The 236,202-nt window shown below is 32.6% G+C and overlaps 12 protein-coding genes across 22 annotated transcripts; 5 read left to right on the forward strand and 7 right to left on the reverse strand.

Annotated features, from left to right (window-relative positions):
- Window positions 1-9,346: 9,346 nt before the first annotated feature.
- LOC148601446 (polyamine-transporting ATPase 13A3-like) lies at window positions 9,347-50,664 on the reverse strand. 2 transcript variants are annotated; one of them, XM_088554382.1, is made up of 31 exons: window positions 50,541-50,664; window positions 45,415-45,503; window positions 44,892-45,059; window positions 44,232-44,363; window positions 43,470-43,508; window positions 41,661-41,746; window positions 40,150-40,221; window positions 36,575-36,644; window positions 35,931-36,065; window positions 35,388-35,454; window positions 34,131-34,262; window positions 30,281-30,457; window positions 28,914-29,059; window positions 26,356-26,556; window positions 24,855-24,916; window positions 24,265-24,409; window positions 23,572-23,655; window positions 22,358-22,517; window positions 21,371-21,491; window positions 20,560-20,684; window positions 19,570-19,754; window positions 18,404-18,508; window positions 17,589-17,668; window positions 15,907-16,059; window positions 15,191-15,287; window positions 14,521-14,593; window positions 14,143-14,293; window positions 13,327-13,472; window positions 12,946-13,034; window positions 12,131-12,214; window positions 9,347-11,550 (listed from the first exon to the last, which is right to left on the reverse strand). In XM_088554382.1, exons 1-31 carry the CDS (start codon window positions 50,635-50,637, stop codon window positions 11,146-11,148), a joined length of 3,876 nt encoding a protein of 1,291 aa, XP_088410508.1. In that variant the 5' UTR covers window positions 50,638-50,664; the 3' UTR covers window positions 9,347-11,145. The 2 variants fall into 2 exon arrangements, with proteins under 2 accessions (XP_088410508.1, XP_088410509.1); XM_088554383.1 differs by lacking the exon at window positions 50,541-50,664 and adding an exon at window positions 49,194-49,263.
- Window positions 50,665-55,546: 4,882 nt separating this feature from the next.
- On the forward strand, window positions 55,547-88,665 carry LOC148601447 (6-phosphogluconate dehydrogenase, decarboxylating-like). 2 transcript variants are annotated; one of them, XM_088554656.1, is made up of 14 exons: window positions 55,547-55,642; window positions 71,006-71,081; window positions 73,475-73,654; window positions 74,148-74,213; window positions 76,909-77,027; window positions 78,052-78,118; window positions 79,675-79,809; window positions 80,542-80,667; window positions 80,988-81,051; window positions 81,600-81,730; window positions 83,141-83,274; window positions 83,957-84,056; window positions 85,869-85,991; window positions 87,304-88,132. In XM_088554656.1, the coding sequence occupies exons 2-14, from the start codon at window positions 71,037-71,039 to the stop codon at window positions 87,421-87,423; spliced, it is 1,410 nt and encodes a 469-aa protein (XP_088410782.1). In that variant the 5' UTR covers window positions 55,547-55,642; window positions 71,006-71,036; the 3' UTR covers window positions 87,424-88,132. The 2 variants fall into 2 exon arrangements, with proteins under 2 accessions (XP_088410782.1, XP_088410783.1); XM_088554657.1 differs by lacking the exon at window positions 55,547-55,642 and adding an exon at window positions 62,791-62,962 and having other exon boundaries at window positions 87,304-88,665.
- On the reverse strand, window positions 56,841-62,761 carry LOC148601448 (large ribosomal subunit protein bL20m-like). Its single transcript, XM_088554658.1, has 5 exons — window positions 62,548-62,761; window positions 59,985-60,095; window positions 58,853-58,930; window positions 58,142-58,207; window positions 56,841-56,984 (listed from the first exon to the last, which is right to left on the reverse strand). Exons 1-5 carry the CDS (start codon window positions 62,662-62,664, stop codon window positions 56,862-56,864), a joined length of 495 nt encoding a protein of 164 aa, XP_088410784.1. The 5' UTR covers window positions 62,665-62,761; the 3' UTR covers window positions 56,841-56,861.
- Window positions 88,666-95,368: 6,703 nt separating the features above from the next.
- On the forward strand, window positions 95,369-124,752 carry LOC148601449 (adipolin-like). Its single transcript, XM_088555692.1, has 8 exons — window positions 95,369-96,229; window positions 112,774-112,914; window positions 113,553-113,664; window positions 119,241-119,281; window positions 119,986-120,153; window positions 120,729-120,928; window positions 121,784-121,862; window positions 122,487-124,752. The coding sequence occupies exons 1-8, from the start codon at window positions 96,086-96,088 to the stop codon at window positions 122,583-122,585; spliced, it is 984 nt and encodes a 327-aa protein (XP_088411818.1). The 5' UTR covers window positions 95,369-96,085; the 3' UTR covers window positions 122,586-124,752.
- A 7,267-nt stretch (window positions 124,753-132,019) lies between these two features.
- LOC148601450 (O-acyltransferase like protein-like) lies at window positions 132,020-177,397 on the forward strand. The gene is made up of 15 exons (XM_088555037.1): window positions 132,020-133,393; window positions 161,518-161,720; window positions 162,367-162,457; window positions 163,852-163,948; window positions 164,583-164,941; window positions 165,295-165,480; window positions 166,421-166,514; window positions 167,741-167,854; window positions 168,483-168,648; window positions 170,094-170,173; window positions 170,503-170,601; window positions 170,963-171,092; window positions 171,735-171,927; window positions 174,463-174,605; window positions 175,757-177,397. The coding sequence occupies exons 1-15, from the start codon at window positions 132,229-132,231 to the stop codon at window positions 175,868-175,870; spliced, it is 3,234 nt and encodes a 1,077-aa protein (XP_088411163.1). The 5' UTR covers window positions 132,020-132,228; the 3' UTR covers window positions 175,871-177,397.
- Window positions 134,611-140,848, reverse strand: LOC148601451 (uncharacterized). 4 transcript variants are annotated; one of them, XM_088555040.1, is made up of 3 exons: window positions 140,684-140,843; window positions 138,057-138,152; window positions 134,611-135,134 (listed from the first exon to the last, which is right to left on the reverse strand). In XM_088555040.1, the coding sequence occupies exons 2-3, from the start codon at window positions 138,112-138,114 to the stop codon at window positions 134,890-134,892; spliced, it is 303 nt and encodes a 100-aa protein (XP_088411166.1). In that variant the 5' UTR covers window positions 138,115-138,152; window positions 140,684-140,843; the 3' UTR covers window positions 134,611-134,889. The 4 variants fall into 4 exon arrangements, 2 of the variants coding, with proteins under 2 accessions (XP_088411166.1, XP_088411165.1); XM_088555039.1 differs by having other exon boundaries at window positions 138,057-138,188; XR_015917071.1 differs by lacking the exon at window positions 134,611-135,134 and adding an exon at window positions 136,676-136,916 and having other exon boundaries at window positions 138,057-138,188; window positions 140,684-140,848.
- On the reverse strand, window positions 152,514-156,183 carry LOC148601452 (complement C1q-like protein 3). Its single transcript, XM_088555038.1, has 3 exons — window positions 156,033-156,183; window positions 154,685-154,951; window positions 152,514-152,988 (listed from the first exon to the last, which is right to left on the reverse strand). Exons 1-3 carry the CDS (start codon window positions 156,154-156,156, stop codon window positions 152,564-152,566), a joined length of 816 nt encoding a protein of 271 aa, XP_088411164.1. The 5' UTR covers window positions 156,157-156,183; the 3' UTR covers window positions 152,514-152,563.
- LOC148601453 (uncharacterized) lies at window positions 158,552-160,002 on the reverse strand. Its single transcript, XM_088556264.1, has 2 exons — window positions 159,540-160,002; window positions 158,552-158,912 (listed from the first exon to the last, which is right to left on the reverse strand). The coding sequence occupies exons 1-2, from the start codon at window positions 160,000-160,002 to the stop codon at window positions 158,566-158,568; spliced, it is 810 nt and encodes a 269-aa protein (XP_088412390.1). The 3' UTR covers window positions 158,552-158,565.
- A 6,314-nt stretch (window positions 177,398-183,711) lies between the features above and the next one.
- On the forward strand, window positions 183,712-194,850 carry LOC148601454 (O-acyltransferase like protein-like). Its single transcript, XM_088556389.1, has 15 exons — window positions 183,712-184,843; window positions 185,424-185,626; window positions 185,867-185,960; window positions 186,285-186,381; window positions 187,188-187,714; window positions 187,908-188,093; window positions 189,571-189,664; window positions 190,071-190,184; window positions 190,876-191,041; window positions 191,552-191,631; window positions 192,032-192,130; window positions 192,423-192,552; window positions 193,166-193,358; window positions 193,582-193,724; window positions 194,362-194,850. Exons 1-15 carry the CDS (start codon window positions 183,712-183,714, stop codon window positions 194,473-194,475), a joined length of 3,372 nt encoding a protein of 1,123 aa, XP_088412515.1. The 3' UTR covers window positions 194,476-194,850.
- Window positions 194,851-195,685: 835 nt separating this feature from the next.
- LOC148601455 (type-1 angiotensin II receptor-associated protein-like) lies at window positions 195,686-203,406 on the reverse strand. The gene is made up of 7 exons (XM_088556595.1): window positions 203,255-203,406; window positions 200,905-200,939; window positions 199,512-199,623; window positions 198,060-198,159; window positions 197,457-197,490; window positions 196,556-196,668; window positions 195,686-195,967 (listed from the first exon to the last, which is right to left on the reverse strand). Exons 1-7 carry the CDS (start codon window positions 203,279-203,281, stop codon window positions 195,909-195,911), a joined length of 480 nt encoding a protein of 159 aa, XP_088412721.1. The 5' UTR covers window positions 203,282-203,406; the 3' UTR covers window positions 195,686-195,908.
- Window positions 203,407-203,474: 68 nt separating this feature from the next.
- Window positions 203,475-216,353, forward strand: LOC148601456 (COP9 signalosome complex subunit 7b-like). Of its 6 annotated transcripts, none has more exons than XM_088556592.1 (10): window positions 203,475-203,664; window positions 207,068-207,116; window positions 208,482-208,647; window positions 209,247-209,322; window positions 209,963-210,051; window positions 211,211-211,270; window positions 211,752-211,894; window positions 212,842-212,947; window positions 215,160-215,284; window positions 215,908-216,353. In XM_088556592.1, exons 3-10 carry the CDS (start codon window positions 208,492-208,494, stop codon window positions 215,942-215,944), a joined length of 792 nt encoding a protein of 263 aa, XP_088412718.1. In that variant the 5' UTR covers window positions 203,475-203,664; window positions 207,068-207,116; window positions 208,482-208,491; the 3' UTR covers window positions 215,945-216,353. The 6 variants fall into 6 exon arrangements, with proteins under 6 accessions (XP_088412718.1, XP_088412716.1, XP_088412719.1 ...); XM_088556590.1 differs by lacking the exon at window positions 203,475-203,664 and adding an exon at window positions 205,307-205,375; XM_088556591.1 differs by lacking the exon at window positions 203,475-203,664 and adding an exon at window positions 205,315-205,372 and having other exon boundaries at window positions 207,064-207,116.
- A 1,233-nt stretch (window positions 216,354-217,586) lies between these two features.
- On the reverse strand, window positions 217,587-234,384 carry LOC148601457 (protein RCC2-like). Its single transcript, XM_088556588.1, has 11 exons — window positions 234,120-234,384; window positions 233,593-233,683; window positions 232,776-232,913; window positions 231,084-231,215; window positions 229,450-229,538; window positions 227,997-228,111; window positions 226,891-227,054; window positions 226,043-226,223; window positions 224,652-224,757; window positions 222,456-222,528; window positions 217,587-221,683 (listed from the first exon to the last, which is right to left on the reverse strand). Exons 1-11 carry the CDS (start codon window positions 234,276-234,278, stop codon window positions 221,510-221,512), a joined length of 1,422 nt encoding a protein of 473 aa, XP_088412714.1. The 5' UTR covers window positions 234,279-234,384; the 3' UTR covers window positions 217,587-221,509.
- Window positions 234,385-236,202: the final 1,818 nt, after the last annotated feature.

Raw genomic sequence — 236,202 nt, forward strand, 5'->3', positions numbered from 1 at the left:
ATAGTGTTATTCCTGAAACTATTGATGTATCAAAATATTGATTGTTCTTTGACATGGCCAGAAGAGGATATCGAAAAAAACTAGGTGGGTTACGTAGATTAAAGTTGTTTTTTTTTTTTTTTTAATATTTTTCCTCATTTTAATTACTGTTGTACTATTTGGTCTGGTACAAAATGTTTATATTGATACATTTTTAAATTTAAAAAAAAGAACAAATTGGATAGTTTTAGTGAGCAACATATCATTACTCCATTTATTGTACTTGTTTTCTTGTTTGTCAGTGGTCCTTTTCACAAAAAATCGTAAGTGTAAAATTAGTCGTAAGTTATGACGTCATAGCAAATAAAAGTATTGTGACTTCATAACTTACGACTAATTTTACTCTTACGATTTTTTGTGAAAAGGGCCACTGGTCTTTGTCCCTGGATTGTATTCCTTTGATTTCCGCTAGAATCTTGGTTCCATTGGTTACTCTTTCAACAAACTTATGGCTATACCTAATTCGTTTTTATACAGAAAGGCAATTTTAGTTTTTAATCCATGGACATACTGGTTCCAGAATATTTAAATGTATTTGAATATGTTCATCAAGTTAGTGTGCTATCCACCAGACAGAGCAATCAAAATTTATTGAATATTCTAAAATGTAGAACAGAATATTATAAGAGCTCTTGTACAAGTGTAGAATCTATTTAAAAGTCATATTTATACTTTGGTTAATTGATGAGCTGATTATTTCCCCCTTATCATCAACCACCTGTATCATTTTAGTAACATTAGCATGAAATTTATTTTGTTTAATGTCAATTTTATAATTTATGTTGTAAATATGTATATATTGTAGAACTACCATGTAAACTAGTTATGTAACTAAATATGTTATCCTATTTAAATAAAGGATATTGTTATTATTATGAAAGTCTGAGAAAGTAATGCTACAGTCAGTTTTGAAATGTGTGTGTGTGTGTGTGTGTGTGTGTGTGTGTGTGTGTTCAAGTATAACAATTTCTGAGAACCACATGGGGTTCTTTATGGTGGAAGAAAAACAGAAAGTTTATTGAAGTTTTGGATGAGAGTAGCACAATCATAATACCCCTGGTACTGTTTTAGATACCAGATGGAGTTATACTGAATATACAATATGGTGGAGGTATCACTTAAACGGCATTATATAGTATATCAATATTTAATTTCAATCTCCCTTCCCAAATTTATTTTCAAAACCTGACTTTCATTTTTTTTTCAGAGAAGCATATGAAAATATAAATAGAACATAATAATGTCTTAAGATTTTTTTTCCAAGAAGCATATGAAAAGATAAATTGAACATAATAATGTCTTAGAATTTTTTTTTCATCAAATCCTTTTTATTGTGAGACCTGCCTGGGTTTAGAAATATCTGTGTGTTATAATATTATTGATACAGTAAAACCTGTCTAAACCATACCCCTTGCAACTATAGAATGTGTTTGGTATAGACAGGTGTACAGTTTACCCAGAGGACAACCATTTCATAAGAGAGGAGGGCTGGCAAATTTTGTGGGGCCAGAATATATTATGCAGATCAGAAAATTTATTTTCAACCACAACAGGGCAAGATTATTTATTAATACTTTATTGTATGAAGTATCTGAACAGAGGTCAGAATATTTATTTTCTAGGAGGAGTAGGATAGAATATTTCTTTTCAACTTTTTCAGAGTCAGAATATTTTATTTCCAAAATCAGCCAAGCCCCCCACTCCCACCTCAGAATCAAAAGGTCATTCTCAATAGATTAAAGCAGAAACGATAAGACTTTTAAAATAATGTCTGCCTTTGACAGTTTTACTGTATCTGAATATGTGTGAACTTAAATATGTATTTTTTTATCGTTGTGTTATGACTACCCTAGCGTCTACAACAGCCTGTTGTGATATAAATGAAAACATTAAAAAACGTGACACATAACTGCAAATACATGGTATTTTTAATTCAAACAAAACAAAGCAAAATGGTCATCTATGTACAATCAAGAGTTAAATGCACTACAGGTATACATAACAAATTGTGAAGACATAACACACAATCAAAATGAAAAAATCTACTAACAAAAGAAAAAAAATTACACAAACAGACTAATCTTACTAAGTATCTAAACTGGGCCCTGAAACTGGGACCTGGGGTCCATTATCAATCATTAGTCAGTTTTATATCAGTCATTCCATCAAATCAATCAATATAACTGGACATTGCATCTGTTTTTCATCTCCACAGCTGATTGGTTCATACATTTTTCACTATGGTTTTGTTTTTCCATCTTACATTAATTAATTAACTTTCTTTTCTTTTACATTAGTTTTTATATACATGTAATGAAATACAAAACATGAAAGTAAATTTACAATAGCGCTATTATTTTAGATTTGTTCCGATGAAAATTATGAAATAAACATGAGTCCATCATATGTTATTTTTACATGACAAAATCATGATCATTTCAGTCAACAGTAATGGTTCATCAAACAACAGTCATCCATCTGTCAATAGTTACATGGGTCAGTTCAGGAACTGTACAAAGTGATATATCAGCTTACAAACTGTAAGCCACAAAAGAATTTTAACTATGGGAAACACAAGAAAAAAAAATATTAACTTAAAGAATTGGCATAGAACACATAATTTTAATCATCAAGTATTGCATATATAAATGCAGATGTGCTGGTGATACACCCTAAAAAATATGGAGGTTTGGAATATCTAAAATATTATATTATAGTATAGTATAAAAATTAATAATTCAATCGATGCCCAAAAATAAGTGGTTGCTCTTTGAACAAGTGCTTAAAACGTAACAATATCTTTGCTTAAAAAATAATAACACTATTATATGATACAGTAACTTGTGTAAATTTTTTGATTAGTTTTCATCTTTGTTTTCAAATGCTGCTTGTGCTCTCACTGAAATGTATGTATCTATCTGAAATAAAGATAACAAAACTTGGCTACCATAGTGTTCATGTGAATTTCATTATTAACAACCTGTCCATTCTATAACTCATAATTTCATTGTTTTTGTTTTAGTCTCATCATACTGTGAACATGGTAAAAGTACTTTAATGCATGGGTATAAATTTTCATGGTTTAGGGGGGAAATGATCAGCTCATTATTGATTATGTAGATTTGATAACTCTAACATAATAATGAATGGGAAATTTTATTTTCATTAAGAACCTGATTTCATGGTTTACAAAACCCAGGAAAGCCACAAAAATTGGTACTCCACGAACAATAGTACTTTCATATTTATACATTTGTGTACTAGAAGTTAAACTGTACAAAAATTTCTCATCGTGAAACTGAACATGAAAATATCAAAACCTTTCTGATACAGCCAATTTTCACACCTTAGTCAAAATAAATAGAAATAAACAAACCATATGAAACTGTAATGCAGTCAATTTTCACACCTTAGTCAAAATAAACAGAAATAAAAAAAACCATATGAAATTGTGTAATACAGCCAATTTTCACACCTTAGTCAAAATAAATAGAAATAAACAAACAATATAAAACTGTGTAATACAGCCAATTTTCATACCTAAGTCAAAATAAATAGAAATAAACAAGAATGCTACCCGTAGACATATGTCCCCCACCACTGTAGAAAGAGTTGAATTACAAATGTTTGACACTTGTATAAATAGCAGATTCAAAACTTGTGTGCTTTCATTAGTCCTTGTGGCGATTCAAGCAGGCATTCTAAAACAACAATGATGACAACAAAAGGATTTGACTTATCCTAGAACAACTGGGTCCCATCCATATAAAAGCAACTTGGATGCAAGAGATGATATACTTACCTTCAGCTACTATGTGAAAGATATAATCTTCTACTGGTATCTCTTCATACAACAACAAAAAATCCGCAAAAAAAGAACATGAAAAATGAACAAAGTCCCATAACTCCCATACAAATTTTCGAATCAAAATAGCGGTAAAGTATGGTAAACTACATATGGTGACAAACAATCCTACAAAATTTGGTCAAATTCCGTTCAGCCATTTCTGAGGAGTTGCATCCACAAAGTTCAGACAGACGGACGGACGGACACCAGCATTTCTATGTCCCCACTCCACGTTGCGGCGGGGGACAACAAACCATATAAAACTGTGTATTACAGTCAATTTTCACACGTTAGTCAAAATAAACAAACCATATAAAACTGTAAAGTTAACACGTAATAACGTAAATTTTGAAACAGTGAAAAACAGGTCAACACTTAATATTGAAAACAGATGTTGCTAGTTTAATAAAAAAACAAAATTCAATTCTGGGTTAAAATCAAAATATAATTTATTAACGACAAACCATATATAATATGAGGAAGTCAATGGCCTCAAGTGCAAGGGAAATCCCAAGCACAAGTATCATATCAAGTATGGACCACTTCAATTTATCTCCAATAAACAATTAGGAGACAGGTAGGCAGGATGTTTATACACTAATAAAACCACACAGACTGAAAGTTATAAGGGTTGACAATTTTTCATGTCTGACACTGGATAATGGTCGTCGGACATTTGCAAAATTTGTCAGTCAATGACCAGTATTTTTTACCATTTCCGGATCCATAGATATGGTACTCATTTAAGCACAAGTTAGTGTTTATATTCCAACACTGGGTACAAAATAATACAATCCCATGAATAAATGAGTACAATATCATATCTAATACAAATTATTTCTTATGTAGACTTATAGTTTTAGCATACCCAAGGCAAGAATAGACTAATATGGCAAATATTTAAAAATACAATCATGTTGTGTACTGACAAACATACTGATACTGTGCCATCTTCAACTTGTATAAAAGTTTGGATAACTGGTATATATTTTCACCTCCACAGCTGATTGGTTCATACAATGGTTTTGTTTTTCCATCTTACATTAATTAATTAACTTTCTTTTCTTTTACATTAGTTTTTATATACATGTAATGAAATACAAAACATGAAAGTAAATTTACAATAGCTCTATTATTTTAGATTTGTTCCAATGAAAATTATGAAATAAACACGAGTCCATCATATGTTATATTTGTATTTTGTATGTTATGTTCATCAATAAATGTAGTAAATAAATAATAAACAACCAATGTTTTTTAATCACCAAGACAAATCTTGAATAAAACATAAATATTTGATGAAAAAGAAAGAGGTTCATCATTTTATATTTACTACATGTAAATTCTTGGGTTAAGATGTCAAGGCCAACTAAGAATAATTTCTTGATTCTAGACCAACTTGAAATAATTTCTTGATTTGAGGCCAATTTAGAATAATTTCTTGTTATCAAGCCTTCTTCTTTTCTCATACAAGGGTGTTTTAATACATATTTAAATCGCAGTATTTATAAACAAAATGTTGTGCAGGGTACTGCTTGACACAACCTCCGAGATCAAACCCTTCACAACTGGGGCAAGTATTGACACATCACTCAAGCCAGATACAGCTGAGATAATTGACTCAGAATTTGACAAGAAATACAATTGGATCCCTAATTCCTACACAGTTCTATTCTTCACCCCCAAAATCAGTCTTGGTCTGACTGTTATGATATAAAATTTTGAGGAAAACTTTGTGTTTTTTTTTTTGTCCCTATTTCCAAAGCATTAGGGCAATAAACCTAAAATAAATACCAACATTCCTTTTGTGGTTTAAAATCTAAAATCAAATTTATTGCTGTCATATAAAAATCAAAAACAAAAAAGCACCTTACACACCATTTTCTGACTATGGACAATCTAACTATACAAATTTTCTTAAACAAAATTGAAATTGTTTTAATGATTGCTTCCTCCATTGGTTTTCACCCAAAAAACATTAGCACCAAAAAATTGACTTTGAAGTTTGCTATTTAGATATCATGGATGGTAATCCTTGCAGAACATATTGAAAGCAGGAATTACATCTAATAAAAAGACTAATAATTCAAAATCCCTTACATAACTAAATAATATCTAGTAACGCACAGAATTTAATTTTTCTTGCTTAACTTGGTATGAATAAAAGTATGATATTATAGGAGACAAAAATGATATAATATCAAGTATGAAAAAAAGTTTATGAATTACATGGACAAGATAATACCGGTGAGAACAAAACAATAAACACTTAAAGTGAAATTTCAATCAAATGAATTGATTATAAAACCAATTCTTCCTATCAAAAACAATAAACACTTAAGTTAAATAGAAACGTCAATCAAATGGTTCAAATTCTAGAACAAACATAAAAATATTCAGACATCTGCATACAATGAAACCTGTCTAAACTGAACCCTGAATAATCTGAAAACCTGTATAAACCAAACACCTTTTCTTATTCCCTTTATATCAATTTTGATACATTTTTAACTTGGAAAAATGAACATGTTTAAACCAAACCGATTTTAAAGTCAAATTGGGGTTCATTTTATTGTAGACAGTTTTCATTATAAATTATGAGTTTTATGGCAGCTACCTTTTTTTTCATGGTTTACAATGTTCAATCACAAGAAAATGCAATAATATTGTAAAATGTCCCAAACAGATATCACATTACTCAACACTGCCAGTACAATATCATACTTTGCCATTTTGAGTTGACATTTCAAAACAATGAAATATTATAAGTCAGTTTTGAAACACTTTGGTTCTTTTCCATAAATTATTATATAGCTTCTATTTAAATACAAAGATTTATTTTATAGATAGCAGTGACTTAACCCAATGTTCCCAGTGTAAAAAAAATCCACAATTCCCACTGTGAAATAAATTAAGTAATTTCACTCTCGCACTTTCTTCCGCCAAAAATGACAGATTGAATCTATCAATAATATTATATTAAATCAGCATGAATTCAGAGAAAAAGCTGGGACTTTTCAAAAGGCAAATATTTTTCATGTGAAATTCATGTTAATCGAGCTTCACATGAAATTCATGTGAAATTCACATGAAATTAACATGATTTTCATGTGAAATTCACTAAACACGAATTTCATGTGAACATTTCCTGTAAATTTCACGTGAAGGCTCTATTCACCCGAATTTCACGTGAACTCTGTCACTTAGTTTATTTGCTCAATTCAGGTGAAAATCATGTGAAATTCATGTGAAAATTATGTGAAATAATTTTGCCTGTGATATGGATTTCTTTTACAGTGGATATAACATGTGTAAATATTCATTTTTTGAAACAAACTATGTTTTGTTAAAGTCACCTTATCAAGTTAATGTTACCAAAGGGACAGAGGCTAAGACCTACTTTCAAGAAAAAAAATTCAAATTACGTTTTTTCCTAAACAACTATTTCAACCAGTCAAATCAGTTGAATAAAAGACCTGTAAAAATGTCCAGCCTTTGAGAAAATCTCAAATTAATTGGAGATTTTTATGGGACCTTGGTAAAACAAATGATGAATTAAGATTACTTTAAAACTACATAAAGTTACATTAAAATACAACTAACAATTAACTTGGAAGACTCCTTATAATACTAACAATAAGCTATGTTTTATTGTGTTTGATTTAAAAATTCATGTATTTGAAATATATAAGAGATTATTCATAAATATGGCAAAATGAGATCATGGCATACAAGTATATACATGTATATAATTTGAGGATTTTCCATACAAAAATGTAGCAATGAGATTCATGGACAAGTATGCATATTACAATGTATAATAATTAACACTATAAATTAACCAAGTTTGTGAATATAAATGCAAAAGTTAGAGATCCTAAATTGTGGAATACATATATCCTGGCATTATTTTGTGTATGAACAAAAAACACCCTTCTTACCACTAATTAATATCTACATCTTGTAAATCAGTATATTTATTTTTATTTTTTTATACATGTACTATCATTTCAACTTTTAGATAATCTCAGCTCCCGTTAACTAGTAAATTGTCACTGAACAAGCCTTAACGAGGTACTTCATCTCAAAATATAGATATGAAGATTGGAGAAGTCATAAAACTACAAGATAAAAATGAAGATGTGTAGCAATTTTCACTTCTTTTATATGAGATGACAATTGTACTGCATTAAAAAATACCAAAAGTATAGTTCTACCTAAGAACCATGCAAAAGGAATCAATAACTTAATCATGGCTGAAAATTATGGCTGGAAACCCTTAAGAATGTCCAAAAGTTATTGGACAATTTTTTTAAAAAGTGAAATAGTTAAAGAATGTTGACTTTAGAAGATACTTTCATTTACAACTTAAGTTGAATTATACTATTGAAAAGTACAGAGAAATTTCAAAAAATGCTATTTTAAACTGTAAAAAGTAAAAATTTATATATTTATAATTTAATTTATTTATTTCTATGGAAACAAACAAGTGTTAGGATCCTTTGTACAATCCAATGAAAGCTACTAAAGATTTAATATCAAAAAGATGATGCGCTACCCTCTACATGACTTTTAAACGAACCATACTTCCAATAACCAATTAAAATATATATTACACTGGACTTAAATAAAGGTTTTTCTATTACAAATTTTCTGTAAAGCTTTATTTAATCCCATTAAGCATCAATTGTAAGCAATACCCATGCCCTTCTATAAGTCATCATACAAACTCCATAACTTACTATAAAAAAGCATTATTGAGCTAATTTACCCTGTTCTGCTAATTATAGATATTTACATTAGAGAGGCTTTAAGTAACTAGATTTTCATAGGCTATAAAACAATATGAACATAGGAGACTTTTTAGTTCAACAAATAAGAAAATACAACTACACATACTAGTAACATAAAGAAATATTTAAAATAATGACTTTTAAGTAACAGTCTTTGTGAGAATCATGCAAAATCTGAAAATGTGATACACCCTAAAAATGGCTACATATTTTTATTTTTGTAATTAAGTTGTTTTATGGGTCTATACTATGTAATGTGTAATTATTCATTCAAATCTGCCTGCTCTTAAGAGATAATCAACATTGAAAATCCAGTAGATTCTATTGTATTTGAGCGTCATTTACAGAGTAATCTCCATTAATTTTGAAATCTACAGTGTATTTTATACAATTTTTATCTCCTAAAAGCACGGGCTAAATGGAAAACCACATGTTAATTTCTGTTTACTATGACATTTCAAACAAAATATCAGAAATAAAAATATGTAGGTTTTTTACCCATGAATCACATTTTGCATGATCCTTAGCTGGAGTGCTACTTAAATAATCTTGATAATTGGCTAACAGATGAGTTGAAGGAGGAAGTAAATGTTTTATCTATATATTCAATGTAAAAATTGAGAGAAACTTACTCTTTTAGTTTAGGTAGTTGAATACTGTATTTTTCATTCTAAAGATTTGAATTTGGAAACCCTTTTATTTTTCCATCCATTAAAATTTGTTCTTGCATTCACCAAATAAGAGATTTTCAGGTCCAGATTAATTTCTTTCATTCATATTTATTTCTTTATACTAATATCCTTACTTAACTATTTTTATATTTCTATATTTGCACTTATATAAAAACACTAATTTTAAGTCCATAAAAAATAGAATTAATCTTCAAAATGTAAGAACCCAGACTGCTGAAGAGCTTAGGGTTTGTCTTAAATAAATATGATATAAAATGAATGAAAAAAAGAGAAAAACATCCTTTTTCTGATATCTATACAACTGATCAAACTTAAAAAACATAGATTAAAGTCACCTGAAATAAAGCATTATAAATGATAAACATGTGGCAGTTGGCTAGAGACTAGGATTGTAGAATTAAGCACGGCAAAGATGATTGATTGATATTTCATACAAATGAAAATATGCTTTGTACATTTTTTTTCTTAAAGCCCAAATTATTAATGCTGAGATCATGTTAAGGTGTTCATACAAAATAGTTATAAAACTTCATTAAAAACAGGTATATAGATATATAGGTAAATAAACAAGTCAGCAGACCAGTCATTATTGTAAATCAATTTATTTTCACAATTTAGGATGTGATTTCAATTATCTGACTTCTGTAAACATATTAATTTTTGCAGTTGCTAATTTTCACAGATTCTGTCAAGTGAACATTTTTGCGGGTATCAATTTCAGATTCAAAAATGATAAGCACTATATAGCGTTAAAAATCAATAACCCTGGTACTACTTTTCACGCTTTTATGTTCACTACAAATATAGCGAAAAATAAGTACACAGCGAAATTAAAACTTTTACAATATCTAATTTTGTGATTAGTGATATCTCAAATTCATGTACGTACTCTGCTTTTCTTCTTGTTCTCAATATTAGAGAAATTAATTTGGGGTACAGTAATTTAGGCCAAGTTATCACAATACACAGAATACATGTATGTTTGGAATTACCTGACATGCTGTTACTGCCCTACATGTAGTTGGTATACCAGGCAGTAAATATACAATATTCAAGGTTCTTGAATCTTAACAATACACACACAAATATTGGGTTTTCTATTCAGGTTTCAAGTTAATGCTTTATTTCTTTTTACAGGTTTTAGAAAAGGTCAAATTTTACCTTTGTTTGTATCCCCTGGTTTGTTATACATGTATACAGGTTTAAAAGTACATGTAATTAAGGGTTATAGATGTTAAGGGTTATTTCTGAGATCTAAATGTAATGCAAAAATACTCATTTGATAAATATTAGATCTATCCATTTTTCCATTTGGTCAATGCTAGTAGAATCTTTACAGTTCTACATTCTACTTTCTTTTCAGATGACTAGTCTGATTAGCAAATTAAATTTCAGCTTTCATGATTTTCAAAGCATTATCTAAAGGGATAACCCAAAGATTAATAAAAGGTTATACCAATGTAAAAAGTACCTAAACAGCATTTAGGAATGGATTTCTGTAAAATTCTGTAAAGACACCAATAAAATTTAAACTGATTACAATTAAATGTACCTATCTTAAAAATCTGGCTAAAATATGGGATATAGCATGGTATTATTTCCATTTCTGAAAATCACTTTGTATCTCCTTTCAAAATGATAAAAAACTTGATATGGTACAAAAATAACGTCTGTTTTCTATAAAAATATATACTTTTGACATGAGGACAAATTGCATTGACGATAATACAAAAGTTAATAATTTAAATAAATAACTTAGACAAATTGACGTATGCTAGCTCTCTAGTAAAGCTACATCCTCTTCTGACTTGGAATTCTGTAATGATTTAATGCTGTTTTCACTGTTTTTCCTGTTTGAAACAGTGTCAGTGTTTGAAGATCTGGAGTTTTCTCTCTTTCTTCCACTCTTCAATGTGGAGGATGCATTAGATCTGTTTAGACTGGTTTCAGATCCAGTTTCTAATTCCAGTAACAGTTCAACTGTTTCACTCTCAGGAAAACTATCCATTCTAAGATACCCACCACGTCTGTTGGCTTCATGGTTAATTGGTGGGGGCCAATCAGGACTGGTCTTCATTTCGTGTTCGATGGTGCTATACTCATTTGACCAACCTGGTAAAATCTTTTCAGCAATATCATTCAGTTTTCTTCTGATAAAAATACTGTCTAAGAAATAACTCTAAAAAAAAAAAGAGAAAAAAATTGTTAACAAGAAATGAAAAAAATTTGTTAATACTAGTTCACAATATCAGAAATGGAAATGAAAAAACTCGAGATATATTTATTTGAAGAATATGAGAAAAAAGGAGTTAGGTGGATTTTCTACGGGTGGGCCGGGATGACTGGTCTCAGCGCGTAATAACACTGTCCTATTGTTTTTTAAGATTAACCTAAAAATTAAAAAAGAACCATCTGTACAATATTTAAAATATACTGTGAAACCTAGCTAAACTGAATCCCTTAAGGACAAAAAACGTTTGTTCTGTTAAAGCAGATGTTAAGATTATACAGGTTCTAAATGCACAAGAAATGACATAAAGGGGGCTTAATAGATTTCTGGTTTAGACAGATTTCTGGGTAATTCTGAGACATCACTATACAAACAGGACATCAGTGGTAACCCAACAGACAATGTCTAAACAAAGTTAAACAGTTCTATGTTTAAAGTTGAAATTTTAAAATAGAATATACAGGAAAGTTGACTTAATATGACTAAATGCCTTTGCTAAATTAATCCAAGTTTCTAAAACTGTTCTTACCTCCATAATTACACAGATAAGGAAATTTATTCCTGCCATTCCAACATACAAAAGTCGGTACGGGATACTTGGTGCTGGCTGGAGCTACAACGTAGAAAAATTACCCAACGTCAAGAAATTGTATATATGTTTGTATCTCGTGTTCACTATTTTTCTTACTATTTGTTTTCACACATGATGTAGACACAGCATATCAGAGAGTAAATTCAGGATCGTTATCCAAGTTGAATTCAAGCACCTTTAACATAATATTTTAAGATGAGATAGTATTAGTCATATATTGAATTATGAACATGTTAACACGATCTAAAGCCATTCCAGGTCTATTATACTACTTTAAGACAAAGCCTATTTAAGTCTTCTTTTCTTTTTTTTTTAAATGAATTGTATAATCTTGAACTTTGTGTCATTTAAGGAGGTAGACCTAGGGTAAGAGACACAACTCTCACAAATCATTGGAACGTTTGTATGCAGCATTTTACCTCTAGCTCATATAAGCAGCAAAGTAACTTGGACTGATTTATTCTGTTTCAAATGAAAGTTTGTTAGACATTGGTGAAATTGAATACAATACAAACATTTCATTGATTTCATGAGTTATGTCTTGTACACTAGGTCTACCTCCTTAAATGTAGTGTTATGCAGAGATTTACAATTCATAGAGCAAAATTTGCAGTGGGTATTCATAGGGGTTAAAAGATCTGTAATTCAAGAATAGAATAGGGAGTAAAATAACTAAACTACCTCAACTTGAAGATTGGCTTGGAAGGAAACAATAAAAGTTAAATCTTGCTGAACCTATATGCTTAAATTACCTCAATAAACTCCAGGATCTGTTCTGGAGGATATACTGTTAACCCGAGTGTTACTCCTGTACATATGATCAAATTAGCCATCAACCAATCTGTGAAAAATTAAATCAAAGAATCAGGGCATTAAAAGGGATCTTCATATAAAGGTTGTTTACCTATTTCAAATACTGCAATAAAATGCTTTGCAGGGTGCAGCTGGATACAACCCCAGACGTCAAACACTGAACAGTTGGGGCAAGTATGGACACATTCAAACTTGATACAGCTATGAATTTTGATTGACAAACATAATGTGTTTTATCTCACCATTGGATGGATATCTTTCATGGCTAAAAATAGGAATATTCTTGTCTCTTTATTGAGAAAAACTAAATTCTAACTTACAATTAGAGAAGATGGATTTCCTGTATGGGGCCCCTTTAGAGAAAACAATAGCCAATATGATAAACTGGTATGCTGAGGCAAAGAACACAGCTGAGTTTTCATAGGATGTGTAGATATCATCATCATTGGGAACATGTGGGGTAAACCTGTAAAAAGAAACGAATGGGCAAAATTAATTACCAGAAAAAGAGAGTGAAGAAAAAGCCAAACAATCTATTGTTGAAGTACTTTAATTTCTTGATACCTATTTTCATGGATTAGGGAAAAAACACAAGTTTGTGGATTCTTAAAATCATGATTTTGATGTTTTCAGTATACACATCACTGGGAACCTCCTTTCAGTTGGGAATCAAATTTCATGATTCTTACTCACTAAAACCATGAAAATTGGTATCCCACAATAGTACTTCCACAGTAATTGAAATCAATGAATTTTATGTTTCCCCGCTTAAGAACAAGGAAAATTCTTCAAACCAATGGAGATTTATTTTCATAGAGTGAGGTGGAGAACTGAGACCAATAATGACTCACCAGGGCCGTTCTTATATGCACAAAACTAAATATCTGTATGGCGACTAATGCACATGTGTAGTATGATGGATAATATGGGTAGAAGTAAGACTAGTTAAACTGACTGCTGGGCCAGTTGTTCAAAACTTTATCTTGCTGGATAAATATTTATCCACTTGATAATTTGTATAGATTGTACTAGATTTTTCCAGTGGACTATCTTTTTCGGTGGATAAATCTTAAGTTGAACAACTAGGCCCTAGTTGGCGGCAAGAGGGAATGGAAGGGCCCGAGAAAATGACTCACCAGGGCTGTTGTCTTATATGCACAAAACTGAATATCTGTATGGTGACTTGAATGCACATGTGTAGTATGATAGATGATATAGGTAAAAGACTAGTTAAACTGATTGCTGGTGGCTCCTTTGTCAGAATTGGGTAGGCATCTGTTCTTCCAACTGAAAAATATATAGTCTGGTTAAGACTTAAATTGATTTTATATTTTAAACAGAAAAAACTCATAAAAAGAAGAAAATGAAATGTAAAAATAACAATTTGTGACATTCGTACCTATTGTTACAGGGTTATGATGCATTTCTGGTGACCTTTATTATTTGCAAAAAGAAGGTCATATTATTTATATATTGTAAATGTACTAATTTTCGCTCTAAACTACAATACTTACATGTAATACTGAGTGATGCAAGGAGAAACAGATCTACATAGAGAAACTCAAAATCTGTAAGGTTTATCCCAATCTGAAATAAAACAGTAGTTGATTAAGGCATGAGAGTATAAGTCTGGTAAGATATTATATGATTGGAAAGAGACTATATATCTCAATTAATAAGGCCAAGAAAAAAAATATGTCTTTTAAGGGTTTCATTGGATGAAAAATTAAGTAGGTAGGTAAAATAATTTTTTTTTTTTAAATTATTTTACTGGAAGATAGGGTTACCTTTAAACAATTTTTTCCTCTGGCCTAAAGTACGTATAAACTTGCTTATGGGGTAAATTTACACATTAAAACTTTGACCACTTGATACAATTATGTAATTAATGCTCTGTCATGAAGGCAACCACAATAAGTTGCTGCATTACAAACACTTTTTAAAAGGTAAACATCATAAGCATAGGTTCTGGATCTTCAATCCTCAAAACAAAATTTGAACCCCTGGTTTCGGTTTCATAAAAAAATTCTCAAATTGAGATTTTCCTCAAATCTCCTAATTCAAGCAATTTGATTGGTCGATATTTGAACTGAGGAAGGATTTGAGGAAAATCTCAATTTGAGATGTTTTATGAAAATGAACCCTGATTACTTAAAGGCACAGTCTAAAAACATATTGACTTACCCAGTATAGAATACAAACAGAGGTAAACTGAGTCAAACTGTAACATGCCATGTATTTAAAGGTTCCAAAAGAGGTGACTAGAGCTGCTCTACCCTGTCTGAAATACCACAAAAAAAATATTTATTTCACATTTAGTTTAAATCCAGAAGTTCAAAATCTTTGATCAAACAAGCCCTTTGCGAGTATTGCATGGCAAAACAAAGTCCCCTACCTGCAGAAAAATTGTTTAGTTTTCGCATTAATTTGCTGTCCATAAAGGACCATAACTCAGCAAAAAATAAACAAACTGGTACAAAACTGAAATTGATCTGTAGCTTGTCACAAAAAAGCAATGTACCAAATATCAGCAAGCATGAAAAAAAGTGTGGTAAACTGATATGGCAGACTTACAGAAATAAGTACTTAAATAAAATTAATGCTTCAAGTTCTGTTAAGTCTTACTTAAGTATATCTTAAAAAAATATAACATTTATCTTGACTTTTGATCTACTTACAAAAAAATCATCTTCAGTAGTAAGGTTTATATGCAGTTAAGTAATTAAAGGTTAAAAACCTATATTAGACAGACGGACAGACATCAAAGCATAATTATATAGGACAATTTTACAAAGGGCAAGGTCAATAACAATGAAATAACCTTTATTTAAGTAACTAACTTGATAAGATTAGGAACACATGTGATATTTGAATAATAAAAAAATATGTATTTTACTTACTTGATAAGATTAGGAACACATGTGATATTTGGTGTTTTAGAAGTAAATGGTGATGCAACAGAAGCTTCAGCCTCCGATAATGAAATTCCTGAGTGTGCCATTTTCAAAGCTCCACAATCATTTGCCCCATCTCCACACATCGCTACATAGTACCTGAAAAAAATTAGATCAAGCTCTATCGCAGTGTTCAAAGACAATGCCCAACAAAAAACTGTTTTTAGGATTAATCTCCTTGATTTTTAACTGCATAAAATCACAAAATCTGAATCTATAATAATTGTTAGAATCTGATATGTGTACAGTTTACCCAGGTTAGAAATACATGAAAGGACTTCAACATGTTCTTGGTTTATTCAGGGTTTGCTTTAGACAGGTTTAAGTGTATTCAAAGACCACAATAAAGTCAAGTCAAGTAAAGCTGCCAAATTTGTTCAGTTCTGCTATTGAATTTTGCTGATTCGATGAAATAATTTTGTAATTATGCAATTGAAGCAATAAATGCCGATAATACCTACCGAATATTGCGAAAACAACGGTTTTTTTAATCTAAGAAGATTGATAGCTCTGATCTAATTATTTTTCGTCAATTACTTCCCAAGATTGACAACAGGTAAGCATGTGTCTTATTTACATTTCATTTCATTCTTGATTAGTTTTCAAACACTGACCATATTTGTGCCACATTACATCACAATACTTAATTACAAATGATCCTTGCATTACATACTTTTTTATTTTACAGCTTGAGTTCATCGGTCTTCATAGCTGTTGATTAACAACTTTCACTTTGCAATCAGATTTGTTTTTAAAGAATAAACCCTTACAGCACATGCACAAATTAAGGTCACCAGAAGTCACATGCATACAAATTTATCTAGGTTGATTTTTTGTCTTGCAAGATAATAAATATATCTACACCTATTTCATGTAATTAATGCATTTTATTTGTGAATATGAAATGAAATTATACAGGCAAAGAACAATTTAGTAGAAATAATTCAAAGTCAAGGCATATTTCAAATTAAACAAAAATTTACAAAAATGACACTATTGCAGTTTAAATAAAGGCACCAAAAGTGTAAGGCCATTCAATGTTAATGTCTTGGTTCTCATCACATACTTCATTGCAACCAATAAAGGAGGATAGCATTTTTTTCTACTTTCCTTATGCCCCACCAAGTGATGAGGGTTTTTTTTTAGTATGCTTATTGCCAGAAAAATATGAAGACAGCATGCTAGGCATAGCCTAACTCATACAAGAAGTTGATATCAGAAAGCAACTAAAATTGCTTACAAAACATGCCATATCTATATGAAGCCACAAACCAAATTTGAAATAAATCCATCCATTGGAAGCCAAGATTTTCTCGACAAAAGTTTTCCCTATCATTCCACATAGTGAAAAATGGCAAAGTCCCACAAAACAGGAAGTTGATAGTGGACAGCAACCAAAATTGTTTACAACATATGCCTATCTATATGAAGCCACATACCAAATTTGGAAACAATTCATCCATTGGGAGCCAAGATAATTGTGATGAAATTTTAATGTACAAGACAAAATGAAGGACATAGAGGGTGATTCAAACATACCATCAACTAATTGAGTGGGGTGTAATATATATTTAACTTTAAAGGGTCTTCATGTTTTTTTGTTTTTTTTTAAATACAACAATATTTACCCTAACTGTTGAAGTATTTCCACTAGTTGTGCTTTTTGGTCAGGTGACATTCTTGCAAAAACTGTACCTCTAACAACAATCTAAATAATGAAAAGGCAAGAATTTTCAATTTCATCAAACACAAAAGGGTGAACTTCAACATCGTTATGATGCCTTGGAGATATCTGTGATAAAATATTTGTCAATGTCATTTATATTTTCATTTCATGGTTGACTGCACATATGAATACTTGTGATAGTTCAGGATACAGCATATATGTTGTGTTTTACACTGCATTCCTTTCTTAAAATGTAAATACTGCAAGTCGAAAGAAATTAATGATTTGAGCTTTCTTCATATCAGAGAAGATTTGATATTCATACTTGACGTATGGAGCAGAACAATAAAAAAAAAAAAAATTGCAATTTGAACATATTCAAAATGTTTTGCAAAACAAATTTATATATTATCTACAGTTAGGTCAAATAAAATTAATTATTAGATTGTCATCTTCTCCCACTCCTGAAAAATTAACAAATAAAAAAATTGGGGCAGGAATTTCAAAATCAGGATTCTTTTTCATGTCAGTCTCTAGTATTGAGATACTATAACACAAAAAACTATCGTTTCTTGGTGACTAAAACAATGTTTCTTCTCTGAAACTGATGTGGCTACGGATTTACAATATATCTATACTTCAAACAGCTAAAATTAGGCAAGCAGACTATTATCTGGTAAGAAATAAAAAATAAAATCCTCCCACCTGCCCCATATTTCTTGTGAAGGTTAGATGAAATCTTCCATTTAAGTTTACTGAGCCTAAACATTGTACTACCTTAGACAGAGTTTCAGGAAAATGCTGTCTGAGAATGGCAAATGATTTCCCTGTAACTGCAAAATGAAACATCTCTCCAACGTCTTCTATCTGTATCTTCATATCCTGTAATGACCAGTCATGTTACCACTTGGTATTGAAGTATTAAATTTCAATCCTAAAATTATTTGGCAAAACTTGACCAACAATCCTATACATATGCCCAATACTGTAAATCATGAATTCTTCTTGTTAGTTTTATTTCAGCTAATTTTGCGCCACATTCGTGACGCGAAAATTAAACTGTTGCAAATATTTTCTTTGAAGAACATTACAGTACAATTTGATGAACCATCGCGAATTTAAAATTGAGCAAAAGCAGATTTATAGCAGAAGCCATGAGAAAAAGATGGCGCAAAAACTTCCCAGGTTTACTGTACTCTTAAATAATTAAGCTAGTTCCTGTCTTTTCTTAAGATGAGATAATCAGTACTAACATACTAATCTCCTCCACAGGTTTATAACAGCTTCCTGGTTTACTATGTATCAGTACACTAGTTTATATGCTCTGCTATACAGCAAGTGAAAAACAGGACTCCATGTAAAATTATCAACTTCTGATTGATTGATTGATTGATTGATGGGGTTTAATGCCCAAGCAGCAATATTTCAGCTATATTCAGGCAATGAACATGAAAAGGATGATAAAATGAACATGAATGATGATGAAATGAAAAAAAGTGATGGGACATAAGGATAATAGGGTCAACTAATTTTGATTGCCACTAGAAAAAGAGGGGATGGGTAGGATCGGGCAATTTAGCCTCCTGTGGCGGAGTGCAAAGGTTCCTACTCCAATCAAATACCACAGCAGGGTTTTTTTAACGTGTGAGGAACGTGGCATCTTTCCCAACATGGTGCACCACTATGGTTTGCGATCTGGTTTTCCGTATTATAGCCTGACAACCCCAGCATGTAACACGCCAGGGGTACCCCATTCCACCACCTGGGGCACACATCCTAGTTGCTCTGTGGGCAGAGCGCCTAGCCCCCCGGCTAGGTTCCTGAGCACTATTTAGTCGCCTTTTACAACAAGCTTAGAGCTGCTGCAGGCCTATTCTTTTGACACCCGGACCTGGGGCCAAATTATCAACTTATAAATTAAAGCACAGCATAATATTACAAACCACATCAGTAGATATTTCCTCAACAGGCTTCGTTCTATCTTCAGCATAAACAAACTCCATCATAGGCATGGATTCTTCCTTCTCTGACCCTGGGTTCAGGAAACATTCTACCATGATCACATGATCAGGTTTCTCCACCATGCCACATTCCCTTGCCACACTTAAAGCTGTCAGCATGTTATCTCCTAAAAGAGTTACATAGTCAAGAATAAAAATGATGTATTATAAACAGGGTATGTATACATATGACAATCAAAGCCGAGACTAGAAACTTGTTAATATATTTCTTTTATTACAAGTTTAATTTACAGAAGAAATCTCTGAGAAGCCAAATTTTTTTAAACCATCAATGACAAAGAACAACCTTTATTAAACTGAGTTATGCCCATTTTGATCAATACATTGACTAAGATTTACTAGTAAAATGGCGTAAAAAAAATTAAAGTAATGTCTGCAAATGAAATAAGACTTTAAAATCTTAAACATTCTCAGGTAAGATTTCAATGTTTCCCAATTTGTTTTAGAACTTGTAATCTTACTGTAACATGTCAGAAAGCTTTCTTAGACTCTCAGTAAGATAAGATCAGTAAGATAATTAATTGGAAAGAGTTGCATCACGAGTGCCAAAGAATGCCTAGATTATGAGCACGCGGAAATCACGATGGGTTCTCGTCTGGAGTGATTAAATTTTGTTATTCACAATAACCAATTAATTATCTTGTTTATTATATAGATCTTCTCATTAATTTATTACCATTTTCAATATCAATTTAACTTTTGTGATCAGCAGATTGATATTCGTGTTGTGACATTTTGGCGTGAAAAAGTGTGGGAGTGAATTTACCACATTTATTTCATAGTGTGATATATTAACTTCTTTCTACAGGGAACATTTGATCACAGCTATCTACATAATAATAAAGTTTCTTATCCTGATTATGAGATTTTTCTGTCTTGCACTATCAGTAATGTAATATAAAAATATCATACCTGTCACCATAATAGTTCTGATGTTAGCATCCTTTAATTCCTGTACAACATCTATAGTCTCTGGTTTTAGTTTGTTCTCCATCACCAGAAATCCTAAGAATGTCAAATCTTTTTCAACTTGTTCTCTGAAATTTAAATTGTTCATATAAAAATGACTTGCAAAACATAAAGTAAAGAGGTTAAAGGGCAAAAACATAGGGTAAAGAGGTTAAAGGGCAAAAACATAAGGTAAAGAGGTTAAAGGGCAAAAAAAATAAAGTAAAGAGGTTAAAGGGCAAAAACATAAGGTAAAGAGGTTTAGGGCAAAAAGCATAAAGTAAAGAGGTTAAAGGGCAAAAACATAAGGTAAAGAGGTTTAGGGCAAAAAGCATAAAGTAAAGAGGTTAAAGGGCAAAAATGATAGTCCTGTTTCCAGCAAGAAAAAATAGGATTGGTAAGTAGGGAAATTATTTTATTTTTCATGAACATTTTACATTCAGTTAATGAGGAAACAATCTAGACTTTAACCGCACTTAAGTGGCCATAAATTGTTAAGGTAGGCACAAAAATACTAGGGTTGGTAGTGTAGCAAGAAACAGACTTTTTTTTTTGTCTAATCATAATTTGTTTAAATAAGTAACTAAAACCTTGATAATAAGTTACGCAAATGCTGTTTCATCTTGTTTCTAGTGGAAGGAGAACATACAGATAAAACTTTGTACTCAAATTGGGTCATTTTCTTTGCAATTTACATGTACATTTTTTTTTATGGTAAGTAACGTTTTTGTGGTCAGATCATATGTTGACAAGAAGTATCAAATAAAAATCTTACCTCTGAATTCTCTGAACCTTGACAAAGTTCATTTTTGCAGGTAAAGGTTTCCATGCCATAGCTATTACTCTGTATCCATGTTGTGTGTATGATGATAGCTTAGAATGAAAATCTTCTGGTACTGAAAAGAGACAGCATACATTTCTGGGATGATATTACCAGGTCATCAAACAAAGCAGAAATTGGTAAAATCTGAAATAAATATACATTAAAAAAAAAAAGAATCGTAACGGTAAAATCTGGATTTCAATTAGGGGAATTCCGCTAAAAAGTGGAAAAAAATCATCCCTGATATTTACATCACCTGTAAAACTAAAACCTAAATAAACCACAGCACATTAAGTAATCAATCATCTTATTTTACTAAATGTGTTCTGATGTCTCTTTACCATGTTTACTGTATATTGGTTTCAATGCATTAGAAACTATAATAAGCATGAACCTGTCAAAACTAAACAGAATCTAACCTTTTCAAGACTGATACTGTTAGATTTTTCTATCATCATTATTTTGTTCAAATTGTACACCTAATTTCATTCAGAACTTTTTTATCTTTGGGAATACAAAAAGTATGAAAAAATAATCTATAGATTCAAAGTATAATTTTACTTTTATTGGGACATATGTTTCGTATTTGCACCTGAGTTTGATGGGTTTTTTTAAATCCAGGTGTAGTGAACAGCAAGGGAGTGTCAACATATGTTAATTGAAATCTATGTCCTCAGGCATTTCTACATCATTTCTAGCCTGATCAAATTCATTAACATTGTCCCCATTCAATCCCTCTAATTCACATTGATTGTTTGATTCTTCCAAATATAACGGGATAATTGTCCGTTATTTTGCTACATATTTTGTTGATTTATATTATATTTCTTCCTTTTCCAGTAAAATTTTTCCCAAAGAAAGTTCCTAGACTAGTGACATTTACCTGTGTCTATTCACACAGTGATATTAACCTATATCTGTTATCACAATGCTATTTACCTGTGTCAGGGTTACAAAGTGATGAGATCATTTCTGGAGATCCTTTAGAATATAGTTCGAAGTGGTCATCAATTAGATTCCTGGCAATAACTGACATTCTCTGAAGTGCTGAGGTAAATGTGAACTGTCTTACAACACCAATCTGTATGTCATCTGTGTTCTAAAAAACAAATAATAAGAGTGTGATAACATTATGTAATTTCAGCAAAAAAATACTGAAGTGTGAGCACTATTGAAATACATCAAAATCCAAATGGCCAGAACATGACAACAAGAAACAAAGACAACCTACATAAACAATATAGCAAAACAATTAAAAAAATACAGATATAAACACAAGGTTGATTTTACGAGATCGTCAAACAAAGAGGAAATCTGAAATAAATATAGAGTTAAAAAAAAAGAATTGCAACGGTAAAATCCAGATTTCAATAAGCGGAATTCCACTAAAAAGCGGGAAATCACCCCTGTAAAGAAAACATAAAAAGATATAACACAAAAAACTACAGCACTAGCAAAATGAAGTCCCACAAAACACCAGGAATGACATCAGGTGTTCCTGAAGAGTAAGCATGTCCTGCTCCCCCAGCAGCACCCATCATATTACAGATGATTGTAATAGCCTAGCAACAATAATGCAGCTCATCAATGGAAGTAACAAAGTATTTCCATCAAAAACAATTCACACTTGGGAGATATCATTCAATATAACAAAGTGTTATAACCAGTATAGTTATGGATATTAATTCAGAACATCAAACAAAAATTCACAGATGTTGATATGATGAAATACTATTTTTACCACACCTTGTTAGTTTATATCGTATCAAGATGTAGCAATTTGTCAGACCAAATAAGTGTTGGATAACCAGGACTGATATACTAACATTTCTACTTAATAAAAATTCTAAAACAATCATAAGGATTTATGGAATAAAAAATTTACTTTTAACATTGGCCCACGACATATTACCATAAAGATAAATATTATTCTAGACATCCCAAAATCTGGCACAGACAAAAAATATTAAATGAAGTCAGTCTTTGAAACTGATCACCAGCCTTACAGCCATAGTTGGTAAAAATGCTGGTGGGCTTCCAGAATTTGGCTAACATGCCAATGATTACTATATGAAATTCATTAAAATTTTTGAGTTTTTTTTTTGTTTTTTTGTTTTTTTTTTTTGGGGGGGGATAGTCTAGACAATACATACCTTGTGATATTTAGAGGAAGGGTAGACTACTGTTGGCACCATCATATCAAACCGTGATTCCTCTTCACCTGGTTCTTCTAGTTGCTACAAAATAAAACATGTAATAAGGACAGAGCATCAGCAGCATCCTTTATATGTAGATGCTCTGAAACACAAGACGGCTCAAAACTGTTCTGCCACACATACATGTATTTTCATGACATGACACATTGGTAAAGACATCAGCGATAAAACAAGATAGAGTGGAATAGGTCTGTCCTTGATAGGCAAGTGCTAAAATCTTATTACAGTGAGAGTATTATTGTTTAATTGGGTACCAAATTTCGTGGTTTTTCGTGGGTTTGCTTAACCACAAAATTTGGTTCCACACTAAAAGGAAATCTCCCATTCATTTGTAAGGTGAAGTTGTCAAATCCACGCATTAAAGAATCTACAAACTGATAATTTTTCTGCAAACCATGTAAATTGGTACCAATGAATATAAGCACTTTCATATTATTCATATCAATTCTGTTTTCTGCATAAATACTATTAATTTTAAGTCCTAAAAAAAGAACTTGTGAACTTGTATCAAAGTATGTCCTAGAAAATTAAACAAATTGCTGAATAAAAGAACAAATGACTTTGAAATGACTTAAACAAAAATATTTTCTGTGATGGTCAAAAAGTGACAAGCAGCCATGTTGTACCTACCCAGCCAATAGCATCAAACATGATTAGATCTAAGGGATCCCCACTAAGTGATCCATCAATGATAGTCAGAGAGTGACAAGTAGCCATGTTGTACACTAGAGGTCCATTTCTTATCACTTTAGCATTATCAGCATCACCGCAAAATCTGAAAACAAAAAAAAACAATTATACAGCATGTATAGAGCAATAGTGTAGTATCATATACAGTACTTATTCTAGAGTTCAGAATATTGAATATTGAATAGAATAAGGCCTGTCTAGACTAAACTTCATCTGGACTGAAGTATCTGTTTTGTTGATGGAGGTGTTCAGTTATAACAGGTTAGAAACATATTGATACTTGCAGGTAGGGACTTTGGTATATGTCTGGTTTACACAGGTTTCTGGTAAATAAAGGGATTGGTTCAGTTTCATCAGTTCATCTGTTGTATCATTGGTATGACATAACAATGTCACAACAATGACATAACAATGTCATAACCATCATATAACATTGTCATATCCAACTGAATTGTTTTCAGAGACTGGCAAATATTAGGCGGTTAGGACCAACAAATGTATATGTAATTAGTATTTGCTTATAATCTTACCTATTGTCCCCAACAGGTACTACACATTTCATCATCAGACCATCTTCCGTTAATGTACCAGTCTATAAAAAACAAAAATAGTTTGATCAGAGCTAGGCCACAGAAAGTTACACAAGATATCAAAAATGAAGTTGCATGTGTCATTGTGCAAGGTATATCCCACTAGTACAGGTTGTTTATATCAAACAGCAACCAAATCCTTTACACAAATATTATATTACTATATTAAGCCACACACAAAATTAGAAAAAAAATCAGCAATTTATGTGAAGACAATTCTCACAATCATCCAATATAGTGAAAATGACAAAGTCTAATGAATTAGGAAGTTGATATCTGACAGTCACCCAAAACCCCTTACAGCATATGCCCCATCAGTATAAAGACAAACACTATTCATCCATTTAGAGCCAGGGATTTTGGCAAAATTCATAAAGACAGATGGACAAGATGATTCCAATATACCACCCACATGCCAAGTGGGGGTTTAATAACATTTGTTTAACTAGAAGCCTCAGAGGCCTTTATTTGCTCACCTATGACTTATTTATTAGTCTTATAACACTTAATGTCAAGAATGAAAAAATATTCCAGCAGTTGAAGCCATAGACTGGGATCATTCTGGAAGGAGTCAAGTGTTAAACCTCCCATCAAAATTGAGAAGGACCCATAAAATACAACTAAATGAGTCATCATGGTAAAAAAAAAAACTCATTAAAAATACCCATTAAAATCAAAAGACGTATTTTGTTGATTGAGTGTTTCTTTTCATCTTAATCATTTTTGCTTGATTTATTGATGATTAAACTGAATGGCCATTAATCAATAGAATCATACATGTAATTCAAGAATGATACCCAACATTTGCAATTTTTAAAATAATGTTAATTCATCTCTATTTAATAATGAAATAGACATGATTTTTGTGTTACCATACCGCTACCAATCCTGAAAATCACGTGGTCACTCCTTTATATAGAGTTAAAATATACTGTTGATCCATTTATTATGGTGAGTGATTTATATAACAGTTCTTGGTAATCTGGTCAATATCATGATATTTAGACTGCCCACAGGACAGTGGTAATGACTAAGACAGTGATAATGACTGAGCAGCAGGCAAGGTCATTATCGCTGTTGTAGTCAATACCACTGTCCTACGGGTAGTCTAAATATCACGATATTGACCAGTTTATCAACAACTATTATGTTTATTTCACTGAGGAACCATATCCTCGATTTTTTCTTTAGAAAGTGATGCAAATCATGTTTCTGCGTCAAAAGCAGATGTGCGGCTTGCCATATTTACATGATGTGAGGGCATTATCACATCATGGTATTAACTGGTAAAACATTTTACTCAGATTAATTAATACCACATGAAAAGGTTTTATCCCACTGAAATAACTGATTTTTCACTGATATGAAATAATTCTTAATTTGATTGTGTATTGATCTCCTTACATTATCAAACCACACAGCATTTACATATCAACCTTACCTTGTCGAAGCACACAGCATTCACACATCCACAAACATTAATTGCCTTTGGGCTGATACAATAGATTGTCAGTTTCTTTAGGCGATGTTGGGCAAACACAATGCCCACTGTCAAGGCTGCAGGCAAGGCAGGTGGAACTGTTATCGTGACCAAATCTAGGCAACGTAAAATCATTTGGCCAGCTGTCTTGCCATTTTTCATCTGAAATTAATATTCTCAGATTTGCATAATCATAATACAAGCTTACTTCAACAATTATCCGGTATATAAACAATTCTATATCTAAAACAATATCAAACTGTACATTGAAAAGGTCATTTCACAGCAAAATTAATTTATGAGGCATGTTGATCAAATTCAATATCAATAAACATTAATATTGCTAACTAGTGATACCCCTGTTTTCAATCACGATATAGTTAATAACCAAAGTCCTCAGTAAACAATAAGTAATTGTCAAATTTTTCCGAAAATAGATCCCACCATATGGCATACCTACAGCAAAAATGTGTTAAAATTGCAAGTGGCTGTGGAAGTTGTTAATAAAATGGTAACCAAAATATTGTTATAGACAACATGGACAAGTGAAAAACAGTATACCCCTCTCCTTTGGAGTGGGGTTACAATTATAACACCAATCATATTGATGTTCACAACATCTAAGAATATCTATCTTCTAGCTTTCTCTATCAACATCAGTGAAATGTAGTGTATGACTGAAAAAATAACAGACTGTTTCACTTTAAATATCCCTAATGAATCTCTTTGATTTCCTCCACTCTTGAGAGAAATTCACTGTTTTATTACTCCTTCTGCTGCACATCACTCCTTAAAATGGCTAATTTTTTCATAGTCTTTAAAATAAATCAAATGTTGTCAATCTTGGGTCATATTTAAAGTTAATCTGTTACCCATTAATAACACCAGAATGTGAAAGCTAAATATGAATAGGGCTGTTCCAGTAAAAATATATATCCTTTGTATATGGTCTCTTGACAAAATATAAAGTTTTACATAAAACAACAACAGAACTTCCTATTGATGGCTCCCCACATGAAAAAGTGCCTTCCCTGGGTGCATGTACTTCATATCTTTTAATGGGACAACCAAAAAAGTACAATTAATATCTAACTGCTGGAATATGGAAAAAATAAGAAGTGAGAAAAAAATAGTTGGTGAGAATAATCCTGCTTCAAAAGGTCTGCTAAAGAGACTAACATGCATACATCTTTGTATTTGTACCTGCATGATCAAGAACCTGTAAGACAGGGGAGACAATTAAAGACATACCTGACTACTGTGAAACATTACACAATACTATGCAATATTGGAAAGATTTAAGACGAAGTGCATTTCCCAAATGAGGGAAAATTTTACTGTCAGCTTGATCAGCTAGACCCAATGACAAGAAAATTTTGAGTCAGTACAACAAATATTTTTCAATATTTGACAAAAAATATTTTGTATTATCGATTGCTTCAGAAGTACATGTTTGTATTTTATTTTGTCCAAAAAATGTCTGTACTTACAGAGCCAAATATCTATTTATAAAATGCTTTGAAGGGCTCAACTTGATTTGACCCCAAAGATCAAATCCTGACAGTTTGGGCAAGTATGGACACACTATTCAAGCCTGATACAGTTCTGAATTTTAATTCCTATAAAATATTTGACACAGGATAAGAATTTAATCTGAACGAAAGTGGTCCCTTTTAGGTTCCTTATTCATAAATGGTTCGAGTTATAACCTAAAAAATCAATCCAAGCCTTAATTTGGAGGTACGGCACTTAGTGGTAACAATTCACAATGATGCATTCACTTTTACATGCATAAGTGAAGTTTTGGTAAAATATGAAAACGTTTATTTCTGACCCCTTGTTGGTCTATAATTCCTAAGCGTTTTAATTCACAACCCCCAAAATCAATTCCAGTTTTCCTTGTAAGGAATGAAACCTTGTGGTACAATTTCAAAGACCCATTTACTTATAGTCAAGCGACTGCCCTGACATTATGAAAATGCTTGTTTCTGACCCCTTTTTAGAACCCTTATTCCAAAATGGTTCAACTGACAACCCCAAAAATCAATCCCAGCCTTCTATGGGCAGTATGGCACCTTCTGGAATAAAATCACTTAGAGTCAAATTATTGTTCAGCTATCATGACTACTTGTTTTAAGTTTAGCCCTTGTTGGCCCCTATTTATTAAACAGTTCAAGTGTCAGTTGAATTGAAAACCCCTAAGATCAATCCCAGCCTTCCATTTGTGATGCAATTTTTTTGTGATCATTTAAAAAAAAGGGTTTGACCTTACTGATGCATTTAGACTAGACTTGTATTAAAAAGGGGGGATTCAACTATTTTATCTAACAGTTTCTTCAGTTGATTTTTGAGCCACTTAATAATTAATTTATTTTCTTAATGACCTACATAACATTATGTTAGACTAAAAAAATCAGGAAATGATCAGGAAGATATGAGTTTTGATCAATGAATATTGAATTAAAAGGTTAAACTGACATATATAAATAAAATAGTGCAAATTGAATTTTAAACTTTACCTCCATGATGATAGTATAGATGAATCCCAAGCCTGCGATCATAGCTAGCACTCCTACAAACTTGTATGTATCTCTCTCAAACTTAAAGTCTACAGGTTTAGGATACAAAATAGACTTAACAAGCTCTCCTTTGGCTGTATAAAATCCTTTAACAGAACAACAAAAAAGCCTGTAATTAAACATCAAGTAAGGCATAGCAAATTTGCTTTAGGCTACAGTCCTTGAACTGATCCGTGCCACGATTTGACGATCGATAACTGTTGACTGATTGATTGCTGACAGATCAATGACCGTTAACCGATCAGATCGCAGTTTTGTTATGACGTAAGATCGGTTTTAAATAAAAGAAATGTTAAATAAAAGTATAAATTGATGTTTAAATCTATTACATTATGTAACTATGTGTACAATTGATAATGAAAACAATAAAAAGCGTAAAAAAAATTGACTGCTCTGTTGTCACATGATATGATCACCAGTTAAATGGATCGATGACTGACCGGAAACTGATCAGTGATCCATGACCGATCGCAATTCTTGTTGTACAGATCAGTTCAGGTACTGTATATATGAACATGTATAACATCCACAAGCTATGGCAAAAAACTATTCAAGTAAAAGCTTCCTAGAGTAAAGTGAAAAGCTGCTATTTTTTGTACTATATGATCTACGAATTAAAAATAATTCTTAAAACATAATAAAAATTATACCACGTATAGGGTAATTTCACCAGTATCAAACTTTGCAATAAACTCTATGATTTTTAAATCCTAATTTTTTTGCATCTTCAAATTTAATGGAATACAAATTATAAGTAAAATATCTTGACCAAAATTAGGCAAGCTTTTATTTTCATGATTCCCAAAACTTTGCAAATGTAGTGAAAATTAGAAATACACAAAAATATACTGCTATACAGTAATACAACTGATCCCCCCAACAAACAAACAAGAGGAGCTAAGTTTTCCATCCTACATGAAAACTAAGGTTTTATTCAACTGAACCTCAAAACAACAGTAAAAATTATAAATCCTGTTCTGAATTTTTGGTGGGTCATTCATAAACATTGTAAGAAACAAACACACTAGATATAACATATGGTTACTAGTCTGAATTTCCTCTGACCCCACAACCCTCCATTTTTTTTTATTTAGACACTGTTGCATTGGGGTCAGAATAATGTGCCATATAAAAAATAATAATTTTTGCAGCACACTGGCACCTCAACCCTATATGATTTTCAATCAAAATCATGCATGCCCAACTGACCAAGTTAGACGATTCTTTACTTTACTGCTTAAAAAATTCACTTCAATTAGTATCATTTTTCAATCAACCTTCTGTGTAGACTTAGTATTAATGCAAACCTGTCCTCACAACAACTGCCTTTACTTTCTGGTTTCCATAGTAACGAGTCTGTATCACATGTGTCCCACAAAATAATGTGTGTCGGGCATGCTCTTTGGTGTTAAATTTAATGTCCTTGTCATCACCTTGAAGTTTGGGGTTTGGTAATGGTGTCTTGGTTACTGGAACACTTTCACCTAGAAAAAATACACTTACTGTACATGTATAACAGGTGTTTTCAAGAGGTTAAAATTTGATGAATGAAAGAGAAAAAATAAAAACCCACTCATTTTTTGCAGCATAAAAAGCTTACATTCCATAAAGTTTCAAAGAAGGAAAATAAGAGACAGTTAAGAGTTTTACCTTTATTCATAGAAAAGCACAAACAATTGGCATCTGTTACACTATACAATTCTATTGTTGTATGAAAAAAATCATTGAATTATGAAATAAATAGTCAAAATACAGATATGCTTAAGAATCAGGCAGACAGTATTAAGTCAATTTATTTTTGTTAAATTTCTTTACAGTTTAATTCATTCCGTATCTATTATTGGCAACCGATAAACTCTAGGCAACAGTCCAAGAGGCAAGTCTGTATGACAAATGGCAATGTAAGGGAATTAACCTGAAAGTGATCAGATACTGGTAAACCTGTGACACCATATTCTTATGTTTTGCTAATATAAAACCTCAAAATTTATTTTAATCAAAATCTAAGATAGGTGGTGCATATTTGGAATATGTGATACAGATTCTGTGAAAATTGCCTTGAATTTTGGTTTAGGAGGTGTAGGATAAGAGACGGGTATCTCTGTGTCCCATATCCATAAATGACTAAGTCTATGTTTCGCTAATATGAAATTCCCAAATAGTTGGATCAAAATGAAAAATTAAAGGTAGGAAAAAGTAATAAAGATTCGGTGAAGTTTACATTAAATTCCATTCTGTTGTGTAGGATGAATAATGGATAAAAGATGGGTACGTCTTTATGTAACAGAAGGAAGGAAATATCCCCAACTGCAAAGTAGGGGGTTCACGGGGAAAATTCCAACACGTTTTACAAGTTTTGAAAACACCCGAAAAAAAAATATTTTTATATGTTTAGAACTACCATTAAAAAACATATGAAAAACATATGTTGCTTACTGACAAATTAATTCATGAAAAACACAAAAAAAAATAAAAATCATATAGTATTTACATATTTTCAGTAAAATTTCATACATTAAAGAGTATTGATTTCATATAATATTTGAGAACATATGATTTCATGTATTGTTTAAACATATGTTGCCATCTTTCCTGTGTATAAATAGAAATAACGAGTATCCCCATTTCAAATGGAGTTATCTTGAAGTTGTTAATCTCACTTCAGAGTCCTCTAACAACAATACCATTCCTTTTGCATATCTATATATGATGCCAAACCTTTCAATAAAACTTCATTTAGAATCCCTCAAAGGAGTTGTGCTAACATGGAATGTGGACAGAGGAACAGACAGAGAGACAGGGTGGTACCTCTATGTCCCCCCTAACTTTGTTTATGTGGGTTGAAAATATAAATTATAATTTTTTCTCTATTTGCTTAATTCTTAGATGAATCTGTAGTTTGTAATTAATCAACAATATGAGTAAAACAGAAAAAAAGTTCTGTTTTTACATTTCTTCTAAAGACAAACATATATTCAACATTTTTAAATTCATCAAAGCATATTGGACAAACAAACACAAAATGGACAGAGGCAGTATACCATAATAAGTCTCTCAACAGACAGGCATTTACATTTAAAAGAATAAAGTTTGGGCATCCTCCCTTGATAACTCTTTGATACTTGAGCTACTGATATTTTAAAATTAATAAAAACCCTTCCGTCTAACTGTAACTAGTAATACTGTGGGCAAGCTCAGAAAGAGAATACCTCCTGCTTCAAATGGACTCAAATGAAAAACCTTTAATTTGGATTTACCTCCCTTTGGAGTCATCCAACAGTACTTATATTCCTTCACTCACATCAACATATGATACCCAACCTTCTTTTAAAAATAAATCAAAATCCCTTCAGTGGTTTAGGAGGAGTTGCACAAGGAATGTGGACAGATGGACAGACAGACAAGGTGATTCCTATATACCCCCTTAACTTGGTTTACGGCTGGTATTATGAATTATAAATCGTATTAAAAAGTCAATCTATATCATGATTACATGATAAAGTAGAAATTATTTTGAAAAAATTTAAACCAAAATATTTTCAGTAAATTCTTGGCTTTCTCCTAACTAATTGTATTTACAAATGCAGTGCTTTATAATGAAAACATGGTGCAACGGAAATTTCAGAATGCTAGCATTAACATGCAGAAAGGTATATTTTGTTGCAAATCTTTACAGAAGAACATGAATGTATAAAATAATGAATACCTGACTAAATAACAGTAGATGCAGTCAAACCTGATTGAATAGTAATTCAAAGTGGAAATAAAAAAACACATATGGAAATAACTGCAGCACAAGAGAAATTTTGGTTAATTATTTATTATGTTCCCCTGGCAAATAAAAAAAACAAGAATTTCTGAAAGAAGTTCAATAAAAAGCTTCACAGAGCACTGCATGATATGACTGCAGTGGTCAAACCCCAAACAGTTGGAGCAAGTGTGGACATAACATTAGTTTTTGATACATTTAAACATATATAGGGACTTACAATACATAAAGGACACTACAACTGGTTTGGATGCAATATAGCACAAAATTTGAAATTGAAATTAAAATTTTCAAAATCAGACCAAAAATGAAAAAGTCATTTTTTTAGGATGTGGCCCCTTTGACCCCTTATAACACGAAAATCATAAAAGATTTTTGAAATCTAAGTGCAAATTATAGGCAGGAATTTTCATAAGGAATCCAATAAAACAAAAATTTGAAATCAGTCCAAAAACAAGAAAGTTGATTTTTCAGGGTGTGAACCCTTTGACCCTTTATAACTCAAAATCTATAAGAGATATCTGAAATCCAACTAAAAAACACAGGCAAAGATTTTCATAAGGAATCCAAACTCCAAATTAAATAGGAACCTTTCTTAAGTAGTTACATACCAAAATTCCATTACAATTTGTCAACCATGAATAAAGTTATTATTTTAATGATGACAACAGAGCCATACCAATATACAACTGCAATTTTGTTTGCAGTCATACAAAAATCAGATATAAATTCTTGGAATTTTTCACCTCAAGCTTTCCAATTGAGACCTAGAATTGTTAACAAACTTTAAATTTTCAACAATCATAGATTACTGTGTATTTCAATTAGAGAATATAATTTTTTTTTATCTTGCAAATTTAATGGACTTACAAATATATACACTGGTTTATTATATAGATAGCAGTGATTACCGATTGTTCACAGTGTAATTTTTATTTGATAATTCACATTGTGAAATAAATTCTGTAATTTCACTCTCACACTTTCTCCCACCAAAACGTCACAATACGAATATCAATCCGCCGTTCACAAAATTTTAAATTTGTGTTGAAAATAACAATGAATAATGTAGGAAATCTATATAATAAATAGGATAATCAATTGGTTATCATATATAACCAAAATATGATCACCCATGCCAAGAATGCATCAAGATTTAACTCATGCGCGGAACAAATTACGCACACTCGTTAAATCTAGGCATTCTTCGGTACTCGTGATCATATTTTGGTTATTCACTCTTTCCAATTAATTATCCTATTAATATTTTGTGTCAACAGGAGGATGAAATTTCATCTGAATTTTGAATTTGACAAACAGAATCACCGAAATTTGGTACCCCACACTCCATTCTTTTAGAGTTTTATTTTTTCGAGTATATGTATTACCAGTTAACATGCTCTCATTAACTATACAGTTGCCTGTTATCAGGATGGCATCACACTGCATGATACATCCCCTCCTTGGAATCTCTATAACATCCCCAGGTACAAGGTCCTCAGATGGGATGTCATCATATTCTGAAATAAAGTTAAGTGAACAACACTGCATTGACAACAACACCTTCCATAAATGATATATGTTAGCCTGTCCCCCCTTTTTTCAGTATTCAGTCTAAAAAATTGGAATACAAAGAAAAAACAAAACGAATTTTCTTCCACAAAGACAAAAAATTATTAAAATCTATCAAAGCATCTTCAAAGTGACAGTGGTATACCATAATAAGTTTTGTCTAAAGACATGGCTACCATAGTACATGTAGTACTTTTCCAACAAAGCAATTACTTCAGAATAAAAAATTACAGAAATTTATCATGGGCCATTGATGCTACCAGATGCAGAGGGTATATTCAGTATTTCCAAGCTTTACACCTCTTTTACACTTATTACTTAACTGCACTGGTAGAGTACAACATAAACAGCTTTTTTTGGATTTAAAATGAGTAGTACTCATGCCTTGTGATATTTTTCCCACACTGTATGGCAGAGCCAATTAGCTGACAGACTGATATGTAATTAATCAGGTAGTGATCATAGGTCTATGGAAGAGATTAATGATGAAAGTGATGTTTATTGCTGAAGCAATTAAAACAATGGTAATGAAAATTCTATGCATTTGTATTTTATTCTGTCATCTCTCTATTGTGTATGTAAATCGTCTCTGTCTCCTGTTTTCATGTTATGGCCATGGATTTTGAAGTCTCTGAATTGTCTGTCCTTTTTTTATTATTCAGTAATTTTTGCTGATATATCTGCAACCAATTAAATACAGTGAATCCTCTTTAAACCAAACCCTGAATACAGTGCTTGCCTTTAGCCACTAGCCCAAAGCCAAGGGCAGGTAAAAATTGATTCCGGCTGGTGAAATAATGTGTACAATTCTTGTTTTGGGCTATTTTAATCCAATACAGTCCTCTATTTTTCAGGCTAGTCATTGAGAATTTTGAATGAAAGGACTGTGAATAAGGAAGACAACTTTTGAAGTCTCCTATTAATGTCCCTTCTAATGCATTTAGAACCTGCATAATCTTAACACCTGTCCTAGCCAAACAAAAGTTTCCATTAGAAAGTGGTTTGGTTTAGTCAGGTTTCACTTGAGTCTATGTCAGGTAGTTAAAATAGAATCACTCTGTCTTCAAACATACCTTCATCTCCTGTACATATTGTTACTACGGTGGATGACTGAATTGTATTTCTAAGGGCTCTTTGAGTCTGAAATAGAAAATATAATTCAATTACTTCCTTTAAACATAGCTATATGTTCCGCAATTTGTGATAATTTCTTGGTTTTTGGGACATTTTCATGAAAACAAAAGATGTTGATTGATTGATTGATTGTTGGGGTTTACCGCCCGAGCAGCAACATTTCAGCTATATTCTGGCGAAACAAATGATGGAGAGAGGCATTTACTTTTAACATTTCTTTTGATCCCCATAATAATGATGGTGTTTTTGCATTAACCAAAACAAGTAAAAACAAGAAGTGTTTTTTTTGTTGTTGTTGTTTATCAATAAGGCAATACAAAAGTATAATGATGGAAGGATGGTCGGTAGATAAATCACTTTTTTTCTATAAAATACCCAAACACTGAAAAGTATGACCCTTTTTTATGACTGATTATTTTTTTTCTGCTGCGATAAAAAGATAAAGTAAACCAAGATATTTTTCAGGGTGGGTCCATATATACCTTCCTTATCTGGTAAATGGTCATTGCCAGAGACCCCACAGAGATGACAATGATGCACACAGCATAAAGCTCATACTGATCAGAGAACCATACTGACACACTGAAGGCTTGGAACACATAAAATGGTGATAATGCCTGAAAATAGAATAATAATACTGACACACTAAAAGCTTGGAATATGTAAAGAAATAAAAATACTACAATCTCCCTTAATTATTGCAAATTACAGTCGGGAGAACTCATACTAAGTGACATGAGTAATACGCATGACAGGTATATTCACCAATTACTTATCATACTTAAAGACCTTCTAATCTACATTCAAAATTGTTTTGTAAATTATCCATGCAATGACTATGAAGTAACAAGTCACTGGTGAATTGTATTTAGTGGTGAATTGTATTCACTGGTGAATTGTAGTTATTGATCATTAGATTTATGGCTTCTTAAATAATGATTTAATATAGATGATCTGCTGTTTATGCAAGGCAATTCTGGCCAATATTGAATGATGAAAAATATTAAATGATATTATATCTCTTCAAAGTACTTGATATTATGATATGTATCATATCCTATGATAAAAAGTACTAGATATTATGGTATGTATCATATCATATAATACTAAGCGCTACCATCCTCACCTCTTTAAAGAGTAAAACAATAATGGGGGTAACGTGCACTGCAATTGCATTGGTCCCATATATCACTCGTCTGAAAGAGAAAAGTGATATTCTGTAAATATATTAATTTTCGCGGTTGCTAATTTTCGCACATTCTGTCAAGTACGCAGATTCGTGGGTATCAATTTTTGCGGATTAAAAAAGGATTAGCATTATATACTGGAGTCTCCCCGAACTCTGCGCATCCGGTATGTCTGCGCTAACGTCATATCTGTAAATAGAAAATTGATAATCACTTGTTTTCATCCGTAAAACAAAATATCAATCAAGAATACAAGACATATTTGGTAAGTTTCGTTCTTTCAATACCACTTGTAAGTAAAATTATTAAAAAAATCTCTAAAATTATGTAGAAGTCGATAAATTGACTGGATTAGAGGGGATTCCCTAATGTGTAATGACCCACGAAATGATGACCTAGTAAACAATGCACTACATGTGATTTAGAATCGCTTACCTGTTATACATTTTCATATATTAGCTCAAAACCATGTTCCTTTCTTAATAATCTCCGAACGATATGATTTGCCATATGCAAATTTAAACATATATAAAGATAAACGAAAGTTTTATCTGCCATCATCACACAAGAGCGTCTGCTTTACTTTGACATTGACCTTAGATAGTGCTATATTCTGATTGGTTAGAACATCATTCTAAAGCATTAAATAAAGGAAAGATTTCAATATGTTAGTAATACTGATGTTGATGAAAAAAAAAACTTTTAGAAAAAAACTATTTTCTTTAATTTCTTTTAATTTTAGACAATGCAAAAGAAAAAAAGAGCAAATTATAATTTAGAAATGTTAAAAGAGGCTTTTGATGATGTCAGAATTAGGGGAGAAAGTATAAGAGGTGCAGCTAGAAGACATGGTGTCCCAGAGAGCACACTCAGATTACGATTAAACAATATTACAGGGGTTGATAACTTAAGAATGGGTAGTCCGACCATTTTTACAACTGCAGAGGTGATTGAGTTGGCAAGGCATTGTGTGTCAATGGCAGAAAAAAGGTTATTGGTATGCACGATGGCAAATGATGGAAATGGCAGCTAATATGTGCACTTTAAAAGGAAGAAACAAAGCTCTGACTAAACATTGGTTTTATGGTTTTTTGTCCTGAAATTCTAATGTCAAAATGGTCCAGCCTAAAAAAAGAGAAAAGGTCAGAAATGATGTCAAGGCTGAGTATATTACAAAGTATTTTGAGGAGTTGAAATGTATTCTCGATGAATACACTTACAAACCAACCCTCACAAATCTGGAATGTTGATGAGACTGGAATCTCTCTTGACCATTCCCCACCCAAAGTACTTTCTCATTGTGGCCGTGATGCATTTTCTGTTACTTCAGGAAGGTCATCAACAACAACATTAATGGCTACAGTAAGCGCACTTGGTGAGACCATACCTCCTTACATTATATATAAAGGTTAGCGTCTGACACTTGAGTTGGTAAGCAAAGGAATGGCTGGTACCAAATACAATACATCTCCTAATGGATGGGTTAACACTGAGATTTTCTTGGATTTTTTCAATAACCATTTTCTTGTCCATGTCACTCAACGGCCTTTAATTCTATTGTATGATGGGCACTCTACCCACATCACCATTGATATAATTGAATCTGCCAGGAAATCAAATGTTCATCTATTTGTTCTCCCTCCACATAGTTCTCACATGTTGCAACCCCAGGACGTGTCTGTCTTTAGTCCATTCAAACAAAGTTTGAATACTGAATTCCACAAACGTATGCATGAGAAACCTAATTCAGTAATTACACGTGATCAGCTACCTTCATTCATTAACACTGCATACAACAGTTCTATGACCGTTGCAAACATCATGTCAGGTTTCCGTAAGACAGGGATTTTCCCACTGAACCCAGAGGTTGTTCAGCCAAAAAGGTCAGTGCCACAAATTAATCCAGTGTCATCAACAAACAAGCCTAGCAGGAAAGAACGTACAGATATGAGGTCAATCAAAGTACTGTTTGCACAGAAAGTAGAAACATTTGAAAAGTCAAATCAAACAGAGAAAGCCAAGAAGAAAAGAACAACTTTTGTACCTTCCTATGGCGCAGCAATTACTGAAGAAACATTCAGAGACTTACTGATCCAGGATACAGAAAAGGAAAAAACCAAATCAAATAAAACACAGAAGAGGGAAAAGAAAAATGATGAGTTGAGTCAAACTGAGATAGAAGAACCAGCTCAAAAGAAAAGAAAACCATTTGAAACACCATATGCTAGCATTGAGAAAGAAATTCCATCAACATCAAATGCAGTGTCAAAAGCAAAAAAATCAGTTCTAAATAAAACAAATGGAAAATTTAGGAAGGGGTCTTCAAAAGAAAACAAATCTAAAGGAAAAGGGCTTGCAAAGTCAACAAAAACAAAAACTTCTGAAAAGAACTCAAATGTTTTAAAGGATGGTGATGAACTTGAAGTTGAGGATACAGAAACTTGCATTGTGTGTGGAAAATGTCAGCCAGATGAACTGAGACTGGATATAAGCCTTAAAATTGTTAACTGGGCACAGTGTGATTACTGTCTCAAGTGGGTCCATTTGAAGTATTGTACCGAGGAGGAACACATATCTAAAACTGATAACTTCTACTGTCCCTTGTGTGTTACATCACAGAGCATCTTATAAATAGCTTGATTTTGTGACTGTACCATAGACATTTACAATAGATATATATTAATTGGTTATTAAACCTTATAACTGCCTAATCAGTTCATTTAATAAAAGAAACTCGTAAATTTAGCTCCACTTAAAAATCACATTATCATTAACATATCACAACAACTACAATTCGAACCCATTGTTTTACAACTTTTATTGGTTAAAATCAACTAAAACAGTTTGCTTTGTTCAATTAATGTTCTGAACAATTTGTAAAACTTAATTTGAAATTTCATAATCATTCCTTTATAAATACCCAGGTGTTTATTCTATGCATGCGCAGAATGACGGGACTTTCATTGTTTACAAGAAAACAGCATGTATGTCATACAGAAAACAAATAAATCAAATTTACTAATGCCACTGGTTATAAAGAATGATTTCCTGAAAAAAAACATTGTATGTAGATTTAGTATTCGAAATTTTAAAGGACAGTTAACCATGAGCTTATGTTTATAAAAGAATGCAAGTCTTAGGTGCGCAGACATACCGGACTGCTCGGTAGTGTTAAAAATCATTTTCATGTTTACAATTTTTCGTGCTTTTCTGTCCATTGGGAAAATAGCGAAAATAAGTAAACCGCAAAAATTAGTATGTTTACAGTATGCATATATAAAATATATACATACATATGCATACTTATAATTGTACAAAAATGTATTCAGACACTTATTTTGATAAATTTGCTTACCTTTCACTAAAATAGTGATATTAATAAATTGTCTTTCTCGTCTAATTTTCAATACTGACCTTGTATTTTTAGGCTGATTTTTTTCAGCATGTAAAAGAGAAAGAAATGCTTCTGTTAACATTCATAAAGTTGATGCTTAACTCTTATAGATGAACTTACCGTTTGGTTTGTTCAGCAAATGTTAGTCCCTGACATTCGTGAAAGTACGAACACATATTGTCATCCAGGCCCCTGTTAGAAAATGACAAATTACTGATCTTATGCATGTAAATTGGAGTTCATTGATTTAGTTGTCATCAATCTAATCATAATTATTATATATCTAAATTTCAATTCAAATACACTAGTGATACACTTTGCAATATAAGGTTGTTTCCCTTCATCTAAGTTATCCAATTTTTCAATAAATGGCTAATAAGTAATCTAAAATAAAGTTAACCATTTTCTAATAGGTAACTCAAGTGTTGAAAATAATGTTTCCATTCAAAATCACACTTATTTACTGTCAATAAAGTGTCTTTTTCCTGTTTTTCTCTGTAATAAGAACAAATTCAAATTTTGTGACTTACTTCAAAATTCCTAATTGAGAAAAGTCACAGATATTTTTTACAATGATGATATCACTACATACATGTGTTTTCTTTTATAAACATGTAAGTAGGAAGTCAAATCTAATAAAAGCAGATCCGAAAGGAGTATGTTCAGAAAGTATCAAAATCAGCCACAAAAACTAAAGTGTTTCAAATAAATTGAAAATTGCAAAATTCACTAGTTTAATATGAGCCCTCATTAAAAACCAACTTTCATTGCTATTAATGCATGTGTTGCACTAAAATTGAAGATGAAAAAAAGAAAAAAAAAATTTAGTCATAGTGTGTTAAATCAGCCTTATATGACACAACAGCTTGTATTTCCTGTATATCAGTATTCAAAATTAGCAAAACACAATATTTCAAATAGTAAATTAAAACTTTGGCAAAATAGTAAGCCTAAAACTAGTGTTAGTGAATTTACCCCTTTACACCATCATAATCTGAGTCATTCTACAACACAGATGCAGTTATAGTTGTAATATGCATGCTTGTATTCAAATTTTGACTACATGTACATTGTATTTTTGCCATATAAAAAGCCATTCAACATTTCTCAAATACAAATTATCAGTTTCCTAAAGAAATAATGAACCTCATTAAATAAATATGCAATTTTTGAAAATCTAAAATCATTTTCAAATTTATAAATATCATAATAACTATTGTTTGTTTGTTTGTTTGTTGGGGTTTAACGTCCGAGCAGCACTATTTCAGCTATATTCAGACGATGAACATGAAATGGATGATAAAATGAACATGAAATGAAAAAAAAAGGATGGGTCACAAGGATAATAGGGTTGACAAATTTTGATTGCCACTGGAAAAAGGGGATGGGTAAGGTCGGGTAATTTAGCCTCCTGTGGCGGAGCGCAAAGGTTCCTACTCCTATCGAATACCACAGTAGGGTTCTTTAATGTGTGAGGAACGTGGCATCTTTCCCAACACGGTTTCTGAGCACTTTTTAGTCACCTTATACGACAAGCTTAGCTGCTGCAGGCCTATTCTTTTAACACCCGGGCCTGCACGGGCTAATAACTATTGAACTTGTAACAATATCCACTTTTCATTTTAGCTTACCTAATTTTTTCATATTCTCCTGTTTCAGAATTCCATACAAATTTTACTTTCTTCACCGTGAAATATTTAACCAGGCTGTTGTCACTCTAAAATGGGAACAAAAGCACATTTATGAGGAAGACCTAAGGTAAGGGACATAACTTGAAATCAATGATATATTTGCGTCATATTCAATTTCACCAAAGCCTATAATGCTTTCATACGAAACAGAATGAAATTCATCCATGTTACTTTGATGCTCACATGAAATTGATGTAAAATTCTGAATACAAACGTTCCAGTGATTTGTAAGAGTTGTGTCCCTTACCTTAGGTCAACCTTAAGTCAAATACAATGATAGTTATTGCTTAATGTTATCAAGAGCTTACATGTACAATATATACCATATATATTTACTGTGAGGAATATTTCCTAATATGAAATAACTTTCAGGTCTAGGACATAAGCCCCTGGGATAAAAGCTCCCCATCTTTTGATAAGCTTAATGTTAATATATATATTTCTTTTTTTTTTTGGTGAATATTTTTTTTTCTTTTGTTGTTTGTTCCTTTCATATTTGTATTGCATTTTTTTTTGTTTCTGAATTTTTTTTAATTCTGTTTAGAAATGAAAACAAAAAATTAAGTGGTTTCAATTAAATACTTCCTGATTGACTTCAATTTCAAACTACATGTAATTGAAAGTTGTTATCTTAGTTAAATAACCAATCAAAGATCAAAATATATTATAACTAATTGACTATACCATTCATCTAAACTTTAAAACTTATACTAAGGTAGTACAATACAGTTAGGTCATTTCTGAAAATTTCGTCTCATTTTGTTGAAATAAAGCTGTTTTGAAGCAGTCTGCAAAGAAATTTCTAGTGTTTTGTCATAAAAAAGTGCATATTTTTTAAATCCATGGTGTGTGGAGGTTCAAGTCATTAATAAGTAATTTAGTGATTATTGTTATAAAATGCAGTAGCCATGGTAACACTGAAAAAAATATTACTGAGTTTTAGTACAAATCGGGGTACCTTTCCAAAACTAACAGCCAAATACTATGTTTTATAAAATATCAGGCATTTAGACACTAACAACTGATGAAAGCATGCATGGAGTAGATGAAAAAGGGTAAAAATAATAAGACTCTTTTCGATTCATTCTCTCACAATTTTAGATCCAAAAGTTCGAGCGAAATGAGGTATTTTGAAAATCAGCCATCTGATGCTGAGGAGAGAACCTAATAAGGAAGGGGACTGAAACGTTCCGGATACCATTCTTCATTTAAATTATACCTGTTTAGCATTACATATATTACAACTGTCTATGTATAAATGCTTAACTACATTTAAACAATATATCCACCAAATTTCAACTTTTATATTAATTCTAAGTTTTATAAAATTTAATGGGGGTAACTTGGTGTGCGAAACAGTGCACCTTAATGAAACTGTATAGTGCACCCTAAACAAAATTTCCAAATGAAATAAATGTTTAAATTTTATAATTCCAGTATTTATACATTTTTATATATATCAGTCCACATAATATAAGTTGTAAAGAAATCAAATTTCAAATTTTACATTTTAAGTATTTATAGAAATATTATTCATAATAGATAAAATAATTTCTCATGGGAGGGAGGCTTATGTTGGGGCTATTGTCGGGGGGCTTTTGTCCCGTGCAGTATGAAAACTTAAGGCATGCCTACTTTTAGTTGCTTTTTCCTGATAAATATTATGGTGCAATAGTTTGATCGATGACATGCTTACATTCTTTGATACTGAAAGAATGACAAAAGTATTGTATAATATCCACTACTTACTGAATTGTATTCACAGTTAGCACTACTTTCTAAATTATCCTGAAATGAGAACAGACATAATTTTTTTATGGAAAGAATAATAGAAAACAACTTCAGAACCATATACCAAAACTTGTCTCAAGTCAGGAACTTTTTCAATACATATCTTGTTCAATACTGTACTTTTTATATTTTATAATTTCTGGACTATTTGTGATTTTGTAAACCATAAACCATTTTAGAGCCATAATTGCAATTCTATGAAAGTAGTTTGTTAACACCTATATATAGTACAAATATCAAATCAGGAATTTTTCCTTTAATTTTTTTTAAGGGAAAGGGGTTGACCTAAAGATGATTAAAAGCAAAGAGCAATTGATATAACTATATGTACATGAAGTAGATGTGGAAATGGCACCACTGTACAGCGAATGAGTACCTTTCTTGAATCCAAACAAAGTTTAATAGTAATTCTTCACAATTATACTCAAGCTAGATATAATAGACACACAGACAGGGCAAAAAAATTATCTCCAACCAAAACTGTGGTTGACACAATGATACTATCTTCCTTTGAAGTTCCCGCTCCTGATGTTTCTGTCTAAATGTTAGGGAAGCTGAGGATTGTACTGATACTACCTTCCTTTGAAGTTTTCGCTTCTGATGTTTCAGTCTAAAGGTTAGGGAAGCTGAGGATTGTACTGATACTACCTTCCTTTGAAGTTCTCGCTCCTGATGTTTCAGTCTAATGGTTAGGGAAGCTGAGGGTTGTACTGATACTACCTTCCCTTGAAGTTCTCGCTCCTGGTGTTTTGGTCTAAAGGTTAGGGAAGCTGAGGGTTGTACTATTTTAACTCTGGTACCATCTTTAGTTGTTATGATTACTGTAGCCACAAACCACTGTAAGTACTGATCCTTCAAAAAAAAATTCTTTATTCTTTATGACGCACTTTTGTAATAGCATATTCAAGTACTAATACTGATAAAGAAGTATTTTTACTTCAGACATCAATAAACAAAATATGTGTACTTAATTACTTGAGAGTAAATGAAATCACCTTCACAGTGAAAAAAAAAAAACAACTCCTATATAGCTAAACATGGGTGTGGTACCAGTTGATGAATTTCTCAAAATGTAGATGAGAAAAATAGTACAGGTCCTTAATGAATAAAGATATTTTACCACTGTTTTATTCAATAGATGTAATTACATTTATATCTGCCATTGCAGAATGTAATACATTTTCCATTTTTTTAAATTTTATACTGAATTCTCCTTTAACTGAAAATTCAATGATATCAATATGAAATTACATTATTTTTTAAAGTTGATCAGTCATTTAGAGCAAAATTTTTGGTTAATCTTAGCATAGTACTAAGTGCAAATCAATGTAAATCAGCTAAGTGGATATTTGGGGCTTCAATAAACCCTAATGAACAAACCTGGAGTAATACTGAATCAGCTTCATGTAATGAGCATCTGTCATATGTACTCTTAATCAACCAGTGTGGTAACCAGTAGAAAACCAGTCTGAGAAGGCCAGCAGTCAGTAAGTACAGTATGTATGCTATACCAGTTTTCCATCTGTTCTTCCTGTAGCCTTCAATGGACTTAAAAATTCAAAATAATAATCAAGATAAAATCTAACAGCAAAAACAGAAAATAATGTGAGCAAACATGTATGCTTTGCAATATCAGAAATTAATTGAGAACCATTTAAGATGCAGACTCCACATCTACTTAAATTTTACTACTGGATGCTATTTACCACAATCATGTGAGCCAGGGCAGTTTTGCTTTACTTTAGCTTACATTTTATTTCATCCAGTTTTTTTTTTTATTGAAGAATGACCATAAAAGCAAACTATTAAGAGACAGAATTAGTACACATTAGTCTTTACATGTACATGTAGATCATTTTGAAACATATTTTTAATTAGTTCCCATGCTGGTTATTTTCCATACCATTTGATCTTCAGTTCCTGGGTTCACATACTTCTTTCCTGGATTCATTGGTGGTGGACCTGTCACCCATGCTGATTTTTTTACCATTGCTTTAAATATAAATAGATCAAATCCTAGATTTAATTTACTTAGCATACATCAGGGCCTCATCTAGAGGGATAAAGAGCAAAAACTTCCCTTTGTTTGTGTTCACTTCTACCATTTGTCTTTGACAGGGAGAAGTTTTTGTGATAGATTAAACTGACAAAAATGTCAATAAGTTTTTTTTTCAAACATAATTAACTAAAATTTCTCTTTATCACTAAATTGTCTAAATTAGACCCTGATACATATTCCAACTAGTACAAATGATAAGAGTATATTTTTATATTACCAGTAACATAATTTCAATTGAGTTTCTTGTTACTTTTACTTCTGTTTGTTGTCCACTTTAAGTGAATTAAAAAAACTGATGAAAAAAATGAGGAAGTTCTTCATAATAAAACCTGGTGACCTCTGAAGATTATAGTGATTGGGATTAAAATTTTGAGTGAACTATTTTTAAATATATTCAGGATTTTAAATTACCATAACTCAACAATCTTTGAAAAAAAAATTCTGATTTTAATAGGACATACATGTATTAGCTTTTAAGTGGTGCATGGCCTTCTCTAAATCCAAGCAAATAAAGGACCCAATGTTTTATTTAACAAAAAAAAGGACAAAAAAATGAATAATTCAGCTTACACTCTCAATAATCCGGACTTTTCTTTGTAACACAATGTACATGGTAAATTAATTATAGAGCATTTTTTAAATAGTATTATAAGGTACATGTAATATGATGGGCATTACACCATGTATTCCAGCACAAACCAGAGAGAGATTAGCAAGATATCAAAATCCTGCTTTATCACAAAGGATTACAGGTGACATTGTTATTTAGTCCTAATTTCCCATTTACAAATATTGTTATGTACTACCATTTCAAACACACATATCCATGTAAATGATGAAGTTTCTTTCATAGTTGAAAATATACATTGTATAATTTTAAAGAAGTACAAGATAAGTTACCCTATAACATCTCAATATTTAAGGATCACAGACCTGGGAATAAACATATTATTTCCACTGATAAAAAGTACTTTGTTTCATATATCCCTACACTACTTTGTGTACCTTCTGACAGTAAGTTTAAGCATAAGAATCAAGATTTCCTTCGGGAGATTGAATACAATGTATAATGAGAAAAGGTATATACATCAATGAGACAACAACCCCACCAGGATAAAAATGTCAGCCCAAGGCCATCCATTGGTCTTCAATGAAATCAAAGATATACATGTAGTTCATTTTCCATGAGTGTAAAAATAACACAATTTCTTGCACCACTTGTGGCAAACATTCAATTCAATATGGACTTAATTTTTTTCACCTATTATTTTCCAACTTGTTGTCTGCAACATTTTAAATTATACATATGTATGCTTCCTTGAAAAGTATTAAAAATTTATGATACCAGTTGATAATTGATCTCTGGTTATCATAAACAAAAATTCACTAATGCTTTTCCTTTATAAATTTATTTTCAATAAAAAGCAATTAACTAAAATAATATGCATAAAAATATTATTTTGAAAATTTAAGTTTTTTCGCAATCCATACATAAAAATACATCAATGTAAATCAATAATTACAAAGAATATTGTTTATCATGCACCTCAAATTACATGTGGCTAGAATACACATTGCCAGTGTTAGAAACTTAACATTTGGTCCATATAGATTCATCATAAATTTATGTAGACCGCACTGTACATTTCATAGGAAATTGAGCCAATTTCATCATAGACCTGCATGATTTTACATAGACTTGATCCATAGGTCTACTGCTAATTTCTTTCACTGCATGATTGCAGATATCTAACCATGCTTACCAGACCTTGTGACTTTCCATTAATAAAATAAGTCAAAGGACTTCTACTAAAGGGTTTTTTCTAGGATTTTAAAAGCTTTAATCACTTTCGCGTGAGAAAATGAGGACCATTTTTTTGGTACATTTTTTAAGGTACCAGTAGTATTTGCATCTGACATAAGATATTTCAGTATAATCTGTTATTTACAGCACTGTGTAAAGATATTAAATAAAACTTAAATGTACATTGCATATGAATAAAGCACATTTTCACTGTTGTGGAAACAGGTTTTCCAGACAAGATTAAATTATAAAAAAAAACGCCTTCAAGAATCATCAAGCCTTTAATACTCTTAAACTTAATATAACAGGGACTACATGATATTATTCTATACATCCCTGGCATAATTTTAAATTCTTTAATATTGAAAAAAACACTGTTTTCTGCATGGCAACCTTTTGTATAAAGACAAAAATACATCTAGCACAGTGTAATTATAGATATGAACTGCCTTAACATGCATCAGTTATATACATACATTGGACAGATATCAATATTCTCAAAAAGGTATTTCCCCTGTGTTGCCTCCTGAAATACTATTTTTAGCACAATTTCAATTGTGATTTTTGGATCTTATCCAAGTTTAATACAAATTTAAGTCATAATTTCAGTTATATTTATACAGTTTTGGTCTCTGGGGAGACAAATATAATCTCCATTTATAACTGTCCACTGAGAAACCATATATCAGATAGTATGTGTTGGTTACAGTGTCAAGTTGGAATAAACTTCTTCCCATTCCAATTTTCTTCATTTAATCGACTTGAAAATATTTATAAATTTTACAGTTACAGTTTTTTTTCAGATAACTTGTTCTATTAATCAATAGTTCTAATTGAGAATGTATTAAGGCAGGGTTTGAATTTCAGAATTTTTCCACTAGCTAAATTGAGCAAGTACTGAAAATTTACACTCACTAAATTTAAGGTTTTTCTTTTTGTTATTTCTAGACTTTACCTATATGACATACAGAAGTCCACTAGTAAATTTAAAAAAAAGTTTGTAACAATGCCCCCTAGTTTAATTAGTTGATAAGGAAAACATATTTTGCCACTTAATATCATCGACTTCGTGGAGAGCTTTGTACAATGGAATCATGTCATTTCTATCTGTCTGCACGGCACTGATTATTCTTGACTTTACGTACATCTTTCTTTTTAAGTAAAGTGACAATATTAGTGAACAGTATGTGAGCAGTGGACAGATAATTGACTTAAATAAAATTAAAAACATGACTTTCTCCATGTGGTAGAATGATCTTCTAATCATTGCAAGTACCCACTGAGCTTTGTTAACAGAGATACTTATATGTTTATCGAATTTCAAGTTTGGTTCAAATGTCTCTCTCCTAAATATTTTTCTAGTATTGCCTGACCTCGTTATGACATTTCAAAAGACAATTGGTTGGTTGATGCTGCAGTTGTGTATTATGGTTTATTATTCCAGGAACCCATTTATTTTATAAATGTTCCCAGGTATAATAAACCAGATGTGCCAAGCCCAATGTCTACAGCATCAATCTTGATATAATGACATGAATTTATCATTTTTTCATGGTGCACTATAACAATGGATGACACAAAGCTATCTACTTCTATAGCCTGTTAAAAATCAAGGAATTGTAACTTGATTATGAAAACCAAACATGGTTTGTCTAAACGAATAAAATATACAGAAATAGGTTCACTGTTATTGTACTTGCAGAAGGCTATACATCCAAACAAACAAGGTGTTCCGGGTAGCAAGTTGGAAAGTTAGGCATAACACTCAATTAAGAGACACTAATAAACAATCTTTCATTTTGATTCATGGAAAACAAACCTGTTTCTATTGATCAAATTACACCACATGTGCGAGAAGCATTCCGGAAGTTGACATTATGAGATCATTTCCGGTGCCTAATTTGTAAATTTATCTAATAACCGTACGAAAATTCCCCAGATAAATTATGATATTGAAGTACGACGGTCGTTAAAAAAATTAACATCCCTCCCTTCAAACATTTATAAATGATATCAAACACAATTGTCTTAAATATATCATTAAAGTTAACTTATATACACACATCAATACCTTTTTTTTATATTTAAGTACATTTACTTCTAAAACACAGGTGAGTCCCCATAAGAACTGATTTTGATTCACTGAAAAATAGCAGATTTCACAATTTATTCTACTTATAACCCTGAAAACTAACGCAAAGTCAGTTTTCGAAAATGAAGTAGGGCAACAAAATTAATCATTGTCAAAAATGTGTATACATGTATTTATTATTTCTTTCAAATGGAATGAGTTAAAACATATTTTAAGAGTGATCTCCAATGCATAATACATTCTGAATAACTTTTTTCAATTTGCTTTTTTTTTTATTTGTTCTATTTTTTGCTGTTTTTGTATTGCTATATGTGGTTTTTTTTCAGTATTTTAGTTTGATTGTTTGTGTGTTTCTGTTTGTTTTTTGTATTTCTTCTTGTTTTTGTTTGTTTTGTCTGTTTTGTTTTGTTTAGTTTAGTTTTTGTTTTTTGTTCTTTTTTGTTGTTGTTTTATTTTTATTTATTCATTTTTTAATTATCATTACTATTTTCTTGGTTTTTGTATTTTGTATTTTCAAGTCCAATTTTACATGGTTGCACTTTGATTTCCATAACGGCATATTTGAACCTGACCTTCACATCGGAATTGACATCGGTATAGATTGCATGAAATAGTATTTAATTCAACTTAAACGGACAAACTTGATACATGCACATCAGTATCGAGAACATTCGGCCATAGCGTGATCCACGAAACTTTCGTGTCGATTCCGATTGGTGGTTTTGGTTTTTACGGTCTTGCATGACTATCCTTATGGATCTCGCACGACCGCCCTTTACGGGATTGTGTTTATAGATGTCTTAGTAGTTGGAGGTAGCGGAGCCCAGCCTTTGGGATAACTGACCGAAGAACTCAGTCAGAGTATGTCCTTCTAGCAGCTGAGCTGCTCTGTTGGCGCTCTGTTCTATTCCCAGACCCCACGTGGGTCCGAGAGCGTTTCCCCGCTCAGTACGTCAACGTGTAGAGAGTGTCGATCACATGTCCTACTCTTATATATAAATGACTCGAACGAGCATGTGCAGAGACGCCTGTTTTAAATACTACATAAAAAGGAGGTGTAAATTTAGAACTTACATTTTATATAGTGACGGATGAGGTAGGCTAAAGAATATTCTTCCCAGTCATCTGGGTCCGTATCTAGGTCCTTTTCGACGTTCAGCTTTCCATCCATGTCTCTCTTCTAGCCAGTGGTCGTTAGTCAAAAATAGATATACTATGAATGTTTAGGGGGTCACCGAATTGTTTATACATGTAGGAGATAAGCGCTGATAAAGGAATCATAGACTTTGGACAGAAGTTTGTTTATTTGGGATCCCAAATATCTTGTACTGAGAGGAAATACCGAAGATGCAAACAAGGGGGAAATCCTTTCACAAGATAAAACCGGAAACACAAAAACGAACACAATTAAGATCAATGTACATAAAAAAAATGCAGTAAAAAATAACAAAGAGCTAAGGCACCGACCATTTTTATCCCGACGGGACTGGGATTATTATTTTAATTAGATTATTCCAAATTTGACCAAAAGCATTTCTTTTAAAGGATACTACAGACACTGTAAGGTCGGCCTCATATCTTGACCTACACTTAGAAATCGATGGTAAAGGAAAACTATTGACCAAACTTTACGACAAACGTGATGACTTTTAATTCAGAATTGTCAACTTTTCTTTCATCTGTGGCAACATCCCTTCAGCACCTGCGTATGGAGTGTTCATATCACAACTCATACGTTCTGCCAGAGCTTGCCGAAACTACGCAGACTTTTTGTATCGCGCTAGAACTCTAACAAATAGGCTTCTGGAACAGGGTTATGTTGCTACAAGATTGAAGTCATCACTACAGAAGTTTTACGGTCGTCATCATGAACTCGTGGATCGTTATGGTGTATCCACCTGCACCATGAAAACTGGTTTATTCAACGGGTCATAGTTTTCCTTTCCTCGTTTGTCTACCCCGGACTTTTTATGAGCAACTCGGCGTGCAGGAAAAGCAGAGGACGCGTACCCTACGGCTGCACCTGGTCCATGTTCCCAGTTTTTAGTGGAGTCCGAGTTGCTCATTTGCTTTTGTTACTTTGTATGCATGATTTTAGTTACTTTATGTTCTTTGTTTCGTATGTCTGTTTTCCATGTCTTGTCTTTGTCCCTGGATTGCATTCTTTCGATTACCGCTATAACATTGGTTCCCTTGATTACTCTTTTACCCCACCCATGAATAGAAAAATTGTGATTCGATATTTCCGCAATTACTTAATAATGTAGACTTTAATTTTTTTTACACCAGTATAGGTTCTGAAAAAAAAAAGAAGAAATGCATCCCTTCAGTACCTTAGTATGGAGTTGTCATATGTTATGCCAGAGCTTGCTGTATCTACGCAGACTTTGATTTTGTACCGCGCTAGACTTCTAACAATTAGGCCTCTGAAAAAGGGCTACATGATTGAAGTCATCATTATATATATATATATATATATACAGATGTTTAATGATCGTCATCATGAACTCATGGATCCTTGCGGTGTATCCATCTGCACTATGTGTCTTAGTGTTTCTTTCATTTTTCGGTTACTCCGGACTTATATTTTTATGAGCAACTCGCTTACCCTACCGGTGCATCAGGTCCATGCTCCAAGTTTTTAGTGGAGTCCGATGTACTTTGTTTCTTTGTACGTGATATTTTGGTTATTTCGTATACTTTGTTGTGTGTGTCTCTTGTCCCTGTCTAGTCCTTATCCCTGGGTTGGATTCCTTCGATTTCCACTAGAATCACGGTTCCTTTGATAACTTTTCCAAAAAGGGGATTCCGCTCCCAAACATCCCGGATCCGCAAAACTGTCAGTTTCAATCCTTACAAGATATGGACACATATGGTCCATTATCTTGCTCAAAACTGAATTTAGTTTTAGCAGAAATACAAGCAATAAGTTTGCCGTGAATATCTTGCTTGTAATCTTGTATTTGTTATGTTCAAGTGGGGATTCATGGGATTCCGGTGGTTATATACGGATCCGAAATCCATTTGTTGGTAAATTTGTTAAATTTTGTGCAAAATGTGGGTGAAAATGGGCAAAACTTGGCCTAAAACATCCCCTTTTTATAAAGTTTTCAAACAAGTACTATCTTTAAAAAAACGCAGTAGAATTTTGTTCTTTTTCTAAGTTTCTACATTTTTTTTTCAAGAAAATAAAACATGGCACGCAATGTCAAATTTTCGATTGTTTTTTTCGAACGCGATTTCAAATTTTCGATACAGTTTTTTTCGAACGCCACTAACTTAGCAGTATTTGGCCAATCGGGAGACATAATTGCAATCAGGTGATATGTGTTTCCATAGAAGAGCGTCTTTAAGGTTAAAGGGTAAAAAGCGTAACTATACCGACTGCGTCGGAAAAATTCTGGATCCACCATGAATGGATATACTTTTTCAAATCAAAATTTTTATTTTATTAAATTGATTAATGAATGAAGACGAATTAAATTTTCTAATTGGTCTAAATTGTTTCTGTTGAAAGTTTTTCCTCGCTGCCTCGAAATTGTTGTGACTACAGGTAAATTGGTTTAATAATATGACTTTTAATTCGATCTGCATCGTGTTCTGATTTTTTTTTTTTTTTTTTTGCATTACGCCCACCCATATTCCCTATAAAAAAAACTGTATATTTGGGTTAGAATGATTTTTTTTTCAATTTCATTTGCAAATTTGTGGTATTTTTTAACAAAATATTTAACAGATTTTGCATGAATGTTCGTTGTCTGAGTTTGAAATTGTGATATAGTTTGAACAAGACTGAAATATTTTTAAAAAAAAAATCCTTTTGGCTTAAAAATAATAGGATAATTATTTGGAACCACTGGGTTTTTACTGTCTTTGACAACCATGTCGGGTCTCGCACGGACGATTTGATTGGAAAGAGTGAATAACCAAAATATGATCACGAATGCCGAAGAACGCCTAGACTTAACGAGTGTGTAGAACTTGTTCTGCGCACGAGTTAAATCCTCAAGCTTTCTTGGCACGAGCTATCATATTTTGGTTATTCACGATAACCAATTGATTGTCCTATTTTTATATACATTTTCAACATAATTTATTGATATTTTCAACATGGATTTTAAAATTCTGTGATTGGCGGATTGATATCAAAGTGGTTACGTTTTGGCGGTAGAAAGTCCGAGAGTGAAATTACCGAATTTATTTCAGTGTGAATAATCTATATTTATTACACTGAGAACATTCTATATAATAAATCTATATTATAAATAACTATAGGATAATCAATGTAAATAGCTATAAACTAAAATATTATCACTCGTGCCAAGAACGCATTACGATTTAACTCGTGCGCACACCCGTTAAATCTATAGATGTCATTTACTATCCTAATTATATTTATATTTTTTTCATCCCATTTCCGAACTGCATGACAATATTCTATGATAATTATAAATTTAATACCTCCCTATATGAGCACAGTGTTAAGTTTTAAATATTTTTTGAGTTACAGATTACACACCCCTATAAAATTAATTTTTCATTCTTTTTAGTATTAATAACTTCTAAAAAATGCAAAACAATAGGCCAGTGATTGAAATTACATATTATATGAAACTTATCGCATATTTACCCATTCTTTGAGAAAAAAAAACATTTTGTTGTCTGATGCCCTCTCTTTTTACAGATTGTTGATATGTAAGGGTTGAACTTGAGCTGGCAATCTATGGTGACACCACAAGGGCTTGCTCCAACTATCAAATGCAACCCGACTAGTACATAAATATCGAAATGGGAAATAAAAATCCATCACAGATACCTACTTCAAGAGTATGTCAAAGGCAGGGGCGTAGCTAGACCTGTTTTAGTTGTACGCAAAATTACGGCGAGGGGTCTTGGGGGGTGGGGGTCGCTCAAGGCCCCCAGTGAGTCCGGCAAGGCAAAGCCCTGAGGGAAACTTCTGACTTTTAACGATTTTGGAGCCAGTTTTTCAGAGCCTATACTACGTTCATGGTATGCATATGTGATAAATAACCTTTATTTCATCTTTAAAATGTGTGTTTTTATTTTTGTTACTTTTTCCGAAAGTACGCAACTGCGTATTTGCGTATAGGCAGCTAAGCCCCTGAAAGGGGTACGTTATTGAAGTCTCATGTTAAATACAAGGAACGAAGCAATCTTTAACTTGAAATTTATAAAATTCAGATAAAAAAATCAATATAGAAAAATGCAGGATAAAACTCATATTAAGAATGACCAAGCATGCGTTATCCTACATGCACTTTAAATTTTGAAGACGTTGCTGAAATTATGGTCTTCATGACGACGTCTTTCCAAGAGTGATGCATTTCGGGAGCACAGTCTAGTCATTAGACGCTGTGCTCAAACAGCACGTTGCATCGATCTCCCGAGAAATGGGAACCTCGTGCACGAAAGTGCAACATCCCGCTGAGGAAAATGTTGTGAGGAGGAAAGATTTCGCAAACTTTCGCCAATTTCTCCTTGCTAAATTGAGAATACGTAGAAGAGTTCAGAACCAACCTGGGCCTATTAATAATGTCAATGATGACGAGGAGGAAACCGAAGTCAGACCTTTCAGTCCAATGTCAGACACTTCTATTGCAAGCCAAGTTCAGGCCATTGAGAGCATGTCAGTGAGCAGTTCGTTAATCAACGACCAACAGGAACTTGAGCTCATTGACCTTGAAAATGAGGATCAGCCAGTAGAGAGAAAACCCACTGTCGTCGTAAGCAACCGGAAAAGAAGAGCAAGGCCATATGCTGCCTCTGGAGAAAGACCACTTGGCCCAGTGCTGCCTCTGTGTGTTGAAGAACTTAACAACGATATACAAGGATTAATTTCAGAGGGCAGTTCCTCAAACTCTGGGGTCACACCACCTGCTAAAAGTTCCACACTCTTAGACAACAGACATGATCCAGCCAATGACGTGGTCCACATTCTTCCAGGAGAGGTGATACCGTCAGGCAACACCGGGGTCCGGAAAGCTCAACAAATCGTGTCACGACCCCAGCTAACGGTACCTGGTATCCGGACAATGGACCAGAGAAAACTCGATGTTTGGATGCGTAGACAGGCTCTGGCAGAAATTGCCAGAGACTGTGACGCCCAATAAACCAACCAACCAGGCTCCATTACGCAACTGCGCCGCCCAATAAGGGTAAGTTATAAGTTAGGCATTCCTTATCAAGGTGTTGATTTGGGTGGGAGTGAACCACCTTAAAAATCCCGTTCCTTTTTTTTTCATAACATACTATAGTTTTTCAAACAAATACAATGTTAATCCCTTTAGGGATTAATGCAATGTATTAACCTCAAATATCGCTCATCGCACACTTCGTTCTGCCTCTTGTGGCCTTAGCTTTGCTAATTTCATAGTAGCCCTAAAAGAAACTATATAATCGCTTGATCCACGGCACTATAATTACGTGTTTGTGTAAATTTGAAATCTACAGAGATAGAATTAATAACCAAGACATCATCCAACCATTTATGTCTGACCACATTGTCATGTTCTATAGTAAAAATATATTCATTACAGCAGGGATTTCACTGTACAATGTGTTATGGTATGGGGTCAATTCAAACTGTCGGACTATCGAACTGTCAGGCCATCAACATAGGTATGGGGTAGGGCTTTACATTATTTAATTCTTTTTATTAATTCATTAATTCAAAAAGCAGTTCACAATGCTTTACAGCTAGCTATACGAGATCTCATTCATTTGAAAATGCCACATCAAAGGGATAACTATGCCATTTGTAAATAGAACAATTTTGGTTTTAATTAAATGGATCCTTGTATGAAATTCTTGCAAGTAATAAAGTTGTTGGACTTGCAATAATGATTTTGTATGACATAAGAAAATTTGGCTCAAGTGATCAAGAGAAGACAACTATTCTTTAAGCTAGGGTCTCCCTAACCACTTTTAACATTTCCTTTACTTTCCATGTTAAAAAAGTAATTTTCAAAGTTTCACTGTGAATTCCCAGGACAAATGACACCTTGCATACCATTGCAAAGCTTGGAAAATAAGGCTTTCAAAATAATTATGCTAATGGTATGATGATTGTAGGAATTCTTTAAAAAAATTACTTAAATAAATAAATAATTTTTAAGTACACATTCTCAACTTTATTTTGACTACTTATGATCAGAATATATACAAATAATGTACTGGTACTTACAATGCATAGATTTAAGTTCAGTGTGTTTTTGGTACAACATATGGGGGTGGCTATTTGACCCAGAAGTGGTAAGTTTGACCTAGAGTTTGTAATAGTTCTTAAGACATTTTTATGAACAAACACATATTATACTCTCATTTCTACTGCAGGTACATGTACAAATAAACCAGTTTTTATTTTTATAATTTATTTTATTTTTTCTTGTTAAGTTTAAAATTAATTTCTCCATGAGTAATAACTCCTTCGGGTACAGATTTAAAAGCATTAAATAATCCAACTTCCTCTTTCCTCTGCTTGGCAAATGTTGTAAGACTCTGAAACAAACAATAGATTGCTAAGCATTTGAGGTTTGAAGTACATACTTATGTAAGAATCAGGCATGGGGTTGCAAACCTATACATTTTTCAGGGGTTCAAATTAGTGGTAGTCCGCGGTACGAGACCCTCAATTTCTGACCTAGGACTTTTGAAATTTGATTTCCCTAGGTCCTGGACCTTCAACCCTATATATTGACACTTTGTTGAGAACTTATGATTTTCCCCAAGTGGAGCATTAATTTCACTTTTATGAAAGTTCAGGACCTTCTATTCAAGATTGAAAGTAAATTTGAACCTGATTTTTACTGAACTTTCTATTTATCTTGATTAATGGAAAAATTGATTTGACTTCCTGATCATAAAACTTTTTGATTGCCTGCCTATTTGTTTTAATTGTGCACTATCTAAGAATTCTTATAATGATCCTTATTGTTCCGGTTGAGGCGTGTGTAATAAAAAGTAATTAAAATCTGACGGTCATACGAATTTTGCCATGACTGGTTAATTCCTACATGCAGTGACTGAATGCAATATTTGATACGTATAATTTTAATTAAATTGGAGTTGGTCTTCCCTTGCTTGACTAATAAAATTCTGGACAATTATCATTATGTCATAGATATTTTAATCTAAGTTTGATAGAAGAGGAAATCTCTTTGTCAATTGTCCAATTAAATACATCAAAAGTTTATCAGGGCTAATTGTCCAATTAAAAGTTTATCTGGGCCCAGTTGTACGAATTTCATCCACTGGAAAATATTAATACAGTAGATAACTGTAGAGGCTGTACTAGACTTATCCAGGAGATTATCATTTGAACAACCAGACTCTGGTGATTTTCATTTAATAAGGTAGACCTAAGGTAAGGGACACAACTCTTACAAATGACTGGAACGTTTGTATTCAGCATTTTACATCAACCTGATGAAAGCATCAAAGTAACTTCGACTGATTTAATTCTGTTTCATATGAAAGCTTGATAGGCTTAGGTGAAATTGAATATAATACAAATATATCACTGATTTCAACAGTTATAACCCTTAACCTAGGTCTAAACTCTATTTATGAAGTATACTACATTTGTATATTACTTGTTATAAGATTGTTTTTAAAAACAGACAATTTTATGTAATTATGTTTTCTTAGATAAATACCTGAAATGTTCTAGGTTCATATATACTTAAATCTGTTAATACTTTCCTGTCTAATGAGATATCAGCCTACAATAAAGAAAGCCATTAAATCCTTCCATAGATATATACAGTAATACCTTCCAGTATATAGGGATATACTGAGTGACATTGGTATTAGAGGCAGCCACCACACTGCAAAAAAATTTAGTGGGTAAAAACAACTGCAAGTGGCAATAACTTTTGTGTAAATAATCCCATCAAACTGAATTTAAACTTGATCTGTATTTAATTACACTCAATGACTCTGTTGATATCTTCCTTTAAAAGTTGTTATCTGGAAACCACCAAGGGGTGGTCACGCAACTTTTACGAGGATATTCAATAGGACCTTGCCACTTCCTGTGGAAATTGATAAGTAAATAAAATGAAATTATTCATGACTTCTGAATGTATTGCAGGTTATTTTCTATGCAAATATAGTTTTGAACTTCTTGCAATAAATCTTTTATTCAAAAACAGATACAGTTCAACCTGTCTTGAATGACCTCTCAAGAGAGAGCAAGATAATGGCTACATTAGACAGGTGGTCTTCATATAAAGGTTAAATCTACATAGAATATACCGGTACTACATAAAAATATTCTAATCATAATCTTTTAAAGACAGGTTATTGCTGAATATAGGTGGACACTCAGATAAATTTGAATGTACACAGTTAAATTCATGACCTACCTCACTTAAAAGAGATAAAAATTCTTTGCGTCTTATTCCATGTTCATTACATGCAGCTTCTAATCTGGTTTCCCACAACTGTAAATGTATGGAGATAAAGTTAATATATAAAGTATAGTATATGTGTCATGTGAACAAACATCTACATGTACACAGCCAAATGTGCCACATACATGTATGATAATCATTTGAAAAATCATATAATAATTTACATATGATTGTCATATGATTCTCATAGTCATATGTTAATTTTGTCTTATGAACTTATGGTAATCATATGTTTGTGAAAAGTGTTTAATCACATGATAATCATACATGTATGTGAACAGAAACATGATTATCGTATCACAAATGTTTCATATGATTCTCATATACATTTATGAATCATATGCAAAATGAAAAAGATCTATATTTCAGATTTAAATTTTGCATGTATTTTGCCACCAGTATTTCCAGTGTAAAGCAGGAACATGATTCAAGAAATTCAAAAATAAAAATCACAACAAAATAGATACCCACAAATAAAAGAAAATCTTTAAAATATGTGTAGGTGTCCACCTAAAAACTGTACAGAGTGCTTTATGGACCCACACATGTATCAGAGAGTGATTTACATATTTATGGAACGTTTTTATTCGATGATTTGGAATACAGAAATTTATCAAAATATTGACCTCTCTTCTAGAAGCAGGAAAAAATAAGTTGTATGCACAGAAATTTTCTATAGAGAGAAGATAACTTTTATTTTACAAGCACATTTTGTTGTAAATCTCATCTCAAATATAATTTATTAGAAGGCTACATGTGAAAACTAATTATTAATTCCATGAACAAAATAACAGCTAACTCACTGTAAATAAATATTTAAAAAATTTGGGACTTGTTCATATGAATATTGTAAACTGAGCAGTTTTCATGCCATTTGTTCTGTGTTTTTTTCAATCAATCTACTATCAAGAAGTTTTAAATTCATGGTTGTTCCTCAAATGGTGTTATACATGTAATGTTTTTCCGAAAAATAAGGTCTCGAAAGTTTAATTCTTTGTGAAACAGGCCTGATGACAAAAAAAATACAAGTGCTTCAGAATTTCGAAGTTTACAGTAGCTTAATTTGAATTTTGCATAAACAAACCTCTTTCATGTATCTCCTTTTTAATGGCCTTGACTGTGTTGAATACCTGAGTGCTCGGTGAGCGTATCTTACACCAAAAGAGTATATGTGTTGTCTTCTTCCATAGTACCTCTGAAATTACGAAAATAACATTTTACTTCCATTAGATACAATACGACTAGGATGAATTCTTCTTTTCCATTATTATACTTTGATGATAGCCGGTTGACAATTATCATGCCAGGATCATTAAGAGTAATCAAGGGAACCAAGGTTATAGTGGTAATCAAAAGAATGTAATCCAGGGACAATGACCAGACGTGGAAAAACAGACACACACAAAAAAAACATAAAGTAACTAAAATAAATCATACATATGAAGTAACAAAAGCAAATGTACAACTTGTACTCCACTAAAAACTGGGAGCATGGACCAGGTACACTGGTAGGGTAAGCATCCTCTGCTTTTCTAGAAATATCTGCCAAGTTACTCATAAAAAGTCAAGTCCAGGGTAGATGAAAGAGGAAAACTATGACATGTTGAAAAAAATCAGTTTTCATGGCGCATGAATACACTGTAGCGATCCACGAGTTCATGATGACGACCATAAAACTTCTGTAGTAATGACTTCAATCTTGTAGCAACATAACCCTGTTCCAGAAGCCTATTTGTTAGAATTCTAGTGTGATACAAAAAGTCTGCGTAGTTTTGGCAAAGCTCTGGCATAATGTATGATTTGTGATATGAACACTCCATACACAGGTGCTGAAGGGATGTTGCCACAGATGAAAGGAAAGTTGACAATTCTGAATTAAAAGTCATCAACTTTGTCATAAAGTTTGGTCAATAGTTTTCCTTTACCATCGATTTCTAAGTGTAGGTCAAGATATGAGGCTGACTTCACAGAGTCTGTAGTATCCTTTATCTCAAGTTCTTCACAAATACTATGAGTTCATTAACTCATCTTGTTTTAAAAATGATTCACAAGATACACTTATTGACTTAATAACATGTCCTGCTACCCTACATTACCTACCATATCTTTTTGTGCCTATCCTAAACATTTTATGGCCATTTGGTTCAAGCACCATTAAAGTCTAGATTGTTTCCACAATAACCTCATGTAAAATATGTTTTTGAAAATAAAATAATTTCCCTGCTTACCCACCCTATTTCTTTCTTACTGGTAGCAGGAAACAAATACTATTTTTTTTTGTCCTTACCAGAAATGGTGGCACCTTTTTCGAAACAAAGTGATTTCTCTGCAACTTTCCTTAATTCCTCAAAAAATAAGATACCATTTGAATTTGGAACTTTTGTGGAATCCAGTAAATGACTATAACTAACTTTTACTAAAGGAGGCTAAGGGGTAAGGTTAGTTGAATACCAAAAGGCAAGGAAAACCTATTTACTCCCTTAGTCATGCTGGTATGACTAACCCCCTTTATAAGAGTTAGTTTTACAAATAATTTTTTTTTAATTTTCTAAAGTAAACAAAAAATCCAAATTCAAATAATACAAAATGTACCTTGTCTAAACATAATAAGTGAAAATTGTATAAAATCAAGCTCATATAAATGTATCTGCTTTTGGATGTTCTGTTACATGTATAACAGTAAACATTGATGACATTAGTGTAGAATATCATTATTGAGGTAATACAGTCCTCAAAATTGACACCAGCCCAACAGCCATGGCTGGTAAAAAATGCTGGTGGCCATGCAGAATTTGGCTAACATGCTAATGTTTGCTATATAAATTCAGTAAATTTTTTGTCAGAAATTTATATGGCAAAGACTGATGTAATGTAACAAAGAGGCTGTCATTGTCAAGAAGTACTGTTAATCTTAATCACGACCATCGTCAGAAACCTATGGCTCATTCTAATGTGTACCTTTCTCATTAGGTAATCACACTATTCTCACATGATAGAAATCTAGGGTGTGATGATCAGAACATTGTATTTCTTTACGTGTTTCTCAGTACAGAAAACCTGAAAATTCTTCATGACAGAGACTATTACCACTGCCTATCTTCACAGGAAGATACACATCCCTGCTGTCCATCAAATTTTCAATTGTTGACTGAAATGGTTTCAGTTCCGTGATATTAAATATTTCCAAGCTTGACATTATTCTCCATGTTTACAAACGATGAAAGCAAGTATTAGTGATATAGAAGCACCAAATTAATTGGTCGTACTGGATTTTCAGCAATTTTCAAAATTTTTGATGGTCATGTTCAGAAAATTGCTGTCAAACTGAAGAGGGAGTGTATATCAGAGGGGTAGTCACTTGTTGCCATAGACTTTGTTAGGAGTAACCAGTCCCTGAACTGAATGAATATGAAATAAATGCAAGTATTTAAAAGTTATCATGATCCATTGGCATTGAAAAGTTGTTGAAGTGAATCCCTACATATTACAATTGCAAGGTTTTTGATAAAAATCCACTTTCCAAATGACTGTTTTTCCTCAGTGTAGAAAGAAGTTGGCTACAGTAAGACACTCAGACCCCAGTACTGCAGTAGACGTTGATTATATTACCAGTCCTTAGGCTTAGGCTTAGTAGCCTTAGACCTTACCCACATCATTCTGAAATACATGCTTCTCTTCCAGTATTTGTCTGGCTTAGGGCATTTCTCTACTGTTTTCCTGGCGTACATCGTACTGCAATTTCTAAGTAACGATAAGAAAACCATGTTGAATGATTTTTTTTTCAGTTTGTCCTTGCTTAATCTGGTTCTTTCATTTACTCGTAAAAAATAAACCAGTCAAACTATGGTCCCCTGTTTACTTTTCTCTATTACTTTAAGCGGCTTCAGTCGAAAAGGGAGATAATCAATACAGTAACGTTCCAAATTTTGACAGGAAAATTGCTTCTCATCCGGCTTCGAAAGGAAATTCACTGGGGTGTAGAAATCCGGCGTCTAGATTGTCAGCTATTGCAAGTAATTTAACCGGACAACTTCACTCTCCAAAATCAAAAATGTCGGAAAAGTAAGTTACTGTACTTCAATATTTTCTAATCATGACTACATGAGGCATGACTTTAGTTAAGTTTTATTATTATTATCACAATTTGTAATGGTCAGACCATAATATCATCTGTCAATATTGATTTGCATTTGAGAATAAAATATTAAATAAACTGGAGTGTCTATTTACTTTTCACTCGTGTTGTAAATGGATTATAGAAAATACAATACTAATAGACCCTCTAGGCTCTACCAATCAAAATTTTTGTAGTTTTATGGTAAGTCAGGCTTTTGAAGATATTGGGCTTAACCTATGATAATTTTTTGGTCTATTAGCCTTATTAAATTGTTCTCCCAAAATTTGTTCACTTGAAGTCCATTCCCCCTTTGGAGTCCTTATATACAGGGTAGAAAACTTGCTCAAATTCTAGCCAGTCCCGAATACAATTTTTCAATATATTTACAATATGGCTATGTAATTTTTTGCTAAAATTAGCCTGTCATGGGCTGACGGGCAGGCTACTATTCCTAACTCTGTTATATATACAGTGTACAACTATATTTGAAGAAAAGGAAATGCTAAACCAATTCAGAGGAACCCAGGAAAGGAGCATCTTGATGGGTTGCCACATAGACAATTATGGGCACATCATGGAGTTTAATATGGAGTAGGCATTGCCTATAATAGCAAGCACCATGAATTAGGCCGAATTCAAAATGTCATTTTTCCATCTCGAGTAGCTCCAGCATAATCCTTTTTAAATGTACATATCCCAGAACAATAACACTTCTCCACGGAAGAGGGAAATTTTATACATAACCTATGATGTAGACAAATGCACATTACAGATTTTGACGCAACTGACGAAGTTCAAGTAAATACCGAATGCTTTTCTATCATAGAAAGCTATGCATCGATTTGGGTAGTATGATCAAAGCTATATTCTGAGGTGGGTGAGGTTCATGAATAGCCATTAAACAGAACAGTGGACTGACTGTAGAGAAAGATAGGTAACTTTTCCCGAACTTTTTAGATCTTATAATACATGATATTCATTTCTTTAAATTAAGATAAATATTAGATAAGACCTCATGACTATCAAAATAAAATTAATATAATTTTACTGTGACATGATCTTCCATTATACATTTTTATTTGTTTTGCTATAGAAATTTTTTCTGTTAACACAGTCACTTTGTAGCTCACCTGGCCAAAGGCTGTTTGAGCTATTGCTATCACTTGGTGTCTGTTATCGCTGTTTGTGGTCATCCATTGTTGTTAACAATTTTTCAAAACTCTTCTGCAGTTAGAAATAGTAGCCTGCCCGCCTGTCCAGGACTTGCTATTTTTTGGCAGGGCTGGCTAATGTTAGCAAAAATCTATATACCCATATAGTATTTAGTATATTGAAAAGTTGTATTCAGGACTGGCTAGAATTTGAGTCAGTTTCCTACCCTGTCTTCTGAAACTATTGGACCAATCAGGGCCAATCTTGGTATGAATATTCCTTTTGGGATTGTGCATAGAACTGATGTGGGTATTATTGATCCATCTAAAAACATGGCCACTGTTACTAAAAATAGAATATAGGCGTCAGACAGAAATTTTTCGCATATATCTCTGAAACTGTTAGGTTTAACCAAATTCTGACAATGGGCAAAAGTGTTCAGTATGAAGAGACTAATATCCGATGTCAAATTTTCATCTTAATCTGTTAAGTCATATTGGAAATATTGCCCTTTTTCAACATTTTTTGCTATTTTTAATGTTATTTCTTTCAAAAAACTCCTGACAAATTAGAACCAAACTTGGTATGAATGTTTCTTGGGGTTTATTGCATAGAATTGAAGTGGGGATTTTTGATCTGTTGAAAAACATGACAGCCATTACTACAAACAGAAGATAGGGATTAGAGAGATATTTTTCTCATATATCTCCAAAACTGTTAGGTTCAGCCAAATTCTTTAAATTGCCAAAATGATCTGTATGATAGGGCCTACAAAAGTCTGCTTTGGATTAAAGCTGTCGGACGACTCCTTGTAAAATTTATTGGCCTTGAAAGGCAAAAAATTGTTTTATCTTGCAGTTTTTAGCCAATATTTTGAAAACTATGATAGATGGAAAGAAACATTCAGTTTCTGAAATAGTCCTTATGATAAGGCTTACCAAAGTCTGCATGGATCAAAGATGTTGGACGACTCCTTGTAAGACTTATTGCCCTTGATAGGTGAAAAATTGTTTTTAGCAGTTGATAAAATAATCCTAATGATATGTCCTACCTAGACTCAATTTTTGAATATTATTTCATCACTGTGCCATACTACAACATTTGTATATGATTGAAAGGCTATGAAATTATAAAAAAAAAAATAAGAGTTTGCATACAGTATTCATGTATGTATGTCAAAATCCCACCAAATTCAATTTTATTTCTTGTTCAGAAACAGTTATGATTGACATAAGCAGTCTAAATTTTTCTTTTGGTTTTTGTACATTTTAAATAGAAAATATATAGAGTTACATGTATCGTTCTTGATTTTCAAAATATCTTGATTTGCCTTTGCATATTGTAAGATAAAAATATGATATGATTTTTTTTCTGAAATACATGTAAGTGTGGTTAAGCTAGGAATTGCTTAAAATACTGGCTCTTCTTATTATACATTGTAGGTATCCCACCCAATAATTTACTAGAATTAGAAAAAATTAAGACTACTTGTATGTTTGTATACCGGGTGTACAATGTACATTTTTGTACTATACAGTAAGTGTTAGGATTTTTTCTATTCAAAAGTTTTGAATAACTGAAAATGCATGTAATTAGTTAGCTGAAAAGGTAGTTATACATGTTACATGTAGCAAAATATGTGATACAAATATATTCATTTAAAGTCTAACTATTCAATAGTTTAAGCCTATATTCTGTAATATATTTGTAGTCAATAAAACAGATATATTAGTCATTTTGTCAATACATAAATTATTAGGTAGTTACACATATTTTGTATGTTAATGTAGGATGTCTCCATAGGTTGTATACTTAGTTGTTTTATGTTCAATTTTAGCATGAATTCTGAGTTTTACAAATGTATGTAAAAAAAATTGTTTACAATGAATTACAGTGTAACAACCAAATGTCTTTTTGAAAGTGATTGCTCTTTCAATCCTTATATGACCTATTACGATTCATCATAAATCAACATGTATCTTATTAGTTCAATACAAGAGAGAAAAAAATGTTTCAATTTGTCAAATATGGAATTTTGACCATTAATGACAATTTTCGGGTTGGTGGTTCATATTTTGAAATAACATGTATGAGGGTGGGAAGGGAAATAACTCCTTTAATTCATCAAAGAAGTATGTGATTATTTTTCAATCATGGTCATCTCAGTACCAGTGGTGAATTCTGTGAAGGGGATACTCCCATTTCTATAGAAAAAAATTAATGGTCCATAAATTTAGTTCAAAACATTTTGATCCATGCACTATTTGACAATTAGTTATGTTTTGTTGGGTATAAAAACCCATTATACAATGTATTTACAGTAACCTGTTTAAATCAAGCCCTGAATAAGAAAAAGACAGGTTTTGCTGTATTGAAATGATGCTTCATCTCTATTGTGGTCTTTAAACTTTTTCCAACGCAGTCAGTATAGTTTCGCTTTTTATCCTTTGACCTTAAAGATGCTCTAACATGGAAATGTAAGTCAACTGATTGCAATTCTGTTTCCCAATTGGCCAAATACTGATAGATTAGGGGTGTTAGAAAAAACTGTATCAAAAATTGAAATTGCATGCCATGTGTTATTTCCTGAATGAAATGTAGAAAATTGTAAGTAAAAAGAACAATTATTACTGTGTCACCTATATTTTTATAGATAGTACATGTTTAAAAGTCTACTAGAATGTATTGTAGCCCAGTAACATTTAAATTTGTACAAATATACACTTAAATGTTCGTGCTACTAAAAAGTAATGGATATCAATAAGTTTAAGCGTGTTTAATTTATAAATTTATGATTATCAGAATACATTTGATACACTAGGTGTTTCAAAAATGATTTTTGTCATGTCATTTTATGGTAACTAAAACTTATATAACCTTGATACTCACACAATTGGAAGCCTTATAAAATATACATTAGTACATGTTTCGTCATATATACCAACGTCTCACTCCAAGAAATCCAGTTCAATTTTTATGTCACTGTCAAATGAAAGGATGATAATAGGTTTTGTAGTGATTCAGTGACTGCAAAAGATGCAGAGTAATAGAATACACAGTACTAGACATTTGTTATATGTTACATGTATGTCTTCAACATCTTTTCACCTTTATATTAGGAAAATAAGAAAAATAATGGTGTGTTTGATTCCAACAAAAAAAGGCACATTTGGGAAACTTGCATGCTGAATCTTACTGAATTTTGACCCCCTTTTAATTTTGGTCTTATTTAGGTTTATATAGTCTATATGTTCAATTCTGATCGATTAGTGGAAAACATGAGTTTCTGTGGATCTTTGATATAACAAATTTAGATTTCTGATTTAAAACCATAATATTTCTAAATTATTTTCCTATTATAGACCATATTCCTTTAAATGTTTTGTGTTAGAAACATGAGATGTGTCAGAAATTTAATCCCATTAAAATTTAGAGTTGCAAAAAGCTTAATTTTTGTGCTTGGGTTGCCTGAATTGTTTGGGATTCAGTTCAGACTGTGTTTAGCATAAAAAGAACTGATATGACTGCATTATTCATTGTTTTCCTCATGTCAGAAAATTGATAATTTCTTAGCTCCTTCAACCTGTCCTAAGTTGTCTACAATATTGAGTCAGATCATAGACTATTTTCACTATTATTATGGTTACTACTTTTATCAATATTAAAAAAAACACTGAAGTGTTTTGTAAGTGGGTCAATTCAGTTTTGTGATAAGGGTTGTTTAAACTATATAATCATTTTTAATTTTTTAGATATACATGTATTAAGCTAGATTTGTTGTTGGAAAAAAAAACTATTTTTATAATAGGGTTTGTACGTCTCGATCTAGTTTCGTTTTCCTTTCCAGGATTTCCAATGTAGCACTTATTGAAATCTGAAGACCAGTCTGCATTTTATTGTTTACTTCTGAAATCTTGAAACATTGCATTAAAATTTACCTTTAAGAGTGAGAGATCCTGAACTTTTTTATATCCTAAATGAAAGGTCCTGTATAAGAAAGTGAAAGGCCCTAAACAATTGAAGTTAAATATGGTATGATCAGGACCTAGATAAATAATATTTCAAAAGTCTTGCATTAGAAATTGAGAGTCCCAGACCTTGTACCAGTGTAATTTGAACCCCTAGTGATTATGTCTGAGGTGTTCAATTTAATTGAATGAGAAATGGGAAATCTTAAGCCCATGGTATAAGGGATTACATCTGATGGGGCTTTTTTGCATTAGACCACCTTGGTTCTTGCATGGAGCTGTACTTCAATGCAGATACATATAGGTATGATTTTCAAAAATTACAATTGCAAATGAAAGTGTCATAAAACTGTTACATGTACTAGTAAACGGTATTTTAGCATGTTTTAATGCAAAGTAAACCACTAAATAATTTTTACCCTTCAAAGGTAATGATAAATTTTGTTGATTTTTCAGTGCAAAGTGCAATTATTGATTTCAAAGGAATTACTTTAGAACTTAATGTTTAGTATTTATACCTGGTTCATGACCTTATTAGTATCTTCTGACTTTCGTTATTTTTCTCACATTAACTGGTAGATAAAAAACAAGTCTAGACTGATCCCTTAATAAACTGGATACTTGTTTAAATCATACTTTGGAAAACCCTTTATATGTGTGAGCTCCAATCCTTTTGCACTTATGTAAACTGAAAATGCACCTATACTCAACGAAGCCTTTAGTATAGTAGAAGTTACATTGATAAAGGTTGCACTGTAATTAGCTTGTGAGATAGGATATAAGTGTAAAAAGGATGTCATCCTGTCAGTAATATGGATGTAAAAAGTATTTATAGATGATGATGATGGGGTTAAAACATCATTAGTCTAAATATGGTTGGATTTTAACAAATTCATATCACAAAAGATTAATGTTATGATTTGAGAGAGATGTTAAGTTTTATATCTGATTGTTGTAGTAACTATAGAGCAGTAATGGAAATATACTATAAACATATTAACTTTCGCGGCGTAATAATTTTCGCTATTTTTGCAGAAAACCATGAAAAATAGTACTCAGGAAATTGATTTTTTGTCAGACTATATAAGGCTTTTCATTTTTCGAAATCGTGAAAATTGATACCTGTGAATATGTTCACTTGACGGAATCCATAAAAATTCTATTAAATTTCATATGAAAGTTGGGCATGTAGCTGTGCATGAAAGAATATAATTATTGCAAAAGGACCCAAAAAGAGATAATTCTAGATAAGTATTTTATATTTAAGTAACACTCCACATAAGAATCAAGCAAAATGTGATTCATGGTTGGAAAGCCTACATATTTTTTGTTGTTGATATTTTGTTTAAAATGTCATAATAAATAGAAAGTAACATGTGGCTGTTCATATAACCCTTGTTCATAGGAGGTAAAAATCATATAGAATGTACTGTAGAATAAAAAATAAGGGAGGTAACTCAGTAAATGACCCTCAAATACAATAGAAACTATTGGATTTTCCATGTGGATTATCTCCTAAGAGCTGACCAATTAGAATGAATAATTATACATTTCATCATATAATATAGACCTATAAAGCAACTTAAAATACCAAAATAAAAATATGCAGCCTTTTTTTAGGTGTATCACATTTTACAGAATTTGCATGATTCTTATAGACTGCTACTTAACATATAACTCCAATTGACAAAGGGATTATTTCTTTGTGCTCATAGTTGTTCTAGTTTTATGTTAATTCTTAAAAAAAGAAGAAAATCTGATTACTATATGTACTATTATTAGTTAATATGACAAAATTCTGGCATCAATAAAGTTTAAAGTTCCATAATAGGAGTTCTAATTATTTCAACTTTAATTTAGCTATGTATTTTGTAATAAATTCTGAGTCGTCAGTACATTAAATCCTTTAAGATTTCAGCATTTTAATCAGCAAAGGCCTTCAGTATTGTAAACCTGTTTCTGGTTATAGTTTGTATCTCATAAAAATTGCTACAAAATATAGGTCAATAGGAAATTTGGATGATTTATGTTGGAATAAATTATGGTTATACAAATGTCTTTCTAACCATCTATCTGTATGTTGTGAAGATCACATTTTATCTTAAGAGCACTTCATATAATTTACTTTAAAATTTACATATCAGTAAATACAAAATAATATGTACTGGTCTTTGTCCCTGGATTGCATTCTTCTGATTACGGCTATAACCTTGAATCCCTTGATTACGATTTAATAAAGTAACTTGTATTTGATTGGTCTAAATAGAATTTCATGGATGCTACTTTTGTTGTTATGCTGTTGGTGGATCAATTCTATCTGTCATGTGCAACCTGAGAACTCTTCACTCCCATGAAAATAAATGGAAGATTATCCTTACCCTATTTGTCTTCATTTTACTGAGAAATAGATATCCCAGACCATAAGTAATAGATATAGGAGGAGAAGGGATTCACAGTTTTTAAAATTTGTATGTCAAGACTCGTGTAATAATCTCCACTTTCTGATTCCAACAAAAATAATAAACTCCAAGAGGCAGTCTGATTATAACTTGTCGAAAATAATAAATTCAAGACAATACCAAGGTATTGTAAAACCTATGAATATCAATATAATACTATAAATTTGAAACAATATGGGCCTTATGTCTTTGGATCATGATAAAGGACAGTTTAGGAAATTCCATTGGCAATAATTATATTTTACTGAAGTCTTATCAGTCAGTTTGAAGAACTTTTTTACCTCCTTTTACCAAAATACAAGGACCAATGGGTAAGGGCATTGTAAAAAGACTATGATCCTTAATCCCCTACAAACGTGATCTCTCTACTATACCATCTTCATATTTAACATCTTGTTTCTGTTTTCAGGGGAGATCTCGCTCTTATTGGGCTGGCTGTGATGGGGCAGAATCTTATACTGAATATGAATGATCATGGGTTTACTGTAAGTATTAGAACATGATACAAGTCCCCCTGAACTCAACCCTCATACATAACAGGCACTTATCCATCACTGTACCTATAGATGTTGCATGCTATACACAGGTATACTATTTTATGATTGGTTAGTTCAGGATCAATTTTGTGTTCCAGCATTTTTACAGCACATTCAATAGTAATGTTCAGTAGATTAAGTTTGCTCTTACTTGATTCAATGACCATCATCTAATGGTCTTCCTAAGGTATTCAACTGGGTATCAGGAAGAATATTTCGACTTTCTTATATGACTTATTCATCTGCTGCAGTCTATTCCAGGTATTTGAAATAATGTATAAATCTGTGACAGTTTATCAGGTGACTGTCATTTAACTCTTTCCCCTGAACAGCTTTATTGTATATGCTGTAAAAATGTTGCAAAAGTAGTGATATAGATCAATTTACTAGTACAGTGTTGGACATTTCATACTACTCTGTCAAAGCTTATGTTTGGTCCAATCATGTTTTCAATTTTCAAATATGTCATATGTCTTCAGTAATGTTTCAAAGTTGCTATCATGTACTTTTGAGATGACAAAGATCAAAAATTAAGGTGAGTCATTGCACTTTGCACATGGATGATTTTCAATGGTTATACATGGAATATGATATACTTCATATTTAATTGACAAATTACTATTTACTTTCAGCAAAAAGTAAATAATGGTCCAATGGAAGAAAAATAATCAGAAAAAATATTTAAGGTTTTTATATCAGATGAAAACTTTCTTTTCAGAAAAAATTTCTCTAAATGTAATTTATCGCTATTTTAACCTTGCATTGATATTAATTAATGTATGTTATTCAGCTTTTACTCTTTTTTTCTGTCTGTTTTCATTACTGTTATCTCACAGCCACTTGATATTTTGACACAAGCTTTATTAAGTTGTGCAATACCATGGGATTTTCAGGATTAAGTGACATCAACTTCTGTTTTGCAACTTGGTTTATATGTCTGATATCAAAGTTGGGATACAGAACTATCACTTGAGGGCATTGGCACACAGATATCTTGTTTCATTTGAAATTTTTTTTTCATGACCATTTTAACAGTTTTCATTTAGAATTCTCCAAAATTAACACTTCTGAACACTTTTGCTAAGTATAAACCAAGATGCACATTACATGTTGATCGTGGCTCATGCTGTATAGTGGGCAATTATAGTGGGTGGAAACACATTTCACGATTTGCAATAGGAATAGGGTGTCAAATTTCTGCAGTGTATTTTTCATGTCTTCAGATTTTATGAAAAGGAAGTTAATACGTTTAAAGTATCTAGACTTAAATTTGGCTAACTTTTATTTTCTGTGATTTCTTAAACCTTGTGAATATAGCGGAAATAAAAATCTTGCAAAGATATTTTTTAGATGTAATGTCATTGCCATGTGAAAAGCGCAATTAATCTGCTGATATTGTTTTTAGCAAGTTCAGAAGACGGAATAAAAAATAAAATATTTTGCTACAAAAAATTATAATTTCTCTGGTTTATGGAAAATCCAAAATCTAGCAACTGGAATTTAGTAGGCCAGGGTGTAAAGAAAATGTAAGTCACATGTCAAAGAGTGATATATTTGTAGTACATATAGTACCGGGTATATGCATTTGTTCAGCTTCTTGCTCCATGAAACATCTGGAATTTGAGACCAGACACTGGCAGGCTAGATATCATAAAAAATACTAAATTTATTTTTATTTAAATTTTGCTACTGATATACTCATTGGTCAAATTTAGAAATGGTTTCATATGATTGGGATTAGAGGGGGTCATGCATTGTTTATCACTTTCTTGCTGAAAATGTCCCTTTGAAGTTACATATTTTAAGAATGGCTATTCTAATCCCATTCACAAAGTTTTAATTCCAATCACTAAGATTTTGGCCTGGGTTTCATAGCTACATGAAAATCTCAAATTCCATTTAGGTTTTTCTCTAAATCTTCAATTTCAAGCATTGCGGTTGAAGGAATTGAGGAAAGTCTTGAAGTTTATGAACATGTATGTTTCATGGAATAGGTTACATAACATTCATTTTTTATAAGTATGTTATGTATAATAAAGGTAAGTACAACAACAAAATCTACATGAGGCCAAACCTAAATGTATTTGTGTTTCTATTCTTTTACATCATTAAGAGAGTAAGGCAAGTAGACATTACAATTTATTATATTAAAATACTCTTTTACGGAAAAGATTAATAAGAAAAAGATAGAAAATTTGGTTTTGAACATTTTATGATATGTTCCGAGATGACAGCCAAAAAAAAAAAAGGGAGAATCCGGCAACAGTCCAAGAAACACACATAAATTTTTTTGCCCAATATCTGTTATTTGTTTATTTTTCTTTCTTTTTGAAATTTTACAGGTCGTTGCATTTAATAGAACTGTTTCAAAAGTTGAGGAATTTATGAAAAATGAGGCTAAGGGCACAAAGGTCATTGGTGCTACTTCCCTGGAGAACATGGTCGCCCAGTTGAAGAAACCAAGGAGAGTGATGTTACTTGTCAAGGCAGGGTCTGCTGTAGATGCATTTATTGAAAAATTGGTAAGCAAGGCCATTCAAAGTTAATTTCTTGGTTTTCAGGTCACCCTCCCCTTTTATTTGTTTGTGAAAATCAACAAGGTATTGTGTTCTTTTTTATGGATATGAACTTGAGGAATAAAAGTAATGAACAGCTCCTAGGTCAACATTTTCAGTTAATTCTGAGTTTCTCAGTCGTACTACAAATTTAGTACATTTCAGCCAGTTTCAAAGAACCAATATCCATTTATATTTGTACTATTGAACAGCTCCTATGCCAACATTTTCAGATAATTCCAAGTTTCTCATTTTTCCTACAAATTTAGTACATTCCACCCCGTTTCAAAGAACCAATATCTAAAGCTTCGTTTTAATTTTGACATATTCTGTTTATGAAGTCAATCTCTAAGTTAATTGTTTATGTTTCATATACACAGTAAGCAAATGTTTATTTGCATGTATGAAATTATGTTTTTTTTCTGGTATTATACACTGAATAAGTTTTGTATATTTGTAGGTTCCCCTTTTAGAAAAGGGGGATATTATAATTGATGGTGGAAATTCTGAATATAGGGACACCAATGTGAGTACATTTCAATGTTAATAAATTATTTCTTAATACAAATGTACTTGTACATTTAAATACAGTGAAAACCAAGCTATATTCTTCTTAAATCAAGTTTTAAATACCACTCCATATAAAATTCAGGCACTGCTAATGGTAAAGGGGATTCAAGGTGTAAAAAATTCCCCTGATCTTTTACATAATTATAGTCCTTTCTGAATTCAGATCTTTATTTTGGGAAAAACCATTCATTCATCTTTTACTTAAATCAACCAAATCAAGAACAATAATTCTTGCAAAGTGCCACTTTAATTTTATTTATTTCAAAAGTGTAATGACCTTATGTAAAGCTAAGACTGGTAATGTGGTCTGTATTTATTTTTGAATTAGAAATGAAAGTTTATTTGGTGGATTTTTGATATGCATGACTCACCACCTGTCTGATATGTAAAAAGACTTAAGTAGTACTCCAGATAAGAATCATGCAATATGTGATTCAAGGCCTATATATCATTACTTTTGATATGTTGTTTAAAATGTTTAAGTAAACAGGAATTAACGTGTGGGTTCTCATATAACCCCTGTTCATAGGAGATATAAATTATGGAGAGTGTACTATAGAATTCAAAATTAAGGGAGATAAGTATGTAAATGACACCAAAATACAGCAGAAACTAATGGATTTTCATTGTATATTATCTCCTAAGAGCAGACAGCTTGGAATAAATGATTATACATTTCATCATAGACCTATAAAGCAACTTAATAACAAAAATAAAAATATGTAGCCTTTTTAGTGTGCATCACATTTTACATAATTTGCTTGAGTTTTAGCTGGAATATTACTTATAAAAAAGTTCAATTTAGATAGATATGTGGTTTACACAGGTTCAGAGTGTATTTAGACATACAGAGACTTGAGATGTCTGGTTTATACAGGGTTTGGTTAAAACAGGTTTCATCAATTAGAACCATTAAACAGTATTACTGGTCTTGTTAACATTACATGAATAGTAGTTTAACCAAAGATACATCATATCAAATTTCATTACAATCTTTAGTTTGAAATGGAAAGCAAACACAAAGTATAGGGATTTGAATGGATAATTCAATTTTATTCCTATTTATAGATTTAAGTGACATGAGATTGTCTTGCTGTACCAACTACACTGAAACCTGTTTAACCAGGGATTGACACTAACAGTAGTCCAGTAGTCCTGTGCCACCCTAATTTTGGAGAGGAATACCTGAAAATTGTTCATGGTAGTCCTATGGGCTATCTAAATTTTGCCTTATTTTTCCCAAGATCTAAGACCAGAACTGTCATTAACTTCTCCGGACTACATGTTTTACCTCTGAAGTAGTCCTGTTGACAAACAAATGAAGTTAGTGTTAAATCCTGCAAACCCTAAAATAAACCCCCCCAAAAAAAACTGTCTAAACCAGACACTTTTGGAGGTCCTTCATATATATGGGTATATATATAATTTGAACCTGGGTAAACTGAACACCTGTCTAAACAGAACAGAACAGTCAGAAGTTAAGACAGGTTTCACTGTAATTATCATGAAAATTTTCAAAAAAAACTGTCAGTATTACTGAAAATAATATGTGGTTTACAAAATCAATATGGAATCATTTAAAGAAATAACTTGACAATTGATTTCTTTCTAAAGAAGATTATGCAATAAATAACTTAAAGGTTATGTTTAAAAATTATTTTCTCCCTGCATAAAGAATGTACTGTGAAAACTCTTTCAACTGAACCCCTTTCTCAGTGAGGAGTGAGATCAGCCATAATGTTCAAAATGGAGAGTAATTATAAATTTATTGAGTTTAGATGGTTTTGTTTGAATTGAATTCTGGCTTATTGAGGGTTAAGTGGAGACAGGATCCACTGTTCACGTAACTAAGAATAAGTTATTTGTAACTAAGTTGTTTTTTTTCCTAATTTTTGAAAGTTTTCATGTGGGTTTAAAATTGTTTTTTTTTAATGCTCAGAACCATTTTGATTTCCAAATGACATGTATCAAGATGCATATAGGAAATTACTAATGAATCATTGATCTTGACTAAAAAAAGTCAAGTGATTTTCTGAGTACAAAGATTCCACCTCCACTACTCTACAGCTTACTAGCCTTGTCACATGGGTCTTTAATTTCACATATTTACAGAAGATTTTTTGTTCATTTCCTATCAGACTGAAATCAGACTCAGTGATTAAAAGGTCAAAAGTTTAATTCTGAATGATTACCAGTATCCGAATTTTGTCCTCTATAACATTTGCAACCTTGAGTTACTAGATACGGCATGGCAGGTTATTTTTGCAGTTGTAAAATTTTCACTAATTTAGGCAAAAAAATACTGTAAATGTATTCATATTTGCGGATTCTGTAAAATGAACATATTTGCAGTTGTTGTTTTTCGGGGCTTTCTGTAACGGCGAAAATAATGAAAATTAGAACACTTAAAAAATAAGTACGTTTGCAGTATTTGAAAAAAATTGCAGAGCCTAAGTGATGCACTATGTACTTAAGCTCAGAGCTAATATATCACAAAACTTATATTGGTGTTATTAGACAGACAGTTAAAATATGCCAAAATTAGCTCCCTTGAAAAATTACCTTCTATTCAGTATAAGTGAGGCATCAGTGATCTATTGTTGTTTATCTGTATACATGTACTGTACATGTATAAATGTTTTGTATTTTAGAGAAGGTGTAAAGAATTGGCAGCTAAAGGTCTCCTGTATGTTGGTAGTGGTGTAAGCGGTGGTGAAGATGGCGCTAGATATGGCCCTTCACTCATGCCAGGTGGTGCTCCAGAAGCATGGTTAGTAGTCTCATCTTTCCCTACAATGCAGTATAACGTAAACACAGCTGTTGTTAATGTTATCTAATGTCCATTTATCTGTTCAAATTTTGTTCAGTAATCTCAGCTCCCAATTAATGAGTTGATGTCAAATTTAGTTTTTTACTTTAGGAGTGTACATTGTAAGCAATTTTGGTTCCTGTACGATATCAACTTACTGTTTTGTGGGACTTTGCCATTTTTCACTATATAGAATTTTGTCACAAAAATCTTGGGTCCCAATGGATGGATTGATCTAAAACTTGGTGTGTGGCCTTATATAGATTGGGCATACATGTATGTTCAGTTGATTTTGAATTCTCTACCATATCAACTCCCTGTTTCATGGGACTTAGTCATTTTTCACTTTATGGAATGGTAGAGAAAATTTTCATCTCAAAAATCTCAGCTTCCATTTGATGGATTGATCTCAAATTTGGTGTATGGCTTTATATGGATGGGGCATACATGTATGTAGTAAGTAATTTTGGATTTTTGTACAATTTCAACTTTCTGTATTAGTTAGGGTATCACTTGCATGACAGTCTGTGCAACTTAATGTTAGAATTTTAAAACATATGCAGGCCTTTCATTAAGAAGCGGTACTTTTACCCTGCTAAACTACTGAAAGGTACCTCCAGAATTTTAACATTTCATGTTTTTTATGAGACACAAAATGATGAAAAGTTCCTCCTACAAAACTAAAGGTACCTACATTGCAAAAATATAATGAAACCCCTGCATAAGAAATATTCCATTTAGTCACTGCCTGTAGGATCTAACACCACTCCATTCTATTTTCTCTTCCAATGACTTTATCAAAACGCACAGTTTCTTCCCTTAACCTAATGCTATCACAATCATGATAGCGGAAATCTGTTTGATTAATTGATTGATTGGTATGAAAGATCATCAAAAAGAAAGTCAATTGTAAGTATTTAGCCCTTTTTCATTATATTAAAACCTAATATGATTTTATTTCATTCATATCATTCTGTACTTGAAGGCCACACATTAAAGGCATTTTCCAGTCCATATCTGCCAAGTCTGGAGATGAACCATGCTGTGATTGGGTAAGGAAAACCTTGAGACAAAAATAGTGTTATTATAAAGATAGCAGTAATTGACCAAATGTTTACAGTGTATTTTTTTTGCTAATTCACACTGTGTATTAAATTTGGTCATTTCACTCCTGCACTTTCTCCTACCAAAATGTCACACAGGCATATCAATCCAACATTCACACTATGTAAAAATTTATTTTGAAAATGACAATGAATAATGGAGGAAATATATATTATAAATAGGATAATCAATTTGTTATCATGAATAACCAAAATATGATCACTTGTGCCAAGAACTCATAATGATTTAACTTGTGGGCTGAACAAGTTCAGCACACTCTTTAAATCTATTCGTTCCTTGGCTCTCGTGATCATATTTTGGTTATTCACTCTTTCCAATTCATTATCCTATTATTACCACACTTCACATTTCCTGAATAGTTTGTTTATAGCATCCTCATTTTAAGTAGGGTCTATTTCCTGCTGAGGTCATTTAAAGAGTTAGATCTAGGGTGAGGGACATAGCTCTTAAAATCAGTGATATGTTTGTATCATATTCAATTTCACCAAAACCTTTCAAGCTTTTCTCTGAAACAGAATGAATGAAATCAGTCCAAGTCACTTTGATGCTTACATGAGATTGACGTAAAATTATGAATGCAAACCTTCCAATGATTTCTATGAGTTGTGTCCCTTTCCTTAGGTCTACCTCCTTAAGACCTTGAAATTGGTACTCACTTTATTTTTTCAACATACCAGTATTAGACATAACAGTGATAAATGCAGGGGCTTGAAATCTTAAATTTTTAGTGTTTGGCTATGGATAATATAATTAGAAAAAATGTTAGTACAGAAACAAGTAAATCACTAAAATGTAGTGTACAAACTACCCAAACACACTGGTGGATAGTATAATATAGAGGTTAAGGTCATCATAATTAACAGCCATTCAAACTTAAAAGACAGTACCTAAAAGATCACACAGGTGTTCATTGGAAGTTAAGGTAGGACACATGGTATAATGTAGGGCGGATTTCTACCTAGAGAGCTATTTATAAATTATTCAATAACCTACTTAAGATTTGTATTGAAATTAGAACTGGTCTGTTTCAACTAGCTGTAATAGAAATTATTTATGTTGATCAACTTTCATTTGCACTTTTTTTTTGTCTAATACAGTTTTTTGTGAGAACTACTTAAGGATTTCCAATCAGAAGATTTTTGGGATTAAGACATCTGTGAATCAGTAATCTTTAGTATCTGCCTGGTTGGCCAGGTTGCACTAGTGCAAATTAGCTTATAGGAGAGCAAATGTCGGTCTGTCGGGAAGGGAAAATATTTTTATAACATTTTTCTCTGTAACTATGAACAACCATTAGATAATTGGTTCACAAATTGAGTATGTGTCCGATATTTTTTTTGGATGTGATCTCTGGTCTGTTGCTCTCCCTGTTTACCGACTTGGTGTATTTTCCAACTTTAAGGCAACCAGGCCATTTCTGTCTTTCACGCTTTCTTTTAATGCAGAGCTGTAATTAAAACAAGTAAATAATTATGTATTTTAGGTAGGTCCAGAAGGAGCTGGCCATTTTGTAAAGATGGTACACAATGGTATAGAATATGGTGACATGCAACTGATCTGTGAAGCTTACCACCTGATGAAGGATTGCCTGGGTATGTCACAGGATGAAATGGCTGAGGTAAGTCTGGATAACTATGGTATTTTTGTGTTTAATACCCCACCACACAAAATGATGAGGTATTATTTGACACCTTTGGAATGTGCACAACAGTGTTGGATGATGTGAATTTCATCTCTGTCTTGTACCAGTTGATAGACTTTGCTTCATTCTCATGGGTCAAGTTTTCATGAAACTTGGTGCACATGTTTATTATGGTCATGTATGATATTAAACTTAGAATCATAGGTGATTCTTTAGGACTTACATGTATGGAATTTCAGTGGAGCATGCATGGCTGTTGCATCTTCTACTTTATCCCTAATCTTTTGCAATTGAAAGAATGTTTTGAAGGGGCACATTTGAGTCTGCTTTCCCTCTGTTCACTACCGGTAATGACTTTCCACTTAAGAAATTGGAATCACCATGTCTGTCCATCCATCCAAATTTTCATCACAATTATCTCAGTTCCCAATGGATGATTTGATTTCAAATTTAGCTTGGGATATAGATTGGGAAAATGTTTTAAGCAATTTTGGTAGCTCTCCGATATCAACTTCCTGTAAGAGTGGAGGTATGCATATTATGAAAATGCATGTAACTTCGTGTTCAGTTTGCCTTGATAGGACTTGCACAGATGTAGGACACACAGTGATGTTTAGCTCTATAGGTCAAATTCTAATGTTAAATGGTCAAAAAGAATTCTTGTCAAGTCTAGTATTGTAATCATATAACATGTACTTCATATTGTAGGTGTTTGATGATTGGAACAAAGGAGAATTAGAATCATTCCTGATTGAGATTTCCCGAGATATTCTGAAATTTAAAGACACAGATGGGAAATATTTACTGGAAAAGATAAGAGACACTGCTGGTCAGGTAGCTATATATTTATTTTCTTTTTATAATCTTACACTTGATGGTGGAGGGTGAATTAATTGGCTGTTTTAATGAATAGAAGTCAAGCTGTCTTACACTTGATGGTGGAGGGTGAATTAATTGGCTGTTTCAATGAATAGAAGTCAAGAAGTTTAGCAAAGGCTTGATTTTAAAAATACTCAATTGTAATTTGTAGATACGTGTGTGAATTCTAAATCGGAAAGGTAAATGAAAGAATAAAATCATTTCTATTTTTCCCCTTTTTTTATAACTGTTTGAGTAGACGATTTTATATTTTTTTCTTTTTTTACCTTATTCAGAAGGGAACAGGAAAGTGGACTGCCATCTCAGCATTAGAATATGGTACACCTGTATCACTGATTGGTTAGTTTTACAGTCACTTACTTTCCTTCTGTTTGCACAATCCAACTGTTTCTAATTTATTGAAACTAGTGCTGTGTTTAAAACATGAAATACTGCGTCAATCATTACCATACACTCAATCTTTCTTTTAAAAAAAGTGACATAGCAGTGATTGTAGTTTGTTAATGGTGGAAGGGGAGATAATAAGCTTGTGTAAAAGTAGTAATCTTAATACTGATCTAGAAAAACTTTAGGCATATTTACTGAAACTGTCCCAGCTTAAAGTTTTTTTTTAAAGGCACTAAGTAAGTTTATGTGGCTATCTTAGAAATTTCTATTCCTGCCTGCCCATAAATAATGGTAGGCTAGCCTTTTTATAGGTATTTGAAGATTGCAGAGTAAATTCATGTCCTATTTGAACACTGGTTCACAAGTTAGTTTCTAGGCCTTCAGTATTTTTTTTTTAAATTTGTCTAAAAAAAAAAAACTTGAAGATTTTTTTATTCATGACAAATAACTACATGTACAAGTAACCTTATGTAATTTTTTTATTTCTAACCCTTAAATAGCTGAAGCTGTATTTGCCAGATGTCTGTCAGCCATGCAAACAGAGAGAATAGATGCTAGTAAACAGCTCAGTGGGCCATCAACAACCAAATATACTGGAGACAAGAAAGAATTTATTAAGGATATTAAATATGTAAGAATTAATTCAGTTCGATTTTTTTAATTACTCTTGATTGATTAGTTAAAGATTTCTATAGAAAAAAAGAAAGACTTAATGAAATTTGTAATATTGGCAAATTTTAGAAACACCCTCACCATATTAAAGATTTTCTGAAAATCAGAATAATTCGGAAAAAACTCTTTAGACCCAGAGATCAAAGAAACCGAATATTGTAAACCATGAAACATTTATGGAAAATATAATTGGAAGGGTATTGCCTGTATTACGATTCTATGCTTCTCTATACCAACTTATTTTTGAGGATAGTTATTTATAGCCCTGTACCAAAAGAGAGGGTTATACTGTTTTACCCTTGTCCGTGTGTCCATCCATAATAGTTATTTATAGCCCTGTACCAAAGAAGAGGGTTATACTGTTTTACCCTTGTCCGGTTGTCCATCTGGTATAGTTATTTATAGCCCTGTACCAAAGGAGAGGGTTATACTGTTTTACCCTTGTGCGTGTGTCCATCCGTTATAGTTATTTATACCCCTGTACCACAGGAAAGGGTTATACTGTTTTACTCTTGTCTGTGTGTCCATCCGTTATAGTTATTTATACCCCTGTACCACAGGAGAGGGTTATACTGTTTTACCCTTGTCTGTGTGTCCATCCGTTATAGTTATTTATACCCCTGTACCACAGGAGAGGGTTATACTGTTTTACCCTTGTCCGTGTGTCCGTTCTTTTTTATTTTTTTCTGTTGCACTTTTCTCAGCAAGTACTCATCACAGTGGCTTGAAATTTTAAATATTCCTCTAGGTATACCATATAGTATGGTACATTTTTGGATAAATTCGATTACAACTTTCAGAATACTGAGAAACAATAAACTGTTTTCTGTTTATTATTTTCCTTATATCATGACTGAAAGTGAGGGTATCGCCAGTGAGCCATTGCTCACAGATTTCTTGTTATTTGTGTTTTAGGATATCATTTCAATTTTTTCTTATATTCATTTTCCAGACTGACACTGTCTGTAATATATATTCCACAACAAAGAGACATATTCATGGTACTTTATTATTGGGTCTCCTTTTACTAGTGAAATGAGCAAAAAATTTACAAAAAAAATATGGTTTACAGTATTCTTTTATTCAGATTCTTTGAAAACACTTTGAAAAGTTTTCTCCATGTTCTCATTGATAACTGTAAAAAAATATATTTCACCATGTTCATGGTAAATGAACATATTCACATGTATCAACTCTCAAGTTTTCATAAACTGATTATGGTTATATTATAATACAAATTAATTTCACTTGTAATTTTCTTCATGCTTTTTTTGTACTGTGAAAATAGCAAAAATTAGTACACCATGAAAAAAAATTAGCATCTTTATAGTGTTTTTGATAGAGCTTTGTAATTGTTTTTTTCTTCCAGGCATTGTATGCATCCAAGATAGTATCTTATGCTCAGGGTTTTATGTTGATGAGGGAGGCAGCTAAAGAACTGAACTGGAAACTTAACATGGGAGGCATTGCTTTGATGTGGAGAGGAGGATGTATTATAAGAAGGTAAGGTTTACATCTTTAAAAATTAGTTATTTTCACACATCATTTGGCAAAAACATAACCAACAAAATCCTGAAAACCTCTACTTTTTATTTGTTGATCCCCTTTCTTTTCTAGCAAACTTCTATGTGTGGCAATATTACTGTGTAAAGTGTGATATTTTTAAAAATGGTTGTTGGGTAGTTCTGCCATTAAATGAAGTATGACTGACACTTTGCAGCAAGCTGATATTGCTATAAGGTTGTTATCCCTTGCTTCAGAGAATTGATGTATTATGTTACTGGTTTTGCACTGTTCTTACTTCCTGTTATTTTCTATATCCAACTACTGGTGTGATACTAACAAATATCAGCCATATCCTATAGTACAGTTCCTGTATCACCAAAGTCATTACATTTCATTATTACTTAAACAAATTATGATTGGATGTTTTGAGGAGCAGATTCCTTCGCAATATCTTACTCATGCCTGCTAGTAAAATGACCTGTTTTTTTTTTTTCTTCTTTTTTTTTGCATCAGGGCTAGTATACTGTGACAATTAAGCTTAATTGGTCTGAGTACATCAAAAGAAAATGCTGTAAATTACTGATATAATGCATTGACTAAGGTTGCTAAACACATTTTGTTTGTGTAGTAAACATAATTAACTTAAGCAGTAGTTGACACAACCTTAAATTTATTTCAGTGTCTTCTTAGGCAATATAAAACAAGCTTTTGACAAGAATCCAGATCTGAGTAATCTGTTATTAGATGATTTCTTCAAAGGGGAGATCCAAAAATGTCAGGTATAGTAGTTCATTTTAATACAAGTCTTTGTAAGATTCAGGAACAAAAAATAAATCCTGTGATTTGATTTGCCTGTTATATAAGGCAATGTCTTTAGGGGGGTATATTGAAGTTCCAGGTGTAGCTAAAATGTTATTTTAGTGTCATTGCTTTTCATATGTCTAGGACCACCATTAAAAATACATGAAAAATATGTATATGAAAAAACCCATTAATTAATGAAAAACAAGTAAATACAAATCTTATTGCTATTTTAAGTTTTCGATAGAATTTCATACATGAAAAGAGTATGATTTTCTAAAACTTACGATTGCATGTATTTTTAAATGCACAAAAACATACATTTACCATACTGGTCCTAGACATATGTTGTACTAACAGGATAATTAATTGGAAGAGTAATCAAAGGAACCAAGGTTCTAGTGGAAATCAAAAGAAAGTAATCCAGGGAAAAAGACCAAACATGGAAAACAGACATACACAACAAAGAACATTAAGTAACTAAAATAATACATATAAAGTAACAAAAGCAAATGAGCAACTCGGACTCCACTAAAACTGGGAGCATGGACCAGGTGCACCAGTAGGGTAAGCATCCTCTGCTTTTCTAGAAACACCCGCCGAGTTACTCATAAAAAGTCAAATCCGGGGTAGTCGAAAGAGGAACTATGACACAATGAACAAATCAGATGGATGCACCGTGGAAATAGTGAATAACCAAAATATAATCATGAGTGCCTAAGAACACTTAGATTTGAAGATTGTGCAGAACTTGTTCCGTGCACGAGTTAAATCTTAATGCATTCTTGGCACAAGTGATTATATTTTGGTTATTCACGATGACCAATTGATTATCCTATTTATTATAAAGATCATCTCCCTTATTTGTTGTTATTTCAAAATAAAATTAAAATTTTGTCAATGGTGGATTGATATACATGTTGTGATGTTTTGGTGGGAAAAATTACCGAATTTATTTCACGGTGTGAATTATCGTAAATGTTTACACTGGGAAAATTCGATAAAACACTGTTATCTATATAATAAAATATAGTACTTGAGAATATTTGGAAACTCTATTCATTATCCTCTTCAGCTGGTTAAACAAACACACAAATGATTTATTCTATTGGTAAAAGTGAATTATAGATTGTTAATGTTCCCTGTGCAATAAAATACATAAATTATATGTGAAATAAATATTGTATTTTATCTGATTTTCTACCCGAAAACGTCACAATACTTTTCACCTGTGCCAAGAATGCTTGGAGATTTAACTTGTAGATGGAACAAGTTTCAATCACATATTACATCTTGGTATTCTTTTGTATTCCTGATCATAAATGTTGTGTATCATTTTTGTTTAGAAATATCTTTCAAAATTGTTTTTAGATATCAAATATCATATGGTAGCACTACTTAATATCAACATAAAGGAGTCTTTTGAAAAATGATGACCAAGAAATAATACATTTCTCTAGATTATCGGGCCTATATAAAGACTTTTTTCATTCATCAAACTAACTGTGAATGATGTGAACATACCGTATAGCGGGTAATTTTGACAGGGTCCTTATTTTGTTGTATTTAGTGGTCTTTCTAAAACAGCCAAATGAATTACACCAAATTTTACTCCAAGCTTAATTAAGTAGTAAGTTTATCACATAGCATCTGCCTAAATTTTCCTTATACCTTTTTATCTCAAAATAACATTCACCAAAATAACCTGCTTTATGGTAGCAGATTCAATACTTTACCTCCATAGACAGTATTTTGGAACGAATACATATATTAATATGGCCACTTTTCAGGCATCATGGCGTAAAGTTGTAGCAACAGCTGTTACATTAGGTGTACCTACTCCTGCCTTCAGTACTGCCTTGGCATTCTTTGATGGTTACAGATCTGCCAGACTCCCTGCCAATCTACTACAGGTAAGAATAAATTACTCTTGCATCAGTTGTTACATTAGGTGTACCTACTCCTGCCTTCAGTACTGCCTTGGCATTCTTTGATGATTACAGATCTGCCAGACTTTTTGTTAATTTAGGTCACTCTAGTAACAGCTGTTACATTAGATTTACCCAATGTTGCAGGCAGTTCTTCAGACTAGGTCATCCTTAGGCTTTATAATTCTACCATGATCTGAATTTTAAAAACACATCTCATGTCATTATGCCTGACATTTCCAGGTTTTTGTTCAAATCTATCACAACATTTCAAGATAGCTCCAAATGGTACATTGTTAAAAAAATTGGAAAATACTTTTTGCATACAATGTTAATTTTTTTAAAAACTTTTACTGAAAAAATGTGTTTCCATGGCTTACTTCTCATGACAATAAGTCATGTTTACATCTCCCTCTGAAATCTTGGACCTGACCCTAATAGGCATGTTATTAAACTGTTTGATAAATAGTTCTATCACAGACTTCACATTTACTCTGTCCATGCTAATCATTATTTGAAGAGGTAGATAGGCTTGATCCTTTCAGGATGGACGTGGGGCTGCAGTTCTCACTTATCCCTACTAACTACTGAAGCAAGAACTGAATCAAGAATTTTTTTTTCATGCCTGACCATTGCCATTAATTGGGTTAAAAGTCTCTATTAATGTATATTTTACAATCCGTATTGTTTGTTAATGAGGTACATTAAAGATCATCTTTCTATACTACTGCTAAAAATTTACTGTCGTACACATGTAATGGTATGGTGCTGTGGTTGTCTATGTCATAGTGCTGTTGTCATCCTTAGACACTTGGTTTCGTGCGATAACTTGAATATTAGTTGGTTGACAACAAGATTCAAAGCAACAAAAGAAAGGTTGGTATTAATTTTTGGTATTATGGCCCCAACCTTTTTGGAACAAGGGGCCAAAAGGGGGCTAAAACATGTTTTTTTGGGTTTCTGATTATTAATTTTAAGTGAAAGGAATGGATCCCTTTGAAATTTTAACAAAATGCAATACCCAAATAGGAAAATTTGGATTGATTTTTGAGGTTGTAGGTGAAATCATTTAGGAATTAAAGGCTAAAATGGGACAACTTTGATTCTTGCAGCTGTATCAAGTTTGAATGGTGTGTCCATACTTTCCCCAATTGTTCAGGTGTTGCACCTCTGTGGTATTATCATCAAGGCAGTGCCCTGCGAAGCATTTGATCAAAATTTTAAATGAATTTGTTCTTTAGGGAATATGTCACAAAGCTCAGTATATACATGTAACTTGATGAATTTGATTTTATAGGCCCAGCGAGATTATTTTGGAGCACACACCTACGAGCTACTGGACAAACCAGGAACATTCATTCATACCAACTGGACTGGCCATGGTGGCAACGTTTCTTCAACAACCTACCAAGCCTAATAGCAATCAGTCCAGTAGAAACATCATTCTTACTAATGATCAAAGTAACATGTGATAAAATCTTGTTAAAAATCTCAATTTATGTCAAATAAGTGCTATGTTACCAAAATATGTTCATAATATATATGTTTTTAATCTTGTCATATTATTTAAGTGCTGTTACACATATATGTATTGTAAGGGTCCTTTTTATTGGTTGGTGATTATTTTTGTTGTTGCAGTAGAATTAATGGAGTTCAAAACATTAATTTTTGTTCTCAACCACAAAATATATGAACGTCACAAATATAATTATTTCAACAGTTTGTGAAAGGGTGTAACTGATTCTTCAACCATTTTGTGCAATGTCCTGATATAATTGAATTAAAAATTTTGTGGTAATCATACAAAAAATAGTATGTGTGTAATTTTTCACTTCACTTTCACATGGAATAATGACATTGCTCTTCTGATCATGCTTAAATAGTTTGGGTGATACATGTGTGTATAATGAACACAAATACATGTCTATTGTACTTCTAATGTGGTAGTGTGTTCCTGAGTGTTTGTATCATCTTAGTATGTTGTGGGTAGATGTGTATTAGAAGTGTGTCACTTGAATCTCTTAAAAATAATAAATATTTTTTCATTGCTATAAAAACTTCAAAAGCTCTTCTTTTTTGATTAAAAAAAATGCATGATAACAAAAATAAAAATGAAGAAAGAAAAATCTGATAGAAAATTTGCTTAAAAAAACATAAAAAAGACATTTCTGAAAAAAAGGAATTAAAATAGAAAAATTGCATAAAAAAATCTTTAAAATTTACAAAAGAAAAAAAAAACAACAGATATTGAGTACATTTTGTGTTTTCTTATACATTTTTTTAGACTTAGTTTATGGATATGATATGATGAAAAAGAAATAGTTTAGTTATTTATTTGCTGTTTAACTTAAGATAGTGCCATGTTTTACCAAATGATTTTGTTTATTGTTACACTATAAAAATACTTTCACATACTTTTTTCATTTGCTTATGAAATGCTTTTTAGAAGCTTTTACTGAACACATTAGCAAGTTTTAACAAGAGTTATCACCCTTTCCATAGATATATTTCATCAACTCGTGATGATGAATAATACCACACATTAGAAGTTGAAACTCTTTTCATGTAATGTATACATTTTTTTACTGTATTTAAATTATCTCTAATTTTGTACACAATATGTATGCATCTAATAAATTTTACAACTAATTGAATCAAATGTTTTACATTCTTTTCTGTTATCTACCTTAGCACCAAGCTGCTAAGTTCTGGATTTACTTTTAAGTACCTCAAATTTAATATTTCTAATTTTCTTAGTTTTTTCTCAACGATGACCTTGAATGAACATACTTCAGAATTGTTATGTAAAAATAATAGGTCACAAAACTTGATTTGGAGATAATGACGCCCTAATAAAAGCAATTTCTTGCATTTTATATCGATTCTGTAGGGAATTTTTACTTTTTCATGTGTATGAAAAACTGGTTCATAAGATTTCTTTTTAAATTACATAAAGAACAAGTGACATTCTTTCATATTTCAAAAAGAAAATTTGGGGTCACCAAACTCGTTTTCTTGTAAAGTAAAAAAAAAAAAAAAACTCCCATTACATTTTTTGTTGCCAATTATCTCCCTTTGAAAAGGGCTCTTTATAGTATATATCTGTTATGAATGCTCCATGTAATAAAGGTATTGAAAGAGCAGATGTGCTGATGCTGATATGTTTAATCTCAAATTTACCAGAATGCTTCATGGGCTGTGAGCTATTCCAGTCATGTCCATTGTGGTCTATTTAACAATAATTATTCTTCAAACATTTTCTTTTCTTTAACCACTTGGCAAATTTTGATGAAAGTTAGCAGGAGTATTCTTTATGGTATCCTACAAAAAAACAAGAAGGGATTTTTAATTGGTGGAAATTCATTATGCCTTTCTATTAATAGAACATATGGGTATAACCACTGATTTCTCTAAAACTATGAGAGATAGAAAAAAATTAAGATGGCTGATTTTTTATTTATTTATTTTATTTATTTATTATTGTTTTTTTTTTTGCTTTAAGATGTCTACAAACGTCTCAATAGGGTCAATATGTTTTCAGTTTGTCAAGTCGATTTCCGTTTAATTACGGTTATGGAAAATTAAGTATATATTTTTTAAAAGAGAAAAATGTCTAGTCTTGAAGTAGATATAGATGTAAAACCGATCGACCACTGCAACTCGCAGAAGTTTCAATTATAATGGCTATTAATTTTACCGTCTTGTTCTCTGTTAAACATGGAAAGCAAGATTTTAACACTGTTACAATCTGAAAACGTTGCTGGAATACTTCATCGAAATAGCAATATTTATAAGGATAGAAAATTATTGTAGTGTAGTGAAATCATAAAAGTGTTGAACTTCTTGAAAGTAAATTAGTTTGTCCACAAAATTTATATTGCGTTTCAGCTGACAATAAGCATCTCGATAGACACCAATTGTGCTTCTCTGCTTTTCATTTTCCATTCATTCTTATGTGACAGGCTTCGTTTTCGAATACCAGCTTAAAAGAACCGCAAGATGTCACTGTCCTTAAGCCTGTGCAAGTTCGACTGCTTTTCCAATTACCGGTATTCATCTACATGAAGTAACATAATGCATAATGCTACTGAAGATTTGAGGGACTCCTTTTTGGCCTTGAAAGATATTTAGTAATAAAATTCATTTAAGGAATTTAGGTCTTGCAGTAATGTGTCAAGAAACATTAAACGTGTTAAGCAGGTTCCATTCAACACACTTATCAGTCAAAATCTTCATCCTATCATTAATATTTTATGGTTAATAAACATGAAGTGAAGAGTAGTGATTTTTAACTTAGTAAAATAGGCGGGAAATTTCAAATTGATAAAAAAAGTTTCTTGTTTTATGGGAAATCTTATGTTCATCATGGAAGTATTTTCTTAAGGTGAAATTGTCTTTTAGTATAATTACAGTGTAGGATAAATACTCAGTTAAAATAGTTATTGAATATTTTTTTTTGCAAATTAACTTTTGGACAGGTTTAAAAAATTAGGAAAAAGGTGAAATGGGACAAAATTTGAAAATGTGTTTGGTTGGATACTGTTTAGCTTATGATTTCTGCTTCAGAAGTCAGGAGTAAAGATTCACATTCAGTTTCTACATATTAGAAAAAAAGCAGTTCTTAATCATATGGGAGATACAAATGTAAGATCACAGTATTACTTTACATCCTGTAATCATAAAAAGTTTGTTCATGCTACAATTTTCTCTAGAATCAAAAACCTAACAGCACTTTCATTTAGTATTGCACTACATCGAATCTTGCCGACTTAGTACTTGACGTTACTACTCCAAATCCAGCCCACTGGAATTGCAGTGACCGATTATTTCTAATGCTGGTACATGTAGTGTTAATGGTATTGTCATTCTTCAATGTGTTCTGAGCTAGCTTTCAGTAACTGCGAGCGAGAAAATGTCTTATTTTTCTACATGGTTTATATTGAGGTATTCCATGAAGAGAATTGGCTGCGTTATTTTATGGTGTTTGCTGTTGCAGTTCATTTTTGACCTTACATTATAGAGTGGTGCTTAAGGCCTTCTAAAACTGGTTTAACTCCTCCGCAGATTTCACGCGTCTATCCACAATTTGGAGATGTTGGTCATTTAGTATGTCTTTGTGTCGTTATATTACTTTTTTGTTTGACATCGTTATATTTGATAGAAACTAGTTGAACGAAAATATTGCCGGGGCTTCCAGGTTACAGGTGAACCGCGCTAAATAGTCCTGTAGTGACGTCGTCAGTATGTTCATTGCCCATATAGGTTATTTGAGTAAATGCAATATATTTCACTCCGAAAAGCCTTCCTCTGGAAGAAAGGTATCTTTCCTATTAGATCAGCTTCATATCAATTTTTCTGTTATCACAATTATAGATTTATTTTGTTTTACAGTCCCTTAGTCATGTGTACTGTATTGCGTACTTTGTACAGGTTTAAGGCTTAACAATTCTTTACTGTCACAGTAATGCTTTATCTCCTCGCTGTCAATAAGTTAAAAATGACTACAACAAATTTTACGATACATCGAAATCAACGTCTCTTTTAAATGTTGCATTTTTAAATTAAACCTCCTGCTAAGTTTTATGTGAATAGATAATGAAATGATATCCAATAGAGAATATCTCTTGTCTTTTGATAGCTATGTTATCTTTCTGCTCTAGTGTTTGCCGCTCAACAGTTATTCAACTGCGAGACATGTTTTTCGTATTGAGAAAAGAGGCTATATTCATACAATTAAAACCACCCACAATATTTGACTTCGTTAAATAAATATGTTTGAACACAAATAGACATTTTCAAAATGCAAACATATATGGCTTTATGACATGAGTTTGCAAATATAGAAGTATAATTGAAACAACATTTCTTAGCTGCATAACAGTTGTCATCTAGTACAGAAGTCAAGAGGTTTCCGATCACAATTTAAGTGAGGCACTTTAAATGGTTTGAAGAACGTTGCAGGAGTCATCTTTCGACAGGAACATCTGTTTTTTCCCGCCATTTTTATATGGTTGTAAAGTGCGTTGTGTTGGTCCCGCAGGCGGTATCTTAAGGAACAATATACCAAGTTGATGATTCAGCTGTTTTCGAAATTTCTTCGAAGTAAGATATATTTGCAGACGGTCATAATTAGAGTCACAGAGGATACAACTACAGCAATCTACAAATCCAAGTTCCTTTCATCGTTACACATCTTAAAAACCAGCTTCCTTCTATTTAAATACATAGTTCAGTTTCGAATAACCGTTAAACTAAAGCCTAAAAAAAACGGATGCGACAGTGCCTGTTTAGATAGCTAGAATCCCCTCCCTATTGTTTTAAAACCTTGCCCAGAGTATTGGCAAAAATAAGCAAATGTTAGCTTGGGACCTGCCCTTTTTAAGCATTCGCATGAGATGCTTTGATATACTGAACATGTGTTCGTACTATAACCTTTACAAGGAAACAGATTAAAACAACAACAACAAAATCAACCGGGAAAACACCAACATAAAACATTCTGCTGCAAATGTATATTTCCTACAGCGATTGAATTCAGTCGACGACATATCTATACGGCATAGTGACGATCTATGTAGTCAACTAAGTGCGTGTACAACATATCCCACAATTGACAGGAGCAGCTTGTTTCTCATGTTTAGATTCAGCACATTTGATTGCTTCAGATACAGATGTCAAATATTTCAAACGGGTTTATATCAAAAAATAGTACAGCTTTCAATTAAGAGGTTAAATGTGGCAATCGCAAAAGGTGATAAGAAGAAATTATGCAATGTTGCATTCCAACTGCGAAGTTCCATTAAGCGACCGGAATTTGGCTTGTCAGGAAGCCAAGCTTTATGTTCCTTCCTATATAAATGCTGCATGAACTTGTTACATATTTTGTATACCTTTTATTCCTGATATCTACGGACTTCAAATAGTATTCACAACCTAAGGTTTCAAGAGAAATCCCTTAAGTCGGTCTAATCACCTGTCTATCTCAGAGCCTAATAGCCAATGCTTATAAAAATGAAATTTAGTTCTTTATATCTTAATAAGATATAAAAAATACTAAACTTTATGTAATCTCTATTCTCGTAAGAAAAGTATCAATCACAGAATGTGAGCAAGATGTGGAAACGTTTGCACGACAAATCGCATTCAATTGTTTAAGAATTCCAGGAAAAATAGTAGTTTAATAACCGAATTAATCTTGATTAATTTTGTCTCTTATTCAAAGAAATTCTGCTTTAAGAGTTGGCATTTTAACGGTCTCGTTCATTGGGCGATAGTGTAACGGATATATGGCACAATTAGGCGAAATAAAATTCAAATCGAGAATTAAGATTCCATAAATAGAATTTTGACGTTGAACAAATTAGAGTTTCCTGTAACTCGAGACGAAATTCCGTTTTATAATAAGATGATGTGTATTTTTTATAGCTATCTTCCTTCGTCAAACCTCTTTTCCAACAAATAAATAGCACTCAGACTGTTTATGTATTTAAAGATTGTCTTGTTCAATGAAATTGTTTCCTTGTGTTATGCAACACTTGTGTGGGATCCATAGATTCATGAGCAATGACGCTTGAAATGTGACGTCACTTAAAAATGTACATGTTTGTTTTAGAAAGCTGAAAGGTAGTTTTAATAATTTATTATGTGTTTTAATTTCTTATATAGTGCTAAATAGAAAATTTCCCAACTACAAAGAAATGTTGGAATCTTTACGAAATGTTAAATTCGCATCAAAATCGTTTATAATAAAACAACAGTAATTTGTCTAATATTAAAATTGTATTAAACAATAGTAATTAATCAAAAGATTCTCAAGTAATCCCGCTAAAGACTATGCTTGTTTTTGTGCCCCCAAAAAACTAACACAGATTTTGTCTTCATATTTATTTTGTATTTGTTCATCCAGCATGGAGATAGGTAACTATTTATAATGTCTTATGTTCGAAGAGACCAATACCAAATCAGAATTTCTTCCTAAATTTGGAACACTCTCCTTGGACACTTGTAACGACTATTTCAATCCGGTGTCTGTGATCAGTAAGGTTAAAATTCACTTGGAATGTCTATAATACGTATTAAACGCCATGTTAATATCAAGTCAATCCTTTCTGGCGGTTAGTGGTTATGTTATTGAAGTATTTAGTAAACGTAAAATACGAATATTAAAAAAAAAGTTTACATGTAGGAGCCCAATGATAATTTCAGTTAAGTGTGCAACTTAAGCCGAAAAGATGAGCCATTTGTACCTACTGGTATACATGTACTAATGAAGTCAGCTGATTTATTTCTATACTCATGGGTCCATGGAAACACATAATCTAGATATCTAGATATCAAACTTCCATGATGGAATTGAATAGAGGAAACCCCTGAATGGAAAATAAAATAACTGTTTCAGACAGTATAAAATTTTTGAAAAATTAATGATTGTCTTTAAATCGCAGGCACAAATCCAAAGATTTTGGAAAAGGGGTTTCTAGAGTAATGGAGAGTGTCAAACATATTATTGGTCAATTGTTCCCCTCCTCACAATGTACGAATAAACAAAATTTTCAAACAAAAAAGGGGGGTTAAAAAACGGGAACACTACCCCCTTTGGATCCACAATTCCACCAGAATAAATATTATGCAGCTTAATAGCATCGGAGGAATTGTATTTTTCAAAATCAAACCCCCTTCTGCCTAACTCATGGGAACCGCTGTACTTTAATAATTTAAAATTCACACGGAATCATCTCATATAAACGCCATGAATTACCAAGTTTATCCTTTCTGGACATTGGCGACTACTTGTCAATTGTTTGGTAAACACTATGTTCGAACAAACCCGAGTTTATACGTCGTTGGGCTTTTGTATACCACCGCTTAGTGAAGAATTTCTATTGTAAACACTTCGTTTGTAGATTGATTAGTTGTATGAGAAGATTGTTTGAGCAAGCCGTGTATATTCCCCCACTAAGACTCCGATAATCTTCACATATCTTTCTAAACAACGTGTTAAGATCTTTTCTGTAAAAATCCACGGTATATCAGTCACTTACAAACTCAATTGTAACTGTTTTTACAAGTTTGGTGAATAAACATACTTGAAATATTCATAATAAAATATTTTGATAAACAATTTTTTGATAAATTAAACGGCTTTTGATTGTTCTCGTGAAAATACCGGAATGTGACGACACTTTCCTTTTATTACATTTTTCAGCACAAAGGGTTTTTATTTGGGAGATAATATTTGTCCATTATAAGTGCGAAATGTAGCAGGACTTCGTGTTTATTTTGCCTAATTGACTGCTTTTGAGAAATATATTGATATATGTCTGAATTCCTTTTGAGGGAACGATATTTTAAATTTCGAGGAGGTGACCCTCCTGTAAAATTCTATATCTAAAATTTCTAAAAATAACTTATTTCTTATTGTCATTGACTTTTTTATCAATTTAACGCGTCAGAGTATTTCATCCTCTTAAATAGCAACTTTTTTTAGCAATTGGTTTAAAACCGGGTAACATCACAAAGACACTTAAAGAACTAATTATCCCTTTTACAAGTTAAATGGTCGGTCACAAAAATCTTATTCTTTGAACATCACCAGTTAATCTTGTAGGCACACAACAATGGCCCTAAAGTAAATAGACTAACCGAGTCGTCGAGTGATTTACTAAAAAGAAAGAGCTTTGTTGTTATTGGTCAGAGTGAAGCTTGGGAAGGTGTGAATTTTCTGATTGGAGATTTTTATTATTGAGAAGAAATAAATAACTTTGGAGAAAAATTGTGTGCATGAACCCGTCACTTGATCGCTTAATTACCAACCGTTTGTAGAAATTATTAAATACCACAGTCGATAAATTGGCTATAATCGTAATTTACGTTTTAATTTAGATTTTTGCTATTTTTCTCTTTCCCTATTTTCTCGTTGCGGATGGATTACATTTGAAATTGCATCAGGAGTGCAATTGTGGGGAAAATAAGTTAATTGTTGAAAAATGGAGGATTACGATATATCGATTAACATCATTGACTCCGGATGATTTCCTACAAAAGGGCGATAACTTGCTGTTTCTTCTAGTTATATTGCAATGATGCAGTCCATGTGCAATGTAGATTTTTTTGTGATTTTTATTTTTGCGTTTTTGACTTTTGAGTGTGTAGCAAAAGTGAATGATTACATGAACTCAGAGGATTTAGCTGACAGTTTCCCTAATTTGAGTGGAAATGATGAGGTAAGCATTTGTTTTATTTTATGATTTATGTACTTTTTCAAATTGTCAATTTTCTATTTCTGTGTTGTGCGCCTTTATGACAACTTGTTAGTTTTTTTTTATTTTAATACTATTCATTTCAATTAGCTTTCATAGAATGAACAATATCGCTGAACGTACTTTGCAATGGGGGAAAAGGGGAAATGGGTGAAAGTTACTTAAGAGAGACGTGGTGAAGACAAATAGCCTCAGGATTAACTTATTTTGAAATCCAAATTTACGTAATTTTCTGAACTTGCATTTTGATCTAATCTATTATTGGAAACTGCAAAAGAAGTTCTTTAATTCAGTGGAAATTTGTTCACAATGCAAAACATTAGCTACGCAGTTTTAACGACTCCACCGATTTCGCGTTGCATTTTGTCGTTGTTAAAAGTTCAATGAAGATGTCATTTCTTTTTTACACAATAAAATTAGGAGCGAAATTTTCCTCAATATATAACGGATGTGGTCGTACCATGTCAACGAGACTGAAGAGTTGGTGTTGTTTGTGTTTTAGTCGTTTAGATGCCTACAAAATATTTAGACTGTTTCCTCAATCGAACCGGTCAAAACCGAATTACAAATGTTTTAAAAAAACCGGAAACCTGTCTGCATGTTCAGAAACTTGACAATACCAGCTATGTTCTAAAATCACTTTTACTACATGTGTATCAGTTTTGGTGGTTACCCAGAATGATTCAAGCAAACATCTGCTTAAACGAACTTTATGAACATTTTAATTCATACTTGTATCGTGATTGGAATTGGTTTAAGGAAATTATACTGTTGGAACCGCCGTTTCCGGTAGAATATATGCATATATGTACATTTTTTGTGTTAAACATCGGATTTTCCTAATATGAACAACAAATCTGAAAATCAGTAAAATATTATAAGATCGTTCGCTTAAAGGAATATAGATCGTCAATGATGTTAACAATGTTCATGCATTTTACTTTTATGGGGATAGGTAAATTTGACCCTATCCCCTTCCATAAAAATCAAATGGTAGTTCCCTTAAATCTTGATTTTGCAAACATTTTAGACGGTGGGGATTTGACGTTCACAGAGTATTTTTTAAAACTTGAACAAGTATGTTTTCTCAGCTATTTGTTCATAGAAGCACGATATATATTGAGTTTTTTTTTTAATTTGTATTTCTTTAATTGATTTATTGTCATCGTTCATTTGAATCCGAATAACTCCTTGATCTGTCTTGTAACTCTATAGCTCGATCTCTTTGATATCAATGATGATGTCAGGAGTTTTTCACGCTTAAAGTTTAAATTTAGATATCTTAAAAGATAGTCTCGTCTAGATAAAGTGTTAAACTAGATCGATTTCAATCTATTGAAATAATCAGTCTTTTGTGAATTAACCTTTTCATCTTACATGTACCAGCCTCCAAAAAGTCGTGGTGGAAGAAATCTTATCATGGTTTTGTGCAACGAGTTAAAGAACTGAAGCAAAATATTTTCATGACTTGAACTTATTACTGTAACAGTTTCAGCTCCCATCGGCCCTCAAAATTAATTATCAAACGATATCGCCTATTTCATCGATTTGATCGAAGAAAAAAACATTTTACGTTTTTGCTGAAATCTTCTGATTTTGAATTGATCCTTAATTTGAAAATAGTTCTTTAAAAAATCTGGAGTGCTTGGACATACTTTGCGTTTTTACACAAGCGACGAAGAACGCCCCCCCCCCAAAAAAAAAAAAATAAAATAAAATAAAATAAAAAATAAAAATAAAAAAGGGAGAAAATACGCTTTTCTTGTCCTTCCGATAATTAGGGGCTACTAATGTGGTGAATTTAGTCAAGAAGACTGATCTTATATGAACATATCATATTCATACCTAAAGAGCTTTACACTACTACAATATTCGAGTTTATTAAAATAGCCTGTTCGTTATGCTCGCTATCTTTCAACACGAAAGCGATGTACGGTGTATCAACGTAGATATCTCGTATATCATACCCCACGCGCCATATGACAGTTTTTTCTTGTACTGACGATAAAATTTGTAACTTTTTACAAGTTTTTATCTCACTTATCTCGTTCATTTTACTAAATACAACTTTTTTCTTTAATCATTAATCTACTGTACTGGTACTTGGCAAGAAAAGTATCCATCAAGACTTCACCGAACATTGTACAGATTCTAGCAGGCTACCTGTCGCCATTTTCACTGTTGGCGCGCGGACTTTGCCGCCAAATTTCTTATCTTCTGATGTACGTCAAGGCATCGCTTGAGACATTCATTCAGTAACCAACATTCTAATTGGATAGTAATATATCAATGTACAATTTATCATATTTTTCCTATTGTATTTTTCTTGTTGCTTTGATTACCGACATCAATAAAAATGTCAAGTCTGCAAAATTGCATGATGGAGATATTTCAATGATGTTGGCATTGTGTGTAACAGCATGCTAAGCATAACTGGAGTTTACTACATGCGTTCCAAAATTAAAGGAATTCAAACGATAAATATGTAGCATTGCTTGCTATATGTCATTCTAGAGGAAACATTTTAAGAGACAGGCGCGCTTGGTTTTGCCACAACGCTTTCATTCTGTAAAAATAAAAACTCTGTAAAAGGTGACAATTTCTCCTTATTGTTTTATTCAAGTGGCTTATTCAGGAGTGGGAATATGGGCTTGGAACATTCTCTACCATGAGCAAATTATATGCTAGAATTCTCATTTCTATATACAAATATTCATGGAACAGCGTCTGTATTCCTTGAGCGTTTCAACGGTATTTACTTGTTCTTTGCGTCAGCAAGTACTCTAGATTATACTGTATAAAATACAATGATATAAGTATATTAATTTGATTTTTGTTTTGCTTGTAAAAATGTAATAGAAGCATTCAAAATGAATGCTATTCAACAAAAAATATTTATTCTTCTCGGTTCACATTTTGAACTTCAAATGTCTGCATGCCCCTTAAATTTAAATTTTAAAAGTTAAAAAAAAAAAGAAACAAAACGAAACAAAAAAAAAAAAAAAAACACACACAAAAAAAAACACACAAAATGTTGCCACTGTCACAGCAGCTATCATTGAAGTTCCCCAACTTCCGGTATTTCTACAATGAATATCGATGCAGACAAAGATTTTTTTAGTATATACTAATGACTTCCAATTTGAACTCACACCTCTTAATCAGTTATTTAGAAGTCTTTGGCGTCGTTAGTCTTTTTCTATAACACAATGAGACCCGAAACCTGTTGTTAGTATGTCTACAAAAAGTTAATTTCTACCAAGAGCACACCACGCCCAATTTTCATCAAAATGTGAACTAATTATAACAGATTATATGGCGGTGTTAGTTTTGACGCCCTTTTCTGTAAAATAAAAATAAAAGCCTTGTCTTGTGTGAGGTCTATTCCACTCGAGACTGTATTCCATTCTTAATAGCATCGAAAATCAAATGAGATCAGACTACTCGTGACCTAGTGCGTAATTAAATGGCTCTTATACAACACTCTAATCATTTTGAATGTATACATATTATTTGAAATATCAAAAGGTCAATGTTCTAAAGCGTCATCCAATTCTTTAAAATACATCTATAATTTTGAAATTTGAGGCTTAGAAATTTTAATATTTTAATCTTTTATACACTGTCATTAATGTATCTTGATGCTGATCCCGAACGGTTGCAAGGGGTTGGCACCCCCTATTTGATTGAAAAATTTCTCATTTTCGTGTGTAAAATTGACAAAAATGGCGAATATGTACTAGCACCCCTTTTTCCTGAGTAACCCCGATGGACCCCTCTTCTAAAGTGTCTGGATCCGCCCCGGTGCTGACTATATTTTGAATATGATAATCAAATAATAAGGTTAGAGGTCATCATTCCCACTCAATGAGGCTATATATGAAAATCCTACATAGATTCTAGTGTAGAATAATAAGTACACTTTTTGTCCCCATTTAAGTCGAGAACGCAATTTTATTGTTCTCATATTGAGAAATATCGGGCAATAATACTCATAATATCCGTAAATGACTTTAAATGAGTGCATGATTGCGATTTTTTTTTTTAAGTCAGTTGTATTTCCGCAATAGTTGCAATCAATATTTCTTTGTCTATTTGTGCAAAGCTTAACCGGAAGTTGTTTCTTTTATGATAACGTAAATTATAAACCAAATATTGTAAAAAAAATCATTGAACAACTGTTCAAATAAAACAAAACAAGCATTGTTGCAATATTGGAAAAAGTCTTTCTTGGAGTCGTTCTTTTAAAGTTTAGCCAACAATCCGCAAATTTTTTAGCATGTACATTAGAATGAGAGTGTAGAGCCTAGGACTAGGATTGTTTTTTTTTCAAACTGAGCCTTTGAAATAGGTAAAAATGCTCAACCTTGATTTTTGATTTAGCAGAATGTTTTATCTACCTCAATTTCGGTAATTTGCCACATAATCGCAGTGAAAATCGAGTGATTCCTCTCCAATTAGCTCAGTTGCACACGTTTTCAGCATTACACTGGCGATGGCCTCTCATGTAAATATTAGACTTCACAACAAGAGGACCACCTCAGTTGTCTCGGAACCTAGCTTGTTAGTGCGGGAGGTTGTGGGTTCGATGCACGGTCGAGACTTATGAATGGTCAGTTATTGCTTCTACCCTGCCCGCGGTATGTTTTAGAGATAGTGACGACTTGTTGGCTTGGAGTCGGAATAATATGTCCGAGTGTATTGATATGCCTACCTGCATGCGGACTGTTGCTTCTGTGAACTATAGTGCAATTAGAGTATGGCTAGTACATTGCAGGGTCTGTTCGACTGCTAAAACGTTATCGTCCTCAAATGCATAAAATATCTACCACAAGACGTTAAATCACAATCAATCAAATAATCAAAACAAGAGCGTGCTTTAACTCAACTCGCGGAAAACATTTCGGGAGAACTAATAATCTGCTTTATATTGTAAACTTGAAGCCTATTTCTTCCAAACTTAATTCGCCTTATTATTAACGATGTAAGACCGAATTGTATGCTTATTTAGAAGAAGAGGTCATTTAGGTATACATTGAGTAGACAAGTGTACAATGGTAACGTCTTCACCGTTCCTTTGCCTATTCATCAATTTCAGGCTTAATAATCCTTGACTCGAAGTGGAACGACCAAATATATAAGAAATGCTATTATTGAAAGAAGCAATTACGACCTTTTTAAAACTGTTTGAAGTAAACAACATGTTCAAGTGTAATATATGTTGGGGTTTCAAAAGGTCGGTTCATTCAGTTTGAAGAGCAAATTGTAAAGTAAAAACAATTCACGTCATAAATATTTGTAACAACTGTTGTATTCTTGAAGACAACCCGGTTCTTTTCACGATGCAATTTATACATAAGTAAAAGCTTTCTCCGGATAATCCGTTACTGTTCATTTCGATACATTCTAAGTATAGTTGTTTTATTTTGAACTTTTTGGTATTTGTAAAGAGTAATCAAGGGAACCAAGGTTATAGTGGTAATCAAAGAATAACCAAGGGAGCCAAGGTTATAGCGGTAATCGAAGAATAATCAAAGGGACTAAGGTTATAGCGGTAATCAAAGAGTAATCAAGGGAACCAAAATTCTAGCGGTAATCAAAAGAATGTAATCCGGGGACAAAGAATAGACATGGAAAACAGTCATGCATAACAAAGAACATAAAGTAACTAAAATCATACATACAAAGTAACAAAAGCAAATGAGCAACTCGGACTCCACTAAAAACTGGGAGCATGGACCAGGTACACCGGTAGGGTAAGCGCCCTATGCTTTTCTAGAAACACCCGCCGAGTTGCTTATAGAAAGTAAAGTCCGGGGTAGGCTTCAAATCTAAGTGCCCTTTCAGATTTGAAATAATTTGTTTCATAATTACATAATTATATTTCAAGATTAAACATAAAACTTTTGACATACATGTAAGTAGAGTTTTAGGTGCAGGGTATCGTTTTACAAAGCTTACTTAAGACTTACGTGCACGTAAGTCCCATTGAGTATGTAAGCTTTGTGAGTTATTTGTGAAACGACGCGAGCAATCCTAAGAAAGACGTATCATTAACGCAGATTGCATTCTGTAATAAAATTTAAAAAAAAAAAAAAACTTCCATGTTTAATTGACTGTGACTCCATAAATATTCTTGTCAAAATATTACTTATTAAAACAAATAATTTGAAATTAAGCAAGTATCACATAACTTAACCATAAAAATGAAATATTTAATGCTCAAATAAGATTAATTTATATAATTAGTGAGAGCAAATTAATACGAATGTTTATCAATAATTGTATTAAAGCCTTCTTCGATCAATTCATTCGGTGCATGTCTTACAATTTTCATTGCAGTAAAATAATTAATTTATGGTTTTAGCAACATCGTTGTAAAAGCTATATCATGAGAATATTAGAATCGAAATAAATCACGGAAACTCCATTTTATCATTGTTTGACCATAGACCCGTGGTCGAACAATAATAAAATGGAGTTTCCGTGATCTTTTTCAATTCTAATAGGACAAGTTTCTTCGTATTTTTGAATAAGCGCAGCCTAAGAGTTGCACGATATGTTAGTCATGTGTTTATCACTTTTCACCAAGGTTGTGGTCTAATGAGCTTGGAGCACTTCATATTAGAATTAAGTTTTTACCTCCATAGTTCATTCGTAATTTTATTTTTTCAGAAAATGGAATGATTTCTTTCTATTTTTATGATTATGGTAAAAAAATCGAACTTTGTGGCAATACATAACCAACAAGAATATGCACAAAACGGAAACGTGAAGACAGCAAGCAAAGTCATGGGAAAAAAAATAAGAGCAAGCTCCAAGCAGCGGCAGACACTCGTTTCATCTCTTACTAAAGTGAATTTCGAACGTCAAACGCTTTTCGGAGCTTGAAATAAGTAGTAGTTGTATACCAAGAAACGAAAAAAGAATTCTGTAAGTTGTCTTTTGGAAATCAAAGAAATCGCTACAATTTACGTTGCGATTATTTGTCGTCGCGAATTCAGCAAAAATAAAATTGTTTTCTGCACTGTAAGATTAGCGACCATGTTAACTGAGAAATATATGAAAAAAACAGGATATTTTACACGCTAACTAAGTAAGACAAGTTCAAAGATATGTGCATGTTCATTACCCCTGCCATACCAGGTGAGATTTTGGCGTACGCTAAAGATTAAAACATTTAAAGATGTGATTCGAGTAGTTCGTATAAACAAACGGATAATAAAAAACACACACACAAGGGAGGAGGTATACTCAGACAAGTATTGTTTTAAACAAAATCGTATTTATGTATTGTTTTCCAATAGATAAAAGTATTCATAGAATATACATACTCTGATTTATGTATATATATAATGGCAATTTTGTAGAGGGATTCAAGTTTTGCTACTAATCGGAGGCGCCTAGTTGAATCACCGCGGCAATGGTTCAATACTGGGAGAAAACCATTATGTATCTGTCAAAAGTCCAAGCTGTGGCCAGAGAGGATACACTTAATGCAAGAAAAATGTAAAATTATAGAATGTCTTAAAAATTAACATCAATTTTTTGTATGTTAAATGCCGAAGTCTCACCCAATTCTGACTCGGGAACTTCGATGGCTCCACCATTCAGAGCTCGTGCATAACCTTTTCTAAAGTCCTGGCGACGGGACATTAACATTATTGATTGCCGAGTGGAACAAGGCTCAAAATTTCGGGTGATAATTTTTCGAAAAAAACACGATTTTCTGCAAAAGTAAATATTGTTCCAATTTTTAGGAGAGTTGAGCGTCTCATCCAATCCCCTCTAAATCCACCACTGCTGGTGACACAAGAGTAATAACTTTTTCATTTTACATAAAATGAAATTTAATTTAAGTTGTTATATCATTTGGGGGGCAATATAGATATAATATCGGACAATTTTAGAACAATTTCTGACAATTCTACTCCTCAGATAGTTACTATCAATTACATGTATATCCAAAAATATTTCTGGTAACTGATAGGCTATAAAATATCAGACAATTAACGCCAGAATAGTTTCTGATAAGAACTTTCCCTGGATCAGATTCCACTGTAAAAAGGTTGAATACAGATCATGCAGTGACGAATCCAGAGGAGGGATTGAAACACCCCTTTGTTTGGAGTTTTTTAATTAAAATTAGGACAATATTGAGTAAATGTAAACTTGGAACCCTTTTTTATATAAATTTCTGGATCGGACAGCTTACTTTGATATATTTTTGGATGAACCCCTGTCATGCGCATTACTGTATACAATTATTATCTAGGACGACTTTGAAATTACGACATTAATTTACTCATCGACTTACAACAGCGATTGACTATGTACTAAATCAATGCATCGATCTAGCTTACTAACCCAAATAAAGAGATTATCAAGAATATCAGATTTCCGCATTCTCTTTGATTGCAAGGAAACGGTGATTGCCAAGGCCTTGACTCTGTTTAGAATGAAAAGAATTTGCAAATCATTCTGACAGTGATACGATGAGAGTAACACAAGAAAGAACTGGACTACGTGAACTGGACCGCTGTTCTAAATTGTTTTTGGTTTTTGGACGTATTAGAAAATTCTAAAATTTAAATTGAATGTATAGTAATTGCCATCCATAATTTTCTTTGATGTTTGAAGCGTATGTTTTTATAGCTGGTAACATGTGTAATTGGCTATAAAAATTGCAAATCGTGGCACAACCTACAATCGAAGACAGCATGGACTTCAACGACCTATAGATAATTTTCTCCGCATATCTATAACCGCTTCCTGATCTACTATGTATCACTCGCTTGCTTAAAGTTTGTTTGTTTGTTTGTTGGGGTTTAACATCCGAGCAGCAATATTTCAGCTATTTTCAGACAATGAACATGAAATGGATGATAAAATGAACATGAAATGATAAAAAAAGGATGGGTCACAAGGATAATAGAGTCGACAAATTTTGATTGCCACTGGAAAAAGGGGGATGGGTACGGTCGGGCAATTTAGCCTCCTGTGGCGGAGCGCAAAGGTTCCTACTCCTATCGAAGACCACAGCAGGGTTCTTTAACGTGCGAGGAACGTGGCATTTTTCCCAACACGGTGCACCACTATGGTTTGCGGTCAGGTTTTCCGTATTATAGCCTGACAACCCCAGCATGTAACATGCCAGGGGTACCCCATTCCACCACCTGGGGCACACATCCCAGTTGCTCTGTGGGCAGAGCGCCTAGCCCCCGGCTAGGTTTCTGAGCACTATTTAGTCGCCTTTTACGACAAGCTTAGCGCTGCTGCAGGCCTATTCTTTTGACACCCGGACCTGCACGGGGCGTTTGCTTAAAGACTCTGTTATAAACAATAGGGGAAAATCCCATGGCATGAGTACAACTCAACACTAATCCGCGAAGCTACTTCCTTTGTACTGTACTTTTTTGGATAAAGAGGTGGGGTTAGGTACTGAAGTTAGCTTTGAAATAGCGAAAATGCCATCTCTGCCGGAGATATATGTTGCAAGGCGATGTACATTATTTTCAAAAGGACAACCCCTTTATTTATTTACTTTTGTAAGGTACATTTACTAAACAAAATGCTTCAGGATAATTACATACAAATTATAAAGTAAATAGAAAAAACATATTTTTTCAAAACCTTTGGACGTCCGTGATTTATCCTTTTTGACGGATTTCTAAAAAAACTTCCCTACTGATTACGAATGATGTAATAATTGTAAAACTACGTAAAATAACATAAAAAAATAGGATGTCGAGCCTCGCACGTAACACGTGAACAAATGTAAGAAACAAAATTCTTCGAAAAATATTTCATAATAATTACATGCTTTAGGGTCAAGCAATATAATGAACGCTGGATACCTATGTTTTGAACGAAAATTTTGTTTCGTCATTTTTGTTTTCCACGTCTTCAACTTTGATCTGTAACTAAATTGGTGCGACAAGGTGAATGATCAAAATCTTTATCCATTTTCCGTATTTTTTCTTTTCCGATTTTTATTGAATTTATTTTGCACTTTCCGCGGCTAGTAGTCTTTTGGAATTTCGTTATGACCGATTGCTATATATGTAGTATATTGTATTTCTGTGCGAGTGAGAGGAGCTCTTTTATTAGCAGAGGACGCAGTCCTCAGAATAGTATTCAGTGCATGATAGAAGCACTGAGAGTCTGATTTCAGTCTCACAGAATGTTATGTCTTGTCGGAAATTTCCATGCAGAGCAAGATGGTTTCATATCTTCTTCGTTTCAATTTATTCTGGTCTTCAATATTTGCTTAAATTTAGAGACTTTTTTCGTATCCTATATGCCATGAGAGTAAGCATTTCTGGCTGAATGGCTCTAGCCAGAAAGTACTTATTACAAATACCGGTCTCATTCATAAGCGACAAGAAGCATCAAGGGTTTAGAAGAGTTCGATGCGGTAGAACGAAATGCGTGAGGCACAGTTTGTATATGGACCGGACGTTTGCACAAAACCTACCATCTTCGTGAAGACAAATTCTACCATTCCAAATATCTGTGCAAAATTAACTCATGACTGGATCAGAAAAAATAAGGATTTTAGAATACACTTTTAATTTGTAATGAAATTGTTTTAAATGTTTTGCAAGGTTGCTGCCTTCAACATGCATGTAATATCGGGTATCACAATTTTGATCTTCGCCCGGTTGCTCCCATTTCACCATTTAAAAAAACAAATATAGTGATTTACCTGCAGTTTGTCTGAATGTACCATTTGACCTCTTTTACAATCGGAAGCAGATATAAATATTTAGATTTTTTTCTTTATAGTGTGTTGTTTGCAGAAATTCACGAACAGGAAGAAAAGTTCATTTTCCGGAATTGTAATGTTCATCCCATCACATTTAAAAAAATCGTACTATCAAGTAAAAGTTATTAATGAGTTAGACAGGAAATGCACATGGTTAGGAAAGGAAATAATCGTTATGTTTCAAATTCTTTATTTTACGCTCAATTCATTTTGAAAAAAATAAAAATATACAGAACCCGATTAATCGGAACACCGTGCACTCGATTTGTCGGCTAAGATTTTTTTGCCTTAACGTAGAGGTTATTATCTGACGAAGAACAAACTTGTGAGACCGAGAGTAGATTTTTTTGTCACCCATTTACACGGCGTTCCTCTTGCAGTATTGGATGGGTCTGTGCTACAGACTTATCCAAGTGCTATATATATATTACTCCTTTATAATTTTGTAATTAAGTTCACCAAAAGACCTTTTGTTATTAACCTTGACCAAATTATAGGACGTAATTTTATACAGGAATTACTGAAGGACTACTTTATTTTTTGAATAACGGAAATGTAAATACAAGGTTTAAAAACATGTTATCTTCCGGTTTTCTACAAGTACATAGACCCCCTAGCATTCCATTAACTTCGTCAAACAAAGGATGTGTCACGGAACGCAATATTAATACATGCAGTACAAACAGATGATAGCACAATTTGCGTGTAGCAACCTATAACCATCTATACACAGGAAGTTAATTAAAAGCCATTAGCCAATCGGAGCCATTGTTACAAACTCAAACAATGGTCCGTTAAATCTGCAATCATTTTTCAAATCGACAAGAACAATGGCTGCTGTCAAAACGTAAACAAATTATGTTGCTACAAAGTACACTCGATTATTCGTTTGATTTAAATCGCAATTTTCAGGGTCACGGAAGTGTTTGATCGCAATCACTTAACTGGTAGATTATTTTATAATCAACACAATCGGGTACACCCAAGATTTCTGTTATTGTTCGGAAGAAAAAGATAAAAATCTTTATTTGGTGAATAACCGTTTAAACACAAGGGATTAGGTGTTGGATATCACAAGTTGAAAGAAACGAAGAATAAATGTGAAACAATTCGAATAAAAATTAAAAGAACTCTTGAACTTCTACAGTAACTTGTTTCGGATAATTATATTACTAGTATAAATGATAAATTATCTCCTCCGCAGAGGGTTCGATTCGCAAAATCAAAGCTTTTAGCCCTCTTGCAGAGCACACAGACTAACAGTTAAGTAAAAGCAGTTATAGATTTGTGGAGGACTCTGCTGACTGACGATAAGACTCACTCTCTTTGAAATTGCTGCTAGTAGAATAATTTATTACTGCTTAAAGTTCTATGATTCAAGTCCCACCATATGATCAATTCATACATGTAGCTATTCCTTATGTCATACACATGAATGCAAATGGTGGCTTTAAGATACGATTACATGTAACTATACTACAAACGCGATGACTTGTCATTCCGTATCGTCAAATTTCCTTATGGCGTATGGAGTTTTCATATGACAACTCGGACATTATGCCAGTGCTTGCCAAAACTGCGCGGACATTTTGTACCGTGCTAGACTTCTTATAATTAGGCTTCTGACAGGGTAATGTTACTTCAAGATTAAAGTCATCACTATACAAATCTTTTCTGGTCGTCATTATGAATTCGTGGATCGTTATCATGGTGTATCTATCAGCACCTTTAGAATCTATTTGTTCATCATGTCATAGTTTTACTTTCTTCTTTCGTCGAACCCGGACGAGACATTTTACTCATACTCTTCCGGTGCACCTGGTCCTAGATCCGAATTTTTTGCTCATTTACTTTGTTGTTTTGGTTTTTTATGTTTTATATTGTGTCTGTCTGTTTCCTCTGACTAGTCTCATTGGAATATAATCTTTTGATTATCGCTCGATATTTCGTTCCCTTTGATTATTCTTTAACGACACTTCTGATATTTTTGTAAAGGTTCAAATACTTGTTCAAATTGTAACTAGTTTATGACACCAATCTCCTTCGGATTTTGAATATTGCTCACGACTCTTTTGATTCTACATGTATGATTACTTCGCAGTTTTGTTTGTAATTATTTGATTACTAGCACTTTACTATTATAATTTATTTGCAAAAGTATATTACATCTAGAACAGGATATGATTACTAAAGAAAATACGTGTACTTTCTGATTACCAAAATACAGTTCAGAAAGAATATACCATGACTTATCACTGACGTGGTGGTACACCACTCTCTTAGTGGTAACCCACAATTTTTGTTATCCAAATAGATAGTTCCCAATAATTTTGATATTTTGAATAGCAGCAGCCCTTTTCACAAAAAATCGTAAGAGTAAAACTAGTAAGTTGTGATGTCACAATACTTGACTCTATTTTGACATCATAACTTACGACTAATTTTACACTTACGACTTTTTGTGAAAAGGACCGCAGGTTATGCCCAACATCTTAAAAACAAAATGTAAGAAATCTTTAGAAATAACAATGTTATTGACCACCACTCTAAGAGTGGTGTTTCACTATGTTGGTGATGAGCGACGGTATGTCTCTTTCTATACCATAAATATGTAATAAATATTTGATTTTATTAGTAGCATATTGGTTATATTTTATTTCATGTATTACCTCCATATAAAGGTAATCCATTCTTGTGGCTTCAAATTTTCTCTTCTGCTTGGACGACAGAATGGACGTATAGGTCACTATTTTATTAATTTCGTCGCATGAATCGAAACTTAAAGATACATTATATAAGATCACTTACTTCATTACATCAGAATTTGAGTGTCGAAATAATTTTAATATTTATTTCATTTTCCTAGCAGGAAGCAATGTCACGCTTTCAAAATCTGAAAATGCTTTTGGTTTCAAACTTAAATTCTTAATTCAAATTTTAAATTTTTAAGCACGACGACGTTCTCGTTATTTTTTTTTTAAGTTAATGCGAATATGTTCACAACAAATACTGCAAGACACTTTCTTACTTTCAATTTAATTTGATAGGTATTATGTGATACTCTCCGAAAAGTTGAGTGTCCGTCCCTCCTTGTGTCGACGCTCTCCCGATGATAGCCTGAGAACGGATTACTTTTTGTAAACTTTGCACAGTTGTTCAGTTGTTAAGTACAATAAAATACAGATTAGGTTCAATTTTCAGAAAAAAAATTAAAAATGTAGTTTTCGAGTTTCGAATTTCGAAAATTTTGCCTTTCTCCTTTTTTCCACCATTACGAGGCGGGGTTTGACTTAATGTTCCATTAATGCCATATTTGTTTAATTTCGAATTGTAAATTCTCCATTTATTCTTCTAATCTATATAATTTTCATTTCAAAAATCAATTTTAATTGTCCTGTTTGTAAAAAACTTCATTGATAAAATGATATCCCTCATTATATACTAACAAATTTGTTTGAATAACCAGTTTTGTGCAACCATCCAAACCGTAGGTAATATAAAATGTGTAATATTGCAGAACTGTTCGTAATTCTCCGAATTCCATCAAATATTTCTAAATCCTTGACCCTTATAGAAATAATTAAGGTATATTAACATTAATTGCCATTGCGCGATCTACAAATCATAAAAAAATAATAACTTTATTAATGGAGTCAGCTGCAAACCTAACACGTGGCGAGATTATACTGATATTTGTAATAACGGGGCAATTGCAAAAAAGATCAGCACGTGATGTTACCTCTTCAAACAGTGGAGGATCCTGAAATTTAGAAAAGAGGCCTTGTTGTCAAGCGGGGGGGGGAGGGTTTCAAGTGATTTTCAGTTTTTCTATAGACTATTAATCAGACTTTTTGATCATATAGGAGAGGCTTCCCCCTTTTGGACCCGCTCATCGTATATATGTTTGGCTAAGGTTTTAGCTTATTAAGGTTAGAGGTCAAAGTAGAATGGTAATCGGCAGGTGGTACAATTCTTACACAGTATATTCGTATTAGTTTATTCGCTATTTCAAAGATTTACACCTCATTTACACTCAGTGCTAAACCCCGCCGTTTTATGCAAATTAGTACAGTACAACGGAAGTAGTTCGACTGTACCAAAGCTTATTTAAGGTACAAAAATCATAGTAAAAATTACATCATCATAATCATATATTACACTCATGCTATGTATAAAGCTAATCCGGGATAGTGTACATTGTTTTAATCATATTTGTTTCTCGAAAGAATAGTACACTTGATCTTACTTCGGTAATTTGAAAACTATAAAACCTGGCTAATTAAAGTAAAAGACTAATTTTCCAGACTTTGAAGAAAATCATTTGATTTCAAGGTCATTCTACTTTTGTCTTCACTGATTCAGCATTTTCATTTAAAGTCCTTCCACATATTAGAATTTAATCACTAATCAATGAAAAATCGGTAAAGTTTTCTATCAAGATAATATAACCTTTTCATTAGGCTAATTTGAAATAAAACTGCATGAAACTAAATAAGAGTGGTATTTGGAAGATAAAATTTGTAAAATTAAAGATTCATATTTATGATTACACGAGAAAGTAACAAGTGTTTCTGGTTAGCGGAATATTAAAGATCAGTGAAAAATAATGTAATAGAAAATGATAGATACTTAAATTTTCTTTGATTAATTGAGTAAAATGTATATTTTCCCCCGCATGAGAAGATAGCAAATTTATCAGTAGGATGGGCGCCTTACTATCATAGAAAATTGACAAGTTTTAGTCCAACCTAAGAAATTATCCCAGCATGATAGTGGGGTTTTGGCCGGCAGGGGAGTGCAATCGATTCACATTCATGTATACAAAATCTATCTTTGATAAATAAAAATCTTGAACGATTTAAAGAATTTGGAGCATGTGATACTGAATTGTTTAAAAGAGATTGGGTCAGATGACAAATTGCAATCATTTTTTCATTTGATAATACCATTGAAAAAAGCCTTAATTATTCCCAATCTGACATGAAATTTAGCTTACTTCTACCCCCTCAGCTAATCGGCCAATTATTTAGTACTTCACTCCTGGAGCAAAATTGGCTTTCATCTTTGAAGTACTTTTACCCGTTGCTATCGACGTTGAAAGGCTATATTGTTCCGAAGGTGAAAAATGAGAGAAAAGATGGAAAGAGATATGTCTGGAAAAGGTCTTTGTGTCCTAGTATAAATACATGTATTTTAAGTGGAGGTCTCTATGTAAAGTTATTGCCTTAAGTCATAGATACTGGACTGAATCAATTAATGAATTTCGGTAGAAAATGTTTTTCAAGGGGCTGTAAAATCGGATACCGAAATATGGTCGCACGTAAAGCCACTTATTCAGTGTTTAGAAAGCAGCTTGTGCGACACAAATAAGAGGTGACAAAATAAGTCATAAAAATAAAATTTTGGACAAAGATACACGGTGCGACAATGTTATATTCCAACTTTGTGGCTGGTGACGATGTATTTAACCACCTTGACACTACTTCGATTGCTATGTATTTTTTTTCATACGAAATCAGCTGTTAAAACAAAATATAACATACCTTAATTTCAATGATTCTAAAGTGCTGATAGTGTTAGCACAATAGACCGTGTTAACTGTTGAATATTCGATCAGGATGCGTGGAGCATGCTCAATATTCACTTCCGTGCGGAAAATTCTGTTGTTCTACCCAAGCCCCAACTCGCGGAATTGTAAATTTAACACGAAACGGTCTATTATTGTTTCAATACTTTTCAGGAACTTGAAGATGTACGACGAAAAGCTGTAGATGCCAAAGACAGTTGGATTACGTTTGTCAGACATTCCAAAAGACCACAAAATAACAGGCAACCGCGAAAACGAAAGGATAAGAAGAGTAAACGATTGGCTTGTTCACATGTAAGTTATATAAAATTTTTGTAATAAAACACGGTTTAAACGAAATCGTTATTTCAAAAGTCAGTTGACAGACAAAACTGTAAAAATTGAAACAACGAACACAATACAAAATTGAGAAAAACGCCAAATTATGATCAATCCAGACTATACAACGAACAAGATACATTTGCACAAATGCGAGAAAAATTATAACAAACTTGGCTTACACCAACAACACACATGCACTGTTATGGTATTGCAAACAGATATATATATATATATATATCTGTTTGCAATACCATAACAGTGCATGTGTGTTGTTGGTGTAAGCCAAGTTTGTTATAATTAAATTTTTATGACTTATATATATATATATATATATATATATATATATATATATATATATATATATATATATATATATATATATATATATATATATATATATATATATATATTATATAATTCTGTATCTAAATGTGTCAAAATTGAAGAAGCTAGAACAAACCGAGACGATTGACGGATGTATATTACAAATATTGTTTTTAAAAAAAATCTACTGATTTCATTTGCAGTCACATTTACATGATAATTGTAGCAGAGATTTGATTTCGTGAACTAAATGAACGATGTTTAATTGTATCTAATTTCTTGTATAGGGTTGTGTACCTGGTCCAGCTGGACCTCGAGGCCCACCCGGACCCCCGGGACCCGCAGGGGCAGCTATAACGAAAGAAATGTTAATGGACGAATTTAAGGAACTCGTTCGAGGTAGGTCTTGACTATAAATGTTTGGATTCATGTTTATGCTTATTGAAACAAGATGGACAGACTGTGAAAAAATGAAGATTGAAAGTATGACCTGACCCTCAATACTTATTTTTCCTTTTAAAAATATACTGGCATTCAAACGAAGAACAAAAAAATAAGTCGTTAACTGAAATAACATTCAAAGTCTTTCTTCGCCTATAGTATAAGTCATGCAGTCGTTTCAGTAAATGTGGTATATCCTCTGGCATTCATCTTTCATTTGTAAGACCAAGCCCAATTCTATCTGTCAAAAATTTTAGTATTATACGCCAATTGATACTTTACCATGCAATTGGTCATCGAGATTGTTTTGTGATTTAACTGGCCCATCAATTTTACTAGCCGCAATCTTTGGTCCAGTGGTTCATTCTAGTACTATCCACTGTGAGGTTGTCCTTGATTAAAGTTCTATCATCTACCAAAATGTTAGTCGAAAGAAAAATAACTTCGTTGCACAGTCTGCAAAATAAGCAGCTATTGTTGAATATTGAAATGAATACAGCTTATGCAAAACACAATGTATAGCTAAACCTGTCTAAACCGAACCACTTTTGGACTTTAAAATTGATTTCGTTTAGATAGGTGCTTGGATTATTCAGAGTTTGCTGTATTTCATATTCATATTGAGCTCTAAACAATTTGGAGTTGTACATTTAACAGATAAACTTTTAACTTAGTTCAGGTTAGTTCCGCTAAGTCTCAAAATATTTCAAAACCTGCCCAGTACTCCTGTCGAATGTCTGATAAAAGCATTTTTTAACTCCAATTTATTGCTTTTAAGCTATCAATTGAGGTCAGAGAAATCTTTAAAATAGCTTCTAGTATCTTTACGGTATGGTGGCGGAAGTGTGAAGATTTGACTATGATATTTTTTACTTACAGTCTGTCCGGGTCATGCTTGGACGTTTAAGACCGTGTAATAAACCTCATAAAACACAAGCAGTCAAAGAAAGTTTATTCAATATAGAAAAAGCTTGTACAAAAAGGTTTCTATCTAAGACTTTTCCATGCACATCGACTAACCACAGTATGGTCTACTGCAGACGTAAGGTTTTTTTTTCAAAAAGAATTTTATAAAACTTTACATTTGATAGGGTTGAGCACTCTTGCTTTATAACAATTGATCCGAAAATAAATGTATTTCTAGAAAAAGAACAAATACGACTATTAAAAAATGAATCAATCGCGGATTCTGAAACTCGGGAAAAAGAGGTTACTGATCTAAGAGTGATTTAAAGTGAATTTTTCAACATAAACGTTTGGGAGACCTTCTCTACGCCCCCTTCTGGGTCTGCCTCTGAGAGAATGAAATTGGATGATATGTATTTCGTACCGGAAACAAACATGTTTTTTTCTTATCTGATCAAATTATACAGAAGCATTCCGGTAATAAATCCTATGAACTGATAAATTTATATACCATTTTCTCATGAATTTTGCACGTATAATGATAAGCATATACCTGATACAAATTTTATGTAGCTATCAAGAAAGGTTAGGAATATCGACTATAAATCTCCAAAGTTTATGATAGTGGATGTGTTTATATATATGGAACTTTCATTTTTTTCCCTATGAAAGTTTTACTCAGACGATAAACTTCATCCTCACGCCAACATAGGTATTTTGATCAATGGTTATTACATGTATCCTTTATTACCAACTTACATCACATCTATGATAACAGCTTAATTTAGCTTCATTGCAATATCAAGCACTTATGAAAAGACCTTTTAAATCTCCATCCAGTAAGTCTTGATATACAGGGATCATTTTCGTCCGTTCGTCACAGTAAGGATTTCTTCATGATTATTAGACACACTCCACTCTCAAAATTGGCTCTCTCAAAAGCCATACAAGACAGACGACGGTCGGTTATGGAATAAATGACATTAAATGTTTAAAATTTTAGTCAATTTGTTTGTCCCAAGGTAGAAATGTGTAAAGTTTCTTTGATCAATTTCCTCATTATAGATAATATATACATTTGACAAGATAGGAAGTTCGAGAGGGATTATAAGTCTCGTCGCTCGACTATGTGAGTTCTTAAACTCAATTCAAAAGCATCAGAAGTGGTTGAATTTAAGGAGGTTGACCTATAGTAAGGGACATAACTCTTGAAATCAGTGACGTGCTCGTATAATATTCAATTTCACCAAAGCTTATCAAGCTTTCATTTGAAACAGAATAAAATCAGTCCTATTTACTTTGATGCTTACATGACATTGATGTAAAATCCTGAATACGAACGTTCCAATGATATAAGAGGTGTGTCCCTTACCCTAGGTCAATCTCCTTAAGACAACAATTTTATCAAATCAAATCAAATCTATTAGCTTGTCGTACAAATCTTGTACAGATTTATGAAATGTAAACAGACACAAAACAATGTCATGACAAGTATAGGGTTTGTAAGTCTCGTTCTAGTTTCAGTTTCCCTTCCGGAATTTTCGATGTAGAACGTATTGAAATCCGAAGACAGATTTGCATTTTATTGTTTACTTCCGGGAAATCGAGGCGCTGTACCACAATGCAAAATCTTCTACTCTTATATCTTTCTTAACATTTTTATCCTGTATAACTAGATGTTTGTCATTTTTTAAAAGTATTTTGCACAGAAAGATATTTTGCTTTTTATGTTGAACTCGGTGCTATGTTAATGACTAATCTCAGTGCATTCGAATGGTAGACGAGAACCCATTCTCATGAAACCGCGGAGTCACGTGACGAAACTTACATACCCTATTACCAAATAAACATTATGACAAAAAGAATCGAATGATGCTATTATATTTGCTAAAAGGTCCCCTTCCGTCAGTGTTAATGGCTATTTTAAGGAGGAATCAAACTGGGTGTTCTCTGCTTGTCAAAGGGTGTAGCCTGTAAGAGTTTAAATATGCTGGCATTTTCAAGAATTAATGACTATGTCTTCAACAGTTTGACATTAACTAGGGTTTTTTATTCATAACTTTATAAAACTTTGAGTCGTAATCTATGAACTTTTTTTGTTAAAGATACGAAGCAAAGATTCTTACTCCGTATTGCTGGTTAATGTTATCATTTTTTATTACCAGGTTATATATGCTCAGGTTAATTTTAAATTCCTGTCAGACCACATGGTCTTGCTCCCACTATCAAATATGCAGCCCAACTAGTATACTATTGGGACTGCATGTTTGATAGTGGGAGCAATCCCCTACTGTAACTGCATATTTGATAGTGGGAGCAAGCCCCTATGGTCAGACTAAAATCAGGCTCTCAGTGCTTTAAAGTTTATACGTATTTCGTCCTCTAAAAATATGACGCTGAATTTTACACGATAATTTTGTTATTAATAAAATAGAAAATTCTCTTTAGATGTTCCTGAAAATTCGTTCTACTGCAGAAATTCTGGATAAAAAATAAATCGAGAACGAGAAATACAAACCCTATAATAGTAGATATATCGAGCTACCACAAAGATATTTAACAAGTTGTAATAGGTAATCCATACAAGCAGCAGATTTATCAATTATCTCTTAACATCTCAATCAATTCTCGTCGAACATCAATTCCAATCGTTAAAACATAAGATGAGAACATCGTCAATACTGATAAAAAGGCGAGATAGCGGTCTGTTCGATTAGCATTTTACAAAGCACAATACAGGTAATAAAATATACGAACAGAGGTTTATTCGATTAGTATTTTATATCGTTCAAGACAGGTAAATACAGATGTTCTCGTCTTTATTTGTCTATTACAGAGGGAATATTGTCTGTCATCTTTTCGCTAACTAGACGAGATTCTGTTACATTTTTAATTTATTTCCCAGACAAAGGCATTCAACTTCTTGTCAAAATGTGTTGATTTTACGTGTTCCTGTTCGTTTAGAATTTCATTTTTGAAGTTTGAGATACAAAAATGCCATTCAAACACACCTTGTAGATATTGCTTTATTGCAATGGTATGCTAATTAGTTTACCCCTAAGTATCGGTTATGATAAATATTGCTGTTAACGCAGCATGCCTTTATAATGTACTGAAAGTTACTACAGTTGTATGTTATCTAAGGTAGACGGTAGTGTAAGTCAGGCGCGGGTACAGAAATTTACAAATGAGGTAGGGGAGTGATTTGCTCAGTTTTGCTGCGTTTTTGTATACAAAGTTTTCTAACAAAATTATAAAAAAACGGAAGAGTGGTTCAAATCCCCAGAATCCTCTTTCTGAACCCTCTTCTACGTTGGTGCTGGATGCTGGGAGATGTGTTGAAAATTATGTTTATTTCACTTTTTTGACAAAATAATTACCTGAAACCACCCCTTTCTTACATATAGGATACGCAACTAGAGTCACCGGAATAAGTAGTTATATATTTTGAACTTTGGCGAAAGATTAATAGAATATTCAAAAAGTTAAAACAATTCTATCTACAAAAAACAATTGCCGTTCCCCCTTTTGTGCCTTATCACCCCATGTTCCGTTTAATGAATTATGTTGTAAATATTAAAAAAAATAAATCTTAAGGATTTAGGTAAGGGACACAACTCACACAAATCATTGGAACGTTTGTATTTACCATTTAACATAAATTCCATGTAAGCATCAAAGTAAGTTGGACTGATTTCATTCTGTTTCAAATGAATGCTTTAGAGGCTTTCGTAAAATTTAATGTGATACAACCATATCACTGATTTCAAGAGTTATGTTCCTTACCCTAGGTCTACCTCCTTAAACAATACAAACATTAGAACGCTGTATCTTTGTTTATTTTTAAACTCTTAGACTGAGGCAAAAGAAGGTATAGAATGATGCAAATATTAGCTTCAGTAAGGCTCAAATTCCAAGCATGGTTTTTTGAAAATGGAATTATTTTACCTGATCCACAAAAAATATATAAGAGCGATCATAAATTTTGCACTTTACTTCTTTCTGTAGTAGAATCTAAATAAAAACTCTTGTACTGAAAGAAAGATGCAATTAATTTTTACACATAGATCAAATACCAAACTGGTTACCTGTTTCCTTTTATCATTAGTTAATGAGCGTCAGGTATCAGGGTCGATACGGATGTTGGCAAAGCATTCTGGTCGCGTGTTGCAACGATTCTTAGGTCAAAGGTCATTTCATTATCTTCATGTTGTATGTCTACCGCATACGCATGGTTTTTACACGTGTCGAATGGCAGAAAAAATTGCTGTACCAGAGTTCGAACAGAGCTAACAAGCTTGGTTATTTTTTTTTAAACTGTAGATTTCATGTTAATGATGTGAGGCATGGTGTTTAAAGTGTTAATTAGTGCCCTAACGTACTATTGAGAATTCTCCAAACCAAAACCGCTCGGTATAATTACATATTTTAATCACGATAGTTAAGTACTATTACACTATACACTAGAGCCATCCCTTTATTAATCTTAATTTGTATCTTACGTCAATTTCTGTGGATACATTCAGTACATTTCTTGGTTTCTTTGGTAACAATATTTTTTTTTTAAATTCAACAACACTAACAAAAGGATTACAAAAAATGACCTAAAAGACAATTCTATATTTTAGAGGCTGCAGAAAAACGTGTTCAAGAATTAATAGCAGAAAAGGTACGTTAAACTACTCTAAAGTAAAACTCACTGCATGCCTACCCACGTCATACTACTCTAAAGTAAAACTCATTGCATGCCTACCCACGTCATACTACCCTAAAGTAAAACTCACTGCATGCCTACCCACGTCATACTACTCTAAAGTAAAACTCATTGCATGCCTACCCACGTCATACTACTCTAAAGTAAAACTCACTGCATGCCTACCCACGTCATACTACTCTAAAGTAAAACTCATTGCATGTCTACCCGTCGCGTTTTCTTTCTTTTTATAAAAATGTCTTCACTTTTGGTAATTTAACTCGACAATTAAAGCAATGTAGTCTCCAATTCGGAAACCTGATTTCAATTTCAAAGAAGCCTAGTATTTTTCACACCTGTTCTATTCCTTCAATGTTCTCAGAATAAGTAGTCATTGTCTTCCCAGAAGAGAATTTTCTGCTTTCACCTGCACAATCATGAACCGTTGGTATTGAAGTTGTAAGTTAAATGTATAATTATTAACGAGCACATTAATTAGTTAAACTGATAACGAGGAAGGACAAACAAATCAATACATGCATAGTGGTGAAGGTTTCAACATAATTTATTGAAACTTCCATCGGATGTAATGAACTGACTCACAGACGAATCTGAAGACGGGCTGATTCCAACGCTTCAAAAAATAAACTTGTGATGTATACTTTTTCTTTGTTTTCCAGTGTCCAAATTGTGTTGACAACTTAAACAACACAAACAGCATACCTCTACCAACTACTGGTGGTGTTTTCGATTCTGTTACCAGGGTAACGGTTGGCTTCAACATGCGCATGCGCAGAAATGTTGCAATTTCGGGTAGAACATTTATGGAACTCAGTTCATTCCATCAGGTAAGGAAACTCAACTTTGATAAAGGGTTCTGTTTCCTATTTTAAATTCCAAATATCGTGTTCATGTATAGCATTAAATTTTGTTTTCACGTTTTAATACTTAATGCATTTGTTGTAATTTCGAATTCTAATTTCCAATTGCACTGTTGGACTCTAAATTTTTTTAATGTGCATGTGCAATCAAATTAAATTTGCGACCATTCAATGCACGATTGACACCGCTAAAGATCCATAAACATTGCACGGTAATCTCCTATGGGAAGGAACAATAACGATCCCACGAAATCAGAGAAAAAACACAACATACACAGTAAAAATAACAACAACAAATAACAATAAAAAAAACAGCAAACAACAGACAAAAATACACCAAAAAAACACAAAAAGAAAAAAAACAACTAACAACAAACAAAAAAGAAACCGCTAAAGTACCACATACGCGCATATTAAACTAAAAAAAATGGGCGTGAATTAATTCTGCTTCGGGTCATTCGCAGTTGTCTCTCTCTTGACTCATTCGTCGTTGTTACCTGAACACACGACCACACAGATAAAATTTCAACATATTTTTATAGCCATTCAATGCCGGATCTTTTAACAGAGGAGAAAATTTTAATATAAGAAATGGACGTTTTGGAGCACCAAAGAGTGGCATATACCAATTTTCTGTAAATCTCCATATCAGGATTAAAAGGAACGGTAGAAAGCTAAAACTCAGGAAAAGAGATAACATTAGGACGCAGATCTGTATAGATTCATTGTGTCAAAAGTATACGTAAGTAATTACTATATGTATTTGACTTTTGACCTAAAAATATACTTCAACAAATAAATATTCACATACTCTTTTGGACCATGTTTTAGATTTTTTTTCTATCGGGACTATCGCTTCAGGGTAATGAATACAATTATTTGCAAGCAAACTCATGACGCTGTTAAGATACAATTTGAATTCAGATAGTCATACTAAAAGAGTTTGCGTTGTAATTCTTTTACATCTATCTCAGGTACTTTCATTTTATACGTATCGTATATTTCTTCAAGTTCGTTGACCCCTACAGAGGACTTTAGCCGAAGGAATTTTAGTAATGCACTCTATTCGTTCGTCGATCAATCTGGTAAATTAGTATTCCGTACTTGCAGATATTTACTTGATATATGGTTTATTGCTTTACCATGATAAGTTAAAGGATCAAGTTTGTCTTTTTTACAAATTCATTCATTATTTTTTGTTGAGTTATGCCCTTGGAGTAATGCATAAAAGAACTCAGTTTTCCAAACATTTTTTCGTTTACAAATTATGCATAAATTTTGTTTCTATTCTTAACTACATATTATTCTTCGGGTAGGTGACTTTATATTGTCAAGAAAGAGTCTCAGAATGCTTTTTTAAATAGGTGTTCAGGAGCAGATCCAAGAATTTATAAGTTCGGTCTAGAAATGTTTTATGGGAAGTTTCCGGCGATCATATTATTTTTTCACTTCGATTCTTGTCGAAACATGTCGCAACTCGGCTTATCTCCCGCTCTGAGAAAATTTAGAATGAAATTCCTCGCCTTAGAAATTTCGAAGGTTAACAAATACATGCATGCACGATGCCCTTTCTTTACGATATTTGTTTTTATTCCAGATCATTACAACATATCTCGGGTTTAGAAAGTAACAGTAAATTTTTCACAGTGAGCTTTATGGGATTTCTGGAATTATCGGTAATTATACATTATTTTATTGACTTTGTTAAGAAATACAGTAAAAACGTCTTAACCAAACCCCTTTTTTGAACTTTAAAATTGGTTCAGTTTAGACAGGTGTTCGGTTTACCAAGGTTTAACGTACATTTATTAGCCTGATCGTGTGTTACTATAGTACTATTGCATGGTTTTCCATATTGGCTTAGTTATTGGTCCGATGCTAGCCATATTGGATTGAGGCGCAGCCGAACTCAGGCAATATGGAAAACCATGATATGCAATTATACTAACTAGCCCAATACGTTATATTGGCCTAGGCCAATATGGATTTTAACCAGGCCAATATGAAGTATTGGTAGGGTAAAATCCGTATTGGACGGCTAAATCCCGTATTGGCACACTTATGTATTTTGCATTGTATTGGCAGTTTTGATCATATTTAGGATGATATTCGAACGTTATTCAATAATTCGGCGTATCACCTTCTACTGCAGGAAATATGTATATAATGACATACTGTATAAAAAGTAAATTGCATGACCCTAAAAGGTTTCCGTAACTTATATCAAATCCTGTTGGATATGATATTTCCCCTTACTTTTTCAAATAAGAAACTGAAGTACAGCTGTATTTTTTTTTCAGGCTGGACAATACACATCAGTATATGTCGATAATGCTTCAAGGAACAATGTTATAATTCAAACAACATCAGACTTTAGTGGTGTCTTGGTAGGTTTGTGACGATTCTTTTGAGAACATTGAAGTCAAGCATCGCCATACTTGCATGAATGTTATACCGGACCTCAACTTCGTCATACTTTCAAGAGAGTATATCATTCCCGTTCGTTCCAACTACGTCATTACAATATGAAACACCTTTTACATTCTAAAAAACAAAATTAACTGTAATGAAAGTTGGTGTCGGAGTTATATACAGACCTTTGTTTTACCACTTGTCTCTATTTACTAGAGACTAACACAATCTCGGACGGTAGGGTTCGTTTCTTACTTTCTAAGAACCGAGTAACATCTATATAAAGTCAGTGTGTCTGTTATTATGCAGCATTGCTTCACAGTTAAGAAATATTTTCGTTTACTGGTATTGTATATATATATATATCTTTTGAAAAAAATATAAAGAAATACATAAGATCTGAAGAAAGATGATGAATTTTATCCCCTGATTGCTCTAGGTAGGAGATTTGGACTATTCTCCTTTATCATTCTTATCACCAAAAGACCGGGAGAAGGAAAGGGTCAACTTTCATGATAGTGATATCATTTCAATATGAAGATTTCTAGACTTGTGCTGCATCAAAAATAAATTCTAAATATTTCAATGGCAAAAGAACACGGAACATTACGTTCATGAAATATCCGTCTAAAGTATCGGGTAGATGGTGCTACATTTAATTAAATAAGCATTTAAAAAAGTTTATAAATTAATTCAAACACCTAGCAAAATTGAAGTAATGGAAAAAATCTTGTATTCCTATTCCCATATGATATGCCTTATTTTGACATGGAGTTGTACTTAAGAAAATTATACAAATGAAGCTTGAAAATTTTATTCATTTCATGATATTCGAAATCTTTCATTTCGATTGATAAATTGGGTTACCTCCCTTATTCTAACTTTACTATAAACTTGAAATGGTTGTTTGTGTTAAATTTGTAATCATTGAACTTGCTGCTTCCAATAAGACAACACATTGATAATTCTAATTAGAATAATTCTTATTCGAAATACGCCAAACACCTTGCAGAGAAAAAAAAACTCTGTTTTTTGTTTGTTTTTGTTTTTTTATTCGTGGGTAGGGGTTGGCGGTAATGTTTTCAACGGAAGTCCCATGCTGCCTTCTAATCTTACCGCATGAAAATAAAATTAATGGCTCTCTCAATATATATTGTACATAATCACTGCCTGTAAAATACAGCAAAACGACTTGTTTGTTTTAATCTGATCGGAAGTCAGTCGGCAATGTTCGTAGTGGCAGATCCATAGATCCATGAATAGGGGTGGGGTCAATGGGAAAGAACCCCTTTTGTGGGGATAGTTTGTTAATTTCGTGCAGAATATGATCAATAATGAGTAAATACTAGCCAGGAACTCCTTTTTCTGACACCCACTTATATCTGGATCTGCCCCTGATAGGGATTTTACGCCTTTGTCGAACCGGTACTTCCAATCATTTTGAAACAAGTTAAAAATATTATCTTTATTAAAGTGTTTTATGAATTTTCCTGTCTTAATTATTATGTATAGTCATTCAGGTTTTTATTTCTTATCGTTCTTGTTGTGTTGATGTATGTTTATGTAATATAGATAACGGGTTCAGCTCTTTACCATAGTGAATGTAAGAAAATCATGATTTAAAAATACACTGTAACTTCTTGCTTTCGTTGCTACGAGTTTTCCTTGACATGGTAAACAATGCAGTTTTAAGCCAAGCAAAAATGGACATTCGTTTTACAGTATGTGCGTTCATCATGTCGTTCGTTCGTTTGTTTCGTTTTCTTGTATATATTCGTAGCTTACCTCGATTAAGATTGGACCACGATTAATGGAGCTTGCATTTAGAACGGTGTACGTTTTGATCTTCATAGTGATGTTGTGATAACCTGCAATTTAATAAAACTGCATGTTTAGCTAGGCCTCGGGCACTTTTTAGTGTCCATCCACGCATATAACATTACAAGCAGGATAAGTTTATCAAGAAGCATTTTTAGAATTACATTAAGTGGCTTGATTGCGAAATATTTATTGTAATCTGGTTGCAATTAACTACATAATTTCATTGCTGTTTACTTACATTTATATATAATTTACTTCATCTGTACGATTTCATCAATGAGTTTTGTAATAATGTAAATTTGAATAATAAAATAATTTTTGAATACGCTGAAGATGGATAGATGCCTTCGTATATCCTTACATGTAGCTGTAATAACCTGATGATCAATGCTGCTTTCCATAAATATATACCGGTAGTCCAACTTTCAGATCTGAAAAAGAACAAGTATAGTATATCCAGAAAATAAATAGCCGACGCAGTAAAATTCTGTTCTTTTTACTTATAGTTTTCTACATTTCATTCAGGAAATAACACATTGCACTAACTAATCAGTATTTGGCCAATCGGGATACAGAATTGCAATCAGGTGACTTGCGTTTCCATGGAAGAGCGTCTTTAAGGTCAAAGGGTAAAAAGCGAAATTATATACCGACTGCGTCGGAAAAACACATATATATCGCATGTATACAGTAAAACCTGTCTAAACTGTACCAAGAATAAGCAGCATAAAGACTGTCTTATTCAAATACGCATTGCAGATATTTTCTTTAAAAAATTACAGACACATCTGTTCTTACTGTAGGGTAGTCGATGAGCATGCTTAAAGTATGCCCAATATACACGTCCGCGAGGAAAATTGTTTTGTTCTACCTAAGCCCTACCTCGCTGAAGTGTATATTGGGCATGCTCACCAACTTACCTTAAAAGAGTCAATTTTAAGAGTAATCAAGGGAACCAAGGTTATAGCGGTAATCAAAAGAATGTAATCCAGGGACAAAGACCAGACATGGAAAACAAACATACACAACAAAGAACATAAAGTAACTAAAATCATACATACACCTCGTCTATATAAACCAAACAACTGTCATAACGATAAATAGATCAGTTCTAAAGTGGGTTGATTTAGACAGGTTTCACGGTATCATTCAAAGTAAAATACGATTTGTTGCATCATCCGATTGTTAAAAGTTTTGAACATTTCATCGTGCATAATTGTGGTCTATAAAATAGCAGAATTGAATCAAATGAAGTTGTTGAGGGAGCTTATACAATTTATTAATCTGTTAGGGACTGGGGCTAAAAAAGGACAAGGGCTAAGAACGGCTTCAAACTAGTGACAACAAACTATGTTAAAAACAAGACCATGACATTGGTTATAAATTTTAAGTGTTTTGTAAAAAAATGCCTTCAATATATAACATTCAGAAGTTATTACTGCATTAGTTGTTGCGATTTGGTCATTTCGTAGGATGTAATCCTTCAATTCTTCACGAGCTCTAAAGCAGTTCCCATTTATTTTTTTAAAATTCAAAAATCCATATACATGCATTCCAATTGAGGCATATTTGGTTATGCTTCGTGTATTAGCATAAGGTTCAATACGTATAGCTCCGTCCCTAATGGATAAAAACTAAAAACATTTTATCGAAACAAACCTCGTAAGTTAATATTTTTACGATGCTTTATATAAAAATCCGGATACGCGCCAGATCTTGAAAGTGTCCTATAGTTAACACTGCGACAATGAAATAATGAATCTTGTTGATAAAGAAAGCGCTGAATATAATTATTGATTAAATTAAAAAGTTGTGATAAATTACACCAATCGAAAATCGAAGAAAAAAATAACTATAGTCAATGTTATATAAAAGCGAGTATTTACGGTGAAAAAACATTTAGGTTTTACTTACGTAAACATTGCACATTGTTGATGAAATAGCGTGGAGTAAAGGTTACAAAGATTATCATTGATGACAACAGGATATTTTTGGCGATAACCACATCACTAATACTAGCAAAAAAATTGCACAATTCAGATACATCAATATCCAAGTAGCTGACCTAACGTGAAAACATGATAAAAAAACGATCAACATGTACAATATAGCGAACAGAAAAAAAATACAATTACATTTATACAAACTGAAAATAAGAAAATCAGGTAATCACATAGAAACTGAAGCACTTGATATACGAAGTCCTATAAAAACCGGGAGTGACAAGTGCCCCGGAAGGGTAAGCATGTAAAAACCGACCTAGTGATGTATAATATCAGCAAAAAGGAGGCATTATATAGATCTATATAAATGACGAATACATGTTGTTAACATATATCTATGATAGAGTCGGTGAAATAAAATGAATATCAAAATAGAATATAAGTTTTGAATTTAAAAAAAAAAACACATTGTGTTACCACAAAAAATACAGTCGTATGAAACAGACAGTCTCTGAGAATTTCAAGTTTTAAGCCTTAAACCTATAAGGTTGGAATTTGGGTATAAATTGCAGATTAAATTAATTGAAAGATTTTTAACATTTAAATGAGAGATTGGTTTAAATTAGAATTTCAGAATAAAGAAGTATTTTTTTTTTAAATTCTTATTTTCACAATTAATCAATTCAGCAATTATATTTTTGTCTTGATTTCTTTCAAAACAAATGTCAGTTTGGATAGTGATAAGATCCACGTTGTTTATTGGCAAAACTGATAAGTGAAAAGTTGTAATTAGAATCAAAATACTCAACAGGAAAGTTTTACATATATCTCCGCGTAAATATTGTTAATATTGCTAAATCAACAATATTACACAATTCTTAAGGGTAAAAAGTATTAGTTTTATTGACTTAAACTTATAAAGAAAATAATTAAAAATACTTATTGGAAAACTTTGATACGGATATTCAATATTTCAGACAATGTACAGTTTAGCTTAAGGCACCATACCAGTTCACTATTTAAGTTGGATGAAAAGTACTCTTGTCACATCACACTCTACACGTTGACGTACTCTCAAACATTTAGAGTGGGGAAACGCTCTCGGACCCACGTGGGGTCTGGGAGTAGACCAGAGCGTCAACACAGCAGCCCAGCCGCCAGTAGGACACTCTGACCGACTTCTTCGGTCAGGTATCCCGAAGGCTGGGCCCCGCCACCAACACCAGTTGGTTCTATTATCCACTAACATCGACCGTGAGAGACCTGTATAGGTATTAAAGATCGTTAAAACCCCCGAATCATCATCATCATCAACTCTTGTCACTTCCCTGGTGACAAGCGTAAAAGATGTAACTAAAAGTAAATTTGGTTTGTTTAAGGTGCGTATTTATCTCGTATGATTTTAGTAATATAATTTATTTTGTTAAAGCATTCAATTTTTTAAGATAGGAAGTATTTTGTTTAAATAAGCCAATTTGAACACAGACAAAACTTTTCAGGCGCGTAGCTGCCGTTAGGCAAAAAAGCGTTTGCCTACACTTAATTTTGCCATTTTTTTTGGAGATAAAATACATCCAGGAGAGCATAAATGGTGCTCTAAAACGCTATCTCCGCGGAGCTTCGGGGGGGGGGGCTTCGCCCCCCCCGGACCCCCTACCAGGGCTTTGCCCTGGACTTGCTAGGGGCCTGAAGCGGCCCCAGACCCCCTGCCGTAATTTTGCCTACACTTCAATTTAGCCTCAGATACGCGCCTGCTTTTATTTAACTCAGTTATTTATATCTGGATATAAGTATTTCAAAGAATAAAAGACTGTTCAAAGTTAGTGTCCTTATTAATGTTTTATAATGTTAAATGTTAAGATAAATTAATTTATATATGATCTTTGTTATTGCAACGTTTATTAATCATTATCATTGTATACATTGACTTAGCTGGTGACAAAAGTAAAAGATGTAACTTAAAGTGAATTTGGTTTGTTTAAGGTCCCTCCCGCCGAATCCCTGTCCCTCGCAAAGTAACGCTTTCAAAGGCAAGTTCCCTAACAGAAAAACAAACATAAAAGCAAGACAAACAGAAACAATAAAAACAACGTAAATTCCCCTGTAAAACCCCCGCAACACTGCATTATGAATCCCCTTAAAAGGGACGTTAATATATATAATTTATTCTGATAAAACCGATGTAGTACAAAGGTATGCAGAAAAACATATTATTACAAATTGCATTGAGTTGTACAGTTGCGGAAGGAAATACAATCATAGTTTTTTAGAGGTCAGAGAGAATCCAGAGTGTCATTTATAATTCTAATGAATTTGCACAATTTTCTTAGTTTGGATTGCTGTTTTTGATTCATAACAGCACTAAATTTTAAAATATTACAGTTAGATATGCATTTTTTATCAATGTAAAGCTTTCTATCGTTTCGAAAATTTGGACATTCCATCAGGTAGTGGTACTCATCACCAATGGCCTCTCTGCATACAAGGCATGTTAGTTGATTACGCTCTATATTTTGCCATCTGCCACTTCCTATTGGTTGTTTGTGGTTCGTTGTCCTAAACTTCGAAAATGTAATAATATCTTTGTCGTTTAGTAATGAAATTAAAGGCCGACCGAAATGAGGCAAGAAAACCTTGCGATAGAATTTGTGAAAAATCAAGATTTCATGTAAATACTTCTTTCAATGCTTTGATTTTCATATTAAATGCAGTTTTGAGACAAAACTAGAAATTTGTGAGCAAAGCCCCTTTGCCCATAAACCGTATAGGAAAGACCAAAAGGCTGATATAAAAATTCAAAGAGGAAGTGCACAGTGTACGTAGCATCATCTGATGAAGAATGTGTAAAATTTTTAATGAATTTCTTTCTGCGGTTTCGCTAATGTTGCAGATAGAAACATGGGATACATGTTACATTGTCACAAAATATCTCCCGCTTTAAAGCGAGTATAAAAAGGTAGAATTAAATATAATGAACGCAAATCTAAAGAATGTTGATGTAACTATTGTATAACATTGATACAAATTTAGATAAGTACTATCTTTACAAAAAATAGCCGACGCAGTAAAATATATCCTTTTTATACTTATAATTTTCTACATTTCACTCAGAAAATATCACATGGCACGCAATTTCAATTTTCGATAGAGTTGTCTCGAACGCCACTTGGTTACCAGTATTTTATCAATCGGGGAGTTACGATCAGGTGACTTGCGTTTCCGTATATATAAGAGCGTCTTAATTATCAAAGGCTAAAAAATGAAACTATACCGACTGTGTCGGTAAAATGCCATGAGGTCAAGGGTTGTTTTCAGGAACCAAAAAGAAAATTGACTAAAAGATCGGCAAAAAATATCGAAGTGTCAAATATAGGACAATACGGAGACTTCCAGGGGCGTAGCTAGGCCTGTTTTATTTGTACGCAAAATCACGGCGAGGGGTCTTGGGGGGGGGGGTCGCTCAAGGCCCCCAGTGAGTCATTGCATAAAACCTTTATTTCATCTTTAAAATGTGTGTTTTTATTTTTGTTACTTTTTCCGAAAGTACGCAACTGCGTATTTGCGTATAGGCAGCTACGCCCCTGACTTCAAAATCCTAGATCATAGCCTAAACGTCTTGTCCAACTGTTATGAAATAACGGAAGACAAAGATAACTAATAATACATAATACTGAAACTACAAATACTGATAAAGATATTTTTGGAAATTACTACATCACTTCGATGATGAAAGTCCTATAAGAATTACATGTAACTAAACAATGTATGCACATTCACTATTTGGAAGAATAAAATGAACATTAATTATTCATATGACTTCAATAATTAGTATATATATATATATATATATTTATATATAAATGTCAAGAGCAGGGCAAGCGTAATCTATGTATTTAAAAAAATGGTCTAAATGTTAAGCATTAAATACATTGAAAATGATTTAAAATTTGATGATGGCATTTAGATTAAAAAAAAGGGAACAAAGAAAGACAAAATCTATATATGCATACCTTGCATTACTGGTGAAGTATCACGTACTCACCAGAATATAAATAAATGTAACTACTTGTATTAAAAAACCAATAATGATAATAAGATATTTTTACAATGAAAAGTTACTATTGCTTCTTTGAAAAAGACAATAATATATACTAGCATATAATGTTGCTCTACAACGTTCGAGGTAAATTCCGTTCTTCCATACTCCAATAATGTCACCAAGTCAGAAATAGCTTGTCAGATAACCTCTAGCGTATGTGTGTTTTAATTTGTCTACATTTTCTAAAAGAACCTGAAAACTCTCAGAGTGTGTAGTTGATTTTAGTTCTTTTTTAGTAGAAAATTGGAACCCTGCTACACGCTGACCCATTGGTCAACACAAAAATGGGCTCAATGAGGTATACGACCTTATTAAGTTTCAAAATATTATCACTTAAAGCTTCAAAGATGTTGATATATAAAAATAAAACACCAAAAACGGCAATGACAATTCAAACAAAGGTCAACAGATTTTCATGAAAATAATTCCATAGGTAGATTACTTTCGCCGAATATCAATAGGTTTCTGAGAAATTTGCGATCAAAAATGCTGTTTGACCCCTATGCTCGATTTAGTGACGACAACCATGTGCACAATTTTAGTAACATTAGTCATCTGCAAAATACCCCGAGGAACATATTAACAAAGTTTGGAAAGAACCTGTTTTATAGTTACAGAAAATTTTAGAAATAATAAATGAAAGATTATAATCAAGGGAACCAAGGTTATAGCGGTAATCAAAAGAATGTAATCCAGGGACAAAGACCAGACAATGAAAACAGACATACACAACAAAGAACATAAAGTAACGGAAACCATACATACAAAGTAACAAAAGTAAATGAGCAACTCGGAATCCACTAAAGACTGGAAGCATAGACCAGGTGCACCGGTAGGGTAAGCGTCCTCTCACAACAGCAAAAAAAAAACAGAAAAAAAAAATAATAAAAAAAAAAAAAAATAAAAAAAAAAAAAAAAAAAAAAAAATAAATAAATAAATATAGGGCAAAAACAATAACATGGGTAGACAGAATTTCACGACAATTTCGACATGGATATATTTTATCTTGCTCAACACTTTTAATCCCCAAATCAGTTCTTGATAGGATCCATATGATACATTCATAGGAAATTTTGTTCCAACTGGTTTGCTAGTTTCAGAGAAGATTTGAAGGAATAATAAAGAAGTAGCAACCAAAACATATTGGTCTAGTAGTTTCAGAAAGAAAATTGGTAACGACGACGGACGGGCGGTTGCAAAGTAATGAGTAAAGGGTCAGGTGAGCTAAACGTGTATTTAGCTCTTAGTTTTAAACAATTTTTTTAAAAAACGTGGTAAGAAATTATGCAATAGGCATAAATATGTACCTTGTTGAAATATTATTAAAATTGCGATATGTGCAATAAGTAAACAATGATAAATAATTGATTTTTCAATAATATTTGTACTTGATTTGAACCAAGGAAATTTCTGCTATCATCCAAATATCTCTGTTGAGAAGGTGTTTCTATTAATGGATGTCACCCACAAAACAAAGTCCATTTATATGCGACATGCGCAGTGTCGCATGTCCACTAGAATGACTGACATTTTTTTATCTGTTTATAAACAAGTCTTACCTAACCTTATACTCATTATGTTTGACAGCTATCAGCTGATCTCGTTTTATTATTTCGGGTACGATTATTGTATTTGGAGTTGGCAGTACTTAGAGACGCACGTATCTCTGTTCTAGTTCTACAAGTATTTTGATTTTTCTTATTAAAGCGCGTTTATGATATGTTTTAGCCGCTAAATAGAAAAAAAAACATCAGTTTAGTATAAACATGGGGAAAAAGGTTTCCGGTTTATTTTGCCTTTTCCTCATTTTCGTTTGTGGAGTTCCTGGAATTTCCGCTGATATTCATGGTAGTACGAAAGTGAAAGATGAGGATAAAGCTTACTATATAGCCCAAGTTTTAGTGGACAATCTGAACTTAACAAAACAACTATGGAGCATTGGAGAAGCGGCGGCAAGTCTTGGCGGGAGTATACATTTGCCTTCTGCTTCATCAGGTTCTGGTTCAGGTGGACCCAAGTTGGACCAAGGTACTAAAAACAGTATTTATAACTATATTCTTGACAGTATCCCACATTTGTTAATGAATGACGTTTTCGGGAACATAACGCAAGATATGATGGATGAATTTTACATCGCTTACAACAAATCCAACGTATCTAAAAATATATCGGCTTATAAAAACGACGACGGTTCGATTTCAAACGAAGCTTTAAAAGACGTCATCAAATATCTGGACGTCGTTAGAGTTCTTCAGCGTAGTATTGAAAGTGGAAAACCTGTTATTGATGATATAAGGGGCAATGATTCCACTGTTTTCATTGCTGTAGTCAACTACATGATCGGAATCGCGCCGGTTGTATGGAAAGACCCGTCGTTTCAAGCAATCAAAGAAATTGTCATAGAAGAATTAACATTAGGTTACAACAAGTTCCTTGAAGGCAAGTCTTTCACGGGACCTGAAATAGCACACGTGAATTCTACAATTCTTGTTATGGGGGTAACAAAATTCACGAACATACAACGTATGCTTCTACGGTCCATGAAAGCGGCTAAACCGGTCATAGACAAAATACGGGGCAAAGACTCGACAGTTTTACTTATGGGACTAGGTTTCATGGCCAAAGAATACCCTGTTTTTATGGCCGATTCAAGAACACAGCATGTGCAGAGCGTAATGACAAAATATTTTGGCGACACATTTAAAAGTCTCAATTACACGATTAGCGACTTGCAAAGAAATCAAACAGGTGTTGTCAAAAACGTCCTTGCTAAAACAGAAAAGCTGCACATGTTACAAGATATTCTACGAGGTGGCAGCGCGAGGGATCTTTTACCTCTAACAGAAAATGACCATGTAAATAACAAGTGTTACAACGACAGCATGGACTTTCTGGATGGGTTAGTGGAGATGTTTCCATGGGCTCTTAAAAGTAAGTGTTTTTTTCTTTCCATTTAATAGAAAAATTCGATCTCGAACTTTCCATGTATTTGGTTCTAATGCTGATGATGAGATGGTACCCCTTGAAACACGTGACGAAATTTAGCAATATTTATATGATTAGTATTTTTATATTTATTCTCTGAGATTTTTCTCTTGATATTTCAAGCAGGAAATTGATATTACACGTATCCGCGGATTTTTAAGGTATAAAAGCTACTACCTAAACCTTTTTAAAAACATTTTAAAAAACTTTGTAAAAACTTTAAAATATATTCAGTATTACGATTTTATCCGAAGCACTGACAAGTCCGTTTATAATGTGATTAGGAATATGATTAATTCCACTGTGATATAACTAATTATGTTAGGTACTTTAAGTCCAAATAATACCACAGACTTAATTCGACATTTCATCATTTGAATATATGAAACATAACAGCTAATATATTGTTATACATTTGTTCGGAGATGCCATCTGTTTATACATGTATTTCAAGATCCTTGATTGAAAATGCGGTTTCGTTTTGTTTTTAATAATGTATTGGGACCAATAAAAGCTTTGTGCTAAATACGACAAGTCCCTTCCACACTGAATGCTGGATCTAATCTTGTCTTGCATAGTTCAGTAAAAAGCAAAGGACGCTTATCCTACCAGTGCACCTGGTTCATGCTCCTATATTTTAGTAGAGTCTGGTTTGGTCATTTAATTTTGTTTCTTTGTACGTATTATTTTGGTTATTTCATGTTCTTTGTTGTATATGTCTATTTTCATATTTTCTAGTCATTATCCATTAGTTTATCATCATTATGCTGTAAACAGACCGACAACGTTCACGTTTATCAGACTTTTCCTCTTGAAAAAGTGGGAAATTATTAATAAAAGTGATACACCTATAAAACTGATATGTTATCAATTTATGAACTGATATTGAAGATATATACTTCATTTTCTTGAGTGACCGTCGGTTGTATCAAACTTTCAATTTTATGCCTTGACATTTCCATATGTGACACCGACTTTCCTTATCTTGCTATTTCATGTTCATTTTATCATCAATTTCATTTTCATCGTCTGAATATAGCTGAAATATTGCTGCTCGGACGTTAAACCCCAACAAACAAACAAACAAACCTTATCTTGCTATTCTTTCTGTCTGTTGCTTAAAGTTAACCTAATAGTTGGGTAATTTTTGTTTTTACCTTTTATTATCTAATATAATATTATTTTTGTCAGCCAACATTTTAATAATGACGAGAATAGTTTTACAAACGCAAAGGACAAATACCAGATCTGAGAGAAGGATCATGTAATCAATCTTTGATTTCTAGTAGAAAAATATGCATAAAATTTAACAGTTTAAATGAAATGGCATTACAAGATACAACGGTAGGACCTAAAAGTCTATATCCAAAAAAGAAATACAAAATATGCATTTTTTTGGCAAAACAGTTTTTTATCGTCTGTTGCCCGTCGTCTGTTACGTTTTAGTAGTTGTTTGCACGTGTTTCCTCCATTGTTTTTATCGTCTGTCGCCCGTTTGATGTTCCCGGTGGTGTTGTTTTGTCAAATACTTTCCCATCCTCGTTTGTATCTCCGGTATTTCTAAGCCCTCCTTCCATGTCAATTAATGTTTTGTCTAAGAATATCACCTCCTCGTTTGTATCTCCGATATTGCCAAGCCCTCCTTCTTTGCCCACTAATGTTTTGACTGCTGATTTTAGCAACACGACTGCAATGGAAGTGAGAGGTTTAGCTATAAAATTTTGTTAAACCACCATTTCCAAGGCCTGTATCAAGTCAGAACAATTGCAGTTGTTTCAAAGCTTTCCAGTTTTTATGGATTTTCCATCTTTTGACTATTCCTTTTTATTATTGTCTATAATTGCCTAGACCTTGCAAATAATTTTTCTTACTTTTCTCCCCAATAATTCTATAACAAGAATATGCCCCCTTCATGTCAATGGGGAGTGTTATAATAGGTCTATCATCACCCTTTAAGTACATTTGTTACATCCTGTATATGTCATGTCTGCCGATGCCATATTTAAATTTATAACCATATAAAACGCATAAAACATGTTTTTTTTTAAGTTGTTGCGCATGTGCCGTCTCTGGATTTGTGTCGGTTACTCTGCCGAAAGTAGTTGTGTGTATACCCTCATAATTCATATTTTTAGAGGTTACTCATTGTAACAAGTGTATACAATAGCAACATTTACAAAACGAATGTAATATATATTTGTAAGACATAATCACTTAATTATATAGAGAATATGGTTGAACATACTACTTTAAATTACCTATAACCCTACATGCACAAAGTGAAAGAATATTATTATTTTCTATTCCCATTCGTCTACCTAAGGCGTGGCAATTTATGAGAAACTCGGTGGGTGTTATTAGAAAAGCAGAGAATGTTTACCTTTCACGTGCACCTTGCTCCCGTTCTTTAGTCTGGGTTGCTCATCTTTTATACGTGTTGTTTTGGTCGTTTCATTACCATTGTTTTGTGTGTCTGTTTCCCTTGTCAAGTTGCTATCCTTGGATTGTGCTCTTTATATTGATGTTCGAATCAAGGTTCCCTTGATTAACTTGCATTCAAACCTGATGTTTTTATTCTCTGGTATTTTAAAATAACAATATATCCCTAAATATACTACTGACACATTTGTACTGAATTCAACATACTCGTAGTTTCTTTACCTCTAATTGGTATTGTTTAATTTCTGCGAAATTTGCAACAGGTGCCCAAATAATTTCATTTTAATTTGATGTCGTTTTTTAATTTGATATTTTGAATTAGCCATGTTTTCAAAAATATTTTATGCTTCAACAAAAAATACTCCGATTTTTTCATTAAACTGATTGTGTATTTAGTTTCTTTGCCCGTTATTTATATTTTGTTTCTGTGACATTTGCAACATGTGCCTGAAGGGGTGTGATTAATTATTTACATTGATTACTGACAATGTGTTACCGAGTACATATATATTGTACATTTTTGGCATTAATAGTATATTTATTACATAGGATGCAGTAGAATATAATTTTTTAACAAGTTCTTGTGTTTTCATATGATTCATGTGATGCCGACTTGAGTGTTTGAGTTCATGAAGTATCGGAGAAAAGACAAACTTCATTACAAATAGGAAAAAAAACAGAATTTACTGTAGTAGAGAAATAAGTTGACAACTCAGTTCTACAATTTGTTCTTTAAATATGATTAAAATTCAACCAATGTTTATTTTATCAAATACAATAATTGTACGGCCTTTATTTACATTTTTCACTTGCCTGTCACGTCCCCTCATCATAAACAAAAGTAACTAAACGTGAAAAACCGAAAAACAAACAAATACAAACAAACAAGGCAAAACAAAACAAATCAAAACAAAAATGTTTTTTAAGCAATCCAGATGTTTCTTGATTATCAATATTATAATTAGTATTATTGTTGTATTGTTTTTTGAACGCAGCTGTCTGTTAGAGTTCCGATTTGTTGACCTTCTTTCTAAAAAAAATGCTAATATAACTAAAGCTTTGTATTTCATTAAAGGTAGTATACGTTCAAGTCAGTTACATCAAAATAACGTGGATAGGTTTCAATTTTAATTCTAAAGAATTCATGTTATATTAACCCCCCTCAAGAAATGTGTACAATATTGAACGCATCATGGACTATGGACTTTGTTAAACATGCGTGCTAAGTTACATGCACTTGAAACTGACATAATGCCAATATTTGCACCTTTTGAATGGTGTTAACATTTCCCACTCCCCCTACAATCCCATACATTAGCTGAGTCCTTTTATATATTGAAAGATTAATCAAGGATTGTCAAATTGAAGTATTTAAAAGCTTGCTTTAGTACATCTATTTACATGGTTCTTTCTCGATTTTTATTCGATGTTGTTTGTTTGTTTTTACAAGAACTGTCTTAAAACTGTAGACATTTTATTTGTTTTCTCAGCCAATCTACGAGAGAGGGGGAATCAAGGGATCCGGGACATACCATTAAAATATAATAAAGCTGTCATGAATACTAGTATATATTCCAGCGAAAATTATAATTTTAAGATGAAACAATATGCAATGTTTAATTTCAAACCGTTTCAACAAACTATATAAACAAATCAGTTGAAATGAAACATCTGTCTCAAATATTTCTGTATTGGTTTTTTTTTAAATTTTGTATTCTACTCTTGTTGTCTTTTACAATATTTTTTTTTATTTGCCATAATTATACTGTCGCATTTAGGAAAGACAATAATCATTATTAGAAATTTACATATTCATGGACACATCCTAATTGTCTAGACTTTGGACTTATTACGAAACGACGAATTTGATGTGAAAAGTAGATATTTACAAAGAATTAAAAGCTTTAAAGCGTTAGTCATTGAATACTCTTTGTAAATTTCATCTAATCGTGTTTTGTCGTATTTTCAAATAAAATACATTCCACCTGAGTTTGCTTTGTTGAGGGATATTCATACGATCCAAAGAAACATTTATGCAATTTCTGTGTTTTTTTTTTTATTTTGTAGTCACAGTTATGTAATTTTGGACTTTGATCTCTGTATTGGGTTTGGTTTGATATATTTTTAGCGTTAATTTGTATTGCAAAAAAAGAGATTTGATTCATCTTACATGTAGGTTTCAGGCTTTGTTTTGGACTTCGACCCTTGGAACATGCGTCTAAATACATCACATCATATGATGAACGGTGTATTGCGTCAGAACATTCTAAAGTAGTCCCAATATTGCATAGTTACTTTAAAGCTAAAAACAGCACGAAACAAATCGATTAAAACAGACTTATTTTAAATTGATCGACATTCAGTCAATATTCAGACTGTGTTTCTATTTTCCGTCTCTCTCTATATATATATCTTTTTCCTTGGAATATATTCTTTTGATTTCCGCTCGAAACATAGTTACTCTTTTTTTTATGTTTCAATTATCATTTATGATTGCTAAATGTACACATCTTTTCTTTCTGTATCGTCGTCTAAACTGTATTTTGAAATAAATTAATTTGAGATAAATGCTGTAATCTGATTGGTTATAATAATTTTGTTATATCTCAATGGATAAAAAAAATATTTACACGCTCCTATTCAGTTAAATTCAGGGCTACTTTTCTCATGTTTAAAGATAAAAATGTGTTTTTAAATTAATTTATAAGAATTGGCTATGATAAAAAAATTTTCTACTGCACTTCGCGCAATAAACAATATGCACATGGGAAAATTTGTTTTTTTTGTGTTATATTATATTTACATATATATATATATGAGCTTTATGAGTTTGCATATTTATTTTACTCAGGACTAAATGTTGCGTCTATGTAAAGTTTAACACTATGTAGATAAACCAAATAATTGTTTATTTATATTGATACGACATTCACGAAGTAAACACAAAATGAAAATTTTGCTTTGATTTTGAACCACACTGTGATACTTATATCAGTTTGTTTAGCTTTAACCTTATCAAAATGTTAACAGTCCATGGGAAGGTCAAGGGAAATAATTTAGTATACCTGTACCTAAGATGGCCATTGTCAATAATATAAACTTTGAACAGGACAAGTTATAGACTTAGGAGCAATTCAGAAGATATGTTATTGACATACTAATGTTAACAAAGCCTATCAAACAGATGCTCATCTGACGCAAACCTTAAGAGTCTTGATTTAAGTTTGCCACATTTCGATATAGAAAACAAATGGTCTTTTATCACTGAATACAAAGAAGAGAACGTAATAGAAAAATATATTAGAATACAAGAACTACAAATTGTTACCACTGTCCAGAACATACAAGATTCAGACACTGTCTATAGTAGATGTGATTATGACGTAGAAAAACCCCCTGAACATACAATGCTTTTTCGGTTTACTTACATGTATGCTACATTTTGTCAACTATTGTCGAGAAAGAAGTTCGGTGATGCCGTAGAGTTTTTAATTATTTTTTTTTTACAAATTTTCTAAATTCTGCATAAGTGATTTTTTAATAGTCTGCAAAATGGGGAAAATTGCTACAGAATCTAAAACCAAATGATGGAAAATATTGCCTTTCTTGGGATTCATTTGTCTCGAAATAGAGTTCGGTGATCTCTGTTTTTGTATCCAATTTTTACAGTATGTTCATTGAAGGTAATCTTTGATAAAATTAGAAAAAAAATCTATAACAACAAAAAAAACTAGGTATGGTGTACCTATATCGTTCTACTTCTAAGGGGGTCTTGAAATGTAAGTAATGGACTTTGTACCTTGATATGGATTCGTTTAAAAGGAATTTGTAAAAAAGAGATTTGAGTCATCACATGTTATTTGTTAAATAAAGCCTAGCATTGGACTTCGGACCTCTGTTAACGTGATTTCTGAAATGATTTCACATTTAAGTAATAATTTCATGTTCATTAGAAAGTGCTGATTGACCTTTATGGTTTCTGTATTTTGAAATAAACATTGAAACAAATTTAGAAACGCGATATATTTTGCGAATTTGTAGTTCGCACGTTTTTGTGTATTACACCGATTTATTCATGTCTTGATTAAAATTTTAAATCGTATTCTACTTTGAAAGACATTGTTTTGTTAGTGCCAATCGTTTTCCGAATGCGGTTTTGTTAAAATAAGCTAAAATTCGTGGTGAAGTTCTTTGAGTATCTGGTTTACACCGATGATTGTTGATCATAAATGTCACAAACTGTGTAAATAACTCACTATTCTACTTTGAGAGTTGTTTTGTTAGTGCCATTGAAAGTTGTTTTGGTACGTTTTTGTTAAGAGAAGCTTACAATCGTAGATTTCTTTGAGTATCAGGTTTACAACGAATTTTGTTCATTACGGATCAACCTAAACTCGTATTGGACTTCACACAATGCAGTAACTATGATTGATGTTCGTTTTCTGTTTTAAACCATCACAAAACATCTTTAAACAAAGAACTATTTTGGTTTTGGTTTGTATATTTTCTTCATCGAATGAAAGCCAATATCTAAAACGCCCAAAAACAATATCAAACACTTGTTTTAATTTTGAGATATGTAATTGCAAATGCTTGATCGTCTTTTATTATCAGATGAAATATAGAATACAAATATTACCATAATCGAACAAAGCCAATGTTAAACGCACCTAATAGCAATATCGAATGTATTGATTTTTTTTTTAAATTTAAAAAATAATTGAAGTTGCAAATGCTAAATCGCCGTCTGTTATCCGATTAGGTATAGAATACAAATTACATGGTTATATAACTCACCAGATGATGCTTCAAAAAACCATACTCTTGGCTCAGTAGTTGTTTCTCAAAAAGGTTTGTTCAAGTATCTTATGTAACTTAATATTCTTAAAACAGGTTTAAATCTTTCTGTCCTGACTTCATTGTTTTAACCATCAAGAATATTTTTCTAGTGTAGGACAGCTGATAAATACATCCAGCTGTTAATTGATGTTAAAAGAGATAAAGAAATATAAAGTTTAAAGCCATATTTGACCGAATTTTCATTACATTTACGTGACTTCAGTGCTTGATCCATGCACTATTTTGGAGTAGGCATGTGCTCAATTTAAATCTTTTATCCACATGACATACAAAACTATTTTTACTGCCCAAACTGGGGGCACAAACGTACTGATAAAAGAAATATGAAAACATGCATTGGGATAATTAAAGAAGTTGTCATTTTATTCATGTAGCTTTTATCCACATGACATACAAAACTATTTTTACTGCCCAAACTGGTGGCACAAACGTACTGATAAACGAAATACGGAAACATGCATTGGGATAATTAAAGAAGTTGTCATTTTATTCATGTAGCTTTCGATCAGCGCTTACGCCAATGCATCCAAGGCATGGTGTAATGTGGGTTACTTCGAATTTTTGGTGTGTTATTGTTTCTTGTATTACTTTGTAGAATTAATACAGTTCACATGCGCAACCGATATTTTAAAGTGACTTTAAACGGTAAACATCTGTGTTTACATACTCCATGTTCCAAGTTTTTAGTGGCGTCCGAGTTGCTCATTTGCTTTTGTTGCTTTGTGTGTATGATTTTGGTTGCTTTGTGTTCTTTATTGGGTGTGTCTGTTTTCCATGTTTGGTCTTTGTTCCTTGATAGCATTCTTTTGATTACCGCTATAACCTTGGTTACCTTAATTACTCATTGATTACCACCAGTCTTGATAACCATCAGTCGGTGATAACCATGAAAAACTTACTGGTTAGGAAGAGAGCATTTGTTAATTTTGGGGGCACGATTCTTGTACTCTGCGTGCCCAAAATTAGAAATACGGCCTATTTTTAAGTTAATTTAGAACTAAATAAGTTTGCATTATAATATCATTCATTTCGTCTCTGCTTTAAAATTTCAGTATTGAATACAAAAATACCAATAATATATTGTAAATTTCGATTTGCTGTACACATATTTCAGGGAGTAACAGGTCTCACCAGCAGCATTAAAATATATAGAATATTCATAATTCAAAAATTAATCACGATTGATTTGTTACAAGAAATAAACAAAAAACATGTATTTACTATTGAAATTGACATTGCCAAAAGTGTCATTTTTATAACAACATCGAGAAAAGGTAGATATTGATCAGTAATATGATTGGTAAGTCTCCTTCTAGTTTCAGTTTTCCTTCCGGAATTTTAGATGTATAACTATTGAAATGCGAAGACCGGTCTGCATTTTATTGTTCATTTCCGGGAAATTAAAACGCTGTATTGCTATGCAAAATCTTCTATTTTATGCTTTTCTTAACATTTTTATCCAGTAGAACTAGATATTTATAATTTTTTATCAGTATTTTTTTCACAAAAAGATATTTTACTTCTAACATTGAACTCAATGCTATATTAATGACGAATCTCAATGCATTTGAATGGGAGATGAGGACCCATTCTCATGAAATCACGGAGTCACGTGACGAGACTTGCATACCCTATAGGACCAGAAAAGTCACACAGACGGATTCTTATTTTATTTTTTTCTCTCAAGCAGTTTGAAAAAAGAATATGCCAAAGAACATATCAAAGTACATTAAACTAACACATATCTTACCCTCGTTTGGACTTTGGACCTTTTTGTAATCATAATAAGGAAACATTTTATTTCAAACGATGACAAACAATTTATGGATTGAACTTTGGACCTGTTATCAATGGGCAAAATATTTTATGCATGAGTTCTGGGACAATGTCATTTTAAATCTTAAATGGAATGTGCCTATATTAGTCAAAGTGCATCAAGTATATTATTAAAGCGTGATTTAAAAGTTAAAATCAAAATTGATGGAATAAATTCGGGTAAAGCAAACATTGAACAGTTCTTATATCCAATACACATTTATCCATTTTATCATTTTGTCTTTAGAGTTTAAAAAAAAAACAACTTCAAATACGATTTTTTGTTATCTTAAAACAGTAAACACGCCATTCAGTGGAGTAGTGGGCAATTGCAAAGGGGCATATAGTACCAGAAATTGGAACTGGGAATTACTTAGGCAAACATTCATTATAAACAAAATTATTTATTTTCAATCGGAAAATATTGAACATTTGTAAATTTAATAAGGAACATTTATTATTTTCGTAAACCGATTTTGTTTCTTTTCCCCCTCCGTCTACCACGAAAACACATTTTATTAGCAACTGGGTTGAAAAAACAAAGGATGTTAACCTACCGATGCACCTGGTCTATGCTCCCACTTTTGATTTGAGACCGAGTTGCTGCTCGTTTACTTTTGTTTCTTTGTAAGTTGTTTTTGTTTTGTTTTATTTTGTTTTCTTTTTGTTTTTTTGTTGATATTTTATGTTATTTGTTGTGTGTGTTTATTTTTTTGTCTATTCTTTCCCCATAGAATAAACTCTTTTGATTTCCGCTCGAAGTTTGGTTCCCTTGATTTACTCTTCCATTGAATAGCTGTACATGACAAAGGAAATATATTCAGACATTATTTACAGTAGTGTTAGAAACGCCCTTTTTCGTTCTGTGATAGGGTCCTGTAGTACACATATAAAAAACTAAAGGAAACGAACGAATTAAAAAAACAAGAAACAAAGTTTCTTACATAAAAATAACGAACAAACAGTAGTTTGCCGAAATTCGTCCATCCATATAAAAATGAAACACAATTCACAAATAAAAGGCTACTTGCCTTGGAGTAATGAACTTTCTATAAGATTTATTTTCTTTGTTTTATTGACATTATAGAACAAACGTCAGGTTTAGCTTTTAGACAAATGTTGTTTATTTGTTCTAAACAAGTTATTTGAGACCTATTTTATTTAAAAAACGTGCCGGACCGAAACATACCAAATGTTTATATCGTGCCAATGCTCTTGGTATCTTCTCCAGTAAACAAACCAATATTTAAAGGATTAGTTATATGTGTAATCACCGCCATAACAAGATTACATGGAGATTTATTAATGTTGTCTGGGCATGACCCTATTCAGTCCTTCCGTCTATCCCTGATTAAATTTCTAATTGAAAACATGATTACTTTTATTTGCTGGGTTGCACTCAAATCTGCATACATTATGTTGGATGTTGGTCCGGACGACGGGCGGTTTGGCGGGAGGCGAGGAATATATTTTTTGTAACATTTTTTCTCAGCAACTGTAAATCACAGACACCAGAAATTTGGTACGCAACTTCATAAAGGGGTTGTATATCGTGGGTTGCGATTTCAGGTCCGCTGCACTTCTGCATCCTGTTAACGGCTCCCGGGCATATCTGTCTTTGGTCTTTTTTTGTTATATTAAAACATAAAAAGGCAAACTCGCTTTTAAATCTGTATAACTAATTGTTGCATGCTAATGAACGGAAGTTACAGTCAAACAATTAGCATTAACATTTGCAGTGAATGAAACGACAATATGAAGAGAAGGAACGAGTCATATCGGCGTTGTAAAGAAAGAAACCGTTGCAAAAGAGAATAATTCCTACTTGTTAATATTTATGATACTTTAATGCTTTGTATGACATTTCGAGTCAGTTTGGTCACAAATGCAGATGGAAAAAACTATGAACAAATGCAATAAAATGGGGTTAATGGGGTTGTAGGTAATATGAATATGTGAATATTAGAGTTTGTCTAATGACTAATAACTACCAATAAGAGTATTTCAGTGTCTATTTTATTTTTCATGTCAAACGCAATTCTTTCAAAAACGAAATATTTAAAACTTATACGACAAACGCGATGACGTTTCATACTGTAATGTCAACTTTCCTTTCATCTGTGGCAATATCCCTTCAGCACCTGCGTATGGAGTTTTCATATCACAACTGATACGTTATGTCAGAGCTTGCCGTAACTACGCAGACTTGTTGTACCGCGCTGGCCTTATTACAATTAGGTTTCGGGAACAGGGTTATGTTAAGATTGAAGTCATCACTACAGAAGTTTTATTGTCGTCACCATGAACGGTGTATCCATCTGCTCCATGAGAACCAATTTTTCAACGTTTCATAGTTTGCCTTTCTTCTTCCTTCTACCCTGGTTTTGACTTATTATGAACCACTAGGCGGGGTCTTCTAGAAAAGCAGAGGGCGTTTACCCTATCGGTGCACCTGGTCTATTCTCCAAGTTTTAGTGGAGTGCGAGTGGCCTATTTACTTTTGATTCGTGGTACGTATTATTTTGGTAATTATGTTCTTTGTTGTATGTGTCGTTTTTCCCAGCTTGGTCTTTTCTCCTGGATTGCGTTCTTTCTGCTTGAATCTCAGTCCCCTTGATTACTCTTTCTGAAATATTGATAATGCCCTGCACCACAGGCAAGGACATTTTCAATGTTGAAGGCAGTATAACTTACCCAGGACAATCAATGTATCCATAAAACCCTCTGCATAAGGAGACATTTTTTTTTAATATAAATACCACATGATCATGTGTGAACCAACAAGTATAGCTCAATCTTTTCTGATACGAAATTAAACAAGATCATTTTCGACATAAATACTAGTATTTCCTTGAGGCTAGGCCTTGCATTAAAATTACCGATTTATTGCCCCTGTTATTTTAGTTCCGGTTGAAATATGAGATTTTGAAATGTTAAGTTGTTATTCCATCTCATAACAAATTCATACAGGTTTTATTGTTTTAAGTAACAATCCATATAAACTTAAGGTACTACCATGGTGTAGAAAAAACACATCTAAAGAATCGATGTATATATATTTCACGTAATGATAGTGCTGCCTATATTCATATCTGTAATTTTGAGAAAAACATACATTCATCGCCCGCAAAAAATCAACCAACTCAAGAACTATTACACTTTAAAGTTGCACATTCTACATATCATTTATCTGAAAGAGTAATCAAGGGAACCAAGGTTATAGCGGTAATCAAAAGAATGTAATCCAGGGACAAAGACCAGACATGCAAAACAGACATACACAACAAAGAACATAAAGTAACTAATATCATACATACAAAGTAACAAAAGCAAATGAGCAACTCGGATTCCACTAGAAACTGCATAGACCATAGAGCATGGACCAGGTGCACCGGTAGGGTAAGCGTCCTCTGCTTTTCTCGAAACACCCGCCGAGTTTCTCATAAAAAGTTAAGTCCATGGTAGTCGAAAGAGGAAAGGAAAACTATCTGAAAAGTAATGCAACCGAATAACAATCTGGTTATGTTGTCTATAACTGTACCTGAGATATAACTGTATATTTGGTTAATTTGGAAGGTTTTGACATACATCAATCACTTCGTTTCTGATTTCTATAAAGATAGCTACGTAAAATTTGGATTATTTTGTTGTTTCGGATGGGATAGGTAGGAAAATTACTTTATACCCAAGTTTCAGAGGATATTTTATTGGATACAGATCATGATATTTAGGATAAACTTATTAACTGAATGTTTTGTATGTTTTTTGCTAAACTAGATTCCTGGCTCTACTCCTTTGTTTTTGTACGTTAACATATAAACTATTAGAAACTGAGACAAAATTAAAAGTCTTCGTTGTGTAAAAAAAATCAAAGTTCAAACAGTAAAACAGCAGAACACTTGTTATGTGACGAGTGAACTGTTTTCTTCTCGAAACCCTCGTGACATCGTACCCAAATCATATCATCTTGTTCTAAAAGAATAGGAAAAGTTTTACTTTGGGTAGCGTAATATCCATTTCTGCTAGTATCAAGATACTTTATTACTTTGCCATTATTAACAATACCGAGGCTCATACGACCGTTATAAGTGGACCTGAGAACAGCTGAATCGAGGTACATCCCACGGATGGGATCCATAAGACTTCCATGACGTGGGTCGTAGGCGCCTCCATGTTTAACTCAACATTGTTGTACTTGGTTGTTTGATGGTATCCTTAGTAAGGAATATTGTTCCTTAGAGTTGCACAAAACGCTATTTTGTGATTTCTTATTGGAGACGCCTGGTTCAAAACTAAAAAAACAGTTGCAATCATAAATTGTGCATTTGCAACACAACAAACTAATTAAGTGCAAAAAACTAATGACTAAAAAGGCCCTGTTTAAACGATTGAACAAATAATAGTCTTTCAGAAGTGGTCTCTTGCGAGTTGCAATGACTCGTGTAAGACGAGGTCACACGCGCTTGTCGTAATTTGTTCTCTTAGCCAATGAAACGTCTTAAAAGAAGCAGCGTCATAGACATATTCAAAACAAGGGCAATGGAAAATTTGACGTCACTATATACTATGTTACAAAAAATGGCGGCGCTCTCTAGGAGAAGCGAACAAAAACATATGATTTCACGAAAGAAACAGGTATTTATACTCGTTGCGGAACAAAGATCGGGTTATCTTCCACTAGTGAAAAAAGACTGGTATTTCTCAAACTCGTAAAAGATAACCCGATCTTTAATCTTCACTTGTGTAAGAACCTTTTATGTTTAATTCATATTTTTAGTGTAAGTTTCTTTGAATTTTGAACTTGTTGGATTTACAAAATGTATCTCATCAATCGAATACAATATCAGAATCGATTGGTGCAAGGGCAGTACACAATACAGCACAGCGCAGCCGTTGATACTTTGATTAAGATGAAAATGTATCAGAAAGGTGATATAATAAAACATTCTGTGTAAATAACCACCAATGGTATTTACATCCACCCACTACATACAACTGAATGTAAGTAATTGTACATAGTAAGTACAATAAATAGAGAAAATGAACAATTTCATCCTCGTTATAACTACTACATGTACCAAATATCCAACCATTTAATAGAATCGTAAGGCAGAGAGATAATAATTAGTTGCAATCAAAATCGGTTCTGTAAATTTAAGATAACACTGCGCAATATTTAGACAGATTTATGGAGATTTTCATTTTATGCATGCATTATAGGTCAACCCAAAGCCTTTTATAAAGCATTGAAAAACCTGCCAACATCCGATTGTAGTAAAAAATAATGCATAGAAACGATTAATTTTGCCATCGTTCGTATATGTTTATAACGTAACATTTTGATAATCTCTTATTTCTGAACTAGAACTTATTCTTTTAACATAGAGATATGCCAGTGGGATTCATTAGTGATGAATCTACACTTTCCAAGAACTATAAAGGCAGTATACTGGTAGACACAAATCTACTCTTTAAGGGAATTCTATCGCTGTAGGAATTGAGTGTTAAAAAATTAAAACATCTTTTCATTTGGCATACTCATCTGCCCTCGTTAAGTTTTTTTTTTAAATATTACACCACTAGGACCTTTAATCGGTCATCTTGTACATTCTGAAATGGCCTCCATTTTTAGATGACCGCTGGTGAAAAATGAAAAAAAAACCATGGAGGCATATAAACATTTTTTCAATGCAGATGAAACATAGGGAAGTAGGGAGAACACCTGTTACACTGCATCTATCAATCAAATCTAGTTATCTATACTTTTGTACCAAATTATGAAAAGTACTATCATAGAATACTTCTCTTAAAAATTTGTCTTTTTTTCGTCTCTCAGTTTTTCTCTTCTTTTTGTCGAGTTGTCCTGATATTATCTTCGTAGTGTCTGTAAGATTACATGGTATTGTCTCTTTCGCAATTGCTTTTTTTGGTATACAAGTTCGCATTGCCGATCTTATTTGCTTGTTTTCATCTTTCAATGCATTATTTTCATCTTCGAGAACCTGTATTTTCCCTCCACTGCATCTATATTAGAAATATTACACTGAAACCTGGCTAAATCGGACCCATTTTGGACTGGATTCTGTTCAGTTTATGCAGGTGTTTGGCTTACAAATATTCGAAGCAAATCGACATTGGGTCTGTAAGTCTCGTCTTAGTTTAATTTTCCGATGTGGAACGTATTGAAATCCGAAAAGCGATCTGCATTTTATTTTTTACTTCCGGGATTTTGAAAGGCCGTCTTACTATGCAACACGTCTATTTTATGCTTCTTCTCAACACCTTTATCATGAAGAAAATAAAAAAAAATTGTCATTTTTTTTCGAAATTTTTTACACAAAAAGACCTTTTGCTTTTAATCTGAATTCAACTCTCTGTAAATGACAAATCTACATGCGTTTGAATAGTAGACTAGGACCCATTCTGGTAAAACCGTAACGAGACTTGCATACTCAATGGACTGAAAAGGATTTTAACAGATGTCTGGTATAGACTGGTGTTTAATTTATTCAATTAACATATGATTGTTTACTGATAAACCCTGGCAAGGCCGCCAAATACTGAAATTGAGAACACAACGTTTATTGGGAAATCGTCATTAAGAGACAAGAATCTATGACATGCTATTAAATTGCTTTAGTGCTTTTTCTACAAATTGATCTTTGTCATGCTTTTAAGAATATGTTTCATTTGCACAGTCTAATATTTACTTTTGCATAGTATGATATCAGAGAAATGCACTTTATGGAGTCAAGTTTAATTAAATAATGAATAAAAACACTTAATCCGAAATGTATGAGCAAATGGGAAGAAATCTTTGAGGAAGAATTAATTGGGGCGAAATTGGGAAGCCGGGACAGGTTTATTTACACATCCAAAATTGCATATACACTGAAAACGGACTGCAAGTTAAGGGTATGTCGAATGGCAAATATTGAGACTATAAAACACAAGTACAGTAACCTCTTAAATCTATCTATCACCATTAACTTCATATCTTGTCTCAAAATTTTAGAATCAAAACAATCGAGAAGGACATTTGAAATAATAATATTTGGGTCCTTTAGGGTATTTATACAAGGAGGTGCACTTCTTGAAGCAAGTTACAACTAACGATATTATTTTCATTTATAATTCATGTAGGTAGTTCAATGTGTGTTCAAATTCATGTTATATACTGAGTTTTCACAAAATCATCCCGTAGAATAAATTGTATATCAAATACTTCATTTTTATACTTAACATATATAATTATGAATGGATACCTTTTTTATATCATCTGTTTTTCTTTCCTTGGAAAGAAAAATCTTATTGTAAATAGGGACCCTTATATGTGTTCACTTAGGCTGTCTATGCTGGGAGTTTGAAATGAAGTTTTTACAATAAAATAAAATAAAATAAAACACTCACCCACTCGTTTCAGAATAAACGCATTTTTTTATCCACAACTGATGCTAACAAACACATACAATTGAAGCAAAGACTATCGTTATAAGTATTGGCTTAATTGTTGTCTTATAACTTTTAGTTACTGTTGTGCGTCTTGTTAAATGAATACAAGGACACTCTCTTAACCTTAATATGAAGTGCAGTAATAACTTAAAATTCACAGGAACTTTCAAAGTCATTCGCTTTACTTAGAGTATGAAAGAGATGATTTGTAAAAACTTTTTTTAAAAAATAATGCAAATGTAAAGTATTTTGCATTCAATAATGTTAAACGTGTTTTGAAACGATACCTGAAAATCTTAGGCGGTCGAAGACAGTTGTTTCTTGCTATATTACGCATTAATGCAGTGAACTAAAATTCCTCTTTCATGCTAGTTAAGTCTGTCGTTTATCATACTCTATAACTTAATAAATTCTTCATTATCATATTTTTCTTGCGGAGAACAATAAAATTATGAAATCAACACTTTAAAACCTTTTTTGATCGTGTGAACAACGTTCAAAGCGTATGATTTCGATTCCAGTTGTCTTTCGTGTTTGAATGGCTGACATAATTAAGTATGTCATGTTACGTGTGAAATCTGATTTTAGTATTTAATGGCCTTTCATCGTACATTTTAATTTCAAAATGAAAAAAAATGCACCATTTGACCTACTGAATTGTGAAGTTAAAAGCTCACAAAACAAGTAGTTCACTGGGAAGTAGCAAAATGATGATTGAAGCTTTTTATAGGAAGCCTAAAGCCGTTCTGTTAATTATCACAATACAGTTTTTATATGTTTATAAATACCTGAAAAACACATATTTCTGGTTTGTTGTTCATATGTTTAGGAATAACAAAATGCGTAAATAAAGGTCATATGCTAATTTTTCTATTGAACTTAATGTATAGTAAATACAGATTTTTGTACAAAATTTGGAAAATATTTGTTTTAATGTGTTTTTGTTTTGTTTTGTTTTTTTTCACCAGAACACAGAAATTCTAAACTCCTTCATTACGCTGAAATATCATTAAAAAGCCCTAAGATGGAATCTATTCTAACGTAATGCTTGCATAGCACCTTAATTCAATATGAAACAAATAGAATGGTGCTTAAATATGGACAGATAGAATAAAAACTAAAAGACACCATACTGTTGGAGTGGTGCTCAAACTTATGATACTCAAAGAAAAACAACATATTATTTAATCAAAGACTGAAGTCTTCAAAGTCGCTAATTGTCAAACATATATATCGGCGCCGTGCTAATGTATATAACCTAAATAGTCTTGTAACAAGTCCCTGTGCCCTAATCGGGAACTGAGTAATGTTCAATGCTAACCGATCATAAGAATGTTTTGTTTGTTTGTTTGTTTGGGGTTTAACGTCCGAGCAGCAATATTTCAGCTATATTCAGACGATAAACATGAAATTGATGATAAAATGAGCATGAAATGATGATGAAATGAAAAAGGGATGGGACACCAGGACAATGGGGTCAATAATTTTTGATTGCCACTGGAAATAGGGAGAGGTGGGTAGGGTCGGGCAATTTAGCCTCCTGTGGCGGAGCCCTATGGTTCCTACTCCGGGAGAATACCTCAGTAGGGTTCTTTAACGTGCGAGGAAAGTGGCATCTTTCCCAACACGGTGCACCACTATAGTTTGCGGTCAGGTTTTCCGTATTATAGCCTGACAACCCCAGCATGTAACACGCCAGGGGTACCCCATTCCACCACCTGGGGCACACATCCCAGTTCCTCTGTGGGCAGAGCACCCTAGTCCCCGGCTAGGGTTCTGAGCACTGTTTAGTCGCCTTTTACGACAAGCTTAGCGCTGCTGCAGGCCTATTCTTTTAACACCCGGACCTGCACAGGGCTCATTTCAAGTAAACTCCCCGTTCTCATACAAGCAAGAAATATGTAGAACACGTCAGGTACAGTTTTATCTCTTATGAAGCTAGAAATATGACGCTATGGCGGTAAACACGGGACAGATCTGCAACATAACGTGGAGTATTAATATATCAATTTCTGAAAAATCGAGTGCAAGAAGTCTCGAAAAATATATATAAAAAATATTAATGACTTAAAAGTACTGTCCTTTATCTTTGTTACGATAAAAGAAGTTTTAGAATGTCAAGTATCAGCGATATAGTAAAACTATACTAAACGCGCAAATAAAAATTCATCTTGTACTTTAAATTGTTTTCAAATAACGAGTTTTTGACCTAGTGGCACACATTGTTATCAAAACACTTCATGTTTATTTTCTTAGCTGGGTCATTTCTATGGGTTCCTTGTGAAGTAGCATCGTTGTTGGGTTTCTTTGATGATTGGTATTACGAAATATAGTACGGTTGATGAAACAGATTGTTTTAATAGTTTTTGTCCTAAAAAAAACTACATGCATACAACATATATTCTGATGTGATACTAACAAACATTTACCATGTATAATCATACATGTACAATCATAAATTTACCAAGATGTATTGACACAACTAAGGACAACAATGCTATGCTACATAAATTATTTATCTAAAATAATTTTTTTAAACAGTCTATTTTTTCATAGTGCGAAAAGTAAGACTGCAGTAAACATATTATGTACTGCAATAAGCTTCGACCCCTCGAAGCCCTCTCGAGATCGTACCCAAATCATGTCACCTTCCTCCATAAGTACCGGAAAAGATTTACTTTGTGACGCGTAGTCGTTGTCGCTTCCGGTGTCAAGACTTTCAATTGTATTGCCATTTTGGACGATGAAAAGGCTCAGGCGGGATTTATAATCTGATACTGCTAAAGCTGATACGAGGTATACTCCACGAGTTGGCGCAGTAAAGTATCCGTGTCGGGGATCGTACGCATGCCCAATATTTAAAAGGACATCATCAAACTCGATTGCCTGATGAAATCCTGTAGTTGGAATCTCGTGTTTCAAGTATGCTCTAAATGCTACTTTTTTAATTGGAGTCGAAGGTGTTGTCGATACTCCTGAAAAAGTTGATATCTTTTTTTAAATGACATTTCTGATATAATGAAAATATTGTAAAATGTGGAGGAAGACTTGTTAAAAAAACAGTAACCTACATTGGGAACTCTTGTAAAATGTATTGATATAATCGTAAGAATCTTAACATTCTATGCTTGTTGTTGTTTACTTAAGAAATTCATTTTAAATACAAAATATACCAGTTTTATATATTGTAAATTTCGATATGCTGTACATGTTTTTCAAGGAGTAACCTTTCATCAGCAGGATTAAAATCAAACAAGTAGCAAGATCATAATAAAAGAGTAATCAAGGGATCCAAGGTTATAGCGGTAATCAAAAGAATGCAATCCAGGGACAAAGACCAGACATGAAAAACAGACACACACAACAAAGAACATAAAGTAACCAAAATCATACATACAAAGCAACAAAAGCAAATGAGCAACTCGGTCGCCACCAAAAACTGGGAGCATGGACCAGGTGCACCGGTAGGGTAAGCGTCCTAAAAATATTAGTTGTATACAAGAAGTACTCAAAACCAAAACTATCGAAAGAGGAAGCCAAATCCATCAATCCATCATAGAGAGATTCTACCATATGCAATGCAAGGAATGAAACCTCAGTGTTTTACGTATTTTAAAATTTGGAATACTGCAAGGTTTCATAAATAGGGTAGATAAAATATGATATAATTCGGGGTCAGACAAGTCTGTTGGTGAATACCCTCGGTATCGACCCAGTGGTTCTTAAATACAAAAAATACGTTTTATATATTGTAAATTTAACAAACCATTTGACTTAAGGTTCTTTTTGCGGATCCAAAAGTTTCGAAGGGTAGGGGGACAGTGGATGACTATCTTAACAGGGACCGTCTCGAGTAATTTCCAGTGATTTTCTTTACTGTAAATTTTCGTTAATTCAGCCACAGCACAGTTACCGTGAAAGTCCTTTATTCGTGGATATTATTTGTTTTGGATTACAGACAAATCGTTGGTGCATTCTTAAAATCACCCGTGCAGGTCCGGGTGTTAAAAGAATAGGCCTGCAGCAGCGCTAAGCTTGTCGTAAAAGGCTGCTAAATAGTGCTCAGAAGCCTAGCCGGGGGCTAGGGCACTCTGCCCACAGAGAAACTGGGATGTGTGCCCCAGGTGGTGGAATGGGGTACCCCTGGCGTGTTACATGCTGGGGTTGTCAGGCTATAATACGGAAAACCTGACCGCAAACCATAGTGGTGCACCGTGTTGGGAAAGATGCCACTTTCCTCGCACGTTAAAAAACCCTACTGTGGTATTCCCCCGGAGTAGGAACCATAGGGCTCCGCCACAGGAGGCTAAATTGCCCGACCTTACCCACCTCTCCCTATTTCCAGTGGCAATCAAAAATTATTGACCCCATTGTCCTGGTGTCCCATCCCTTTTTCATTTTATCATCATTTCATGCTCATTTTATCATCAATTTCATGTTCATCGTCTGAATATAGCTGACATATTGCTGCTCGGACGTTAAACCCCAACAAACAAACAAACAAAACATTCTTAAAATCGCGGTTTGACACTTCCCAAAGTACTTTCGTAGGGGATTTAACGATTTACACCAGAAAATCTACGAAAACCGATACCCCACGAATATAAGTACTTTCACAGTAGTTGAAATAATGCACATACCTCCCATGAGTAGGTGAAATAATGCACATACCTCCCATGAGTAGGCGTTTTTTTAATTCTTTTGTAAGTTGGTTTTCCTTTGATTTGCTGTAGGTGGCGCTGTGATCTCGAATATGAATGTTTGCTTTGTTTGATAATGAATTTATCGTCGTGTTTTGATTGACATTTCCTAATGCATCGTGTTCCCCTGGTTTGATGGCTGATCGGCAATTTTGTAGAGCAGCCCAGATATGCTTATTTTCATTCTTCAGTGCAGTGTTTTCCTCTTCAAGGACTAGCACTCTCCGCTCAAGTGTATCTACATTAAAATGTTACTTTGCTATTACCTTTATAGTGAATGGTGCAAATGAAGTAGTATTCTAATTCAGAATGTAACCTGTTTGTTTAATTTTACACCAATGAAAGTGCCCAGTAACATATTAACTCGATCCAGGGCATATTAGGCGTTATAACTGAATGTATCGATCACGAAAAAGATGAACATCATGGGTTTGTAAACTGTTTCATATTTATTCTTGACTATATATATGCCATATTCTGCTAATTGTAAAATACATAGAAATTCGTTTGATTTTCTAAATTTTGATATTGTAAATATCATAAGTACCATTCTTAAAGTACAAATTCTTTAGAGTGAATATATTCACGGTAATCAATTTGTCATTCTTTAACATATTTATTGTTTTATAAGTTTAAGTTGTGATAATGAATGCTTTAACTATACATCGTATCTACCATAAAGGACTTGAGATGTGAGATATAACAGACGCTGTTTAGACACCCTCATTTCTTGAGCGACACATAGAGATCGATGGTAAAGGAAAATTATTGACTAAACTATACGACAATCGCGATGAGTTTTTATTTCGTATCGTCAATTTTCCTTTTATTTGTGGCAACATCCCTCTAGTACGTATTCGGTTATTTTGTGTTCTTTGTTGGGCGTGTCTGTTTTCCATGTCTGGTATTTGTCCCTGGATTACATTCCTTTAAATTCCGCTACTCTTGGTTCCCTTGATTACTCCATAAATATATTTGTTATTTAGGTAGGTAAACCTAGGGTAAGGGACACAACTATTAAAAATAATTGGAACGTTTGTATTTAGCTTTTTACATCAATCTTGTGTAAGCATCTAATTAATTTGAATTCATTTTATTCTGCTTCAAACAAAAGCTTGAGAGGACTTGGTGAAATTGAATATGATACAAACATATCACTGACTTCATGAGTTATGTCCCTTACCCTAGGTGTACCTCCTTAATAATGATAGTTTTGCTTTATCTTTGACATTGGTTTGTATTTACTTGAATATGAAGTTTTATAGTCGAAATTATATGATAGCCCTTGCTAATTCGATGTTAGTTAACATATACTTTACCAAGTCGTTTGAGTATAATGGACAAATCAGGGTTCAAAGGTTCACCATGACATTCACTCACAGCAACAGTTATCAATAGTATAGTATAAAAGCTTAGAATCATTGTTCTCCCTGATAGAATCATTGTATGACTATTGGTGCCTTGGTCTTATCAGATATCTTGACACATGTATACTGACTTATGTCACCTGTTCTGTAGGTAACTTCCCGTTAACGTTAATCATTACATGCAGTGTTTATGCAATATTTAGCAAAGATAATTATAACTTTTGACTGTTCAGCTGTTAGCATTGTAATTAGAAAATACAAAATTCAGTTTCTTGAAAAAATATACTAGTCAACAAAAGAAACAATACAAGATATGTACCATTTTGTAGACAACAACACCATAAAATATAATATTAATTTTGTTAAGTTCTACGTGAAACAGTTAAAATATCAAAAACAAAACTAAGACAGAAAGCAAAAGAATTAAAAAGATAACAATAATTATAGTTACAAACAAATAATAATAATAGAACACGAGATACCAAAGGGGTTGCCCATGATCGTTCTAGCCTTTTACTTACTAAATAGGGCCCAACAGAGAAAAGGTCATTGTTTAAGAGGGGTCCATGCAAAAACCAGGCACTGAATGCCATATTTCAAATTTTGTTTTCAAAACATTTCCATCCTTTCCCAAAGCTAAATGTTGGATTTTGATTTACTGCAAGAGTAACCAAGGGAACCAAGGTTACAGCGGTAATCAAAAGAATGTAATCAAGGGAACCAAGGTTATAGAGGTAATCAAAAGAATCTAATCCAGGGACAAAGACCAGATATGAAAGAGTAATCAAGGGAATCAAGGTTATAGCGATAATAAAAAAAATGTAATCCAGGGACAAAGACCAGACATGAAAGAGTAATCAAGGGAACCAAGGTTATAGCAGTAATCAAAAGAATGTAATCCAGGTACAAAGACCAGACATGGAAAACAGCCATACACAACAAAGAACATAAAGTAACTAAAATCATACATACAAAGTAACAAAAGCAAATGAGCAACTCGGACTCCACTAAAAACTTTGCAACGATCAAAGAGAAAAAAGTATATGGAGAACATTGAAATTCGATGAAAGAAGAAAATAACTTTTTTGCAAATTTTGGTGGCTTTTATTGGGAATATCATGATTTATCCATTGTTATTTAAAAAAAAGATTTTGTTTTGCCACCCTTATAGAATTTGCCTGATTTTTAAAAAGACAGCCTCTTAAATACAAGCTTGAGTATGGGTTCACCCTGTTGTTCTGATAAGAGCTATTTTATGTATGTAGGAACATCAGCAAACATTATATAGGAGGTGTTAAATATAGAAGCATTTCATGAATACCTTTGTTACAAAGGAACCAAGGTCATTGGACCAATAAAAGTACACCTAAACAGCTGATTTTTATCACGGGAACAATTACTAGTTCACTAGGTTTTAGCTTGATAAAAATAGCCAACATAAAAACTTATTTTAGAATATTGATCTTCCTAAGTATTTTGTTCTTATGATGCTGGTTAGAGATTACTATTTAATCACGTGTACATCATACCAACATATGCATTCTTTATATGATTGTTATTTTCGTAATACGTATGTTTAGTTTTGTGTTGTTTGCACATTTGAGACATAAGTTAATGAGATAAATACAAAGGTGATGCAATACAATTTTAAGTAGCTGTCTTTGTAAGAATCATGCAAAATCTGAAAAATGTGATACGCCCCAAAAAAGGCTACATATTTTTTTATTTTTGTAATGAAGTTGTTTTATGGGTCAATAGTATGAAATGTGTAATTATTCATTAAAATCTGCCTGCTCTTAGGAGATAATCAACATTGAAAATCCAATAGATTCTATTGTATTTGAGTGTCATTTACAGAGTTATCTCTCTTAATTTTCAAATATACAGTGCATTCTATATAATTTTTATCTCCTCAGAACACGGGTAATATGAACAACTGAACGTGACTTTCTGTTTACTATGGCAATTCAAACAAAATATCAAAAATAAAAATATGTAGGCTTTTTACCCATGAATCACATTTTGCATGATACTTAGCTGGAGTGCTAAATAATATTTTATTAGTTCAAATAGTACAACAACAATGTAAAGTTTTCATGCAAGGCGCTGAATTTTTATCTTTGGAACGACAGGATTCTTATATAATGAAAACCTATTTGACGAGTTAACCAAATTGAATTAACTGTCTTTCAACACTGTTGCTGGTGTAAGTTAAAGACTTTTAAGACAGCATGGCATTGGCTTTTTGTCTCGCTTATTGAAAGACAAGATTTATATTATAAACAAAATAATTCTCCTCCTGTTGTCAGTGAGCATGCAACTGATTTTCCTTTACATGATATTTAATACTTAAGTACGCATGCATTACATATACAATGTATACGACACATAATTTAAAACAAATTTTTATTACATTGGAGTAAGTAACACTGCAGAAAACATATTGTGGTGACCACTTAAGGCATCTCCTTCATATCCTTCACGCTCACGCACCCAAACCATATCGTCCTTTTCTAGAAGTATGGGGGAAAGTTTTTGTATTAGCAGAATAAGAACTGTGTTGTCCGGTTTCCATAATAACAACTACATTGGAATTTAGAACAACGTCAAGAACAAGTCTTTTACCAGGGACAGCGACTGCTGTTACTGAGACTAGATAAATGCCCTTTACTGGAGCAGTACGATGGCCGTGTCTAGCATCATATGCATGGCCTATATTCAATGAAACCGCATCGTACTCGATTGTTTGATGAATTCCTGTATGCGTAAGTGTTTTAGACAAAAGTGTTCGAAATGCGACGATAGGGGTCAAACTTGTGGGCCTTGTTATTCCTGAAAGGGACAGAAAATAAACATTTTAGAATTCAATGGCTACTGAAGTGTATCTTGGTCATGCCTTACCTTTTTTGTTCGTTATTTGCTCAACTTTTAGCTTTGAGATTACTTTTAAAAGATAAAATCAAACAAATTACTATTTGATAATTTTTTTTTAGAACAACAAATTTAATTATTGAATTATAAAAACAAACATGAACCACTTAGTAAGTTTAAATTGACTTGATATTTTGTGTATAAATATATTTGTTTACCGGAGCATACGTATATTCTATGTGACGGATGTCACATAGAAAAAAAACCGAACATATGCTATACATTTATGTGGCAATAGTCCTTTCTGTATTTAGATTCGTACTTTTGAGAAAACCCACTAAAATCAACCAATACCTTCGAAATCAAGAACGATAATTTTTGCAAAATGCCAATTCAATACAAAATCTATATATTTTTTATCTCAAAAGTGCAGCAACCACCACACGACAAACTCAGATTAATTACATGGTCTGCAACTGCTTCTCAATAAGAAGTAAAGTAAAATTCGTGGGTTTTTGACATGCATAATTCACCTCCTGTCTGATTGTTACAGAGACTGATACGTAATATAAAAACACGAGTTCCTACCCAAAAGTAGACGCCTCTCTATTCCATCTCCGTTTCGTTGTCTTTGTGGACCTTGACCTTTCGGTTTATTTGACGTGGTAAAAACATCAACAGGGGAGTTACTCTTCGCATTCTTAGTTTTTGTTGTCGTCCGATGGTGGACGGTCCTCTGTTTTAAACTCTCGGCCATTTTACACAACTGCTTCTGAATATCAGTGTTTTCGTCTTTTAAACGTTTATTTTCTTCATCGCGTCGTTCTACTTTGAGTTCCAGTCGATCTATCACATTGATCTTCATTTCTAACACATCTAAAACACACACACAGTCAATAACTTCGAATATAAATGGAGATTTAATAACAGAAATTCTAGGCGATAGCCACAAGGAACAGTAAAAAGGAAAGCCCATATAGCAAACGGCAATAGCATGGAGAAAACCGGGAGGTTGGAAACCACCGCAATGGTCCTGTCTTGGTACGGGCATTTCTGATGTAAAACAAAGTTTGTTTTTCAATACTTATATATAATGCTTTAACATTTTTTTATTCTGTAAAAAGGAAATAAAATTGTTTCAAATATGAATTTTGTTTGAATGTACTGTATCCCTAATTTCCCAGTTTATATCTTACTGTTACACCGAATGCATGGCGATGCCCCGGCTTCATAGTTATCATAGGCGTTACTTACATGTATATGTACACAAATGCATCACATTTTTATTTGACAGTTGTGTATGAAGACAATAATTGCAGGATATATTATATTTTGATAGTAAAACCTCTTCTTTAAGATACTGTATTCAAATACCATTATTTATTTTATACGGTGACATTAATTATGTAGAAAATGAATATTTGACAATCTGATGAACTTGTCATACGATTGCGTAAGATGTTTTTTACACAAGACGTAGAAGATCATCTCTTTATAGGGTCTGCAAGTCTCGTTCTAATTTAATTTTCCTTACCGGAATTTCTGTTGTAAAACGTATTGAAATCCGAAGACCGGTCTGCATTTTATTGTTTACTTCCGGGATCTCGAAATGCTGTATTACAATGCAAAACCTTCAATTTTGGCTTTTTCTTAACACATTTATCATGTGAAAATAGATATCTGTCATTTTTATTGATATTTTTACTCGAAGATATGTTTTTCTTTTACATACTGAATCTTTTGCTCTGAAAATGACAAATCTCAATGCATTTGAATGGTAGATTAGGACCCATTCTCATGAAATCACGGAGTCATGCGACAAGACTTACATACCCTATTACGTGTCTCTCATTTTGACAATAATAAAGCATCTTCTATTAACAACCGAAATTGCAATGTATCGTTCTTTTGCCTGGAACTTTTTTTCTTGGTGTTACGCGATGTTATCTAGTTGTCAAACTACGTTTGGTTTGAATGCTGCCCAATAAGTTTGGAAAACTTTTCGGTAGTTGTTAGTATGAAAGAAAACTAACGTCTTTCTCTGTAATGAATAACGTGATAATGTTATTCATTCCTTACATAGACGTTTCAATAAAGCTGATAGATCTGTTTCCGCTGAAGTGACACTGTATTTCAAACTAAATCCAAGAACAATAACAAGTACTAGATTATTCTCCTTCATACTTGTAGTCAGAATGTCAATGAGTACGAAATAAATAACCTACCAGATAGCCTACTCGAAGTATCGTTATCTAAAAAACATTTCGGTCTTGAATATATTTCGCCATTGAATTGTTGTTGTGTGACACTGGTTTTGTAACCTTAACGCAGTAAATAATGACCATCAATTGCATCATGCTAGAACGACAACAACGCTAGTTAGGAAAACTTCTTTTCTGTTCCATTTTTATCAAATTATATTTTTTCCTAAAAATGTCCATTATTATCTGAATTTGAGGGGACGACCAAAACAAGTGTATTGTTTAATACAAATTTAATATCATCTCCAAGAGGCATTATTATCATCATCTTTTAACAATTTAACAAATAATATTTATATTTTCAGTGTTTGACTCAATGGGCAAGCTAAGAGAAGGAGTTATGCATGGTCAGTTAAACCTGGTTGGATCATTTGACGAATGCATGGATATCAAGGCTCACATACCATCTGATGTTATATTAGGAAACAGAACTAAAGATACTCCGACAGACTTCAGTACCCGATACTGCAGAGTTTCGATGACCATTCCCTCAAACGTAATTCCCATCGTAAGTTCAATTGTAGACTTTTTAAAAAAAAAAAAATGTCAGTGGTGAGGAAATAAACACTGCTCGTTAACAAGAGTAAATTTATTAAAATGAATTTCGATGAAATTTTATACCACGATTCAACTTTCAAACAACTATTCACGGTGGGAAAAGATGATTATTTTGTATAAACTACAACTAGGAAATCTCAAATAATCTTCATGGTCCTATGCAAACATTGAGCAAAACAATCTGCATGTATAACTGAAATAGCAGGAGTTCGTCATTAAAGCCATTTTATAACTATAAATAGTTACACGACTTAAAAAATGATCAGGTTAGCAAGACAAATTTCAAAAAGTATAGAAAAAAATTATAATTGAAAAGTTTGTTTTCATTGGAAGGCTAAAAGACATGCACTCACATTATTTACACAAAAACGAACAGAAAATTTTTTAAACAAACAATGCAAAATAAAAAAAATAATAATACAAACAAATAAACTTCTACAAATATAACAAGTGCCTAGTTTCATGCCATAAAATACAGGTTGAAATGTTTCATAAATAAACTGCTTTCCAGGTGAACGAGCTGCTACTGCCGTGATGTATCGTGCGATACAAGAGAAATTAAAGTGTTTCGTTCGGTTACGTTTTTTATGTTTTAGGATACTAAAGGTGTGCCGGTTCATCTAACCTGGGGAGCATGTGTACCAGACAGCTGCCATTCAAGAGACATAAACGGCATTTTCAGATTAGGTTCGTAATGAAATTGAAAAAAATATCAACCTGAAACATAATTTTATTTGCATTCTAAATCGAAAATTACATTTAACGTATGGTTTAATTTAAGCACATAGTAGTCTCTGAAAATAAATAGTAAATAGTTACGCCAGTTAAAAACTTTCATAACCTCTGGCCAAAACCTTGCATTCCTTTTTATAACAAATACATTTTAATTCAATAGATATTTATTTCTCAAAACGATTTGCGTGAATTTAAAAAAAAATAGTTTTGAAGATTTTGTTTGGTTTATTGGAATCAGTTATGTGATCTCTTACAAATTACTGTCACATGCTATCGACTGTCTTGAAATGTGTTTCATTTGCTTGCTCTATGACTTGATATCTGTGTGTTTGGTTTTTTATTTGTCATGGTTACAACATTTATTTTCTGACAGTGATATGAAATTACACTTAATGCACTTGTTTCGTTTAACTTTGTAATAATTTTGAAACAGTCACAAGACCTCGGGTTTTTTTTTTACACCATATGCATAATACTGACATAACATTTTGACCTATAGGTCAAAATAAACGAAAATAATGAATTGTTAAAATTGGGTTATCAGAAGAATGTTAATATCTTGTACAAATAGGAGTATTTCAGCTCGATTAAACAGTGCATATAGATATCTGTTATGTGTTTCATCATTTTGTGACTTAAAATAGATCACCCAGCAGATAAGGTCAATTGGTTACCAATGTTTAACCGAATAGGTCAATGCATATCAAGTATGAAGATTTTTGAAGTTGACACGTGAGATAAAGTGTTAATGTTGATATCAAAGTTTGGATAACAAATACTAAATTATGCCTCGTCATCTGTTCAGCAGGTCTTCATAGCATAAACTTAATGTAGCTTGAAAAAAAGAATGCAATACAAGGGAGAATGTCCATGTACAAAGAAACGCTTATATCTTTATTACATCCCTGCATCTTTAAAAAAAAAGCACTGGCTGATCAAAAATTAAAAACAAAAATTAGTGGGCGCTGACTAATTTTAGTACTGACTAATGATTTCACTTTTTACCACATAATCAACGAACTTTTTTGTAACAAGTAAAAAAAGTTTCTTTGATCCAATAGTGACAATTACCTACTTGAAAATTTTCTTCTAGAAAAAGTTTTACCACTGTATTGATGAAAGTATTTTACTCTACCGGTGCACCTGGTCCTTGCTCCCAGGTTTTAGTGGAGTCCGAGTTGCCCATTTCCTTTTGTTACTTTGTATGTATGATTTTAGTTACTTAATGTTCTTTGTTGTGTATGTCTTGTCTTTGTCCTGGATTACATTCTTTTGATGACTGCTAGAACCTTGGTTCCCTTGATTACCCTTTCAATAAATTTAGAAACTTCTGATTTATTTTACAGAAACCATAAGAAACATAACGTCTACGTTCAATGATGTCTATGTTTACTGCTTCGATAATCCACCAATCACAGAAGATGACTCCGCTGTGGCTGCAATGTACGTAGTCTGAAATAATAGATATAACAGTATATATCCTAGTATTTAATTATACCCGTGCTTTGAAAGCAGGCGTACATAGATATTATTGATTTTATATTATTTAGTGATCTTTCTATCTATCAATCTGCTCGTTCGGTCATCCACACATTACTCATTACGAATCTCTTCAACTATTAGTCACATACTCTAAATATTTTGAAAGAAGTCTCTTATATTTTTGCCATATTGTAGAATTCGATTTCAGACCCGAGAAACCAAATTTAAACGACCTTTTGTATATTTAAACATGTGGTTTCTGGAGGTTTAGGGAGTAGGGGTATCTTTATGAGCATGGCTAACGTGGTGATCAGTTAGTTTTTATATAAAAAAAAGTTTAAAAAAATTAAAACCTGTATAACTGGGACAATGTATACAAGAAGCACTCAAAACCAAAACCATCGAAATACGAGTCAAATCCATCACCAGAGGTTCTACCAAATGAGTCAGATTTAACGTTGAGTCTGTGGCTAAAAGAATAAGTAATTGGAATTGGAAAGTTTGAACTAAATCTTTCCGTATAAGCTTTGAGGGTAATTGAATTGAAAAACTTAATTAGCTAACAAAAACGTTATCAGCCGACATTTTTTTTCAGTGCGATCCTTTCCTTATTCGCTGCACTTATTGTAGCAGGAAGTGGTTTCGTCATGGTTAAGAGAATGATGAGTCTGACAAAAATTTACGAGTTAACCCAAATCGAATCAAAGGAGAAATATACTTACACCAACCAACAATACAGCCATGACGAAAACGATACTAAAATAGATTTATCCAAGCAACCGGAATTGCCTAAAGGGTACATGCCTCACGTCGAGGTTTCTATGGTTACGAGTAATGGTTCTCTAACCAATGGTTCTACGACAAATGGCGGTATGAGCAACGGGAAGCAGTCCTTTCATCAACTAGAAAAGCCTAGTCAACGCAAGGAGCAGGGAGAGAGGAAGAAACCAGAAAGTACGACTTGATTTGGTTAATAAACAGCATACACATTTATTGAAAAATACGGACCTGAATCGGAGTATTGGTTGCTATGGGTAAACCATACATGACTTAGCAGCTATCATTGTCCTTTCAAATTTGCTCTGTTTTGCATTGTTGTCAACAAATAGGGATTAACAAACTGATATATACTGTAAGCAATTGCAAAATTTTATCACCTGTGTGTGAAAAGAACTAAGCCTTTAAGGTTTATACCGTGTTTGACAAAAAACAAAAACAAAAACAAAAACAAAAACCAAATATTTGAGTAAGTATAATGTGCATGCATCTAATTCGCAAGACCTCCTGACTTCTGCTTATCGTTTCAGGTGTTTTTATTCGCATTTTGAAAGCTTTCGCAGTACAACTGAACGCCGAGAGAATTTTGACTGGAAAAACTGGAGGGAATTCAATAAACTGTATTCACGGGATCAGATTTTTTAGCTTGACCTGGGTCATCTTAGGTCATACTTTTAACTATGGAATCGTGTCTATTCCATCTCTATGGACAACAGGTTATAATTTTCAATATGTTTCCTCTTTCCCTCTATGAATTCAATATCTTTTGGAAATGCAAGCTTCTTTCTAAATCTTTCTCTGTACATTTAAAGTCCAAATGTTTATCTGGATTTTAAACAATAACAAATATGATGTATAAACAACTAAAGTTAAGACAGTGATTTTTTTATGAGCAACTCGGTGGGTGTTTCTAGAAGAGTAGAGGACGCTTACCCTACCGGTGCACCTGGTCCATGCTCCCAGTTTTTAGTGGAGTCCGAGTTGCTCATTTACTTTTGTTACTTTGTATGTATGATTTTAATTCCTTTATATTCTTTGTTGTGTATGTCTGTTTTCCATGTCTGGTCTTTGTACCAGGATTACATACTTTGATTACCGCTATAACCTTGGTTCCCTTGATTACTCTTTGATTACCGCTATAACCTTGGTTCCTTTGATTACTCTTTGATTACCGCTATAACCTTGGTTCCCTTGATTACTCTTTGATTACCGCTGTAACCTTGGTTCCCTTGATTACTTTTTGATTACCGCTATAACCTTGGTTCTCTTGATTACTCTTTTATATAGTATATAGAAAAATCCTTTTTGTCCCCTTCTGTTTCTTGATAGCTTTTTTTGTAAGGCCATAGAAAAAAAACCTTCTCTGTTATGCAACCCTACCTATCATATTTTACAGCCTAATTTTGCATATTCATTGGTATTTTTTTTATGAAATGCCACTCATCTATCATTTTGAAGTTGAGTACCTTTAAAAAAATATTTCCGTTACCGTTTATTTAAAATAGATATAAAAACAAAATGAACTAAGCTTTCTTTTTACCCATTTTTTCCTTTAGTGAAATCTAAACCAGACGTCTATTTATTCTTGTCCTGTTTTGTAATGCAGAATCAACTTTGTGCAGCAAAACAATTTGTCTTTTATTTTATCTTACATAGAAAACATAGTAGAAGCTTCAGAAATGATGAAACGATTCACATTCCAAGCCGTAATTGCAGGAGGTTTTGCTGTCGATACGTTTTACATGATAAGGTACGCCTTTAGACTTTTGTTGACATAAATACCCTCCAGACAAATAAATGTTCTTAAACGTTACTCTTTAACTATACCAAAGGTTCAAACAAGAAGGAACTGTGACAAAAACATCGTGAGCAAAGCTGGACTTAGTCTTAAAGGCATAAGAACCAGATTCATGGAAACTTTAAGTATTAGTAACAATTTTAACAAATGTGTCAAAGTGAAAAATTATAATAACAAGATTATTAAATAATAATCAAGGAAACCAAGATTCTAGCGGAAATAAAAAAAATGTAATCCTGGGACAAAAACGAGACATAGAAAACACACACACACATCAAGTAGCATAAAGTAATACGGACAAAGCAACAACGGTAAATTAGCACGACCTCTACCAAAAACTGTGAGCATCGACCCGGTCCCCTAGTAGGGTAAGCTTCCTCTGCTTTATAGAAACCCCCGCCAAGTCTGGGGTAGACGGAAGAGGAAAGGAAAACTATCACACGTTTAACAAAACAGTTTTAGTAGTGCAGATGGATACATCGTAACGATACAGGTGTAAAAATATGTATAAATAGCAAAAATGAGAGAAAAGAAACCATGAACTACAAACCAATGTTGTCATTAAAATAGAAATAAGTTAGGTATTATTGTATTTTGTCCCTTGCGACGTCGCTAGGGGACATTGAAATGCCAGGCGTCCGTCCATCCGTCCGTCCGCGTTTTCCGTACTTTTTTGTTATGCTTTTACCAAATAAGTTGTTTTTGGTTTGTGGCCTTATTATGAAGAGTTACAGATTAAGTTCGACATTGGTTGCGGTTGAATGAATTTTACAGAAGTTATGGCCCTTGGAATTAGAAATTTCAGTAAATTTACAGTTTTCCGCGCTTTTTTGTAATGTTTTTACCAATTGATTTTATCTTATGTACAAAATGTATGTAGTCTTGATATGTTAACTCAATAAGTTACAGATTTGAGTTCGACTTTGGTTATGGTTGATTGATGTTTACGGAATTCATGGCCCTTGGCCTTTTCAGTGAAAATTTAAGTAAATTTTAAGTTTTCCGCACTTTTTTGCGGCGCACATTGGAATTCTGTTCTTTTATGTGTTTAAATAAAGTAACTTATATTACCATAAGTCAGATACTTTCTATAATGTAAAATCTAATGGCGTACTTATAGTCATTTTAGGGAATCTTAACTGAATATTAAGAATTGTTTCGAATTTTTTTCTTTGTAGCGGAATGTTGCTGGCTTACTTACAAATAAAACAGGTTGAGAAACTTACAAAACATTTCAACTGTGGTAAAACTGCATCCTACACCTTCAACTATTACTTTCACAGAATCTGGAGGTAAGGATGTAGTAGTCCAACTCATTTTTTTTCGATTTTAAGAATGTAAAAAAAAATTAGATTATCATTAAATAAAATAAACCAGGAAATAAAAAAAAACATACTATTCAACTATCACAAAACGAAACTCGTTCAGTATAAAATGTAGATAATGCAGTTATTAAACTAGCTAATGGCCATATGCAATAGCGCCATAGGCAAATGCAGTTTTACCTTCAAGGCGAATACCAAAAACAATAATTGACAGTTGGTGGTTTTCTCAACTGTATGCTTCATGTCAAACATCGCTTGATTTGCCAAGTTTGACCAGGCATTCTAAATTGAAGCGTTGCTAAGTCCAGGTTTCATAGTATGCCAAACTACCCGTCTTAAATACAGAAATATGTATAATAATGGATGAAGACAAAACAAATAACCAAATAAATTATGAATGTAGCAACCATGTTATTGAACTTGCGATAGTGAAATATAGAGGCTTAATGAAACGTTAATGAGATATCAATTAATCTAGATAGACATACAACCAACGAAACAATCGGGCGCCGTATAATAAAGAATACCAAAGTTCTTTTTGGCTGAATTTGCATAATTCTACATTAAATTCATGCCAATATACTTTCGTTTTCAGATTAACCCCGATGTATATGATAGTCATCATGATTTACTCCTGCCTGATGAAGTATTTTGGAGACGGTCCTCTCTGGCCGGAAGCCGTCAAATCAGCTGATGATTGTAAAATAAACTGGTGGACAAACCTACTATACGTCAACAATCTCGTTAATGTTGATAACCAAGTAAGTTTCGTTTGTTACTGAATATTAAGTGTCAGTGTATGTAAGAATCAGGCAGTCGGTGAAACATGGTTTGAAAAAACAACCATTTTGATAGTTTAACTTGACTATTTTCACCATAAGAATCAAGAAAAGGAAAACAGACAAGATTTTCTATATCATGCTGGCCAACTGAGTTCCATTTTCATTGAAATGCAATGAAAACGAATTCTCACAGTATATTGAAACATTTGCCAGTGATGCAGAGATCAAATAGTGGTCTTACAACAGAGAACAGAGAAGATATCCTTGAGTAATATAACATTGTCGGATTGGTGGTGTTTTCATATGCATATTTTTGATTTTTCCCAATTTGCACTTACACTTAATACGTTGACCAATATCCATTATGTGTACAATCTCATATAGCGTTAACCCATCAATAAATCAGATTTCACATGGTCAATACAACACCCATTTACATTCCCAATTGAATCAGCTACCAACCCCTTTGGACCACTTCTAATCCACCTGCACTATAAAAACGTTCTTTTGTTTTTGCCCAGTTACACTTCGATTTCATGCCCCTTATTTCAATACGCCACAACATAGAAGATTGACTAGTAAACTACTGTGGATCATACAAATTTAAAGATCGAGCACGTAACAGAGGCCGATGCAAAGAAAAAATAATCAAGAAAACCAAGGTTATAGCGGTAATCAAAACAATACAATCCAGAGACAAAGACAAGACATGGAAAACAGACATACACGACAAAGAACACGAAGTAACTAATATCATACATACAAAGTAACAAAAGCAAATGAGCAACTCGAACTCCACTAAAAAGTGGAAGCATGGACCTGGTGCACCGGTTGGGTAAGCGTTCTCTGCATTTCTAGAAATACACGCCGAGTTGAAGAAGAATGCTCTTAGTAAAAGAGGAATAAATTTAGTAGTAAATGTATGTTAAAACAAAATTCATTGTGCATTAACAGGGAATATGGTGGCTTATTAATAATTTTGCAAAAAAAACGTTATAGTATAGTCCTCTGATGTAAGTAAAGACCTGAACGATTAAACTATATATTACACTACGATTTTTGCCTGTATGATGACAGCTATAAGATATGTTCTGTTCTCTTGGTAATGAAATATCTGCGTGATAACCCAGTTAAGGGGTAGACCTAGGGTAAGGGACATAACTCATGAAATCAGTAATAGGTTTGTATTGTATTCAATTTCACCAAAATCGATTATTTCACCAAAAGCCTCTCAAGCTTTCGTTAGAAACATTCGTTTGAAACAAAATAAAATGAATAGAAGTTAATTAGATGCTTACATAAGATTGATGTAAAATGCTGAACACAAATGTTCCATTGGTTTTTAAGAGTTGTGTCCCTTACCCTAGGTCTACCTCCTTAAGTACTTGTGTATTGAATTGTGAAATTTATTTTCTTCATTTCAGTGTATGGCATGGTCATGGTTCTTAGCAAACGATATGCAGTTCTATGCTGTGTCATTATTTTTCCTGTTTTTCTTGGCATTGTAAGTAAAATATATATTAAACAATAAACTGACTTAGGCATTATTTTTGTCATAATGTTAAAAGATGAAGAATGTAAATAAGACGTTTAAAAAAATTTTCATATATATATATATATATATATATATATATATATATATATATATATATATATATATATATGCAGTAAATAAGTGAAATTAAGTTAATCATTCTTTTTTTAAAACATAGCTAAATAATAGTTGTGCATGGCCATCAAAGTCAAACAGCTCTATCCATTATAGACAAAGACTTGTATCACATGACCTTTATCTATGTGTCTATTACTTTACTTCAGTTCTTCGCTTTTTAGATCAATAAAAGTTGGAGTTATCTTGGTTGTATTATTGATGTGTGGAGGTATTGCATCTGGTTATTATGAAGAACAGATCTGGAACGGAAGTTTCTTCACGTAAGTAAAACATTTATTAAAATCGTAATCTTTTTTACACTTACATGTTATTGGTCTAGCATCCTTAAACGTCAAATCTGACCCCAAAAATAACCTTTTAGTAATTTATTTCTAAAAAGATAACACCTCCCAAAACAACAAGAAAAAACACTTGAAAAAGACTATTTATGTATTGTTTGGTTTGCATGTTTACTACAATTTGTAGTTTGCACTTTACTAAATGAACAACTTATATGCAATTTTTTTTTTAAAGGAGAACGTTGTTTTCATTACGACGAATTTGTGTTGATAAATCTTTCGAACAAAACTATACACCATAACAAAGTTTATATGTTACATATTTTGTATATACTCATCATAGGACAAAGAAAGACGGCGGTGGCTATTGGAACAACGTGTACATTACACCATGGTGTAGAGTGGCTGCGTACTGTGTTGGATTGTTACTTGGTGTCATATTGTACAAACGACCTAAAAAGCCACTGAGAAGGGTGAGTATGGAATGTTTACAAAGAAAATTTCTTATTTTATCAAATTCTTTTCTCAGTTAAATTTCAAATCATTTTACAACAGATGTGTTTAATACAATTGATATGGTATACATTAATCGTCTTAAATCATCTTAAATTCCAACAATTACATCTTGTTTATAATAATTTTGATTTAAATTTTACCATGCATTGATGAGTGTCAATGTCAAACGTGACTTTTCTAATATAAACTAAGGACGTTTTTTGATATGTGGGTAATGTATATTATACATGCATTGGTGAGTGTGAATGTCAAACGTTAACCTTTCTTATATAAACTAAGGATATCCGGATTTAGCCTTATTACTTTAAGTGTGCATTCTATTGCCATTTTGTTACCAAATAGTTTTGAGGAATCAACTTTATTTCCAAACATTACAGTTACAGTTAAACCTATCTCCGAAATATGTCTAAATCAGACACTTTTTAACGTTCCTTTACATCAATTTAAATGTATTTTTAACCTTGGTAAACCGACCATCTGTTTAAAACGAACAAATTTTACTTCCATGAGGGCCATTGTTAAGACATATTTCACTAATGAAAACTAATGAAAAGCAAAAGATAAGAAGTACACTAAATGGTTAATCCATCTTTTTTTAGGTTTTTGCACTCCTTGGTTGGATGGTGGCCACTGCTATGGGTCTTGCTTTAGTGTACGGTACATATTCGGAAAACAAGGAAGGAGGTACCGAATGGTCACGATATTTTCGAGCGGCATATGAATCTTTTGGAAGACCTCTATGGGCTGCCTGTGTTGCATGGGTTATATTTGCTTGTCATAATGGAAATGGTGGTATGTTTTTTCAAAGGCTTAATACATTTGAAATTCATGCTTTTAAAAACTCGTTAAAAATGAAAGAAATAAAAAAAGAATAAGCAATCGAACACCCTTACCGTTCTTTTGTACAGTTCCAGTCTTCAATTCATTCTACTTTTACAAACAAATGTATGTATTTCTACACTAAGCTTTCGTGTTTGTTATTCTATGCCTGAATTAAGCGTCAGTCCCGGTAAGAATCAGGCAAAAGGTGAAAAACATGGTATGAAAAAAAAACATCATTTTGATAGTGTAATTAGACTATTTGCACCATCAGAATGAAGGAAAACATACAAGATTTGCCATATCATGCTGGACCATTGAATTACAATTTCATTGAAATGCACTGAAAATGAACATTTCAAAGGCAGATAACTCTATCAAAAACTTCATTTTTCTAAGATTCTATTGAAAAATTTCTGTGCAAAATCAGTGATGCAGAGATCAAATAATGGTCTTTTCAAATAGAATAAGTATCCTTACAGTCCCTGTATGGGATAAACTTCCCACTTGCCCTATACCCCATTGCCCCATCCCCCATTCCCCATTGCCCCATAACCCATTCCTCATTGCCGCATGCCCCATTCCCCATAGCCCATCCCCCATTGCTCCATTCTCCCATTACCCTATTTCCTATAGCCCCATTGCATCGACTTAATTTCCTTTGTCAAATGCCATTTTCCATTCCGTGAAGAAAAAGTAAAGTAAATGTTTTATCAAACACATATAATGCATTAGGATGTAGAAAGTTTTGTGCAATCAATATTGATTTTAGAATCTCGTCGGCGAGTTCGAGAATTACCGAAATCACGCGATATTTGCATTGTATACATAAATTATCGCCACTCCGGGCTGCATAAGAAATAATCATGCAAAATATTCTTAAAACTATAGATATATGTATAAATTGTGAATGAATTTGATTTCTAAAATTTTTATTAAAAATGTTAAATTGTCGAGATAAGATTTTTGTTGATTGTTGTTATACATATATTTCAAACCAAATTCTTGAAAATGAGATATTTTTGCGAATTAAATGAATGCGACCACTTAAAATATTCTATATGGTCTTATATTATTGTTTAAAAAGTCACAATTGTCAAAAACATTAACATGTTTGTGGCTGTGACACATTAATTTCAATCAAAGTTCTCAAGAATGACATATTTCTGTGGATTGTAATGGTGCGAACAATTTTAATTTCAATAATGGTCCCAAATTATTGTTAAAATATTATAATTGGCAATATTAGTATCCAGTTGGTGGTTGCGACACTCATATTTTAGTCAAAAATCTTCAAAATGACATATCTTTTGCACAGTGTATGTGTACGAACACTTTTAATATACCTATTATTCTAAAATTACTGTAAAAATGTTAAAATTGTCTATATCATTATGTTGGCTGTGACGCATACATTGCAGACCAAATTCTTGAAAATGAGATATTTTTTGAAAATAAAATGAGTGCGAACACTTGACATTACCTTTATGGTATTATATTGTTTAAAACTTAAAATTGTCAAAATAAGCATCATATGTTTGGCTGTGACATATTGATTTCAGTTAAAGTACGCAAAAATGACATATTTCTGCAGATTGTAAGGATGCGAACAGTTTTAATTTCAATAGCGGTCTAAGGTTCTTATATGAAATATTAAAAATGGCAATATTATTATCCTTTTCGAGGTTGCGACGAATGAAATATTTCTGCCAATTGAAAAGGAATCAGTATTTTATTTGTTCTCACAAGATTTTGTTATTATTGCTGAATGTGTTTAATTTCTCAATATTAAAATTATACGAGTGTCTCCGACACAAAATTATTTCAGTATAAATTTTCCAAAATGAATTACGTTTAGAAATCATGTGAGCGCGGACATTTTCAATCTATGACGACCAGAAATTAACTATTGTACTTCTGTACTTCTGGTTAATATTTAAACAAATGTCAATGAATAATGAACTGCAACACCTTTAATAATTAAAAAAATACTCTAAAACAATCTTGTTTAAAAATTATTCTAATTGCTGTCATAGAATTATGGTAGGTACGTTACTAGCGGAAAAAGGCAGAGCAATTTGTTTGATTGACCAATCAAAATTATTCCCATTGCCCTATTCATTTACCCTATTCCCAATGCCACATTCCCCATTGCCCTATGCCCCTTCCCCAATTCCCCATGCCCCATTGTCCCATTCCCCATTGCCCCATCCCCATTCCCCAGTCCTCATGCCCCATACTCCATAAAATGGGAAGTTTATCTCATACAGGTACTTGTAAGAGATGTTACATTGTCAGATCGGTGGGGTTTTGACATGCATGTTTCTGAATTTTCCCATTTTGCCTGATTTTTACAGACACTTGCACTAATTACTTTTTTACTTTAGATCCAACTCTATATAGAATAATTTTAGTTAATGTCATGTTAAAGGCTCGTTAAAGAGCGCAACGTTTTTAATAACTAATTTTATAATCTTCGTGTTCACAACTTTATGTTTGTTTTTTAAGGAGCCGTAAACAGTATATTGTCCTGGAAAGGGCTTGTACCTCTTTCTAGACTTTCATACGCTGCTTACTTGGTGCATCCTGTTATGATGATGATACATGTGTATTCAAAGAGGGCTTTGGTTTACATTAGTGACTATGAAATTGTAAGTACATTGATAACATGCTTTTTTTACTAATAACACTTTTCAACACTCATGTTGATACTGCAAAATCCGGTATTCTGTACACGAGTTTTAAGAAGTAACTTCTTACCAGCATTATAAAAATCGAAATGTAGGAAGATCTAAATCAATAAATAAGTTGTATAAAAGAATTACTCACAACCATCAATATCGCCATAGAAAATAAAATTCAGCACTGATAGGTTCTACCAAGTGCAATACATGAAATAAAGCGTCGGTGTTTTCATGCTTTTGAATTTTGTATAACTGCAAATATAACCGACTTGATTTTGATAAGTTATAGTCCCCTCCACCCAAAATATTTATTACAGAAAAAGGTTTACAAAAACAATGTCTAAAATCCAAAGGACATAAACCGTCTAGCATTCAACATGAAATATTTCATACTAATCGCACAAGTTCAAAGCTGCTTTAATAAAATAAAGGATAAAATAAAAGTACCGAACTGATAGGCAAAAAAAGAAGGAGCCCATAAAAGAAGTCAAAGTGTAAAACTTTAATATTAAGGCAAAATTCTGAAGTTTTAAACAGACGCAATGCCTTGGTACAAGTTATTTAATGCGCTTCACTTTTCATTACGATTCAGGGCTGTCCCTGGTAGTGGATGGCTCGTGCTAAATTTTCAACATTTTTCTTCCATTTGAGATCACAAATTCATATTTTCAAGAAAAAAAGGAATTTAGTTTATTATTTATTGAAATGGTTAGAATGAGATAAATTACATAGAATGCACTACAAAATTTAAACTAAAGGAAATGTCTATGTTCTTCTCATAATTTAGTTGATTTTGTAGCGGCATTTCAATTTGATACAGACAAATTTTGGTTCTTTCTGACATTATGATATATTCAAAATAACATTTAAACAAAAACTCCTTTGGGATAAAATTTACTCTGTATCGCCGATATCATAGGACCCGTCTCGTTCACGATCACCTATTTGCCCCCCCCCCCCTCCCCCTTGATATCCTGGAATACAAATAGGCAGCACAAACGTATCACAGAACAAAGATGGTAAAATCAGTATTCAAAACAAATAAAACAATTTAACAAGTATTATTATTAATGTGTATAACTACTATTTGAAATTAATTTCTTTTTAATTGCTTTCAGATCTATTTATTCCTTGGACATACATGTTTCACATTTATGGTAGCGTTTGTGATCTCCATTGCTTTCGAGGCACCGTTCATGGCTTTAGAAAAAATAATCATTGGTCGGCGATGATGAAATGTGCTAATTAACATTAACTTTAGACATGTAATTGTTGCAATTATTAGTATATCTGTTTATTTAGCAAATTCTATGTTTTTTGCGTAATGCTATATTATAGAACCTCTGCAAAAGTTCACGGTATTTCATCTGAGCATTCCGCTACAGGATAATGTTGAAAGTTAGAAGTACAGAACATAATGCATCTTTTTAAAAATTTCATATAGTTAATGTGCGAATGTTGACAGTATAAATGATTGATCAATATGTATTTTGACCATTTGTCAATGTAATTTTATCAAATTTAATTTTGTTTTATGTGGTCTTTATTGTGTTGCATGCATTTTTATTGAGCTATTTTTGTCTGTGTTGAAGGAAACGATGTAATAACTGTCAGCTATTATTTTCTATATATTTATACTTGTTAGTTCTTTTATTGTTAGGAAACTACAAAAAAAATAATTTAGAGAATTCTTTTATCCCGAATTATAGACAATAATATCAGTTTTCTTTTTCTTTAGAATACTTTTAGTAAATAAAATATGTTGAAATACCAGTTTGCAGTAGACAAAATAGAACGTGAATCCTGATATAGATTGTCTATATTGCACAATATGTCTTTCATGTCACAATTGACAATGCAATATCTGATTTGTATAATTTAACTGTGATTTTATGTTTTGTGGATGTTATTTCATGTTTGTGTTTTTATCTACAAAGTGTGTTTGTATCCATGCTAGTTGTATTATCTTGATTTATTCCTGCTTTGAACGGATTCATCACTTCTGATACAGATGTATACTCCACAAAAAAAGTTAAGAACCACTATAGAAAATTCAATAAATTTAATTTGATCATTATCAGCATATATGTAAAAAAATCTACAAATTAATCACTATAATAATAAAAACAATCTTCTCAAAACAAATTACACTTTATTAACGTTTAAAAAAAACAAATGACAGTTTAATAACGTTTAAAATCACTGTCGTAATGGTGGAAATCCAAATTTTGAATATTAGGAAAAAGACTAAGTGACCCTTAACATTTTTTGTGGAGTATATCTATGTCAAGAATACCATCAATTATCGAAAATTTTTTTATGAACTCACCTTTCTTTCCGTAACAACATATACTTCCATAGATAATGATCTGAACAAATTTGACAACATAAAGGTCGTTCCATTGCATTGCGATTTATGTAATTGAAGATATCGTCTGATTGTCTGATTTCCAAAATATTTTTGGCCAAATTTCTGATTATTTACTTATAAAATGTAAACTTGTGCCGCAGTGGCTTATTGTTCTTGTTCAAAAGTATGAACTATTTAAGTTCAAGAGAAACGTAAGAGCGAGTTGCAGGTAAACCATAAGTATTGCAGAACTACTTAAATTTAAAAAAAAATGATATAACATTCGTTTAAAAAAAATGAATACATTTGCTCTTACCATAATTGGTATTCAGTTCGTAGCATTTAACATGACGTCAATATTTAGCTTTTATATGAGATACAAATATTTCAAATAAAGAATATTGTTTGACTGGTTGTTAATTATATCTTGCTTTTAAATTGATCATAATTTAGAATTTTAGTTTAAAATGTTAGTTTAAAGTGAAAAAAAAAAATTTAAAATGGCAATATATACCTAAATATTTAAATATCACTCCAGATAAGAATCATGCAAAATGTGATTCATGGGTAAAAAGCCTACCTATTTTTATTTTGTTTGAATTGCCGTAGTAAACAGAGATTAACATTCAGTTTTTTCATATTACCCGTGTTCTTAGGAGATAAAAATTACATAGAATACACTTTAGTTCCAAAATTAATGGAGGTAACTCTGTAAACGACACCCAAATACAGTAGAATCTATTGAATTTTGAATGTTGATTATCTCCTAATAACAGGCAGATTGAATAAGTAATTACACATTTCATAGCATAGACCCATAAAACAACTTAATTACAAAGATAAAAATATGTAGCCTTTTTTGGGGGTGTGTGTCACATTTTTCAGATTTTGCACGATTCTTTCAAAAACAGCTAGTTAAAGGATTGTTGAAAAAGTTGAAAAACAACCGTAGGAGTAAATATCTTTAAACGTTTGCTTTAACTACATAAAAATGTATGTTGTTACAAAGCACCACAAGGTGGCAGCAGCCTCTTTTGTAAGGTCGCAGACCAGCATGTGGAAATCGGTTTTGGTACATTCTTCATTGAAGTAAAATAACCCTCATTGAAGTAAAGTTATTTTACATCTAATTCTGATCTTTCTTAAAAAAATAAGAATTAATTATATCATTTTTACGGAGACTTTTTTTAAACAGCATTAATTTAGTTTCAATCAAATACAAAATTTTAAATGAAAGTTCAAATAATTATTTTTAGTATATATTAAGGTCTCATGTTAATAAAATTAAAATTGAACATTTACGTTTTTTAACATGCCCCGTATATTTATCAGAAAAAAAATCATGTTGTTTACACGTCAGATAATTTCTAAATCTATGAATGATCATCAAGATCATGTCCTAATTATCCAACCATATTCCGGTTAGATTTTGCCCGGAGCAAATTGTCATGTAATCCTGGTCTTCTACATTAACTACAACTTCCTTTCTGGGAAATTCCAAAAGCAAGGTAAGATTGTTTTTAGTAGGATTTGATATTTTATTAAATTTGTTTAATATAAAGATATAAAGTATAAAAAAATAATTCTAAATATATGCCTTTTAAAAGCTTAGAAGAATGTTTCCCGAAAATCTAAAATTTATTGCGGTCTATTCTACTATTTTTTTTCCTTTTTATCCTTAAAGCCTTCATTTACATAAATACATTTTTTTTCCTTTTGATTTCAAACAAAACAACAATTTTATGTTTATCATAGTCATTCAATCAAAAAAACAAAACAAAAAATTACTATGTATAAACTGTACATTTTTTGTGGGGTCAGAGTTTATTCAGTTAAGGATTGTTTTTAATTTTTGACCCGGTAATGCAAATTAAGCAACACTGGGGCAGTTTACGCTTCGGGAACCACGAAGCAGTTTATGAACAAGCGTATACTGCCCCAATTTGAGCAAAAACAATCATTATCATATGATTTCCAATCGATTAAAGTCAAAATAAAGAATTGTCTCTTCATCAAAGTTTCATCAAAGTTTTATTTAGTTTTTTTTGTTTAGAATTTTTTTTTTAATTGTGGACTGCGGAGCGATCAATGTTAATGACGTTACAGTACCAAGCTAGTTTATGGGGAATAATCTATCTTGTCCAGCCAGATTAGAAATAAAAAATCAAATTAAATTATTTACTTTTGATTCTTTGTACGTGTTATGTTGGTCATTTCACGTTATTTATTACTATTATCCTTGTTTAGTCGTTACAATATTCAATGTTTGGTTAAAAAGTTTCACTTATAAATTATGAAAAGTAAATTATATATCGGTGGCCGACTTTTAGTTTTAAATTAATTCCTTAGTGTGTACACGTTCTTTCATGTAAGAGGGTGTCCATGCAAAAACCAGGCAGTGGGTGGCACATGACAAATTTGGTTTTAAACAGTGTTCACCCATTTTATATCACAAATGCATCCTTTCTCAAAGCTGAACGTTGGTTGTTGATTAAAGAGAAATAAATTACATCAAAGAAGATAGGGAGATATCGCTTTCATTTGAGCAAAATTTTGTTACAAAGTTAGAAAACTTTAAATGGTTTTTCAGAGCCATCCACTGTCGATTTAAAACGAACTTTTGACATACATATGATATATACATTACATTGCAACAAAAATTCAGTATGCCCTGTGCCAACCATATTATAAGATCTGCCTGATTTTTACACGGACAGCCTCTTAATATATTTCCTTCATTGTTTAATTTTTGCACGTATGCATAAAAATGCCACCTTGCTCCACTTATGAATAACCTTTTAGATATAACATGAAAAAAGTACATATAAACATCTTGTCACTAATTTTGTTACGGAAACTGGGACGTTGCATGGTAGAGGCTAACAAAGTAATTTGCAACTCGTGTGCACGAGTTATCAATCTTGTGTACAAGAGTAACAACCTTTGCACGAGTTATCAATTTCTGCGCACAAGGTTTGAAATTAAAAAAATAATTTTCAGTTGCGGCAACGTATCCTCTTTAGTTTAGGGAAAAAAATTTCGCATTTTAATACCAGTATTTACAAACCATGACGCAAATGAGTTTTTACTTTCAATATAACATTATGAAATTTGTTTATAAGATTCGTGATGAAAAGTAGATGTTAAATAAAGAAACTCCAATGAAATTGGGAGATGCCAAAGATGGTAAATTGATATGCAACAAAAACAAGCAGAAATAATAATTATATATACTGAAACTATCAGCACTAACCCCAATTTATAGAAAAAGTAGTGTCAAGTAAACAGGAAAATCTTTGGAAAAAAATAGTACGTTGATCAATTATGAAACTGATAGGCCATAACGATAAACTGGGAGGTGTTTGATAATAAATGGCATTTACATACTGAGTGAGAACTGCATGTGTTTTAGTACGTGGGCTGAGATAACTACCCATGACCCCCCACTCATCAACCAAAATATGATTTTCAGGTACCCTTATACCTCCCATTTTAGAATGTTTTTGTCGCCAAAAAATTAACTGAAGCATTTTTGTATTTTGGCTACTTTTTATACCTCGTTGAGGCAAAAAATCTTCGTATAAGTTTTTTTGATTCTTTGAACTTCTTATTTCTAAAAAACAAAGAAAACAGACATATGTATAATCGCCATGTTGCCCAATGTCTCAGCCTTACAATGGTACCACGAACGTTGCGGTAATAAGTAGGGTTTTGCGGTAAAATGAGAAAAAAATATGTATCCCTACCTCGCCGAAAAATTGCTTAAATTGACATATTTTTCAATGTCAGAACCCCTGCTTTTGTGTGATACAGTACATTAATATAGTATCTTATCTTCGAAATGAGCCCAAGTTATAAATATTTGAACTTTTGTAAGTCAAGTGAGGTGAAAAATTGCCATCCCTACCCATGAAAAAAATACCTCGACAAGAACCCAAATGTTAATTATTGATATATAAACGGTGTACAATAGACAAGTTGGGTACTTTGTTTTAATTATCGATGTTTCCAAGATATCTTATCGTTAAAGGCGCGTATATTTCAATTTCAATATGACAATAATGAGTTTTTCATAGAAAGGGGAATTTTCGGACATTCATTTTTCCTTCCATTTTACCCACAATTTGCATTTTTTTTTCAAAAAGCGAACTTCTATTAAGCTTTTGTATATTTAAATACAATTATATAGTGTCTTTGCTTTGTAATGGGCTCAAGTAATAAATATTTGAATTTTTTTTAAGTCCAATTAGGTGAAAATTGCCCCCCCTCCACCCATGAAAAGAATACCTAAAAATGAATGTTAATTTTTAGCACATAATAGATGTAAAAAGACGTTTTGGGTACTATTGTTTTAATTAACGATGTATTTAACATATCTACTCATTTTAGACGAGTTATTTTCAGTTTCAATGTGAAAATAATGAGTTTTTCATAAAATGGTGAATTTTCGGATTTTTCATATTTTCTTCCATTTCACTTGTAATGAGCAATGTTTTTCAAGTACCCTACTTCAAACAAGCCTTTGTATATTAAAACACATATATGTTGACTCTTACCCTTCTAATGAGCCAAGGCAATGCACAAATAAACGTATTCCAGGTCATTTGGAAGAAAGAATGGTACCCCTGCCCACTAAAATGTGCCCCAATGCTAAAGAAAATGATCGTTTATGGCATACACGAACTGTACGCAATGTCTGTCTGGCATTTATTATGGAGATCTTCTTGTATCAATCACATTGTCAAGCAATATTATGTTTTTATTGTCTCGAAGACGACAAAATATTCAAAAAGGGAAGTTTAAGATTATCACACATTTTAGCACGTAAATTGTATACATTTTTTTTTAAATATCACAGTTTTAACATGATTTAATTTTGTTTGCTATCATTATTTTTATACATATAAGATTTCAAAGAAGCAACTACGATGAATGATTGGCATACATGTATCCAACACCATTTAAAAATCCTAATCTACCACATACGAATTCTTGGTTTTTTACAGAAATTTTAGTTGGTATGGTGTACCATTCTTTCGCCTATAATGCTTGAAATACGTTAAAGTATGCATTGACCGGGCTCATTGGAATGCTTTAATGCTACATAGCTGTGTTTGTGTATGCAAAAGCTTGTTTGAAGTAGGGTACTTGAAAAAATATGCAAATTAACGTTGAAATGGAAGAAAATATGAAATTCCGAAATTCCTCTTTTTTATGAAAAACTCATAATTGTCATATTGACACTGAAAACTTTGCATTTGAAATGAGCATGTATATTGAATACATCGATAATTAAAACAATAGTACCCAAGTTGTTTTTACATCGATTATGTGGTAAAATTAACATTTGGGTTCATGTTGAGGTACTTTTTTCATTGGTATGGGGGCAATTTTGCACCTATTTGGACTTAAAAAGGTTCAAATATGCATTACTTGGGCTCGTTAGAAAGGTAACACACTATGTAATTGTATTTGAATATACCAAAGCTTGTTTGAAGTACGGTATTTGAAAGAAATTGCCAATTACAGGTGAAATTTAAGAAAATATGAAAGTCACTTTTTTTAAGAAAAACTCATTATTGAAAAATACGCACCTGAAATGAGCGGGCATGTTGAATACATCGATAATTAAAACAGTAGTACTCAACATGTCTATTGTACACCGTTTATATGCAAAAAAATAACATTTTAGTTCATGTTGAGGCATTTTTTTCATGGGTTGGGGTGGCAATTTTTCACCTTACTTGACTTGGAAAAATTCAAATATTTATTACTTGGACTCATTTTAAAGCTAAGACTCCATATCAATGAACCGTATCACACAAAAGCTTCTTTAAACTACGGTAATCTGAAAAATGAACAATATCGGGAAATGTAGAAGAAAATTCTGAAATTCTGAAAATTCCCCTTTTTCCGATTTTATAGTAATTGTCAACCTAAAAGGAAAATCTAAGCGCCTGAATTGATCAGATATGTTCGGAACATCATTATCATAATTATAAATGCCTACAATATGAGTTCCACAATGTAAGTGTGAGGTGAATGAGAATTCTGTTTGATACTGAGACCAGTTTTCTAGGGGTAGGAGTAATATTTTCAACATTTAAAAAAAAATCTTTTCTTGAAATGTATTATTTGTGGTTTATTTTTGTAGAAAATATAATTATCTATGGAGTGATACCACATTTGAGACGGTTTAGTTGAGAAATAACTTGTATACTCGAATTTATGTGACTTTTGACCGAAAAATCGGAAATCCCATTTTTCGCATTTTTGGATAAATTCTGACCATGAAAATCGTCAAAAATCATCAAAAGAACAACAGAAGTATAAATATTGATAATACTAAACAGAAAATACCAAACTTAGCTATTTTTAACTAAAACATTAATACTCTAGGGGTTTTGACATTGAAAATATATGTCAATTTAAGGCTTAGACGCTTAAACAATTGAGTCACAAAAATCTTCGCTTTTTGACCAAGTGGGGTACAAATATAGGCCTATACTGAAAAAGAATCCGAAAATATTCTTTGGCGACAAATTCATTCGGTAATGGAAGGTATAACGGTACCTACAAATCACCATGAAGCTGATGAGTGGGGTGCACGGTGGACCCTTCAAGCCCATGGACTATTTTTATAGAAGGTTCTAATCAATGTATCTTTTATTTTGCAGAATATTGAATGAATAATGAAATAAAATCTTATTAGGACCGCTAAGCATGGTTCCGACGAAAGCGTTGATGTGCTTGATTGTATGTGCTATTGTTTCCAACAGGTTTATGGAAACAATAGCAGCAACACAAGCAACAAGTAGCGAAAACAGAAAAGCAATGTTCATTTCGGAAATGTTGATGAAGCATCCACATTTAGCAGATCAGATCTGGGATATTGGTTTTACTGTAATGTTAAACAGTATTGGCCATAACCACCAAGATAAAAACACAACAAAGATGTTTATGGATTATGCACTTGATAACTTGCCCCGTCTTTTGAAGAATAAAGACTTTAAAAACATGGTAACGGACGTTTCGACGGAGTTCATTGCCGCTTACAATCGTGCTCAGATATCAGGCAACATAATATTAGATGTAAACAATAGTGGCGTTGGTACAGACAAAATGTCACATAAAGACGTAATGAATGTACTAAAACATTTGAATGTATCAAGTTTAGTACAAAAAGCATTGAAAAATGGGAAACCAGTAATTGACGCAATATTATCCGCCGATTCGACCCCATTTTTACCTATCATTAATGAAGGCATTAAAATGCTTCCGGCGTTTTGGAACAGTCAACCATTTCAAAGGGTTAAAGGTGCTGTACTTAAAGAGCTTGTCGTCGGATACCTGTCGGCGTCACGAGATATGAGTATGATGAACATTGGAGGTTCGCAGAACACCACAGCATTGATAATCAACATCCTAAAGCACACAAACATGCCAAGACTTATGACAGAAATCTTACAAGCTGTGAAGCCATTAATCGACATGGTAACTGGAAAGGACTCCACCGAAATGTTGACTGGAATTGGGTTTCTTGCAAAAGTTTATCCGAAACTAACAGCAAGCAATCTCTACCAAAATGTCAAAAAAGTGACAATGAAGCATTTTTGGGAAACATTTCACAGATTAAACCTAACCAAAAACGATTTGAAGACAAACACGAATAATGTAATTCAAAACGTTATTTCAAATACAAGTAAATTGACAATTCTACAAGATGTACTTCGTGGAAATAACGCAAGAAATATAATGCCTAAACCAGCAGGCAGCAGTATTAATGGTAAATGCTACAGCAACACGATGGACGCCTTAGATTCACTTGTCAACATGGCACCTTGGGCAATAAAGAGTAAGTTGGTTTTTTATGCATTCCATTCATGTCGGAATGTAATAGGGGTTAACATGCCCTTGTCATCGATATTCTTAAACAAAATTACCAAAATCTGTGAAGTACATAACTTAAATACTACAAATTATAATTACATGCCATCATTTATACTAGTACAGTGAAAGTACTTATATTCTTCGGTATCAATTTTCCTAGTTAAAAGGAAAACACAACTACGTGGGTTCTTGAATTCATGGTTTTGATGATCCTGTCATACAATTTAGTAAATAATCCATTTTTGTTGGGAATCAAATTTCATGGTTTACCTTACCTTCGCAGTCCACGAAAATTGGTGTCCCACTAACAATAGGATTTTCCCAGTATATGAAAATCATGCGTAATGGCATGGTCGTATGTATAAATTGGCCTACCCCCCACCATAAAAAATTTCTCACCTTATATATTGAATGGCAATATATTTTTATCTTCATATGAATTTGATAACAATGCTGCTTATGAGAGGTTACTTCTGTACAACTCGTGTGCAGCATACTAAAATGTGCACTATTGATATGAGTGGTATTTTTTTTTTAATTTACAGTGTTTGATTCTCTTGGGAAGTTGAGTGAAGGTATTTTACGTGGTCACTTAAACATGGTAGGACAGTATGATGAGTGTATGGGCGTACAAGCTTATATACCAAAGGGTACGTTTCTAGGCAACAGGACAACAGAAACGTCAACAACGTTTGGAACAAGATTTTGTAGATTGACGGTGAAAATTCCTGAAAGGATAGTAAACTTGGTAAGAAAAACATTTCTTTCAGTAATAATTGAGGAAGTCGTGTTTTTACTAAAATGAAATAATATATTCTTTTGGTATGTAAATTGTTGTGTTTGATTCATTTCAGTGTAAATCTAATTTTTTTCTCATTTGTCACGTTAAAACTGAAATAAGGCACTGTTTATAATTTATTAACATACATCCCATTCCTAGACGCTTATTCCTTATATGTTCCTTGAAAATAAAGACTTACTATTTCAGGATACCAAAGGTAGTCTCAATCTACGGTTGGTGTGGGGTATTTGTGTTCCTGATAGTTGTTACTCTGAAGATGTTGAGCAATTACTTAAAATGAGTAAGTTTTGTAAGTGATTTTTAGAAAATTATGAAGACAATTTGTTTATAGTTTTTTTTACAGTTTTTTTCCTGAATAAATTTGAGTAATTTTTTTTTGATAAACCGAATTCAGTCGTTTTTTTTTTTACTTTACAAGTGCAGTTGTAAAATTTACTAGTATGTAAAATGCTAATACATTTGTTATATATTTGTTAAGGAGCTTTTTTCTAAAACTATTAAGCAGATGTTTTATTTAAGTTAAAATCAAGGGAAAATAATCCAAAGTTGCCAAAATTACCGGAACGATTACACCAATTATGTAACATTTGACCGTTTGTTATAGAGATGTCTAAAAAGTTGGCTCCTGTGTTGGAGGATATGTTTGTTAACTGTTCAGAAGAACTGTCCATGTTGGATGATCCTTCTGCTATCACTGCAATGTGAGTAAAAAGAAATGATATTTCGAGCCATAATAGTTTTGAGTGGATTTAATAGGTTCCGTACTTGGTTTTATCCTTAAAAAAAGATGTGAAAGAAAATTAATCAATGCAAAAGTGTCGAATGGATACAGTACTTAACCATCAATTTTCGATTGCGTTGAACAAAAAAGAACAAGAATCCAAGTAGTTGCACCCAAAGAAAACTCTTCATTCTATTTTAAAAACTATAAAAGTTTTTGTATTTGTTAACACTGTATTTCGTCATTCGGTTGATTCAACCGCCCCAAGGATCTCGATTTATTGTTATGTCCTTACATATAATTTACCCTACCGGTGCACCTGGTCCATGCTCCCAGTGGAGTCCGAGTTGCTCATTTACTTTTGTTACTTTGTATGTATGATTTTAGTTACTTTATGTTCTTTGCTGTGTGTGAAAATTCATGCACATTGAAACCTATGTAACCCGCATCCCTTTTGGACTTTGAATTGGTTTGATTTAGACAGATATTTAGTTTCCCGAGTTTCAAAATAAATTTAACTTAATGTAAAAGCACTTTAATAAAAAAAATTAGATAGGTTTTCAGATTATTGAAGGTTCCTTTCAATTGTTTTATATGATTGCTATTTTAGAATTTAACAACCGTTGTTGAGAGGCGTTTCGAAGTTCTCGGATAGTTTTAAAATCAAATGCTGCTGTCAATCAGCGGCATCTGGAAACAATTTAGATTTTAGACCTTGGTAATGAAATTGAAGCTGTCTTAAGAAATGAAAGGTACTTTTAAATGGTTTGCAATATTTATTTTCAGAGTGATATTATTTGTGTTCGTTATGTTGCTCTTGACTGGATCAACCATAGAATTCATTTGGTCGCATAGAAAAATATGGCACAAATCATACTATCTTGGAAAGGAGACAAACAAAAGTCCATCCGGAAATGTCAACAATGCTTTTACGGTGGAAGAAGCTGTCCCACACAAGATGGTAGATACCAATCAATCAAAGGACACGACGAATGATTCTCAGACGGAGGAAGTAGCTGTTGCAGCACAGGAAAATGGCGTTCCCAGCCTTTCAGAAATTGATACTAATGAGGCAAATGAATACAAATCAGATTGTCAAAAGGATGAGAATGCTAAGAGTGGGGTAAAGCTAAGTACATGTGCAGTAACTGGAACACCAGAAGGGTTCGTTCCATTTGTCGCAGAAACTAATGACAAATATTCGTACCCTGTGCCAGAGTTAAATGATGACAAACACAAATACTGTCAAAGAGGAATTGTTTCTACCATGGAAAAGACTAGTTCGCAACGGAAAGATGGTAAAGATGAAGCTTGTATATTTTTCCTCTTCCATATTGAATTTTGTATACATGTTTTTGTATTAATCATTTAAATTGTTAATTACATTACGACGAGGGAAATTCGTTATAAGCTTAACGCATAACTTTTAAAAATAAACTTAAAAACTGTTATATCAGTGTAGCAATAAATGAAAAAGTATATGTTTGTTCTCTTTTCGTCTTCTAGGGTTGCTGGTTAAAATCATAACAGCGTTTGCTGTCCAGAAAAATGCCAAAAAGTTACTCGCTGGCAAAGTCAGTGAAGATGCCATCAAATGTCTTAATGGAATAAGAGTCTTCAGTATATCTTGGATTATTATTGGCCACACTGTTAATTATGGAATTGCAAGCCTACCTGGAATATGGACGATAGGTAATGATTTTATATTTGACTTGGCATAGATTTATCAAAATATCGCGAATGAAAAGTTAACTGCAGATAATGACGTCACCGTGCTATTTCCTATTATGACGTCACTACTTGCGATCAGTTTTGCCTGTTTTTTTTTTAATTTTTGTTTTGTGTAATCAATTAAAGTATTTGAAAATGTCTTTCGTAGTATTTCAATAATGACTGAATTTAATTATCTGAAAAATATGTATATGATTGGTCGATAGTACTTCCAATGGCAGTTCTAAAAGTTACTTTTTATGAACAATGTTTGCGTTACTACTTTCGTACCATATATAAAGATAATTGGGATGACATTCAGGTCAAATTGTCGACATAAATACACATTAAACATTACATTGATATTATACTTATTGGTTTATAATTGACTTGGTCAGAATCATACAAAAATAAATTCCTATTCAACTATATAATAAAAGAAATGACTTAATCAAATTTATATAACATAACACAATATGATTTGGCAACACAATGCAAGCGGTAAAGATCAGCAAGATGTGTCAGTCTCTTTTTGATATTTTTTTTTTCATTTTCCAAGTAATTAAATCATACCGTTTTAATACTTTTGTTGCTGTTTATTTTTATTTTATTTATTTATTTATTTTATTTTATTTTATTTATTTATTTATTTATTTATTTATTTATTCTTTTTTTTTTTTTTTGGGGGGGGGTCGTTTTGTTTTTACTTGTCAAACAACCGAATTACTACCGTTATTGATCGTTTTAAATTCTAGATTACTTTAATTTCAGTTATAGATCAAAGTGCATCCTGTAAAAAGAACATTATAACGATTTATCTTTTTTTTTATTATCGCTATGACCTTGGTTCCCTTGATTACTCTATCATATAGATGACAGTAGTTCATCCAATGTTCCATATGTAAACAAAAAAAACTTCAATAACCCACACTGTCTAACAAATTTTGTAATTTCACTTTTGGGGAGTTTCTCCCGCAAAACCGTCACAACCCGAATATCAAACCACCGATCACAAAATTTCCTTTTCTGTTTAAAATAGTAATAAAATAAAGAGAACATCTATATAATTACATGATTGCTATGGGGAAATAATATTGCTATACAATAAATGGGTAAATTTATTGGTTATCGAGATAACCCAAATATAATTAATCGTACCAAGAACGCTTGAAGATTTAACTCATTCGAGGAACACGTTCCGCAGTATCGTTAAATCTAGACGTATGATTATATTTTTGTCATTCACTTTTTTAATTATCCTATTAATAGTTCTACAATTTTACTATTTATTGCTTTTGATATTATTCTTAATTTGCATTCTTTGTTATTTGTATTTTAATGAAATAATGTCATATTACTTTCCGTTTCTTGTAGAACCCCACATTTAATTATTACTTACTAAATAATAACGGGAACGTTTGTTTCTGCATTTCGACGACTGTTTATTGTTTTTTTGCAGATAATGCAGTACACTTTGAGAAACTGATACAACGCTTCACGTTTCAGGCAATGATTGGCGCCCCATTAGCTGTTGATTCTTTTTATATGATGAGGTAAGAAAATATTTAAAATCCCAAACCCATACTTGTTTGTGTTTTGGTAGGGTTACCTAACTCATTTTTATTTTTTCTGCAAAGTACAATTTTCAGCAACTCATGCGCAAAAAAATAGCAACAACTATTTGTACGTTGTTTCTGTTATCTAATTGTAAAAATTATAAATAGGTCTGAAGTATAGTTATCTCCTCTTGATTCTGATTTCTGCCTTACATTAAAAACAGCATTACAACGTTTTTGCTCAGCTCTATTTTAGAAAATTTAAGCAAAATATGATATTCTTAATATATATGACCCTGCTTTTGTGGTCTTTAAACTTTTGAGTATATAATGTCAATTATTGTGATGGTGCTTCAATTAATGTTATGATGAATATAAATATGTTTTTATTTTAATTATGCAGTGGAATGTTGGTTATTTATCTGCAAATGGACCACGTGAAGAGACTCTATAAAAATAGAAACTGTATAAAAATTACAGATTATATTTCAAAATATATTCTTCATCGATTTTGGCGGTAAGATTTTTCTACGTTTGGTTATTTTTGCGACTCTATTTGACATTTTGCAAGGGTATAAATGTTTTTTAAGTTGTTCTTCCATATATTGATGTTTGGAAACGTCTACAAATAGAGACGGTATTCGTACCATACAAAATCTAGTGTCAGAATCTATTGAATAGAAACATTTGCAATACTGACAGTTACTTCAGAATAAGTCACTGTAAGAATCATCAAGGGAACAAAGGTTTTAGCGGTAATCAAAAGAATGTAATCCAGGGACAAAGACCAGACATGGAAAACAGACATACACAACAAAGAACATAAAGTAACTAACATCATACATACACAGTAACAAAAGCAAATGAGCAACTCGGACTCCACTAAAAACAGGGAGCATTGACCAGGTGCACCGGTAGGATTAGATAGTTAAGAAAACAAACATATAGCACTATGGATTTTCATTCGTTGATATTTATATTTGATTAGTGTCTATGAACAATTAATTGATTAATTAAACATTTTGGGTGAGAAAACCATATATATAATTTACGTGGAATATTCATCAAATCTCATATTTCCCATCCAATTAAACTATAGGTATTTATGACAAACAACAAAGAATGATCACATTAAGAATTTGTGAAAATTTACTTTTGCAAATTGAGATGATTGCACTGTAATATTCATTATTTCCCGTTTGTTGTAGACTAACTCCACTAAACATGATGGTGGTAATGATACTTGCTTGTCTTATGAAGTACCTTGGTGATGGACCTTTGTGGCCAGATGTGATTCCAGCAGCGGAGAATTGTAAAACAAATTGGTGGAGTAACCTATTATATATCAACAACTTCCTCCCTACAGAAAGCCAGGTTAGTATATCATTCACTTTCCCTTCTAAGTCATTAACGGATGAACTATTTTGTTTTAAATATAAACTAATGACATGAATATTGTGGAAGATTGCTTTTATCTAGCAAGCTTGCTCATCGAATAAACCTTTATTGTACAGTAATGGTTGAAATTCCGTTTTGGTTTCGATAAGGTCATAACTTTATTTGCATTAATTGAATATGTACGTGTACGGCAAGCTGACCTTTGGTTCCTTCTTTGTGGACTAAATCGTGACAATTATGGTAAAATACAGCACAAAATGGTATGGACTTCAGTATAGTCGGGTTCCTAAATAGATTTTATTCACAGAGACCTTAATTTTACTCTTTTGGTAATGTTAACTTTTTCGCGCACATAAAGGCTATTTATATTTTAGCTGGGAGGTTTTGTACAGGCAAAGAAGGAAATATATGTCGATATAGGATTTGAGTACATTTAATTTTATTACTTTATTCAAATAACGGAACCCGACAAATTGTTTATTTCAGTGTTTGACATGGGGATGGTTCCTGTCCAATGATATGCAGTTTTACTTGCTGACCTTGTTATTTCTTCCAATATTAGCTTTGTAAGTAGTCATGTGATGTGATGCTTGTACTATGTGTACAGTACTGCATTCGCTTTGTAACGTTTTTTTCTATGCAAATATCTCTTTTTCACTGTCGCTCTCTAATTATATCAACTCTTAGATATTTACCCTTGTATTGTTCTGACATTAAATATCCTTTATTGACCATGTATACTGCTTTCCCTATCCAACATTTTAAATAATTACTCATTTTTGAAATTTCTTTTACATCACAGCAGCAGAATTTATTTCAATAATGAAAAAGAAAAGTCGTTTGCTTATTTCTGGCAAAAAGATCTTAATGCTTTAGAAGAAACGATTGCATCAATATTGTCTCTTAAATCATAACCTACACCATGCTTCAACTGTCTTTATTTTCAACTGTATTTTATTCATTTAGATCTTGGAAAATTGGAATCGGAGCTATATCAGTGCTGATGTTATCTGGAATAGTATCGGCAGCATATTCAGAACATGTTTACGGAGGGGACCTTATGCAGTAAGTTTTGAATTTACATGAACAGGTCTATTCTTTATATTCTGATTGATTTTTTTTAATTCGAGTGGTTATTGTTTTTACTGCACAGTCGAATATACTACTAAGCATTTGGTTTCATGTGAGTATATCTCAAAAGTACAATTTCTGCCAAATGAAACACCTATTATACTTTTTATATTGAATATTAAGAGCAAAACCAGTTTAATAGGTATATATAGGAACAACTATTTTTGAGCCAGGTAAGTCCATGTGGATCTTACGTAACAGTAAAATGTTTACTTCATTTTTACAGCTCAAAAGGAGATCACCATTCGTATTGGTCACACGTGTACACGCCTCCGTGGTGCAGAGTATCAACTTACTGTGTTGGAATGCTTCTAGGTGTTATTATGGCTGTGCGACCAAAGAGAAGACTTCATTGGGTATGTAGCTTACTCCATTTACTAGCAATGTAAGCAAAGGCGCTAACAGACATTCAGAATGAAAGGGGTTTCCTGGTTAAATTGGTCATAATTTTATATCATGAAAGGGTTCGATACACTGGAAATCCCCAACCCATTTAGGTCCTCCAATGAAGCGGGTAGTTATAATACATGGGAAAAGATATTGCAGCGACGGTGCTCATGTTATATCAAGTGATGGAAGATACCGTACCAAGTACAATTGTCGACAGATTCATGTTCATGTCAGCATCGGTCAGTTAAAGACAAAGTCATACCTCATTTTGTACATATAGATTAAGAAATTTTGTGCTTAATTCTTTGGAGAGAAATTATATATGAAAGTTTTAGTACAAACAAATAGTATCGTGTCCTGCAATCAATTTTCTATTTTTGCAACCAACTGTTAAGGTTTTTGTTTTCTTGATACTCAGATTAACAAAACCTTTTGTTTAACTAAGCTGGTGTCTTCAAGTAAGTGTTACCATACGAACACAGTTTTGTTTATTTATAAATATGTACAGAACTGACTTTTTTACATAATTAGTTCTGCAACACATTTCATTTTATTTTAATTCTTAACTTAATTTTATAGATACAAACATTAATCGGTTGGACATTTGCCACAGGGACTGCCCTTTTTCTTGTCTACATACCATATACAGAAAACAAAGAAGGGGGAACTAGGTGGTCAGTAGATGTAAAAGCTGCATATGAGGCAATAGGAAGACCACTATGGGCAATATGTGTTGCCTGGGTAGTGTTTGCCTGCCACAATGGTTGCGGTGGTAAGTTTGGACTAAATAAATACTATTACCTTGTAATTTTATCATTTTAAATTTACTCCACGTGTTACATGTTCTTTTGATGTTAACCACTCCTTCGACTTTAGGATTAACTTTGTCAACATAAACGTTGGACGACAATACTACGGTAATTCGGTGACCAATTACATGGGTAAAAATCACAAAATACTTGATTATGTGTTTTTTTTTTATGTTTTTGTTTCAGGAATAGTAAACACTATCTTATCATGGAAAGGGTTCGTCCCATTTTCACGATTGTCCTACGCTGCTTACCTGATACACCCTATAGTAATGATGACCTTTGTGTACTCAAAACGAACGCTGTTCTATGTAAATGACTTTGAAGCCGTAAGTTTGTTTTGGTTATCAATATGCGTTTGATTTCATTGTTAAACTCTATATTTTTTATCAGTTAATAAAACTATCATTTAATATAAAAAATTGGAAATAATAATAAAATGCGATTGTTAGTTCTTTTTGACTACTCTCTTGCATCAAGCAATAAAAAACATTTCTCAGCTAGGCCTAAATTGAAATTATGTTTGGCCTTTCCCTATCTCCTCGGAAAAAAATGGACCTACCCCGAAAAACCTATTCTTATCTTTCTGCGTTCTTTCTTATTCCTGATAAAAACATTTATCACCTATTCTGATTTTCGTAAATCCAAATTTGTGATTCTGAATCCTATCAAAAATACAATTCAATCTGCCCACCAACAGTGAACATCAAGAATAAGGAAGGGATAGACAAACATATTTTTTATTTCGACCTGAGAAATAAAACTGAATTAAGCATTCATGTTTTGCCTGTCACACAAGAAAAACATTGTTTGTATATATTCCGGTATTACAAGATTCTTCCGCTTTGATTATTTCGTACTTTTTGTTTATACTTTCGTATTTATTTCGTATTTTCTTGTGTATTGTTCCGTATTTTTTGTGTATTATTTGCTTACGGGTTTCTTTTATCATACTTGTATTTTTAGGTATATCTGGTCATTGGGCATACGGTTGTTACGTTTGGAATATCATTTGCTGCATGTCTGGCTTTCGAATCACCTTTTATGATTCTTGAAAAATTGGTGTTTAAAAGGAGGTAAATAAGCCGTCTATGGCGCTCTGACAACCATGTGCTGCCACTTGGAAGATTAAAGACACTTTTCAGAGGATTTCTTGCAGGTGTTGTTAAACACTGAGTTGGTAGTGGTCTCCATACGACGTTGCCTCATCATTATTATAGTTTTGTTATTCTACCATTTTTTGTGTCCGTTTTAATGGAAACTATCAGAACATATCAGGTTTTGAAAATGAATTTGCGAGGTGTTTATATCCACTAATTCAAATATCTATGTTCACATTGTGCATGTGATATCTATGATTGCTCTGAAATGTTGTACTTCTTGTTAACGATAAATGTCGAAAGACATGATGAGTATTATCATGTACGAAGAAAAATCGATGAAATAAATTATATAATCCAGTCGAATTTCGTCTTATTTAAGAATCTAAGGAGGTAGACCTAGGGATAGGAACATAACTCTTACAATTCATTGGAACCTTTGTATAAAGCATTTTACATCAATCTCATCTAAGCATCAAAGTGACTTGAATTTTTTTCATTCTATTTCAAACGAAAGCTTGATAGGCTTTCATAAAATTAGATATGATGCAAACACATTACTAATTTCAAGAGTTATGTCCCTTACCCCAGGTCTACCTACTTAATTCGTTATTTACATTAGTTGTCCGTCGATTAAACTAAACCATTGGTGTACGTACTATCAATATTGGAGTCAGAATCTGCTGCCCTTTTCACAAAAAATCGTAAGAGCAAAATTATTCGTAAGTTGTGACGTCATAATACTTAACTCTATTTTGACATCATAACTTACGACTAATTTTACACTTACGATGTTTTGTGAAAAGGACCGCTGCTATCACATCTCAAGCCATACAAGATCAAACATTTTTGTAAGTTGACCTCAAATGACTTCATTGCTATTAGATATATTTCAGTCACTGCATTATCGCATGACGCGCGGTACAGACACGATATATGACATATGTATAACTACTGTTCTATCAGTTTCAGATCTTTTTTTGAGATAATGCAATCAAATACACTGTTTTTGACTCAGGTTGAAATGTTTGATGCATATCAATCTTATGCAAATTTTACAATTTCAATCGAAAACAGAAATAAAACAAGAAGCCGTAGCAAGTACCCGGAATATGTATTTGTGTTTTGTGTGAGTTTCTCTATGTTTCCGGATACTAAATGATAATTCATATTGGCAAACAATTTAAACATTTTTCTAGTACATTTTGTTTGGCTTTTTAATCTAATCAGAAAAATGATGGTACAGCTAAAAAGTTCCTTAATTAGGCAATTATACTGCCATACCTACAAGTCACTTTAAGCAATATTCCACAGAATGCCGTTTTTATGTATCATTTTGTAAGAGAAGAAACACATATGATAAGCTTTTGAGTGTTAATAAAAGATATGATGAAACTATAATTTCATTTGCATTCAACGTTCATTGGTCGGTTGGTTGAACGCTTCGTAACCGGAACTGTTATCAGACGAGCCTGAAAATGATACAGACGTATAGTGACATTATAGAATTTTAAACAATTCACGTTGAAGGGGTAACATGCAGTTATTCAAAACAAAACACCAAACCGAACCCGTAGGAAAAAAACAGTAATAAACAAAAAGAAAAGAAATGAAAAAAACCTGCCTGAAATTGTTACTATAAAAAATAGCGACAGAAAAAACTAATTTTAAGTACTAGCAAATGACAATAAACTCTCTCCGCTCGCAAAATATAAAAATGCAAACAAAGTTTATTTGTACCGTTTGCTAAACTAAAAAATCGCTCAATAGAATTTTCTTAATATATAATGCCGTTGTACGTCTGCTAAACACTTTGGTTCCGATTTGGGAATTTTCCATAGCATAACACGAATTCGTCATTGATTAAGAGGAAGTAAAGAGGTGGAAAATCAACCCCAGAATTACTAGTAGATAGCCAAGATGTAGAATGGCGGAATATTTTCTTAAATGTTTTGCGGAGCTTAATGAGGTACTTGGTCCAACGAACAATGAACTAATTCTGGATATGCGAACAAATATTTTTTTTTCTGGCCTGAACAGTAAAAGATAAAAACACTAACCAAAACCTGGTATGTTGAACGGGATATTGAGCGGATCACCTTGACGCTCCTTCCAAACCATCAGTATCAGGAAAGTGGAAACTGGTTTTAGAATCAGGTTCAGAATACACATTCTATTTCATGATGAAGGAGTAAACGATTGAATTAGCAAATTAAGATTAATCGAATAACTGTATCTATGTAGCAACCTTGTAAGACATATTTATTTATTATTAAATCCCCTTTTAAACTAGATAAAGTTAATTCTATGTACAATCAGGCATACTGAGAAAGGTACCAATTTTCGTGGTTTTCGTGGGTTTTGTAAACCACGAAATTTGGTTCCCAACAAAAAGAAACTTTTCCATTAGTTTTTTTTTGATAGAGTTCCAAATCCACGAATTCAACCATTCATGAACTGACATTTTTTCCCTAAACCACGAAAATTGGTACCCAAGAATTAGAGTACCTTCACAGCATAAATTTCGAGCATTCATTTTAAAACCGCAGCCGTTCTGACACAATAATTTAGTTCATTCTTGTAGTATTTTCCAAATTGTTCTATGTGTGCCAATTCCTTTACATTTTTCAAAATCAAACTCAAAATATTTGGTTAAATAAATTAATTTTACATAGACACTTATCTACAATAAATATTACTGAATGAAAATTCAGTGCTATGTGATTGTTTCCTTGAGTTTCTTACCCTATCGACGCACCTGGTCCATGCTCCCAGTTTATAGTGGAGTCCGAGTTGGTCATTTACTTTTGTTACTCTGTTATTTTGGTTATTTTATGCTCTAAGTTGTGTGTGTCTGTTTTCCATATTTGGAGAATGATTGATGTATAGTAATGTTGTGAGTTCTCATAACTGACTGTATGTTTTTGAAATTAACAAAAAATAAACATGATTAAAGGATACCCAAGGCTAAATCTGTATCTGTTTTTCACACTTGCTGAAAAAGACATACTTCTTATTTCAACTCTGATTATTCAGCAAAGTGACACAGTACACCTTTTTATTTGTGTTGTAACATGCATGAACATAAAAACAATTAGTTTTGGGATATTTAACGGATTTTTCTGGTGTGGTCGCATATCGATATGATGATGTGTCCATCTCTTGTTCAAACAGTTGTTTTCTTTCCCTAGCAAAGTTCCGGAAATTACAGTTTATAAGGTAGCTGCATGTATTTTAAAAAGCTGGGAGGACCCGCTATCGTTTTTATCATACCCATTTTCGGAATTTCTCGGGTTTTTTCCTGCTTGTTTAATAGACATCTCTTTGATTTTATTTAAGATATTGAAATTTGGACAATTGGTTGGTGGTAGATTGATTACATGAAGCTGTGAAAAATTGTATCACCGTCTTTTTTAAGTTATCTTCTGAATATAGCTGAAATATTGCTGCTCGGACGTTCAACCCCAACAATCAATCATTTTTTAAGTTATCTATATTGGTATTTTTCATTAATTACTTAGTATTATTATTATATTAATAACCCCGTTTTACAAACCAACCTACCAGGTATACCATCAATTTCAATCCTGTCATTTGCAATAGGTTGATAAATACCGAGAAATATCATATCTTGAATTATGGTAAAGATGTGTAGAACTAAGAACTGAATGAAGAAAACATAGTTAAAAGCTACATATGTAGTTTAAATATTCATGAAATAACTATGATATGCTACTACTATTGAGGCTTTTCGGCCGTTTTTTGTTTTTGTTTTTGTTTTTTTGTTTTGTTTTGTTTTGGGTTTTTTTGGTTTGTTTAATTTTGTTGTTTGTATGTTTTTGTAATGTTTGTTTTATTACCATTTTCTAGAAGTGTGTCTGAAGAAAACATTTTCTGATTAACAAAGCATAATAATATCGATGATCTGATTACTTTGAATAGCAAAAATGACAATCTTATATAGTGGTGATCATTTGAATATTCTTTAACATGCCATTTATTTCATCATCTTAAAGCAAATTTGATTACCAAATGAAAACATTTTCCTTATTACAAATGCACATATTCAGCAACGCAATTGGTTATTATGTTATTATTATGACTTACAATGTGGAGCTTTTTGAGTATTGTACATGATCACATGGTTACATTATTCATTTGACCAACTATGTATACTTTACATGGTCAAATATTTACTGTGTATATCATTAAAACATGGTAATCTCATTGGGCTGATATTTTAAGAGTCCATGAAACGCCTTTCTTTTATTGATCATGTGTATTGCATTTAATGTAACCTAAACGGTGATCGCCAGCATATGCGCTTTGATACAGCTCGATGCAACATGTCAAAAGTATGTTTCATCGGCGTGTGAAATCGTTGACCGGTCGTTGAAAAATCATTTCAAATTCTAATAACATAATTTAATCTTCGGTAACTTTCCCTCGGTCACGCCTAGCAATAGCATTTAACATTCAACACACAGTAAAACCAATCTAATCCGAATTCATTTTGGACTAAAGAATTGCTTCGGTTAAGGCCAGTGTTCGGTTTACACATACAAATATTCAAACAGTATTGAAATTGACATGAAGGGACATCAGACGATGTTTTGTTTACACAGGTACCGGTTTTTCCGGGGTTTGATTTAAGGAGGTAGACCTAGGGTAAGGGACATAACTATTGAAATCAGTGATGTTTGTATCATATTCAATTTCACCAAAGCCTACCAAGCTTTCGTTTGAAGCAGAATGAAATCAGTCCTAGTTACTTTGATGCTTACATGAGATTAATGTAAAATGCTGAATACAAACGTTCTAATGACTTGTAAGAGTGGTATACCTTACCCTAGGCCTACCTTTTTAAGCAGAGCTAGTTTACTGCACAGGACAATGCTATTGTACTTATTTGTTAAAATAAATTGCATAAGTTGCTGTGCTATTTGTTCTTCTATACTTTTACAGGCTGTTCATAAGCGTGCAAACTACAGACACCTGAAGTAAGTTTTAACTTACCATAAAAACTGCGTCTTGTGATTCGCTGTGTATTATGGAAAAGACGCCAACTACCAAAACAAAAAGGTTCATATAAATATAGGCTGTAGGGAGGAATGCAGATGTCGTTGCCCTGAAATACATGAAATTATCAAAAAAAGCGTATTTTTTTTTTAGAAAATTATTAGGCAAAGAATTAGTCCGGCAATAGGAAAGCATCTTGGTACACTCTAATATAAGCGTCCGCTATATAGATAATGTTAACGTCACAATTAAATGGTGACTTATCCGAAAATAAAAAAGGACACCATCAAACCGCCGGAGCCTTCAATATGCATGTATTGAAATAACAACCATTCTCATATATCTAGAAAGAACACCGCGTTTCGTAACAAAGCTATTTGGACCGGTTTATGTTGCCAATAGTTAAAGCCATTAAATTTTCATCGAACCTTATTGGCTAATTGACTGATATGAAATGAAATGTCAGTTCCCAATATGATAATATAAAATAAACGATCTACATCTGTCATAGATTTCTCCAAACTACCGGGCATGACCTCATGGCGAATATCGGGCAAGAAGCAAGAATTGTCCCACCTTCCGCGCGGAACACTTGAATTTACCGCAGTTTTAATGGGATTCGAGTTGCCCATTTATGCGTGTATACTTTTTGATTTATCATTAGTGTAGTGTTGTTTCGATATGTTCCCAGTTTTTCTTATGTCGCATGTGATCTCGCATCGACCCAAGTTATCGTTGACACAACCAAATACGCACGGACATACAGGTTACAGACCACCAATTCAACCAATGAGCATTCGGAACGTACGCAAAAATAGTCCTACGCAGAAATTACCCCTGTTCCTCATAGTGCTGTGAAAAAAGTTCTCATCTCATTTAAAAAATTTAAACAGTTTCTGAAAGGAAAAACATTTCTGTACATTTTATATGTGCATTTTGCTTCTTGTGATGTGAAGCCTAATCTCCATAATGATTTCTAAATATACCCCTATCTTGTGAAAACACTGGGATTTCCCATGCTATTTATAGACACTTCACTTCCGGTGACCAGTACTGCACTGCAAGTCTGCTAACCCCACATGCCATTCAGAGGATTGTGAGCTGACATATGTAGAATCATGCTGATATATAGTCCTCTGCAGGTTAAAGTTAAGGTAAAGTCCAGAGAAGCCATTGAATATTGGTTAATTAGCATAGAAGCCTATGGGAAGTGGAATTAGTGGTTTCTAGCCTACATACTATAAGCGACACGCGGGGTAACAAAAACCGGGAGCGAAGCGAGATCGGATTTCAATTAAACTGATACCTTGGATTTCCTATTTTGTTTCTTTGTTATTTAAAAGTCAACTTAATTGTATTTAACATAGATGTAAAAACAATGTTCACTCACCATACTGTCAAAATGAAATGTAACACAACAGATACCTAAAAAAGAACAAAAGGAAGTCGTCACAGTAACAATAAAATTAATGTAAAAAGGCACTCGAAAAAACAAAAATGACATTAGAGAATGACCAGTTGATTTTCAGGGGCTTGGATATTTTTAAAAATAGATATCTTGACTCGGGTCTATTTGAAAATATATATTTTGATCTTGATAATGGGTGAATTATATAAAAATCGTTTCGTATCATTAAATATGCAACACTACATATTAATTTGATTCGAGGTTCGTGGAAAAATATATTTTAACAGTTTACAAGGTGGAAATAAATATTTTGATCCGAAGAAATCTTCCAAGCCCCAATCCCCTCTAAATATCAAATGCATCCCTTTGTGAATTGGCTGTCACCATGCAAAATGTTTTATCACAGTAGTCTCGACGCCTCTTCTGTATATTATCACACGGAGTGCCTCGGCTAAAATTGGATAATCGAAGATGGCACCTTACTAAAATAATTCATTTTCATCACGTTCGCAACAGAGATAAGAAATACTGATTTTTTATCAATTGAGTAAAAGACAATGTAGCCGTGGTAAATAAATGAATTAACTAATTTTTTCTTAAAATACTGTCCCAAACTAATTAATTGTCTGTAAATAATGCATGATTCAGGAAGGAATAAGAGACGTTTTGTTACATGGTTTGCCTAGTTTTAGTATCATATAGGTTCACAAACAAAACTAGGAAACTATCTTAAATGTTTTGTTGTGAATATTTCCATTTTCCTTCTTCCCTTCCACACCAGTGGCTTGTATTAAGTGAAATCCTCCATTTCAGTCGATATTTGTGTGTCCGTCCAATAGTCCGGCTGTCCATCCCTAGGTGGTTCCCAGATGGTAGTACCGTAGCTTAAAAAAATCCGTACAGTTGTTTCAAGGACTATCAAATGTTGACTTTCGTTTTCCCATTATTGCAGTTTTAACGGTTAGGCCAAATAAAGTTATGCCTCTGTTTCCTGTTACATGTCAGAAAAAATGGGTCGGTAGGACAGGATTTTATTTTATTTCATATACTTTTTTCCCCAAATTTCAAAGAAAAAGAACTTCAAAACATCTTATTAACCACCCGGACTTGTTGGAAACCGAAAATTGATTGCGATCTGTAAAATGTTGGGTCGTTTGGTGGTGTTTTTGTGTTGTTTGTTAACTTGAAAATAAGTCAGTCGGAGGGTCGAGGCATGCGTCGGTCGAGTCACGGAAATTACTTGGCCTTAGGGCGTTTCAAACTTTCTTCCACTTTACGGTTTAAAAAAGATATAGCCGAACAATTCTTCCGTGGTGAGATCTAATGTAGCTTGGTTGTTTTTCTTTGTACCCCATTGGGAGGATTCAAAATCCAGGGCGGGTCTCCTTCATTTTATTGTTATAATTGTGTAAGTTTAACATAAAACCAGGAATACATTTTTTGCAAATACGTAATTTAGTAATGTTCTTTTACGTTCCATATATATGTACATATAGAAAATAACCGAAAAGCTATTTAGATTTATCCTGAAGCATCTGTGACGTATACATTATTTGACTGCTTATATAGGGGAAAATACGATAAAATTGTCCCGCCATTTTTATATAGTGCATTTAAACTAAACTTGATAAATCAATATCTCAAGAACTAAAATTTCACAAACACTTTTGTTATTAATTCTAGGGGCTATAAGGTAAAAAAATGGATAACGCAGTAAAAATCTCTGCGTATCTTTTCTTTGTGTGCCACACCTTATACACAGTTTGTCTGATTCTTAGTGCAGAGAAGTACTTAAAGCAGGTGACTTAAATTCCTAGTTTACACTTTCTACTTTAGAAAAAAAAGCTCCCCCCCCCACCCTCCCCCACCTTTGTAAATATCAAGATCCGACACTGATGCATTTTTGTACTGGTCTGGACATAAATTAACTACAGATCTGTCGTATTTATTTCAGTTTGTCCCTATTTATTCACTCAAATTGTGATATCGAACTTTTAAATCATCTGAGGATCATTTAATCTTGGGAATAATAGATTCGATAGTCGGGTCTATGGGGAAAGGTGGGGCTGATTGGCACAGGGTTTCATTGATATATCTTTCACGCTAATACATTAAAAATACTCAGAAAACATATTTTTAATAAGTAATCAGGAGAATTCGTTATATAGCATAATGTTTTTCACATATTTGCTGAGGAAAAAATGGGTCTAGGGTTAGTGCTTATTGGATCCGCTAATTGTTCATTCAGTTAACTTTATGAAGACCGTGTGTATCCTAAAACAAATACAATAAAAGAAACCAAAAGATGAGTGGGATAATATGTAAAAATTACCTTCAAAAAGCCATTCGAATTTCCCATGTTGTCCTATAAATCGTATTTTACGCTTATATTTTCCAACATAAATAAAATCTACAAAAACCCACGTGATGACAAGGAAGGAGACCGTTTTGTTGAATCATTGTCCGTGTACTTCACATGTTTATACATAATACTTATAGTAAATAGGAAACAAAAACTCGTATATGTCAAGTGGTTAAATTCTATAATTGTGGCTATGAGTTGAATAGTTGGACATAGCGCCATTGAATTACATATCTATGGGAAATTTTACAAAGTTGTAGACATTACTTCCACTATCAAAAATCGATAGGATATAACCGTGCCAATGGGCAATAACTTCCGTGTCACACAAGATGTAAACACAAAAAGTACATCTATATATTTATGATATATTCAAAGAGGTAATTTAATTATTAGGACTGCCTTTTTAGCTCACCTGGCCGTAGGCCATGTGGGCTAACGCCATTACCATCACTAGTCGTCCGTTGTCATAAACAATTTCTTCAAACATCTTCTCCTCTGAAACTACTGAATGGATTTGGATGAAACTTATTAATAAGATGATTGTTCCTTAGAGTATCCTGCACAAAATGACTGTTTAGATTTTTGATCTGTTATAAAACATGGCCGCCGTTACTAAATATAGAACGTAGGGGTCAGACAGCAGATTTTTGCATATATCTCTAAAACCGTTAGGTTTAACCAAATTTTGACATAAGATAAAAGTATTCAGCATGATGAGATCAATCTGTGGTCAAATCAGTTGACCCACGTTGGAGTTATTGTCCTTTTTGGACGATTTTCTTTCTTTTTTTTTTTTTTGCTGTTTTTGATGTTATTTCTTTCAAAAATCTCCTCAGAAACTGCTGTACAGAATTCAATGAAAGTCGGTATTTTTGTTTTTTAGGGTATCCTTACCAAAATGACCGTTTGGATTAAAAAAACATGGCCGCCGTCATTAAAAAAGTTACTAAAAATAGAACATAAGGGTCAGACAGTAGTGTTTTTTTTAGAGTTATTTTGCCCATGAAAGGCAAAAAATTATGTTTAGAGCAGTTTTCAGTCAATATCTTGAAAACTATAATGGATAGAATGAAACTTTCAATTAATGAAATGATCCTTACGATAAGTCCTACCAAAGTCTTTGTGGAGTCAATATTGTCAGACAACTCCTTCTTAGAGTTGTTGCCCTGAAAGGCAAAAATTTAACAAGGTGAGCGATTCAGGCTCCTGGGAGCCTCTTGTTTAATGTTTGCTCCTTCCTTTATACCGCTGTATACGTTCTGTAGTATAATTTTACATTGTAAGTACAGGATTAAAACAAAAACGTTCATAAACATTATTTGGCGACCTGTTTGCAGTATACACGAATGCCTATAGTTAAAAAATACATTTTTTTATTCATTTTGTACGTGTATATAGGCTTATTTTTAATCATTATTTCAAATAATCATTTCAAATTATGGATCGTTATAATAGTGTATCCATCAGCATCATGAGAACTGATTTATTCAACGGGTCATGGTTTTCCTTCCCTCGTTTGTCTACCCCGGACTTGACTTTTTATGAGCAACTCGGCGGGTGTTTCTAGAAAAGCAGAGGACGCTTACCCTACCGGTGCACCTGGTCCATACTCCAAGTTTTTGGTGGAGTCCGAGTTGCTCAATTGCTTTTGTTACTTTGTATGTATGATTTTAGTTACTTTATGTTCTTTGTTGTGTATGTCTGTTTTCCATGTCTGGTCTTTGTCTTTCTGGTTACCGCTATATTCTTGGTTCCCTTGATTACTCTTTGATTACCGCTATAACCTTGATTCCCTTGATTACTCTTTCATTTTGTTTTCAAATCCATTCAACCAATTTGTCTTCATAAACTATAGAAAGAAACTGATGATTCAAAACGGCTGATTTGATCAGGTCCTTTATTATTTTATTTTATGTCGTTTTTAAAAGCTCTACAGAGCTTATATGTTTCTTGTTTGAATATAGTTGATTTGACTTGATTTGACTTGGTCCGAGACCTCTTTAGACCGAATCGACCTTTTCTGAATGGGAAGTAACTCTGCCCAAACAAATTTTCTGCAAGTTGTTGACAGTCGCAAAGAAAAAAAAGGTTTGATTATTGACACTAAATGACATATTTTTGTTAAAAGTTTACTTTGCTACAGCATTTCTAACGTTAAAATTGCTGATTGGAAGGAAAGCTCAGTTATGTTTAATGCTTGTTTTCTACAGTACTGCACTTCAACTAGGAGTAGGAGTTCAAGTCTTCAACTTCAAGAATGGTAATCCCTTTTGGGAATCGGCACTGGAAATCGGTGCTGGTCAAAAAAAAAATATATCTCCAGTACCGAATCCCAGAAGGGATTACAAAAATGGCAGATACACTGTCAATTATAATTTGGCAGAACATGCAGAATGACACGATGAAGCAACTCAGCAGTAGACATGATACTAATGGAAGTATTTAACATCCCTTACTATCCATAAGAATCACATGCACTTGTCTTGTAAAAAGTAACATGTTTATCAGAGACTTAAATACACAAGAGATTTGCAACTATATACATGCAACTGAAATTTCATATTATGGGCACAAGATCTTGTACTTACGTTGTGTACTTAATCAACAGTAACAACTTGACTTTAAAAGATCATTAAAGTTAAAAAAGTATTGTGAATATTGATATAACACATTCAGTTTCCCATTCTACGATATCTTAGCTTCATGTTCATGCCACATTTTTCTTCCTACCAAAACAAACAAAAAATAAGTATAAAACAAGTTACCCACCCCCTTTTATGAAAATGAAAATAATTCTAAATTAAATTAGTAATTTTTCACTTTAACCTATCATAACTTTTAAAAAAAAATAAATAGTTGAATAAATAAGTGGAAAGGTCAGGGAATCTTGTTCTCTGCTGCATGATAATTTTATCGAAAAACTGGTTATTTAATGAATTTCTTATCTCTGTATATTCTATATCTGCAGTTATGCAGGGATAAAGCTTATCGGTCGCCTTTAATTTCACCTGGGCAACTTCACATTACTTTCCAGATCACCCAGGTGGCGACTGCAATATTTTTATTTCATAACTCCAACTGACAAGTTTGTTCTATCAATATAAGTACTCCACGGTTATTTATAAAAATTGTTAGTGTTGGTAAACAGTTGACACAAAATAAACTGGCACCAAATGGAAGTCACATGTTTTGAAACGGTGAACCAGTTAACGAAATAATATATGAAGTGAAATCAGTACAGCATAGTCAATCTGGTTGAATTTCATTACATACATGCTTTTTTTTTCACTTCTGAAAACAATGAAGCGACTTTGATATATATTTCAAACATTTCTACTCAAATTGCCTGTAACAAATCAATTTATTCCTAAATATGATATTACAGTAAATACAACTTACACATCATTGTGCACATGTCTGTCAATTTAAAATTAAAAACAATTTGTAAACTTCCTGTTTCAAAATGTGGAAATTTATAAGCGGCACTAAGCGATCATGATGTCAGTAGACACAGAGAGATTCATGTAAATGCCATTCTTAAGATAATGGAAAGGGTAAGGGAAGAATGTTGTGACAATGAGTGTGATTCAGGGCTTGATGATGAAGATTATGAGTCTGATTGGATAGATGAATCCACTGTTTATTCTAAACTTTTTGATTAAATTAACTGTTGTTTCCTTAATATTACAGATACACAATTGTAATGATTTGTTATATACATGTAGGCATTGACAATATTAAACTAAATAACTGTTTGATGTATGTTTGTTTTTTCCAAAGAAAAAAAGACGGGCCACTCACAATTTTGTTGGACCCCAAGAAACTAAAGGTTAGTAGCCCAGCTGGCTCCTGCAGAAAAAAAGTTAAGTTTTATCCCAGTTATGATAAAATGCATCTGTATAGGGATTATTTTTTATTCTGAGACAAGTGCCCGTGCTTATGTGGTTAGAATTGTGTACAGATGACCATTGGTAGCTACATTTGTACATGTATTTAAGTTTTTGATGCTGTAGGTTTGGACGTGGTTCAGACAAAAATGTCTCCAGCTGTCCATCTCAAAAGGGATTAATGTAACAATAGTGTGTGATTTCCATTTCATGCCATCTGTCCAGATCTAGTCAGATACATGTACATGTAATTATGATGTCTTGGGATGGTTACATTTTATATTTTTTTTTATTATTCACAAATTCTAGTCTACTGCCCCAAATGTTCTTGCATCATTTTGCTTGACTTTTAAATTTTATTTATGACCCCTTAAGTCCTAGATCTGCACCTAATTTGTACAAATGTATTTACATGTATCATGCATAGTAAAATATTTGAGCTGCAAATGGCAATTTTTTTAAGTCAGTAGTACACAAAACTGGCATCTGTTGATATGGACTTATTTTCAAAGATTGGCTTACAATGCTGTCACTGTACATGCACTTTATTTAAGAAAGGGAAGGGGGATCTTTGGTTTTTGTAGCTAAACTAATATTTAAATGTGGATGTTTACATAGATGTATGTTTGTAGAGTTGAAGTCGAAATGCCATATAAAAATATTTTCTTGCTTTTTTTCATGTACATGTACATTTACATGTCATCACAAGATTTGATCATTTTCCTGCATTGGTAGAATTTTTTCGTACACCGATGGATGATAGATAAACTGGTCACAAACTTAGTTTGTCAAAAGACAGAAATACTGTAAACCCATAATTTTGTTAGCAAGATAAATCACAAAACTAATTTGTTGTGAATATGTCACTTCATTTTAGAATGTTAAACAGATTGTTAGTTGACTGGTGAATATAAATACATGTAGTTGCAAAACTGAATTGATATTTTGAAATGCAAAAATTACATGTAGTATCCTCTGAAATAAATTAATTTACAATATTAAGAATAAAATTCATTTAATTCATTTGTACATTTTGTACTTCACAATTAATCTTCCTTTTGAAAAAAAATGTATGTACATGTATGTAGTAAATTATTGACCTGAACCCTTAATTCCAATGGATTAAAGGTTAATTTTCAGAATGTGTTCTGGTACATGTACAAAATTATATAACAGATAATACATGTAGATCTATAACACTATGTTACATGTACATACATGCAGACATGTACAACTTCATGTAATACATTAAAAAAGAACCATTTTAAATTTTCTTGAAAATTTTTAAATGGATTTAAATTTGATAGTGCAGGAACGATGACTGAAAAGTCCAGCAGTAATCCATTGGAACAGTTTGTGTTGTTAGCAAAGACAGCTAAAGGTGCTGCAACTGTAGAACTTATCAAACAAGCTCTGGAAGCATCTGGTGTCTATGTTTTTGGTGAACTTCTAGATATGCCACATGTTAAAGAGGTAAGAGGTCTTAACTTTTTTTCTGAGATTTGTTTAGATAAGCAGGTGGTCAGTTAACACAGGTTGAATTTATCAAATGGCACTGATATACAGGTAATTTGAAGGCACCTGGTTTACAGAGGTTTCCAGTATGCCCAGGATTTGGTTTAGACAGGTTTTACTGTATTTTTCTGGTTAAAGTATAATGTATATTTTTGTGTGTATTTAGGGAGCAACCATTTGATATAAAGAGGGCTAGGATCAAATTTGAAATAAAAAGGCAGGATGTTGATGTATGGTTTTATAAAATCCTGGATCAACATTTGGAAAAAAATACAAGATGTAGAAACAAATCAGGATCAGGTTTTGAAAAAAAAAATTAGGACAGGCTAGAGTATAAAATACAGGTAAGAAATTTTACTGAAAAAATCCAGGACACAAAATTTGATCCCAGCCCCCCCCCCCCTTAGAAAGCAAATAGTTGCTACCTTATTGAATGAATCTCTCTTAGTTTACTAATTTTTACTATTTTGTTGCTAAGTCAATGGACTTTGAACTCTGAAAAAAGAGATGAGCAAACATGAGCTGCTTATATTTCACATCATCTCTTTCTGTTGTAGCTATCCTCAGGAACACATGCACCATATTTTGACCTGTTGAATATATTTGCATACGGTACATACAGTGACTTTAAAGGTACATGTTGCATATACATACATATTGAACCTAAGTTATGATAGTGATCACATACATATTGAACCTACATGGAAGTTGTGATAGTGATCACATGCATATTGAACCTAAGTTATGATAGTGATCACATGCATATTGAACCTAAGTTATGATGGTGATCACATACATATTGAACCTACATGTAAGTTATGATAGTGATCACATGCATATTGAACCTAAGTTATAATAGTGATCACAGGTCTGCCAAGTCTATTTCTTACAAATGTTTTAATTTTTGTTTGATCTTGTAAATCTCTTTTTTTACAAAATGAAAGAAAAACCTGAAATCCTGTTTATAATCACAAAGGTTTTGACATTCTTGAAAGCTTAACTGCTATTTGCTATTTAGATCCTCATACATGTACATGTACACATATAACATGTACCTTATAATTCTTCTTTTTTATGTTTCACCTAGGACATGGAAGTACAATTGTACATGTACACATGGACCGAACCATGAAATTTGAATTTTATTTTTAAATTAAGTTGTACCTACATGTAAAAAGAATCAATTAATTTTGTATACTGATCATGATTGCAACACCTTAGAAAAACACTTTCTTAGAACATAATGTTAAAGCTATGTGTTTTTTTTTTATAGAAAGGAAAAGTAAGTTGCCAGAACTGACACCAGGCCAACTGACAAAGTTACAACAGTTAACAATTGTTTCCTTAGCAACGAAAACAAAGGTAATTATTTCTATTGTCTCATCCTTTCATTTATTACTATGTATAGAAACACAGTAATCAATTGAAACTAGATAAAGTGATGCCCCTGCATTTAACCTTCATACAGCTATATCATAACTGATAATTGTCAAAAGCACTTTGTCAGATGTGTTATTGTGTCTGTGAGACACAAATGATGCCCCCGCATGTGGTTTTGTGTAAAACTCAGCATAGCTGAACGAAACCTAAACTCAGTCTGTAACTAATCATGACAGACTCACATACCAAAAAACCTGTCAAATATCTTCTAGCATTTACAAAAAAAAAAAGGGAAAAACTATTATTTCAATACAATTTTTAAAGTGCAGGGCCCATTATTTTGGTAAAACTCAGCGTAGAAGAATGAAACTTATACTCGATTTGTAACAACTCATGACAGACTCACATACAAAAAATCAGTTCAATGTCTTGTAGAGTTTACAAAAAAAAGTGTGGAAAACTGTTATTTCCATGGAATTTTTTAAGTCCAGGGCCCATAATTTTGGTAAAACTCAGCGTAGCGGAACAAACTTTATATCGATCTGTAACTAATCATGAAAGCCTCACATACAAAAAATCAGTTCAATATCTTCAAGGATTTTCAAAAAAGTGCGGAAAACTTATAGTACGGACAGAATTACGGACGGAATTACAGATGGACGGACAGGGGTAAAACAATATGCCCCCAACTTATCGTTGCAGGGGCATAAAAATATGATTTGAATTTTAGTTGCAATTTGTGCAGCCAATCTGGCACTTGATGGAAGTACATGTATCCATTACTTGATACATGCATATTGTGTGTTACTATCAAGTTGCAAGCAGACTTTAAACTGTTTTAATTATTGGACTGGACATTTTGTCCTACAAGTTCAGTCATTATCAGGACCAAACAACCATTCATAGAATGATCAGTTAATAGGATATTTTTTGGTTACACCTCTAGTATGATACACTCCCAGTTTGATAGTAATTGCCTTAGGTCCAAGTGTCAAGGAGCCGTCAAGTGTCCAAGATGTATAGTATTCATTATAGGAAAAGCAATAAGAATGCTTGACAGACATGTTAAATTCCTGAATAATTGCCATAAAATATTTAATGTTTTGTAATGTTTTGAATTGTTTTGTGACTTTTTTTTCAGCACATTCCATATTCTGTCCTATTGAGAGAATTAGACATTCAAAATTTACGAAATCTTGAGGTAAGTTGTATTTATGGGTATTGATATTTATTATAATATTTTTTAAAGAAATAATTCAAGTTTAATTTTGTACAAAATTGATATGAGTTACTGATTATTTAGAAGCTGCTGAGTGCTTTATTTGTTTTATCTGGTTATTACAAAGTTTTATTTGTTATATCAAGAAAAAATATCACTTACCAGGAAGTTGTTGGTAGAATTACAACATTGGAATTAATTGCAACTTCTTGGCCAATCATCATATCATTGCTGGCATTGGCCAATGGTGAATTGATTAGATTGAATTAACTTCTTAAAGTTATATAAAACAAATATTTGTGTTGATTGTAGAAAAAAGGTTGAATACAATCTTTTTGTTATTTATTATTATTTATGTATTTACACAATTTAAATCAAGATTTGTTACACCACATTTTTTATTTGACAAACTCAAGTCCTTACATTACTTAAATGACTTCTGTCTTTACATATCCTCTTGTAGGATTTAATTATAGAGGTGATATATGCAGATATAATACATGGAAAACTTGATCAGAAGAATCAAAGACTAGAGGTTGATTATGCCATAGGTCGTGACATTCGACCTGAAGCTGTGTCAGAAATCGTCAGTGTTTTACAAGATTGGTAAGATAATTTGAAATGTATTTATTTAATCAAATTGATTATTTTTACACGAATGAATTAGTTAAAAACAAAATTTCATTGAAATGGTCAGTTATATTTGATTGGTAATTTAAGTGCTAAGTGTTATTATTGTTGTCTTTTAAATGTAAATGTGTTAGGTGGAGGTCATTTATATAATGTTGCTATATCTGGTATCTGATTCTATTGGGATATCAAGTTCACTATTGATATACTGTGTTCAGGGGGAAAAAATTCCGTAGTGATCAACATAATTGATCATTGGTTAGAACAATGCATTATCATATTGTCTGTCCTGAATTATGATAGTTAAATTTTGTCTATTTTCTTATTCTATCTCTTAACCTAGTTCTTCCAGTTTACTATTGCCATAAAACTGAATCATTGACATGCACAAAGAAGAGTGGTTATACATAATCAAGATAAGGACGACTTGTTCAGGGATTTTTCCAGGATTTTGGATCAAAATCAGGGAAAATCATTAGTCACTTGGGAATGGGTTAGTCATTGACTAAAAAAATCACTGCTTGTTGACTTTTCTTGGAAAGTAATGACTATTGGTAAACATGGACTGTCTGCTGTTTGGGCAAGGCAATTCCAGGCAATATTATATGATGATACATATATTGATATTATTGTATCGCTTCAAGGTATTATTATATGTAACCTATGGTGAACTCTCCCATGATACTTTATTGTTCTTACTGCCTGATATTTTCTTTCTCATGCTACTGTTGTGATTTTATAAAAATATTGACAATACATGTATCTAATGACCATGTGATGTCACATCGACTGTAATGTTGCCAATAAACAAAATAATGTCAGTTTTGACTGTCTTGACAGACTATCAGGCTCATTGTGTCTTTAGTTAACTTACAGTAGCCAAAACACTCGTGAGTATATACTGGTCAATATGTCTATTTTAGGTGCAATGGATGTGAAACTGTTTTACAGAATATAGAGCAACAGATTACGAAAGCCAATCAAAATAAAGAAAATAATACACGTATAAAACAACAGATAGAAACAGAGGTAGTTATGAGGTTAATCCAGGCTTAAAATCTAGCACATATATCCTTTAAAAATGAATCTTTCATAATTTTGAATGACATGTGCTGACACCTCACCAAATGTTACTTGTATATGTCACAGCCCAAAAATATATTCTGAAATACAGGCGTTTCAAATATCAGGGATTTTTTTCCCCACTTTTAAGCGGGATTCTGCTAATTGAAATCTGCATTTTACTGTTGCGATTTTTTTTTAGCTCACCAGGCCAAAGACCATATGAGCTATTGCCATCACTTGGCGTCTGTCGTCGTCATCTGTTACAATTTTTCAAAATTCTTATCCTCTGAAACTACTGAGCTGCATTATATGAAACTTTGCACAGATGTTCCATAAGGTATCTTGCACAAAATTTGTGTTTAGATTTTTGATCCGTCAAAAAACATGGCCGCCATTACTAAAAATAGAATATAGGGGTCAGACTGTAGTTTTTCACATATATCTCCAAAAACATTAGGTCTAGCCAAATTCTGACTGAGTGAAAGTGTTCAGCATAATGAGATCTATCTGTGGTCAAATTTTCATTTTAATCTGTCAAGCCATTTAGGAGTTGTTGCCCTTTTTCAGTGTTTTTTTGCTATTTTTAATGTTATTTCTTTCAAATCTTCTCCTCAGACACTACTTGACCAATTGGAACCAACCTTGGTATAAATGTTTCTTGGAGTATCTTGCACAAAAGTTATGTTTATATATTTGATCTGTCAAAAAACATGGCTGCTGTTACTGAAAATAAAACATAGAGGTCAGACTGTAGTTTATCCCATATTTCTTCAAAACCGTTAGGTTTAGCCAAAATCTGACACAAGTAAAAGTGTTTAGCATGAAGAGATCAGTCTGGTCAAATTTTCATTTTGAACAGTCTGGCCATTTAAGGGTTATTGCCATTTTTCGATGTTTATTTGCTATTTTTGATGTTATTTCTTTTAAAAAATCTTATCCTCAGACACTACTTTACCAATTGAAACTTAACTTGGTATGAATATTCCTTGAGGTATCTTGCACAAAAGTTATGTTTATTGTTTTGATCCGTCAAATAACATGGCCGCCGTTACAAAAAATAGAACATAGGGGTCAGACTGTAGTTTTTCAAATATATATCCAAACCCGTTAGGTTTAGCCAAATTCTGATGTAGGGTGAAAGTGTTCAGCATGATGAGATCTATCTGTGGTCAAATTTTCATTTTAATCTGTTAAGCCATGTAATGGTCCTTATGATAAGTCCTACCAAAGTCTTTTTGAGTCAAAATTGTTTGACAACTTTTTGTTAAATTTATCATGTTTATTGCCATTGAAAGACGGAATTTAACCAGGTGATTGATTCAGGCTGTTTATTTATTTCTGATTTTACCAATTTCTGTTTTGTTTGATGACTTCGTAAAATCATCCCTGAAATATGATAAAATTGAAAGTTTCATACGGAGTCACATTTCTTATACCAATATTACCTTTGTATTAAGTGGTTGTTTTTTGTCTCGCCTTTTAAAGTTGTGGTAGGCAAGACATAAAGGTATTGCCTTTCTTGTGTAGCTTCTACATTAAGATTTTAATGTTGAATTTTCTGATTAAGTCAATGAATCACTTGTGCTAGGTCAATCATATTTTGTATGCAGTAACACTAAGATTACTTAATTACTATTTCATATCCATTTTTTGCTTATGCCCCCACAGTCACTGTTTAAATATTGACTTTGAAATTTTTTAAAGGTTTTGATATAAAGTACATGTATTCTGATTAGGTCAGTTTGCTATGAAGATCTTGTGTTATGTCAATGGTATTTGGTAGATAGTTGCATTAGCATCACTCCACTTCCATTTCTGTTTCATATATATGGCCCCACAGTCGCTATCAAATTTTGAAAAACAAAGACAATGTGCAGCAGGCCAGACATTTCTACATTACAAAATTTTATTTTTTATTGCACATGTTGATTGTCAGTTGGAAAGTTTGTCATGAAAATTCATCTTCCTGGACAAGAAATAGTTTACTTTTTATTGCACATGTTGGCTATCGACTGTAAAGCTTGTCATGAAAATTAACCTTTATTGATGAGAAATCAACGTGCAAATTATACAAATGTAATGTTATGTATCTATTTATATTACATTGACCAAGGGCAAAGTTTCTAATAAAAACAGTGCTATTTATTCTGTATTTAATGAATGATTGATTTTGTAGGTTGCAAACATCAAAAAGACCCTGAAAAGTACACAACAAACAGATTCTGAAGAACAGATGGTAACAGACAGTAGAGATATAGCCATGTCATCAGATAAACCCAAAAAGGGCTCAAAAACAAAAGGGTATGGTTTAATATACTCCTAATTAGGAATGTAATATGATATACGACTGTCTTGTGGTCCACTTATCTTTGAGTAATTCAAAAAATGCTTAGCAAGTTTTGATTTTTTGGTTTGATATTCATTTTAATTGAAAAAGCCCCATTGAATTTATGCCCTGCCTGACATACATATAGTGTAACCGTTAGAGTTCATAATGAGATGCTCTCCATATGAATTTACAGATGTGTGTGTCTGTCAACAGATTTTTGTTTTCAAACTTCACTTAACTGTTTTAATAGTATAGTTACTATGAAATATTGATAGAGTACAAATTTTAACAAAATGTTCCACATGTACTTCTCATGTCATGCTGATTTGAACATTTGTTATCCCTCTTTGTTGTGTTTTGCAGATAACCAAATTAGTGTTTTATTGTTTTTTTCTTTTTTCTGATTTTCCAGTGTTGTTTAGTATTCTGAGATATAGATAAAATTATCAGCACAATCACACTTGTACATGTAGTTCATTGTTTTAGATTTTATTTTTGATTAATTTTAGATTTACAGAAAATAATGTTTTTTTTTGTTTTTTTTTTTTTTCCAAAGATTTGTGTCGTTTTAAGTTTCTCCTTTATTTACTTCCAGGATTAGGGGCAGCAGTGGCACCAAATTATGGAAGTGACTCTAGAGTGTGTACCATAACTTCAAACTTCATAGACTGAATGTTCATCAGTGATAATGGTCATGAAAGGAGAATTCATTTGATTTTATGCCAGTGAAACAGTTCCATGAAAGTTTAATTTTCTCCTTTACTGCAACTGGATTAAGAACTACCCTGTTATGACATTGCCTTTTATAGAAAAATAATAAACACAACCCCTTTTTTTTCAAAAATAAAAATCGGATAAAAATCCTGCAATATTTTTATGAAAAATTGATTTGCAGTACCTTCATAATTTTTCACATACTTTGTGAAAAGTTAATGTACTTCACAATATCTCATTTCCATAGCGTTCTCAGATAGAGCTATTGTGATAATTTATTTGTATGATTTTAGTGCTAACATTAAAAACGATAATAATACAAGAATATGTTCTTTGTTTCATTGCTTTACTGTTGAAAGTTGTGTAAAATCATCATTTTTATACCCCACACAACAAAGTTGTGGAGGTAATAAGGCTTTTTAGGTGTATGTTCATCAATACTCTTTTTGTCATTGCAAAATGGTTAGGGAAAAAAATAAGTTCATAGATTCTTGAATTCTTGGATTTGACAAATTCATCGTACAAATGAAAGGGAGATAACATTTTTTTTTATTTGGAACCTAGTTTACCTGAAAAACAATGAAAGTTTGAACCCTGAACAAATAATCCTGATTAAGTTGACCTAGATGAAGTAAATATATGTTTACCATTTCTAATGGAGTAATTGTCTGTCTCTCTATACTTCATTTAATAAACAGATGAATTTTGTGTAGTGAAAAAAAAATTACATTTAACTGTTGCAGTTACAGTCAAAAACCAATTCAATTTTTATAAAGGATGCATTTGTAATATGAAATGGATGAAATTTTTTGGAAAAAAAAATCATGTGCCACTGACTGTCTGGTTTTTTGCATGGAGGCCCTCTTAAAATATAGCTTTGCCTGTGTGGTACATGTGAAAATAAAATGCTTTGCAAAGTGCAGCTAGATCTGCCCATAGCGATTGAACTCTGAACAGTCGGGTCAAACATGGACACAAAATTCAAGCATGAATCAGCTGAATTCTTTACTTGAATTCTTAAATCAGAAATTTACAAAACGAAAGGGAGCATCAATAGAAACAGTTTACCAAAGTTTCACATCAATTAGTGGTTGCATTTTTGACTTGTTGTGTGAAGTGTGAATGACATGGACGCACACAAGTATACCATATTACATCTCTTCAAGACAGATGGCATTTTAAAAATTCAACAGTGCCGACTCTTATGCATTCCCCCAAGACAAGTGCATTTTGAAACTGATATGGCATTAATTTTTCTATTATTTATTGTCTGTCAAACTCTCGCCAAATCTCTTAACATTTATGACTTGAAAGCTTGACAGTGATGAAAAACTACAGGGGCAAGAACTCGTACCACAAAACTTGAAAAATAACTTAACGGGAAGTCTGAGAAAATTCACAACTGTTTGTGATGTCGTCAGTTTTTAAGACTTTGAATGGAGTTACCAGGGAATTAAGAATTATCACAGATGTACATATTTTTAACTTTTGTGGAGCCAGGGCCTAATATTTATCACAATTCCATTACCAGTATTGTAAAGACTATTAAACACTCAACGATCCAGTTCAGATCTTTTATTTAATTCAGTATTGCACTATAACAAAATGATTCATGATTGTTTGTACAATGCATATAGTCACAATGGGAAACTACTCATTAATCCTGTACAATGATGAAAAAAAAAAGAACAGTTAAAGGTCAGCAGAATGGAAGTAAAGCTTAATGTCTTCATGAGGTCTATGTAAGTAAGTGGTAGGGTTTTTAAAAAGACCATGGTTATTTTTACATGAACAGATTTAACAGATTTTAATTGAACTGCCCTTTATATAAGCTGAGCAGCTTGCTAAAGAAAAAGGGGTAGAATGCATGCCGTGTACTAATTTTTGTATTTAAATTTCTGAATTAATTTTGGGTATGGCATGCAGTTATTGGTACTGTGGTTACAGTACCAGTAATGTCCCTGGATTATAACTGATTGAAAAACGACACTCCCAAAAAAAAAAAACATAGTTCCCAAGGCTTGTTCATGAATAAAAAAAATAAGCTACAGCTATTGGCAAAATACCATTTTTCGATATGCACATTATATTTTTTTATACCTACAAATGACTATAATTGCAATATTCTCCAGCGTTCACCAAATAAATCTTGAAGTATAGTGCTAAATGGCACAACCAGTACAGTTTCTACAGGTCTGTTAAAAAATTAACGCACAATGCTCAAAATATATTTCACTCACAGTAATCTTCCCTATAAAAACATAGACTGGAGAGCACAATCCCAATAACTATCCAAAGGATAACATTGCTGTCTCAAAGCTAAAGTATAGCCCCAAATCAATGGCCCTAAAGTACTATTCCGGTGAAATTCTTTTATAACACATGTATACGATGATCTAGTTAAAAATCACTATAACCCTACTTAGTTCATGCATTTTGATACAAAATGTACTTATACAACCTTTTGTAGCAGGGCTTTCAAAATGAAGGATAGTTGGTTGTTACATACCCTTGTTAAATTTCATGTACTCAACCAAAATACAGATAATTTTTTAAGTTAGTAGCCGCCCACGACAATTGGACTATACTCCAAAATAAAGTCTGAAACCCTTATGCATAAAGAGCAATTGGTTACGAAGATTTTGTATCTAAATCACTCGTTAGAATTGTAGAATGATTTTAATTGGTATTTAAGTTGCTATCACAGTTTATTATTAAAGTTTCAAACAAAATCCATACCTGTTAACCCTCTCACATTTAGGGGAGACTTCCACAAAATCAATGAAAACTTAAGAGTTTCTCTGATAAAAATGTATGATTTGTGGGAGGTTTTTGGTTAAAATTACAATATTTTCTTTTGCATTAAAATTTCTCACATGAGACAGTGTCAATGAGGGAGAATTTCCCACATGAGACAGTGTCAATGAGGGAGAATCTCCCCCACGAGACAGTGTCAATGAGGGAGAATCTCCAACATAAGACAGTGTTGATGAGGGAGAATCTCCCACACGCACTGTTCCAAAGGTTAACATATGTAGAATGTGAAAACTTTAACATTGAAGATAATATAAAAGATTAAGTACTAGGGCTTGCAGAAAATAGGTTGATTTGTGATCTGACAAGGTTGATATATATATATATATGAAAATAAAACAAGACTGAACCTTTACTCAACACAATACATTAAAAATTTTGACAGTTGAAAAATATATATATAACAAAACATACACTTGTATAAAAAATCAATATTGATATGATAAAATGCACATTGGGTTCAACTGCTCAGTAATAAGTGAAATGAAAAATGGTTCGTTTCAATGAACATAGATCAAAAAATTATCCAAGTTCTTGTTCTTACTTTCACAAAAAAGACTAAGCGTCCATTGTTATTTTGGGTTCAAACGAATGAATGGTTATGAATTTTCCCTTCTTATATATACTTTCCTGAGAGGGACATTTGGATTGAGAATTTGAACCCAGGACCATATGTGATCTAATGATTCAATAAACAAAGCCAATCAAAAATTTTTAATTACAATGAAACCAGTCTAATCAAACACCGTGAGACTTCCAGAACCATGAACCAGATTTTTCCCTTTGAATAATGCTCTCAAAATCATGAAAGATGAATTCTGATTGGCCGATCGGCAAGGTCATCAGAACATAAAGTAGAATAGAGTGTTGTTAGATCCTACAGGCAGGGACTGAATGGAACAGGTTTAATTATAATTAGATTTGTCCTTTTTACAAAAAATCCTAATTGTAAAATTAGTCATAGGTATAAAACATTCTGACCTATGAGGTCAATAACTTTAAATAATTTTACACTTACCATTTTTTTGTGAAAAGGACTGCTGACCCTTTGGCCATACGTACCAATCCCATTAATAATCTGACAGTGGGTGAAACATGGCTACAATAGCCCTGCATATAAACTGCACTTTCCATTAGAAGCAAAAAACAATGTATAAACACAAAGTTTTCTAACATTCTTATGGTTCTATCACATGTAACAACTTTCATTTAGGACAGATTTGATCAGACATCCTAGTGGTCATTCACAGTTTTACAATCAAATTGAATGTTTAAACCTTGTCAGACAGACAGATAAAAGAATTAACAAGTTTTGCCTGAATCTTCATTGATAAGGATGGTAGATACAATTGACCAGCACTAGGATCCAAAATTTTAGAAAAAGGAAAAGAAGGGACAGTTTCAAACTATAATGAATTAGTATTTGTTCAAAAAATGCAGGAAACTGACTAAACTATCAAACAACTAGGTGTTTACCTACCATCTGAACCCACCCCCACATGGATTCAACTGTCTTCTCTGACTGGATGATCTGGCCTCAGATGAAGGATTAGACAAGGTTTAATAGTGAAGAAATAATCACAAATAAATGCCGGAGGTAGTGAAGGTATTGCAAATGATTCAGATGTTCAATCAATAAAATTATATACAGCAAAACAGTGTAGGAATACATACAAAATGGCAGAAATTTCATCAGTTTTAGGTTCAATAAATAAGGCTGACAGTATTATTGTTGTGGTTGTTTGTGGATTTTATCAAAGCATCTTGGTTTTCAACTAAATTTGCACTAAAAGTTCCTAGAGAAATTAAATTGCCGGCGTTCAATTTAGCACTGGTCTACGTCTGGTACCCTCAATTTCTAATGCTGGACTATCGAAATTATATATACCTAGCTTCTGAACCTATCACATCTTACAACACCTCTTATTGAGGACCTGTCACTTTCTTCTGATCGTTATTTCATTTAGGGTGCACAAAAGTCCAGGAGCTAAGTAAATTTGATAAGCAGTGAAAAATATTAGCAGTAGACCTATGGACCAAGTCTTTGTAAAATCAAGCAGGTTTATGAAGAAATTGGCTTAATTTCCTTTGAAATGTACAGTGCGGTCTACATAAAATTATAATGGGTCTATGTTGACAAAAAATTAAGTTTCTAACACTGGATAAGTACTTTTAAGAGAAGAATGAAAAGTAATAAATGTTTATATTTCATTCGTATTTTTAGTTGGAAGAAATAAAGATTATCTAGTTTGTGAAACAATACAATTTGTATTCAAAATAAATTTGAAAGTCAATTATTTCATATGAAAATAAATTTAAGAGGTAGCATCACAATTTTGTCTCATATCTTAACACCTTTGTCCGAGTTTATCATCACAACTAAGCAGAATAGTTTTATTTTTACACACTCTCAGGGAATTAACTTTACAATATTGAGATGTTGAAATAAACAACAGCTATTGCTGAATTTGTTACAGAGCAAAAAGAAAAATCATATTTTCTGGGAGATGACAAAAAAGCTTAGGATTTGTTCATAAGGGATCTTGACAGTGAAATGATGAGAAAGATGCAAGATGTAAGATGTTACTACCCTGTCAAATTCATTGATAAATTTGTGAAAAAAACTCATTGCTCTAAAAAAAACAGATCACTAACATTACAAAATATCTTCAAGGTGTGAAGATATCTAACTTGTCTATTTTGGCCTTTTCTTCTTCAGTATCATTCCTGGCGATCATTATAGTGTGTCCATAACCACAAGCTACTGAATGTATATAAATGCCTATCAAAGGTTTGACTTCCTGAGCGTATGATGAGCTTTTCATTTTCTCATCTCCATAGCCCTGCAAAATATGAAATTTTTCAGCAATGTAATATATAAAATTTAATTCTTTTCTTTAACAACATGGAATATAAGTACTTTGCATTTGTAATAAATCACAGCTGCTGTAAACCTACTACTGTAAACTGTTTCTTGAAAGAAATTGCAGTAAAATTCATGGAACAATCAAAAACTTATACTGTATGACTGAAGTTGCAACAACAAAAAAAAAGTGCAAAAATTTCCAAATTTACAATTTTTTTTGTAGATATGCTTTTTCATATCTTAAGAGTCATACTTAACATGTACAAAATATTTTTATTTCAGATCATTATGTATTTAAAATACATCTGTACTTTCATAAAGGAAACAAAATGCAGCAATTTTTTTTCAAGTTTTCTCAAACATTGAAAATTCAGGAAAATAGACTGCATAGGAAAGTACAGCTGTTGAATGGTAATCATTTTTCATAATACAACATACACATATACCAGTACATGTACATTTCATCAATTTATTATAACATTATCCACTCAAAATGTATTTGATTAATTTCACAAACATTCAAATTGTTCATTTTTCAATAAAGCAAGATTTAATTTAATAAAAACCAATTCCCCTAGTCTGCCAAGAACCCATATAAACATAATATAGTTCTTTACATGACAATGCACAAATTTTGCCAAGTAAAAGCTGTAAAAAATGAGACTAACACAAAATTTTCGAAAGAAAAGAAAAATGAATGAAAAAGACTGACATCCGTTAATAAAATGTAAAATCAGATTGATGCCTACCAGTTCTCCATAAGTAGGACAGGGTCCCCATGAGACAAGGCTGTCATCAGCAGCAATTACTATAGCTCTGTTACTAGAAGTAAAAAGAAATATATATTCAACAATCTTAAAACTAGTACACCATTAAAAATTCATACACTTACCATAGGCAGATCCACAAATTTTGAAAGGGCGATTGGCCCCTCCTGGTTCCAGGCAGATCCACAGATTTTGAAAGGACAATTGGCCCCTCCTGGTTCCAGGCAGATCCACAGATTTTGAAAGGACAATTGGCCCCTCCTGGTTCCAAGCAGATCCACAGATTTTGAAATGACGATTGGCCCCTGCTGGTTCCAAGTTATTATTTGCTTAATGCAAACAATTTTTTTCCAACAACTAGTGGCTCAAGAGAGCCTGAATCGTTCACCTAGTTAACCATTTGTTTATTTGAAGAACTTGAGGAATGAGACAGGCTAAGTTAAAATCAACTAAATTGTCAAATGCACGAAATGCTTTTCATGACCTGAACCAGAATTTTGCTAAAGGCAACAGAGGTTTTGAATTTTTTTCAAAAACCTGTATTATTACCCCTAAGTTCCATTTTCAGTATACGCAGCCATATCTATTCACATATTAAAATCACAATAGTCATTTTGAGCACAATACACTAAAGAACCATTATGCTTATTTTCATTCAATGATCTTAAATGGTTTCAGAGAAGAAGATTTTCAAAGTTGTACATGTGAAAAAAAAAAAAACAACAAAAAAACTGTTTCAGGGGTCCTACATTATGTCAATGAATGGTTTTGAAAATATCGGCATAGGTTCTTCTCATGATGCTTAACAATTTTACCCAGCCAGAAATTTGTTAAAGGCAACGGTTTTTGAGTTATTTGCAAAAATTGCCATCTGACCCCTATGTTCTATTGCTAGTAATGGAGGCCATGTTTTTTCATGAATCAACAATCCCAACGGTCAATTTGTGTGGGATACCCTAAGGAACATACATACCAACTTTCATTGAATTCTGTGCAATAGATTTTGAGAAGAAGATTTTCAAAGTTGCACATGCGAAAATACAAAAAAAAACTGTTTCAGGAGCCGTAACTCCTACATCAGTTGACCAATCATTTTGAAAATTTTAGCATAAGTCCATCTCATGATGCTGAATAATTTTAGCCAGTTCCAGAAATTTGCTAAAGGCAACGGTTTTTGAGTTATTTGCAAAAAACTGCAATCTGACCCCTATGTTCTATTTTTAGTAACAGCGGCCATGTTTTTTCATGGATCAAAAATCCCAACAGTCATTTTGTGCAGAACACCCTAAGGAACAATCATGCCAAGTTTAAAACCTGTCAGTCCAGTAGTTTCAGAGGAGAAGATTTTTTAAAAATTTGTCCACAATGACTACAGACGCCAAGTGATGGCATAAGCTCACTTGGCCTTCAACAGGGTGAGCTAAAAAAGGGGGGGGGTCGGAGGTTTTGTCCCTGGAACCCTCTCTTAGATCTGTCATCCCATGCAATAGATTGACCTAAATTTATAGGTGATAATTGTGTTTTTTTTCATTGCTATTATTTGCATGGTAGCTTTTTTAACTTCATTTTGAAGTCAATAATCACAGTGGGGACAAAACATCCGAGAGACAGTGCCCTTTTGGTATCCCTGTAATGCTGTTCCTGCATACGAACTAAATTAAACAATATACACCTAGTCTAAACATCAGATAGGAAGTAGCTTTTACTGAAGCCAAGTATCAAATCCTACAATATGTCACAACTACAAGAAGCTTCCAAGCTTGAGTCAAAACATCATTATAGGGTGTGAATAGAGCAGAAACAGAGAACAGTGATTTTGCTACCTTCTATATATTCTTGGAAATTTTTTTTTTTTCAGTAAGTCGTAACCTAATGCAAATGAATATTGGGAGTACATATTTGTCAGTTTGGTTTCGGTCTTCAGTTCTGGATTGGCATATGACGAGTTTCTGTCCCCCGTAAAAAATTTTCTCCAATGTGTTGCAAAAATTTCCCAAAAATTAAGGGTTGGGGCTGCTTATAACATAAGGAACAAAATTGCTGGAGAAGAGTATACTATTCTAACTTATGAGTCCTGGTATAATTAATGTCAGATGCAAAACATAATCTTTCTGTCAGACAAAGAAGGAGAAAAACTAACTGTACCGTACAAGTGATTAAACTGTATTTTAATCTTACCAGCATCCAGCACTTCTAATCCGCCACCCACTGAGATCTGGTACATTTTTGGGGTACATTGCAGCTTCCCCTGTGGTTTTCTGTTGGCCCCATAGAAAAAGGGCTCCTAAAATAGCAGTTTTATATTTTATGCAGTCATTAAAAAGTTCTAGAAAATTGTTGATTCTATACAATTCTTTATAAAAGACAAAGTTATTATATTTGGCAAATTCTGAATTTTTTTCAAATACCACAACATTTAATGAAAACTTCGAAATATTTTTAAAGATTAAAAATTGAATTATTTCCCTTTACAATCTTTGCTGCTTATTATGTGAATTACATTATTTTCAAGCAGCAAAAGATACAATAGACATTTGCATAGAAAATCATTAGAAACTATGGAATTTATAGAGGATACAGTACCTGAACCGATCCGTACAACAAAAATTGTTATCTGTCAAACCGATCCATTTAACTGGTGATCGCATCACGTGACCAGACAGTCAATGTATTTAACGGTTTTTGTTGTTTTCTTGGTCAATTTTAAATATATTTATATAATGTAATAGATTTAAACATCAATTTATACTTTTATTTTACATTTCTTTTATTTAAAACAGATCTTATGTCATTTTACATAACAAAACTGTGATCAGATCGGTCAACAGTCATCAATCCATCAAATCGTTGCATGGATTGATTCAAGGACTGTAGAGCTTTCAATTATGATGAAACCTGTCTTAACCAACCTCTCTTGAAATTTAGAACTTGTTCGGTTTAGCAAGGTTCATAATACATCTAAATTGATATAAAGAGACTTTCACCATGTCCATGTCTTTTTTTTTTATATTATTCATAGTTTGGTTTCAATAGATTTTATTGTATTTGGAGAGTGAACAGACAAGTTGCAGGAAGAGGATCTCAGTCAAAAACTATTTTTCAATGTTGTTGGTTCAGGGCCTAAAAAGCAATTATTTAAGGAGATTCTGTTTTAGCAGTATGATTTGCAGAAATGCAAACAGGAACATACTTTTACATATGTTTTACATCATACTGCTAAAAAAGAATCTTTTGGTAAAACAACTTTTTACATAATTGCTTTTTGATTTGTTACCATAAGTAAGGCATTTTAAAGTGCAAAACTAACAAGAAGTTGCATATCTGGTGTGCTATGAAAACCCCTATTCGTACCAGCCCCATGAAATAGGAAGTTGATACTGGACAGCAATAAAAATCTAGTACCAAGTATGTCCAATCAACATTAAACCACATACAAAATTTGAAATCAATCCGTCTTTTGGATCATTCGAATATTAAATTGCAACGAAATTCATATGGACAGACAGACAAGCTGATTTCAATATACCAACCACTCACTCAGAAGCAGTGTTTCAAAAATTTGATATTACCATGTTCACTGACAGCCATTGAAATGGTTGAACCAGCATATACTTGTGTTGCCCCTCTATTTGGTCCACTGAAGTACCCCAACATCCTTGGCACCATTTCATCCTTTGGCTCACTGTGCCCTAACCGTCCATACCCACCAAAGCCCCAGGTAAATACTCGTTTCTTGGAATCTAAAGCTACCTATACAATTACAAAACAGATCAGTTTTGAGCATGGTTAAATTCTCAGTATAAAATGAGGCTTCAAAGAGCAAAAGTATATGCAAAATACAAAATCTGACACAAGTGAAACTTGTAAAGTTCATGAGTGGAAGTGTAAATCTAGGATTTGCTTAATACCTATTACATTCATATCACCACTGGTTTTGCAGATAAAAAAGAAAGCATTTAACTCTAAACTTCAACCTGTCCCCCTATTTTAATAGCATGGTGATAATATTGAGTCTAATTTCTAGAAATGCATTATCAGATAATGGTCGAAACATACATGTAGCACCTAACAGCTCTCATTATGATTACAAAAACCTCAAATTAAAAGAGAATATCGAAGAGGCCATGAAATACTCATATAATAGTTGTTGATAAACTGATCAATATAGTGATATTTAGGCTGCCCACAGGACAGTGGTATTGACTAAGACAGCGATAATGACAGAGCAGCCAGAGAGCATGATCACATCATGGTACTGACTGGTAAAACCTTTTACTGTAGATTAATTATTACCACATGAAAAGGTTTTATTCAATTGAAATTACTGATTTTTCACAGATAGGAAGTAATTTATATTCCTACATACTGAATAGCATAATATAGACAATGCCATACAGTAATCTGAAAGACTACATACTGAATGGTTATTTCCACAAGCAATATCTCTGAGTTCTACATCAGTTATGGGAGTAATTCCATTCCTATCTTTCTCAATGAAGACATTAACTTTCCTAGGAACTACTTCACACTTGAATGATAATTTGTTACTGGTTACAAAGTACTTGCCATCTGTATTATGTCCTAAAAATATCAATGATAGCACGTCATTAATGAAACATTAAGTGATACCAGGCAATGTTAGGCCCAAATTAAAATTAAGTTTGTTTCCTCTCAAAAAATTATTTTCCACAAAAATCCGTCTTTTTTTTTGCTTTCGTAAATTCCGGAAAATGTGTCCATCACTGGTCCTGATACAGGAATTAATCGGAAGTCAATTCCGGCTGTCACTAAAACGCTTCATCTCAGGTGATTTTTTTCCTTGTGTTCCAGCAATAAATATGGAGGTTGATTAAATGCGAAAACATGGCAACTGGAGATGTAAGATACCTCACGCTGAGAGGAATAAATCTAATCAGTCTAAACACCTGCCTGCCTCGTCTGTCTCAAAATCATGACCCGGACAAAAAGAAAACAAAGATTCTTTTAATAGTGGCCATATGGTGAAAAAAGGGGGATGAAAAAGTTGTTCAAAATAGCCTCACTCAAAAACATACATTCAGAATTTTGCAGAAATTTATCTTAATCTGTATTTTATAGTACTTAATACATTTGCAAACTTTCATAAATTGATGGATCCATTCTCAAGTTATCATCTGGAATAGTAGGTGGATGAACAGATGGAGGGTTGTAATTTGTAATATTTTCTTTATAATCTAATTTTAAATTATTAAAAACATGTAAAATTGGCATTTTAAACTGAATTTAATAACAAAGAAATATGAAGCTTTCTGTACTAAAAAGTAATTCAAATAATAAACACAGATTCACTCCTAGCTGATATAAGGTAGATTATTCCTTAAATAATTTATTGATAAAAGTTTAATGGATTTTTTTTCTGATTTTGAAGGAAAAAAAACCAAAAAAAACAGGCAAATGATCTGCATATTGTTTTATTTGAAATATTGAATATCATTAAAATAGACCTTTATCAAACTTTTAATCCTGAATACTGCACAACATTACCTAACTGTCCATATTCAGGACATCCAAATGAGAATAGATTTCCTCGTATATCAATCATCATACTGAAATCTGTCCCAGCTGAGACTTTCTTTACCGGTGGCCCATTGAATGATATCTGGAACAGAAAACAATTTAAAGATGGAAAATCCTAAAAATAAATGAATTGCACCTCAAACCTACAACTGAGTAAGTGGTAGAAGATAGTCATGTACTTAAAAGTAGCTTTATGCTAGTTGAGCTTGAATTGCATGCTATTCAAACATTAACAACACCCACTCAAAAGTACTCAAGATTTTCTTTTAATACATATAGTGAGGCTAATGCAAATTCTTCGTTAACCCTACCACAAAGAACATATGACTAGCCTATTTCCCTTTATCATGTTTCAGAGATTCAAACAATTTTATTTTTTGATCTGACATTTGGGCCCACAGAAAAGCAAATTCTGCCAGATCTACATTTTAAACCAAATGTTAACCAGACTTCCGACACCCTGTAATATTGTGAGCATTGTCCCACACTCCAAGTTCAACAGTGAAATGCTTAACAATTTTATTAATTTGATTGGTCATAACATATTTTCTGACCTTAAAGGAACAATAGGTTGATTAAAATTTTTTCTTAACAAAATACAATGAGGATTGACAGAAAATTAAGTTTTGAAGGACTAATGCAGTCAATATATTGTTGTCCATTAGGTCCTGCACAACAATGGTTTTTGTCAGACCTGAAAGAGCTCTGTCTACTAGGTCTGTTGGGTCCGATTAGTTGTATCTCTAATTTTTAACTCCCATAATTTTGAAACAAAACAAAAATTGGAAATTTAAAAAACAATAATGCAAGCAAAACAAAGATTCTTTCTAGTACTAGCAACACAAGTATCATACAAATAAAAATAAAATTTCCCAAAGCATTTTAAGTGTATGACTGATAATTATTGTGTTTTAGAAGCTAAACAAGACATGAAGAAGAGAACAAAATCTGTGATGTAGAGTGCCAATTCATAATGCCCACAAAAATCTCTATGGCATGTGAATAGGTACAGTTTAATTTTTATACAATCTTTTTAGCACAGGAGAGACTTTATCTCAAAAAAAAAAAAAAAAAACAGGTAAAAATATTAGAAAAAGCGAAAATTCAATAAATAACAGAAAATAATCCAAGTTAGGAAAGGAACTAGTAAGAATCCCCACAGGTCAAAATGGTACTCCAGTACTTTAAAGACAAATTTAAAAGCACACAAGACAAGTGTTAATATATGTTTGAGGAAAATTGACCAGGTGCCCTACCATGCACCCCTAAAACAGTCAGAGGGCAACACTAGAGTAATTGACCCAGTACTTGCCCATGCACCCCCAAAATAGTCAGTGGGCAACACTAGAGTAATTGACTGGGTGCTCACCCATGCAAACCTAGAATAGTCAGTAGGAAACACTAGAGTAACAATATGAACCTTTGTAGGAGAATAAACTGTAGAACTCTGATGTCCGAGTCCTAACTGTCCGTACTTGTTCTCTCCACAACTGTATACAACACCTCTCTCTGAAAATATAATGAATGCAATAAGACTTTTGTTGTTGTTTGAAATGGATAATACACATGGATACGATTCAATATAGACCCACCCATACAAAATCAGTGAATCTAGTAGATTCTATTGTATTTGAGCGTCATTTACAGAGTTATCTCCCTTTGTCCTGTGGTCTCAATGGTATATGTAACTAATGTTATAACTTTTTAAAGATGCATGCATGCACCTCACTTTAATATTATACTTAGTTCAGAAAATGTTCACTTCATACAAAGTTAAAAAGAAGTTGTTATATTATCCCTGGCTCTTTTGAGGAATTGTTCAAATGTATAATCTAGTACCCTGTAATTTTTTAAGGACACATTTGATTAATATTTAAGTAGTTGTCTTTGTAAGAATCATGCAAAATCTGTAAAATGTGATATACCTCAAAAAAGGCTACATAGTTTTATTTCTGATATTAAGTTGATTTATGGGTCTGTATTATGAAATGTTTTAATATTTATTCGAAACTGCCTGCTCTTAGGAGATAATCAACATTGAAAATCTAATATATTCTATTGTCTTTGAGCGTCATTTACAGAGTTATCTCCCTTCATTTTGAAATCTACAGTGCATTCTATATAATTTTTATCTCCTATGAACACGGGTTGTATATAAAACCGCATGTTACTTTTTGTTTACTACGAAATTTTAAACAAAGTATCAAAAATAAAAATATGTAGGCTTTCCTACCATGAATCACATTTTGCATGATTCTTAGCCGGAGTACTACTTAATTAGTAAATGTTCTACAGACTGATTTCTAAAAGGTTTAAACTTTGTACAAGCAAATACTGACGTCACAACAATATTTTGCCCCCAAAACAGTCACCTTTTTGAGAAACACTAAGACTGTGTCTTTTAAAGGTTTGAAGAAATTAATACTTTTAAATTCAAAATGTATTATTGAAATACTATTTTATCATTGTCTAATCAAGCACTGGTAATGATGTTGATATTATTGACTGGGGTAAAATAATGCGACATAAATGGCCAGCTCTAGTAAAACAATGATAAAATGGAGTTTACCACATTTATTTCTTAAATGAAATCTATGAAATTAGGAATATGATAATTTGACAAACCATGAAAATTTAGTCCAGTGATACTGCTGGCCTTCTTCAAAACCATCTCATCTTTTTTTTATTGCACAAAATGTCTTTCAATAAGATTTAGAATAACTACAAAAACCTTGAAACTTGTAGTCAAAATGAATAGTTTGATACAGGATATCAAGTAAAAAACAATCAATCAGTGTTATTTGAAACAGAAACATCAACTACCAATAGGGAAATAAATGATCTTATTTGGGTCTATTTTTGAGCTTTTTTTTACATATTAGGAAACTTTCATTACAGAAAACAGCCTTGTTTCTGAGGTAACTTAAAGCGAACAATATCACTGGATACTAAAGAATGTAAGTACTTTCATAGCATAAGGCACCATAAAGTGGAAAAACCCTGAAATTAATGTGAATGTATAAACTAAGACACTGTGTAATGTAGATTTTGAACCTGTAACAAACAGTGAGTGTTGCTTTCCACAAGCAGCCTGTACGATATTCAAACCCTCCAATGCTGAGACAACTGTGGGGACATCAACTCTGTCTGTGTGTCCATGACCTAATTGTCCAGCTTCATTCCTTCCTGCAAAATATCATTTATGCTGAGAAAAAGATTTCATGACATTTTTAAAACATATCTGAAACAACTAATTTACCATTCATGAAAAATAAATAATTGCCCTAATGCACATGATAAGACAAAGCTTCAAGTCAGAAATGAAAATTCGGAAACAAATGAAAACAGTAAAATGTAAACAGAACTATTTCTGTGAATAAAATTTTTCATCAGTTTAGACAGTACATAATCCTTAACCTTTTGAAGAGTTGGTATGGGAGAATCACCCCCAATGACACAGTCTCTGGTGGGAGATTTTTATGCAAAATCATATTTAAGAGTTTTTTTTTCCAGTATTTTTCACATATAACAGTAAAAATTAACCAAAAGCTTCCCACAAATCTTACATTTTTATTCAAAAGATTCTAAATTTATTAATTTTGTTGGACTCTCCCCACTAATGTGAAATGGTTAATAGGTTTGGTTATAGTACAAGGCATGGAATGTCTGAAAAACAAGTATAAAAAAAGCATCAATGCCAAAATTTCCTCCAATTTTCAATCAGTTAAGGCAAAAATTATGTATTTGGGTTTCTTATTTCCAAAATTAAAAAACCATTGTTGGTAAATTTGTTTCACTGAAAAGACATTTTTTACCTTGTTTCTACTGACACATTGAAATCATTACAGTTAGAGAAAGTAGGTAAGTACATTGTAAACCCTAAAAACATATATTAACTTGGGCATAAATTCAGAGCTAAGCTCAACTTCATACAGTATCTTTGATTTCTATGATTTTACGTATAGTTTTGAAATTCAAAATGCAATGTTTGAGAATAATTTAATCTAATTTGTAACAAACTTTGTGATTAATTTGTTGTCTTACAGCAAACCAGGTTATTTTATAACCTGGATTGGTACTATGATATTATTAACAGGGATTGGTCTACATTCCACTTTTCAAATAATACCACACAAAATAAGGTGATTAAAAATCATAGTTTGCAACAGTTTACACCTATAACCCATGAATGGAAACTGTGGTAAACTATGTTTGTTTGTTTTGTTGGGGTTTAACATAAGCGCAGCAATATTTCAGCTATATTCAGACGATGAACATGAAATTGATGACAAAATGAACATGAAATGATGAAATGAAAAAGGGAATGGACACAAGGACAATGGGGTCGATCAATTTTTATTGCCACTGGAAATAGAGAGAGGTGGGTAGGATCAGGCAATTTAGCCTCCTGTGGCGGAGCCCTATGGTTCCTACTCCGGGAGAATACCACAGTAGGGTTCTTTAACGTGCGAGGAACGTGGCATCTTTCCCAACACGTTGCATCACTTAGGTTTTCCGCATTATAGCCTGACAACCCCAGCATGTTACACGCCAGGGGTACCCCATTCCACCACCTGGGGCATACATCCCAGTTGCTCTGTGGGCAGAGCGCCCTAGCCCCCGGCTAGGGTTTTGAGCACTATTTAGTCGCCTTTCACGACAAGCTTAGTGCAGGTCAATTCTTTTGACACCCGGATCTGCATGGGGCGCTGTAAACTATGTGAAGGTTATTTTTTTAAAACTCACCCCATGTATAAACTTTGCCATCTGCTGTTATAACAATACTATGACAGGCACCACAAGATGAGGCTACCGTTCGTACTTTAACTCCAACTAGCTTCGCCAATCTGTGTGGGCCCCATAGGTTTGGACCACCACCTTTAGCTACCAAAAAACAGTTGTTTAAAAATCAATTATATGTGCAACTATTTATAGAGATGGAAGAATTTTAATTGATACTGCCATTCGCAATAACCCTTGTTTCGAGTAAGTTCTTTTTCAGAATCAATCCTTACTGTAGAAGTTTCAGTGTTGGTTCTATGTTTGTTTGTTTGTTGGGGTTTAACGTCTGAGCAGCAATATTTCAGCTATATTCAGACAACAGTGTTGGTTCTAAGAAAAAAATCATAGATTATTGATTTATTGACACAGGAACAATACTACTTGGCAAACAATACAAGAAAACATATGAGAAAAACCGAATCATTTCTGTTAAATGTGGAAAGAAATGCCAATTCTTTCATACTTCCGCCCTGCTTTATACATTAAAGTATTTTTTTATGTATTTTTGTATCTATGCTATGCATATTGTTTTCTTTCAAATACCTGACAGTTTTATTAAGAGCTCAATGTGCTCACATTGTGTTGTTAAACTATACACAAATGTATATGCTATGTTGACATTAAAAATTACTCAAGTTTACTTAAAACTTAAAGAATCATATTTGCAATACCAGATACAAACAAGGAACTTGGAGACCTGCATATGGATTTGGAAAGTAAATCTAATTATAAGGGTATTACATATGTGAAGTTCATTTTACATTTTCACATAAGTGTTTACCATTCTTTGGAGCCTTGTTTCTGCCTATCATGTCCCAATTTGTGCCACCACAAAAAAGTAACTCTCCATTTAGCATTGAGCCTTCTAGTTTCTAGAAGAAAGAATTAAAAAAAATACCTACAGAAAGAGTATAGCTTGCTGTCATAACTGAAATTAAAATGTTAATAGTCTAAATAAAGATCTATGCTGTGACAGTTTTCAAGTTGACTAAGGGAAATAATAACTGCACTTTGAATAAGACAGACTTCACTTGCCTTGGTTTTATTTTATAAATCTACTTTGCATAAGACGGATTTAGCTTGTAAACGGTTACTGGAATGATATGAGAATAAAAATATAAAGTTTTATTAGTATCTGTAAACATTATTGTTGGTATTTGGTCAGATTCCAAGTCCGGGTTATTCAGAGCAGCCGGAGGGCTTTTTAAACAATGATTTCTTTCAAATGAAAAACTTTCTGATTGAAATTCACATGCACTGCATCAGAACATTATGATAACAACAACGGTTTAACCATCATCCACTCACAACTTCGGAATAATCCGTCGCGTCACCGTCGGTCCCGGCGCCTCCGAATGATGCACCACCGTCTTCATCGTCAAAATCGTCGAATTCGTCACTATCTTTTCTTTTCTTCCTTTTACCGGCACCATTTGTTTCTCCGGCGGCTCGTTTCTTTGGTGCCATACTACTGTCACAAAAATTTAACAAAAAGAGTGATTCAGTTTGTTTTTATGACAAAGATCTTTGTCTAGAAAATCAATGATTTCAATTCCCGCGATTTCTCCAAACTCACGCGAGACCCCTTTGGCGGCACCACCATGTAATATCAATTTTAATTGGATGAAAAAAATTAGTGATTTATTACTTCAAATTCTCCCAACTACATTTGAGGAGGAAAAGTAGTAGTAAACAATAAACCTTTAAACCTTTAATTAGGTCTCGACGTGGTATTAGATCTAGAATTAACTGAAAGATTTCGAGGGCTATGGTTAAAACCATTAAAATTCCTTACAATTTGGAGTATTCACAATTTTATATCATAGCCCTCAGCGGGTGGGGAAAGGGGGGGGGGGAGCCGGCTTGACGGAGTCTTGCTGGAAGTTCAAAATCCTTACCTCATTCCAGACAATTTTTGATGGATCTACCTACCCTATGGTAGACACATAGGTGAAAATACAGTTTCATTGTCAGGAGAACATATAAATTCCAATCGATGCATCTAGATTAACTTTACATAGTCAATTTAGTTGTTAATATGTTATTATATACAAATGATTCCTGCTGAAAATGTTTTTACCTAAAATTTAAAAAAAAAATTGACACCCTGTCATGTTCACAATTATGGTAATGCCCTTTGACGGTAGACAGTGAAATCTTACCCCTTCAAAAACTGCCAACATGATATTTAGTGTGTTTAGTACCATATTGATCACTTGTAAGATTAAAGTACTAAGAATTAATAAACCATGACAAAAAATATTGCAAAATGTCGGAAATCGAGTGTTTTTCCATATCCGTAACCACAAACATGCGTTTAAACAGACATAATTTGAATAGTCGTCGCCGCAGGAGTAAAAATAATAACCCAATGCTCCATTATATAATTTAATTAGAGGAACACATGGTATTCCAAATAACCCTTGTTGATTTGACGTTAAATGTGGGTTAATTAACATTCACATTTTGTAGTTGTCTTTGGAAAACCTCCCACTGCATAAAGGTCTTGATTTCTGGTGCCAATATTCAAATTAACAATTACTATACCCTCATTTCCAAAGAAGGGTTCTTTGCTTATACTACATCCAAAAATGATACGTTGTGCGATACGTGTCTTTGTGGTATAACATCTGTTGTGCGATTTTAATTGTCTTTTTATTAGTTCTTTGTGTTATAACATCTATAATGAGATATGTGTGTTTTTATATGCTCTTTGTGTTATAGCTGTTGTGCGATATGTTTCTGTTTTTATCAGCTCCTTTTTGTTATATGAAACTGTTGTGTAGTATGTGTCTTTTTCATTATCTCTTTTTCATAACAGCTGTTAGGCGACAAGGCCTTTGTGTTATATCAACTGTTATACAATAAGTGTCTTTTTATTAGCTTTTTGTGGTAAAACAACTTTTGTGCGATATGTGTCTTTTTTATTAGCTCTTTGTGTTATAACATCTAGTTGTTCCATTTGTATCTTTTTATAAGCTTTAAGTGTTATAACAACTGTGTTGTTTTTCGTTTTTTTTTTATTTTGGTACATGTTCCCGACATTATTTTGTCCATCGATTACCTTCTGTATACCTTGGTATTGTAATTTTTTTTTACATCCCATCTTTTTGTCTTTTACTAATATACACAATGTCTGTAAAATGAAACAGGACGAGAAGACAGGACAAAGTCAACGGCGGCCATAATACAGACTCTTTGTGCTTCCAATATTATGTTTTCCGTATTGTTACTTGAAAGGCAGATCCAGGCCGGTGTGCGCTCTTCCGTTTTTTGGAAACAATTGGTTGTAATAAAATTATGGAAATCACTGAAGCCCACCGCCCCGTTCTTCAAATCCATCTGTGTACCTTTTTTCTGTTATTCTCTGATACTTTTATTTGTTTATGTT

Source organism: Perna viridis, chromosome 12 (assembly GCF_037379345.1).
Source record: "Perna viridis isolate PV_CMFRI_1.1 ecotype Kerala chromosome 12, ASM3737934v1, whole genome shotgun sequence".
In the NCBI taxonomy this organism is placed as follows: domain Eukaryota; kingdom Metazoa; phylum Mollusca; class Bivalvia; order Mytilida; family Mytilidae; genus Perna; species Perna viridis.

Excerpts from the sequence above, each read along its gene's own strand:
- LOC148601452 (XM_088555038.1), bottom strand. The coding sequence starts at position 156,156 with ATGATTCTATCAGGGAGAACAATGATTCTAAGCTTTTATACTATACTA. Across the intron at positions 154,952-156,032 it reads CATTATACTCAAACGACTTG|ATACACTTGAGCGGAGAGTG; the intron begins GTAAAGTATATG and ends ATTTTAATGTAG. Across the intron at positions 152,989-154,684 it reads AAAACGCCTACTCATGGGAG|GAGTATCGACAACACCTTCG; the intron begins GTATGTGCATTA and ends CAACTTTTTCAG.
- LOC148601453 (XM_088556264.1), bottom strand. The coding sequence starts at position 160,002 with ATGCCCGTACCAAGACAGGACCATTGCGGTGGTTTCCAACCTCCCGGT. Across the intron at positions 158,913-159,539 it reads AGAGAGGCGTCTACTTTTGG|GAATAACAAGGCCCACAAGT; the intron begins GTAGGAACTCGT and ends TGTCCCTTTCAG.
- LOC148601451 (XM_088555040.1), bottom strand. The coding sequence starts at position 138,114 with ATGTATTTAGACGCATGTTCCAAGGGTCGAAGTCCAAAACAAAGCCTG. Across the intron at positions 135,135-138,056 it reads ACAAAGCCTGAAACCTACAT|TCGTGTTGCTAAAATCAGCA; the intron begins GTAAGATGAATC and ends CTTCCATTGCAG.
- LOC148601454 (XM_088556389.1), top strand. The coding sequence starts at position 183,712 with ATGGTTCCGACGAAAGCGTTGATGTGCTTGATTGTATGTGCTATTGTT. Across the intron at positions 192,131-192,422 it reads TACGGAGGGGACCTTATGCA|CTCAAAAGGAGATCACCATT; the intron begins GTAAGTTTTGAA and ends TCATTTTTACAG. Across the intron at positions 193,725-194,361 it reads ATGTAAATGACTTTGAAGCC|GTATATCTGGTCATTGGGCA; the intron begins GTAAGTTTGTTT and ends TTGTATTTTTAG.
- LOC148601456 (XM_088556592.1), top strand. The coding sequence starts at position 208,492 with ATGACTGAAAAGTCCAGCAGTAATCCATTGGAACAGTTTGTGTTGTTA. Across the intron at positions 208,648-209,246 it reads ATATGCCACATGTTAAAGAG|CTATCCTCAGGAACACATGC; the intron begins GTAAGAGGTCTT and ends TTTCTGTTGTAG. Across the intron at positions 212,948-215,159 it reads AACAACAGATAGAAACAGAG|GTTGCAAACATCAAAAAGAC; the intron begins GTAGTTATGAGG and ends TTGATTTTGTAG.
- LOC148601455 (XM_088556595.1), bottom strand. The coding sequence starts at position 203,281 with ATGGGAAATTCGAATGGCTTTTTGAAG. Across the intron at positions 200,940-203,254 it reads ATTCGAATGGCTTTTTGAAG|GTATCTGTTGTGTTACATTT; the intron begins GTAATTTTTACA and ends GTTCTTTTTTAG. Across the intron at positions 198,160-199,511 it reads CACAAGACGCAGTTTTTATG|TTCTTAGTTCTACACATCTT; the intron begins GTAAGTTAAAAC and ends TTCTTCATTCAG.
- LOC148601447 (XM_088554657.1), top strand. Across the intron at positions 74,214-76,908 it reads CTGAATATAGGGACACCAAT|AGAAGGTGTAAAGAATTGGC; the intron begins GTGAGTACATTT and ends TTTGTATTTTAG. Across the intron at positions 84,057-85,868 it reads GGGAGATCCAAAAATGTCAG|GCATCATGGCGTAAAGTTGT; the intron begins GTATAGTAGTTC and ends GCCACTTTTCAG.
- LOC148601446 (XM_088554382.1), bottom strand. The coding sequence starts at position 50,637 with ATGGATGGAAAGCTGAACGTCGAAAAGGACCTAGATACGGACCCAGAT. Across the intron at positions 22,518-23,571 it reads CTTCCTCTAAATATCACAAG|AACACAGATGACATACAGAT; the intron begins GTATGTATTGTC and ends TTTGTTTTTTAG. Across the intron at positions 11,551-12,130 it reads TTATCTGTGTAATTATGGAG|AGTTATTTCTTAGACAGTAT; the intron begins GTAAGAACAGTT and ends TTTTTTTTTTAG.
- LOC148601448 (XM_088554658.1), bottom strand. The coding sequence starts at position 62,664 with ATGGTTTTCTTATCGTTACTTAGAAATTGCAGTACGATGTACGCCAGG. Across the intron at positions 58,931-59,984 it reads AAAGGAGATACATGAAAGAG|TTGTGGGAAACCAGATTAGA; the intron begins GTTTGTTTATGC and ends ATACATTTACAG. Across the intron at positions 56,985-58,141 it reads ATGAACCTAGAACATTTCAG|AGTCTTACAACATTTGCCAA; the intron begins GTATTTATCTAA and ends TGTTTGTTTCAG.
- LOC148601457 (XM_088556588.1), bottom strand. The coding sequence starts at position 234,278 with ATGGCACCAAAGAAACGAGCCGCCGGAGAAACAAATGGTGCCGGTAAA. Across the intron at positions 231,216-232,775 it reads TGGCAAAGTTTATACATGGG|GAAGGAATGAAGCTGGACAA; the intron begins GTGAGTTTTAAA and ends GATATTTTGCAG. Across the intron at positions 229,539-231,083 it reads ACACTCACTGTTTGTTACAG|AGAGAGGTGTTGTATACAGT; the intron begins GTTCAAAATCTA and ends TTATATTTTCAG.
- LOC148601450 (XM_088555037.1), top strand. The coding sequence starts at position 132,229 with ATGGGGAAAAAGGTTTCCGGTTTATTTTGCCTTTTCCTCATTTTCGTT. Across the intron at positions 168,649-170,093 it reads TCGTTAATGTTGATAACCAA|TGTATGGCATGGTCATGGTT; the intron begins GTAAGTTTCGTT and ends TCTTCATTTCAG. Across the intron at positions 171,093-171,734 it reads CTAAAAAGCCACTGAGAAGG|GTTTTTGCACTCCTTGGTTG; the intron begins GTGAGTATGGAA and ends ATCTTTTTTTAG.
- LOC148601449 (XM_088555692.1), top strand. The coding sequence starts at position 96,086 with ATGATGCAGTCCATGTGCAATGTAGATTTTTTTGTGATTTTTATTTTT. Across the intron at positions 113,665-119,240 it reads ATTTAAGGAACTCGTTCGAG|AGGCTGCAGAAAAACGTGTT; the intron begins GTAGGTCTTGAC and ends TCTATATTTTAG. Across the intron at positions 121,863-122,486 it reads TGGGATTTCTGGAATTATCG|GCTGGACAATACACATCAGT; the intron begins GTAATTATACAT and ends TTTTTTTTTCAG.